At 43.5% G+C, this 262,859-nt stretch overlaps 2 protein-coding genes, 1 long non-coding RNA gene and 1 pseudogene across 14 annotated transcripts; 2 read left to right on the top strand and 2 right to left on the bottom strand.

Annotated features, from left to right (window-relative positions):
• Window positions 1-19,317: 19,317 nt before the first annotated feature.
• On the top strand, window positions 19,318-53,763 carry CCDC81 (coiled-coil domain containing 81). 7 transcript variants are annotated; one of them, XM_008540367.2, is made up of 16 exons: window positions 19,326-19,808; window positions 22,137-22,256; window positions 25,594-25,655; window positions 27,076-27,232; window positions 31,011-31,267; window positions 33,688-33,767; window positions 35,623-35,744; window positions 37,256-37,379; window positions 38,418-38,511; window positions 39,146-39,292; window positions 39,961-40,065; window positions 42,350-42,522; window positions 43,731-43,809; window positions 44,041-44,261; window positions 49,939-50,064; window positions 52,269-53,763. In XM_008540367.2, exons 1-16 carry the CDS (start codon window positions 19,730-19,732, stop codon window positions 52,408-52,410), a joined length of 2,088 nt encoding a protein of 695 aa, XP_008538589.2. In that variant the 5' UTR covers window positions 19,326-19,729; the 3' UTR covers window positions 52,411-53,763. The 7 variants fall into 7 exon arrangements, with proteins under 7 accessions (XP_008538598.2, XP_008538589.2, XP_070481714.1 ...); XM_008540376.2 differs by lacking the exon at window positions 22,137-22,256 and having other exon boundaries at window positions 19,318-19,808; XM_070625615.1 differs by lacking the exons at window positions 27,076-27,232; window positions 31,011-31,267 and having other exon boundaries at window positions 19,589-19,808.
• Window positions 53,764-55,692: 1,929 nt separating this feature from the next.
• LOC139084158 (uncharacterized) lies at window positions 55,693-62,986 on the bottom strand. Its single transcript, XR_011541509.1, has 2 exons — window positions 62,773-62,986; window positions 55,693-58,302 (listed from the first exon to the last, which is right to left on the bottom strand). It is a non-coding gene; the product is annotated as an uncharacterized lncRNA (long non-coding RNA).
• A 531-nt stretch (window positions 62,987-63,517) lies between these two features.
• On the top strand, window positions 63,518-64,334 carry LOC103564562 (protein tyrosine phosphatase type IVA 1 pseudogene; annotated as a pseudogene).
• Window positions 64,335-71,124: 6,790 nt separating this feature from the next.
• Window positions 71,125-250,753, bottom strand: ME3 (malic enzyme 3). 6 transcript variants are annotated; one of them, XM_008540396.2, is made up of 15 exons: window positions 250,307-250,753; window positions 249,738-249,935; window positions 165,437-165,570; window positions 162,381-162,530; window positions 135,097-135,172; window positions 126,230-126,391; window positions 116,318-116,421; window positions 93,353-93,462; window positions 79,249-79,346; window positions 78,833-78,946; window positions 77,574-77,679; window positions 76,828-76,970; window positions 76,099-76,272; window positions 72,752-72,850; window positions 71,125-71,362 (listed from the first exon to the last, which is right to left on the bottom strand). In XM_008540396.2, the coding sequence occupies exons 2-15, from the start codon at window positions 249,918-249,920 to the stop codon at window positions 71,201-71,203; spliced, it is 1,815 nt and encodes a 604-aa protein (XP_008538618.2). In that variant the 5' UTR covers window positions 249,921-249,935; window positions 250,307-250,753; the 3' UTR covers window positions 71,125-71,200. The 6 variants fall into 6 exon arrangements, with proteins under 6 accessions (XP_008538618.2, XP_008538627.2, XP_070481721.1 ...); XM_008540405.2 differs by having other exon boundaries at window positions 250,632-250,750; XM_070625620.1 differs by having other exon boundaries at window positions 162,868-165,570; window positions 250,307-250,697.
• Between the last annotated feature and the right edge of the window lie 12,106 nt (window positions 250,754-262,859).

Raw genomic sequence — 262,859 nt, 5'->3', positions numbered from 1 at the left:
GTTATTTTGTGAATATCAACAAACTGATTCTAAACTTTATTTGGAGAGGCAAAAGTCAATAACCAATTCAATGTTGAAGGAGAACAACAAAGTTTGAAGACTGACACTACCTAACTTCAAGACTTACTATAAGGCTACAATAATCCAGACAGTATGTTATTGGTGAAAGAATAGACAAATAGATCAATGGAACAGAATGGAGAGCCCAGAAATAAACCCACATAAATATAGTCAACTGGTCTTTGACAAAGGAGCAAAGGCAATACAATGAAGCAAAGATAGTCCCTTTAACAAATGGTGCTGGAACAACTGGACATCCACGTGCAAAAAAAATCAATCTAGACACAGACCTTATGCCCTTTACAAAAATCAACCAAAATGGATCATAGACCTAAATATAAAATGAAACACTATAAAACTCCTAGAAGATAACATAGGAGAAAATCTAAATGACCTTGGGCCTGGCAGTGACTTTTTAGATACAACACCGAAGGCGTGATCCGTGAAGGAAAGAATTGATAAGCTGTCAGCAGCTATGGAGTAGGGTTCTGCTTCCCTGTTCCAAATAGGTTCTTTTCTCTGAGTAGATATTTATAGAACCTTAAGCTGTTCTTTACCCACAGGTCAAGTGAGTGTTCCAAAGTCATATGGAGTCCATAGTGGGGAGCAGGCATTTGGCCTTTGGTCTAGTTAACTCTCTCCCTGCCTTGAACAAGAGCAGAGCAGGACTTCACTGCATAAGCCATCAGATGACAGAGTATCTCAGGAGGGACTCTCCACGTTTCTTTTTTTTTTGGACAAGCCACCTTTCAATCCACAGAATAAAGAAGTTTTAGCTCTTAGTTTTTTGTGTGTCTCATAAATTGTCTTGTGTGATATACTCACTGGATGTATACATGTGTTCCTTCTGCTTTTTCCCCTCGTTTGTCTCTGCAGGGCAAGAGGTTCTGTAAAGCAGAGGGAAGAAGGAGTCCACTGAGAGTTCCCAGCTGCAGCTGTTTTCTCCTAAAATACTTCAAATTAGTGTGCTGTTATGAGGATTAATTTTCATTCCAGGACTACACGGTGTAATCTACATTAGAAATGTCTAATCTTCCTATTGACATTTGCCCGTTTCTTTTTCTTGTTTTCATTTCAAAGGACCCTCACATTAACGGCAGATGGCTCTGCATAAGCCATCTAAAAAAGCTAGGATTTAAATGTGTCTCTTTAATCTTCAAGTGTGTTTCCTGATAGTGGGGTGGGAGGATGGATAGCCTCATTTTATACCTCCACAGTAGCCTGACGTTGTTTTATAAACTTATAAGTAGACAAGACCACAAATATTTACTTGGGCAAACTTAAGGAGAAGGGAGTTATTGGAAGACTATTAGGAAGCTCACAGATTAACGGAATCCATGAGAATCAGACTTGGAAATGGGCAGGAACGGAGGGGGCTGTGAAGGGCCAGGCATTAGGAACCCTGGCAATTGTCATAAAGCAGGATAGTGAGGAGAGCACGCCATTCCTGCAGTGTATGTCTTCCAGACTTTCCTATTGTTTCTATGTCACTGGCTCAACAGTCTGAGCCCCAGAAAGAGCATCTGATAACTGAGCTTGGGTCACATGCTGGTCCCAGGTCCTGCTGAGTCAAGGAGGGCAAGGGTCTGTTTCCTTCAGCTTCAGTAATAGATCATGGTCACCAGGAATTACTGCCCCGCCACGTGACACACAGTCTGGATGTGTGAATTCCAAAAAAGAAATCTGGATGTTCTCAGGGCAGCCAAAAAAAGCAAATGTCAACCAGCACTGTTTTTTCAATGGACCAGTGGAAATGTAGGAGAAAGGAATTGAGAAGTAAGGATGGGAGGCAATGGGGAGGAGGGTGAAAAATAAATGGGAGTTGGTAAAAGGGCAGGAAACATTCACTCAAGAAAAATTATGTTTTTGCAATATGTACATCTACATACAAGTCATCATGGCTTTCTTGTCTAACATGATCTTTAAAGCTCTGAAAGCTCAGAGCATAGGAAGTACATCTTGGTAACTTAGAAGTATAGTGACCCTCTTTCACCACCAGATGGTGCTTTAGGTATGGATAGTGTGATGCCGATCCTGGGGAAGTTCTCAAACACCTGCTCTTTCCCAAGGTGCTTCTGGGTAACAATCATTCAGGAGATATTGAGCTCCTATTGGAGATGAGAAATGTAAGCTCCGATGAGGGACATCTAACCTAGCTATACAGATAGGGAGGGCGAAGTTTCCTAATAATAGCTAAACCTTGGTGACAAGGACGTGATAGAAATTGTGAAGAGAATTCCAACTTAAGAAAGATCCACCAAAGAGGCGGAGAGGCTTGAGAAAATCACCCCTTCTAGGAATTGCAGGGGGTGGAATGGAGAGAGGGAGAGTATTTCAGGTGGAGGAAACAGGATGAACGTGGGTGTGAAATGTGTATTCATAGATTCAGATTCAACTATGGCTATTTAATTGTTTAGCTTGTTATCTGGCTCATCTGAATTCTGCATCCTATGACCTAAGCTTGGAAAAGAGAGCCATCTGTTTGGAATAGCTACTCTGATTCTAGCCCTAGGAATTCCCACTGCTTTGCTTAGCCAATTCTTGTTCTCCAGCTTCCCCATTTTCTTGTCCTTTCTTTTTCTGTGCTAAAGCTGTATTGGAACAGACTTGTTGCACAACAGGTGTTACATTCAAATACACTGAACTCCAAATGTTTATGGAACATTTACACTGTATATATAGAAGAATAAGAAAAAGCCCCTACCCTATAGGACTAATGTATTCATTCTGTGTGTCTCTTATTCCATGATTTAAGCAATTATTATTTATTGTGTCCTTATGATGTGTCCGATGCTGTTAGCACTTTATGTATGTTATTTCGTTCAAGCCTTAGTACAACCTAGAGTTACTATGATCCACATTTTGCTGATGATGAACTTGAGACCCAGAGAAATTACGTAGCTTGCCCAAGCTTTCTAGAATAGAAAATTAAAGGCCCAGTGCTTAGTTTTCCACTAAATATTCCCATGGCTGGCTTCTTTACATCATCCAGGTCTCTGCTCAAATGTAATCGCAGAGAAGCCTCTCTCTCCAGTAGCCTCCTCACTTTGTGTCCAGTTGCTCTGCCTTGTTTTTCTTTGTAGTACTTACTATTACACTGTTTATATTTCATTGTTTGTATCTCCCACTAGTTTATGATCTCTGTGAGGGCTGGCTCTTGGCTGTGTTGTTTACTGTTTGTTATTCCACTGCCCAGAACACAGCCTGGCATATAATAAGGAGCTCAACAAGTTTTTGTTGAAGGGTTGACTTTTAAACCCAAACTCTTAGCCACTATGCTATATTGTGCTCTTAGAGAGGATTAAGAAGGTTTAATTTTTAAGTGTCCTGATACCAAAGAGTATGCTGCACAAAGCCCGTGCATACAATGTGCCAAATAATATGTGCACTACTGGCCCATACTTTTTAAAAATTAGAGTTTAATTTGCATATATTAAAATAAATCTTAAGCATGGATGTATTTTTACAGATGTATATACTTGTGTAACCACCACCCAGATCAAGATACAAAACATTTTTAGCCTCCAGGGGAACTGTGTTACCTCCTGGTTGGTACCCCATCTCCCAGAGGTAAGTTTTCTGACTTCTATCACATAAATTAGTTTGCTGGTTCTTCAGCTTCATATAGGTATAATCTATAGTTTGTATTCTTGCATTTCTCTTCTTTTGCTCATCATAGTATTTTGGAGATTTATCTATGTTGTGTATATCAGTATTCTTTTTTTTTATTGTTGTATCATGTTCCATTGTATGAATATACCACAGTTTGTTTATCCATTCACCTGTTAATGGATGTTTAGGTTGTTGCTAATTTCTAGCTGTTAGAAGTAAAGCTGCTATAAACATGCTTGTTCAAGTTTTTACAGACGTATGCACTTGATATGCTATTTTGGAGAGGGCATACTTAGGAGTGGAATGGCTGCATCATAAGGCAGATGTATGTTTAGATTCCTTTTTTGAGAAGTGCCTGTTCAAGTATTTCACCCATTTTGGAAAATTTCATATTGATCTGTAGAGTTCTTTATGTATTATGGATACAGTCCTTTATCAGATATATGTATTGCAAATATATTCAATTTCCTGCTGACGTGTTTTGATAAGAAAATTTTTGAATTTTAATGAAGTCAAATTTATCAATTTTGTCTTTTAAGGTACTTCTTTTTCTGTCATGTTTAAGCAATCTTTGCCTACCCCAAAGCTGTGAAGTTACTCTCCAATGTTTTTTTCTAGAGCTTTATTTCTTAGCTGTCACATTTAGGTCTATGATCCACCTTGAATTAATTTTTGGGTTTGGTGTGAGGTAGGGTTTATAGTTTTATCCATATAAATATGCAATTTTTGAAGCACCATTTAAAAAGACTGCCATTTTCCTGCTGAATTGTAGTGACGCTTTTGTCATAAACCAAGTGATTCTACATGTAGAGGTGGACTCTGTTTTGTTACATTGGTTTATTTATCTATCCTTGTACCAATACCCCACTGTCTTAAAGACTGTAAATTTATAGTAAGTCTTGAACTCTGGTAGTATAAATCTTCTGATTTTATTCTTCTTTAAGATTGTCATGGCTATTTTAAGGTCTTTGCATTTCCATATAAATTTAAAATTCAGCCTGTCAATAACCACCAAAGATTCCTGCTAGGCTTTTGATTGGGTTTGTATTGAACCTCTACATCAGATTAGGGGAAATTGACATCTTATCAATATTCAGTCTTTGATTCATAAACATGATATAGCTCTCCATTTATTTAGGTCATCTTTAATTTTTCTGTACAGTACAAACTTGCAGTATTTTATAGCTTTCAACATTAGCCCTATGGAACTTTTCTTAAATTTGTTTCTAAATATTTGATTTTCTGATTCTACTATAACATATTTTTTAAAATTTCATTTTCTGATCATTTCTTGATCATATGTAGAAATATGATTGCTTTTTATATTTTGACCTTATATCTAGAGAGCTTGTTGCTAAATTCACTTATTGATTCTACTAGTTGATGTATTTTTAGATTTCCTGTTTACAATCATGTAATATATAAATGAAAATCATTTTACTTTTTGTTTCCAATCTTATACTTTTTATTTCTCTTTCTAGTCTATAGCACTGTCTAGGGCTCCCGGCACAATGGTGAACAAAGGCTGTGGTAGTGGGCATCCTCATCTTGTTTTTGACCTTGTGGGGAAAGCTTTGACTATTTCACCATTGAGAATGAAGCAGCTGTAGGGTTTTATTACTAGATAGTATTTTAAAAATCGAGGATGTTTCCTTTCATTTCTACTTTGTTGAGGATTGTTTTTCCTAAAATTGTGAACTCCTCTTTACTTTTATCAAATGTGCTTTCTTCACCCATTGAGATAATTGTGCCTCCTCCACGCCCATTTCCTTATTCTATTAACGTTGTGAATTACACTGATGAAATTTTTAAATGTTAAACTATCCTTTTATTTCTGGAATAAATCCCTCTTACTTATGACATATTTCATATCTTTTTTATATCCCTGAATCCTACTTATTGATATTTTGTTAGGATTTTTACATTTATATTCAAGGGAGATACTGGCCTATAATTTTTCTTTTTTGTCCCTATAATTTTTCTTTTTTGTAATGTCTTTTTTAGGTTTTGGTATCAATGTTTAGCTGGTCTTAAAAACTGAGATCAGAAGTCTTCTCTCTTTTTTAATTCTCTGGAAGAGTTTATGTAAATTTGGTATTATTTGTTCCTTAAATATTTGAAATAATTCACCATTGAAGCCATATGGGTCTGGTATTTTCTTTGTGCGAAAGTTTAAAAAAAAAAAACATGGAAATAATTTGTTTTGTTTGTGTCAGCACATTAGATTTTAGTCATTTTTTATGGATAATTTCCGTGCTCAAGATAAAAGTTATTATTATATCTTAAGTGATGAATTAAAAGTTTATATAAAAAAGAATAAGCTATAGATATGTCTTTACATTAAGAAAATCTAAAACTGATATTCCTCAACTTAGTTTTTGCTTCATGTATTTTGAAGCTCTGTTATTAAGAGCATAAATGTAATAGGATGATTAGGATGTAATAATTAGAATATGTGTGTCTTCTTCATGAATTGACCCCTTTATCATTATGAAATGACATTCTTTATGTCTGGTAACATTCTTTGCTCTGCAATATAATTTGTCTGATATTCATATTACCACTCCAGTTTTCTCTTGATTAGTGTTAGCATGGTATACTTTTTGCCAATCCTTTAGTTTTAGCCTATTTGTTTATATTCCAAATGTGTTTCTGGTAGGCAACCTGTAGTTAGGTCTTGCACTTTAACTAATCTGACAATCTCTGCCTTTATGGGGGTGTTTAGACCATTCAGATTACATTTAACATGATTATTGATATGGTTGGGTTGAAATCTACCATCTTGCTATTTGTTTTCTATTCGTCTTATCTTGTTGTTGTTCCCTTTGTCCTCTTTTTCTGCCTTCTTTTGGATTAATTGATTCTTTTGATTCCATTTTATCTTCTTTGTTGGTTTATTTGCTGCTATTCTTTGTTGTATTATTTTAGTGGTTAAGAACAGACTTTATAGTGTACATGTTTAACCTGTCACAATCTATCTTCAAGTGATGATACACTACTTTCCATATAGTGTAAGAACCTTACAAGCGTCTACCTCCGTTTCTCCCCTTCCAGGCTCTGTGCTGTTGTTGGTGGACATTTTACTTTCGCTCATTTTGTAAACTCTATAATACGTTGTTGTTATCTTTGCTTTAGACAGTCAATTGCCTTTCTAGAAAAATGTATCAGTCTCTTAAATTACGGGGAAAACAAAAAGTGAAGTTACAAACTGTCGTTACGATAGTACTAGCTTTTATAATTTCCAGTGTATTTATCTTTACTGAGATGTTTATTTCTTCATATGGCTTCCAGTTACTATTGCATGTCCTTTCAATTCAACTTGCAAGACTCCCTTTAGCATTTCTTGCAGGGCAGGTGTAAAGGTAATGAACTTCCTCAGCTTTTGTTTATCTGGGAATTTCTTAATTTCTCCCTCACTTTTGAAGGACCATTTTGCCACATATAAGATTCTTGGTTGACAAGTTTTTTCTTTTAGCACTTTGAATATATTGGCCCACTGCCTTTTGGCCTCCAAAGTTTCTGATGAGAAATCTGCTGATGATCTTATTGAGAACCCCTTGTATGTGATGTGTCAATTCTCTCCTTCTTTCAAGATTCTCTCTTTGTCTTTATCTTTCAAAAGTTTGATTATATTGTGTCTCAGTGTGGGTCTCTTTGAGTTCATCTCACTTGGAGTCTGTTGAGCTTCATGGATGTTTATATTCATGTCTTATATAAAATTGGGGAAGTTCTTAGCCATTATTTCTTCAAATATTCTCTCTGCCCCTTTCTCTCTCTCTTCTCCTTCTGAGATTTCCATGCCTATGTTGGTTGGCTTGAAGGTGTCCCACAGGTCCCTTAGGCTCTGCTCGCTTTTCTTCAATCTTTTCTCTTTCTGTTCCTCAGACTCAATAATTTCCACTGTCCTATCTTCAAGTTCACTGATTCTTTCTTCTGCTTGTTTAAATCTACCTTTGAATCCTTCTAGTGAATTTTTAATTTCAGTTATTATATTTTTCAGCTCTAGAATTTCATTTTGGTTTCTTTTTAAGTTTTCTATCTCTTTACTGATATTTCCATTTTGTTCATACATTGTTTCCTTGACTTTCTCTATGTCTTTATTTAGTTTTTTTGGCATCTTTAAAACATTTGTTTTAAAGTCTTTGATAGATCTGCCATCAGGTCTTTTCAGGGACAGTTTCTGTTGATTTATTCTTTCCTTTCAATAGGCCATACTTTCCTGTTTCTTTGTGTGCCTTGTGATTTTTTTTGTTGTTGTTGAAAATTGGATATTTGAATCTAATAATGTGGTAACTCTGGAAATCAGATTCTCCTCCTTTATCAGAGTTTTCTGTTTTGTTTTTGTTTTTTTGTATTGTTTTTGTTTTTTTAATTGTTTAGGCTGTTTTTATGCTGAGGATCAGCCTAAGGTGCAAACTTAAAGTCTTTTCTAAGACTTTGCCTTTCCCTGGGCATGTGTGGTGACTTTCTGATTTCCCCCATACATGCAGTTGCTTTTGAATGTCTTAATCTTTAATGTGTGGCTCCCAATATATGGGAAAAGGAGAAAAACAAAGGGGGAAAAACATGATGCTGACCCTTAAATCTCCTGGAAGTCACTTCAGCTGGAGAGGGAGGGGCTTGCAACAATGAAGGGAGGTTCACCTTCCTCTTTGTCTGCACCTCTGTGATCAGAAGCAGCAATCAGTGGTCAGAGCACAGAACCCTGGTTTTTGGAAGACAGGGTCCTTTTGCCCACCTTGGCTTCTACAAGCTGTGTTCATGCTGCTGTGGAAACACATGTACAGCTGCCTGCCATGGGGCAAGGGGTGGGGAATGGGTAGCGGCTACTGTGCTAATAGCTGAAATTGACTGAAATTAACCATAATTTACTGTCCAAGCCTTCCCCAGGAGGATGCAAGCCTTCAATAGACTCTAGAGTTCCAAAATAATTACATCATATAGATTCTGCATTGTCTAGGTGGGGAGACAGATTCCTGGTTCTTCATTCTCCTCCAGTTTTCCAGAATCCTCTCCAGGGAATTGTCTTTTAAAGACAATTAAATAATAAGAAAAAAGTCTTTATATTTACCCAGGTACTTAACCATTTCTCTCACTCTTCATTCCTTTCTACAAATTCAAGTTTCCGTCTGGTATTATCTTCCTTCTACTTGAAGACTTCCTTTAATATTTCTTATAGTACAGGTCTGCTAGTGAAGATTCTTTTAACTTTTTATCTCTGAAAAAAGTATATTTCCTTAATTTTTGAAAGATGCTTTTAGTGGATAAAGAATTTTAGGTTGACAGATTTTTCTTTTAGCTCTTTAAAGATGTTGCTCCACTCACTTCTAACTTAGATTATTTTCAACATGACATTCATGGTGATACTTATCCTTATTCCTTGTGAGTGAGTTGTCTTTTCTTTCTGGCTGCTTTTAAGTTTTCCATGTATCATTGGTTTTAAGCAGTTTGAATATGATATACCTCAATACTTCAATGTAAATTTCTTCATGTTTTTGGTGCTTGATATTCACTGAGCTTCTTATATCTGTAAGTACATCATTTTCATTAAATTTGGAAAAATTCTGCTAATTATTTTTTAAAATATTTTTTTTCTGTCTGCACCTTTCTCTTATATTGTTCAGGGCTTCCAATTATATTTATCTTCTTGAAATTTCTCCACAGCTCACTGATTCTCTGGTCATTTTTTTTTTTAGTCTTTTTTCCCTCTATACTTCATTATGGATTTTTTTATTGCTGTATGTTCAACTTCACCAAATTTTCTTCTGCCACTAATCCCATACAAAGTATTTTTCATCTCAGGCATTGTAATTTTCATCTCCACAAGTTTATTTTAGATTTTTTTTTTTTTTTTTGGTGAGGATGATTGGCCCTGAGCTAACACCTGTGGCAGTCTTCCTCTATTTTATATGTGGGATGCCACCACAGCATGGCTTGATGACTGGTGTATAGGTCCATATCTGGGATCTGAACCCACGAACCCTGGGCTGCCAAAGTGGAGCATGCGAAATTAACCACTATGCCACTGGGCTGGCCCTGAGTTTTTTTTCATGTTCAATGTCACTACTTAACATATTCAATCTTCTTGAATATGTGCAATACTAAAATAATAACTTTTTTGTTGTTGTTGCTGTTTTTGAGGAAGATTAGCCCTGAGTTAACTACTGCCAGTCCTCCTCTTTTTGCTGAGAAAGCCTGGCCCTGAGCTAACATCCGTGCCCATCTTCCTCTCCTTTTATGTGGGACGCCTACCACAGCATGGCGTGCCAAATGGTGCCATGTCTGCACCCGGGATCTGAACCAGCGAACCCTGGGCCACTGAGAAGCAGAACATGCGAACTTAACCACTGCACCACCGGGCTGGCCCCTAAAATAATAACTTTCAATGTTCTTGTCTACTAATACTATCATTTTTGTCATTTCTGAGTCAGTTTCAGTTTTGTGATTTTTCTCTCGTTATGGATATTTTCCTGCTTCCTTGCATGCCTGATAATTTTTACTGGATGTTAAACATTGTGAATTTTACCTTGTTTGGTGCCTGACACTTTTGTATTCCTATAAATATTGAGCTTTGTTTGGGGGTGCAAGTTAAGTTACTTTAAAACAGGTTGAATTTTGGGGGTCTCCTTTTGAAGCTTTGTTGAGCAGAACCAGAGCAGCGTTTAGTCCAGTGTTAATTTTTCCCACTACTGAGGCAAGACTGTTCTTAGCGCTCTACCCAGTACCCCATGCATTATGAGGTTGTCTACTCTGTTGGGAACAGGTACTTTTCCTCGGCCTGCGTGATCTGTGGATACTGTTCCCTCTACTCCTTTTGGTTGTTTCTTTCTCTGGCTTCAGGTAGTTTCCTCATGCGCATGCATAATCAGTACTCAACTGAGTGCTTCAGAGGACCCTCTAAAGATCTCTGGAACTCTCTCTCTCTGTCTCTCTCCCCTGTCTGCACTGTGGCCTGAAAACTTCCGCCAGGCAGTAAGCTGGGGCAGTAGATGGAATTCATTTCTTTCCCATCTCTCAGGGATGCTTTTGTTGCCTGATGCCTTATTTTGATTTTCTTATCATATATTTTATTTCTACATGCTATAAACCTCAGATGGTATAGCTATTGTTGCTGTTCTCAACAGTCAATAGTCTTTTATTTTTGTGTATTAATTTACCTTCCCTGGAACTGTTCATTCTTTCCTGCACCTTAATGTTCCATCTGGGGTCATTTTCCTTTAATCTGAAGTACATCCTCATCTTTTCTCTTAGATTTTATTTATCTGAGAAATTTAAAAAATTTTTGTCTTTGGTTTTGAAAGGTATTTCGTGGGTATAGTATTCTAGTTTGGCAGTTTTTTCTTTCAGCACTTTGAAACTATCATTCCATTGTCTTATGCTTTGATGTTTTTGTTGTGAAGTCAGTGGTATTTCTTGCTGTTGTCTTTTTCTGTGTATGTTTTTTAGATTGTCTTTTTATCTTTAGTTTCATTGGGTTGACTCTGATATATGTAGGTACGGTTTCCTTTGTATTTATCTTATTTGGGGCTCGCTGATCTTGAAGCTGTGGTTAATGTCTTTCAGTGTGGTAACTTCTCAGCCATTCTTGCTCAAATGACTGCATCTGTCTTATTCTTTCTTCCCTCTCTTCCTAGAACTTCATTTGTCTCACATTTCTCTTACTCTGTTAAGTTATTTTTACCCATTTTCTTTTTTAAGGTTCAATTTGGATAATTTCTTCAAGTTCATTAATCTTGACTGATGCTGTTTTCAGTCTGCAATTAAAATCTCCCCATGAGTTCTTTATTTTTCAGTTTACTAATGAATTATTTATTTAAGCTTACTTCCCCCAGAGCTCTGGGCTCTTCTTTGTAAAAAATCCTCAGGAAGATCTATCATATGTACAACAAACTGCGCCCATTTAAAGAGTACACTTTGATGAAGTTTTTATAGTTGTATATTCCTGTGAAACTACTACTATACTCAAGATATAGAATATCTCCATCACTACAAAAAGATTTCTCATGTCCATTTGCAGTTAATCTCTCCTTCTGATCCTGGCCCCAGCCAATCACTGATTTGCCTGAGTTGCTCTAAATTACTTTGCATTTTCTATAATTTTATATAAATGTACTCTTTGCATCTGGTTTCTATCAGCTAGTATAATGATATTGAGGTTTGTTGTTGTTATTGCCTGTATTGGTAGTTCATTCCTTTCTTTCCTCTTTCTTTTTTTTTTTTTTGCAGGGAAGCAGTCACTCTGAGCTAACATCTGTTGCCTATCTTCCACTTTTTGTTTTCTCCCCAAAGCCCCCTAGTGCATGGTTGTGTATTCTAGTTGCAAGTCCTTCTAGTTCTTCCATGTGAGCTGCTGTCACAGCATGACAGATGGGTGGTGTGGTTCTGCAACTGGGAAATGAACCTGGGCCCCAGAAGTGGTGAGAGTGCCAAACTTTAACCTCTAGATGATCAACGCTGGCCCAGTTCATGTTTTTCTATTACTGAACAGCGTTACATTGTGTGGGTATACTACCTGTTGTTTATCCATTTACCATTTGATGGACACATGGGTCATTTCACATTTTTGCTATTGTGAGGAAAACTACTATGAATATTTGCGTATAACCCTTTGTATGAACATGGGTTTTTATTTTTTTTTTGCTTGAAAAATGGTTGAATGCTTAGAACTGGAATGGCTGGGTCATATGGTAGATGTATATTTAACTTTGTAAGAAACTGCCAGTTTTTCAAAGTAAATTGAACCACTTTACATTCTCTTCTGCAGAATGTAAATTCTAATTACTAATCTTCACCAACACTTGGTATTATCATCAGTCTTTTTCACTGTAGCCATTCTAATGTTGTAGTAGTATCTCATCATGGTTTTAATATGTTTCCCTAATAACCAATGATATTGAGAATCCTCTCATCTGCTTATTGGCCATTTATATATCTGCTTTTGTAAAATGTATGTTCAAAAATTTTGCCCATTTAAAAAATTGAGCTATCTCCTTATCCCTGAGTTTTAGGAAGATTTAAAAAATAAATATTCCAGGGGCTGGCCCCGTGGCCGAGTGGTTAAGTTCGCGCGCTCTGCTGCAGGCGGCCCAGTGTTTCATTAGTTCGAATCCTGGGCGCGGACATGGCACTGCTTATCAGACCACGCTGAGGCAGCGTCCCACATGCCACAACTAGAAGAACCCACAACGAAGAATACACAACTATGTACCGGGGGGCTTTGGGGAGAAAAAGGAAAAAAAATAAAATCTTCAAAATAAATAAATAAATAAATAAATAAATATTCTGTACTGCAGTTGTCTGATATCGTATAATGAATATTTTTTCCTGTTCCTTTTCATCTCTTAATGGTGTCTTGTGAAGAGCAAAAATTTTTAATTTTGGTAAAGCCCCATTTATCAAATTTTTAACTTTTATGATTCATGCTTTTTGTGTCCTGAGAAATATTTATGACCCTAAGATCACAAGATTTTTCTCTTATGTTTTGTTCTAGAAGTTTTATAGTTTTTACTTTTAGATGTAGGTCTATGATCCATTTTAAGTTAATCTTTGTGTATTGTGTTGAGGTAAGTTGACTGACCAACTTATCACACATTGCCTTTCAGAGTATGTTTACCTATCAGTAGTCTCTATTTTGAAAGAGAGTCAAGAGGTATTCTTTTGTCTGTAGAATAAACATATTGTTTTGCCTGTGCAGAATGGTAATAAAATGGTGAAACTGGGTGAGTAACTGCAGGCTTAGAATTTTTGGAAGCCAAAAAAATCTTTCTCATTTTAACTTTTCATGTTGTTTCTTTAAGTATACTGGAATTTCCTGTTTTAGCATTTATCATCATTATTCCTATTTCATTAATGAAAAATCGAAGCTCAGGAATATTAATATTTTTTCAGTCATTATAAGTTATTTATGTTAACATCAGGTGTGAACTCAGGTCTTCAAATGCCAAGTTTTTTTTTTTAGCACATGTGAAATGGTAAAAAGCTGTAAAATGTTTATAAGGGGGCAAGTCAGATTAATACAGCATAAATATTAACTTCCTATTCATAAATAGATAATGTTATATATGTGAGTATCAGTATCATATTTATTATTCATTGAGGCCACATCTATTAAACATGAGAAAGTCCTACATTTATCCTGCAGAGCGTCCAGGCAGAATGGTGACATGTGCTATCTATTACTTGAAATGGTCTATTTTTAAATAGCCTGCCTTGATGAGTTTTCTTATGTTTCTTCCTTGGGAGATCATTCCATAGCCTAGTCTCAAAGTATTCTCATTTGTCACATTAGCTAATTTACCTTTCTTTAATTGTGTTGCATCTTTGCCATATCATCCATTAAAAGTTGATAAGCAGCTGTCGCTTTCAACAACATTAATCATCCTGTTGGCTAGCACTTATCTTTTAGTCATTTGGTAGCTTTCCCTCATCTTTCTCAGGAATTTCTCTGATTATAATTGCCATCTGACGTATGGATTCTTTATACCATGGATGAAACACAAACCCCCTTTTTTTTAAATTTTAACTTTTTATTAAGATTATGATAGTTTACAACCTTGTGAAATTTCAGTTGTACATTATTGTGTGTCAGTCATGTTGTAGGTGCACCACTTCACCCTTTGTGCCTACCCCCCAACCCTCTTTCCCCTGGTAATCACTAATCTGTTCTCTTTGTCTACATGTTTAACTTCCACATATGAGTAAAATCATACAGAGATTGTCTTTCTCTATCTGGCTTATTTCACTTAACATAATACCCTCAAGGTCCATCCATGTTGTTGTGAATGGGACGATTTTATCCTTTTTTATGGCTGAGTAGTATTCCATTGTATATATATACCATATCTTCTTTATCCAGTCATCAGTTGATGGGCAATTAGGTTGCTTCCATGTCTTGGCTATTGTAAATAATGCTGCAATGAACATAGGGGTGCATGGGACTTTTGGAATTGCTGATTTCAAGTTCTTTGGATAGATACCTAGTAGTGGGATGGCTGGATCATATGGTATTTCTGTTTTTAATTTTTTGAGAAATCTCCATACTGTTTTCCATAGTGGCTGCACCAGTTTGCACAAACCCCTTTGTAATACAATACTGAAAAATATTGCGTCTGTGAGTGATCAGATCATCCTCTTATTCCAAGGACTTCAGGAACCATCTATACCTTCCAAATAAAGCCCAAACTTCTTTGCTTCGCATTTAGACCAGTCATCCCAGTTAGAAGTAGTCTCCCTCCTCTTATACTTCCATTACATTTTCTTCATAGCTCTAACATGAGAGTTAACATATTTTTACAGTAGATTTGCAGTGAACAAGAACTTAATTTATGTGAATTCTAGTCTAAGTAAAGATGGGCAAATACTTTAAGTTTATATACTTCAATTTTAATCCCCAGTCCTGTACCAGTTACAATTCAGTCAGAGAAGCAGAACCCCTATGAATGATATACAGGATTTATTATGGGCATTAGCCCTTACATTATGTAGGAACTGGTTAAGCAGTCTATGTTTGGTGTTGGGTCTAAAGTCACCGGGGCCAGCAGTGAGGAAGGAAAGATGGTCATGAAATGGATGAAAGCAAGGAAAGATTGGAACTGGCGAGGACAAGCTGGAACCCACAAGGACAAATCAGAACCTGGGAGGACAAATTGGAACTTGCATCTGTCTCTTGTTGCATCTAACTTCAGTGATATGAGTGACCTGCAGGATAAGGTGGTGCCTTTGGGCACACTGTTGAACGTGCATCTACCTGAAGATTCAGAGAAGCTGAAGGAGGAGATGTGATGGGAGCTGGAGAACTGCAGGCCCATGCCTACACGGTGAGCCAGCAGATCAGCGCCTGGCCCTATAATGATCTTCAGAGCATAACAATGTCCACTGCTTTACTTCTGCCTTCCCAATCTCACACAAGTTTCTCTTTAACTAACCCTAACCTAGAATCATAGAGGGAAGGGAATTCTGGGAAATGCAGTTCCATCTTAGCTAAGTTGACATGATACAAAGACCCCACAAGTCCACTTCTGCATAAGATCTTGAGTTAGCAAGGGACTGAAGATACGCATCTGGTATGTTTTCACTCTATCTCAATTCCCAAGTACCTGTCATAGTGTAAGCATCTCACAGGGCTGAGTACAATTCTACTATTTTGTTGAATTTTTCAAGCAAGACTGGTTTCCTAATCACAAGCCACTGCCTCATTACTTGTTCACCTGAAGGAAGTGATCTGATCCAGTGCTGGAGAGAAAGACTGGCTGTATTGGGTTTAGGAACCAAGAGATGGTATGTGGGTTTCCAACATGGTGCCTTCCTAAGAAGGTATTTCTAGAGTGATTTTGCCCATATCCAATTTTCAATTTACACATTGACTTTGGAGCCCAATCCTGGTTTTAGACCCTTCTTCAATAAATATTTATTAAATGGTGAATGAATTATGTACTTCTCATGTTTAGGGATTTTCCACTGCTGTATTTCTCTCAGCAAATAGCAAAGTGCTTGACACAAATTAGATATTCAATAGATGCGGGTTAAATTATATATGGCAAATTTTTATTCTAGTGTTGTGTAGTATCAAAACAAGAGTGTTATAAATGTTTCTTTTTCAATGGTTTCTGAGTTGCCCTTAATATGAGCCACTGAGTATTGAGTATGCTTTGAGGCCTGGGTAAAAGTGACTGCCCATTCAACGTGGGTTTTGCAAGGCAAGTTGGAGCCTACAGAAAAGTATAAGCACATTATAATATTTTGGAAAACTTTGGCTCAGTTTGTTTCTTTCAGTGTTCATATAAATATCTGCACTCGCACTCTGCCTGTACTTCTCTCTCTGTTTCTCTTTCTCTTGTAAGTTATCTTTAAAATATTATTAAAGTAATCCATGCTCTTGGTAAACAGTAAATAAAGGATAAAAGTAAACAGGTTCCCTGAACTCTTCCATCTCCACACACAATTTCACACTTTGCAAAAATAACCACTGCTAATATTTTTTTGTGCTTCTTTCCTCAAATATTCTACGTATTTACAAACATATATATGAATATTCATGTATATTTACATTATATGTATATTTGAAACAAATAGGATTATATTATAAACACTATTCTGCAATGGGTTTTCACTTATATCTTGAAACTTTTCAAATATCAGTATGTAAATATACAACTTTCTTTTAAGAAAACTCTTAAACATGTATTCCAAAGTACAGATTTACAATTTAACTAGTTCCTTGTGATGGTTATCTTAGGTTAATTCTAAGATTTAGCATTAAAAACAATGTTGCACATACATATTTCTTTGTATGTATCATGCAGGTATATCCAAAGAGCAAATTCTTAGCAGTGGAATTGCATGGTTAGCCTGAGCTCTGTCATCAACTGAAGGGTATGTGTTTTCAGGATATGTAATATTTCTAGCTCACTGGAAGCTGCTAAACACAGGATCACATGTATCTCCACAGCCTCTTTTGTCAAGAGAACTTTGACAAAGGGAAAAGAAGACCTTGAAAGAAGAGTCTTTGTCTTTATTATTTGTAGATCCTCCTTGGCCATCTATAATTCACTAACAATTAGCAGTCGTTCATAACCATCTTCTGAAACTGAAGATGGTCATCATACTTAACTCAAAGTCTAATTTGTCATTCTAAGAAACTAATATATTTTTACAATTCCATTATTATCTTAATATAGAACAAGAATGCTGATATTGCCACTAAAACTTAGCTGGCCTGGCAATTGTTGTCAAGACGACTGTCATGAAACAGTTTGCCTGTTGCTTGCTGCTGATCCATTCAACAATATTCCCTGCCTATTTCCCCGAAGGATTTGAGACAGTCCACTCAGCAAGGACAAGTGCTTCAAGACTAACCCCAGCAATAGACTGGAGGACAAAAGGCAGGCGGTAAAGGGAAGAGTGGGAGGAAATTATTTTTCCAAGAAACTGGCTAAGAAAGACCCAAAACTTTGTTCTGAGCTTCTTAGTAGACAAAGTAGAGAAAGAGTCTGAACTATAGAGCTTGCCATTTTCCAGCACAGAGACTCTCAGTCCCGTTAGACACAATGATTCTTTTTTATAACAAATATTTTTAACTCTTTGTTGTTATTCTGAAATGAGGTTTATCGATAATACAGCTTATCTACCCATACCTTTTAAAAATAAATATAAATCATAACTCTAGTATAATAGAGAAATTAAAGGTAAGTAATGTATAGTAAAATAATACTTGTTTTAACATGTATATATCCAGGCAGGACTATGCTGGAAGGCAAACGACATCATCACATGCTTGTATCTCTAGGAGGAATCACTACGAATGAATGCAACAGCTACAAATGCAGACTGGTTCAGGTGTGTTGGCTACTCAACCACCACCAGCCTCATTGATGGTGATGATATAATTTTCCTAAATGTGAAAGAATTCTTCTTAAATCCCGAAAAAAAGCATGATCTTCCCCCAATTTGCTTGGATTTTAAATTCCTAGGAAATTAAGTGATATTGAAATTGAGCAAAAACTTCTTTGTGTTTACATGTAAAGTGGATTTTTTTCTAGGCTCAAAAGCAGACTTTTTTTTCTTACATGGAAGTCTGATGAGATATTAAAAAACGGTGCAGAATGTGGAACAATCTTCACTGTGCAGGACTGTCTTGTACATTGCAGGTGGTTGAGCATCCCTCCTCTCTGTCCACACTAAGTGCCAGAAGTTCCTCCCTCCCATCACCATTGCAACAATCACTTTGGAAATCTGCTTGGCATTATCTGTTAAAATCTGTATTTCCCCAGACCCGGTAATCTACTTGTAGTTATATACACATCCAAAATGAGTACATACATGCATCAAAAGTTTTATTCAAGAATGTTTGCAGCAACATTATTCCTACTAGTCCCAAAGGAAAACAACCTCAAATGTCCCCTCAACAGTGGAGTGGATAAATAAATGGTTCCATATTCATATAAAGGAATAATATACAACAGTGAAAACGAACATATTGCTACTACAGAAACCAGGGAGGAATCTCACAAACATGATGTGGAGCGACAGAGCCACATACAAAAGAATACATGATTCCCAAAGTTGAAACACAGGCAAAACGAATTTATAGTATTTGTTGGGATAATGCCTGGAGGGGGGATAAGGTGCATTTCTGTGGTACTGATAGAGTTCTATTCCTGACCTGGGTGGGGTTTACATGGGTGTGTTCACTTTGTGATAATTCATTATCAGTACAGGGGAGAGTATAACAACAATTCTACAGGACGAGATTTGTGAAGTGTACAGGGAGGAAAAAAACATGACTGTAATTTTAAAAAGTCAACTCCCTTCCTATCCTCCAGCCCTCCATTTCCTAGGAGAGGAGCCCAGGAAAAACCAAACCCGAGAAAGGTATTCCAGCTCAAACTCAAACCCTCAAACAGATTCCCGAGACTCAAATGTCCATCACTCGGGGCAAAAGGTATTCCCAGATTTGTCCAAGGTGATCACAAAAGCAACTAAGTCTCTTCGCTGCCCTGGATAAGGGGAAGGAAAAAATAAAGTTAAAAAACATTGTTACTTTCCAAACTCGCAGCCTGGTGCTCCCGAATCACTCGGGCAACCTGGGGCCCGACCCATCTTAGGGGGCGGGGCCGAGGCCCTACTTTGACGCCCTAGCAACGGAGCGAGCCTTTGTCGCGTCCTAGCGACGCGCCCAGCCCTCCGCTCGGCTGGTCTACTCTCCCCTGGTCCCCTTCCTTCGCTCGCGGCTCAGTCTCACGCTCTCAGTGGGCCTCTCCCTGGGCCCGAGGGCGTGGATTCGCACACTCTGATTCAGGCGCCGGACAGCTCTCCGGGTTCCTGTGGCGGGAGCCGCTCAGGGAGAGCCAGAGCGGGGAGAGGAACTGCGAGAAGGAACGTTTAAGTTAAGAAAGAAAAAAAAAATCAAGATTTGGTAATTTTTATCTTTAAGCCACATCCAAAGCTCGGGGGAGAGAGGGAAGGAGGGTGGGAAAATCACTTTTGGACAAACTGCACGTAAAGAAGGAAGAAAAGAGACCCATTGAGGACCCAGCACGGAGCCGACGGGCGATTGGAGATGTTGGACACCATCATCCCTTCAGTGCAAGACCTGGCCAGGCAGGTGCTGCCCACGCTGCCCTCGCTGAGCCAGGAGGGTAAGTGACATGGGGCGGGGCCCTGGGGGCTGAACCTTCACCTGCTTGGGGACAGGCGGAAGACCTCCTTCCCTATGCCCTGGCTCTGGCGGGCCTGGATTGTCCATGCTGCCTTGGCAACCAGTTGGTAATCACATCAAGCTCACGCTGGATGCCCGGAGACAGGTTCTTTATTGACTGCCTTAATGAAGGAAAGCAGCCAGCTGAGGGTTTTGATTATACGAGATAATGCATATATAGTCCCCTTAGTTCGGGGACTAGCACTAAATAAGTGCTCAACAAATGTTAACTAAAAACAACCACCTCAATCAGGCTCCTTCTCAGAGTTCATGCAAAAACAGGGCTATTTTTATTGCTCTTGAAATCTTGGGGTTGTGTTAAAAAAAGGTGAGATGAACATAAAAAGAACTGGGTGTTTGGAAGAAGACCTGCCAGCTTCTCAGAAAACTTACTAGGCTTGGTTAAAAGCATAGTTTCTTAGAATAGAGTCACTCCAAAGTGACACTGAGGTCTGTCTGCAAGTGATAGGAGCCCTTGGGAAGAAAAGTGCTCCAGAAATGGAAGCTATTATTACTATCAAGTCATTCTAACTTAGGGATGTTGGCGAGGCTCTAACCAAATGATTTTAGGAGACAAAATGAATAGGAGTAAATGCCTCTTTTTTCTCTTTCCCCGAATCACTCCTAGCTTTTCCTGTTAAAATAATTCTAAAAGAAGCATTGAATATAATGGTTTTATGGATTTTAAAAGTATTTACCATATTTATAAATTTATATATAATTTATTCATTCAAGTAGTTTTGAGAACCTTCTATGTACCGGGCACTAGAGAACTGATGGTAAGCAAATCCTTGGAATTTACAATCTAGTGGGGAAGCAATTAACCAAATAATCACAGAAATAAATATAAATTTATAATTAGTAAGTGCTATCAAGGAGGAGGTGCATGGTACAATGAGAACTGTTAATGAGGGTGAGGATGGGTGTGTGCAAAGATTTGCTGAAGAAGATTTGAGCTGAGATGTGAAGAGTGAGCTGAAATTAAGTAGGTGAAATGGATCAGTGGAGTAGGAGGGGAAGTGAGAGTGTTCCTAGAAGAGGGAATACCAAGAGCAAAAGCTCTTGGTGGGAGGGAGCATGGTGTGATTAAGGAATTGAAAGAAGGTCAATATGACTGCTCTATAGCTGCAGGAGCGTGTGTGTTCTAAAGGAGGCTGGTTACGCAGGGCCTTGTAAGTCATATTAAAGGTGTTGGCCTTTCTGTTAAGCCTGATGGGAAGCCATTAAGTATTTCCAGTGGAGCTTAAGGAGGAGTTGAATGACAGGATCAAGTTTGTGTTTTGAGAAGATTGCTCTGGCTGCAATGTGGAGAATGAATTGGAGGGTCAAGAATGCCTATAACAGTCACCTAAGTGAGAGTGAATGTAGCTTGGCCTAAATTGGTAAAATGGAGAGAAGTGGACAGACTGAAAGGCCATTTGGAAGTAAAATCTGCAGGTTATGGTGATGAACTGGATATGGAAGGTGAGAGAGAAGGGAAGTCTCAAGGATGACTTCTGAGTTCCTGCTTATATAACTGGATAGATACTGGTGCCATTCATTGACATGGAACCCCTGGATAAAGGACAAGATTTAAGGGAAGGAAAATCCTGGTTTTGAGGAAGTTGAAGTGCCTTTGTGAGATATCCAAGTAGGCACTTAGATACACAGATCCAGAACCTCAAAAGGGGGAAGGTGTCTGGGCTTCTGAAGAAACATTTGGGAGTCATCTGCATGTTGGTGGTCATTAAAGTCCTGGGCATGGATGTGACTGCTTAAGCAGAGTATAGAGTGAAAAGAGAAAAAGGCCTAGGGCTGTACCTTGAAAAACTCCAACGGTTAATGGCTGGGTTGAGGAAGATGGGCCTTCAAAGGAAACTGAGAAGAAATGGCTAGAGAGGTAGGAAGAAAACCCGGGAGAGAGTAGTGACACAAAAGACAAAAGGAGAGGTGCTTAAGAGGGAAAGGAGTGGTCACCAGTGTCAGATATGCTGAGGGGTCAGAGAGGTGAAAATTAAACATGTCCATTGAATTTATTGACAGGGAGACCATTGGTGACTTTAGCAAGAGCTTTATTGTTTTAATGACAGAAGCAGGAGTCAAATGACTACTTACTAATTTTTACAAATGACTCATTGTAAAGGAGATGAGGATAAACCCCAGTCTCAGCAAAACACATAGATTAACTTTTCATCATTGTATATGTTAAATCCTGCTGCTTCTGTATGTTTCACCAAAGTTTAATATTATGTAATTATAGTTCTTGGAAGGTCTCATCATTATTTTGCAGATGTGAACTGGGTGAAACTACTGAAGACTACACAGCTAGCAACCCCAGGAGGCAAGAAGGCTGTAGATCTTCAGACATGCAGTGCACTGATCTTTCCACTGCACTGTGCTCTGGAAATAGGTCTCTGTGTTTAAATCACTCTGTAATATTTTGCTCTGTTTGTATATTAGTATTTTAATTTTAGAAGATGTTTTATAAAGTCAGGGAACTTATCTTTTATTTTTGACATTAATATTTATTTCAAGCATATATTCTATAATTGACAGAATGGGCATTTAGTCCTCTCTTTAAATGACTGTATCTAAGATACAGTATTCTGTCTACTTGGCAGTGTGTTTAAAAATGTGGTTTTGGGGGCTGGCCCCGTGGCCGAGTGGTTAAGTTCGCGCGCTCTGCTGCAGGCGGCCCAGTGTTTCATTGGTTCGAATCCTGGGCGTGGACATGGCACTGCTCATCAAACCACGCTGAGGCAGCGTCCCACATGCCACAACTAGAAGGACCCACAACGAAGAATATACAACTATGTACTGGGGGGCTTTGGGGAGAAAAAAAGGAAAAAAATAAAATCTTCCAAAAAAAAATGTGGTTTTGGGGGCCAGCCTGATGGCATAGCAGTTAAGTTCATGCACTCCGCTTTGTTGGCCCAGTGGTTGTGGGTTTGAATCCGAGTCGCAGACCTAGCACCACTCATCAAGCCATGCTGTGGGAACATCCCACATAAAATAGAGGAAGATTGGCACAGATGTTAGCTCAGCAACAATCTTCCTCAAACAAAAAGGGGAAGATTGGCAACAGATGTTAGCTCAGGGCCAGTCTTCCTCACACACTTACAAAATAATAAATATGGTTTTGAATGCACAAAATGTTTAGATTTTGAAGTCAAATGAAGGTTGAACTGAATATAGAAGGTGTATCCAGGAATTGCTTCTTTATAAATAGTGATTCTTGGTATTTCGGTGTTTGATTAAAATAAATAATAACCCCAGGTTTCCTTAAAATATAAAAGTAGCATATTTTTTAATTTGCTTTATAGACTGGATTAAAATTCTTTTTGTTTTGAGATTTAGTGATACCCTCTCTGACTCTCTGGGATATCAGAAAAGTCAAAGTTAGAAATCACAGTCTGTAATATTTCCAAATCTATTCCAGTTGAATTGCAGGGGCTTAAACCTTCCGAAGGGAATGATGTGCATGTTTTCCTTTTTCTTCAGTGAGAAACAGCAAATTTCAGTATAGAGTAATAAATTCTGCTGTTATATAACTTTTTCGAAGAGATTTTACAGAATAAAACACACAGTGGACTTGAATGTATCATTCAAATGAAGAAAGATGATCCTCAAATTTCCAATTAAGCTCAGTCAAGTCTTTTCACTAGGGTTTGGTTGCAAGCTATATAGTTTCTCCTGGCCCTAATTAAATCATTTCCTTTTGGTGTAGATTGTTGTCCTGAAATTTGAGCTGCATATCATGAGTCTAGGTGAAAGACTTAACAGTTTTGACTTAAAAACTTTGAAAGTTCTCCAAGTAACTCTGGATACTGAGATTCTGTTTTATTAGTGAGTTAATGACATTTTTGGTCGTGATAAAAATTTTAATTCAGTATACACTTGGGACTGGTTGAAAGACCTTCTCAGGTTTTAGCAGCCAGCTGTGGAATTCTTTTGTCTGTGGGGGTGGGGAGGAGTGGGATAGAGTAGGATGAGGCAGAATAGAGGAAATTCCTGATTATAGTAAACTGTATATCCATATAGTAAAATGTATATCCATTTAGAATGAAGGGCAGAATCTCATCACTTGGCTCACCGTAGTGTGCAGCCCTGGTTTTCTTGGTGGGTGAGTGAGTTTCTATCACCCAACTTGTTCCCTGATGCCCATGAGAGTCACTGCTACTTCTCATTGCCTAACCTGCTCCTTCCCTGGCATATTATTAAAAATATTTGGTACCCTGATATACTGGAATTAAGAGACTTCAGTTTCTCTGCTTGAGGTAGAGGTTTAAACCATTAGGAAAAAAAAGTTATACCAATAAATTAAGCAGTTTTCAAAATGAGGAAAGAATTGGTCTTTTGTCATCAACTGCATCATGACCTGAAGTGGCAACCTGGTAAATGTCACTGTTTTTGATCTTTTATTTTGAGAATTAAAACATAACATTCTTCTGATTAGCAAAGAGTTCCTCACTGGAAAGTATCTTTAATACACGTGATTAGGCTTGGGATGGAGATGTCAACACAGACATAATTTTCTGTATTTCTAAATATTAGTTATACCTAGAGTATACTTTCATATCACACATTAACACTTTAGTTATTGGCAACTCCTTATTTTTCTACTAGTTTTTTGGAACACAGCTCAGAACAAGAAAATAAACATAGAAGGCCTCCCTCTGATCATTCAAAGCAAACAATGCAAAGTCTATGCACTGATTCAAAGGAAAGCCCCTTGGGCCCCTACCCAAAGGTCTGTTTTTAAAATTATTATTTCAGACATAATATTAGCATATTCGTTGAAATCAAGAACACAGCAGATCAGAAGCAGTGAATTAGGAGTAGGCAGGGGGTCTTCCAAGCACTAACAGCAAAGAGAGGTGACTGCTGGTAGTCTTAACAGTGACAAATGAGAATGAAAGGCAAGTCAAGAACTGAGCAAAAATATGGTGATCATTTTGTGATATATACAAATATCAAATCATTATGTTGCATACCTGAAACTAATATAATATGTCAATTATATCTCAATAAAAAAATACATTGTCTCATACGTTTAGTAATGGAGTCATATGGGCATAGACGTTTAAAAAATATTGAAGGCTACTACATGCTACTCACTGTTGAAAGTACACGAAGGTTCAGTGCACAAAACAGCTTATGTCCCTGCTCTCATGGAGTGTATCATCTGGGCAGGGTGGTGGAGAAAGATGATAAACACACACACAGAGTCTCTATAAAGAGGACCCCTCCCCCCAAAAAAGAATTAAGCAAAAATAGAAGTATAGAGACAGCTAATGTACAGACAACAGCCTTTCATGCCTTGGTGGCCCTTGGCCTAATTTTTGAGTTATAAAATGCTATAAGAATGAATGTTCATATTAATCAGATGGCACAAGAATAGACACTTGATTGATGCTTGTTGAAGGGGTCATTAAGAAAAAGCTAGATTATACTCAGTTAACTCTATTTATAGAGTAAAGAGAAATGTATGACCAAGTGCCCTTTGTTCTAGACAGATTTTCTTCAAAAATTTATTATTGTTATTTTTAATCACATTTTTGGAACTTAAAGGGGTAAGCTTTAGTTACCAGGAAAATTAACTTTGGGGAATGACCTTGTTTTCTGTTAATTCTGAATTAATTAGGAATTACTGTTATTCCATTCTGAGATACTATGCCAATTACTAAGATACTATCACATGGGTGCTTATACAAATTAAATTATTTTTGGTTTCCTTTGACATTCAGAAGTCTCTACTATCTGGGGGAATGTGTCAGAATTTGTGGAACGGCAGCTGTCCCTGCGTAAGGTAGGACTTATACTTTAATTTTAATGTAGGAGTCCAAAGGATTTTCCTCCTCAGTCTCATATCATTTTTCTGGGAGCAGGACGGCAGACTTTAGAGCCACCCAGTTTAACTTTCAGTCCTGTGATTTTATGATGCTCATGCTTAGAACTTGTGGATACTAGATTTAACAAACATGGATTTTATCCTTAGGTAATGGCTTTGTAAGTTCTGCCCTTCTAGTGTATGAAGTATTATCACTCGTCAGCCTTGATGTCTGTAGAGGAACAAGATGAGTTCTGTTTATCTGTGATCTGACAGTTTCTGGCATAGCTATAGAAGGATATAATGCTTCTTGTCTTGCCTCCTTGCAGGGAGTGGATTGTAATTGAAATATAAGACAGTCAGGAACTGAACTCAACTTGCCAAAAATGAGAAACCTTGCCCAGGGCTGGACTGTTTCCTCCTGTCAAGTTTTGAGTTTGGATGCCATAGGACTGGACAGAGATTTGTGGAGTTTGCAGGGAGCTGGGAGGTTGTGGAACTTTTATACCCTACTCAGAGGTCCCAATATGTCAGCCCTTGGGCTGAATTCATCCTTCAAACTTATTTTGTTTGGTCTGATAATTTGAATTAGTCATCACCACTTAAAATTGGGAAATTTTATATAAAGTTTTGGATTTTTTTCTCAGAACATCAGCAGATTTAACAATACCAGTTTTCCATTCCTGTGTGGTGACACTTGGCTGGAGCTGACAATGGGCCCTCCGCTTTACATGGGGCACACATGCTCTAGCCACCACATTCTCTGCTGGCTACCTTTACTCCCTTGACTTCTTTCTTGGCCCCTGTAGGCATTTGAGTTTGTAACCCCTGATGTGTGATATTTCCAGGGAGACAGAGACCCAGTTAGAGAGCCAAAAGCATTTGCTTCTACCCATCAGCCAAGAACACCATACTGCAGCATATGGCTTGAATGCTGAGTTGTCTGATTTTAAGTGAGAGGCATACAATCTGAAAGAGGGAATGAGAAAGCAGAGATTCTCTTGACCCCTTAAATTCCCTCCCTCCTATGGCACATGATTAAAATTTAAAATGTCACACAATTTAGGACAAAAGTAACCTTAGATATATATTAAAAGTGGCTATGGCATCCATCCAAGTTTGCTTAGTCCTCACAGCCTTTGAATGACATGGAGATGAGGGATCTGGTGTCAGAAAAGCATCATGGATCGATATGTTACATTTTATACTAAACTTATTTGAAAACCTGGAGTCGTAAAATGCTATAACTATAAGGGATCGTAGAGGTCACTGAATTTTTAAGGCCTAAGCTTAATTCTCTTCATGTTTTTTTGTATAATAATACTAAGGATTATTTTTCTTTACCCCTTCAGTGAATTCTGTTTGTTGTTCTTTTTTCTCCTCCTCTTTTTCCTTTCAGGGGGTTCAGATTCCAGGACTTGGAACTTTTACTTTCATGAGACAAAAGCTTGAGGTGGGAAACAACAAGTTTATCCTAATTCAGAGGCCCGTATTTATCATGGCAGAGAAGTTAGTACAGATCCATGGACTCAAACAAAACAAAGTATATACTCCTGGTAAATCTCTTTACTATTTAAGGCTTTCCCAGAAGGTGACTGGCCTGGGGATGAAAACGAAAGGGCAAATCTTGGCCAGCTGCTGCCTTTTTGGTTTCCGATTTGAGGGGCTCACTTTTCATGGGGACCTTTGGCAGAGGGAGGGTCTGAGATAGGAAATAATATACATCTTCCTGTAGGCCATTTTAAACCTCAGTAGCTTAAGAGGTAGGCAGGAGAAGACCTTATGTGAGATCAAGGCAAATCTATATAAAAGCCACATCATGGAGTTGTGCAGACTGTATTCATATTTCGGACCCTCAGAAATTAAAAGTAGTTATAAAGAAAAGAAAGTTAATTAGGGTCTTTGTTTAGGAGAATGACAGTCAGTATCGCTGTGAAAAAGATCACTGTGTTTCTATCATATATATAATTTAAACGATTAAAATTTAAAATTTAGAAGGTTTGGGTGCGGCCCGGTGGCTGAGTGGTTAAGTTTTCGTGCTCCGCTGCAGAAGCCCAGTGTTTCACTGGTTTGGATCCTGGGCGTGGACAAGGCATTGCTTGTCAGGTGACGCTGAGGTGGTGTCCCACATACCTTAACCAGAAGGACTCACAACGAAAATATACAACTATGTACTGGGGGGATTTGGGGAGAAAAATCAGAAAAAAGAAAAAGATTGGCAACAGTTGTTAGCTCAGGTGCCAAGCTTAAAAAAAAAATTTAGAAGGTTAATAATTCTATAAAGACTTGATGAATGCCTTGTATACCTCTCACACCAGAAAATCTTCCCTTCTTTCCTCCCTCCCGCCTTTTTCTTCTTCCCTTCCTGCCTTCCACAAATATTTACTGAGGGCAACTATGTGTCAGGCCTTGTTCCAGGTGCTTGAGATATAGTGGTAAACAAAACCGACATGATGCCTGCTGCAGGACGCTGACATTCCAGCGTCAGTGTGTGGACTTCATGACATCTGCCCTGGTTACTTAGAGGCCTTTGGGGGCTTCCTTCCTGATTTCTGGCTGTGACACTTTTGACCTTCCTTATCATCCCCTCCTGCATCAAACTCATACCTGGATGAAGAGAGACAGTCTACCCCCAACGCCTGCAGGTGAAAAGGCTAAAACTTTCCTTTATGTTAACTTCCCTGAAAGCTAATTTCCTGAGTAATCATCCACCAAAAAATGATATATTGGAAAAACAAACACCAACAAACTATACTTAGAATTCATTATACATATATTCTGTGCTGGGCTTGATGGACTTTTCAGCCATTTTTACCTGGAGTTTTAGGAGAGAAGAAACGTAATACCCTAATTCATTAAAAACCTACCAAATGAAGTGAAAATAAAGCCAACTTTTTTTGAGAAAACATTTGTGCCTTAGAATTAGACCTTATTTTCCATCTTGGATCTTGTAGAGAGTCCAAAAAAATAGTTTATATCTATAATTAACTTTTTTACTAGTTTGAGGAAATTTCAGAATTAAACATATATGATTGAATTCATTCACAAGAACAATTCTGTCTACAGTTTAGCTTTGGTGTTATGCTTCTTCATCATTAATTAACCAGATAACTAATCAAACATTATACAGTGATTCTTAAAGATTATTAAGACCTTGCTTTGGTCTGATTATTGGTCCTTGCTTTGAAGAGCTCAGAATCTAGCATAGGAGATAAATATATAAGCAAATGATGAAACATGATTAAATGCTGCGAAAGTAGCGCTGATCAGCACTGGATCAAATGCTAGGGGAGCCCAGAGGAGAGCATGCCTAAGTCTGCTTGAGGGGTTTAGGAAGATGGCATGCCATGAGGTCCTAAAGGATGATAGGACTTTGTCGGCAGAGAAGCTATAGAAAATATTTCAAAAACAGTATGAATAATTCAAGAATAGGGGAAAGAGTGAAGCCTGTTAAGGTAGTAATAGATACTTCTGTTTGGCCAGGGCATATGATTGTGGAGGCAATGAAGGGAGGTAAGACAAAAATGGTTGGTAGGGATCAAATTGTGAAGGCCTCAAATGGTGTGATAAGGACTTTGGAATTCATCCTGTAGGCACTGAGGAACCATTGAAAGTTTTTGATCAGGGAATTATCTGTACTGGTCCAGTTTTTAGTTTAGGAAGATAGCTCTTTTAATTATAGTCATTTGGTAAAATATGGTAGAAGCCTGAATGAAAGCAGGGCAATCAGGAGGAAGATGAGGGAATCTATTTTGAGACATTTCAGATGTAGAACTGATGGGATTTGGTTACTAGTTGAGAGTAGTGGGTAGCAAGAGGAAGGAAGGTATTTAGTATGGCTCAGATTTCTTGGAGAATAGATGTATGCTCATGCCATTAACTGCCATAGGGAACGAAGGGGGAAAGGCAGGCTGTGGTGGCAAATAAAATGATGAGTTTGCTTTTGGACATATTGAATTTGAGATTCCTATAGGGATATTTAGATAGAGATGATTCCAGAGCTCAGGAAAAGGGTGGAGATTGGAGGTCAAGATTTGGATCAGTTTGCTTAAAGACTTAAAGTAAGAAGAGGAGATAGACAAGGACAAAATCCTGTTAAAAAACAAAACAAAACAAGAACAACCACCATCTTACAAGAAGTGAAAGAGGAAGGAAGCCAGCAAAGGAGACCAGGGAGGAGGAAATTGGAGAACCAAGAGTAGTGCCGTGGACACAAGAGAAAAGAGAGGGCATGGTCAGAAGTCACAAAGAGGTCATGAGAATCAGATTTGCAATGTATTCATTGGCTTGTCTATCAAGAGATGATAGTGTCCTTCCTGAGATTAGTGGGCTGGAAAAGATTGCAGAGAGGACTGGGTGAATGGGAGGGGAGAATCTAAAGGCAGGCAATATAGCCTTCTCTTTTAAGAAATTTATTTGAACAAATGAAATGGAGGGAGGTGGTGCAGAATCACTGTTAAGCTGTGCAGGAGACCTAGGTTAATACAGGGAAGCTTGTGTAGTGTAGGCTGTTAATCCTCCTCATCCAGCAGTATTGGACATTTGAAAGGCTATGAATTAATGCTTGCTGAATGAATGTTCAGAATGTTCTTATCTTCTCTCTATCCGTGTTCACTGTCTCTCTTTGGATTTATCATGTTGATCCTCTTTGCTATTTACCCCCTTTTCTGACTTGTGGGCCTTGTACAGCTTCTATATCTAGACTTGAATAAACTCTGTTTCCTTCAAGCTAGATATAGTCCTATTCCTTTGCAATGTCATTTATGGACTCATTAGAGAGGAAAAGCTTTCTTCAAGTCACCCAGTCTGATATCCTCTGATAAGAACCAATTTCATTTGAAAGGTAACTTCTGGTGAAGATAACTATCTTTTCAAAACACTTAACATTTGTAGATACTTATAATCATTTAAAAATGATATGATAAGTGGAGGAGATAGGCAAATAAATAATGCTGCAACATGTCCTGGAAGATAAGGATGCTGAAAAATTCAGAAAACCCTCTGATGAAGAGAAGCAGTTAGTTATTACTATGTTTCCAAGAGAAAATAAAAATCTTGTCTGGAAAATTGCTTAGCAAGCTAATTATTCTTATTTTGAGCAAAAAATATTATACTTTTAGGGAAAATCATATTGATTGCTATCTATTAATAACCAGTAATGTTAGGTGTCTGTAAGAATAATGTTACATTGAGTACAACTAAAGACTTCACACAGACAATTCTATTTTTGAGTATTAAGTGAGAATCAGATGATTATTTGTGAGTGTATATGATATGTCCTTGTTGTAATTTCCACTTCCTTTCCTCCACCCCAACTGTCCTTTTCTCCTCTAGGTGATATCCCAATTGTTCCACTTAATTTTGTCATGATATCCCTGGAGGGTCCATTTAACAGGGATATAGTGGAAGGATGTGTGAAGGAGACGTTGCTTTTTTTATCACGATCCATTTCCATCAAAGAAAATGTGGAGTTTACATTCAAAGGAATTGGAGTCCTCGTGATCAGAGATGGCAAAGTGAAGATGAGATTTTATAAGGACTTCCTTTGTACAATGGATGGAAGTGGGGCTTTGGCGAAAGCCCTAGCAAACGTAAATTAATGTTTCCTTCTCTTAACCCTTCTCCCGAGTAGCTCTGAATCATCTGTAACTGCGTCATCGTTAAGAAAAACTCAGGTTGACATGTTTAAATGACAATTACCCCAAGTGCAAAGAAGTATTTGCTTATAGATGCTTAACTCTTTGACAAAAAGGTTAGAAGAGCAAAGGAACTTACCTAAGTTTTGAGTCAATGCCAACTGAAAAATATAAATAGTAATAGACACTTCTACAACTCTGAACATTTTATAGTACCTTATAGTTTAAAAAGTTCTTCCACATATATTATTTCATTTGAGTCTCAAAACATTATAAAACTGGTATTATTATCATCCTGATTTTACAAATGAGAAAAATGGGGGCTCAGAGAGGTTATATGGGAAGCCTGAAGTCAGTAGTGGTAGACTGGAATTCAAGAAGAACTTCCTAATCACTCTTTTTTTGCTGGTTATACTAGTTTATTTTAATGCAAGTCTATAATAAGATCTAATTCAAGTCATGAAAATGTATCTTTAGCTTTTAATTTGCTATGTTGTAGAAGAAATTTCATAATCCATCGTTAACCATGAAGGAGCTAGTGATGACCTTCATGCTAAGCTGGACACAGCAGACTTTAAGGAGGCAATGAAATAGTCAATCAACAGGACTAATTGAGTACTTAATGTGCCTTAGGTGCAGCTCTGAGAACTAACAAAATTGGTATGAATAAATTGGAATTTTGAAATGTATCATGAAATGTATATAATCCTGTGTTGCACAGAGCAAAAACCTGACTTTTAAAGTGAAAAAGCTATAAAAATGAAAGCCTATAAGTAGGGTCTAATCCTACCCTCTAGCTTCTCCTTTCAGGAAGCTCTAGGATGGGGATTTAGGTGATAAGAGTTGTGCACAATAGGACTTTTGGTGTTTTCTCCACAATCTGGCTTTGTACAGGATTTTTAAGAGAGATGCCAACTTGGTGTATGGGAAAATGGAAATACACACAGGTATAACCTCTGTTTTCCATGAAAACATGAGGCAAGATTTGCAAAACCAGAGCAAGGCCAACGCACTGGCTTGTCTCTAACCTTCAGAGTTCTACAGAACTTGGTAGCCTCAATATGTGTTTAAAAGAGAGGATAGGGCCAGCACCAGTGTCCTAGTGACTAAGTTTGGCATGCTCTGCTTCAGCAGCCTGATTTTGGTTCCCAGGCATGGACCTAGACCACTTGTTTGTCAATGGCCATGCTGTGGTGGTGGCTCACATACAAAAACAGGAAGATTGGCAACAGATATTAGCTCAGGGCGAATCTTCCTCAGCAGGAAAACAAAGAAAAAGAGGACAACATTTTAATTGGCCTGCTGCATTCTAAGACATAACTTTTAAGGGGCATTTTCCAGAAGAACTAGTCCTGAGAGATATTCTATGAAAAAAGCGTTTGGAGGCCAAAGCAGATGGAGAACTGCTGCATATATTACCCTCACGGGCAGAGGCACAAAGCACATTGGCATGTTAAAGGATCTGAGAAGTCTGGCTGGAAAGAAGCCACTTTAACTCCCTGGATGTATTTAATCATGGAACTTTAGGCTAATCCAACATTCATTAACATATATAAAACACAATTGGGGAAATTACTGTATAGTGGTGAGAGTGACTGTTTTTTCCCCAAATGTCCCATAACTTAAACCCGAGTGCTGTCCTGCAGAATAGTTCTCTTGAGAAGCTGTGTGCTTCTTTCAATGATGCTGCTTTTGCTGGAAACATTTTTAAAAACTCTTTTTGGGAATTCCCTTCAAAGCCCTTTGTCAGCTGCATCATTAATCCCAAAATAATAATTTTATATGTTATTCTATACTAGTATAATGTAATAATGTGATTATTATATAATGCAACAATAATTATAATAGCTGCTATTTGTTCAGAGCTTATGATGTGCTAGCCACATATATACAGTGCCTCATAAAGATCCGTGAGTTAGATCCTATTATTATCCCCACACACCTAGGGTCTACTGCTGCATAGCTGTTAGCAGTGTGGGGAGTTGAACATGAGTCTACCTGACTCCAAAGCCCTTCTCTTAACTACCCAATTTTAGAGTTCTTTGTGTCAAGAGTGGAATTAGACTTGCTCATTTTCCTGATAGTTTCAATAAGTTGGCTCTCCTCTTAAAGATGTCTAAAGGAAGCCATCAACTCTGAAGGAAATTTCCAAAGAGGAAATGGTTTGAGAAAAGGCAGCACCAATGGAATTGGTATGTGACTACTCAGGGTGAAAACTTGGATTAATGACATCATTCCTCATTGGTGTTTAAGCTCTAGACTTTAAGGACTAAACAAAAATAATAGAGTATCATGGTAGCCTTGCCTGTAGCTTAGATTTGTCTGTGTCCTGGACCACAGCCCAAGGATAACCCTTCTCTGTCCCTGTCCTCCAGAGGCCTGGCACTGTGGACTCAGTGTTGTCCAGCAGAGAGACCTGGGAGAAGCGGCCCAGAAGCGTGCTTGTATTTCCAAGGTCAGTGCTTGCTCCACAGCTTCTTCCAGGCACAGCAGCCCTTGCTGACCTACTGATCTAACTGGGCAGGGTTTCACACCCTCTCCTAGCTCGTGCTCCTGTTAGTGCTCTCCCTCTCTTCCTCTCCCTCTCTCAGTGCACCAGCAAAGAAGAGTTTATTGGATACACTTTATGTAGTTAAGTTAAAAAACACTGGGCACTTAGAATATTCCTTTTTTAAACTACTCTTAGTCCCCTGGAAATTCTGACACTACCTCCCACCAACCTTAGTCCCTGCAATATTAGCAAAATTATTCTCACCTGCTGGGCTTTCCTCTCCCCTCCACCACTTCCTCTGACCTAGCTTCTTCCCCTGTCTGCAGTCTAGTCCACCTCTTGTCTGAGCTCTGATTTTCACCACTGAAGGCGTTAGAAAGACAAGGTAGAATAAAAGAACAGCTTTACCCTAAGAGTGCAGTGGGTGATACTGGTGGCTGCTGCTGACAATGATTATAATAATAATAATCATAACAATAACGATGATGATAATAGTTATCATCTATGGAGCACTTACTAGATGCCACGTATTTTTAAGCACTTTCTCAAAATTTTTGTATTTAATCTTCACTGCAACTATTTGAGATATGTGTTATAATTTTATCCATTTTATAGAGGTGTAAAAATTGTGCGCTCTTAATCACGTTCTTAATCTTAATTCCTGTGCCCTTAACCACTATGCATTTCAGGTGGAGGAAGATTGGGGCATAACAATCAGCTTCCCAGAGTATTATTTTCTCATGTTTTTTGAGTCTGTGATATCCTCCTGTGTTTGCTAGTTTGGAATAACCCCCTCCTGGAAGGACTGTGTGACACGTCTTTCCACACAAAATCATTGCGAGGGCCAGAATAAGCCTAAGAGATTAGTTAGTCCAACCCCGTCATCTTGCAGATGAAATGGCCACACAACTGAGTGGCCAAGCCAGAAACAAATCCATGGCTCCTGACTATTCCAGTGTTCTTTCCATTGCACCAAGTTACCTTCCTCATTAAAAATAAATCAATGGATTTAAAATACTTTTTTTATTATATTTTGGAAGGCAAATTTGGCTGTCCCTTTGGACATATTTTGGCTTAAGTATTCCAGAAGGGAAATAATTGCAGTGAGTCAAGCAACAGGGATGGAGGCTCCTATCAATTAGAGAGCCTAGAAATAAACACAAGGACTCAAATACTGAAAAAAATTTTAAGTGTTTTATTTATGTGAAGTTTGGGCCTTGAACTTACTGGAAGTACCGCTCCCCACCCCAACTCTAACCCAGCCCTCCATACGTAACACCAAAGAAAATCTGCAACAACACACACCACCTGAGCAAACTGCTCCCCCAACAGTGCCTTTGCAAGTCCCTCACTTGCCTGAGAGGATGGAGAAGTGGGGAGGAGAAAGAGGGAGGAGAGAAATGGTTATTTCTGGGCATATTCTGCATACTAGGCTATGAATCCTTACCTTCAAGCTATCCAACAATCACCTTTCACTGTATCACCCCTATGGCATCTGGTTACAGAACTAGAAAAGACAAATTCAAAGTGAAACCAAAACTAGAAATGTAAATTCAGGCCTTCAAAACAATTTATCTGTCTAAGAGCTGCTTTTGAGCCCTCAGTATAGAGGGGCAAAGGTGTAGGTTGGCTCCCAGACTTAGCCTTAAAGAGAGTGAGTCCATGATTTGTACTCAGCAAATCAAAGCACTCACTCCCTTGAGAGAAGTGGGCTTATTTCAGAATCAGCGAGCTAGTTGGGTTGCTTCTCAGAATGAGAGTTCACACGGTCACCTATTCAGGTCCAGCACAGTGGACAAACATATTGGCTTGTTCCTAGGATTGAACTCAAGGGGATGGAGAACAAACCAAAAATGGAGCCCATTGTAGAAGAAAGTCAAAAGAATAGACAAAGGAAAAGCAAGTTAAAAGATCAATCAGACAAAGAAGAAGGTGTCAGAGGTAGGCCAATGGTTTCTGAGTATAATCTGTCACTCTTTACTACTTAGGAGCCCAGCCATATTACTTAGCAACTCCTATGCCCAAAGTAAATAAAGTTTGATTCATGAATAATCACTGTATTCTTCTCTTTAACAAACATCTTCCATTCCTGGAATCTTGTATCTCATCTTAACTATTTCATGACTCTCAGATTCTTAGATTATGATCTCTTTGCTGGCTTCCCATTGCTTAAAGGGTCAAAATTCAGATGCCTACAGAGTCCAGGCAGATAACATAAATTCATGAAGTGGAATGGATATAACATGATAGGGAGACATGTTAGCATAAATAATAGTGTTTACGAAAAGTGAAAAAAAAAAAGGAAAAATGAAGACTGGTAGTTTTACATCTTTGATATCTGGCCTAATACAAGATCATTGCATTCTCATATCTGAGTCTTCATTTAATCTGTTGTGATATGTTGGTTTTGTGGAAGCATATAAAGAAAATCCTAGGACTTCAGAGACTTTTTGAAAGGATTCTAGACAACCGCAGGGGTTGCCAGACTACCCTTTGAGGACTGTTCCTCTAGCAGATTGTTGATTCACAGAAATTTGGGCCGAGTGGTTAAAATTTTCTGATTTTTCAAGAGAAGCAGAGATCCTGAAATCTATTGATTGCTAAATGTTGACAACTAATTGATATTGAAACAAAAAATGCTGATTGGGCCAAACAAAACATATCAATGTGTAAACATTGGCTTCCGGATGTTGTTTTGTTCATGTGGCCTACAGGATTACATATAAACTTTTATCCTAATATTCACTTGCTTTCATTTCTTCACCCTCATCTGTCACTGTTTCCTACAGACTCCTTCTTTGAGAAAAATCGTCTATTCATGTTCTTCTAACATGCGTTACTCTTCCCTGACTTCATGGTTTTGTTTACTCTTTTTCTCCTGCCTGGAATGCCCTTCCTTTTCTTAGGGTCTATCCTAATCCCACTTACCTCTTAGCATCCTTTTCACATCTCACTTCCTCCATGACGACTTCTTTCATCACTGGATTCTGAAGTGGCTTCTCTCTTCTCTGAGCATGTTAGACCCTTAAAGAGTGCACCATTCATTCGGGATATAGACGTTTTGCATCGCTGTCCTGAATGGCTATTTATACAATGTATGTGAAACACATAGCACTGTTGACAGGTAGTAAGACCTCCACAAATGAGAGCTCTCATGTTTTTGTTTATATCTTATTTTTCTCTCCAACTATATCTATTGAAAGATCTTTAAAGACAAAGACTTGCCTCTTTGTATTTTCTAAAGTGCCCAGCCAGTGCTTGGCATCTAATAAGTATGCAGCAAAAAATATATTTTTTAAACCACACTAGGGCAAGGGATAATAATTTAAAGATAAGAAAGTGTATCTTATGTGAAAATTTTCCCTGGTAAAATTATGAGTTTTAAAAGTCTATGTTAAGTACAAACAACTCATGTAAAGTTGAAAACAGACTCGCTTTCGTTCACTGTACAGAGATCTTATCACCCAAGATACTTCAAGATAGACAAACTCTCTCCCCTGGCAAAGTGACAAGCGGCAGCTTGCTGACCAAGTTGGAGAGGAGTGGGAGTGGTGGGAAGAATATGAACCCTGAAGGGTAATGTGTTGGTATTTTTTATGTTGTATTTTATTAAATATATTTTTGAGCCATCTCTGGATTCAGGGAATTTAAATAAGCGTTCATTCATTCCTTCATTCAGTATTTTTGAGTATATTCTATGTGCTAGGTGATGGGGATAGTAAAGATGACTAGGGCTCACGATCTAGTGGGAAAGCCAGACATACATAGAGTGATAAATTATGATTCAGTAGGATAAATGCTATGACAGAGGTAGAAATGAAATAGCACAGAGGAGGGAATATCTAACTTCTTTTCTTGTGGATTTGGGAAAACTTTCTTGGTTTTTGTTTTAGCTTTGTCCTGAGGTAACATCTATTACCAATCTGTTTTTTTCTTCTTCTTCTTCTTCGCCCCAAAGCCCCCCATTACATAGTTGTATATTCTGGTTATGCTATGTGAGATGCCACCTCAGCGTGGCTTGATGAGTGGTGCTAGGTCTGTTCCCAAAATCTGAACCAGCGAAACCCTAGGCCGCTGAAGCAGAGTGCCCAAACTTAACCACTTGGCCATGGGGCCAGCCCCTTTCTTTGTTGTTTTCTGAGTGCTTGGATATTATGAACTTACTATAGAATTCACTTATTCAGTTATTTATCTTGTTTATTGGCTGTCTGTCCCCATCAGAGTGTTAATTCCACGAGGATAGGAATTTTTTTGTATGTGTGTTTTGTTGTTCACTGCATTTCCCATGCCTAGAACAGTGCACATAGTAAGCACTAGATAGATTTTTGTAGAATAAATAAATTTTATCCCCATTTGACAGAATTGGTAACTGAGACTTTGCAAGATTACCCAGCTTGTCTAATGCCAGTCAGCTTGTAAGCAAAAAAACTGGGATCCAAATCTAGGTTTATCTGATACAAAGCATATGTTCTTAACCTCTATTCATATAGTTGCTCTGAAGAAAACCACTGAGATACTTTTGTTTGTCTTATGTTTATACTTGCCTCTAAAGTTACTATTGCTCTAGATATCAGACTGCATTAAACATTAATTAATGTTGCATTGTTTTCATAGCTTATCATCTCCAGATTATCTGAAAAATGATGATGAAATGAATCCTAGAATTTCTCCAGCCCCTGCTTGCCAAGATCATAATAAGGCAGGACAGGTACAGTGTCTTCAAACAAACAAAACCTAATCAAACTCTTCCTCTGACTTCTGTTTTTCAGAGAGAGTTCTGGGAATCGCTCTTTCTTTCTTCTTCTTCTTTTTTTTGCTGAGGAAGATTCACCCTGAGTTAACATCTGTGCCAATCTTCCTCTATTTTGTATGTGGGTCACTGCCACAGCATGGCCACTGAATAGTGGTATGGGTTGGTGCCTGGGAACCGAACCTGGGCCCCCAAAGTGGAGCATGCTGAACTTAACCACTAGGCCACAGGGCCCTCCCCAGAATCACTCTTTCTTTAATATATGGGTATGGCTCAAGTTCTCAGGATCCAAAACTGGACTGTGATATATCTATCTACTAGTCAAAATCTACTGGTTAACAGAAATAGAGTTAGGAAATCTCTTTCTAATTTTCAATTGCTATACACACTTCTGATCAAGTGAGAGTTCAGTAAATCCTTATAAATATTTGTGGGGCCCACTCTGCAAATCTCATTTTGCTGATATCATTAATATATCCTTTTACAAAGTATGCTTCTTGATACACCCAGCCTTTGGAGAGCTTGTAAAGGGAATGTGAAGGCAAAAACCTAAAAGGTAAAAATTAATTTGTCCTAAAATTTGGTATTGTAGGAAATGTGTTATGTATGTTTGCAACGAGCACAACGAAATTGCCCATTGTATTATGGTGAGGAGAGGAGGAGGAGGGAGATAGAAGATGAGCGACTCATACAACAATATCAGATGTTGAAGGACCAAGAGGCTCTCTTCAAAGAGCAGGTAGTTCAACACCTCACTAAAGAGTGTTTAACATGGGACAGTAGAACATGATTATAAAATGCCATTTAAAATGTTCCATCATATGTCTGTACAGTAACATATTTAATCATTTACTTACTGCTGGACTAACACTTGTGTCCAAGTTTTCACTAATAGTAAACACTGGGATGAATATCCATGCAGCTGAATGTTTGCATTTGTCACTGATTTTTTTTCCCCCATAAAGACTGAGTTTTAAAGGTAGGATTCCTGGATTTACATGGCTTAATTTTTGATTTCTGATAAAATATAATCCTGGTCAAGGCTTTTCCCTTCAAATTTACGGACTATCTCAAGCAAGCAAAGACAGAATGGCAACTTCAGATCTGTTCTATCCAGATTTCTGTGGTCTCTGATAATTGACCCTACTGCCCCTTCCTGCATTTGTGGTATCATAGGTTACCACATAGGAAATCTTCCATTCTTTCTTACAATTCCCATAGAGGTGGTGCCTAAAGCTCAAGAACAGGAAAAAAACTTCCCCAGCCCACTTTTATAAATCTGTGAAGACATCAGAAAGCATCATGGCTTCCAAAAGGCAGGTTTCTACCTTGGTCAGATTATTTTAATATAATAGAATTAAATTTTTTGAAAGCTCTATTTCAATATGTGATTTCTTTTTTTCAAAGTTGAAAAGTCTGGCTAGTAGAGAACAGAATAAAAAAAATGCTGCCTATAATCTTGGAGTTGCTGAAGCTATAAGAATCCACAAGAATGAGAAACCTGAATTTTATGTGAGTCTTTTCAAAATTTGTTACTAATACCTGCCCCATCTGTGAGTATTTGGATCCTCTATCTGTATTGCAGGTTGTGCCATTTTTTTAAGTGGCCGTGGTAAAAAGAAGGTTGTGCAAGGCTGAAGCTTCCTTCTAGAGCAGGAGTGGTTCAGTGTCTGCCTCCTCACCATTCACATTCACAGTACAGTTCTTCTGAGTCACTCCAGCACTTACCAATGATAGTAATTCTCAGCCAGGACCTGGGCGGGGGTGGGGTGGGGAGGTATACTAAAGTACTGCCCCAGGATTAGCCAATCTAAAGAGAGAAACAGCATCACCTGGAAGCTTGCTGGAAATGCAGAAGCTATGACCTCACCCCAGACTTCAAGAATGGGAATCTACATTTGGATAAGAGGTTTAGGTGATTTGTAGGTGCTTTAAAGTTTGAAAGCCCAGCTTCAGATGGAGGTGAGCCACCTGCTTTGCTGTTAATTCAGTGTCTTCGATCATTATGTGCCTACCTTTATTTCTGCCTGATCGTTCTCGTTTCACCTTACTATCTAGGTAGTGTGACATGGGACATAAAACTAATAAGGTATATTTTCTTTATTCATCATCAAATGTTTATTGAACTCATGTGCTGGCCACTGTGCTGGTGGCTAGGAGTACAAAGATGAATAAGATAAGGTCCCTCTCTAAAGAGGTCTCAGGATCATGGGGGAAACATTTAAAGAGGCAAGAGTGTGGTATACTAAATACTATGATAAATCTTTGAATAGGGCACTGTGTGAGCAAAGAGGAAAGTCCCTTAACCCAGACCGGAGATCTGGAAAGACTTCCTGGTACACAAGAGTTGGGTAAAGAAGTGAATGGAGGAAGAACTTTCCAAGCAGTGGCAGCAGGGAGGGAGGGAGAGCACAGTGCTTTTGAGATTTAGGTGTGATCTCTCTCTCCTCTTAGACATCTAAGTTCCAGATTATATTTCTTACTGCCCACTTTGTATCTCCTCTTTGATCTATCTGTAGATATCTTAAACTTAAAAAGACCAAAACAGAGGATTTGATTCCCCCTGTCAACCAGTTCTTCTCTCAGCCCTCCCATTTCAGCAAGTGGCATCACCATGCAGACAGTTGCACGAACCCCATACCTAGGAGTGATCACAGATTCCTCCTCTTCTGTCCCCCTCATCCAACCATCTGCAAGTCCAGTTGCCTTTACCTCCAAAATGTAGCCACTATCTTTTCACGCCACTTCATCTTCAATGTTACCACCCTAGTCCAAGCCACATTATAGGCTCAACTTCTGCAATACCTCCCTAATTAGGCTCGCTGCTGCTTGCCTTCTTGCCCTCCTACAATCTATTCTCCACACAGTAGCCAAAGCAGTCTTTTAAAACTGTTAACCAAAACATATCATTCTCCTGTTTAAAGCCTCTAATGGTCTCCCGTTGAATTAAAATAGAATGTAAACTCCTTACCTTGACCTATCAGGTCCCGCATGGTTTGGCCCCTGCCCTCCTCTCTGAGCTCACCTGCTTCTACTTTCCCCTCATTCACTATGACTCAGCCACATAGACGTTTCTGCTCTCTAAAATCATGCCTGGCTTGTTTCCATGCAGTGTCTTTGCACTTGCTGTTTCTTCTGTATGGGACACAGGTCCCCTGACATTTGCAGTGGAGGTGATTCAGTCCTCTCCACTGAAAAGCCTTCCCTAATAACCAACCAATTTAGCCCTCTTCCCACCCAGTCACTCGCTATGATAAGGGATTCATGACACTTAGCACCACCTTAAATTATCTGATGTATTGTTTACTTGTTCGCTGTCTGTCTCCTGTACCAGAATGCAGGCTTAATGAGAGTGAGGCTCTCTGTGGATCTCTGTTCTTGGTCATTGTTGGATCACCAGTGTCTAGAATGGCCATGCCCAGAGTAGGTGTTCAATTCTTCCTCTTCCCACCTCCTCTCAGTCCTTGCTCGTACTTTTGTACTCACCGGGAATTCCTTCTTCTTTCTATCTGTGTGTTGTAAATGCTAGCTCAGGACCTGCTCCGTGAAGTCCATTTCCATCTTTCTTTCAGAGATGGGCCTTTGATCAGTTCTGCTCAGATTCATCCCTGAGCACACTCATTATTCTGTGGGTGACCTCAACACTACCTAGTCAACTTCCTAGTGTTGAGGATTGGGCAAATATTATAAGTTAAAAAATACTTTCTGATTGATTTTAGTCTTCTGAATTATTAACTTTATTCTTTGTTGCTTTTTGGTATTCTAGAATAAATGAATTGCTTCTCTGTCATTCTAGAAATCCTTCCTATTTGATAAACGGCCACTCAGTCCTGAGATTAATGCCTTTAAGCAAGAGGAATATTCCCAAAGTCTCCTGAAACAAGTGGATAACAGACGGGAAAAGCAAATCAAGCAAAGACAAAACAGAGAGTTGATGGACCGCCTAGAACAAGTGCAACTCACAGAGGAGTGAGTCCAGCTAGACAAGCTCTGAAAACGAATTTGGAATTTTCATGTAAAGCTTATTTCCATGTAGGATTGAATCAGCTTTGGTAGTTTCATTAGCACAGCCGTACCCCACTGAGCACACTAACCCAGCTAGCAGCCAGTACCATGGCATAACATTTCATTAGAAAAATGAAAAAGCCATCATTATTATAATTATCATTATAGTAATGATTGCCAATCTATAATTAATTATAGAGTATCATTTTGTATTGTTTTCTGATCACTAATACTGGTATATGGAGAAATAAACTTGTCTTGAGCAGGCATCATCCCCAGCTGTTCCCAGGTGATCTTGAGGCAAAGCTGAGGTTTTATTATAAGTATATGGGGATGTTTCATGGAACTCGAGGGCAGGAATGTATGGGGGACCCAGGAGGACTGGAATCAGGGACTAAAAAGTAATGTAAAAAAACCTTCCCTCTGCTCATACCCACAGCTTCTTAGTTGACATCGTCTTTATTCCAGCTCAAACTTGGGTGAATGTTAGTCTCAACTCCAGATTTTCAGGAAAGAGAATCTGATTGGTCCTGCTTGGGTCATCTAAAGCTTGGGATAAGGTCAGGGCCACAGAGTTCAAACATGCCTGAGGGGGCCACACTTCTGCTACTGAAGTCAGGAGAGCAATTAAGGAGGCTACTGTAGTATGAGCAAGACTCCTAAAACAAATAATAAGCTAGTTTCTATGACCAAATATTATATTTCTATAAAATGTATGTGTTCTATTATGCTTACTTTAGATCACGGTGGGTTCCCTGTAGGTTGCATATAATAGAATCATAATTTATAATAGGAAAGATCACTTTTCTTAGAAAGGAATCTTGTGATGAACCATTTTACAGAACAAATAGATACTTCTTGTTTTTTTATCTAGACTTTTTAAAGCATGGTGGGGAAGGAGGGTGCCTGTCTTAGCGATAGTGCATTTGGACAATATGGTCGATACCTGTCCTGTCTGTCCTGTGCTCAACACATTGTCCACTAGCCTATGGATTTCAATTACTCTTCCTTTTTTCTTAAAATAAAAGCTTCTAGAAGGAAATATCACTTTTTATTTACCAGGCTCGCAGTCCTATTAATACTTACTAAACATGTTGTGGTGATGTTAATCTGTATTACTAAAGACTCTGTAATAAACTGTGCTCCTACCTTTTCTTATTCTTAACCGCCAGACTTGCTGCACAAAGAGCCAAATATATAAAAGATAAGATGGAAGAAACATGGTGTTATAAGAGAGCTTTGGATGCACAAGTAAGGGGACAATTATTATTTTTAAAATTATGCAGTGCTTCAATAGCATTCTAAAAATATATTTAGATATACGGTCATATTATGAATACCCTTATGTTTTATCCATTTGGTGGCTTTTGAGGGCCTTGTTCCTTCCTCTAAGGTATTGGTATATTACTATTCTACAGCACTGTGCATAAGCTTTATTCCCTGGTATAATTATAATCTGCATTGTGTGTGTCCCTGTTTCAGATAAAGAACAAAGCCCCTCAGCTGCCCATGTTTGAGCCAGACTCTTTTGAGCCCATCTTTGGTAATAACAAGTGTAATCTGATGGTGGAAAAGCAAATGCGAGAACAGAATTACATGAAGCACCAGCTGGAGGCAGCTGCTAGTCACAAGAGGAGAGCTATCCTGCACCAACTGGTGGACCAAAAGAGGGACTTGCAGATGCTCCAGAGGACCCAAAAAGAGTAGGAGACCTTGGGTCTTTCTTCCTCCTTCTCCTCTCCTCCTCCCCTCTGCTATTTCCCCTCTTCTCTCTCTTTCTTTTTCTCATACAACAGCAGAGAAGCAATAATAATAGTGAACAAAATGAGGAGTTATGTGCAAAATATTGTTCTTAGCTTAGTGTATACTTCATGTCATTTCATCCTCACAATTCACCCTATGAGGAAAAGTTATCGAATTAAAAAAACTAACCAAACTCTCGATCCCACTTCTTCCTCCAGGTACTCTCCACATTTTTCCTTCCCTTTACAGTACAACTTCTTAAAAGAGTTGTCCATACCAGCACTATCCATTGGAAATACAACGTGAGGCACAAATGTATTGTTGTGCTCAAGTAGACACAGACATGAAATTCAGGTCCATTCTAAACTTCCACTAAAACCCCTTCCTTCAAAGAACTGTACATGTAGTAAGCTGTACTGATGATTGCTGGTGAGGGGGTAGTGAAGACGGCAGGGTAGGCAGAGGAGGACTTTATGCCATATCAACGCAAATACATTTAAATTCAAACATTAGACCTACCCAGTTTCTTAAGATGCCTAATTGGTCACACCACCAATGGGGAATGTTTAAAGGTCCTGACCAGCTCTCAGCCTCGCAACATCTCCTTGGCTTCTTCTCACCTTCCCATTTTCCATATCTCCTACTGTCTCTCTTTCACGCCTGACTGACATAGACAACTCCAGTTTCTTCTTTGTAGAGGTCAGCAATTCTCAGATCCTTGATTAGAATTATAAAATCATTGAAGTGCTTAGGGGTTCCAAAAGGGCTTCTCCTCAAAAGAATCTCCTCTTTTTAGACAGCAGCTATACTTATAAAAAGATAAAATGTTATTTTATTTAAATTTTATAAATTACAAATGGTCAGTGGGGTGGTGCAAACATCTGTTATGTTCTATACCAAGTAGGCTCAAACATGAGTAGAATAGTAGGTTGAAGATGGAGGATATCATGAAGAGGGTGGGGTTGGATTGTTGGTAGAGAGAAGTGAGAGCATGGCTTTTGGGGTCAAGTCAGATGTGGGATAGAGTCTTGCATCTACCCAGGGCAATGTATACTTGCTTGGCTGTGCTGTTTGCTAAAATACTGAAATATTTCCAGACTTCTTGATAAATAGCTGTTGCCTCAAGCCCCACAAGTGCATCCCTGCTGCCCAACCTGCCTCAGCCTCTCCTCGGGATCCCCCCATCCCAGTTCTCCGTGATCTTTCACCTAATGGATGAACACCCGGGATCTTTAAGACCACTTCCAGTGTCCGTTCTGATTGATTGGCAGTTCTGTCATTTTACTCGTTGTGTGATATTGGGCAGGTTACATACCTCTGAGGGCATTGGTTTCCTTATCAGTTATTAGGGATAATACTAGTATCTACCTCCAGGGTGGTTGAGGGTTAAATGAAATAATTTTTGTAAATAGCTTCTGTTTCATAGCAAATAGCTGTCGCTTGTCCCATGGTGGCTGTGCCTTTGTATGCTGCCACAGCCAGATCTGGGTCCCTTTGTATTTGCTGCAGAGATTATTGCAGCTTCTGCCTTCACTTCTAGCCCTTAGCTTCTCCAGTTGATCTCCTGAACTTGGAGTTAGGAGGGTTAAACTCTCCCTCTTCCAACCTGCATGACCTGGGCCAAATCAGACATAGGGGTTTTGAGTCCTCTTGTCCTCCTATGAAAAATAAGGATAATCACACCTGCCCTACCTCTCCTCACTATGAGAACTAAATGAGATTATGTATGGGAGAGCATTTTGGGACATTGCGAACCTCTGAACAAATACAAATTATGGTCTTTACTTGGTAAAGACCCCTTTTCTGTATGGGTCATTCTCTGCTGTTTCTATATCCTTTACTGGTTATTCCAGATTCTCTCACTCCTCTTATCTTTTCCAACTCCCCCGCCCTCTGGTCCACCTCAAGATGTGATCTTGGGTCTTCCTGTAGCAAATGGAATGTCACTTTCTTTCAGAGGGGCTAATTACTCAGTGTGATCCAAATAGGCTGCTAAAGCATTTTCATTGTTTTACTTTTTTTTCTTTAAACTTTTCTCCTTTTGTTTTTAAAAAATATAGCAATTTATGCTCATTAAAATAAGTCAATTGGTGGAAAGGTTAAAAAAAAAGTTAATAATCTCCCCTACCAGTAGTCAGTTTTAAGGTTAATATGTAGCCTTCTACATTTTTTCCTTTTCTTTATAAATGTATTCAAACAATATGCACCTATATATTTTTCTTTCTATTTTTTAAATGAAAGTGAGACCTATGGGCTCTTATACATTACTCTGCAACCCAACCTTTCTTTAAACTAATAATGTGTCATTAACTTATATTTAGGTTAGTACATATATACAAGATTCATTCTTCTTTAATAACAGTATAATATCCGTAATATGGGTTGCTATCATTTAACTTTTGCACCATTGATGAACGTTCACTTTGTTTCCAGATATTTTGCTATTATAACAATTCTCTATTAAACATTTTTTTTTTTAAGATTTTATTTTTTCCTTTTTCTCCCCAAAGCCCCCCGGTACATAGTTGTATATTCTTCGCTGTGGGTCCTTCTAGTTGTGGCATGTGGGACGCTGCCTCAGCGTGGTCTGATGAGCAGTGCCATGTCCGCGCCCAGGATTCGAACCAACGAAACACTGGGCCGCCTGCAGCAGAGCGCGCGAACTTAACCACTCGGCCACGGGGCCAGCCCCTCTATTAAACATTTTTAATACATATCTTTATACTGGTTCTTTTATTTCTATTGGATAAATTCCTAAAAGTGAGGTTCCTGGATCAAGTGTTTGGCACGTTTAAAATATTATCAGGTACATTTTTAATATTACCAGATACAGTTTGCTTTCTAATAAGGTATAGCAGTTTGCTTCCACCAGCAGTCTTTTGAGAATCCTAGTTCCCTCTGCTCTAACCCCACTTCATTTTCTTACTTTCTAGGCATTTACATTAAAATGGCTTTTTAACCTATTCTTTAAAAAATAATATCATAGTGGCCAAAAAGCATATGAAAAGTTGCTCAACATCACTAATGATTAGGGAAATGCAAATTAAAACCACAATGAGATAGCCTCTCATTAACAAATGGTTTCCATTCTCCGAGAAGTGTGTGTGTGATTCTTACTCAACCATCAACTGTCATCGTTTGCACTGTTTGAAAAAGAGGTCATTTAGCATTTAACTACATTTTTGCCTCTCCAAGATAAGAAGTGTTTCATGTTTTATTGAATATTTACTTATCTGAACCTGAGATAAGGAATTCTCCACTCCAGTGAATAAAAATGGTAAGCTAAGAAGGTGCTATTTAAAATGTAGTTGTGTTTTATATTACACAATTTAATAATTTAATTCCAATCACATATATATCCTGGAGTGCTAACGTTATGGCAGTATGAATGGAGTAAGCAGTTAGTAAATTGTTCACAATTTCCTCTAACTCACTTTGTAGGCGTAGGAAAAAGTCTTTTACTATTTAAGATGTATATATCAGTGTAACATAACAGATAAGATGGCTATCTTTTTTTTTCCTAGGGTCTTATGAAAAGAAAACATTTATACATTTGCAGAACAGTGTAATAAGATTTCACAAATGCAAAGATAAAATGTGCTATCGTTTATCTTGGGTTATCATATTTGTGGTTTGATTGCCTGGTGAAATATCCAAATCAAAGAAAATTACAGATTTTTCTTACACCATGAAACCTTTAACAAGTACTTATTTTAGAGTATTCAAAAGATTAAAAAGGAAGAAAATTGTCTGTTCATTGTAGACAAAACCATTAAGATACAAATATAATATGATGTAAAGGGGAAAAATAAAACTAAGACAGCAAAAAAAATAATAAAAGAGAGAGAGAGAGGAAGATATTACCTCACTCCCACTAGCATGGCTACTATAAAAAAAACAGAAAATAATAAGTATTGACAAAGATATGGAGAAATAGGAACCCTGCGTACTGTTGGTGGGAATGTAAAATGATCCAGCCATTATGGAAAACAGTATGGCAGTTCCTCAAAAAGTTAAAAATAGAAATACCATATGATTCAATCATTTGACTCCTGGGTGTATATCTAAAAGAATTAAAAGCAGGATCTTGAAGAGATATTTGCACAACCACCTTCAGAGCAGGATTATTCACAATAGCCAAGAAATGGAAGCAACCTAAATGTCTAACCACAGATGAATGGATAAACAAAATGTGGTATACACATACAATGAAATATTATTCAGCATTAGAAACGAAAGAAATTCTGACATATGCTGCAACATGAGTGGATCTTCAGGACATTATGCTAAGTGAAAAATAAGCCAGTCACAAAAGGAAAAACACGGTATGATTTCACTTATGTAAGGTATTTAGAATAGTCAAATTCATGGAAACCCAGTGGAATGGTGGTTGCCAGGGTCTAGGGGAAGGGAGAAATAGGGAGTTGTTGTTTAATGGGCATAGAGTTTCAGTGTTACAAGGTGAAAGGAGTTCTGGGTATTGGTTGCACAATAATGTAAATATACTTAAGACTGTATCTGTACACTTAGAAATAGTTAAGATGGTCAATTTCATGTTACATGATTTTACTACAATTAAAAAAAACTATGAAAAGGAAAAAGGTATGGAAAATATATATAATAGGTACCATTCAGTCATTGAGCTCTCATTGTATGATAGGCATTGGCACTTTCTGTATATTATCTTATTTAAACTTTATAATACCCACACAACAGCTGTTAAATCAATGCTTATTAGAGGAAAATGTGGTCATACTATTTTAGGAAAAGTGAACCAGCACTGAGCACATTACTGATTTTTCTTGGAGGGCCCTGATACCTAGTGGCAGTTGCTACCTGTAACACAAAGCCCTTCAGAGCTGGCTAAATCAGCCATGGCATTTAGTGAAGTCCCTTCTAGAATTTAATGAGAACGGATGGTAAGAGTTTCAGTTTGGCAAGAAATAGACACATATAAGTGATTTGAACCAGGTTTAAGGTGATTTGCAACAGCAATGACTGCATGTTTGGAGACAGTAAAAGAAACACTTAAACATTGTGAATACTGGGATGTTGCACTTGAAGAGAGATATTATAGTCACTTCTTCAATGATATGGCCATCACCAAACACATTCTTTTTACTTTCTGTACAGTGTTAGATATGTTCTCCATTTCATTTTCTTTTCCTAGTCACTTCTGTTTCTTTTCCCCTTTCTAACCATTCATTTGTATGCCTGTCTACTTTGTCTTGTAAAATGCCTGTAGCAACCTGTAGGCTGATTACTGACAGCTGAGAGGCTGGAATAAAAGGAAAGAAACATAAAGTCTGGGAAATCCATTTGAGATGATTCTTTAGATCAGTTAAATTAGCCTCAAAAGAAATTAATGGCTTTAAAGGCTGAATTTGTTAATTGGAAAAAGGTTTCGATCCTACTCTTTTAAACCAGAATGGAAGATGAAAGGTCCTAGATCCATAAATTATTTGAAAGCTAGGAGTTTCACTATCTTTTTGCAGTGTTCATGCCTTAATAGACTCCAAAGAGTGGTGAACAAAATCAGAAAGTTTTCTGTTTACCATAAAAGGAATGGGGCTCCCAAGGTTGGTGCATGTCCTTCCCAGTATTGTGAATGAAATCAGACTGTTCTGTTCTCCCTAGGCACTTGGCAGATAGAAATGCTGAGCTGGAGCGAGTGAACAGAATCAACCAGAGCTTACAGGAGGACTGGGAAAGGAGTGCTGCAATGAAGAGGCAGCGGGACCTGGAGGAGAAGGCCTTCGAGCGGTAATACCTGATTGGAACCAGTCCTTTGTCTGCTTCTTGTTTACTTTCCTCTAATCCTGAGATGGCAGTTAGGTTTCCAGTGCCAACTCCAGTTGATGAGTAGTGGCTGCCTAGAGAAATTTGTAGAGAAAAGGATTCTGGGTCCAGTGGGAAATACTGCTACAATGTATTAGGAATGTCTGTTATGGATATGGGATTGGAGAATGCTGTGTTATATATTATATATTTGTCATCTCTGCCCTAATCTTGGCCTCTGCGTAGGGTAGCTTTATCTTCTTTCTGTGGAGGATGGGGAGGCAGGGGGGTTGGGGAGTGGGGAGGAGGGTGGGAATTCTCTTTGGAAATAAATAGTTGGAAATTGGGAGAGTGAGTATCCATCTGAACAAATCCACAGCCTAAGGAATGGTCATTTAAGAGCAGAGTCAAGGGGTTGTGGGTCAGACTGTCAACTGGAAAAGTGAGATGCCACTGCGAAATGAACCAAGAAAATCTTCCTGAAATGTATTATTATATCCCTACCCCCTCTCTCCAGCTATCTATTTACAATCTAGGATCAGGGAATCTAGTCATGGCTTTGAGGATTAACACTAACTTTGGAAAGGCAGCTAATCTTTTGGTGTTACTTTTCTTATTTGTAAGATGGAGAAAGTAAACACTTGCCTGACTTAACACAGGAATTTGGGGATCAAATAAAGAGATGAAAAAGTATTATACTTTAATTAAAATACTTTACAAATGTAGGGTATAATTTCATAGAATTTTAAAAACTTGAAGAAACAGGCCATGCCTACACAATCAAATGTTATTAAAACCTGAATATATCAAAATAATATTTTAAATTGCCAATTATCAACTAATTTTTATCATGGATAAAATTTGTTCTAATGGATCTTGATCTGTGACTCTCCTTTTCCTTTTAGATTTTCTTTTAAGGCATTTTTTGCTGGTCTTTCTAACAGGTAGAGCCCATATGTTGTGATGATGCAAGTATGAGTGATGACATGGAAATAGGTTCCAAAGGAGAACTGGGGTTGTTTGGCCTAGGGAAGAGGTAGGGAAAGCTGAGTTGGGGGTTTCAAGCCATTTTCTCAATGTTATGGGAAATCGGGTAGAAAGCAGTGAAGTGAATGCCAGGGAGATTTTCACTGGATTTTGAAAGAATGCTTGGCCACCATGATGATAAAGGGTATAGGGGACATGAAGTAACCTTGAGTGGCAGGATAACACAGCTGCTCCAAGGACATGGCAGAGCGAACCTATTACCCGAAGACCTAGGCCAAGTTGTGGGCAGGGACTCAAGCAGGCAGCGGGTGGGAAGAAGGAATTGGTTGGTGTTAAAAAGAAAATGAAGCAAAAACAAGGTTCATGTGCATGCAGTTAGCACATGGTATTCCATCCCATGACCAAGGCAAGCCAGGTGGTCTTCCCTGGACATTGCAAAGACTCTTTGTTCTTTTTCTTTGTAAGGCTGCTCTTGTTTCTCCTTTTTACAGAATTCCACCCATGTAGAAATTTTGATAGGATAGGGGAACACACCAGGGACTGTCCTGCATAATCAAGAAAAATTGTTGGAGTGGAAAATCAGTTACTGCCATCCCTTCAGCTCTGCTTGGAGCTGCTTTTGTCCTTGTCTCCACTTTCGCTCCTGCCCCTAACTCTCCAGAGGTCTCTGGCCTCTGGGGACTTTTCATTTTGAGTCTACTCTGTCTCCTGGGGTATTAACTGTTAACCAGCAGCTTAATGGCCTGCTCTCCCTCTCAAATGCTGTCTCCTGGGAGCCTGACAGGTAAAGGTGCAGCCACATGGCCAAGCAGGGAACACAGAGGCTTTGGAGCCACCATGGGCTGGTTGAGGGACCTTGGGCAAGTTACGTGTTCTCTGAGGGTTCGGGTACGTGTGGCTGGGGAGAAGGGCTGGGGTCAGACTGTTGTGAAGGCACTGAGTCAGAGCCTTTTATTTAACTGGGGAATGAGGAGATAGCTGAGGTTTGGAAGCAGGAGATGCCAAGCTGGGGCTGGCTGCAGGCAGCAGCCTGGAGGGTGAGAGCCTGCAGGTGGGAGATCACAGGTGGGTGGGAAGCTCCTGGAGGGCAGGGACCAGGTGTTGCTTTTCTTTTGTCTCCCTTCCACTGGCTTCCAGGCCAGGGCCCCAGCCAGGACTCAGGGAATGCCTGCTAATGACTGCTTTTCCTCGCCTCTCCCCAGGGCCTCAGACAAGCTCTTCCTCCTGGACCAGTGTGAGAAGTATCGGCGCTGCAGGCAGTGCCAGCGGTGCACCTCCAACGTGGGCAAGAGCAACCTGTGGCCCCTGAACAAGTCCCTGCATGGCTCCCGGTTGTTTGTCTAAAACCCAATGTTTGGACATGTGTCCAAAACCTGGGGAAGGTTTTTATTTTTCAAATGTTTAGGGGTGATGGCAAAACGACATATTTATACTTTAGAGGAAAAAAATTGTGTGGTTTTGGTGCTTTCAGGAATAGATTTATTTTTAGCCCTTTACTGAATTCACATACAGAGGTTCTCACATCTGTCGTCCTCCCATCCACACAGAACCCTGCTGCCATCGGGGCTGGGAATGGGACCCTGCTTCATTCTGGCTGCGGGCGTGCTGCTGACCCAGCCCTGCCACCCCCTCTGTGACTTTGTATAAGACTTTGTGACTTTATCTTTTCTTCATCTATAATGAATAATGTCATAATAAATATTTTCTACGTGCCCGACTGTGCATAACAATTCATAATGGTAAATTTTACCATCCTCCCCCAGCCCTAGATTTTTCTAGAGGACCCTATGTGTGAAAAACCCACAGGTAGGTTAGGCTATTTGCCTCAGGTGGTGAGAGTAATGCCTTCCGAGTTTTCTACTTGGTGATACACCTGGGACTTTGTTGGGACCTCAGGGGATATCATTCCTTTGGTGACCTTCTGGTCAATCATTCTGTTGCCCAGCCACTTCTACACCATGATTGTAGGTTTATTGGGATAAGTGTGTACTGTGAGGGGAGTCTGGCTGCCGTGCCAGGTGCTACCTTCTTCTCTCACTGCTTCACTTGGATCCATTCTTAAGCTAAATATGCTGTGGAAGAGGAGTATCTTCCTGTTAAAGGACTGATTTTCAGTTAAGCTGGGGGTGTTCTCAGCCACAAACTTTCTTCATTTGTCTTCACCCTTTATCTTTCCTCTCCCTGCCCTGTCCTACCACCTTAGGTAAAAAATTAACAAAGAAGAGTGAAGTCTAGATTTCTGAAATACAAAATCTAGGAAGAAAGTCCCTTCAACTATTTGCTTTCTGCTGTCATATCTTTCTTAGAAAATGGGTGAAAATATATCTGGGGAGACCTCCAAAACATTGTTTTGTCCTGCTACAAATACAAAGTAGGAATGTTTTGAGCCCTGAATAGTTAAGGGGAAAGTACTCAGATTGATATCGGGCAAATTTTGTTGCTAATGTTATCTTTTTCTATGGAAATAAGTAAGCTTACTGGTGACTGAAATTGTCTGGAACCTCTCAACCCAAGCTTCCTATGTTGCCACTTCCTTCCATTTCCCCAGAAGATCACCCCATGCAGGTTGAATGATCACCAACCAATACTTAAAACATAGCCTTTCCCCAGGACTGCTTGACTTGCCTGAAGTCCATATCTGCTGCACCCTTGGAGTATTTCTGTGTCTCTAATATATAATAAATTACTTTAATAGCATTGTATTAATATTTTTAAAAAATACAGACTGCCTTCTTAAAGAAAAAAAGACTTTAGGAAATTTTGATATGTTTAGGTGAAAAGATTTAACTTTGTAGACAGTTTTTACTATAGGAACTGAACTTATTTATTACCATTGCTAGCAGTACTGACTCTTACTGTGTGCCAAGCACCAAGCTAATTTTTGGTGACCTGGAGATTAAGACCTCATCAGTCCCTGCCTGCCTTCAGAGCACTTACTGTGTGGAGCAGAGGTGAGATGTGACTGGAGAATCTCCACATAACAAGGTAAAAACCTGATAGCGCTGTGCATTGGTTGTTACGGACGAGCAAGCTGGAGCCCTTGTAGTCAGTTATCCTGGCACAGAGAGAGAAAGCTTTTGAAGGAGATGAGGCCTAAGCTGAATTTTTAAGGATAAATAGGAAATAGCTGGATGAAGAGTGACAAGGGGTCATGGCAACAGATGTCGAGGCCCTGTGTGCCTATCAAGGCTAAGATGGAGATGTGGTTATGTGAGTTAGGTTATGAAACCTAATATGTTTTTTATCATTCAACCTTTTTAAGAATCAAACTACATTATAGTCCTTCATTAAAACAACTGATATCATACAATAAAGAATGGACAGTCTTTCTTTTGAGCAAGTCTTCATAGATTATCATCTTCTTCACTGATCTTAACGGCTAATCTTACATAAGTCCAACCCTGTTATTAGGCCAGACTCAATTAGCATGTCTTTTGCTAAATCAATTTGAATTACTGTCACCAAGTTCTCTCATTCCCAGAACTCTGGCACTACCAGATCAGCTTAATGTATCAAAGAATTCCCAATTTCAGTGATTTTTAAAGTTTTGGACAGTTGTGGACTCTTAAGAATCTGATGAAAAATATGGACTCTTTCCTAAAAATATGTACATTTTCATATACAACATTTTGTCTACAATTAGAGGTTTCCTAGACCTCTGGATCTGGACCCCAGGTTAAGAACTCCTGGTTTAGATGGATATCGTTCAATATTATTATGAGCTTAAGCTATCAAAAGTGAGTAAAGTGAAGGCCTTTGCTTTTGAAAATGGCCTTCAGTTCTAGAGAACTATGTCCAGTTTTGTCTTCCTCTTTGACTCTTCATAAGAATAAGTCATTCTTCATAAGAATGAGATGAGAGTTGGGATGGCTATTAGAAAGCACATACTTCAGTATTTGTCAAACTTTTTTGAGTAAGACTCAGTAAAAGAAATACATTTCATAAAAGAAATACGTGCCCACACATATAATTGAGACAAAAGTTTTACAGAGCTATACTTACCCCATCCATCTACAATGCATTCTGGTAATTCCTATTTTACTTTATTTCATTAAAAAATTCTGATTAGACTGAAAAAAATTGATATAACAATCCAGTAACGTAAGTAGATAATTTTCAGTTTTATAAACACAGTTTCAGTCTAATTCTTCCCTCCACTTATGCTTTCATAGTACTTTGTAGTTTTGTGGAATTCATTAGTGGTTAAGATGATATTATAATGGTATTTGACCAAAAGACAGGAATGTTTAGGTCCTATTTTGCTGTAACCAGATCTCCTTCAGAGGTACCCCAAGAAAACCCAGTAGCTATTTGCCCCACCTCCCAAAGCTAAGTCCCAGAACTTCTAGTTCCAATACATTTGAGGACCAGAGAGAAAGGAGCCAGAGATAAACAAGTGAAAATGTATGCCCCAATGCCTAGGCTGAGGGAGGCCTTAGAAATCCAAAGAGAGAAGAAATGCTAAGTATTTGCAGCCTATATCTCAATGTACTAGTTTATGGGTGGAAGAGGACGAAGTGGACGACACACAGGCCATCTTGAAGCGCCGTGCAGACGGGGCTACGTACAAAGGCTCCTAGCTCCCAGTTTCCCATCGCTGCTGCAACAAATTACCACAAACCTGGCTGCTTAAAACAACATAAATTTATCCTCTGACACTTCTGGAGGTCAGAAATCTGAAATCACTTTCACCGGGTTAAAGTCAAGTGGTTAGCAGGGCTGTATGCTTCTGAAGCCTCTGAAAGGAGAATCCTTTTCCTGCCTTTTCCAGCTTCTAGAGCCATTCTTTACATTCCTTGACTCATGGCCCCTTCCTCCATCTTCAAAGCTAGCAGTGTAGCATCTTCAAATGTCTTTCTGCTTCTGTTGTTACATTACCTTCTCCTCTAGTCAAATCTCCTTCTGCCTCTCTCTTATAAAAACAGTTGTGATTACATTTAGGGCCCACCTGATAGTTCAGGATAATCTCCCCATCTCAAGATCCTTAATCACATTTGCAGAATCCTATTTGCCATAGAAGGTAACATTCACAGGTTCCAGGGATCAGGATTTGGGTATTTTGGGGAGGCCATTATTCAGCCTACCACAGGGTGAATGGGATCTAAAATTCAGCTCAAGTCCCACTCCACTCATAGAGCCCTGCATCAGAAGGGCATGCAGTGGGAGATCTGAGGCTGCTGGCATTTTCTCTTGGGTCTTGCCTGCATAGATGTATCTGAGGCTTTTCTTTTTTTTGGTTGGGTTGGGTTTGGTTTTGCACGATGAATTATGGAGGGACATGAGGTGGAGGAGGAAGGATAATTGACTTGATAATTCAAGTGTTAAAAGCTTATTATGGTTTCCTTATAATGTTCTGGTCATGCTTTGTAATGTTCTTTTATTTTTTGTAGCATCTTCATCAAATTTTGATATTGGGGTAATGATGACCTCATCAAATGAGTTGGGAAATGTTCCCTTTTCTCCTATTTTCTGGAAGAGATTGTGAAGAATTCATATGATTTCTTCCTTAAATACCTGGCAAAATTCACTAATGAAACCATCCAGGCCTGGAGTCTTCTTTGTTGGGGAGTTTTAAATGATGAATTCAATTTTGGTAGATTGTATCAAGGAATTTCAGCTCTTGTTGAACTTATGGGCATACAGTTGTTAATAGTGTTCCCCCCTTACCCTTTCAACGTCTGTGGGGTCTGTAGTGAAATCCCTTCTTTGATTTTCAATATCAGTAATTTTTGTCTTCTTTCTTTCTCGGTCAGTCTGATAGAAGTTTTTAAAAATATATCGGTCTTTTCAAAGAACAGCTTTTGTTCCATTAATTTTTCTCTATTTTTTTCTTCTCAATGTGATTGACTTCTACTCATTATTTCTTTTGCTCGCTTTGAGTTTGTGTCTGTGTCCTAATTTCCTCCTCTTACAAGGACACCAGCTATATTGGATTAGGGCCCACTCTGCTGACCTCATTTTAACTGAATCATCTTTTTAAAGACCCTATATCCAAATATAGTCACAATTTGAGGTACTGGGGGTTAGGACTTCAACATATGAATTTTGAGGGGTCACAATTCAGCCCATAACAGTGGCAACAGAATCTTTTTTAGTCTTCATTCATCTGAGAATGTCTTTATTTTACCTTTATTCCTGAAGGGCATTTTTGCTGGAAGTAGCATTCTGAATGAACAGGGTTTTTTTTCAGCACCTTAACGGTATCATTCCCGTTTCTGGTTCCTTGGTTTCTGATGGAAGATTCAATCATTTGAATCATTGTTCCCTATATGTAATGTGTTGTTTTTATCTGGCTGCTTTCAAGATTTCCTTCTTTACTTTTAGTTTTCAGCAGTTTGATTATGATGTATTTTCAGGGTGGTCTATTTTGGGTTTATTATGTTTGGGGTTTACTGAGTTTCTTGAGTCTTTACATTTATGTCTTTCACCAAATTTTGGGAAGTTTTGTCCATTATCCAAATATTTGTTCTGTACCAATATCTTTCTCCTCTCCTTTTGGAACTCCAATGAACTGCATGTTCAAACTTTAAATATAGTTCCACAGGTCTCTGAGGCTTTATTCATTATTATTTTCACCTTTTCTTCCTCTGCTTTTCAGAAAGGATAATTTCTGCTTATCTTCAAATCCACTGATTCTTTCCTCCATTGTCTATGTTCTGTTATTGAACGCATCCAGGGAATGTTGCATTATATTTTTCTCAAATCTAAAATTTCCATTTTCTTCTTTTTTATAGTTTCTATTTCTCTCCTGAGAATGTCTAACTTTTCACTCGTTTTATAGTGTTTACTTTTACCTCATGGAGTATGGTTATAATATCTGCTTTAAGGTCTTTATTTAAGAATTCCAATATTGAGGTCATCTTGGGTTGGCATTTGTTGTCCTTTCCCTTGAGAATTAGTTACATTTTGTTGGTTCTTCGTATGTTGAGTAATTTTGTATTGTATCTTGAACATTTTGAAAATTATGTTGTGAAACTCTGGGTCCTGCTAAAATCCTCTGGAGAGTGTTGATTTTTTTTTTTTTTAAGCCAGCAAAATCTTGAAGTTCAGAATGTGTGTTCTGTCTCACCTTCTGTGGGTAACAGTTATTTTGTCGGGTCAATTCTCAAAACCTGTATTTCTTTGGATCTGTTTTTCACACGTGCATCTTGGGTGCTTTAGGTGCTTGCACTGCCGCCACCACCACCACTATTGCTGCTGTGCAGATTTATGACTGCAGCTGGTCTTGGGGCACACCTGAGAGGGGGAAAAAAAAAGAAAAAAGGGCAATTCCTTCATACTCTCCAGCTCACAGGGAACCCTTTTCCTGGTTCTCTGGCTAGAAAGAGGGGATTTCTCTTGAGTTTATGCAATCTGCATAGTTCTGGATTTCAGATTGCCCTCAGGTCAAAACCAGAAAAGGAATTAATTTACCAGGAAATTCATCACTATGCAAGTCATCCTTCAAGTTTTGACTGACTATTATTTACTTTTCGGAGTCCTCAGGTAGTTGTTTTTTCAGTTCTGTTCAGTTATAATCAGTTGCAGAGAAATGTGGTAGTGGGCTTACTCCATCTTGGCCAGCACCAGAAGTGTTTCATGGTGGTTTTGAGTCTTATTCTTCCACCTCTCACCTTTCCCCCAAATCAGCTGGCACTTCAGTTCTTTCAGTGAAATTTTGTTAGAATAGTGCTTTAACAGAGATCAAACAACAGAGGCTTAACCAAAACAGAAGTGCATTTTTCTCTCAAGAAACGGCCGGCCTGGAGGTAAGTAGTCTGATAGAAGGGTGGGTCTACTAGCTTCTCCTGTGGTTTCCACCACCGGGTCAAGGCAACTGCTCCAGTTCTCATCATCTTCCAATTAGCAAGTAGGAAGAAAAGGGCAGGGGAGAAACTGCATTTTTTTAAGGAGTGTAACCTGGAAGTGGCACCATTATTTCTGCCCATGTCCCACTGGCCAGAATTTAATCACATAGTCACACCATGCTGCAAGGGAGGTTGGGAATTGAAGTCTCTAGCTTGGTGGCCATTTGTTTAGTGAAAAACTCAGGGAATGCTAGTACTAAAAATGTGGAAAATGGATCATAGTGGACAACTGCCAGTCTGCCATATCTTGAAATTTTGGGGAGAGGCAGCTGCAAAATAACTAACAATGCTAGCTAAAATATTTTTAAAATCTTTTAAAAATGTAAAGCTGCAAAAAAAAGTCTCCAGAAGCAAAGAGAAAGTGGGAGCAAGAATCCAGAGAGGTGAGCATCAGCTAATTACTTATGACCTAGACTTTATAAATTAATGCTAAAGATACATTTTCATTTTGAAATAATTTTAAACTTACAGAGAAGATTCAAAAATTGTAAAAATATGCCCTCCACTCTCTAGAACTAAGAGCAAGTTGCTGATATATGCCCTGTCACTTCTGAATACTTTTGGGTAAAATGCCTTACAAATAAGGATATTCTCCCATAAAACCACAATATAACCACCCAAATCAGAAAATGAACATTGATTCACCATTACCATATCATCCAAAAACTCAATTCAAATTTTGTTAATTGTCCCAATAATGTCCTTTTAAGCAACAGGATCCAATCTATGATCATGTGTTACATTTAGTTGCCATTATCTTCCTAATCTCCTTCAACCTGGAACAGTCCTCAGCCTTGACTTGACTTTCATGGCTGACACTTTTGAAGATTTCAGTCTTTTCATTTGGATTTTTCTGATTTTACCTCATGATAAAATTCCAGGAATGTATTTTTTGGCAGGAAAATCACAGATATGATGCTATATTCCTTGCGTTCAATGCTATCACGTAGCACACAATTCAGTTTGTCCCATTACTGGTCATGTGAATTTTGATCATCTGATTAAGTGACACCTGCAAGGTTTATGACTATCAAGCTGTTTTTTCTTTTGTAACTAATTGGTTTCTTGTGGTAGGGACTTTCAAAAGTAAATACATATCCCATTCTTCATCAACTTTACCCACTAGCTTTAGTATCTATTGATGTTTCTTTGCTAAATGAATAATTGCAATGATGATTGCTAAATACAGATTTTTCGAATTCCACCATTCCTGCTACATTTATTAGTTGGCATTCTACTATAAGGCAAAGAATTGGTTTCCCCCTATTTATTGCTATCAGTATAGACAATGATTTCTATTTTATTCAATGAGTTATAATTCATTCCTATCATTGATATAAAAATCATGACCAGTGGGAGCCCTTCAAACTGGCTTCTTTGCTTTTTGTTTTGATTTAAATAATTTTTTAAAAGTCTTAGAATGGTTTTAGAGAGTTCACTGTATACTCCTCACCCAGTTTCCCCCACTGTTAACATATTCTATTTCTATGATACATTTGTCATAACTAAGGAGCCAACATTGGTACTTTACTATTAACTAAACTTCACACTTTATTTAGATTTTAGTAGTTTTTTCCTAGTCGTTTTTCTGTTCCAAGATCCCATCCAGGATCCCACATCACATTTAGTTGTCAGGTCTCTTTAGCCTCCTTTGCTCTGTGTTCCATGTCCTTTTGTCATTCCTATCATTTTTTGAACACTTCTTTACTTTCTGTTATAACAAGATATTCCAGGCTTCTCTTGTACTTTTTGTGCCCTACCTCTGGAAGCAGCCATTTCTCTAAGACTTGATGCCTTTGAATGAAGAATGGTATTAAGAAACCATGATCTGAGTGCTAGTTGTTCTCATTGCTCTTGGGATGTCATTGCTTGAGGCCCTCTATGCTCTCTGTAGATGAAGCTGGGGAACTCACACACACATCTATATTTCTATAATCATCTCTCTCTATTGAAATTGATGAGTTCACATCAATACAACCAATTTCAATCCAAGATCCTAGAGTTAATTCTACTTTTCTCCCTTTCCATATTTGTAACTCCTGTCTGACAGTGAGAAATCAGATTCCCATTATCTTCAATGTACTACTGGATGAACCCTTAAGTATCTTTGATAACCACTGCTGTCCCCTCATGTGTATGCCCTCTCCACTCTGCTTGAGTTCTAAAGCCTGCACCAGGCTGCTACTACCACCCCTACCCTTGCTTGAATACCGTTCTCACCACCCCACCAGACTCTAATATCCTCTGCACCCCTACCTGCTGCATAGACAACTACCTTGTTCCACCTCATATAGTGGATTGAGTTATTAAAGAAGAAATGAAGGTAGGAAGAAAGAAGAGTGAAGAGGAAGGAAGAGGAAAGAAGGAAGAAATAGGGCTTTACTGTTATGGGCCATGCCTAAGCCAGGAAACAAAGTTCAGACATTTTAGAAAATTATGAAGCTATTAGAGAGGAAACCTAAAGACAAGGAATATCTTCAAAGGGCTGAGAAAATAAGTATCAATGTAGAATTGTGTACCCAGCAAAACTATTAACAATGAAAGCAAAATAAAAGAATTTAGGGAAAAAAGTTTGTTGAAAAGCCAAAGAAAAAACAAAAAAAAAAGTCTACCAAAAATAAAATGCATTTTCAACAGTGAGGATGCATGTTTTCAAGATTCTATAAAATATTTATCAAAGTTGATCATATACTAACAACTAAAGGAACGTCCAAAAGATGCTCTTGGATAAAGGAGAATTATTCTACGATTATCCTAGAAGAAAGGGTGGAGATACAAGAAGGAATAGTGAGCAAAGAAACTGATGACATATTGGGCAAATTTAAATAAACACTGATTTTTATAAACAATTTGTGGGGTTAAAAAATGCTTGACAACATTAATAGTTAACGTATGTTGAGTTCCTTCAAGAGATGGGAAAAGATTTTGAATGTTTGACTTTTGCTAAGCTTTTTAAGTACTAAAAGAATATAAACAGGTATATAATAGGACATATATATTAGGTAGACCCTAGAGCTAGAACTCCAGGATTCAAACCTCTGCCCTGCCATTTACTAGCTCTGTCACCTTGGGAAAATAACTTTTCTGTGCCTAGGGTTTTTTTCTTTTTCTTTTTTTAAATCAGAACAATAGAAATAATAGTAGTATCGAATTGATTGGGTTGTTATATCAAACAAATTTCTGTAAAGCCATTTAGATTTAGAACAGTGTCTAACCTACAATAACTTCTAAGACGTTTTAAGCACAATTACAAATTTCCACAACAGTAGAGGGAAAATATGGACTTAGGGGAGGAAAATCTTTAGTCTAAAACAAATCAAGAAAGGACAAAGAAGCCAGCCTGTGGCCAAGTGGTTAAGTTTGAGCGCTCCACTTCCAGGGCCCAGGGTTTCGCCTGGGTGCAGACATGGCACCACTGTTCAGGCCACACCGAGGCGGCATCCCACATGCCATAACTAGAAGGACCCACAACTAAAATATACAACTATGTACTGGGGGGATTTGGGGAGAAAAAGCAGGAAAAAAAAAGATTGGCAACAGTTGTTAGCTCAGGTGCCAATCTTTAAAACAAATAAGGGGGAGAGGACAAAAAAAGAAATACAGAAATATGCCAAATAGCACAAAATGAACGCAAAAACAGATGCAAATATAGCAATAATATAGTGTAATGTAAAATAACAAAAAAATATATAATGTAATAAAATAACGTAAACGCAGTAAGTTCTTCAGTTAAAAGACAAAGTCTGTCAGACTTGATTGAAAAAAAGCCTAGCAACACGTTGGCAAGAGCCAGGCTAAAACACGAAGCCGATGGAAAAAGATTTATGAGAGTCAAGAGATGGGACTCTTCTCCCACTACCTGCATTTCCGGCCAGTCTTAGTCCAGCCCCACGTCTCCCTTCAGCCTCTTAGAGGCTTCCTCCTCCAGCATCCCCACCGCGCCCCTCCTCAGCCACCTTCCTCCCGACCCGGAGGTGAAGCGCCTCAGGCTCCACAATTCTCCCTCCGGGAGTCGGTGCCCCACGGCCCGGCGCGCTGGCGTCTCCGGGGGGCGGGCATCGCGCCCTCGCTCTGAGGTTCCCGGCTGGCCCGGCCGCGATTGGTGAAGAGGAGCGCACGTCACGGCCGCTATAAAAGAGAGGGTTTGTGACGCCGCAACGCCTCGGCGCGCGCGGAATGGCGCTCTCGACGCTGGCGCACGCGGGAGCCGTGGGTCGCGCAGCCGCCGCCGCTCTTCCGCGACGACCACCCCCGCTCCCTACTCTGCCGCCGCCGCCGCCTGTGTCGCTGCCGGGGGACCGGCTGTATGACTGGGCTACAATCTTTAATGAGTGAACAGCCTCCTTTGTGTGGTGGTCTTGGTCACGCCTGGATGGAGTTTCTGAAGGGCCCCGGAGATTACTGCCAGGCACAGCACGACCTTCCTGAGGACGAGTGAACCGTGGACGTCCATTGCTGCTGCACCAGGAAGCCCCCGTCCGAGCGGTCGTCCTGTGCGCAGACGAGTAGAATTGAAATCAGAGCATTTCACAAGAATTCCGACCTCCTGCATTTCCTTCCCTTTGACTCAGTGTTACTGAACTGGAGGATTGCTTCTTGTTAGGGGGTTCATTTCATTTCCGGTTGCTCCCAGTTTCATATTCAAAGCGTTGAGAATTTCGAGTGGAGTCTATTGGAGCAGACCTCAGTTTCTTTACATCATTTCTGTATTCAAAAATTTAAAAAGTTTTTGTAACCGTATTGTGTGTTTTTAAATTAACATGGCTCCAATGAACTGCCTAGCCCCTGTGGAAGTCGCATACAGGAACATGAGATTTCTTATTACACACAATCCAACCAGTGCAACCTTAAACAGATTTATAGAGGAACTTAAGGAATATGGAGTTACCACAATAGTAAGAGTATGTGAAGCAACTTATGACACTGCTGTCGTGGAGAAAGAAGGCATCCAGGTTCTGGATTGGCCTTTTGATGACGGCTCATCGCCCTCTAACCAGATTGTTGATGACTGGTTAAGTCTTGTAAATAGTAAATTTCGTGAAGAACCTGGTTGTTGCATTGCCGTTCACTGTGTTACAGGTCTTGGGAGAACTCCAGTGCTTGTTGCCCTAGCATTAATTGAAGGTGGGATGAAAAATGAAGATGCAGTACAGTTTATAAGACAAAAGCGGCGGGGAGCTTTTAACAGCAAGCAACTTTTGTATTTGGAGAAATACCGTTCTAAAATGCGGCTGCGCTTCAAAGACTCCTGGGGTCATAGAAACAACTGTTGCGTTCAATAAAACTTGGCTGCCTGATGCTGTTGCTTTCAAAGTGGAACTTGAGACAGGACTTAGTTTACTGCACATATTAGCCAACATGTAGGCTTCATGACTGACAATTCTAACGAAGATTCCATAGCAGTATTGAAAAGCCACCAGCTTGACCGAATTGCAACCTGTTTGGCTTACTACTATTCCCACATCAGAAACAATATGTAAAAAGTTGAGAGATTAGGTGCCAAAATACCCAGCATAATACTTGTGTATTTTTTAGTATCATACAGAATTAAAATCCTGGGAATTATGAACAGCACTCTAAACCACACGTGGTTTATTCCTTCAGTCATTTCAAACATTGCAAGTAGGGCCTATATGGTTATTTGTCTGCTCCTTAATGTTTACCACCTCATATGCCTACCAGTATACATCAGGTTTGTGCGACAACTGATTTGTTGGATCCTTACCAAGACTTATGGTGATTTACTTCTATAAATCTCATTTTGTGCTGTTATGAAAACCTCCATTTTGAAAAATCACAAATCTCTGGTTGAAAGTTCACGTAAAATACACATTCTACAGAAGCACATGTGTGTAATATCTTCAGACAAAAAAGTCTTTCACTTAACTTAGTATTTACACTTGCGGTGCAACCTAGAGGGGAGGGCCTGAAGACAAAATGGGAGGAGGCTAGGAAATATTCTAGTAAAATGTTGCCTTTGTCTTGTCCAGGGTGTATACAATAGGTCCTTTCATTTAGAAAAACTCTTTTTTTTTTTAAAGGTGAAAATGCTTTGTAGCTAAAACATTTCTAAATTGTAAAATTTCTGAAAAGCTTTTAATTCTTTGCCGTACCTACTGGAAGTTGTTTATTAACTTATTTTTGTTTGAAGTGTAGTATTTTTTTCTTGTCTTCCCAACCAAAAAAGAATGGATTTCTACCAATGAATTCATCAGACATCTAATATTTTATATGGTTTTTGAACTGTGTAACTTAATATTTGGAATATGTGATACTTTGTTTTATTATTTAATTGAAAAAATGGTGAGATATTAATGTTCGTTTAACCATATAGTCATACTGCTGGGAATATAGTTCTTTCTTTATTTTTTTGAGGAAGATTAGCTCTGAGCTAACATCTGCCACCAATCCTCCTCTTTTTTGCTGAGGAAGACTGGCCCTGAGCTAACATCCATGCCCATATTCCTCTACTTTATATGTGGGACGCCTGCCAACAGCATGGCTTGATAAGTGGTGGGTAGGTCCACACCCAGTATCTGAACTGGTGAACCCCGGGCCACTGAAGCAGAATGTGCGAACTTAACGACTGCGGCCAGCCCCTGGGAATATAGTTCTATGAAGGAAATAATTTGTCAGTGTTCACCATTCACCAGCTAGTACAAGAGCTTGAACATCTAAACAAGTAAGGAATTGCAGGAGAAGAAATATAATTGCTTATATTATCTAAGCAAGATAATATAGCTGTGTTAATAAGCAAAGGCATTACTAGAGATAAAGGAAATAAAGTTTCAAAATTTTCAGTTCATCAGGAACTTATAACAATTCTAAACTTTATCCATCAAATAACACTGGTCTAAAATATATAAAGCAAATATGGAGAGAACTACAAGGAAAATTGACAAGTTTAGCATAGTGGTGGGAAATTTTCCTATCCTTTCAGGAACAGATCAAGGAGACAAAAATCATTAAGGATATAGATTTGAATGAAACAACAAGCTTGATTCCATAAACATATAAGGGACATTGTCCAAAAGTGAGAATCCATTTTCTTTTTAAGTATATGAAATATCTTATTAAATTTGACTATATTTAACAAAAAAAAATTTCAGCAAATTTTAAAATATTTGAATAATACAAATAAATTCTTTGACTTCAATTAAGTTAGGAACAAAAATATAATATCTATACATTTGGAATTTTGAAAATCTGTGTCTAAACTTCCACTTCTGGATAGGATGTAGTAGATCATGGCAGCCCAAAACCCTGCCTGCAACAACCAGAAAAATATGGATAAATTACAAAAGTTGTATGTTTAAAGACATGTTAGTAAAATACAACATGAAAGCAACAAGGACTAGGTGATAGGAATTCCGGAGAGGGAGATGCTCTCTTGAGGTGAGTGGCCATTTTGTTCGCTGGGGGCATTTACTGGTTCTGGACACAGACCAAGGATCAGGCTTGGTCCATGCAGAGGGTCTCTACTGAGGGAAAGAGAAACCCAGCAAAGCTTTTGATGGTCATGGGGGGCTGGTGCAACAGATTGGAAAATTGACAAGCTTGACCAGTTCCTGCCACATGTTGCAAGTTGAGATCCTCAGGAAACAGATACTGAATCTGAGGTTTGCATTTGGAGGTTTACTGGGGAGTTGTCCCAACAACACCTGTGAGGGAGCAAGAGAACTAGGATATGGCAGAAGAAGTTGAATGGTGACACATATAGTTGCAAGAGTGGCCTCAGCCAATCTTGAAGGGAGCTCTGAAGCTGGGATGGCCATTTAGAGATGTCCCCATTTGAGGCAAGGGTGTTGCCCTTTGGACATGAATCAACCAGTCCTTGGATGCAGGCTATCCCTGGGGATGAGGGCATACCCTTGGATGAAACATCTTCCTTCAGTCAAATGCAGTTCCCAGGGAGGGATGCAGCTGTGAGCTTCCAGATGATAACACAGCTGGGGGAATGTGTGTTTCAGACGTGAAAAGGGATCTGGGTGGTGCAACTGCTGCATCCACTATACTAAATGATACTTGCTGAGCTCTGGGGCTATGTATGAGAGGCTGGCGAGTTAGAACGAAAACTTTTAAAAGACAGGGAAATCTCCCTTAATCTCATAGTGCTTAGGAAACAAAGTCCTGCTGGAAGAAGAGGTTCCAATCTTCACCAACACTTACTGTCTTTTTTATTATAGACATTCTAAGTGTGAAGTGGTATCACACTGTGGTTTTAATTTTCACATGGCTAATGACTAATGATGTTAAGCATCTTTTTGTGTGCTTGTTAGCTATTTGCGTATCTTTTTTAGTAATATGTTGGTTCAAATATTTTGCCCATTTTTTTCAACTGAGTTGTTTGTTGTCTTCTTATTGACTTGTAAAAGTTCTTTATATATTCTGGATCCAATGCTTTTATCAGATATATAATTTTCAAATATTTTCTCACAGTCTGTTCCAGTATGTTGCTTGTCATTTTTTTTCCCTTAATGGTGTATTCTGAAGTGTAAGAGTTTTAAAATTTGACGGAGTACAATTTATCAGTTCTTTTAAGAATCATGCTTTTAAATTGTATCTAAGAACTCTCTTCCATAAGTGACAAAAGTTATTTTGCTATATTTTCTTCTAGAAAATTTATAGTTTTAGCTCTAACATTTAAGTCGGTAATCCATTTTGAGTTAATTTTTGTGTATGGTGTGAAGTAAATGTCTAAATTCACTTTTTTTTGCATGTGGATATCCAGTTGTCCCAGCATCATTTATTCAAAGACTATCCTTACCCCCATTGAATTATTTTGGTAGATTTGTTGAAAAATCAATTTACCGTAAATGTAAAGACTTATTTGTGAATTCTCAATTCTGTCCATTGATCTACATAATCACAGAGTCTTGATCATTGTAACTTTATGGTCAGTTTTGAAATTTGGTGGTATATTTTATTCTTCTTTTTCAAAAATTTTGCCTATTCTAGGTCCTTTGAATTTCCATATAAATTTTAGGATCAGCCTGTCAATTTCTACAAAAAGAGCCTGCAAGGATTTTGAAAGGTATAGTGTTGATTTTATAGATAATTTGGAGAGAACTGTAGCCTTGACAATACTGAGGCTTCAAATTCATGAACATGGAACCTCTTCATTTATACAGGTCTTTAATTTCTATTAGCAGTAGTGTTCAGTGTACAAGACTTGCACTTCTTATATTTCTGGAAGTATTTTTTCTTTTTGATGCTATTGTGAATGGAATTTTCTTAATTTTATTCCTAGATTGTTTGCTGCTAGTATACAGAAATACAATTGATTTTTGTATATTGACCTTGCATCCTATTACCTTTCTAAACTCATTTATTACGAGGGAGAGAGGCAGAGAGAGAGACAGAAAGAGGGGAATGCTATTGTAGTCTTTGGCGTTTTCTACATACAGGATTATGTCATCTGTGAATAAAGGCAATTTTACTCTTCCTTTCCAATCTAGATGCCTTTAATTTCTTTTTATTTCTTTAACTGGCTAGACCTTCCATGTTGACCAAAAGTGGTGAAAATAACATCCTTGCCTTGTTCCAGATTTTAGGGAGAAAGTATTCATTTTTTCCCCATTAAGTATGATGTTAGCTGTTGGTTCATCAGGTTGAGGATGTTCTCTTCTGTTCTTACTCTGTTGAAAGTTTTATCATCTATAGGTGCTGGATATCTTTCAAATGCTTTTTCCACTCCATTGACATGGTCTTGTGGTTTTTGTCCTTCATTCTATTAATATCATGTACTCCATTGATTAATTTTCAAATGTTAAAACAACTTCATATTCCTGGGATAAATCCCACTTATTCAATTTTGTGTGATTCTTTTATGTTGATGGATTTGGTTTGCTAATATTTTGCTTAGGATTTTGCATCTATATTCATGAAGGATATTCGTCTGTAGTTTCTTTCCTTGTGTTGTCTTTACTGATTTTGATATTAGGGTAATACCAGTATCATAGAATGATTTGGGAAGTGTTCCTTCCTCTATGTTCTGAAAGAGTTTGTGAAGCATTGGTATTATTTCTACTGTGAATTTTTGATAAAATTCACAGATGAAGGCATCTGGGCCTTCGCTTTTCTTGGTAGGAAGATTTATAATTACTAATTCAATTTCTTGTCTGTTGACTTCTGCTCTAATCTTTGCTTGCTTTGGATTTTGTTTGCTTTCCTTTTTCTTGTTTGTTAACAAGTGCATGTTATTGCTTTTAGATCTTTCTTTCTTTTTTCCCTGATATAGGCATTTAAAGCTATAAAATTTCCCTTTAAGCACTGCTTTAGCTACAACTCATTGATTTTTTTCATTCAAGTCAAGATATATAATTTACCTTGTGATTTCTTCTTTGAACCATGGGTTATTTAGAAATGTATTGTTTAATTTCCAAATAGTTGGATATTTCATATCTTTTTTCCTGTTGTTGATTTCTAATGTAATTATTAACTATCCAGGAAGACATCTTGGAGCCAACTGCATTTGAACTCTAGATGACTGATGTCTCCAAGCAGAAAGCAGAAAATTTATCAGATTTAATTGACAAAAGGCAGGGAAGCAGAGAGAAAGATTTTCCAGGTGGAAACCAAGCATGTAGAGGGCACAGGCCTGAAAGTCATGGGTTTATTAGTGCCAGCAAGATGTTCAGTGTGGTTGGAACAAAGGAAATGTAATTTGTATCTTCTTTGTTTTCTCTTGGTTCAGTTTACCTAAAGTTTGTTGATCTAGTTGATCTTTTCAAAGAACTTGTTTTTGTTTCATGGATTTTTCTCTACTATTTTTCTTTTCTAATACATTGAGTATAAGGGAAGTGTAGTTGGGGTACAGAAGAAGTTGTGGGACAGCATGTAGAAAAGATAGTGTAAAAGGTTCCCTGGTGTTCAGATTCCAGCTTCACTCTTCAAATCCTCTTCTGAAGAGTTTTTCATTCTCTGTGAGCCCAGGACTTATAAGTACAGGAATGCTTTCTCGGGATATTCTTGGAAGGAAGGAAGGAAGCAGATGTTGGAAGAATAAGACCTGGGCAAGGGGTGACTGGTGTCTCTGCTGATTACTCTCCTAGGTGCCCAAAAGTCCACCTGGCCTGGTTCTGAGAGGTGGCCATATAGGATCTATTCATTTTGGGCAGCGGGGATCCTGAGGCTGAGCTGGCAGCAGGGGTGGACAGCAGTAGGTCCATAAGCATGGTGTATTGTTTCCTGTGTTATACAATGAAACTAGAGGTTGGAAGCTGCCATCCCAATAGGTCGTAGCAATTTAGCAGAGTCTTGGATTGCAGAGCCTGCAGGCTTGTCTCCCCCACCCCATCCCCTGGTGTGGGCTCTGCTGGACACAAGGGAGGTGAAGACTATAGCTAAACTCGATCTAAGAAACACCTAGGACAGACTGACACCATTCTAGAAGAAAGCTGCTCTGGTTTGCTGAATTACTTCAGACAGTGAAGGGTGGAAGACAGAGAGGGTTCCAAGAGCCAGGAAAATGAAATCAAGCCTTTCCTACAACTCCCCATGCTGTTCTTCTCATTGCCTCTCTTCCTCCTCACTTCTTGGCTTGCTGACCCTCCCCACCCACATTTCTCTGGTTTTCCTTTTAGTAATAACCAAAAAAGAATGCCTGATACTCAACAACCCACAGGGCAGTGACCATTTTGACTAGCTAGTGAGCTGCTTCCAGCCACTCAGTCCCCACACCCATCTGAGTCTTCAAGGGTGTGTATTCCTCCACTGGGATTGAAGGCCCTGATGGGTGGGCCACACTTTCTGGCCAGTGACTACCCTCATATTCCTCATTTTCCCATGACCCCTACCCATCCTTCACTCTTGAGACTCAGTGCAAACACTGCTCCCCCTGAGGCCTTCTCTTTTGTCTTCATGGGAAGTACCCTCTCCCTTCTTGGAGCACCCTTGACCTTTATCTGCACTTCTTTCATGAACTTACCACTTTCTCCCTGTGGTAAAATGAATTGTGTCCACATCTCATCTCCTCCACTAAACCCTGAGCTCTGTGAAGGCAGAATTCTAGGCAAGATTCTAGATTCCCCGCAAGGTCTAGCCAATAGTTGGCAATCAACAGATGAAGAGATCTTGGGAAGGAAGTCAGAGGAGGGCTATAGAAAAGCGAACTCTCAGGGCCTTTGGGGACAACGCTCTCATTCACTGTATGCCTGGGCATCTCCACTCACACCAGAAAGTTCAAAGGAAAAACACAGTGACAAGGATGGCCATTTTGGAACCCATTTATATTGTCAGTATTACTCTGGGCTTCATCCAGCTCCACACCAGCCTCTGAGACTGTGTCAGATCGTCTGAACATTCATGGCTTCCTTGGGCCAAGTGTAGCTGTCCAGCGTAAAGGAGTCATAGTCTGGAGTGTAGACCAGGGATCTTACAAAAGCCTCCTTGTCCTTGGGCTCCGGGTAGTAGGAGGCCAGGTTGTGTTTGTACGCGAAGTCAAGGACCTAGGGAAAAACATGTTTGGCTGAGGAACTGGATTTAAGGAGGAAGCTGCCTAAAGGCCCTTGCTTGGGAGCCTGTAGAAGGGGAATATATCCCAAAGAACTAGATGTGTTCCTCTCATGAGTTGTGGCCCATGGAGCCACTGGATAGGAAGGATTTTGAGCTTCCTGCCTAGATAGGAAGCTGTGAAACAGTGGAATAAACACTGGGCAAGGGTCAGGAGGCCTCAGACTAGAGTCTACCTCTGCTTCTAACTGCCTCTGAGTGCTCAGCAGTGACATTATCCTTGTTGAGCCTCAGTTTCTTCATCTGTAAAGTGGGGGTAATGAGACCTCTCTCTGGAGTGATGTGAGGATAAAATTAAGTAGCAGGCAAAAGTGCTCAATACTTGCTATTTTTCTCCCCTCTAAATGTGGGCTGAATGGAAAAACAGCCTGGACATTGTTCTCTGGGTATTAGATTTGGCTTCAGAAGAGCATGAATCTAAATATCCCACAAAGGAAGGAACTGGACAGGGTGGAGCTGGACTATGAGCTGGACTGTTGGTCTCAAGGGCTGATTCTGAATCCTGCCCTGTACAACTCATGGGGAGTGCGTGCTGTTGTGCAATGCATTTTCTGAAATTATTTTAAAAACTTATTATAGAAAATGTAAAGCACATATACTAATAGAAATAACAGTATAATAAACCTTCATGTGTTCATCATCTAGATTCAACAATTATCAATGTTGGGCCAGTCTTCATTGCACCACGTTCTGATTCTTTGAAAACACATCATCTCTGCATTGTCTCTAGGGTGACATTTTCACTGGGAATATTCCATGAATCTGATCACCCCATGGCCCAGCCATTATGAAAGAGAAGGAAGGAATGAACATCTTATTCTGGCCAGAAAGGCACTGAGTGTGGAGCTTTCACACTGTTGCCTTTTGATCTTCTCCAGAGCTCCGGGAGAGAGGAATTACTGGTCTCTTTGGAAAAGGAGGAAACTGAAGTTCAGGGATGTGAAGTGACTGGCTCCGGGTGATTCTGCTGCTGACTGGCAGACCCGGGACCTCAGAGCCTGAGCTCTTTCCATGATGCTATGCAAGCTGACCTTTCTGCATAAATGGGCACTTATGATTCAGTTTTTAAAAATTCCACCCACATTCTGGACCACAAAACTATGGACTTTGGTGACCTTTCTGCCTGATGTTTTAGGGGAAATCCAGGAGTTTTCCCAGAACTGGCCTGAGTGGGCATTGTCACCCAGCCTCTGGGTTGCATGTAGTGCAGCCCATGGAGCTAAGGATGTCTCCATAGCTGCCATTCCCTAGCCCTCCTAAAGTCACAGAGAGAGAAGGTCGATGAGCCTCACTACCCACATTACAGGGGGTAGCATGCCCCTTACTTTGATGGCGATTCTCAAAGACACATCTCGGATGGTGCTGAGTGGTGGGTACAGTCTCCCCTGGGACAGATGCTGCTCAGAGACCTCCTGGGCAATTTGCTGGGAAGAGAGAGAGAGAACCGAGAGACTAAGCTGAGTTTCTGCCTTCCCAGAACAAGCCCAACCAATTACCCCAGAGTCTCACCTCAACCCTCGTAGGTGGCCACTCAGTGTGGTTCCCACTGTTGTCTCTGCCACCATGTGGCCCCAGAGGAGCTTAATGCTTGGGTTTAAGCAAAGACACATTCTTTCTGTACTGTGAGACTGACTGGGTGAGGCTTAAAACAACATGAGGCTCTCTGAATCCTAAAGGAAAATAATTAAGACCAAGATAAATAAACTCATGGCTTGCAAAGCAGACTCTGGGATCTGCCTTGGCTGGTCTAGCCTGTTGCATAAGAATCCCTGAGTTCCTCACTTCCTGAGTTCCAGGCTCTCCCACATGCTTACTAACATCCTGGGTGCCATCTTATCTTTCTGTATTCAGGGCTCCTGGAGCTCTCCCTTCTAGTCCTGGTCCCATCTGAGGACAGGCTTCTCCTCCAGGGAGTGACATCACAAAAGGGCTTATGGCTTATCCGAATAAATGCCCTAAGCACATCATCCTGGGAACAGCACCTCCCACAGCTCCCCTCCCTGGTTCAGAGCCTGTCTCTGAGGGCCAGCTCTCTCCTGCAAGCCTCATCTTCCAGCTTCAGGCACTGGTGCTCAGCCAGCCTTGCAGAACAGCCTCTTTAATGTGGTGCCTCTGAATCTACTCCCACTCAATCTTCTTGTGTCAAATTTAAATTTGGGAAAAGTCACTGGTGCTCTCTGAGAACTGTGTGTCTGAGGGTGGACAAGGCAAAGGAGTTGGTCTCGCCTCAGAGTTTGGCAGACATCAGGGAAGGGGCTTCCCTCTCCACTGCCTCATTCTCATGCTCCCATCTCTCTTTTGCATTCAGTCAGTCAGCATTCACTGAACTCCATGACATGCTAGGCTCTGTGCTGGGTGCTGAGGATCCCTGGTGGAGAAGCCATAGTCTTTTCCATCCTGGAGACTGGTGTCAGGGGACAATTAAACTATTACAAGTCCAATATAGTGAAGTGAGTGCAAGGAGATGGGACATATAGACATAGAGGAGGCAGGGCCCAGTCTGCTGTGTACAGGAAAGGCTTCCCAGAAGAAGTGACATAAGCTAGTACCTGAAGGACAAAGTAGGAGTTACTTGAAAAGGGGAGAAGGAATAGCACACTCAAATTCTCAGAGGTAAGAGAGCAAGAGAGTGCGAGATTGAAAAAGAACAATGGCTAGGCTGATGGTAGAGGGAGGCTAACAGTGAGGCTAGAGTAGAAAGGAGGGCTCAGTGATGAAGTGCCTTGTAGGGAAACTGAGTGAAGGAGTTTGGACTTTGTCCTGTAAGCACCGGGGAGCCACACAAAGGCCTGAAATTAGGAAAGAGACTTGGCCTGCTCCATGTTTCTAAGGATTCTCTTTGTGGAGGTCTAGAAGATGGACTGCTTAGAGGAAGCAGGATTTCCATGGCTAGATCTGCAACTAGAAAGGTTATGGTGAAGAGTGAAGAGATATATCGTGGTATGTGTGGTCAATTCTAAGATAGTGGGTGCTGGTAATGCTCGGTTGCAGGTTGGAGTCTCATTGCTTGGGGCCATCTTGGTGCTGTCACACAAGCCCAGTGAGCTTGAGCAAATTACTTAAACTCTCTCTGCCTCACTTTCCATGTCTATAACCTAGGGATAATCACTATACCTATTTTATAGAGTTGTCAAGGTGAAATGAGATAGTGCGTGTAAATCTCCTAAAACTTATATTATTTTTTTCCATAGGAAAATCAGATTCAACTTAAATTGTCTTAACTAAAAGCACGCTTTTCAGAAACGTAACTTGTCAGGTCTTTGAAGACCTAGAGGGGAGGGGCCTTGTCCTGCTCACAGCAGGTGATTAATAAGTAGACTGAGGAGAGGTTCCTGTGTAATTATGGACAGTGTTCACAAAATGATAGAGCTGAACTGTCCCACTGCATTGCAGGGTGGGTGCGGATTTCTCTAGGGGTTACACAGGGAGACTCCAGCACTGGCCGACTCTAAGCAGGAAGTGACTCTTCCCATCCAATGGGGTTTTCAACAGCTCTGCCAATGGCCACAAGACAAGGCTACCACCCATCATAGCAATGAGAAGAAATACAAACACGGAACACTCAAACAAGAAGGACAGAGAACCATGGCACAAAGCTACAGCTAGTACGCCCATGGCTTGGGGGAGACTGAAAAACCTCCAGGAGACATTAATGTATGGACTTTTGAAGCTGTGCTCAGACCAAGAAGTGGTAAGAAGGAACATGGTGCATGAGGCAGGTCCTTGTGGGACACACAGAAGCGGGGCTGGATAGGGCTGCATGGAAGCCATTGCCGTGTCTTGCTGGTTCGGGCCTCCCACCAGTGCCACGGTGAGGGTGAAATGCAGATGGATGTCAGAAATCACAGAAGAGGCTTTGGAGCTCACTGGGGATAAATATATTTAATATCAAAGTATACGGCTTTGATTAGCTTAACCTACCGACAGAAACATTTCTATGCCTCACTTTCCTCAGAGTGGGGGTATATGTGAAGTGCCTGGCATTCAGTCAGCACTTGATAAATGTCAGCCACCATAACTGTTATTATTAGTAGCCAATATTATGAATGTAGCCTGTCATTCTTACTGAATTCTTTCATTGTTTTCATTGTGTCCAGTAGAGAGCCCTTCCGGGAGCTTTTCCAGTGAGGTACCTGGAGCAGGTGCATCCCCACAGCCCCACTGTGCTCAAGATCCAGGTGTTCAGAGCAGGCAAACGAGACACCCAACCCACCTCCTTCCTTACAGAAAGCTGCCCTAGTGGGGCTTATTCTGCTACCAGTTACCCTGGTGACGTGGCCAAGACCCATGGCTGGAAGAATCCATTGCCTGTCATGGTCCACAAGCCCACAGTTTCAGGTGGCTTTGGTGGCATCTCCCTTGTTCTAGGCATCTAGATGGGCACTGCTGGGAGGCAGGGAGCAGTACGAGGTATGTCCCCTCACTGCCAACACCCCCTCGCATTGACTATTCCCTATCCCCCCTTAAACACCATATGTGTTTTGAGAAAAGTTCAAGCCTCAAGGTGATCCTGACAGAAGCTTGAGGTTCAAGCATTTTGGGGATCCACTGCTAGGGTTGGGGGCAGGTGGATATAAAAGACAAGGGGAGGAATTTTTGGAGGCCCAGCGTAGGACCTGCTGTAGATCACAGGCCCTATTGGGAGCACGCAAGGGAGCAGGGACAGTGATACCTCTGCTGTCAGGAGGAAGATCTCGTCTGGAATGTGCCGGATCCCGCCAGCGATGACCCCCAGAGCCACTCCAGGAAACACATAGGCGTTGTTTCCCTGCCCGGGAATGAAGGTCCTGCCATCTTCCAGAGTCACGCTCTTAAAAGGACTTCCACTGGCAAAGATCCCTCGGCCCTGGAGGCAGGAAGGAAACCAGAGATGGAGCTTGGAGATTGGTTTGGGGCAGCAATGCTGGCCTAGTCTTATCTCCCAAATGTTGGACCCTTCTTCATCCTCTCCCAGATGCTCAGCATTGTACTGAGCGCACTGCACTTGTTCATTTGACCAGAAAGCTTAGCCCCACTGAGTTACCAGGCAGTCAAGAAACCACTGAAAGGTGAAGCTGTGTCTTTTTTAGCTGCCACGTCTTGAGAGGGCCAAACCAGGACATGACAGGTCTGCAAGTGGCCTAGAGTCTGCAAGTGTCTTGGGTTCTGGTCCAAGCTCTATGTTATTAAGGAACTTTGAGCAGTATAGTGCAATGGCAAAAGCTTAGGCTTTGGCCCCAGACCTAGGTTTGAGGGCCAGCTCCACTCCTCATTAGCTACGTGACCTTAGCCAATTACTCCGTCTTTCTGAGCCTCAGTTTGCTCGTCAGTGATGTAGGGATTTTTTTCACCCTCATAGGGTTACTCATAGTTATTGTTACTATGTCCGCTCAGCCTGGGGAAGGAATGACTCCCCGCTGACCTCAGTGACCCGGTAGCACTTCTCAGCCGTGCACTCAGCCTTGCTGGTGGGGTTGCTCAGGGCAAAGATGATAGGGCGCTCGTGGAAGGAGGCCATGTCCCTCAGAATCTGCTCCGTGAAGGCTCCTGCGATGGCGGCAACACCTACAGGGAAAAGGGGGGTAGTGGGGATGCCTACTCTTTATAAACAACCCATTCCTCTTCTGGAGGTGATGGTGGTGGGGAACTAGGTGCAACATGAAAGATTCAGGAGTCATGGGGATGGCGTCTGACATAGGGGTGGAGGGAGCAGAAGAGAAAAGGGTCTTCCTGCTTGAGTTGGCTGAGACTTCCTCTTAATCCCTAAGGGAGCACTGGTCCACATCAGGTCCCTACCCAGTTAAGATGAACCTGTGAAGGCATTCCTGGGCATTGTCCTTTCAAGTGGGCTGCTCCTCCAGTACAGGGAGAGATGCCAGGGTTCCCACCTTTGGGGAGGCGTGCTCATTTCATCTTGGTTAGAGACCAGCGCTGAGCTTTGCCACTGCACTGTATAATTTTGCATCACTAAGCCCCAACGTGGTGCCTTCATTCTGTGGTTTTTATATAGTAGTCACTCAATAAGAGTTTGTGGCATTGAATTGGATATGGGATAGGGGAAAGAGCTGTGTTTCCATGGGTTACTCATGCCTCCTTGCTGAGCCTATCTCCACCTGCAAGTCAAGAGGGTTAGCTGGGCTGGGCAGTGGGCCATCTCTCTCCTCCTACCTATGATGGCTGTGGGCTTCACCAGCCTCACCACCTCCTCCAGGGAGTTTACTTCAGGATGCTCCTGGGCAAACATCTCCTTCTCATGGTTCAGGTGGGTCCTCCCCTGCAGGGAAAGGACAGAACATCATCATCTCTGATGACTCCTTTGGGTCAGCTGGCTTCATGAGAACCAGAGTGAAACGTTAGCTTTGAGAGATCTTTGAGTAGGGATGAGTTCAAAGGGATGAGCCAAATGATGTTGAAAGGTGGGCAACTGAGAAGTGTGGCAGCCTCTGGCAGCCTCTACCTGTGGCTGGATTATGCTCTGGAATGGCCTGGGGTGGAAGGAGGAATCTCCAGGACCCAGTTCCTTCCAGTGGTAATCTGGCTGTACATGGAACAATAGGAAGGTCGGATTCTACTGAGGGGTCTCTGCTATTCTTGGTCAATGGCCCCACATACTTCCCCCATTCCTACCTCTGTCATCTTTTTCATCTCTCACTGACATTCTATGTTAGTGGAATTTGAGGAATTAAAACATGGAGCTCTGAGTGAAGTCCTAAGGGAAGAGGTCATCTGATTGTGCCCCTCACCACATTCTGGTCAGAAGGTGGACTGTTTCTCTCTCGTTCATTCTTTCACTCACACTTCAAACATTAATTATGTTTGTAATTAACATAAGTACCATGTGCCAAGCATTGACATCAAGACTATAGCCCACTGGGAAGATGGAAAAGTAAAGGGGCAATTGCCCTACAATGTGGTAAGTGTGATGTAATGTACGTGGGGGGGTGGTGCGCTATGTGAGCACGGATGCAAGGAATTAATTGAGACCTAGATGCCCAGAGAAAGGTTCTTGGACAAGGTAACATTTGAGCTCAATCAGAAGATAAGGAGGAAATGGATGGGTTTGAGTGGGCGTGTGAAAAAGAGAAGGGCATTTCAGGTAGAGGAACAAGATATGCAAAGATGTGGAATAGAGCATGTTACTTTTGGACAGCCACAACCCATATGGCTGGAGGTTAGTGCAAGGCAGGCAGTGGTGGGTGATAAGGCTGGAAGGGGCACACAGCCACACACTTGCAGGCATAGTCAAAGCTTCTGGACAAGAGCAGTTAAGGCTACTTTGGGATGAGTCTTTTGCTTTGGAGGTCAGGACATTGCCCTCCTTTTACTCTCTATTCTGTCTGAGCAGTTTGCCCCTTGGAGACCTCTTGTAGTCCAGTTCCAATAGTTGTGGGTGTCAGGAAACCTCCAGGTCTCCAGATTGACAGTACCTTGACGATGAGGCCCTTGGAGTCCACCATCCAGATCTTCCTCGTGGCCTCTGCCTTGGATACGCCTTGTTTCTCCAGGGCCATGACAAGGAGGTGGGCGATGCCCATGGCTGCCTGGGAGGTAGCATACAATGGATGTTTAGGCATAGGGCAAATATCTGCTCAGCATTTATAAGATACTTTACCAAGATCTTTTCTTCTCTCTATCACCCCCCTACCCGCACTCCCAGGAGGCCCAGTTAAGTCTTTGCCTTGAGACACCCAGATGTTGGGGCCCAGGCAGCTGAAATTATCACAATGCACTTGTATTTCTTCCTCTTCTCAGAACCCTAAGAACACCTCCCCTCCTTGATGGCCCTCTACTTATTCTTATTTGCCTACTGGAACAACAGTAGAGAGCCCCTGATGGCACCTACCTCACCTGCACCTTGGAAAACAAACACATGATTGGAGAGCTTGTTCTTGGTGATTCGCAGAGCAGCCAGGATCCCTGCCACAGCAACGGAGGCTGTGCCTGCAACAGAGTGGACTGAGATCAGCCTCTGGCACTGGCTCCTAGCCCCCAAGAGAAGACCCTTGGCAGAGTTCCCGACACCTAGAAACTGTGGCGGAACAAGGAATTTTCCTTAGCCCTTAGAGAGGTCAAGCCTATAGGCATGCAGGTTGTGAAGCAAACGCATGCACTCTTCTGCAGGTAACTGTTATTTTGAAAAACAGCTCCTGGATTGTTGCTCGACCCTGGAAGAGAGGATCAGAGAGTCAGGTGCTGCTACCACCATGATTCATAAATGAAATAACAAGGACACATATAATGGAATCCAAAAAGAAGTATGAGCCTCATAGAATGATTTGTTTAAGGGATAAATGGATAAAAAACATATAAAAATGAAGCCACCAACTAACCAGGAGACGTTAAATGATCATGTGATCTGAGCTGGCTGTCTTATCCATCAAGTTATAAGATTGGATGTTCCCAGTAGCAAACCGTCATCAAATGGCTTGAGCATGTCCAGAACGTACAAGTAAGTTGCATGAACAGGTGGCTCAGATTTGTTTGACGTTCGTCCACTGCATGACTTCCTCTCCCTCAATTCGTACCTAAAGCCTCACTTGGAATTCTTTATGACAAGCTGAGCAAGGGGAAAATAACTTGGGCTTGGTTTACAGCTTATTCTTAATGATATGCTGGCACCAACTAGAAGTGTATGGTTGCAGCTTCATAGCCCCAAATGAAAGGTAGCCCTAACGGGTAACAGTGAGGGAAATCTTCTCAATGGACATGACCTCAAAGTTTCCACTTTGGTCCTAGAGATGGCTAGATCTACACTGATTCATGGGCAGTTGCTAATGCTAATGGCTGGATGGTTAGGGAATTAGAAAGACCAAAATAGTAAGATTGGTGATGAGAAAGTCTGGGGAAGGGGTATATAGATGGACTCCTTGGAATAGGTACAGAGTGAAGATATTTGTGCCCCATATGAAAGCTCACTAAAGGGCATAAGGAGAACAGGTTCTCAAGGATCAGGTGGACACAATGGCATGTCCTGTGTATGTCAGTAAGCATCTTTCCCGAGCCCCACCCAGGGTTTGGTCAATGGGTTTATATACAAAGTAGCCATAGTGGCAGGGATGGAGGCTATGCATGGACTTCGTCTCATCAAGGCTGATCTGCTACTACCACTGCTCAATGACTAACCTGTCAACAGCAGAGACCAGTGTTGAGCTACTGATACAACACCATCTCTGGGAGGACTATCTGCCTGGCAGCAGGATGATTACATTGGACTCCTTCCATTATAGACAAGAAAGAGACCTGTCCTCACTGGAGGGAACACATGGTCTGGATATGGATTTTCTTTCCCTGTCTCTAATGCTCTGCCAGCGCCGCCATCTGTGGATGTTTGGAATGCCTATTCACCATCCTGATATATTCCAGACAACAAGGCTTCTAACCAAGGAATTAATTTCACAGTAATAGAAGTGCAGCAATAGGCTCATGCCCCTGGAATTGACTGGTCTTAACAGGTACTCCACCACCCAGGAGGAGCTGGCCTAACAGATCAGTAGAATGGCCTACTGAAGACTTACTGAAGACTTAGTTGAGGTAACACCCTGCAGAGATGGTGAGGTTCTATCCTACAGGATGCAATATATGATTTGACTTAGCAAATAATACACTGTATTCTTTCTCTGAAGACCAGAATACATGGGTCTGGAAATCAGGGGTTGAAGTGAGAGTGGCTCCTCTCACCGCTTCACCTAATAACTCACTTGCAGAATTTTTGCTTCCTGTGTGTTCAACTTTGTGCTCTCTGGACTGGAGGTCTTGGTCCCCAAGAGACAAATGCTTCCCTTAGAGTTCACAACACGGTTCTATTGAATTGGGAGTTAAGATGGCCACCTGTGTATTTGGTGCTCTTTATGCCACAAAACCAGGGGGCAAAGAAGACAGTTATTTTATTGGCTGTGGCTATTCATCCTGATGACCATGGGGGAGCTGGAGGCAGGGAGGACTGTACCTGAGCCCAGGGGACCCTCTGAGGTCTGTCTTAGTACTTCCATGTTCACTGGTAAACAGGAGGAACTACTACTGCAATAAAGAGAGGCAGGACTACTGAGGATTCAGATCCTTCAGAAATAAAGGTTTGGGTCATCCTACCAGGTAAAGAACCCCGGCCAGCTGAGGTCCTGTCTGAGGACAAGAAAACACGGAATGGGAGGTTGAGGAAGAAATTAATAAACATCAGCAACGGCCTCATGACCTGTTTTAGAAATGAGGATGCAGCAGCCATGCATATTTTTTTCCTTGATTGTTATGTGATTATATATAATGGTATACATTAGCTAATTTCTTCTCCTTTCTCCTTAATATTTGATATGTTTGTTGAGGTCAATTCTACAATTTAGTTTTCAGGTAACAGAATTTTCAAATGTGACTGTAACTGAATTTTAAGAGTAGTTAACCCTACCCAGAGATGGCTAGTGTGACATCTTCCAGAGACGAATTAAATGACTGGTGAGACTTTGCCTCTCCCCATTTCCGGGAGGTGAGAATGTCTTCATTTTATTAAGCATTTTGTTAGAGTTGTTTTTGCTGTTGTCTGGAAGTGCTAATGTGTAGAACGGTGTGTATGGATGCTGAAGAGCCAAAGGGTGGTCCGTGTCAAGGACTGAGTAATTGTTTCTCAGCTTCAAACCCACCCTTCTTTGCTCTGCTTTGTCTACAAACCACTTTTCAGCTTTGCCAACTGGCTCTATGCTGGGCTCTGCCAATAGGGGGCGCCAGAGAGAGACTGAAAGGCTAACAGAAGAGGGAAAGAACATTTTTTTTCCAGCACCAATACTGCCTTGTGAGAGGGCTGGGTAAAACGTAGAACACTTAGTTAAGTTCGAATTTTAGGTAAACAACGAATAATCCTTTTAGTATAAGTATGTCCCATGCAATATTAGCATATTTATTCTAAAAAATTATTTTTTATCTGAAATTCAAATTTAACTGGGTAGCCTGCTTTTTTTTTTTTTTCCTTTGTGCTAACTCTGGCAATCCCAGAGCCTTAGTTTTTCTCCTTTACAGCAGAAGTTTATTCCAGAAGCAGCAGTTGAATCAGTCTGCAGTTTGTCCATCACTTACAAACTAACCAGCACTAGCCAGTCACCCCCTTGTCTTCCCTCTGTTCCCCCATCCTCGGGGTGGTGGCAGATCCTTAGTGTTTCTTTTTGACTTTTTAATTCTTTAATACCTAATTAACAATTCTTTATATCAAGTTTTCTCTGTTAAAGCAACTGGTGCAGACCCTGACTGATAGAGTTCGCAATAAACTAATCACAACAGGCAATGTGAAGCTCCATGATGGTCAAAGAAAAGGAAATTATATTGGGACCATTTATGGCTTGTTAGAGTTGCACAAATTAAATAAACTGATGTTATCTGAGGCTGGTGAGGGAGAGTGAAAAGTAAAATCTTCCAGCATACATTGCATTTTAAAGGGCTACAACTCTTTTTGGAAAATAATTTCCCAGTAGAGACCAAAGGCATAACATGTTTTTGCCCTTTGACCTCATGCTTCTACTTCTGGGAATCTATGCATGGAAAAATCCTAAATATATGTCCTAGGATATTTATGACAGTGTTATTTATACCACAGAATGACTGGAAATAACTTAAACATCTAACATGAGAATAATGGTTTCATGGATTGGCCAGTGTAGACACTCAGTAGACTATATTGCAGCCATTAAAGACGATCATCCTGAAGACGATGTAGCAGCATAGAAAATGCTATGAAGTTAGTCACTAACATCTGACATTGTTCTAAGTGCTTTAGATGTCTTAACCTAAAGACAGTTTTTAAATTCAATCCTCACTATTATCATACTCATTTGACAGACTGGGAAAATGAGGCACAGAGCAGTTTGCTGAGTTGTCCATGATCATATAACAGAGAGAGAATTGAACGCAGGGAATCAGGCTCTAGGGTGTGTGCTTTTCACCCCTAAACTATGCTTCATTGAGTTAGCTGGAAGGAAGAGAACATTACAGCTCCTGATTCTAATTGTAACAAAATACACACACAGAATCTGGAAGGAACTACAAAACACCAATGATTGCAGGGCAGGACTATAGTAAATATTCTATATTTCTTGTTTCCAGTTGTCCAGGGGGTTTCTTTTTGTTGGCTCTGGGATGGGGGCTTTTCCTAGAACATGGGTTGGATTTGTGCCAGGCTTAGAGGCCATGTATTAGGCCAGGATAGAGGGCACAGCAAACAGTTGGAGCCTAATAAGTACATGTTCGTTATTGTGGACATCAGAAGGTAGGACCCGAGGCAGGAACACACTCCCCAGAAGATGGGGTATAAGCTCTCCTGTCTTCACACAGCCATGGCCTGGAGGGACTGCTGGCATGTCAGCAGGGTCCCAGAGCCAGGGCTGAGGACTACTGGGGCTTCCTAACACCCTTCTGAGGGTCTCCAAGGAGCTCAGTGTGTGTTACTCACAGCCTACCAGGTGCCAAGCACCATGCTGGGCGCTGCAGAAGAGAGAAATAAATCAAGCATGGTCCCTGCACTCAGGGATCTCCCAGTTTACCAAGGCTTGGGCACAAATCACTGTAACACAGTCGGTAGTCAGAGGTCATTGTCTGGAAATCGTTGCATTTCATTATTTATTGAGCAACAGTTATGTACCAGACTCCAGGTTACTGAGGATACCATTGGTAACAAAACAGACGAGGTTCATTCCTGCTTTGTAAAGAAAAAAGTTATTAAACGATTACGAGTCTGATGACAGTTATAAAGATGTTGTTCATGATACACTTTTTGTTAGTTTATGTGTGGAGAAGTATATTATCACTGTCAACCTACCTCTCCAGCTTCACATCTCTCTGTGAACTCTATGGACGAGCCACATTATTCATCGTTTCCTAACATGCCATGTACTTTTACCCTTCTGTGCTTTGTCCATGCTGTTCCCACCACCTATAGGACCGTCTGCAGTTCCTTCTTTATTCCTTAAGACTCAGCCTGAATGGTCTCCTCCACCAGGCATTCTCTGCTTTCCCCCTTTCAGAAGTGGAAAGTCATTAACCACCGCTTCTCTTCCCATATCTACTTTTTGTCTGACCTGACAAAGCTGGGCTCTATCAGGGCCAGGCTCAGCACTGAACTGCATTCAGAAGAAACATTGAGCAGATAACCAAGAAAGCATGGAGAAGCAATTTAAATAATTAATTAAATCACTGACAGAGGCTGTGAGAATTGCATGTTATGACTCTCCTCCAAAATCCCCAAATATCCTTTGTCCATCATTTCCTCGAAGTCCACTTATTATGTCAGCTACTCCCCATTTCTCTGTTTCCCCACAAACAACTCCATCCATTTTACTTTCTGCCCCTCAAAACCCACTTTTCTTTTAGTTCTACTGAGTCAGGATCTGTATTTCAAAAAAATCTCCAGATAATTTATCTGCCCATCTGAGTTTGAGAAGCACTGAACTAGACGGCTTCTCTAGATGGAGTAGGAGTTTCCCTCCATTGAATAGAGAGGGCGTGTGCCGCTCAGCGGATGGATGTCAGGGCAGCTTTCTGCCTCCTGAAAGGAGGAGATGCACCAAGCATACGCCACCAGATGGTGCCAAAGATATTTGAGAAGCTCCCCAAGACAGCACACTCTTGGTGATGGGTTTTTTCCTTCTTGGGTGTCAAATATCTTCTGAGGTTAGAACTAGCAGGCTGAGTAATTGGGCTTACCTGTAGAAATTCAGTGCTGGATGGGGACTGCAGAGCATGACATCCAACAATAGTACAGATGAGGAAACTGAGGCCAGAGAGAGGCAGTGGTTTGCCCCTATCAGTCACCCAGTTGGAAGCAAAGCAGGGAAAAGTGGGGTGCTGCTTTACTCCTTCACAGTCTTGTGCAGCTCAGATAGCCTTTCCTGACTCTGGAGTTGAAGGCAGCAGGAGACGCATTATGGGGTTTCCCTGGGGCAGAACCGTGGGGTGGATGGTGGTGGAGGTAGAGGGAAGTAAACTTAGGCAGTGGACGTAAATGTTCAGCTGTGACTCTGGAAGGGGTGGAGAACACAAAACAATGGGAAATCTGATAGGAAAGAAAATTTCAATGAAAGGATACAAGAGCCACTGCTATTGATTGCTCTCATTGTGACCTTGGCCCCGTGCTATGTGTGTGTTTACCTGCACTTGCTCATTTAATCTTCACAACTCTATGAAGTAAGTGCTACTGAGCTCCTGTTTTTTCCCCCTTTCAGAAGTGGAAAGTGAGTTTCAAAGAAAATAGAAACAATCAGGAGAGAACTTCTGGATCCTCTCACACCCAGTGGGTGAACCCTGCCTCCATGTTCATCTACTTTGCCTTTCCTCCTGTTACCATCAGTAAACCGCCCCTGTTCCCAGCCAAAGCCGCCTCCAGGTATGTGCTGGATGCCATCATTTTTGCCAGCTCAGGGAATTTGTCTTGCAATTCTCTCCCCCTTTTCCTGCGTTCTCCCCTTCTCCCTCTCAACTGGGTCACTGCCATCAGCACGCAAACATGTTCTACAGCCCCAATCTTTAAAAAGCCTTCTTTTCATCCTATGTAGTTCCCATCATATTTCTTACTTCCCTTCATAGCCAAACTCTTCTCAAGAGCTGAATATACTCATGGCCTCCATTTCCTTTCCTCTTGGTCTCCCTGAAACCCAGTCTGATCAAGCGACTGTCCCTACCTCTTGTCAAAGCCACCAATGCCTCCACCTTGCAAAATTCAGTGGTCAGTCCTCAGCTCTCCTCTTCCTTGACCTCTCAGCAACATTTGAGACTGTTGCTCATTCTTTCCTTTGGGAAATTGTCTCTGCACCTGGCTTCGGAAGCCCATACTCACTGGCTACTTGCTGGCTACTTCTTCATGGTCTTTTTCTGGCCTCTTCCTCTGAGGCCATCCTCTGAAGTGGCAAATTACCCTAACTACAGACCGGAACTCAAGAGGAAAAACAGCAGTTCTTAAACCCTGTATTACAAAGTTTGGCAAACGAAGTTCTCTCCATCAACCTCTTATACTGGGGGCTCTTGGGTAATGTGTTAGGGATTTAAAAATGGAGAGGAAGGAAGCTGCTTAGCTTTCTGGAGGTAACCACCTGGAGAAGCCCAGATGTCCAGGGATGGGTTGAAACATGACTTGTGTCCATAAATGCCATGGGTAGCCAAAAGCATGACTGGTGTTCCTCACTCACTATGAGAAAAAAATAAGTTTTCCTTTTCAGAAGGAGCTTTCCATAATTACATTTCCTGCAAACTGAGGCTGTAGGCTCAGGAAGTAGCACAAAAGGACAAGCTGAAAGTGTAGACTCTATTCTGCTTTTAATAGACACATGTGACTAAGTTAAAGAAGTTTCCATGCTGAACAACACATTATTGGAGAAAAGGGAAAGAACTAGGTGTTTATCAGGTGAGGAGAGGCTGCTGTCCCAGGCAGTGAGAAGGACAGGAGGTAGACCGAGTCAGGGTCTGGCCCAGGTGGCTTTGGAGGCCTGGGGCCATAGGGGGAGTGGACCTTGTCTACTGCAAGGCCAGGCTTGCTTTCATGATCCACAGAATTACCACCATTCATCTGTACATTAGCAGGTACTGTGAGCCCATTCTGGGCCTTCACCGGGCTAGGCCTTGGATAAATAAGGATGAATAAAACGGTCTTGTTCACAGGGAGTTAACAGCATAAATGTTCAGAAAATTCAAGTTCTCCTTCATGGATACGAAGCAAAGGCCTTCTAGACTACTTTGACCCTATTTCTGTGTAAGGGGGCGAATTTTCTGGAGGGCTTGGACTCTCTAGAAGGCAGTCCTTGGTCCCTGGAGAAGATGGGGTTAGGCCTATTTGGCCACAATTTGGAAGAAACCAGAGGGAATAATTACCATCTTTTCAGCTTCTTTGGGGTTTTAACTGATGCAACTGGCTCAGGGGAAGGGCTCAGAGAAGCCAAGATCAGACGACTCCTGGGACCCTGAGGGCTGGGATCACCCTGTAGGTGAAGGCCAGTCTCGGAACACAGGACTTAGTGAACAGGAAGGTTTTAGGGGTTGGGGAGAGATCCGAGTGAAGAGACCAGGAGACGTGTCACTGTGAGAGACAGAGAATGGAAAGGCCAGGAACCCCTGCTCAGTGTGTGTGGTGGTGAGAGGAGGGAGCAGCAGACCCCTGAGAGCTGGAAATAACCCCTGGTGTCTTGTAAACAGGACAAATCAGCTGGACAAAGTCTCTAGAGCTGTGCCATTCCTTCCCATCTGCCCCTTTCCTACCCTGGCCTCTGACCCCTGGGGAACTTTGAAGCATTTCGCAAAGTGGGTGACCACTGCCCAACGTCACTCCTGGGCCTTGGGATCATCTAAGGTGCCCGTGGAGCAGGCTTGGCTCTGGGCACAGTGACCTGGGGGAAGTGAGACTTGAGGCCTTAAAGACAAAGAGAAATTAGCCAAGAGCAGAAGAGTGTTCTAGATAAGGGGACCAGCACATTCAAAACCACAGAGGTGGTAGAAAATTCATGGAAGAATGAATAACTCAATGGGCTGAAAGAATAGGGTATACATGGAAAGTGGAGAGAGGAGAGTGAGGCCCTGTTTCCCTTCTTCTCAGGCTCCCCCAGTCCTGTGCTCACACTGGTTCTTCTCCTCACTGTCACCAAAGTCTGTCTGTCTTGGGTCTCAACCATTCCTCCCTCCCTCCCATACTTAGTGCTGGGAGCCTACATGCACCAAAGGTGTAAGTAATAGGTACTAGAACTCAGTACTATAACATGCTTGTCCCTGCCTGTGTGTTACTACAGTTCTTACAACAACCTGGTGCCATAACCTGGGTGATGACGGAAACACTTAATGAATTGGTGTAGGCTCCGGCTGACCAGAATAGATGCTGGCCTTATAAAAGTATCCTGGTCATTCTAGTGGTACTGGCTGATTATCAGACTATTATGTCCATTTTACAGATAAAGAAAAGAAGGCTGTGAGGGTTTAAGCCACTTGGCCAAAGCCACAAAGCGGAAAGTGGGGATTCAGACCTAGGCTTGTCTCAATCCCATCTCTGACTGTTAAGCACTCTGGCTTACAAATGAAAACTTGAAAGTATGAGGGGTGATGATGGCCTGACATACCACACATACCCTGACCGGCCCTCTGGCCCCAAGGATGTGACACGGCTTGGGGCAATGCAGGTCTATGGAAGGCTGATGGGGTGGAGGAACCCTCTGGAGCTCTGTGCCCAGTCACACACCATGTGGGCAGCTAGTGGTGGTGGCTGGGGGCCCATGGGCACTCGGCCAGCAGCATCCTGGACCTGGCTCCTTTGGGAGGACACAACTGCCTGTCCTTCAGCGTGACCATTCCTCTTGTTGTTCCCCTTCCAGGTCTCTCTCTCCTCCCCTGAGATCAGCGATGCTCACCTGGTTGCAGCTGAAACAACAGAAGTCACCTGAGCCTATGTCTTTTCCAAAATGCCTGAGGAGGCTGCTATCGATGAGTCTGCATCCGCATCCCCGCTCACCAGGAACCAGCCTGCGGCAGCTCCTGAGTCTAAGCTGGGGCTGGGTTGGGGATGGGGAGAAGGGACACAGCAGGATGGCTGGGACACGGTTCAAATCATGTGCCCAAGTTCCTGCTCAGTACCAAGCATGGCCCTGTCCTCTTGGAGCTCAGTTTGGGGGGATCCTGAAGCCTTTAGTCACATCGCAGACGTGAGGCTGGGCTGGTGTTCAGAGCAGGCAGCGTGGCCCGCCTCGTTTTCATGTGGGCAGCCTAGTCCCAGGCCCCACCACGTGTGGGGTCCCAGGCAGATTCTGACCATGGGTCCTGCTCAGGTGGACTAGGCCTGTCCCCAGCCAACCCACGTGGCATGGTTTTGGTGTCTACCACTGTGATTGCTCCCTCCCTCCCTTTCTCCCAACCATCTCCAATTCTGTGCATACAGGTGTTCCTTTTCTACTTTTGAGCACGGCTATGTAGTTTTATGTTTAATTTCTCTTTACTTTGCATTTGGAGGTAAAGGAGGACAATTCTAGCATGAACTTCATCTTCTATGTTGCCCCATTAGTCCTGGAATTCCTCACCAGTCTTCTAATTGCCCACTTAACAATAAGAATACATATCACAGGATTCTGGTCCTAGATTCATCCATCGCTAACCAGCTAGTGATGTGGGCAAGCCATTCCCCTCTCTGGACCTCATCTTCAGGTCTGTAAACAGTGGGAATCAGAGTAGTGAATGGGAAAGAGGAGGAGAGCAGCAGGATGCTGGAGATCAGTGACCCCACACTTATGCAGCGTCTGGAATTTAATCCTTAGCAAGAAGACTGGCTGCATCATCTCACCCACACAGGAGAAGAGGCAGATGATGTCATGGAGAGAGCAGAGAATTCCGAGTCAGAAATAACCAGGTTCTAGTCCCAGCTTTGTGCCTGCCTGGTTATGCCACCTGAAGCAAAACTTAACCCTTGAACTTCAGTTTCCTCATCAGTGACATGGGACAGCAATGTCTGTCCTCTCCACAAGGGAGAGAGGGGTGTTGCAAGGAAGTTGAGAGAGAGCGTGAATGAAAAACTTTTCAAACCTAAAGTTCTGTGTGCGTGCAAAACGTTATCATTTGCCACAGCTTGCGCTCCCTGGGAAGCAGGTCCTGAGACATGTGGAGAGTTTGGGGTGTCATCAAGAAGTGCCCTTGGGATCAACACCTGGAGAAAGAAGGGGGAGGAAGCAGGATGGGGCAGAGGGAGGAGCTGGGCTGCCACGCAGTCCCCAAAGCCTCAGCCAACCCCTTGGGGAGCTCTGGAGTTAAAGTGTCCCCTCAGGGTTGCCCTGTGTTAGGCCAAAATGGTTGGGCTCTTATATTTCCTCATCACTGGGTGACGGCGGCCCCCGGCAGGGCAGGACCGTGGGTGAGGCAGCTCTCAGTAGCTGAGGCTCCGCCTGACGCAGCTGACAGCCCTGCCGGCAGCTGGGGCAACAAGTCTCTTCTTGAAGGAAGATTTGGGCGCTGCACCCCCATGCCCACCTCTTTACTATTGTTAGCTATTCGGTCACACCTAACTGTCAGGCTGTCCCCATCAAAGCTTTGATATTATGGAGCCCCTGACATTCTGGGACTATTTGCCAGCTTTCCTCATGCATTCTAGATTAATGACTTCAGTCTTTACTTTCTGAGAAAATAATGGGAAATTTCTCTTCTGTCTACTGTGGGACCCAGAAAACTGTTCCATTTGGCAATGCCTGGGAGGGAAATGCCTGGGAGTTCTACTGGAACTGGCTATAAGCAGGACATAAAAAGCAGTGAATTTAATACTGAATTGATTTAATTAAAAAAGTGTGTATACATGAGGGTGTACACATGAGGATGCATATACATCTGAGTACGAGCACATGAGGGTACATTCCTATGTGAGTATATGTGTGACAATGTGGACAAGAGAGAGGCTGCAGGAGCATGTGTCCAGTGTAGCCACACCCACAGGAACCAATGGGTGTGCTTATGAGAATGTCAACTTGTGTGTGCAGACTTCATTCATTCATTCGTCAAACATTTATGAAGCATCCATAAAGTGCCAGGTACTCTGCTGGGAATTGTGGAATGGGAATAGAAAAGACATGGTTCCTGCCTCTGGAAGCTTATTGTCTCTTGGGGAGACAGACAACCCAGTGCAGGCATTTGGGGTTCACTGTGGTAAGTAAACAGACAGAGGGGAGCACAGGTGGCTGTGGGAGCACTGGGTGGGCACCACAATCACACTGGGGGGAGGAGGCTGATGGGGGGCCTTCCCTGGGGCAGACATCCTTGAGCTGAGTCTGGGAGGGTGAGTAGAAGTTACTCAGGCAAAGATGATGGGGAAGGGAGCCCCAAGCTGATGAGGAAAACTTCCACCTGCAGAGAGAACTAGCTAGGAAGGAGTATTGGAGGAAAAGTGAGGGTGGGTCAGAGGACAGAGAGAGACAGTAGTGGGGTGGAAGTGGGGTACAAGTAGGCAGATCCCTGAAGCCTTCGACTTGCAGTGAGGGAGTGAGAACTTGCTCATGAAGTGGGGGTGGGTCCTGGCAGCAGTGTGGGAGCAGTGGGGGCGGATGGACTGCAGGGCCCGGATGTGTGCCTGTGCCTGTGTTTATGAGAATGTATATACATGTACCTGTGTGTGTTTGCACATCTGGAGTCTGTGCACCCACACGGACTTGTTTTCCGCTTCTACCCTCCCGCCTTGGCAGCCCAGGGGGCTCAGAGGGATGGCTGTCCTGCTGCTGACTCATGGGTGAGTGCCGTGACGGGGGAGCTGGCAGGTGTTTCCTCCAGAGCCACAGGCACATCCCAGCCCCCTGTGCTGGCAGTGAGGTGACCTGAGGGCAGTGAGTGAATACTTCCCTCCCCCAGCCTGTGCTCCTGGACTGCGCTGCCCTGTGTATGCAGAGTGCCCCACTTGTCTGGGTGAGGCTGAGCTAGCAGCCAGTGCCTGTCCCAGCCTGTGCATCAGGGCCAGGGGCACACAATGGTGACAGGCTGAGGGCTTACCATGTGTCAGCTTTCTCTTTCTGGGTCTCCCCTCTCTGGGAACCCACTCTTCAGGCACCGAAGTCATACATTTTGGTCTTAATTATCTAATAATATGCTTGGCTGTGCTATCCTGCCTCTTGTAAATTTAAGACCAATACAAAAAAACCCCCACATTTATTGCATTTATTTAGCCCTTAATGTGGACCAAAAGAAAGAAGGCATTTTGTTTTGCAATAAGAGTATAAGATTTGGGAACAGCATGGTAAATGATTATGAACTTGGAACTTAAGAGTCCAAATTTCAACTCTACACTTACTGGCTACGTAAGTTACTTACTCTCTCTGTGCCTCAGTTTCTTCATTTGTGAGACAGAGATGATAATATCTCATAGGATTAAATGTGTAAAGTACTTAGAACAGTGCCTGATGTATAATAAATATTCAGCTCTAAAGCCTAGCTATTATTATCTGGGTTTGAATCCTCTTAGGTTTATCTCTAACTCACTTGACGAAAAGTTGTGATCTCTTTGGGCCTCATCTGCAAAATGTTGGCCAATCTTTTACTCCCAACACCTGTTCCCCACCAACTTGCTCTTTTTATCTGACATGCATCCCTGGTTTTAAAAGATTTTGCTTGCCAAACTTCATTTGTTAAATACTACCCTAGGTGTCATCAAGGTTTCTCTTAGGCTTTATAAAATACTAGGAATAGCTCACAGTGCTCCTTGCTGAAAACTCCTGGATCAGGTGAGATGATCCCTGAGGGACCATCCCTTCCACTCCATTTTCACCTACTGGTACCATTTTAGCAAGAAGCAAGTGCCTTCAGATATTTCTGGTCCATAGAACAGTAACCAAGTTGACCCTGAACTAGAAGATGCTTCCTATTGGCTTCTGGAGTGCTCTGGGATCCTGCTGCCAATGTCTTTTGGGGTCACTGCACATTCTAGCCAACTTAAGAGAAGGCATTGTCCTGATTCCCTGACAGGGATACACTTTGTGTTTGGGAAATCCAAGGGCAAGTTGTTGTGTCTGGAAAGGGCCATTTTTATAGTCATTGATGCTTTGGTCTGACGAATCCTATGTGCTAGTACTTTCCATATACTAGCTCTTTCGATTTTCACAATAATCTTCCAAGGCAGTTATTCTCATCCCCATTGAGTAGATGATGAAACTAAGGCTCAGACACATGAAGTGTCCAAGTTCAACCAGCTAGAAAACGACCTCATTGTTTAGTATTTCTTTCATATATTAAATCATCTAATTCTTACTTCCCTCTGAAGCACTAATGGGCTCCATTTTATAGATGAGGAAACTGAGGCTTAGCAAAGTTAAGGGACTCGTCCAAGGTCACAGATCTAAGAATTAGCCCAGTGGGAATTGAATCCAAGTTTAATGCTCTTTCAACATCAGCTGCTGGCAGCAAACCAGCACCCCTGCCTTTGGCATCCAGGGGAGCCTGGAAGAAGGCATTAGTCCTTGGTGGCTTTTTCAGGTGGGGTAGAAACCTACCTTGGATGTCATCGTTGAACATGCAGTATTTGTTGCGGTATTTGTTGAGCAGGCGGAAGGCATTGGCATTGGCAAAGTCTTCAAACTGGATGAGGCAATTTATTCCAAACCTGTGAGGAGGGAGAGGAAAGAACAGATGATTGCCTCTTGGAGGCCCATCCCTGGCAGATCTCAGCCTGTACTGGGGAGTGAGGAAAAGCAGGCCAGCCAGTGGGCGTGTGTGGCATGGCTCAAGTGGGTTTTTGCCACCTGGATGCCTGGGCTCTGCCTGTCCCATTATGGATGAAGGTGGGGAAGGGACAGAGAAGGGCACTGGGCTTGGTGGTCAGCTGAGCCCACACCATTGTCTCTAATGTGGGCTGGTGGCTCCCATGAGCTATAAATGGCAGATACTCTACTGAAAGGGCTGAGATGGGGCCTGCCTTCTCTGTGTCCTGCATCCATCTGAAACCCCAGAAGAAATCTCACCCCAAACCCAAGTGCATGCAGAGAGCCTGGCTTCCCCACCATTGGGGCCTTGGGAGCCTCTGCAGCCTCCCAATATCTCCCTGGGTGGATGGATCCTGAGGCCTGGAGTTCTTCCACTAGACACTCTTCTGGGTTCAGGCATTGTTCCCTAATAGGTTGCACGGAAGGCTGGAAAAAGCCACTACATTAATCCACTGTCATATACTAACACCTTGGAAAGACTGTTCCCCAACTTGCTGGTACAGAAGAATCAGTTAGTGAGCCTGTTGAAAATGCAGACCACCAGGCCCCTCACCCAGAGATTCTCACTCAGTGAGTCTGAGGCTGGGCTCAGGAATCTGCATTCTTCCCCCTCCAGCTTTACTGAGGTATAATTGACAAATAAAAATTGCATATATTTAAGGTGTACAATGTGATGTTTTCATATACGCATACATTGGGATTGCCATAATTAAACTAATTAACACATCCATCACCTCACATAGTTAGCTTTTTTTTTGAATGATGAAGACATTTAAGATCTCTCTTAGCAAACTTCAAGCATACGATACAGGATTAATTATTAACTGTAGTCACCATGCTGGATAGGAATCTGCAGTTTTAGCAACACCCCAGATGGATCTGATTCGGACAGTTTAGAGACCTCTGAGAAGCACATCCTGGGGGTCGGGGGTGAAGACAATGCCCACTAGGCTGCTTGAGATGCCTTATTTAAAATCTTCGCCAGAACTGTCTCCTATATTTCAAGGTCAGGGATAAGTCTGTATATCTTAAAAGATGACTGGATTTGTAACCTATTTCTCCCATTACACGGTCTGTGAGGAAGCTGAGAGCTCAGTTTTCTGCTCTTCAGAGGCAGGTTCCCTCAGCCTCGGCCTTCTGCACACACCTTCCCCTGACTCCATTCCTGCTCTTTGATCCTGGTTTTGATAGCTTTGTGGTATTGCGTCTCTTACTGGAGTCTTGCTGGAAGCAAGCGTGGTATGAATTATTAAAAATTACCTAATACATAGACAAATAGGTTTCATCTCACAGGTCAGTTTGTGACTAACAGCATCTGAGGTCATGTTCATTGAGAAAAAAGTGCCCTGATTGATCAGCAAGGAGAGTTGGGGCATACGATAGAGCCAAGTGGCCTGCCATTCCCAAACTGGTGTGAACTAGAGGCTTGGGATCAGCCTGGGACCAGCTGTGGAAAGAAACATTTATGCCCTTGCTAGAGTGGGTGGGGCACAAACTTCTGTGTGGGTTTCCTGTGCTATTGGGGGCATCTATCTGATGAGGCTGTTGGCTATGAGGGGGTGAGTAGCACTGCAAGGTCCAGAAAACATTTTTTCCAACCTCATAATTTTGTGCATGGCTGACCCGATATAGTAAAAATGCCAGTGAGCAGGCAAATATTTGCTCCTACCTTGGTCCTTCCAGAACCTTAGTGAGTTGGAGCTGTTGGTGGGGGGATGTAGAGATGGGAAAATGTTATAGGGGCAGAAATGGAGAGACAGAGACTTGCCACAGTCCAGGGGTAAGAGTTCCGGGCTTGGGGCAGGAGGCGTGTGGGGCTGACCTGGTTCTGTCACATACAATTGAGCAATCTTGCCCGTATCCCTTCACTTCTCTATTCTGCCTCAGTTTCCCCATCCATCAATGGGCACAATAAAATTTGCCTGGCCAACTTCTGTGGGCTGTTGTGAAGATTAAAAGCTGAGGGTGACTTTTGAATTGTAAAGTGCTGAACACATGTGTCATATTGGCCATAATTCTTATTCACACGCACAGAGCAAGTGCTTATGGGGTTGGAGGCGGGGCGGGGGGGAGGTGTTCGCTGCATCTCCTGACCCACCATGTACAATGGATAGAAATGATAAATAAAACCTTCTGGGCACCAATATAATGCTGTGCTCACCAAGCCAAAATTCACTGTGAATTTTTGTTCAGGGTGTGAATTTCAAGTATTTGGACTGGGACGGGGGAACAGAATGTCTTTGGTTGCTGGTGACATTTTGCTATATATAATCCTCACAAGACTCGCAGTGTTGCTCTACAACTGGCCTGGAGCTAAAATGCTGAAAAGGTCAGACAACAAAACAATGTGATGCACGTTCTCCTTTCTCTCTCTGTCTCTGTCACACACACACACACACACACACACACTCTCTCTCACACACACACACTTGACCTTTAAGCAACACCACTCTGAGGCAAAAATAAGGCAAGAATTATAAATAAATACCTTTGGTTAGTGCACTATTATCCTCTCATATTAAATTCAGTTTCACATAAGAGAACCTCCTCTGGGAGCAATTTGCTGAGATACTGAGTAAAACCTCCTTCATTCAGGTGACTGTAGCCCTGACTTGGAATTGCAGAAAAGGCTATGTGAGTCACCTGCCCACAGACTCAGAGTTCCTAGACCTCCTTGGATGTAAGGACCTCTACAGGCCGATCCACCTTGGACACCCCTCCCCAGGGCTGCTCCCTGGACCTTTCCTCACCAGGAACCACTTCTGTTCTAGACTTTCACACTGCCCATTTCAGTCTCTGACCACAGCCTCTCCATCCATCTCCCTCACTTCCAATATACCTGTTCTTTGTCTCCACTGGGACCTTTGGGCTCTTCACCATTTTTCCCCAATTCCTTAGCCTCTCTCTTATGGCTTTCCATGAAAGCAGACAACTATCCAGTCTGAATCAAGGGTGGTTACTTCAATCACTCTCTTAGCATCGTCCATCCATCCATCTGTCCATCCATCTGTCTATCCATCCATCCATCCATCCATAAGCATCTATTGAGTACCCTTGACAAGCTGATACCATAATTGTTCAATAAATGTTTTAGGAAGGGGTAGACACATGAAGGAGTTGGTGGAAATTTTGCATTGTGAGTTTGCCTGCCCACTTGTTAAACTAACTAAAAGCCAATTAAGCACAAAAACAAAATTTCAAAGTAAAAATTTAAACAGCTTAGGTGAAAAAAACTTATCAATTCATCCATGTACATTCAAATACAGGTAATGGACTTTCACCATAATATCAATTTAAATGTTAATTATAATTGTCATATATTCATCAAAATACTACTCCTAACAACAGTAACAAAAATAGCTAAACTTTATTGAGTGTTTATTACTTTCTGGACATCATGCCGAGCTCTTTACAAACTTTAACTCCATTAACCTTCACATGACCTTAGGAAGTAGGTGCTGTTTCAGAGAAGGAATCCTGAGCCACAGGTGCAGAAGCTATTTGCCCGGGGGTTATTTACTCTCCTGCAGCTGGAAAGTGGTGGAGCTGGAATCTGAATCCAGCTCTATCTGACTCTAGAATTTACCTTAGTTTAGTTTCAATAGCAGTATGAATTTGAAAAAGATAAAACTAAGTAAATGATAAACTTGAGTTTCTTTCTCCATCGAGAAAAATGGTGCCACGTGGTGAAGAAAACACCGAACAGAGAGACAGGAAAAGTGCCTTCTCTCTCTGTCTCTGATGGAAACTCTGAGTCTTGGGTGAGTCTCCTTTCTCTCTGGGTCTCAGTTTGCTGCTCTGAGAGTGTTGGAGGAGTTGCATTAGCTACTTAATGTAGGGTTTGAGTAGATACACTAGGAGCTTCACTCAGATACTTCCCCAAGTCCAAAGTAGGGAGGTCTGACCGTTCTGCCTTTCTGAGCAACATGTGACAGGAAAATCTTGAGTCAGTATTTCAGAGTCCTTTTTGAGCTGAAACACAGCAGAGCAGCTGAGCGAGCAGGGCCGAGGCAGCCACCCTCCAGGACAGACAGCTGCCCAGCAGCCAGAGGCCCTCTGAGCGCGCCCTACTCAGGGCTCTGGGCACTGCCCTGATTTTAGTGCTGGCAGCCTACGGCTGACCTTCTTTTCTGCCAGAAGCCACCCCTCACGCGGCAGGCTCCTGCCTATCTGTCCCCTTCTGCACTTCTGAACTCTTCACCCTGAAGCCCTGGCAGGGGCTGAGGAACATCTGATGCTTCTCTAGTGGAGAATTCCTGCAACGGATAAAGAGGCACCTCCCCAAGCCACACACAAGCTGCCCAGACGTCTCAACTCTGGGACTTGGCTGGGAAATGGCCTCAGAACTGCCAGGGAAGGCATTCCAAGGCCAGGGCTCACTTAAAGACACAAGGCTGATGGCTGGATGCTTACATTTCTTCCCCCCCCCCCCCCCGCCCCCAACCCAGCTCTCAGGCGAGAGGAAGCCTACAAAATGGCTACCTGTGCCTGGGAGCCCTAGTGAGCTGTGTGTGACAATGTGACAAGACCCAGGCCAGGCCCAACAGAGCTGGGTACCTGCCACCTGGTATCCACTTCCCAAGGTAAGGTCTCTGGTCCTTAAGGACATTCTGAGGCGACTGCTCTGCCCTTCCCCCCAGCAAGCTGCATGAGGGATGTGGTGAGAGCAGAAGATTCCAGGGGCTGCAGACCTGGTTTCTCTGTTCTGTAGGTCAGGACCTGCCATTCTTGCAAACACCTGGGTCTCACCTCTTTCAGGTTGAGCAATCACGAGAGACCTGGGAGAAGCAGGTGAATTTGCTCAGCCTGTCTCCAAACCAGATGGCTAAAAGCAACAGTCATATTTCCATGGGAGCCCACTCTGTTTCCCTGACAAACCACACACACACACGACTCCCACAGTTGAGTGCTCAGTGAGAGCATCATTCTCACCCAGCAGAAAGCTACTTCTTTTTTTTTTTTTTTTTAAAGATTTTATTTTTTCCTTTTTCTTCCCAAAGCCCCCCGGTACATAGTTGTATATTCTTTGTTGTGGGTCCTGCTAGTTGTGGCATGTGGGACGCTGCCTCAGCGTGGTTTGATGAGCAGTGTCATGTCCGCGCCCAGGATTCGAACCAACGAAACACTGGGCCGCCTGCAGCGGAGCGCGCGGACTAAACCACTCGGCCACGGGGCCAGCCCCAGAAAGCTACTTCTTTAATTTATTTTTTCCTTCCAGGAAACAGAGCTGACAGAATCATGAAAGCTCTAGGTCTTCGTTTCTCTTTTACACATTCCATTAAACTCTAGTCCCTTGAGATGCTCTCAAAAAGAGGTTCCATGGCTAAAAACATTTGGGAAACTCTGAATGTCACATATAACATTTGCAATGTATATTAAAGGCTCTGAAAAGTCCTGCATGAAGAAATCTGTTAACCCAGCATTTTCTAAGCTTTTTTGACTAGAGACCTTATGCTTCTGCATCCCACCCTCCCCATTATGGCAGAGCACACAGCCACAGATACAACTCTCCCCAGAAGGAACTTTGTACCAGGTGGGGCTGGGTGGATTCGGGGCGAGGCCGCCTCTCTCTGCGATTACTCCAATCGCTCCTTCTTGCCAAGGTCCTACAATAACTGACCTCACCTCCCCCATGTTTACTCCCCCTCTCCTAATCCATCCTCTATATCTTTTAAAACACAAATCCGGGGCCAGCCTGGTGGCACAGTAGTTAAGTGTGCACGTTCCGCTTTGGCAGCCTGGGGTTCGCTGGTTTGGATCCCAGGTGCGGACATCGCACGGCTTGGCACACCATGCTTTGGCAGGCGTCCCACATATAAAGTAGAGGAAGATGGGAACGGATGTTAGCTCAGGGCCAGTCTTCCTCAGCATAAAGAGGAGGATTGGCAACAGTTAGTTCAGAGCTAATCCTCCTCCTCAAAAAAAAAATAAATAAAACACAAATTTGTGCAGGCCACTTATTTTCTGAAAATCGTTATGGGGCTCCCATTGCCTTTGGGATTATGTCCAAACTCCTCAGGTTGAGTTCAGTTTGCCCCAACCTTAATGGTCAACCCCCGCCCATGTCTTCCAACACCCTAGGCACATCCTACTTCCCAACCACTGTGGGCCCTCGCTCAGCTCCAAATCTTTGTTCAAGCGCCTAGAAGGCCCCCTTTCACTCAGGCCAACTCCTACTCAAATTGGAAGGCCCAGCTACAATGTCACCTCTTGCAGGTGACCCTCAGGTAGCAGTAATTCTTCTCTTCTCTGGACTGCCACGATACTCTGGACATATCTCTGTCATAGCATACAACACACTGCATCACAATTACTTATTGACATTTCTGTTTCAATTATTAAAGAAATGTACAGGGCAGAGTATCCTCTTTGTGCCAGGAACTATCCTAGGTACGATGTAAAAATTCAATTCAGCAAACATTTCTAAGTGTCCACTGTGAACAAGGGAGGGTCTTACCTACCTGCTGGATTATAAAGGCAAGTACAAGAATCTCACAGTCTGATGGGGACAGAAGAAAATAAAAAAAGCAGTTGCAACACACTGTGGCCAGGGTAATAATAAAGGTGTGTGCTAGGTATGTGGGAGCCTCAACAGGAGCAGGCAGCTCTGCTGGGGGAGAGGCAGCGAGGGCTTCACAGGTGCGGCCTGAAGGAAGAGTGGGCGGTCATGGGTAGATTGCATGGGGTGGGGAGGGAGAAGGGCGTCTCAGGCAGACGGAGCAGCATATGCAGGTGGAATGAGAGGAGAGGGCCTTCCTGGAGCCACAAGAAAATAAACAGAGCTGGAGCTTGGGAGGGGAGAGTGAAGAAGGGAAGGAGGTAGGGAGAGACGAGGCTGGGTGGAGGCCAGGGCTGCCCCTTTACATGCCTAGATATGTAAAGGCATGTCTGAGGAATGGCCACATTATTCTGGGATTTTTGCTTGAAGTTCCTGCTTCCTGTGACTGTCTTGTTACTCGATGGGAGTTTTCCCTAGTAGGCCAGCATGCCAGCACAGGAGCCCGCCAGTCTGGCGGCCAGACCGGGGCACACCAGGGGAATCTCCCAGAGTGGGGCCTGGGAAGGGAAGGGCCTCAGAGGTCCACCCTCACCCCCTGTCCTCGGCTGGAATCCCTTCCACAACTTCCGTGCCAAGCGGAGCTCTAGCGACCATGGAATAGCTTCCAGTGACCAGCAACCTCTTTCCATCCAGTGTTTGAAATCTCTGCCTTATATGGCACTGAAATCTGTGTCCTTCTGACTTCCACCTGTTGGCTCTGCTTTTTCCCTCAAGGCCACATAAAGTAAGTCTACTTAATTGCTTGTCCACTGAACAGCCCTTCATGTCTTTGAAGATAATCACTATGCCTCATTCCACTTGGCTTTCTCTTTTTCAGGCTCAGTATTCCCGCTTTCTCTAATCCGTGGTTTCCAGTTTCTTCACCTACCGAATAGTTTCCCTGTCATCCTTGTGGATTCTTTCCCAACCCCCGCCCCAGCAGAATGAGTCACTCCCTCTGCATATCTGTGGTGGAGCTGTGGTATGAGGGCTTCATATTCATTCCTCCTCTAGGCTATGAGGTCCTGGGGGGGGACCATGTCTTCCTGGCATTCTGACTGGACTCTGGCTCTCCTCCCATCTCCTTAGGATCTCCTGCATCATTACTCCTCTCATCTCTCCTCCATACTGGCTCCTTTATCTCATATGTACATCTTCCATCTCAGTTCCATCCTTCCTTCAGTCCCACATCCCCCAAAGGCTGTCACCTCCCTCTACTTGATAGCCAAGCTTCTTGAAATTCGGAATCCCTGACATTTGCTCCCCTTCCATTTACCCCTTAACCCCCTGCAGAATGGTTGCCTCCCCACCGCTCCACTGAAAGACATCAGGCAAAGGTCTTCAACGATCTTCTAAACTCCTGCTCCCGTAGACACTTCAAGCTCCCTGTTTCACTTGACATCTCAGCAGCATCTGACACTCCTGCTCTGCAGGCCCACCTTCACCTCACCAGTTCCCCTGCTCACTTTCCTTGGCTGGACTCTTCCTCTGCCCCTCTCTGCTCTTTGGATGTCAGTGTGCTCCTGGGGTTCTGTTCTTGACCCTGCTTCCTGGTCACTGCACAAGCTCTGCCTGAGACCCCCATCCAGTCCCATGACTGCAACTACTCACAATACCCTAAACTTCACGTGCCCCTGTGTTGAGCCTCATATACAGTCTGCTGCTTCGTGAACATGTCCACTTGGACGTCCCAGCACCTCAGACTCAGCGTGTGCCAGCCTGTCTTATTGAGTAAGTTTGCCTATCTCTGCTTATCCCCAACCTCGGTGAGCACTGGACACCACCCTCCCCCATCCTGAGCTCCTCTTTCTCCTTAATCTTCCATATCTGGCCCATTATTAAACCCTGCCCTTGATAACCGTCACCTTCACAGGCTCGGTACCTACGATGTGCCAGGCTTTTTATATACATTATCTCATGGAATTCTCACAACCGGACTTCAAGAAAGGTATTATTATCCCACTCTACTATCAGCGAAGACTGAAACTTAGGTTAAATAACTTGCCTAAGGCCACACATTTAGTAAGTGATGGAGCCAGAGTCGCCTGGTCTCAAAGCCCTCTCCAGTCCCCCACACTCTGTCCTCCTCCACGTCTTTTATCCAGCCCCTCCTCTCCCGCTCTGTCCCCATTGCCTTGCACCAGGCATGATGGCTCCCTGGGGCTACATGTCTTCCCAGCTGTCCATCCCATCACCCACTCTGCTGCCTGAATGAACTTCCTAAAGCACCTGCCACTTTCCTGCTGAGAGCCGCTCTGTGGGTCCCCAGTCCCCAGACTGTCTAGGACCTCTGAGGCCCTTCCCTTCCCAGGTCCCACACTGGGAGATTCCCCTGGTGCGCCTGGGTCTGGCCGCCAGACTGGCGGGCTCCTGTGCTGGCATGCTGGCCTACTAGGGAAAACTCCCATCGAGTAACAAGACAGTCACAGGAAGCAGGAACTTCTAAGCAAAAATCCCAGAATGATGTGGCCATTCCTCAGGCACTGCGCTGACGGCAATCCCAGGCCAGACAGAAAACATTTCAGGAACAGTATGGATTTCCTCCTCAATTTCCCTGTTTGTCTGAGTTCCCAGGCAAGCACGCAAATGGCGCCAGAAAGCCCAGTGCTGGGAAGAGGATGGAGACCGATCTGCTGACTTCTTGACCTCTCAAAGGTCAGAGGCCAGTATTGGGTTTTTCCTCAACTGTCTGCTCATAAGCCCGCACTTTTCCCAGCCACCAACCCACCGGCTGGCTTGGGGGGGTCAGCCTCAGCTCTGATTTGCCCACAGATGGTATGTGTTAGTTGTCATGAGGTCGCTGATGTCCTCCATGAAGCTTCTCTGACGAGTTCAGCCCATTCTGATCTCTCCATTCAGGTGTACGACCGTAGTATTTGTACCATACAGTCTGTCACACAATTGCATCTAGACCCCCCTCAGAGCCGAAACTGCCCCTCTCTCATAGAACCGGCTACATTCTACTTGGAATTACACAGTTCGTCTAGGGGTGGAAGACAATAAGGTCGGAAAACCCAGTCTGTGTTTGTGGGCTCTGGGGACCAAAGTGAGCCAACGTCAGGGAGGGGAAGAAAGGAAAGACTGAGCCAGGTAGGAGACAGACTAGATCATAGAAGGCACTAGGCAGCGTCCTTGAGGGCCGAGGAGGGGTCTCCCTCACCGCTGTATGGTGCGACAGCTGAAGAAGGAGCTCTAACTGACGGACTTTCCTGCCCCCTGCTCTGGACAAATCAGCTTCAGACCCCCCTGTCAGAAGACCACATGTGCTGCTGTATGCCCAGGGCCTGTGCTTACCTGGCTCCACAGTATTGTTGAGCGATGACGGCAGGAACGAATGAACGCAGGGAACAGTGCCTCCACAGGAGTGCCCGTCACACACATCCCATCTCACCTCTCCAGCGCAATCTCCTTTTCCGGGGGCCACAGCGGCAAACCATCTTTGTATCACAAGCACTCGAGAATTCAAGTTAACACCAATGAGGCCACCAACCGAGGGCCTTCCCAAGCCAGGCTGGGAGGGTGGGCAGCAGAGGGTCTATGGGGATTGACCCTAGGTTTTGGAGTCAGATGGGTTTAGGGTGAGCCCAGACTCTTCTAATTTCTAGCTGGGTGATTTTGGACAAGTTGCTTAACCTTTCTGAGTCTCAGTTTCTTTATCTCTAAGGGCTGCTGTGATAATTAGATGTAAAGTACCCAGCACAGAGTAGGTGCCCTGTAAGAGCGAGTGCATCAGCAGTAGCTCAGAAAAAGCCATGGCTTTTAAATCCAACTAAATGTCCCAGGCCCTTCAACCACCATACTCCCCCATCAGCCTTGACTGACACTGCAGGCAGGGCTGTTAACTAGGCACATGTTAAATCTACATAGGTTCAGCAGTAATTATTTGAGCACATTTCTATTTTTCCCTAGTCAATTATAAGCTCTTTGAGAGAAAAGTCTATTTGTGACTTATTGCTGTTTAATAAATATATGCCCATTGAATGAATGAATATGTGGATGAACACATGAATAAATAAATAACTGAATGCCGCCCTGAACCATTTTCTGATTATTTTATGTGTCCATATTACATTCTCAGGAAGAAGTGAATTCTTCCGGACACGTCTTTTTGTATTGATCACACTCTGGAGCACAGAGAAAGCACATGGTAAATATGCACTGAATGGAAACTTGGAAGAGATTTCATGAATTATATGAATGAGAACAAACAACTGAATGGGTTCCCTTTAATTCCTACTGCTTTTATCATTAACTGACCGTGGGGAAATAATTGTCTCTCTGGGTCTCAGTTTCCTCACCTATAAGTGACAGGGTGGGTTCAAACGAGCAGGCTGTTTCTTGCTCAGGCATTCTAAGACTGTGAGGTTCCAGTGCAAGGAAGGGCCAGGGGGAAAAATGAAGTGAGATACAGACTGGGCCACAGAAGGCATTCCTAAAATTCAGTGCACACACAAATACTGAGCAGTGACCCCCTCTGCTGAGAGGGACTCAGAGTGTGAACACTCTCTTGAAACATCACGCTCAGGGCTTAGAGCTAAGAGTTAGGCTCCTTCAAATCTTTTAAAATTAAAATAAAATCTTGAAACTTTCTTTGTAGTCTAGATGCCCTAAGCTTAGGGGTTTTCCTTTGTTTATATGTTTTAAAACCACCAGGAGAAGCTTGGAGTCAGAGCCTCAGCTGTTCCCCTGAGGGCTGGGTTGGCAGTTTGTGGAGAGGCCTGCAGGGGGCACCCAGCTCTGGTGGGTGGATGAAAACGAGACCACTGGCCATTAGATAGTCAAGAAGGAAGAAACAGGGAGCACCAGTCAACTGACCCAGACACTAGGGAGTTTTCCCATCACAAAAAAGAAATGATAATTATGTGATAGAGGTGTTATGTAATGCTATGGTGGCAGTCATATTGCAATATATTAATGTATCAAATCAATACATTGTATACCTTAAATGTACACAATATGTCAATTATATCTCAATAAAAAAAAGGATGCTTCCCTCTCTGATGGTAGCTAAAGAGTTTTGAAAATGGGAGTTGATGGCTGGTCCCTCCATAGCCCCCGCTATGGTGAGAAGGGGTGGGGTACCAACTCTGACCTGGAATGAGCTGGAGAGAGAAGATGTGAGTATGTTAAGTAGAAGAGTTTTCCTAAGACCTTTCTACCATTTATCCTCCTTGCCTACTGTATCAAGAAGGTGTCTGGAGCATGTTGGACTGTCTTTTCTTTTATGTAGAAGAACAGAAATAAGGAGTATTCAAGTTAGAGCGTGGGTTCTGGAATTGGACTACCTGGGTTTACAGCTTGGCTCCACCATTTACTAAGGCGTAACCTTGGACGAGTTTCCTAACCTCTCTGTGCCTCAGTTTCCTCATCTGTAAAGAGTGCATTCATTCAATAAGTGTTTATTAAGAATCCATATTGCACTAGGCATTGTTCTGGGTGCTTGAGAAACTGCAGTGAACAGAAGAGTCAAAGATGCCCTCCCTAGGACTTCTATTTTATCACTCGACCTACTTAATAGGATTGTCGTATTAAATGAGTGAACATATGTGAAGTGCTTTGTTGTCCATAGGAGCCCAGCTTAGCCCAGGACTCAAATCACCACTGGGTATAAAGGGTGGGATGCTTGCTTGCTTCTTTCTTTCTGTCTTTACTGAGCTTTTTTTTTTAAATGCAAGGAACTGTCTTTGAGAAAGAATTGCTGCTTAACTCATTATAAAAAAAATCCATTATTTCTTCTAATTACAACAGAGACACCTGCACACAAACAACGAACCTTTCTAGAAATGAATGGCTCGGAAAGCACAAGTCCCCAGCAAGCTCATCCCTTAACGGTAATCACTGTTGACAGCTTGGTGTATATATATCCAGATGTTTTTTTCTTTACATAACTTATCTTGATGGAATCATTTGTTTTTAGGATCTTTTTCCAGTTACCCAATTTGATTAAAAAACAATCTGGTTAAGCCTAAAAAATGCATGCAGTAGCATAAGAAGAGACTGTGTCTGTGTATGAATGAGCAAGACATGGAGAAAGAGAGACAAAGAGACAGTGAGAGTAAATATACCACGCCATGGGGTTGTCTGGAATTGCTACATCCTCTCGGCATGGAATGACGAGGCTTGGATCTGGGAGTTCCAGTCTTAGCCATCTCCTTTCTTTCCCTAGAGAAATGCATCAGCAGTAGCTCAGAAAAACCTTCCCTGATAAAACATCTTGGTGTTGCAGTTCCTTTCTGGATAATGAGGAGTGGGAATGGTCAGTCTCTGAAATGTCCACAGGCAGTGATTTTTGAGGATCTCAGATTACTTCATTCTTGTAAAAAATATCTCTTCAATACATTTAAATGTAGCTGCTTTATAATCTTTCTCAGAATATCCTTTTTCTTGGGGTTCTAATTCTTCTATTAGTTGTGTAACTGATTTTCCCACATTGTGGATAGCTTGCATGTGGATTATTGTGAATCATGAACTTATTTTCACTGGAGACTGGTTTTTGCCCTCAAGGAATCCCACACAGTGTGGGTGGTGGGAGTGTCCCTACAGAGAAGTTTTACTTTCCTTCTGCCAGTTTCTCCAGCCACCTCATTGGTAGGGGACAATATTTTATACTAATTCCTTAACTTGGGAATTTTTGCAGCATGTGTGTATTATAAATGTGGACTCTATATCAACATGTGGTGAAGGCCTGGTGTTTTGGTTTCCTCCAAGAGACATCTTTTTCCTCTCACAAGCCACTCCTTGTCATTTCTGTGGGTTGGGGAGCAGAGCCTATTTCTTCTTCATTGGAGGAGGGGCAGCCATTTGAGGCTCCCAGTTTTTTGTGGGACTCTCAGTGCCAACATCTTGCCTTGTACAGGCCTCAACACTGGACCCTACCTGGGTGTGGACCCATATCCAAGCCTGAATGATGAGAAGGAAGCAGCCATGAAAATGGAAGGACATTCAAGGCTTGGCAAACAGCAATCATGTAGGCAGTGTGTGCGGCTCGAACAAAAACGACCTGTTGAGGGAGAAGCAAAAAGGCCAGGGTGCCTGGGGCTCAGGGAGCAAGGGAGAGAGTGGTGGGAGACGATGCTATCACAGGCTTCCTTCTAGCCTCAACAGCAAAGGACAAGGGTGTCACAGGCGTAGCCTCTTAATAAGTCAGTGTCAGTGGGCTGATCTTGGGACAATTTAGTAATTTTCTATCCTTGGGCAAGTTTCTGTTTCTCATTTCTGTATTGAGAAATGTGTCCTACAAAAAGAAGTTAGCTTATGCAAGGGGACAATGCTCTCAGGATGGGGGCTCTGTAAGGCCCTAACAACACTCGGCTGACATAACTGCAGAAAATAAGAGACCTCACTCCTACATGTACATACGAATATACTCAATGCCTCTCCACCCGGCGTCGGGGGCAGAGTTAAACTGAACAGGTGTGTTTGGGGGAGGAGAAGACCAAGCGTTTACTGATTGCACACACAGGGATCTGAAAATGGAGATGGATCACACCCAGTACTTCCAGGGTTGTTTTTTCTTCTTAAGACTAGCACTGGGGCAGAAGATTTGGAGACGAGAGGGAAAGTATTACTGGAATGGAGGGGATGGATGCGTGGGGGTGGGAGGAAGTGATGGATGTATTCATGGATAATTTAACCCCAGTGTGAATGCATGACTGGGGGCACCACTACAGCGCCGCCTACAGGAGAGCGGCTTTGGAAATCATCTAAATTAACGATAATAATAGCAAGGATTATCTAAGTGTTTACTCTTATCCAGGTATCATGTTAAGCATTTTACACGGATTGTCTCATTTATCCATCATAAGCACTTTACAGGTTAAATCTTAAAAGTACATTTTAGAAATGAGGACACTGAGGCACAGATGGATTAAGTAGCTTATTAATGAATGGCAGGTGAGAGGTTCAAACTCAGGCAGTCTTGCTCTGGAGTTCATGCTTAACAACCACTGTTGTTAGTGGGTGGGATCTTCATAGGATCCCCTTTCTTAGGCAAGGTACTTACACTTTATAGGCTTCAGTTTCCTCATCCCTTAAAATGAAGCTAATAATAGAACCCACCTCAGAGGGTTGCTGTGAGAATAAAATGAATTAATATTGAATAAATGGTTACATCAGAGTCTGCACATAGTAAGCAATTGAGTAAAAAAGGGTTGTGGTTGTTATTATTATTAATCCATTGAGGAAAATTAGGGAAAAACCCCCTTCTTCCTCCATCCCCTCTGCCACAATCTGAAGCTTTCAGGTCTGGGCATGATTTTCTTCCTATTCTTGATACCAGGTGATAAAATCTGGCTGCTGAGAGAAAATGGAAACAAAATAACCAGCTGGTGTCACTGAATCCCCCTCCCCACTCAGTGAACCTCCTTGCACACATTTCAGCCTCAGGCCTGAGGCTGGGCTTTGACTAATGAACCTCACACCCTCTAAATTATTCAGTTGGCGTGGCCACCATGGAAGTGAATAGGTCCCAGAGAGCTGCGTGCTGGTTTGCATTTTGCTACAGCCTTCCAGCCCTTTCTGTGACCCAGAAGAGATTCCTTGCAGGTGTGAGAGTCCGTTGTCATGCAACATCTGGCTCCTATTCTGATGGGAATGTGTAGGAGCTGGACTGTCAACAATTAACCGCTATAGGCTGAGACTGGACAACTGTCCTGCTTCTTCAGAGGTCAGACAAGCTAGAATGAGTCCCAAAGTTCCATCCTCTGAGCTTCGTCAGATGTGGTCAAATTCATAAGCTTCAGTCCATTCTAATGGATAGGTAGGCTAGTGAAGGCTTTCAATCCCTCAACCAACCAACCAGCCAACCACTCAACTCCCACCCTCACCATTTACTGTGGGCCACCACGAGTAAAATCATCCTCCCTGTCCCCAGGAACAACCAGTCTGGTAGAGACATGACAGAGTCGTAGGACCTGGGGAGTGGATGATCTGCAAAGTCCACCTAGTCCGGCTCGTGCTGATACTTGATCCCCTCTACGATAGTCCAGGCACACCTTTGCCCAATCTCTGCTCTGACTGTGAAAAGTTAAAGACCAAAAAAGCTTTAAAGGAAAGCTCTACACCATTATAGCAGAGATGTCACAACGCAGTGCATGATTAATTAGCAAATGAATTAGACGAACAATAAGTGACTCCATGATTACAAACATGGCAAGAGTTTCAGGCCAGGCTGGTCAGGGAAGATTTCCCTGGAGGGCAGAATTTGCTATGGGCAGAACTACTGTGGCTTCTGTTCTTATCTTCGCCCACATACTGTCAATTTCAATACTCTTGTTGCTCAAGAACCTTCCATAGTTCCCTATCACCCTCTGCATCAAGTGCTAAATAAGGTATTGTGTGGATTGGTAGTTTTCAAAAATTCTCAGCAGAATTCTTCTTTAATTAATGAAATCTTGAGCAGAACCATGATACAGAAAGCAATTAAAAACAATGAAGTGTTTCTTCAAGTGGTTTAAATTTTATATGGTTGGTGGGACATACTTCATTTAGAGCAGCTCTGATGACCTCTTTAAAGGCCCGGGGCTTGGGGAAGCTTGGTTGAAAAACCACCGGATGAGACAGCTGAAGCCCTTTCCACTTCTGAGCTGTAATAACTATGATCTTCTGCCTGGATTTTGCGGCCTATCATAGCCTGCCCCCTTCCTACTTAACCTTATTTTGAACCCATAAACATTCCTCTCTAGTGGGGCCAGGCTTCTAAAGTCTTCTGCATATTCCTCGCCTTTCCTGTGTTCTTGCTTTTCTCATGGTATATCATCTTTATGGAATGCATTCTTTCTCCTGCTGCTTACTCAGATTTGGCCCCAAATTTGTATAATTTCCATCTCTTCCCAGACATCTCTGATTACTCCTTTCTCTGAATTCCCATTGAACTGAAAGTCAACACTAAGTAGCTGAGAACTTAACTCTTCTCTAATTATTTCCTGTTCAACAATTTTGTCTTCTCGGAAGGTCTGTAAGATTCATGAGGACATGGCCCGCGTCATTTCTTTCTTTTGAATCTCATTAAAGTGCCTTGTAGAGTGTTGGGCATGTAGTCATTATTCAAAAGCCCTGGGAAAGCATGATTAGATACAGTATTTGTTTGTGCTGCTCCTAGCTTTCCTGGAGCTTCTATGATGAGTTTTCTCACCTCAGTGATGAAAATAAAGCTCAGGTCTCAGAGTGCTGGCTGCCGTAGGAACCTGTTGTTCCTATCCCTTTGCCAGAAAAATACAAGTTTGAAAAGTGAAATTCCAAAAAATACACATATTTGTTGGGAGGATGATGTGAGTTTCTGTACTTCCACAGGAAGCTTTTATAAGAAATCCCCTGAACAAGACAGTTATAACTGTCTTTACCTAACTAATGCACTCGCCATCTCCCTCTTTCAAACTCATTAGCTGTCATAAACTCAAAGCTTGAGGCCAGGAAATCAGGCCTGAGTGTGTGCCTGGTTGGTGAGGAAAGGCAGGCCTGATCCCATCCCATGATGTGTCTTCCAGGCTGGGGGGCCCAGATGTATGAGTGCTTTCCCCATGTGGGAAAAGGTAAGTATGCCAGGCCTGAAAGCAGCTCAAGTTCCTCAGGGCAAAGGGGATTCCAGCAGAAGCAGCAGGCACAGCCCCACTGGGTAGGTTTGCAGACTGTCAGAGCAGCAGGTGCCTTGTCAAGATGGACTGCCATGGCAGGGTGAGCCCCGAGAATGTGCTGGGTCTTTCCTTATGTAGGTCCCTGGGGGAAAGACATGCGGAAAGTCTCTGTATTGGCCCTTATGCGTCACCTCAGGCTCCAGTCTGACTCTGAAAGTGGAGTGAGCTGGGGTCGCTCAAAACATGCCTTTTCTGGGGATGCAGTCCATCAGAGTTTCCCAAACTTCAGTCTTTGCACAGCTCTATCAGAAGCACCAAGAAAGCTTCAAAAATACAGATGCTCAGGCCTTAATCCAGGCCTACCGGCATAGGGGCCGGGAGTCTGTATTTTTCATGACTCCCCTGGTGATTTGGGTGCCAAGCCAGCTTTGGGAACCACAGTCCAGGATTCACGTACCCTCTTTTATTTGATCCACTACTTTGTTCCAGTGTAGGGTGGGGGTGGGGTGTACCCAAGGCAGCATATTCTTGAATGTTTTTGTAACTCAGAAGAAGCAGCTGCAGTTTCATGTGGACTGAATAGACAGGCTTGGTTTAGCTCTTGAAATATCCTGAACACCTGGAGAAGAAAAATCTTCCACCTTCAGGTTCCTTTGGCCTCTGAGTTGCTATTGAGCTGTAGGAGTCACAGAAGGACCAGCAAGTGTGACTGCTCATAGAGTCACAGATGCTTGGGCCACTAGGCTCCTCACACATCCAGGACAGCTAAAGCATAGCACACGTGCTGCATGCCTCATTCCCCTGCTCAGGGAAGACACTGCTAATCAACCATGACACTCTTCCCTGTTGAACCTAGAGAGGCCTTGGAATCCCAGCAACCAGAGCTGGCACAAGGAATGAAACCTTTTCACCCTCCTTGTCATTCCTACCAACAATACCCTCGTCTAATCCTAAATTTTGTTGAACGCTTTGATTTGCAAGGCATGGTTCAGAAAATGGTGGTGAGACACAATCTCTTCTCTGTCTACTCTCTATCTCTAGGTGAACTCAATCACTCCCTTGACTTTAAATACCATCTATGGACTGGCAACTCCCAGCTTTATATTTCCGCCCTAGAACTCTTCTTGAGCTCCAGACTTACATGGAGACTCAGAGCCTAAGAAAGCTTAGAGGTCAGCTCTCAACTCCAGTAGATACATAAAAATGTCTTCGCATGCAAAGCTCCTTGAGAGCAGGACCGTTTCCCTCTCTACGGACTGCCGACCGTACCTGGCACAGCATCTTGTATACAGCAGGCACTTGGGAGATGACTGTCAATTTTATATGATACATTTCTCTGCTTATATGACTAACTGTGTTATTCTTTTCTCTGCCTTCTTGCGTCTCCTGAGCACAGTCTCCTATAACGCTGGCTGCCCCATTCCCTGTCCCTCCCAGCCTGGATGGGGTGTGGTAGTCTGTTATATTGGTGGCTCCCCAATGAACCATGCCTCTTGATATTTACGTCTTTATGTTATCTTTTCCCTTGGAATCTGGTATGGACCTTGATTTGCTTTAACCAGTAGAATGTGGTGGAAGTGGTACTGTGCCAGTCTCACTATGGTGTGAGCCTCAGGTATCAAGTGTAGGATGGTGCGTGTGTGTGTGTGTGTGTGTGTGTGTGTGTGTGAGAGAGAGAGAGAGAGAGAGAGAGGGAGAGAGAGACAGAGAGAACCAGAGATAGAAAGATGGAGAGACCCAAAAAGACAGAAATTTTCCTGGAGCTAAAAAGCAGATGACTTTTTTATTAAGGTCAATTTTTTTTTTTAAACTATCATTTCCCTTCTTTGTCACTCTTATTTCAGCAGCTTAGCAATCTCTGTCTTTAGGATTTGGGGAGCCAGAGAGAAACGGGGTGGTTTCCTTTCCTGGCCTGCTTAAAGGCTGAAGTTGCTGTTGACATCAAACTTCTGTCCAACTCAGGCCAAGTGTCAGACAGAGCGAGGGCTCCAGGTGTAAACTTAGACGGACCATTCCCTTCCATTCTACTGCAAGTAACAGAAATGAACAATGTAAGTGGAAACCATCGGGGAAAGCTGTCGCTCAGGTGCAATGCTCCAGGTCCCACGCTTGGCAGGGAAAGAGCAGAAAGAATGGACCATGGGAACCTCAGGCTTTGTCTCAGCTGGGAGCAGGACACTCGCAGCTGTCTGTTGCTGGGTTTACCGACTCAGGTGGAGATTCCTTCTGCCCCAGGGGGCCCTCCCCAGTGGCCAAACTCCAGGATGGTAGCTAAGCCTAGTGACTCTTTTTCACACCAAAAAATCTTAAGACACACCCCGATTAGTGGGTAGGGGCAAGAAGGTAGACCTTTTTATTAGCAGGATGTTTGGAAAGAGGCAAAGATGCTGAAGGCAAGAGTCAACATTTCCTGAGGTTCTTTCTTAAAATACACTGTGTTTGGCTTCAGGGCTGCTGACTCACTCCCAGGCCGGGCATTCTGTCTTGGGGCTACTATATTCCCGAGAGTGCCCAGGGAGACCAGCTCCTTCCTCACCTGCAGTATCCACAGAAACACCTGCTTTAGCTTATTAGAAAGTCAAAACAACTGACTGTCAGCCCATCATCTTTTCCACTGAAGGACGCATTCCTCTTGGCTGATGCACACCCCTCTCCCCAGGGTTCACCCCCGGACTGCCTGTGTGTCTGTGAACTGAGTTTGATGGTAATTTGAAGAGGCTCTTACATCCTTGTTTTTTTAACCTTCTCACACGAATAGTAAGACTTCCCTGTGGGGAATCCTGGAATGACTACTGACTCATTAGATAGGCAGTGAGCCCTGAAAATGGGAAGCAAAAAAATGGGCTCTCAAAGCCAATTTCATTCCCTTCTCTTTTCTTCCACAGGTAACTCAGCATTGTAGAAAACAGTCTGGCCTCACAGTCAGCAGACACACATTCAACTTGAAGTCATGCCAGATACTGGGTGACCTGTGAGACAGGTTCCTTAGCCCCTCAGGGTCTCAGTTTCCTCCTCTGTAAACTGGACATAATAATACCCAGCCTGCCAGCCATGCAGGAATTTTAAAAGATCCAAATAGAATAATGGGGTAGGAAGGCATCTTAAAGAGCAACTGATGCTTAAATTACTTCCTATAATAGCACCTCCTATAATAAGCCACACAACGTATCCTTGAACTCTTTCTGTGACAGGGAACTCATTTCCACAGGGACAGCTCTGATTTATTTTGAGCTGAAAACTGCCTCCTTTGGTATTCTACCAATTAGCTCCTCTCCATACGGGCATAAAGCAGCAAGTCCAGTCCTCTTCTGGAAGAACAGCTTTCGGATCTCTGGAGGGAGTGTTGCACCCCTGATTCGCACAGAGCAGTCCCTAGGTCTTCTCTCTACCAGGCTAAGCCATTGGCGCCCTTCACTGTCATGGTTATTGTTCTCCAAAGGCGCTTTAGGTAATTTATGACCTTCGACGTATCTTGTCTGGAACCGAATGTGGTATTCAGGATGGTCTGAAATGGGGAGAATTAAGTGGGACATTCACCTCCCCTGTTCCAGATGATAGGCCTCTATTAATGCAGCTGACCCTTGAATTAGCTGCTTTGGTGGTCACATCTCCCTAACAGAACTTCCTCCATAATTCAGCTTCAAACACCTAACTTTCTGATTACCACCTCCTTTCTTTCCAGCTCATTCCATCTATTACCCAACTCAACAATTCTTAGGCCTCATTAGGACTTACTGAGCATTGACCATATCACTGTCCCTTACCTCTCACCTCCACTGTGTCCTCATGTCCCTTCTTATCTAGCCTAGACCTCAGGACACATCATTATAATCATCCCCTTGAATACACTCTTAATTTCTTTCTCCCTTGCCTGGCAAAATCCCAACCGTGATTAAATCCTACTCTCTGCCTCTTTCTGCCCTGCATCCAATTGAAACTGGTTAGAGAAAAACACAGAAAGAGGTTAACTGACCTAAGTTACATTCATGAGCAGTAACCTCAAGGAGGCCCATGAAACTACCCAGCAATCATCTTCCACTTCCCTGGTTTGGACATTCTAGGTCATACCTCCTCCATCCTTAAGCCTCCGCCACCTCTGTCCCCATCCTCACTCTCAGGGGGTGACATTGCCTTCATCTGATGGGGCTCCCACATGCCCCCCCACCACATCTACCCACCCGCCCATATCTGTGCCCAGTGCTCTGCCTTCCCTCTCTCCCTGCGGATGGGCCTCTCTGCTCCTAAGACTAAGCTCTCCAGGTGTGCCCTAGATCTTTGCCTCTCCCTTACTCTAGAACTTTTGCCCCCACACTCCACTACTAATTTCCTCTTCTATAGGATCATTCCCATCCCATATAACATATTATTTCTCTCATCTTAAACAACAAAAACAAAAAACACAACAATAATAGAATGCTTTCTTCTTATCCCCAGAGAAGGAAACCAGACAAAGAGACTTAACAGTTTCATAACCTGGAAGTGGTGGCGTCAGTTTGCCCACCCCCAAAGCCCACCCAAATGAGACTTCACGGGCTGCAGAGGCCAAAGCAGCTCTCTCTCCAGCCCACTGCGCTGGTGTGAGTGACTGAAGTGGGCAAGGGAGTACTTTGCCAAGGACAACCAGGCCGGTTCTGCCATACCTGGGTACTCATGGGATAGCAAGAAAAGCTGGAGATTTTCAAGTGAGAAGGAGACCTGCTCAATCTGCGGGGGCTGTTGAGCTACTGAAACTCTGCCTTGCCTGACTTGCCTGTAAGACTAAAGGGGGGTGGGTTCGGGGGCTGTTTCTAGGATGCCATCCCAGCAGCATGCCAGCCATGGCAGGGTAAGTGGGTGGCCACGACGGCAGACAGATGGGGCAGGGGAGAGGGATGGAAGCCACCAATATTGCACATCCCAGTGCAGAGATGACACCTCATAATTCTCATAGGCCCAGAGCCCGTATGGCCTGCTGTGGTGGCTCATTAACACCTCTTGGTCCTCATGTAGAGGTGGAAAATGAGGACTAACGTGACAAGCTGCCTTCCAAAGCCGTTTCGTCAGAAGGGCACACTCCTTTCCTTCCCACTCACAGTGTTCCTCTTCATGTCAACGACCCAGAACACCTCAAGCCAAGGGGGTTTTCCTCTGGGACACTGGACACTTAACTAATCCAGATCACAGGCCTTCAGCTATCAACCCTCTGCTCTCCTCTGTCTGCTCCCAAAGAGTCTCCCAGGCAACAAGCCCATTTGGCTTTGAGTCTTCCAAGTACATGGGGTCAAGTTGGAATTTTCAGACCACCTGGAAAAGCACGCATCTACTGCCTCGTTTGTGTACCTGCCAAAATAAGTACTGACTTTCATCATGCTCTCTTGTTTTTGAGGAAGATTAGCCCTGAGCTAACATCTGCTGCCAATTCTACTCTTTTTGCTGAGGAAGACTGGCCCTGAGCTAACATCTGTGCCCATCTTCCTCTACTTTCTATGTGGGATGCCTACCACAGCATGGCTTGCCACGTGGTGCAGCGTCCGCACCTGGGATCCGAACTGGTGAACCCCGGGCCGCCAAAGCGGAACGTTCGAACTTAACCAGGGTGCCACTGGGCCGGTCCCCATGCTCCCTCTTAAAAGTCCTCTTCTAAAAGGGACAGACTGATCGACTTACTTGTCTGTCACGGCCTGCATGAACTCGTCCAGCAGGTCGTCGTATTCCTTCCCGCGCACACGCTGGTGTTTCAGGCCGATGTACAGAGGGTCTCTGAGCAGCTCCTGGAATAGACAGCATCCATTTCCTCAAGTGTCTTGGTTTAGTAGGAAGGACAGGGGGTGGGAGGGGAGAAGAGAGGAGGAAGCTGGCTGCTCTCTCACCTTTCCAGGTGTCTGGAAGGGTCTGGAGGCTAAGCTACTGAGCAAAGGTGGACTCCCAGATGGTGTCCACTTTAGGAACCAAGGATGCTTTGAACCAGGCAAGCCTCTCTCAGGCACAGTCTTCCAACCTCTGGCTGCAGGCTCTGAGTTTATTTCAGGGTTTCTCAATAATGGTGCTACTGACATTTTGGCTTGGATAATTATTTGATGTGAGAACTGACCTGTACATTGTGGGATCTCTGGACTCTAGCCACTAGAAGTCAGCAGCACCACCAGTTTTGACAATAAAAACTGTCTCTAGACATTGCCAAATGTCTTCGTAGGGACAGAATTGTTCCTGTTGAGATCCGCCATAAGCAGCATCTGGACTGAGATTTTGGGTCTCGTCCAAAGCCACTGATCTGGACTCAAATTAGAAAACACTTCATTCATTCATTCATTCATTCATTCATTCAACAAAATTTTACTGGATACCTACCACGTGCCTGGCACCGTGCTAGGCCCTGGGGATACAAGGATAGAATGATATAACCAGAAATTTTTTTCTTTTTCTTCTTCCTCTCACCAAAGCCCCCCCATTAGATTGTTGTATATTCCAGTTGTAGGTGGTTCCAGTTCTGCTATGTGGGACACTGCCTCAGCATGGCTTGATGAGTGGTGCCATGTCCACACCCAGGATCCGAACCAGTGAAACCCTGGGCTGCCGAAGTGGAGCGTGTGACCTTAACCACTCGGCCATGGGGCCAGCCCCTAGAAATTTTGATTCAAGAAAAATGTCCACCTTAATGCCAGCCTATTATCAGGTGACCCCATACTCCACCTGCTGCAGCAATTTCTGTCACAGCATTCGCATGCTGTTTGGTTATCTTCTATGTCTGTATTGGTCTGATGACCACTCTCACTGACTGACTTCCCACTCCTTCTATCCCCCTCTCAAACACACACCCCTATACAGAATCAGTGAACTCATTCACGCATGACACATTTACTGATCATCTATTACTGCTGATATTGGAGCCTGCAGGGGATTTGTAGATGAGTAAGAAATGGCTGTTACCTTTAAGGTGCTCACAATCTACTGCAAGTGGCTGATGAGTAAACTAACAAGCTCTACCATAGGGCAGACACTGCATTGGAACGAAGTGTGGAATATGGAAGCACAGAGAAGGAGTGAAGTAATTCCGATTGGGGCATGGTGAGGGTTGTCTCCTGGAGGAAATGGCCAGTCATTAAAAGATGGGCAGAATCTGACAGGTGGGCTGGGCCCTCCAAGCTGGAAAGTCGGCACAGAGAAAGGCTGGGGGCTGGAGACAGAGGAGGAAGAAGTACCTGGTGTGTTTAGGAAACAGGAAGTAATTCCATGTGTTAGGGTCTCCGGAAATTATCTATTTATGTCTGTATCACCAAAAATATGAGCTCCTTGAAGACAAGGTTTTGTGTTATCTTCATCTCCACCTGAACTGCTATTACAAGATAACAAAAATAAAGACACCATGGGCTGTGCCCTCAAGGGGCTTAGAGTCAAGTCTCACCTCCACCACTGACTAGTTGTGCGACCTCAGGCAAATCATGTGACCTCTCTGAGCCGTCTCATTTGTCAAATGAGGATAAAATACTAGCTGTACAGGGTAATTGTGATGATTAAATGAAATAATATATGTGAAAGAGCTTTGTGAATTATAACATATGCTACCTAGTGAGGGCAGCAGCTGTAACTTTCATAGTGCTTCCCATGTGCCACATACTAAGCAATATTCTAAGTCCTTGAATCTCCTCCACGAGGTGTGCAGCCATGGAGGTGTGTGGCTCAGATCTTCCTTAAGAGAACTTGCTGAGGGAGGGTAGGTGGTGGACAGCCTTCAGCTGCCACACTCTCCCTGGGCTGCTCCGACTGAGCATGGTGGGGTGCTAGGGTGGGCCAGACTTTTCCAGGGCTGCAGTGCAGGCAGAGCTCTTCTTGCTCTGTTCCCTCCTTCCTTCTCTCCTTTCATAGGTGACAGACCTTCATCGTAGTCTGAAGGCCCCATCCATCCGTCAACTATTCCTGCTCCCTCCCTTTATTCGTCACAGGCGTCCTCCCAATAAACTTCTCACACATCTGTTTCCTGGAGGACCTGGGCAGACACGGACGTCTTGTTATTTTCCCCTATTTTACAAATGGGGCCACAAGACATGGAGAGGTAAACAAGCTGCCCAGACCTTGGGCAGATAAGCGGAGAAGTCAGGGTTCACACTCAGCTGCCTGCTTCAGGGTTCACGACCTTAACCTCCGAGCCACGCTGCCTAGGCAGCCCTTTTGCATATCACCCAGAATTGATTTATTTTTGTTAAAGATGCTGCTCTAGGTCCCTATTGTCTTGATGGCGCTGTAGGAGGTGGTTGGACAAAGGTGTAGGAGACAGAAAAGAACAGGAAATATCTGCCTTCCTCACCCCTCACCCAGGCCTGGGGCCACATACTCACAGGGGGGGTTAGCATTTTGTCCAAGGCACCACAGGTCAACAATAGAAAGAGGGTGGGTCCTAACCTTGTTTCTCACTCTCCTCACCCCTGGATTATACATCCTTGAGGTTTTTAGCATTCTGCCCTAGTGGTTGTGTGTGTGGCCTGGGAGGGAGACCAAAGGACAAGAGTGGGATATATATGGTACCTACCCTTCCTCGTGCCACCTTTAAAGTGACCATCTAAAAGTCACTTAGAGGCAACAATCATCCAGCCAAGGGGGAACAATAAAGTAAATGATGGCAACTTAAGAGACAGCGAGGCAGTCATTAAAACTGCTGGTTTTTAAGACTATGCAGCCACCTGGACAAATGTGTATGAGATGATTTAAAGTGAAAAAAGCAGGATACAAAATAGCATGGAGATAATTTCAATTATCTGAAACTCATACACATACAACCGCAAGGGCATACGCAAAAATGATAAAAATAATGTAACTCTAGGTATTTGCATAACATATTCACGTTTTTAGTTCTTTTGTTTTAAAGATTGGCACCTGGGCTAACAACTGTTGCCAATTTTTTTTTTCTGCTTTATCTCCCCAAACCGCCCCTGTACACAGTTGTATATCTTAGTTGCATGTCCTTCTAGTTGTGGGATGTGGGACGCCGCCTTAACGTGGCCTGACGAGTGGTGCCATGTCTGCGCCCAGGATCCGAACCCTGGACCGCCGCAGCAGAGCGCGAGAACTTAACCACTAGGTCACAGAGCCAGCCCCAATTCTTATAGAGATTAAAGGGTCCACAGGGAGTTATAATTTGTAATGTTGCCAAGCCACAGATTTGAACTGCTGGCGCATGAGGCAGTGAAGAGTGAATTCCTCAGTGTGGTTTCTGGAGTGAGTCAAATTCTCCAGTGGTATCGAAGAATTTTAGGATTTTCCAAAACTTTCTCTGTATATCTGCATGAAGGTGAAAGGTCAACCATCATGAGGTTCTGTTGAGATATGACTATAAAAAAGTTTAAGTCCTTATGTTTTACTTTTATACTAAAATGTTCTATGCCTGAAATACTTTAAAACTAAGCACACAAAAAAATCAAAAAGAAAGTTTCTATATGGAGATGACACTAAAAAATAGCTCCTTATATTTGTACAGAACTTTCAAACAATTCAGTCCTTCTGAATCTAAAGTAATCTCATCCTTCTGTCTTAACATATTCTCATCCCCATTCGACAGGTGAGGAAAGTCGAGTCCAAGGGTTTAAATAACTCGGCCAAGCTCACACAGCCAGAAAGTGGCTAAACTGAAACTGAGCCTTGCTTTGACTGGGTCTCATGACAGCGTCCTTTCCGCCTTGTCATTCGACATTGTAGGGAGCAGGGACCCTGGGGGCAGCTGCTCACTCTCTGCCTGGTCCTCCTGGAAGAGTTCAGTAGTAATGGATTATTGTGTTCCAAGATAAGAAATCCACATTCTGCCCAGTGTCCACCGACTGAGGATGACTGCCAGCAAGGTGTGGGCCTGTGAACCGACCTGGACACTCTCCCTCAGCCCTCCTCTATGCTTGACTTCCTCACACAAATGTTCAGAAGTTTTCAGCAGATAGTATTGCCAGATAAAACACAGGACACCCGGTTAAATTTGAATTTCAGACAGGCAACAATTTTTTTTAGTCTAAATATGTCCCAAGTATTGCATGGAACATACTTATGCTAACAGAATGATTAGCTATTTATCTGAAATTTAAATTTAACTGGCATGCCATATTTTTCTTTGCTAAATTTGGTAACCCTCTCAAGAGAGGCAGAAGGAATCTTGAAGTTGGGAGGCAGTGGACTGCAGAGTTAAGGGCACTGCCGGCCTGGTGGCCCTGGTCAGGATGTTCCCTCTGAGCACCGTCAGTGTGGCCTGGCTTTAGAAGCAGAAGGGATTCTGGGCTTTGGAATCGGATGGACCTGGGTTTGAATTTCGGCTCTGTCACTTAACTAGTACTGTGACTTTGGGTAAGGTATCTAACTTCTTGTTCCACTTCATTTCTCTTCTCGGTCAAATGGGGATAATGATGATCTCTATTGCATAATGCAAGCTCTTTGGGGAAAGGGTCCTTATTCCCTGCGTCTCCCCGGTGATTTCTACAGTGCTGGCACGGGGCAGGCCCCAAAGCGGTTACTGATGTGAATGACACAAGTCCCAGAACTGGGTGAAGGAGATCCTGAATTAAGAACTAGGAAGGTCTCAGAAAGCACCTGTTTCAGCTTCCTCCAAATGAGTTTGTGAGGCCCAGAAAGGTGAAACGAGCTGCCAAGCTCACACAGCAAACTTGGTGGGAGCAACAGGATGGAAACAACGGCTTCCAGAACAGGGGTTTGCCCAGGTGGGACCAGCGTACTCACCTCTGAGCCCTGCTGCTTCCTCTCTGTTAGATAGTCACCAAGGTCCCTTTAGAACTAAGTACGTTTATAACTCTAACTCTAGTTTAAGGCCTCTATTCAAAGCACGTAAGGAGAACTTTCTCCTCTGCCATGAGTGTTGAATGCACCTCTACGGCTGTCTGCCCAGCTCTGCCCTCCCAAGGTTTTTCTTGGAGACAAAATGTCATGGAAAACAAAATGGGTTTCCTCCTCTTCATTTGCCATATCAGTGAGCACTGGGTTTAAGCTGGAAGAGAGATGAACCTCCTGGCCCTGAAAAATATTTATCTTGCATAGCAACAGGCACACAAAGATGTTACTCAGAGAGCATCTGAGGTCTGGGGAGGTCATGGGATTGGGTTCACTCTGTGGACACAGTGCACGTCCGTCCTCAGGGTGGCAGTTCTGTCTGCCATGCATTTCTTTGGGAGCTCAGTTAAGCCCAAGGGGAAGCTACAAAGATCCTAGGAAGCACAGCCTCACTGATCACATGTGCATAGGCAGCCAGTGCCTCTGACGGCACCACATGGTGAATGCTGACTCTATGAGCCGCAGTAACGACAATCGTGCAAGGTGGAAGAAACTCTTTGACACCCAGTTCTGTTAGCGATCTCATGCTTCCTCAGCAATCCAGTAACACCCCCAGGCACCATTTACCAGGCTCCATTGATAATCTGTTCCCGTCTTCTTCTCCCCCAGCCAAGATGACTCTCCTCCATGCCCCCATTAGTCAGTTCCACAGAGACTCACACAGCATCTTGTGGTGAGGTGAATCCACTGAGGCTCAAGACTTCTCCCAGGAGAAGACCTCTACAGCTCAGCAAGCCCCCCAGGCTGCCCCGCAGAACCCTCTTCCCACGTGAAACTAGGGAGTTGAAGGAGAAGTATTTCAGGTCCCTTCTAATGTGGACAGTCTGTGACTCTGTCTGATGGGTGTGGATGCAACAAAATGCGCAAACCAATCCCCACACAGCCATGAAGGAGGCTGAGACAGGTGCTCTGCATAACTGGGAGGGCCCCCTCACCCTGCCCCTTTGGAACTTAACTGTGGGATGTCCCTTCTTCATGGGATCACTGCCCCACATATTTATTTTTCCACACCTCCTTGGTGTCGGCAGGTAAAGTGACTCAGAGTTTCAGGGATGCAGACAGCAGATGTTTTTCTCCAACAGGAAACCTGGAGGGGTGTTTTCTTTGACTCTGATTAAAGCTCTTGTTGCCGCGGGAGTTTTTATAGAGACATACACACAGATGGTCTGGCTATTCTGACACCCCAAACCCTCATAACATCACCCTCGCTGCACTGACACGGAAGATGAAAGTTGCAAGGCTGAGCCTCCCTCTCCTCTTGCTCTGGTTTCCTCTGGGGGAGAGATACACCCCAAGACTTCTGGGTGGAAAATCTTGCACACGGATTCACTTTTAAAAAGACCTGTAGTGTGGGAGATCACACAGTCAATCCATCTGAAAAGAGATAAATCACTGTCTTGCCAATGTCGGCCACTTAGTAACTTTGGATTTTTGTGTCCTGAGTTTTCTGAAGAGTGTCTGGTGGGAGTCTGCCTTTCTTTGGAGGGGGAGGACCGTGGAAGCAGCATTAGTACATCTGACGTGATCTTGAGTGTCCATGGATCCAGGCTGTGCAAAATATCTACTTTCCCAGTCTCCATTACCCAGTTTATAACACAAACACCCGACCTCTTGGAGCAGCGTGCCGTGGAGGACAAGGCAGCTCTGTAGCCAGAGAGACCTGGGTTCAAACCCCAGAGCTGTGGGACCTGAGGTAAATAGTTAACATGTTTCCGCTCCAGTTTCCTCATCTGTAAAATGAGAAGAAGATCTCACACAGCTGTTATGAGAATTAAATGAGACTAAAGGCCTAGAGCTAGGCCTGGCACACTGCAGGTGCTGGTAATGGTCTCACTGGACTGGGTGGGAACTGCTTTCTCTCACCCCCAGGGTGTTGCAAGGACAGGTCAGGCTGTGTTCCCTCCTCTCAGCTGGGGAATACGCTGGTCCTTCCTGACAGGAGGGAGTAGAGCCAGGGGAAGCTCTCTTCCTTCCACACCCAGGAGGGAGAGGTGACTCAGAGGCCTAAAGCCCCAGGGTGAGAAGTAGCCACTTTGAGTAGATGTAACACATTAGCCATTAAAATGATCAATCGGGTGACAGTGTTGAAACACTGACAGCTAGAATATTCCACCCACGCCTGGCTCTCATTTATCTCCTCATGCCTAGCAGAGTGCCTCATACCTACTAAACACTCCATAAACTTTTGTTAAGCAAGGAAAGAGAAAGTGTTCGCAAAATAATCTTCATGGAAAAAATCAGAACAAAATTATGAACACATGATTATAACAAGGTAATAACTACATCTATGTACGTACATAGACATGTATTGGAAGGGAGTGCAAATGTAGCATTGTGGGAGAGATGTCATTTCCATTTCCTTTAAAAATTTTGAATAATGTTTTAAAGTTACTTTAGTAAGAAAAATTCTAAAAATCAAGAGACGACCTTTACTTAAAAAGCAACAGAAACCAAGGCAGCTGGTGTGGGTGTGGTGTGGGGAGAGGAGCGCAGATGTGGGGTCGGATCCCAGCCCTGCCACTTCTAGCGGATATTCTTGGGCAAATTAAGCTCTCAGGGCCTTGGTTTCTTCAACTGTAAAAAGAGGGTAATAACCAATGCTCCATTCACAGGGTTACTGTCAGACAAACAGGTGGTCTGTGAAAACAGCCTGGACATGATTACTCGTAGTTTTCTGCCATCTTTTCTGGTGGATTTGTTACAAGTTGGGGCCAGCTCTAAACTTCAGGACATCATTGCTGGGTGCTGGACCTTCAATGACAAAGGATCTTAATGCACCTGCTAGAGGCAACCATCAACCTTCCAGGGAATGCAGTGGGGCCAGATTCAAACTCAAGCTGTTCTGTTTCTTGTCTAGAGCCAGCGTTTAAGAGAGAGAGTGAAGGTCTCAATTAAAGCCAGTTGGAACACAGCAGGAGGAGTTGGATGGGAAGAATAAAACAAAGTTTGCTACACTCATCCATGCATGGGTGATTCCACAGGTGTTCTTTGAGACCAAAGGACAATTTCAGCAAAACCCAGGCATCTGGCTGGGCAAAGGAACCACTGTATGGAGCAAACCTTGAAGACTGGTCTTGATGAACAACTGTAAGGCTGTGCCACCATCCAGCCTCCTGTCATCTCCTAGGCTGGTAGGGAGGTACATGGAGAAGAAGAGCATTACAGGTGGAAGACACTCAGAAACATGCTGGTCCAGTCCTTCATGCTACCTGAAGGGATCAAGTCTAGATCGGTGCAGGGAGTCACCTGCTGTCAGTGGTCCTGGGGCCAAGTTCCTGCTTCCCAGTCAAGTACTTTTCCTACTCCCTTGTCCTCCCTCAGCCCACTTCCACCTCCACGATTTCTCAGCTGTTCAGCAAGGTCTGCCCCAGCCCCGCTGAGCCCTCATTTGACTGTATTGTGGATGAAGCCTGAATAAAGATCATTCCTCACCAGGAGCTACAGTGCTCATTCTTGTTTAGAAATGGGGACGTATGGTTTCCAGGGAGGAGGAAGGCCATGCAAAGAGTGGTAGCAAGTTTTATTGAGAGAGATCACCACAGAATGCAAATGAGTATAACCTTTTTGACAATATGAATCAAGGGTCTAAAAAAATGACCATTCCTTTTACCTCAATATTTCTATTTCTAGGAATTTATCTTAAGGAAATAATCAGAGATAGAAACAAAGACTGATTTGCAAAAATGGGTATCAGGTCACAGTTATATTTGCAAGAAGACTAGAATCAACCTAAGTATCTGACAGTGGGGGGGTTCTTATGAAAATTACAATACATCAGGCAGCTATTAAAATGACATTGTGGAAGAATGGTTAATGACCCGGGAGAAAACTCAGGACATACATTAAGTTTAAAAAAGCAGAATACAAAACTGTATATGCAATATAATCCTAATTCTATTTTTATGAATGCTTTGGGGGCAAAAAGGCTGGAAAGAAATATACCAAAATGTAAATAATGATTAGTATTGGTTGTATGACTGATATTTTATTTTTAATATTTCTCTGGATTCTCTCAATTTTTTAAAAGATGAACTTGCACTGATTTTAAACTCAGAGATAAATGTCATTAAGAAGGAGTTCTTGGATATTTTTCAATGTCCTCTAACACAGAGACGCAGAGCTGAGACGGCAGACATGCACAGACACCAGGTCCCAGGGTAGTGGTACCCAGGGCAGACAAACTCTTGGCTGGGGTTTGAGATCCTTAAATCCAAAACCACTTGGAATCCTACAGGTGGATCTCAGCTTGGGTCAGTATCTCTCCCTGGGCTCGCAGGACCCTTATCTGTCTGACTCAGACATTTCAGCCCTCGGCCCTGGTTCTTTGAGTTTTAATCCTTTCACTGAGGCAGCTCCCTCTAAAATGCTGAAAAAAACCAGCCCCGCAGCCACTCCCACCTCCATCAGTGGTCCTCTTCACTACAGGATCAGAGAGAGGCCTTGAGGGCAATGGAAGCTTCCTGGAGTTACGGAGCAAGAAAGCCCAAGTAGGTGTCATGATGGCATGGAGGATGTCAAGGGGGTAGGGGAGCAAGGAGACCCAGCAGTGGCTGGGGGAAGAGAATGGGGCTGGGAGGGAGGGATGGGCAAGCAGGGAGGAGAAAGGTCCTCCACTTCACAGCTGTGTAGGGAAAGTGACCTGGCAGGGGACCCAGGGAAGAACTGGCCCAATGCTGTGTAGATATGACCGCCCCACAAAGGCACTCCCCACCATCCTAGCCGCCACCTCTGGCCCCAGAGCTCCTGGCTGGGGCAGCACCTTACCTCATTGTTGGTGCCAACATCCAGCAGGACGGGGAGGCACTGCTGCGGGTTGACCCCTCCGCACGCCGTGTACAGGGCCAGCTTGCCCACAGGGATGCCCATGCCGTAGCAGCCCAGGTCTCCCAAGCCCAGGATGCGTTCCCCATCAGTCACCACCACGGCCTGAAAAACACAGCAGGGTACCATCAATCAGGGACAGCGTCTCCTGAGACAAAGTGCTCATTTTAACAGCCCTAGCTTGACAGGCCTGACAAGTGGACGCCCACAGTCTCTGCAGGGGGCTGAAACAGCTTGTCTGGGATAAGGATTCATTCAGCTGTGGGTGGCAGGCCCTTCTCCCACCCAACCTCCCCTTCCTGGCAGGTTGGTGAGAAACCCCACTGAGGTGAGATGACAGAAAAACACCTGCCCTACATTCTGAGGTTCAGGATGGGAGCTGCAAAAACAGCTGGAAGGAAACCACATCTGGTCACACTCCCTCAAAGAAACTGAGCAGACACTCTCAGCTTGAGATCTGAGGGGGCAGGGAGGGAAGGACATAATGAAAAACAAGTGTTCACGCTGCTGCTACAACCCCACAGTTTGGAGACCAATGTGAGTGCTCTTGGGCCTGCTCCTGGTATAATAAATCCAATTTGCAAACGAGAGAGCTCCTTGTGACATCTGCGAGGGTCACTATTTCACATGTAACCACGAGGGTTCTCAAGCTGTACTGGGATTACCTTTGTGTTTTGGCAAATAATCAGAGGGTCTACTAGGTACTGGACATAGTGCTAATTCCAGGCTTACCTACTGTGAATTGACAGATGCTGTGAAGCTGATGACAGAAATTATTACATGATTATGACAGATATTCATTTATTCATTCCTTTAATACATACTGCTGAGCACCTACTTTGCATAAAACACTATGCCAGATCCTGGGGGATGGAACATCAGCTTGCTTATCTCTAAAAACAAGTATGCATGGATCCAGCCCTTAAAGAACTAAGGGGCAAAAAGAGAGATGGAATGTGTATATTAATTAATTAATTATTTTATTGCGTCAATTTAACTTTATTGACTGTGATAATAGTTGTGGAGGAAACATGTATATTTAAAATCATCATTCTGGGAGGAAAGTGTGAGTGCAGTGAAAGCACAAGGGCAGCAAAGGTTGAGAGAAGGGAGAGTTACTTCCTGTAGGGCAGCCCTTCACAGAGGAGGGGACACACATGTCAGACCTTGGGCAGGTGGAGACTGTCCATTGGGGGCGTAGCTGGGGAGAAAGGCATTTGACACAAAAGGGAATTAAGATCCAGGGTAGAGGTGGGGAGGATGTAGGCTGTGTGTGGGAATGAGGAGGTGCAGGTTGCATGAAAGGAGAGAATGCAAAGTCAGGCAGGAGTGAGACCGAGAAGGGCCCTCAATGTAAGGCCAAGGAGAATGCCTCAGGGTGACAGTGAAGTTGTTTATAGGTCTCCCCAACCTGCTCACCATGGCTGGCTCCCTCATCTCTAAATGAGTTAGGTTTACAGGGCCACCCATTCCCACTGGAACCTGGCTTTGGGTCAGGACTTAGGACAAGCTCTGAGGTGTAGATGTCCTGATTGGCCCCAAGTCTTGGCCCATGGGCACCACAGGGGTCAGTTCGATGCATGAAGCTGGGCACTGGGGATGAAGAGTTTATAATCCAGGACCCAAAGTGTCCATGGCATCTTCTCACTTCTATTCTCTCTCTCTCCTGGAGGGAGAGCACACAAGGGCTGCTGCTGCCTTTTGGTAGAAGTAGGAGCTGAGATTCTTAAAAACACTCCTTTGCTTCTGGAAAGTGGGTTCTGGAGAGTTTAACAGACCCATGAAAATCATGATATTCCCTCTTAGTTTGGGCTCCTGCCTATATGCAGAGTGCTCACAACCCACGTCTCATCTCATCCTCCCCAGAGCCTGGCAGGGAGGCAGGTCTGAGATTGTTATCCCGTCTCACAGGTGAGCAAACTGAAGCTCCAAGACCTGCACGTTCTATACATATTTGTTAAGGATCAGCCACCTACCAGGCACTGGTCTGGATGTTTCCACATTGCTTATCTTAGAAAGATTAGATGACTTACCGAGGTCACCTTGCTTGTGTGTGTGGCAGGTAAGGGATTCATCATCAGGCTTTGTTCCTGGTTCAGGACTCTACCACCCCATTGGGCTGTGTCAAAGCACCTGTGCTCTCGGCAAAGTTCTGCCCTGCCTCAGGGCCACCCTCTCTGCAGCCTGCCTCTCACCTCCTCCTGGCAGCTCTCCCTGCTGGAGCCTGGGACCAAGGCCAGGCATTTCTCTAGCATCTCTCCTAGTCAAAGCTTTCTTATTCTGGTTCCCATTCTCTCAGAATTTCTCTCTGCTGAGGGGCAATGAGTGACATGGGGTTAAACCGAGGAAATCAGCTACCACTCCAGGGGGTTATCCCTACAACTCTGGGGTCTTGCAAGATGGTGATGGGGCCCTGCAGTGCTACCCTCCCAGCCTGGAAATGACCAAGGGCACCCTATTTCATGCCTGACTCCTCTGAAGGAATCAATGTCTCACCTCCATCTGTCGTCCACTCTCAATCCTATGGGACTAATGGTTGGCTTATTGCAACAGCTTCACACCCACACTGCTCGCCTCTCATCTTTCTTCCTTCCAATCTCTCTTACCAAACAATGTCAGAGTCATCGTATCAAAAGTTCATTTTCATTACACCATTTTCAGGCTCAAAGACCTTTAGTGACTTCTAAGTGTCCACAGAATAGAGCCCATAATGCTTAGCTCTTTAATGACCGAATTCAATATACCTTCTGAAACCTATCTCCTGCTGCTCATCTGCACACCACTGCCTACTCTAGCAAACTGGCCTCCTCACTCCTGCCAGACACGCTCTGAATTCACTTACAATCTCTCACCTCTCACATTCTTCTCTCCTAGCAGGCCCTTCTCTTTCTCCTGCAGTGTAAACCTCACCCATTACAATCGACATCTCCTACTACACAGATAGCCTGCTCACCCTTCCTGTCTGCCTTCTGCAGATAGTTATTAAGTACCTACTGCTTGCCAAGCCCTGCATAAGGTGCTACTTAAACATTTGATGGTGATAGCATTTGGGTTCCTATTTAACATATTTCAAAATGCGCATTTTATCTCACTGAATAGTGTAAAGGTTAATGGCAGGGGTTTTAGAGTTTGATAACCAGTATTTGAATCTAGGCTCCTTGATAACATACTATATGTAGTCTGGGGTAAATTTAATTTTTCTGATAGATTTTCCATAAAATGGGGATAATAATTCCTAACTCATAAAGGTTGTTGTAAAGATGAAATGAATTAATGTGTGTCTCCTTTTAAAACCATGTGCCTTGTATAAAGTAAGTGATCAGTAAATGGCCACTGCTCTTATGATTATAATGATGATTTTTGCGGGGGGGGGGTAAAGACTATATATTCAAATTTGGAATTGTTTCATCTTTCTCCAGTTCAGCATTACCACAGAAAGACCATGTAATAATTACCTATTAAATGAGTGAAAAAAAAGGGAAACCAAGGGGAGATCTTGGCAAATGCAGCTTTTAAGAAAGTCTGCCCATGAAAAGCTCAAAAGCATTCTAACCTTCATATCTTCATCCATTCCAATGGCTTCTACTGTTATCTCTAAGCAGATAACATTTATAGCTAACTGTCTCCTGGATATTGCCACTTGGGTGTCCAATAGTCTTCCTCAAATTCCCTAAGTCCTTAACCAAATGAATCCTCTTTTCCTTTTTACTCCTTTTAAACCTTTGACTTCTGCTGTCCTCCTTCCCTCTGTAACCTCCTATCTCCCAGGTTCAAAACCATCTAACCTGCTTTGACTCCCCTCTGTCATTAGGTAACCACAACCAATAGGTCACCAAGTTCTGCTGATCTGAATTATCCATATCTTTCCCATCTGTTCCATGATCTTCACTGCTACTGCCTCGGATCAGCCCATTCATCTCTCATGTGACCACTGCAGTGGTCTCCTGACTGGTCTCTCCACTCTTGGATTCTCCCCATTCCATTTTTCTGAAGCACACCAAGGTTTCTCACTTTCTTGCCCCCAAATCTCCAGTGGCTTCTGACGCCTATAAAATAAAGCTCAAGCATCTTTGAGTAGCATTTAAGGCCTTCCATGATCTAGGCCCAATCTGTCCTCTGAATTTCCCCTTTCTCCACTCAATGCTCCATCCAAACTAAAAAACTACTTCCAATCTTGCATAAGGTCCGTATTTTCTTGACTAAATGCCATTTTACTCCTCAATTCCTATATCTCCTTGATCCAAATCCTACCATCCTTGCATGCCCCCAGGAACAGTTCATAAGGCACCTCTCTCCATGAAGTTTCCTTTCTGGAAGTTATCATCCCTCCTCTGAGTTCGCATAGCATTTTCCTCTCCCATCAGGCCACTGTGAGAATTTTCTCAACTGAAGAGAGCCACCTTGCCCAAAGTCACACCCCCTTGCCAGGGCAGCAGCCCTCAACCAATGACCAAAGAAGCAGGGGTCTGAAGGCCTGGCTCCCTTACCCCAACTCAGGATGACTTTGAAGGGCTATCCCAGCTCCAGAGCCTCCTCATGGGCTCAGTGAGTCTTCCTTGAGAACTTACTCAGTCCAAATTCTTCTCTGCTCTCTCTTGCCTTCCCTCCCTTCTAAAGGTGTTCATCCCAAGAGCACTCCCCAATACGCTAATCTCCATCTCTGACACTGTTTCCCATGTAATCCAATTCTGACACTGAGTACAGGGATTTCACACATGGTGGGCCTGTGCATGACAGGGAGGCACTTGGCTCCAGCAATCTAGTCCAAGTTCAAATGCCCAAATGGCTGGTGCCCAGTGGAAGAGGACGCTCCCTTGGCTCCATTACCCAGTTGCACTCAGCACCTCCTCCCCAAAGCTGTTGGGACTGGGATGAGGGAGAGATTTAGGAGCTTGGGAAAGCTGTTGGGGAGGAAGGATATTCTCAGCTGAGCCTTCCTCCTGGCTCTGGGCAATGGCTGCTGTGGGAAAGAGTCAGGAAAGCAGTTCTCACTCCTCTTCGTGATTTACGCCACACAGCTCTGGGTGGCCTGGCCCGCCCCCTCCTCCCTGAATAAGAGGGGCCCACGAAACTTCACGGGCGCCCTAGCCCTGGGCTTTGGCTTCACTTCCGTCACAGCCTACTTCTCTTACATCTCTGTTTGCAGTTCTGCTTTCTGGCTGGGAAACCTTGGAAAGTCATCTTTTATCTTCTGAGTTGACTCAGAAGCTCCTCCAGACCACCCCTCCCCTCCTGCCATGCGGCCAACAACATCAGGGGCCAAAGATACCTGTGCCTTAAAAAAACTCTGCCTCCCCTACTCAGCAGCTGCGAGGAGAGTGACTCAGTAGCAGGACTCGGTGGCATCAATGCTTATTTGTGGGTGACCACGGGCAAGTCACTTAACCTCAGCTGGCTCATCTGAGAAAAGACACACCCTTAACCCATTCTTCAGGACCCACCTTGGGGGTTTTAAAACCACTCCTTAGAACACTATGATCACAGTGACTGTGAGAATCAAACAAAATAATGAAGGGAAGTCTGCGTCAGCTCCAAAGTACCACGAAAGGGATAATGAGCAGAGAATCCCTACCTAGGTAGGGAGACCTTCATCTCTGCTTTTTGAGGCAACTGAAGAAAACACATCAGTAAACAAGAAAGACTGCAGCTTGGAACATTCTGAACCTTTGAAAGGGCAGCCCTGGGGGTGAGGAGGAAGGACCCCCCAGTAAACGCCAGTGGACGGCCAGTGGACGTGGACACGGCAGGTTGTGGATTGGGGTAATCAGGAAGCAGCCCAATCAGCCCTAATTGACTTGTTCCCATGCCAAACTATAGGCCCAATATTCCGAACTCCTGGTTTTTCCAGAGAAGCCAGAAATCCAAGTTGGTTTTTGTTTGTTTGTTTGCTTGTTTTAATGAAGTGCCCTGATTTTAAAATGTTGCCTACAAATTCATAATTTTCAAAAACCACTCAGGGCCAAATCAAACAGGTCTAGGGGCCAAATCCACTGGCTGCCCATTTGTGGCCTGTGATTCCCAGGGAAGGGGGCCCCCTCCACAGCTGCCCTGAGGCCTCCGCAGCCTCCTCCCTATGCGGCTGTCTGCGTTACAGCTGCCTCTTCCGCCTCCAGCAACGACACCATCCCTTCAAGGGCCTTCAGTGCTGTACAGACTTTATCATGGTTAATCCTCACAACAGGAAAACAAAGTTCGGAGAGGTTATCGTCTGCACACACAGGTAAATGGAAGATTTAGCACCAGAACCTAGGTCTGTCTGATTGCAAAGATTCTTCTCCATAGTTACCAGGACTAACCCCAGGGTTTCTCCAAAGTGAAACAGGAATATAATTGAAGGGGCGGGGGAGGCCCCAGGCCTTCCCTGTCCACTCCAGGGACCACTGGGCAATTGGTCAGCCAGTCACCCCGTCTGCTCCTCGTCTGCGGGCTCCTCTCTTTAGCAGCACAGACACAATCTACTGTAACTGTTTTTGGGTCAGTCTCTGACTAGCTGTGAGCTCCCTGTGGCTGGGCCTGTATATCATCTTTATCCCTGAACCCCCTGGGAGCTTTTACACAGTACATGTTTACTAAATGGTTGTGGAATGCAACTCATCTACTCATGTAACTTATGCTTTCCCTAGAGGCTCTGGATGTCTCTCTTTATTCTAGGCCTGCTCAAGTCCCACCTCCTCATGGTGACCCCAAAGCCCCTGTTTGTCTTCCTCTAAAATCACAGCAGTAGCTGTCTCCATCTCTCTGGTAATTAGCATTGAGAATTGAGAAGGTTCTCAAAATATGTTTATTGGAGTCAACGTATACTTGGTAGCTAAGGTTCTATTCTGAACTCATATCTTGGTTTCCCAACTCAAATGAAGCAATTTTGGGCCAGGGCCTCTGTTTTTCTCACTCCACATTCCTCGAAGCAGGGCCCTGGGTATACTTCTGTAAGTTGTGTCCTGATAAGAAGAGCAGTTGGAACCTGAAATTCAGCCTGTGAGCCCCTCACCAAGCCCCCGCGCCAGCCTGGAGGAAGGAGTGCCTTTTTTACTGGTTAAGTGGGGGTGTCTTTACATCATTCTTTCTAATTCTTCATAACTTGCACAAAGGCATTATATGTGTCAGTGGAGACCCCAGCTCTCCACTCCCAGCACTGTGCCTGGTACATGGAAGATGCTCATTGCATTGTTCATTCAACTCAGTAAGCATCTCCTCAGCACCTACTATGTACGAGGTTCCACTGCGGCTGAACTGTCCAGGAAGGTGGGGAAGATTAGTTTGCAGGACCTCAGCAGTGCTCCCCACAGGGCAGGCTGGAGTTAACTTCCCATGGAGTGAGCTCGCCTCCCTTAATTATAGATTCATCCTGGACACGCCCTGGAAACTTGCTTCTTCTGGGACTGGGACCAAAACCTGCACGGCCAAAGCAGTGCCAAGGCTTGTATGCAACTGGAGTCTAAGCAGTTAAGCAGGAAGGAGAAGCACAGGACAAATCACACCCAGACAGAGGTGTATGAAATGAGCTCTTCACCGTGGCTAGGACTGAAGTCCAAGGGCCTTGGCTGTGGCTCAGGCCTGGTTCCTGGGAGCCAAGCTCCTGCCCTACCTGCCCTGGTTCTGAATGTTACCACTCCCCTAGAGGGCCAGAGGGGCTGGGACACGAAGACAGGTAGGGAGAGAGAAGCTGCATTTGGTGCCTGATGGAGAGAGGTGGCTCAGGGAACTGGCAGGGATGGAGGGAGGGGGGCCCTTGAGAGGAGACAGTGCTGGCATGCCACAGGCTCCCAGTGCAGGCAGGGTGGTGCGAGCATTGGCCCTGAGGGGTACTAATACTGTACTGGGTCATCTCCACCCCTCCCAGCTCGTGTGTCAGGAATGCCCTCACCAAGCTGCCACCGGATGTTTTGTATTTTTGCTTCACCCATTTTGTCTGCAGCAGTGACAACAATCTTAGGTGCCAGAGGCCCTCACACTCTTCCAAAGAAGTCCCTACAGCAGGAGAAGACCTGGGGATGTAGTCAGAGGCTAACAAATTTCTACAGAGCTACGTGTTTTATATTTTTAAATTAACACAAACTTTGCCTTCTAAATTACATCCTGTTTATTATATAAAAATGTTTTCTCCTTAAATGTTTTGAGTAAAACTGGTATTTCAGGGAAAAGTGTCAGGTTTATTCAGTCACTTTGCATATACATCCCCCTACCCATCCACACCCTGCTGTGTACACCCAGGTGTGACGGTGTTGTTCATCATAAGCTTTTTCTCTTGGTGCAAAATGTCTCCGCCCTACATCCCAGTCTCTCTAAGGCCTAAGTGTCCAAACCCTACCCCTTAGCTCGAGGGGCCGTTCCAATGTCACCTCTCTTATGAAATCTTCCCAGATTCCCTTTAGGCTAAAAGTAATCTCTTTGAACACCCTTAGCTCTTACTTTGGGCCTGTTTATCAAGCTCCACCTTGTTTGTCTTTTGTGTCTCTGTCTTATTTTCCTCATGAAAAGTCAGCTCCTTAAGAAGAGGGTTTATGCCTGATGCCAGTACCCACCATGGAAACTGGCACTGTACATTTAGTAGATACTCAGTATGATCTGAACATATCTTCAGGCTACTATTACTAACGATAATAACACAGGGCAATGTCACATGGGTGCCCGGTTAATGCAAACCTCTGTTCCTGGTGCGTTTGTGCTTGGCTATGGTGTGGGCCTGGGAATGGGGTATGGCATCCTGCCTTCAGTGTTGCAATGCTCATTTTATAGCTGGGAATGACTCTGGTCCAAGCTGAACAGATTCACCCCACAACAGAACAACAGCAAAGAAAATAGGATCATACCTTAATATCGTCTTCTGGCCAAGAGTTCAGCATTGTTGCAAGATGGCCTTTGTCATGAATGGTGATAAACAGCCCACTAGGAGAAACAAAACATGTACACACAGAGAAAGCAGGCAGTCAGACTAGGAACAGAGCAAAGACCACAAGTACTGTGTATCATTGCATCGCATGTATCACTGCCCACAGGCCTGGGCAAGGAGGGGTCCCTGCCCAAAGCCCCAATAGTTTAGAGGGCCCTGCTCCAAATGCTCCTCTCCACAGGGCAAGGAGTCCACGGGGCCGAGGGATGTGCCCACCTGGAGCCTGTGCTGACCAAAGCCTGCACCCTCCCTTCCTCCATCTAGACCAAGCACACAGGACCCCAGAATTCTCTGACTGCTTGGCCCCAAGGCTGCTTCCAGGGGCTGTGTGGGCCTCCTCTCTGGGTCCCTCCTTCCAAGTACAGACCACACTGTGGTGGGTGGATTCCTAGGACTGCGGCTGTGACTGGAAATTGGACATGTGGGTTGGGGTCTCCAGACACATGTACATGAGGCCCCTGGCAGCGGGGGATGGAGCTAAGGATGGGAAGAGGGGTGGGCTGCTAGCTGTGAGCCAGTGTTCTCTGCACCACTAGAGTCTGAGAATTCTAAATTCACACTTGGCTTTCCAGACCATCGTGAAGGTATACTTGTAAAGGCAGGAGGATGGGACATATTCTACCTAACAGTTTATTAGCTTAATTTAGAATTTTTAATGTTTAGGCCCAGGTATGCGGACCTCAGTCTTCTGCTCTGGGATCAGAGGTGAGAGAAAATGCGTACCTGGGATGGGGGTGGGGGTGGTGCAGAGGATGGCAGGTTAGCTTGTGCCACTTTCTTCTTCTCCCTTTTTGTCCATGCACCTAACATAGAGGCTCCTTTTGCCTATGAAGTGCCAGGGTCAAACGCTCAATCTGTTTGGCCAGTGTGAGTGGCTGGGGAAGTGTGGAGAACAGTTGCCCCTTCTAATTTCCCTGGTTAAATCAGAGAGGACTTCTAAAAAACGCTTTGTGTGGCTTCGTGGGGTGCTCAGATTTTGGATCCATCATTTAAATCATGCCTCAGTCAATGCTGTAAACACCTAGGCCTTGCTCTTTGGTCTCACCAATCTTGTAAAACCCCCAACCCTGGATAAACCCACTTTCTGCAACCTGTGTGCCTCCACCCAGGCAGCCGAAGGCAGCTGTAGAAAATCCTACCACTGACTGGCATCACCATAAATTCACCACTGTTAACCCATGGGGACGGCCCAATCTTCGTTCTTACAGTGTTTCTCTGGTCAAAATTCACTCTTTTCACTCTTTGCAAAGAGTATTTTAAACTTCTCTGTTCTCAAACCTCCAACCACCTCACCTCTCCCACCTCTCATCACCATTCCCTTAGTGACCTTGCCTCTGATGGCACATGAAACCATGGGATGGCATCTCTGCCAGCTTCCCACCAACAAACCAATGAACTTCTGCATCTGCAGCCAACCCCTTCATTCCTCCTGTTCCTACGAATTCTGCAGATCCTTACACTGTTGATTATCCATTGTCTCTCTCTCTCTCACGCTACTAGATTTTTCCATTAATTTCCCATCAGCTCTAAAATATGCCCAAGTCTTTATCATCTTAAAAACTTCTGGCTTCTGGTAGTGACAGAGTTGCTTGGACGGATAAAGCTTTCTTCAGATAACAATGACAAAATTATTAATTTTTAAACAATTTATATTATGTTATAAAATTTGGAGATATACATATATATGTATATATATTTTTAAGGCAATGGAGGTTGGCCAAAAGCAGGCCAAAACTGGAGGAGAATCTATATCTTGAAAGTTGCAAATTTGCAGGTTTTTGCCTGAGGGCAGTCTAGTCTGCAAGGAATTTAGGGCAGCAGAAAGCCAAAGCCTGACTAGCTTGAGGTTTCAGAGAACCGAGTTGGACCGGGAAGAGCAGCCAGAAAGTGAAGGGGGAATTTCTGGAAGGGAAGGAGTTGCAGAGAAGATGAACCCCAAAGTCTGTGTATAAAACCTGCCCAAATCATCGGCTGACGTTCAACGACACATCCAGGAGGGCCTGGCAAGAAAAGCTGCAGCTGGAAGCTTAAAGAACTGAGCTGAGATTTCCCCTGCTGCCAATGAGGAGAGACAGGGTTTGGAATTTGAGTCCAGCCACGTTAACTCCCTCGTGGGACAAAAATTACTCTTCTGAGGAACACAACAGAATCCAGAGTCCAAAAAATCCACAGTGCACAGAGGTCCCTTATCATACTCTGCTTACTTTATATATGTTAGACATTTTCCAAAATAACAAAATTTAAACAAAACAACAAAAAAACACTACCAAACCCCAAACTATTCTTGACTTCGAAATTCCTTGCCAAGACTGTTCTCTCTTTCCTCTCTTCCATAGCCAACCTTCTTAAAAATGTCGTCTGGACTAGCTACCTCGATTTCTTCATCTCCCATTGCAATATGTCTTTTCTCAATATCAGGCTGCCCAAACTGCTCTTCCTGAGGCCACCAATGACTTCCACATCCCTAAATGCAAGAGAGCTTTTAATCTTCATCTCCTTTGGCTTCTCAGCAGCATCTGACACTTTTAACCACTCCCCTCCCACCCTTTGGCTTCTGTGACTCTACTTTCTTCAAGATTTCCTCCTACCTCTCTGGCTGCTCCTCCTTAGTTTCCCAGGCTAGGTCATCCAGCTACTAGGTGTTATAATTCCTAAAAAAGGTGTACTATCCCACCTTCCTTCTTACTCTTATGCTTACTGTATGTGATCTCATCAGTGCCCAAGGCTTCTGGCCAGTAGCTCTCAAATATCTGTACACTAGTTTCTTATCTTTGGTACTATTGACATTTTGAGTTGGATAATTCTTTGCTGTGAGGTGTGGGTTGTCCTGTGTATTGTAGGATGTTGGGCAGCATCCCTGGTCTCTACCCACTAGATGCCAGTAGCCCCCATATCCTGTTGTGACAAATAAAAATGTCTCCAGGGGCCTGCTGGTGGCGCAGTGGTTAAGTTTGCACGTTCCGCTTCTCAGCGGCCCGGGGTTCACCGGTTTGGATCCCGGGTGCGGACATGGCACCACTTGGCAAAAGCCATGCTGTGGTAGGCATCCCACGTATACAGTAGAGGAGTAGAGGAAGATGGGCACGGATGTTAGCTCAGGGCCAGTCTTCCTCAGCAAAAAGAGGAGGATTGGCAGTAGTTAGCTCAGGGCTGATAGTCCTCAAAAAAAAAAAAAAAGTCTCCAGACATTTACACATGTCGCCTGGGCGGCAAAGTTGCCCCTGGTTCTGGATCATTTCCTAGACCTTTATATTTAACTGCCAGCTAACCCTCTCCCTTTACATGTCTCAAAAGCACTTCAAACTTAACATGTCCAAAACCAAATTTATGATCTAATCTTCTACCACTGACTCAAAGACAAGACAAAACAAAGACTTAAGCCAAACCTGATTCTCTTCCTTTGCTCCCTTTCTCAGTGAAAATTACCCCTGTACACGAATTTAACAGTCCCAAACCTCCGGAATCATCCTTGACACTTTCCTCTCCCCTTTTATACAACCTGTTGCCAAGTCATTCAATTCTACTTTCTAAATAGCTCCTGGTTCATATGCTTCTTTCATCCACCTCCCTGGTCCAAGTTCCTGACATCTCTTCCCTAAGGAGCCACAACAACTTTGTAACATCCCTTCTTGTCTCTCTCCAGTCTATTTTCTATACAGTAGAGAGAGTGACGTTCTTGAAATCAAAGTCTTACTACGTTATCCCTTGTGCTGAATATCCTTCGAGTCTTCCCATAATCTTAGAATAAAAACCAAAGTTTTTAACATGGCCTGGCTGTAAGGCCCTTGTCAACTTCTCCACTTCATTCTTACTTCCTTCCCCAGTTGTCAGCCACACTGGTCTTCTCTCCCTTCCTCCATGTGCCATGGTCTGCTTACCCCAGGGCCAGTTCACATAGTATGTCCTATTCCTGGCACACCTGCCTCTCCTTGCTCTTTGTTTACTTAATTCCTACTCATTCTTCTGATGACTTCCAAGTCAAAGCTAAGACTCTCTGTTCCATATTCTGAAAGTACCCCAACCCTACATATGCAAACTTATTATAGTTATTTGTGTGGCTATTTGGTTAATATCTTTCCCCCTCAGTAGAGTGTAAGCTTCATTGGGACAAGGTCTGCAATTTTTTTTGTTGCTGTTGTAGTTTACCACTCTATGCCCAGGCTTAGTCTATAATAGATGCTCAACATATAATTTTTGAGTAAGTGGAGAAGTGAGTAAGTGGACTATGATGATGCTTGAAAGTTGAGGGATGAGGATGAAGGCTACTGAATAAAGTTGGAGTGAAGGAAATTTGATATGTTGTATCATGCGCAAGGGGTCATTGTGCTGGGCTGGGTGGTGCTGGGCTGTGCCCTGTGGCTTAGACTGGGAAGATGTGCATACGAAGGCAGGTGGACAGGCCAGGGAAGAAGAAAACCCCACAGCTTAAGACTTGGGGGTTGCAGGGCTCTTTCCACCATATTGATGGGGGGCAACGTGAGTGTCTGATTTAACTTACTCATGAGGTTTGAGAGTAAGTTCCAGGCATTTTGCCGTGCCATTCTGAAATGACCATGACAAAAACTAAGCTTCAGATTGCCTTCTTGGAACTTGTTTCTAAGGATAATCTCTAGACAATCTGAGTTTGGAAAATCACATTGTTTTGGTAATAATGAACTTTAAGGCCTGCCTTGGATGAAAAAAGCAGTCACATGTGGGCATCCTGAAATTTAAATAGAGGTACCTGCCTTGGTGGCAGCAGAAGGGTCAATGGGCCAAGTTGAGCCTCTAAGCCTGGAACCTTTTAAAGAATCTCTTTCTCTACCTCCAAAACAGCCACTGCCCTGAGGAGGTCTTGTTAGGGGTGTATCTTTGCCACTTTCCATATTTACAGAGCTGTAGCTCTAATATCCATAAGCAATTTCCCCCTAGGTCATCCAGAGCTAGTCCCACGGAACAATAACACTAAAAAGGAAGCTAATTCTTTTGAGCTGGAAGAACTGGGTCCCAGCTGATGACTCACCGAGTGACCCTGGGGAAGTCACTTACCCAGAGTAATTAATCCCAGTGATGCATTCCCAGCTTCTTGAAGCTTTTAACTCTGCCCTGTTCTGGAAATGTCCCTCACCCAAACAACTCTGGTTCTCAACATTCCCCTTATCAGACAGAGGCTTAGTAATGACACTTAGCAAAAAGCTCACACATTAAGGGATAAGATCCAGGCACTATTTTGGACCTTAGCAAAGCTCTGATGTGGTTAATTCTAAACACAGGAAAAGTGTGATTACACAATTTATCTGGTACATTAAAATAGCTCCTCTTTGTTGAAGATAAGGAGAGGGAGGAGGGACACAAAATGAATATTTTTACATTTAAGTTCGAACTACTAAAATTTCAAAAGACCTTTTTTCTCTTTTTTGCTATATAATTTTACGCTCAGCAGAGATCACACCGCAAAAACACCACCCTTTGAAATGTATTAAAAGAGTTTTGAATCACTTCTCAAAATGCTTTTCCATCTATTACCTAAATTTCAGCTACAAATGATCCCAAAAGGATTGCTCTGGATGGGGATTTTGAGATATCTGGTCCAGACCTCATTATATAAAGGAAGACACAAGTCCAGAGAGTTAAAGTGACTTGTTCAAGGTCACACAGCTCATAAGCAGCAGAACCTGCCTGAACCAGGGTCCTGAGTCCAGTGCTCTCTCCACTGACCCAGGCTGCTGTCTCTCTGGGCCTCGAGTTTCTGACAAACAGCTAGCGGTGCAGAGTGAAATGCTCCAAAGAGAGATGCGTGTGGGGGCCATTAATGAAATATTTTTCTCTGAGGCATGTTGGAGAGGAAGTAAAATGTGCAGAGTGAGGGATTATGATAATAAGCAATTGGATTACAGGTTCCAGCAGGATCCTACAGGGGTCTCTGGCCCATCCACCCATTTCCTGGTAGAACTGCATCTAGACCAGCTCAGAAAGAAGACACTCTCAGGGCCTGGAAGAAAACCTCTTGAATGCCCTCAGCAAACTATTTTCAGGTTTAGCCACTTTCACTCAGGGGACACCGTTTCTCCAGTAATACCTGGTGATGGGGCTGGTTCTTATCTCTGCTTCCATGACGTTCTGATCAAGGAAGGAATGCTGACACTCACGCCTCTGCATTCCTTCTTAGTGGCTTCAGGAAGAGTATCCAGGCCATGGGAGGTGCTCCTATCTACACCTGCTTAGTCTCCCCCTGAGACCTCAGACCCACAGGAATTCCTGAGGCTGGAATGGGGATTGTCAAGTAACTTCCAATAATACCAAGTACTGAAAGCGATGAGGCTGCACGTGACTCAAGTGACGTTTTAGAGAAATGGCAGGGGGGAGGTAGCATAGATGAGAGGTTAAATAACCTCAGCACCCGGGCTCAGAGCGTGCCTCCGCTGTTCACCAGCCACGTGGGCTGGACAAGTTACTCCCCTTCCTCAAGCTTCAGTTCCTCATTTGTAAAACGGAGAACATACCACCAGCCGCTTCATACCTTTCTTTGTCATAGGATTAACTAAGACAATGCATATTAGATAGCTCATGACAGCCTCTGCTGGCGCTCAGTAAGTGCTCAGCAAATGGCAGTTCTTAGCCTTGCTGAGTTAGCTTGGTGGTTAAGAGTACAGGCTCCGGAGTCAGGCTCCCGAGTCAGGCTCCCTGGGTTCGAATGCTGCCAAAATGCCCAGTGAGGTACCTGGCTCAGAATAAGTGCTCAGTAAATGTTAGTAGCTAATTATCAATTCATATTTTAACTAGAATTATATCAAGTCAATGTGCTGTTTGTCAGGAGCCATGATTGACAGTTATATGTGCCTCTGGTGAAAGGAAGGAGGGCAGTCATAGAGTTCGGTAGAAAATCTTGGATTATGTATGTCACTGAGTGGGGGCAAAATAAGTGTCTTTGGTGATGGACAGTTGGTACTAGAAGTTTTCCATGTTCCCTGCAAGAGCTAATATTCAATGAGAGTGAGATCAAGCCCAGACTGAAAGGGAAAACAAGGCAGAAAAGGGCAATATTCATTCATTCATTCAATCATACATTCATTAATTCATTCACTCACTCACCCATTCATTCATTCATTCCTCCATCTATTCATTTATTCAGTAGTCATTTCTGAGTATCTGTGTTCCCAGGACCCTGTAAGGCCCTTTACATACATTATCTTAACTCTCATGCAACACTATCAGGTGGGCATCATCACCATTCTATAGATGAGATTAGAGTTGAGATTCAAACACAGGTCTTCTGGATCCCAGAAACGAGGCCCCCATAGATGTGTGATTTGGGGCACGTCACTTCACCTCTCTATGCCTTAGTTTTCTTGTCAGTAAAATGGGAACAATGGCTTCCTCATTATGAGCAACTGTAAGGATCAAACATGACAAGTTCACAGAAACCCTGCACACTGTAAAGCCCTGTAGACATGTGAATCTTAATATTTGTCTGCCTTTGCCCAATATGGTGAGTCTGAGAGGGGGTATTAAAGCTCCCTCTGAAAGCACACCCTCTCTCTGGTTCCCTGGCGGCCCTTTGCGGATGAACGGGGTAGCGATGTAGGTGCCAAGGAGCTCTCTGTGTTCCACAGCTGGGTCCGTTTCAATCTCCTCCCCACAGGAACGCGTAATGCCCCCACAAGGCACTGCCTTTGACAGCTTGTGCGATGTTATCATCCTGCTCTGAGGCACAAAGGGAGGCAGGAAGGTGGGAAGCTCCAGGAAGCCTTGGGCTGGCTCTGCTGAGACACAGAGGCATTTCCAGCGTTTAGTGAATTATAGGCTGCCCCGGGGATCCCAAGGTGCCGGACATCCTGCAGTGAGCTACAGTAACCTGAGCATTCGTCAAGGCTAACAACTCCTCTGAGTAATTAGAACAGAATGTCCTTCACTGCTCCTGGTGCTGCGAAGACTGGCATCGGGGATAGAGGTCCTCATGGGGATCTCTAGCCATTAACAGCCATTAACTGAAACAGGAAAAAAACAAAAATAAATTTAGCTACTGATTACTTCTCCCCAGTTTTTCCTGTTTACTTCAGGGAAGCAATTTTGAACTTGAGGGAAGTAAAAATATATATAAAATATATAAATATATGAATATCGCAAGCTGCCAACCTATGGGATCCAGGGCTTACATGAGTACATGTTCTGCTTCATATAATATACAGCATATTCCTGAAAAATTGTGAGTAAATAAAATATATATTCCTACCATTATATTGTATGTGTACCTGGGAGGTTGCTGTTTAAAGGGAACCTGCAGAGAATTGTTCGGGAACATAAATCACTGTCCCCTGATTTATGGCTTTCACGAGTTTGGACTTCTTTAGTTTAGTTTCTAGAAACAGAAGCCAGGTTCTCTCTTAGCTGATGTTTGGTCCTCAGGGCCCACTGACCAAAGCTGAGAAGTGGCCAGAGAGGTGGGGTGGCTCCCTCCTGCATGCAGCTCTGGGGTAGTGTGTGGAGAGAAGAGGGGATGGATTCATGCTTAACAAACACTGCACTGAGCACCTACTCTATTGTCTCACATACTCAACTCATTTGGCCTGAAAGCCATATCTATTACAGGCTGTTCATCCTGGAACAGGGGTGACATGACGCTTGGGGATGGAAGTGTTGAACGGAGGGCCAGTGTGTGATTCACCATCTTCTCCTTTTCCTTTGCTGCGGTGACATGTACAGTTCCAACGAGGCTGCTTCATTAGCCTGGTCTGGGAGAGGGGAAGACACAGAGCCCAGCCGCTCACTGACCCCAAGAGACATGATGCAGCAGCACAAAATAAACTTGGTTAAGTGCTGAGATTTTAGGGTTGTTTGTTCCACAGCATAACCTAGTCATGGTACACTCTGTTCAACAAAATCTTTCAGACATGCCCATTATGTAAAACAAAATATTGGAGCTCTGATTAAAGCAGAGGGGAGGGTCTTCCCACTTTCAGAGTTGTCTTACTCCTCTTCATCTCAGCAGTCATTGTTCCTATAACAGAGCCCAGGCAATGACAGCAGAGGAAAAGAATTCCCGACTGGAAACGGTGCTATGGCACTGCGAGTTACTAAATGTTATTTAGGAAATTATGTCCTTAATGCATATCTCCTCCTGCTAGACTGTATATTCTATGAGGGCAGGACAGCATGTACCTTATTCACTGCTAGAACCCAGGGCCTCACATGGTGTAAGCACACAACAGCCACTCCACAAGCAATGTATGTGTTGGGTATGCTGAGTGGTTGAGGACACGGGTGCTGAAATCAGGCAGATATGGCCCTTTATCTTCTCAGTTATAAACTAGGCATATAGTAATTCCTACCTCAAAGTGCTTCTGTGAGGAATAAATGAAATAATATGTATTGGGTACATGGCACAGTACTTGGTGTGTCTTAAATGCTCCGTAAGTGGTAGCTGATACTGGTTACTTATCACGAAATCACTATGTTATCACTACAGTGATATGAATTTTAGAATTGAGTTACACGAGAGAGAAAGAAAAACAAAGATAATGTTCACTTAGAAGAATGTTATTTCTTGAGAAAAAGACTCTTAACCCTTATCTTAGCCTGCAGAGGAGTGATCCTTAGAAGTTTCCTAAAATAGAATTGGGGGAAAAAAAAACCCAACAAAACCCACTCAAGTAGACAACATTCATTTAGGCTTCTTGGCACCAAGTCCAACAAAAAAAGGAGGACTTCATTAAAACAGGGCCAGTGACACGAGGCAGAGCGCAGCGGCCCGTCTCAGGAGGAGGGACGCGCACTTTCAACTCTGGAACAAAGGCTCGCTGTTGCCATGAAACCACCATTCCACACATTTTTGGCAGGAAGGGAACCTGTCCTCTGAAAACCCGCAAGAGGCTATTTTTGAAGGCCAGCAGCAGTCCCCGGGAATCAACAGCACAGCGGGAGAAAGTGGGTCTGAGGAGCCCGAGGACGAAGCGAGGCAATTGTCCAAGCCGTGCAGGAACTTAAAAATCACCTTCTCTGGTTCTGTGAAATGTCCTCAGGACAGTGTGACTATCATGGGGGACTTGTTAGTGGTAGGTCGCTCACAATCCTTCTCTGGTTTTATTTTCTATCTTGAGGAATGTTTTGATTATTTTAACCCACGAACAACCAGAGCTAATTTCCGGTACCGTGGACAGCCCATCCTGTTTCCATTCTATCTCCCTCTGAGATGGCATATTACAAAGGGAGTGCGTCCCCTCCCTGCCCCGTGGAGGCCCCCTTTCCTTCTGAGCCTCCCAGATGACAAGTGCTGTGGAGTGCTCCTGTGTGTGGCGTGAGGTGTAACGGTGTGGACAGTGACATCTGTCCACGTGGCTCCTTCAGTGGGACTTCGGAGTGGCCAGGGCTTCCTGGATTTCTCGTGCTCGAGGTTAACAGCTGTGCTGGCCCCTGCGCAGACTTCAGGCATTCTGCTTTGTGCCAGGCATTGTGCTGGGCACATGGGAAACCAGGATGAAAAAGACTTGATCTCTGATCCAGTGGGGTTTTCTGATCTAGACAGACCAGAAAAAAAATACAGTACAATTGGGTATAACAAAGACATTATAGGAGGACAGAAGAACCACAGGACAAGCAGGCTTAGGGTGGCTAAATCACAGAGTGAGAGAGTACAAAGCCAGGTCTGGAACCCCCATTCTAGGGCCTGTTGGTCCCCCCTCTCACTCTCTCTCACTGTTGTTGCTGTGGGATGATGCTCCCCAAGTAGACTTGAAGCATCAGAAAGGCAGGGACCATATCCTCCACTTCCATTGATTTCCATGGGTCCCCTGATACAGCCCTATAAACATCATACCCACGTTGGAAAGGGATTTCTGAATAGACGGCCTATTCCTTTCTCTCCCTCCATCTAGGTGGGAATGGAGTGGTGAGGACAAAGGCAATAGAAGTTTTTCTACTTCTATACCAGCTACGTGATTTGGGAAAGTTACCAGACCTCTTTGAGCCTGTTTCCCTCTATGAAAAACGTAGAAAGTAGATCAGATCACCTCTAAAAGTCTACAATTCTGTGAGATAATCTAGCAAGACCTGCAGGTGTCTCTGGAATAGTTGCAAGAGCATGAATTTGGAGCTAGACAGACCTGGGTTCAAATCCAGATCTAACCTGTATTTGCTGTGCAAACTTGGCAAGTTACTTAACCTCACTGAGTCTCAGTTGCTCATTACTAAAATGAAGTTCTAATTAATAATTAATTTAATAATTAAATCCATCCCACTAGGTTAGCATGAGCGTTAAGTAAAATAATATAATGTCAGGCACAAAGTAGCCTCTTGATAAATCTTAAGTTGGAGCCTAAGGAGTGTTTGCCAAAGGAATGAATGTCAGTTCCCCTCCAAGAGACAGAACTTCATGCCATGGTTCACAGATAGGATGACTATATATTCTGGTTCACCTGTATCTTGACATAATTACTGTTTGTTTTCCTTTTCATTCTCAAAAACTCACTGATCTACAGTTCCAGTCTATTAAATTCAATACTGCAAACATTTATTGGGTGCTCACTATGAAAAGTCAAGCTACTCTTCTGGTGGCATCGTTTTGAATCCTTTCTCTGCGTAGTCATTAATTTTAATCCTAGGAACAACACCTAGCATCTGCGAAGTGGCTCGTATCACCCAGTCTTTTGCTCTCTACAACTTTCTGGAATGGTCTACAATGTCCTCTCTGCCAAACTCTGCAGAGATGGTGCTGAACCCAGACAAAGGATGGATAGAGCCTTGAAGGTGGTAGACCCACCAACCTCAGGCTGGTCTTGGCTCCTTGGGCACCTGATCTTTGGCCTCAGGTAAGTCATGTCATTGTGACCTCAGTTGCCACATGTAAAAAGTAGAAAAGAAAGAAAGAAAAGAAGTGAACATTTACTTAGCTCCTGCTACGGTCTGAATGTGTCCCCCTAAAATTCATATGTTGAAATCTTAATGCCCAAAGTGGTGGTATTAGGAGGTGGGACCTTTGGAAGTGATTAGGTCCTGAATGGGATTCGTGCTCTTATAAAAGAGACCTGAGAGAGCTCTTGCGCCCCTTCTGCCCTGTGAGTACACAAGGAGAAGTCTGCCACCCAGAAGACAGCCCTCACCCGACCATGCCAGTGCCCTGATCTCAGACTTCCAGCCTCCAGAACTGTGAGAAATAAATTTCTGTTGTGTATAAGCTACCCAGTCTGTGGCATTTTGTTATAGCAGCCTGAACAGACTAAGACAGCTCCCATTGGGAACATTCTACAAATTCTACATGATTTACTCTTTGCCACGAGTCTGGGAGGCAACTAACATTCCCATTTACACCTGAGAGCACTGAGGCTCGAGGAGAGAACATCACTAAGACAGAAAGGAGCCTAAGCAGCAGGGGCCAGCAGGTGAAAGCCACTGTGCCTTCCTGGCACTCTTGTTGAAGTTTCAAGAGATATTCATAAAATACCAAGCCATTTAGAAGACAGGTTAAATAGACAAAAACTGGAATAGGTTTTTAATTATTTTTACTATTTTTTTGCTTCCTGGAATTTGCAAGTATCATATATTGTTCCAGTGTCTTTGATTATGAGATGCTTTTTGGCAGGAGAAAACTGTTAGAGTTGAATTCTAAGGGTTGGGGAATTTCTCCATCTGTTCTGCTTGAATAAGAAGGATCCTGATAAGGTGTACAAATAGCTGAAGAATAAAGTGCAGTTTTCATTAAAAAAGCATGTGTACATGGAAAAGCTGATCAAGCGTGCCCTGTATCTCCAGACACCATTAGCTGACTGAACAATTTATAATCAGGAGGGAAAAAAGGCCCCATGGATGTAAATGTCAGCTGAAACTGACACCCCGTCCAAATAGCAAATCACTTCAGAATCTGAAAATTCTAATTTTGCAACACGCAGATGCTTCCCATTAGAACAGGGAAGGTTAATGTGGTTTCAGCTGTTACTTGAAAATATTAAAATGTGCCAAGAAAACTCAGAAAGAGTTGGTACAAAAGAGTTTCTTTTTCTACTGAAATATTTACTCCTCCAAAAATAATAATCAGAGAGGCTTCAGGCCCCCTTTTCCCTGAGAAGTCACATTTAACACTCTTCACTTTCTTTTATGGCTGTGAACATGGCACAGACCCACACATGCCTCCACTTTATAAAACAAACAAACACCTTCCTGCCTTCTAGAAAGGCTCTGGTTAATCTGGGTCTCTGGGCAATAAGTGTTTTTGGAACGTGGCTCTGTTCTAACACAAACTTCTGATATATCCAAAGCAAATAACTATCAAACCTGAGAGTCTGAAATCTCTATACCCCTGATTCAGAGGCCCTGCCAGTGAGTTGCTTGTTTACAGGTATGTGCAAGATAGGGAGAGAAAAACATCCTGTTTCTTTTTCCAAAGTGGGTTTGCAAAGTAGTCACTCGTATTTTTTTCCACTGAGTCATACATCTCTGCACCCTCAGTAGTGAGAAACAGGCTAGCAGCTCAGAACCCTATCAAGATTCACTGAAACAATAGGACAAGCCAAGGACAAGCTGAAACTGTAAAAATTCACATCCATTTTATGCTAGCATTTATGAGACAATTCTACGGGCAGGCATCTGAGTCCTATCTTGAAGTAATTTGTAAGCGGAAGACTCTGCCCACTTTAATTTATCATGTAAACATTTCTGGAGTTATCGTTGCATATTAGTCATGAAAGCCGGAATTTAATAAAGGAGAACAGAATGCAGTTTTCAAAGAGGACAAAAGTTCACTGGGAAAACATATGTGTAAATCTCAGGGCCCCTGATCACTGGAAGCAAATGTAAGAGACAGCTAAAGGCCTGGAACCAAATGGCTGAAAGGGTCACTCATCAGGTGTAATTAAGCAGGGGGTAGGGGAGTGGAGGGGGGTTCGACTTAATTAGTCATTTTGACTGAGTTTAGTCTCCAAACTATAAATCTTTTTAAAGGAAGAAATATCAGACATCTCAAGATTAGGAATGTTCAAAGCCAAGAAAGTATTTGGTCTGAAATGACGGAAAAGATGTGTGCTTGTCTGGTCAGGAATAAGTCCCAACTGGACCCATTCAATTCAAAACACAGTGTTACGGTGAAGTCCAAGAGTGGAGGCTCAGACAGACTGACTCAAATCTCAGGTCTTCTAGTTAGTAACTGAGTGACCTTGGCAAATGACTGTATTTGAGCCTCAGTTTCCTCACCTGTAAAAGAGGGGTAATAAAATGTTTCTAATAAAGTTGTATATGACAATTAAAAGAGATAATATACGGAAAGAGGTTAGTACAATGCCTGGCACATTTAGTAAGTGCTCAATAAATGGAAGCTATTTTACTATTACTATTCCATGTAAACTATCCCAGAGAATTCTTTGCATCCCAGGCATACCATTAGTAGAGGAATGTAATGAGTAAGACTAAAAAAAAGTCAAAGTGATCTGAATTATGCTGGTATGAGCTATCTGCTTGCAATAGTCCTGCTTTTTCTCTATTAGAATACCTTAGGTCTATATAGCTAAACTTCAAACTATCAGATGACAGAAATATCAAACGGGAGCTCAGTCTTAATCAGTTCAGGAGACTGTGACAATACTGGTGCCACTATGAAACATTTTTACCATTAGGCTGAGAAACAAAGTAGGTCTTGCCTTTCTTTTCTATTGCCTTGTGTAAATAAAACCACCCATTTATGAATTATCTCAACAATTATTTATTAGACCCCTTTATGTAATAGGCACTGTTATAGGCACTTGGGATATTTATTTTAGTGAACAAAACAGACAAAAATCCCTGCCCTTACGGAGCTTATATCCTTTCATTAATTCATTCCAGTATATGGCATCTGCCATACTAGGAGGTAAAGAAAGGGAAAGGACAAACATACAAAGATGAGTAAGACACACAGTCTGATAAGCTCCCTGTCAGAGCAGAGAGAGAGCAGATCTGTAAATAACTACGGGATTATAATGCAGTAAGTTCATTAGTAGAGTATTAGCAGAGGCCACTGTGGACAGACACAGAAGAGGGAGCAAAATATTCTACAATTGAGGGAGGGAGGACAGAGACTAAGGAGGTGGCGAGAGATGGAGACATCTGGGCTGGATTTTCAAGGGCAAGCAGTTTATTTGGGTAAGGTGAGGACAGGGCAGCAGGTAGAGCAAACATCTGCTGGTTTCTGTCAATTAGTGAAGCATCTGGTAAGATTAATACTTGGCAAGAATTAATATTTGGTAGGATGTAACATTAAAAGAAAGTCCAATGTATAAACTAAAGTAGCTTATTTCAAAACTCAACTGTTAGCAATCCCTGACTAATTAAACTCTGTTTTTTGTTTTGTTTTCAAACTGGGACTAAGTGAAAAACAGCCTTTATTTTCCCATCAGGTGAGAATAGTTGAGTCAGCTCCAGCTTGGGTTTGCTTTCTGACAGAAATTCTCTGCTCACCCAGGGTAGAGTTTATGAAACTATGGTCTATGTGCTACTGGTGTGGTCCATAAGCTTCCTGCAGAGGATAAGGTGTGGGCAGTTTTAGAATGGAGAATCTTGGGCCCCACTTCTGACACAATGAACCAGAATCTCGGGAAAGGGAGCTGGAGTCTGTAACTTTTATTTATTTTATTTTTATTTTTTTTTAAAGATTGGCACCTGAGCTAAGAACTGTTGCCAATCATTTTGGTTTTTTTTAATTGCTTTTTCTCCCCAAATCCCTCCAGTACCTAGTTGTATATTTTAGTTGTGGGTCCTTCTAGTTGTGGCATGCGGGACGCCACCTCAGCATGGCCTGATGAGCGGTGCCATGTCCACGCCCAGGATACGAACTGGAGAAACCCTGGGCTGCTGAGGCGGAGCGCGAGAACTTAACCACTCGGCCACGGGGCTGGCCCCTGTAACTTTTAATAAGTGGACTCATGAAAGTTTAAAACCACTGGTCTAGGTAAAGGTTTACTCTCAAACACTGCCCTCCCAGTTTGAGAATCAAAATTACCTAATTACCTATGATCATAATTATTCTAGCCAGCACCTCACCTGATTTTATTCTACCATTACTTGAGTTCAAATTGCCTGTACCATCTTTGTCCAGAAATAGAGAAGTTTCTCTGCTCCTCACTGCTGGTTACTGCCACTCCCACCACCATACCATCCAAGGAGCTTCACTCTAGCTACATCTATTCTTTCAATCAATAAAAAAGTCACCATGACAACTTCACCTCTATGTCCCTCCACTTGGCTGCACACGAGAAGCACCAGTTGGCTCACGCAGGGTCCCTCCCACACTGGCAGGCAAGGGCAACCTATTGCACCTCATTTGTGATGAGGACTGGACATCATTATTAACCCTCCAGTACCAAAGATTCTGGAAATGCACATCATGATCTCATTCCACTCTAGCCATTGATTTCTTCCCAATTGATAGGCCTGATTCAGGGATAAAGTTATTTTGCAAATAATGGATAAAGGCAATTCTTTAATTATTCCAGTAACACAGATACTCTTTGCAATTACTTTTATCTCCCAGCCGAGCTTTTAAATTTAATTAATTTCCCAACATAGCTTTTAAATTTAATTCCAGCAACACTTTTTTTTGGTGAGGAAGATTGGCCCTGAGCTATCTGTTGTCAATCCTCCTCTTTTTGCTTGAGGAAGACTGTTGCTGAGCTAACATCTGTGCCAATCTTCCTCTATTTTTTGTATGTGGGATGCTGCCACAGCATGGCCTGATGAGCAGTGTGTACGTCCACGCCCAGGATCTGAACCTGCAAACCATGGGCTGCAGAAGTGGAGCATGCGAACTTAACCACTATGCCACTGGCCCCACCAGCAACATTTATTGAGCACTTACTATGTCCCAGGCCCTATGCAAGTTTTCTTGCTGAAGATTCCTAAAGGAATCAAACCACTTTTTACATTAATGTTAAAAAAAGTTTAAGACATAATGCATTTTAAATGAAGTTATAGAGTTAAAGCTCTTTGTCTTTAAGTGAGGAGCTGTTGATAACAGTAGCTCTCTCCTCTAGTATTCCATTAGAAGTCATCAGGAAAATAAGACTCCAGGTTTCATCTATCTATCCATTGATCCTTCCATCCATCCTTCCTTCCATTTAACAAGGACCATGTGCCAGGCCCTGTGTTGGGTGCTAGGTATCCAATGATGAGCAAAACAAATATGGCTCCTGCCTGTAGGAAACTTACAGTCCAGCAGTGGAAAGAGTCCTGGATGGCAAATGGAAAGCTCCAAACTCTAGGTCCAGTTCTATCTTTCACTATCTGTACAGCCTTGGGGAGTACTATAACTTCTGGAATTTCCTCACATGGAAGGGGCTGCCCTGTCTGTTTTACACAGCAGTTGGCAGGATTGTATCTGAATTCACTCTAAAACTTCAAAATACTATATAAATATAAGTAACAATTATGAATGAAGTTTATTCAAATGCACAGTGGAAGGGAGTGAAGAGGCAGGAGACCTGAGTTCTAGTCCTACCATTTCCTCTGACTTGTACCCCAGGTGGGAAGGGTGTCAGATCCCCTCTTGGCCCTAGTTTTGAGCTGGTTGATTATATCTCCATGATCCTGTCCCTATGTACTGCAAAGGGAGGCAAATCTACAGAAACGTGGAGCTCAAGGGTCTCTTAAGAGCTAATCAATTCCATCTCTTCACAGACAGGGCCCCACTGAGAGCTTCCTGGAGAGATGTGACTCCGTTTTCAAAGTCCTCTTAGGAAGCAAATGCCTCAGCCTGTCTTGGAACCCAACAGGAAGTTGTCTGGGAGTTCTTGGGAGGGGGCTGTAGGGGGCACTCAGGAAACATCCGTGTGTGCTAGAGTGCTCCATAGGCCATGCAGGGCAGCCCAGAGGGAAGGTTTAAAATGTAGAGACATTAAATATCCCAACACCAACTCAAGGGCATTATCATGAAGGAGGAGCCATGAAATGCTTGGCATGTCCTTGCTATGTGCCTAAAAGGCTCTGTCGGTGCAGGTGTGAAGGATCTGTCCAGGAGCAAGCCCTGGCTCTCTTCCTGAGGCTCTCTAACTGGGCACCTTGACGTGGATCTGCCATTCACAGCCCCACTTCACCCTGTCCACCGCAGGGGACTCCAGCAGTCCCGGGACTGATGTGGGACCTGCAGGAGTCCAATTGCTGTGTAAAACAGACAGGGCAGCCCCTTCCATGTGAGGAAATTCCAGAAGTTATGGTACTCCCCAAGGCTGTACAGATAGTGAAAGATAGAACTGGACCCAGAGTTTGGAGCTTTCCATTTCCACGTGGGACTCCTGCAGGTATCTGTCGCTAATTTCATTCAGTCTAAGGAACATGTTTGCTTTGTTGTTTTGGGGTGGACATATTTGTAAACACATGATTCAAAACCGCTGAGTTTCAGCAATGCAGGACTAGAGGGGGTTCCAACGTGGAAGGAAGGAGAGGCCTTAGAATAGAATAGATGCAGGGTTGAATCCTGCCACTTACTAGCCACATGGCTCTAGGCAAGTCTCCCATCACCTCTGAACTTCTCCTCTGGGATATGGGGATAATAACATATTCTGATTTCTTAGGGCTGTTGTGAGACTCAAAGACAATAAAAGTAACATGAGTTCCCATGGTACCAGTCACTCAACAAAAGGAAGTGGTAGTAGTTGTTGCTATAATCCAGCTTACTGTTCCATTTCTGGAGTCCAAGCTCAACTTTCCACGACTGGTATCACACCACGAGACAGCTCAAAGCTGACAATCCTTCCTCTCACTTTCATCTTCATAGCCCACTAAGGTCCACATACTGCTTTCTCAGCATCCTGGGTTTTCGCCCTTCCTCTCCACATCTAGGACCCTGTCAGACTCCTACCTCCTCATGCTTCAGTTATACAACAGTTCCCTGCGGGCTCTCCTCTTCAGTCCTTTGAGAATTATCTTCCTAGAAAAGTGCTTTCGTTACAGCCCCACTCTCAAAAGCGGACCATGATCCCTGACTAATGCAATCCAAACTCCTCACTTGGCCTCACATCGGGCTGAGCTTCCCCACCTTGTCGGCGGAGCGATCTCCTCACACACCCTACACATGCCGTGGGCTGACGCGGTAGTGAGTCCTCCGTCCTGGAGATACTCAGTCACCAGAGAGAAGAGGCTCATGAGGACATGTGCAGCAGTGAGGGTGTACCCTCTGGTGCCTGGCTTTGAATTGTGGCTCTACCATGTACTAGGTATGTAACCTTTTACTTTAACTCTCAGTGCCTCAGTTTCCTCTTTATGAAAATAGGCCTAATAACATTACATACCACAAAGAGATGTTGTGGGGCCTAAATGAGTGAAGCACCTAGAAGACTGCCTGGCACACTGGAAACTCTGAATAAATAAATATGAGCTACTTGTCACATGACGGAGGTGATTCAAGCATCCCTTCAGGAAGGGGAATTGCTTTCAGCTGTAGGTAACAGAAAACTTTGACTCAACTGGCCGGAAAGAGGAAATTTATTTCACATAACAAGTAGTCCAGGGGAAGGTGGCTCAGGATTTGTTTATTTAGTGGCTCAACAATGTCACCAAGGACACAGGTTCCCCACATTCCATCCTTGGCTTGGTCCCTGGGCTGTTTTCCCCATGATGGTAAAATAATCATCACAGTTCCATACATCCCAAGTAGACATAAAATTGTCCAGGAGAGAGGGAGCTCTCTTGTGATAAGAAATGCCTTCCCAGAAGTCCTCAGGCAGATTGCCCTCATGGCTCTTTCACCAGAATTGTCACTGGCAAGGGCATTTCACTATGTTTGGCGGAGATTATTTAAGACCCACTGCTTGGTTCCGGGAAGGGCCAAGACTTCCTCAAAGCACATGGCCATTTGGAGAAAGAAAGATAAATGAAAAAAAACCCCAAGGTTTTGTTAAGAAGGAGGAAGGGGCCTCCAGCAGGGTCTTCTGCCTTCCCAGTCCTGAGAATCTGTGATTCTTGGCTTATTCCAGCTACATGTCTTGCTTATCAGTTCCTCCTGCTTGGAACTCATACGATAAATCTTTGTATGTCAGGGACTGTGCTGGACCATCTTCCCAATGTGAATCGAAATCCTTCTCTCAAGTTGATCAAGAACCAACAATTCAGTGGAGAGATTTCTTTCCATAATGAATTACCTCAATACTTTCAAAGTAAACTAGATAATCCACACCGCACTTCACTAATCGGCATTTATCACCTTAGCGCTGCTCTTCTCCTCAGTTGGGTTGTAAACTCCTCAAGGACAGGAATCATGAGTAAACTATCTTATTCCATTTGGGTCTTCCATGTACTTATGATGGCCAACCATAAAGATGGTGCGTGTCAGAAGACAGTGTTTAAGTGCTCTGTCTGGTAGGTGCTTGAACGTACTATGTTCAGCACTACGGAAGACACAGGGAAGAAGACAGTTTTCTCGCTGCTAAAGCTTGTGATCCAGGAGAGGAGCTCATATAATAAACTGTGTGGACTTGGAGAAGTCCATCTATCACCACCCACATTATTTTTTGTGCTTTTAGCTTTTCCACTTGCTCCCCTCCAGTAACCTTCTGGACAATGCTGACACCACACTGGGCCACCCTTTCTGAGCCTTGTTTCCATCCCCAGCACCCTAGACAAGATCTTCTTGATCTATTCCTTCCCATCCCTCTCCCATTCAAACAAAACCTATCCTTCCTAAGTCCCAATCCCTACGGGCTTGGGAAATGCTGGTTTAAAATTAATCTCTAAGAAATCAGTTCACGAAGTTTTCAATGCTACCCCTCCAGGGCACATGGAAAATTTGAGGGGGTACCTGTAGGTGCAATGGACTAACACAAGGATGTGAATATAATAATGGATTTTAGGGGTTGGCTAGCTGGTGGTGGGGTTCTTTTCTGACAAGGCAGCCTTCACTTTTCTTCAAGAAATTGTACAACAATGATTTTTAACTCTTCCTCCAGTCTAGAACCTTTTGAAACATTCGCATTGTTTGCAGCATCTCTTAAGAAGCCATTCTTTATGGACTAAACTTAGCATGAAAAAATACAGGCTTTAGTGCATTTTTACAGGTTAATGGGAGAGCAAGGGTTATTTGGGGAAAGGTCTACTCAACTCCTGCCTGTATGGACGTATTTCCTTCTCAGTAAGGAAATTCTCCCACACCTATTCTTCTGATCACCATAGCTGGGATTGGCAGGGACAAGGGAGGAAGATGACAGAGCCAGATAAAAAGGAAACAAAAATCAGTTTGTTTAAATTGTCAGGGAAATCTGCTTTTGGCTAAAGGAAGTCAAACGCAGAACATCCTGTTCTAGTTAATGAAGCTCATCTGTCTCCAGCTTGAGTAGGAAAATATAACCCTTTGCATCCATGTGGAGCTGCTCAACCATCCCACCCTCACTCTCAGCTGCCTACACCCAATCTCATGATGACTGAGGGCTGTCCTCTCTCCTCCCCACACAGCAAGCTGCTCCTTCTGGATGCTAAAGTCCCAGGCAGGTCACATGCAATTAAGTACAAACTTGCCTTTTGGTACGTAAATCTCAAAACTTCCTCTTAGAAAGAATAAGCCAATTCCCTCAGTGATCGAAACCCATGAGATTCAGACACAAAAAGAAATGATCTTTCTTTCCTCCATCTCTCCATTGCAAAGTGTTTCAGTGACGTAGGATCCAGATACAATTTGACTTACTCCACATGACATTCCGGTGAAAGAGCTCAACAACCTCACGCTTTGAAAGGACTCCTCAAGCCACTTTCTTTAGCATCATTTTCCAAGCCATAGCGCCGAAATCCATGACAGACCCTGGATTGCCCAGCTGGTCTGTGTGGGAAGGCGCCCCTATGTGAGTCAGAGCTCTCAGCACACATGACACTTCTGCAGATAGACCTGCAAGCTTTTTCTTGTCAGAAATGAAAAGTATGTGTTTTCATCTACTTCTGCTTTTTCCTCCCTTAAATGCCAGGAACTTCAGAGGCAAATTTATGGCCACAGCGCTCTAATCTGCTCAAAAAATTAGAGACTATAGGGTTGGAAGGAACCCCAGAGATCACCTAATAAATTCTTCTCGTTTTATAGATGAGGAGATTGAGGCCCAAAAAGGGAGGGGGATTTACTGAAGGTCACACTGCTAGTTAGTGGCAAAAAACTAGGATGAGCACCCACATCTCATGACTCCCAGCTCATTCTACTAATGCACAGTGGGGCCTGGAAGTATCCACTCCTTCCGCTTCCTTCCATTCATTTTTCCGTGAGCAACTTTTCACCAGCCTTTAATCCAGTGGTTTTCAAAGTGTAGCCCCTGCACCAGCAGCATCAGCATCACCTGGAACTCGCTGGCTACGTCAGTTGTCTGAATCTGTTTTAACCCTCCAGGTGATCTTAATGCCTGCTAAAGTTTGAGATGCCCCAGTTTAATTTGTTAGCCCCACACACCCTATTAACCAGGGGATCTGGGCACAATCGGATCCATCTAAGTTCATAGCTCTTTTTCAGTTTGGCTCTTCCAGTTACCTAAGGCAGAGGTTCACGTCCATCACCTCTGGAGAAAGAGAGTTGATTATCAACTGTGAACAGGAACTGGAGTGGGATGCTATCATGAACTGAGGCAGCGCTCAGGACCAGTCACTCACTTTGCCCCTTTTTCCCTTTCTCTCCCATCTGCCCTGTTCTCTATCCACAGACCTGTTTCCTTACTTCTTCTGTTTCCGTGCCTTCACAGTTGGCATCTGCCTTTGGTCTGCTGTGACCTGACTCTAAAGTCTAAACCACAGCATCCTTTTTGCCTTCATTTCCCTCCCTAACTGGAAAAGTCTTTCCATATAACTTTTCCCATTTGTCAGATCAAATTCCTGAAAAGGACCCCAACTGGCCCAACTCATCCTTTGAGCCAGGCTGCATCGGTCACATGCTCACCCAAATGATGAGTCTCCTTTGGTCTGATGCTTTTTCCTGTCTAATTAACTGTTGACATAGGATGAGGATGCAGCTGGGGAGAGGGGTGACTTCTGTGCAGTGATAGAGGCTCAGGAGGAAATTGGGGGAGGAAAGAGGAAAGTGCACATGAGGGTCCTTGCCATCCCCCAGCCCACCCACACTAAACCTGTGAATGACTCATGACGGAACTCAGCAGTGGGGTTCAACAGTTTAACTTGCTGAGGGTTGAGTTGGAGACAAAGGTTCTATTACATTTTAATGACCCTAATCTTTAATACAGTGCCAGGCTGGGGTGGCCTGGAAAATACAGGCTACAGGTTATCAACTCCCTAAAAGTCACAGAAGATCCAAGCTGGAAGGAACTTCAGAGATCACCCAGCTCAGTGGTTCGCAGCTCTGGCTGCCCGTGAAAATCCCTAGGGAACTTTTGAAAACTAAAGCCTGGGCCCCACCTCAGGGATTCTGATTTAAAGCTCCCCAGATGCTTTCAATGCACAGCTGTCCCTGAAAACCACGGCTCGAACTTGACCCTGTTAATTTTACATGTGGGGAAACAGGCTCTGTTACATAATGTGAGTCTGGCTCACCTCAAGATCTCATTTCTAACTTGGTTATAGAGTTTGGATCATTAGATGGTTAGAGCTGTAAGCGATCACAGAAACCATGCAATCCAACCCTACCACTTTTACTTGAAACTGAAGACCTAAGACTTGCCTAAGGAGTCACAGCCAGAAAGGGGGTGGCAGGGGCTAGAACCTAGGTCTGCCTGACTCCTAACCCAGTGCTTGCCCATAACACCAAGCTGGAGGACAAAAGGGCCAGATGAGAAGCTAAGCTGCCCCAGCTGCAGACCTTGTGCTTGCTTGGCTCCAGTGAGCCTTCCCACTGGCACAGCTGGAAGAGTTTGGCAGAGGAACCTGGGCATGATTGGATATGGGACAGTCTCAGCCGAAGGAATCAGCATTTTGGTGCCCTGAGGATGGGGAGGAGGCAGCTAGTCTGATGATGCTAATCCTTGATTTCTGCCTGTCTCCCACTTCTGCTGGGAGTGTGTGTGTGTGTGTGTGTGTGTTAGTGTGTGTGTGTTCCTGAACGACTGACAGTTGAGTTGGAGGCCAGATTTTGATGTGCTCAAAGACTGAGCCCTGGGTGTCAGGGGTCTTCTGATTTGCTGACATAAGGTTGTCTTTGTTTTCCAGAGTGGCTTTGGTCAAGTGTTGGCACCCACTGGTCTGTGTTCGGCTAGTAATGGCTTCAGTGAGCATTTAGGAAGCAGAGGCGTGTGCTCCAGGGGTCCCTCTGTATGTGTATGGGTGTATGTGGATGGAGGTGGCTGAAGATCAGAAGGTTCTAATATAAAAAAGGAGGCAAGGGCTCACCAGACATAGTGAGTGAGAAGCAGGAAACCCCTAGGAGGTGAGTCTGAGCTTTAACCACACCCTTTTATGGGGGTTGAGGTGACAGAGAAGAAGAGATGAGAAAGTAATACCCCTTTAAGCTTGTGAGGAACTTCACAATTGATACAGCACGTTCATACACATTTAATTCATCCAACCTTCACAATCACCCCACAAAGTGGACAGTCTCTGTGATCCGGCCTTGGGGATGGGGAGTAGCAGGGCTCCAAGGCCCCACGACTATTAGTCAGGGAGCTGACCCACTCTCTCCAGACTCCAGCCGCAGTGCTCTCTCCACCATGGTATAATGCCCTCCCGTGTGTGTGTCCCTCATGTGTGCAGACCGGTCATAGAAGGGAGTTCATGTGAAGGCAAAGATGCGAGTGTTTATTTATCTCTGAGGCGTCATGTTTACCAGGGCCACAAGAAACTGGACAGTGAACACAGGAAAAATACAGGGACTTGGCTCTGGGTCAGCTGCAATGTCACAGACAAGTCAGCCTTAGTTTTCATCTGGGTAAAGGAACAAGCACCTTGTGGGGTTGGTATAGGGCTCAGAGATAAAGGACACGAAGCACTTAGCCTCGGGCCCGTCATGAGCCCCGTAAGTATTCCATAAATGGTAGCTGTTAATATTCTGTGTACATGTTACTGGCCTGTGTGCAGAAACCCATGTGTCTGCAGATGGGAGGGACCACAGCCTGGCTCAGGGGCAAGGGCTGCTGACTTTGTCCAAACCCAAATACGTCTTCAGGGGTCTTCCACAGAGCCTCCGACTAGTGAAACCAAGTCCCACTTCCTGCCCTCGCTTTTCTAACTCATCACAGCCTCTAATTGCTCACATGTATCTGCTAGTGGATTTGCTAATTAAGCACAGATCATTTAAGGTCTGAATCAACATCAGAGTGTGGAGGCATTTCAGAGGACTAACTCAGTTGATTTACAGTTTAGACTCTTGGGTACAGTGACTGAGTCAGACAACAAGTCCTGGGGTGGTGGGTCAGGCTGGTCAGAGCACTTACTAGGGCTGGGCCCTTTATATGTGGAATCTCACAGAATTCTCACAATTCTCACGTGAATGGGCATTATTCCCATTTTACACATGAAAATACTGAGGAGGTGCTAAATTGATCGTCAAAAGTCATCAGGAAGTGGGATTCGAGGCCAGGTCTGCCTTGGCTTCGAAGTCTGTGCTCCTTCTACTACCCACAACTCAACCCTCATCACCCAAACAGGCTGGACCCCACACAGAGTCTGGAAAATGTTAAGTCTACAAGTGTGTGCACATTGCTTGGAGCCCAAGAAGACGAGGAGGGTAAAGACAGGGCTGGTCAAGAGGGAGGTGGCCTGGGGAACGGAGAGTATTCACTAACACTGACAGCCAGCCACACTGTTTTGGCTTCCTCCCCGCGCCCCCTCCCTGGTTGAGTTGTGTTCACGCCTCCTGCCTGACCTCACTTCCGGCTTGTTTTACCTCTTCTGAATCACAATCTAGTGACTTTCAGGGGGCATTCCTTCAAGGTATGCTAAGCCAGGATCCATGGCCCATGGAGGCATGTGCAGAGGGTGTGCCAGGAGAGAGGCAGGGAGGCAAAAAGGAGGTTCCACAGAGTCCAGAACCTTCTGCTGTGTCTCATCTGCCCAGGGGTGCTCCAGGTGCCCCAAAATACTCTGGCATCTCCCTCAAGGTTGTGAGGCAATGCAGAGCCCCAGGTGTATTGGAGGTGCAATGTTAGCATCAGCTGGACCTAATTAGCTTTGGTCTGGGGCCAGGCCCTTTCACAGAGAACTCCATTGTTCCCGGGGAACCTGGCAGGAATGTTAATCATTTCAGAAACTGAGAAGGGGCTGACACTCCCTCGTGGCCTTGGGGCTATCCTCCCTTCAGATGCTAATCCATAAAATCATTCGAAGCCAGGCCTCGGATGAAGCTCTGGGGTGGAGCCCAAACTCTCCTTTCTCTCAGGAGCAAGGCAGGTGTGGAATTAACACCTGGAAGGCAGCCAAACGGAAACCTGGAGCAACAGCTCAAAACGTCACACGTCAAATAACTTAATTGGGTAATCATCTGAAGAAGGGTTTGTACAAAACATACACAGGACGTCTGCAGCAAGAGTGTGAGGGATGAATCCAAGAAGACAGTTCAGTATGCCCATGCCTGCCTTGGCCCCACCCAGCCTCGGGCCCAAGACCCGGCGGGATCATTCCCTGCCAGGAGAGGCTCTGGAAGCCATACCTAGCAATCCCCACCTTAGACCCCTGGGCAATCCAACATTCCTGGAGCTACGAGGGCACCCTGCCCTGAATGTCCACCAAAGGTGCACAGTCCAAAACTACAGCAGGCAGTGTAGGGTCTTTCCATTTTTCCTTTTCTACTTTTTAAGAATATATATTCTGAACTCACCATGGAAAAAAACCAAGCTCTCTCTTTGGAAAACTGCCCCCAAATTCTTTGTCTCTGAAAGAAAAGGTAGTGCCAAATTTTTTGCCTAATAAAATGACATTTCAGTGGAATCTGAGTCAGGCCCAAACAAAAAAATACTGGTTCTTTGAGACAGCATAAGAATTCAGTCTTTAGTATCCAACACGCCATTATTCATAGGCCCAAACTGGCAGGAGGGCTGTCGGCCCTTTGGAGATGACCCGGAAAGCAGGGGGATGCGATAGGAAGACGAGAGAAAAACAATCTGAAATACCTCTCAGGCCAACTCTGAACATGTTGGGTATTTATTATTTGGAGGTGTAGAAGCTCCACTGTCCCCTTGCTAGATAGTCTCTCAGCTCATTTCTCTGCTTATGGGGTCATTCTCCTGAGCAAGTGCTTAAAATCAAACGTGTCATTGTTGGGCCGCTGGCCCAATAGGGAATAACCTCCAGAGTCCAAGTAAGCAAGCGGAAAGAACTGATTCCCCTCTGTGAGTCAGCCCCTCCTGAGCCCCCGCCCCCAGCACAGCTCACCGGGGCCTGCGGAAGGTCAGGCCATAGTGCTGACAGGCCAGCCCCACGGTGGGTGTGTACACGATGGGCATGAATTTCTCCACATCTGATGTCAGCACTCGGTAGAACAGCTTCTCATTCCGGTCTTGGAGTGTCATGAGAATGATGTACCTTGGAAAGGGAGACAAGAACCAAGCTGATCACATGAGCACCATACGTGGCAGCAGGGGAAACCCCTGATGTAAAGCCCAAGGGCTCCCATTCGCTACTTACAATGGCTCATTCACCAGCCCATCACCCATCCTCCCTAAGCATGGGTCTCGTCATCCACAAAATGTAGAGAATATTACCTGCCTTATGGTGCTTATTATTACACACGGTCTAGGTAAAATTCTAAATATTTTACATTAACTTAGTTAAAACTCCCAACGACTTGTGAGGTAGATGCTATAAATCTTGCTATTTTAGAGACAAGGAGACCAAAGCGTAGAGAAATGAAATAACTCACCCAAGGTCTCATGGTAGAGTAGGGATTTGAACTGAAGAAATTTGATTCCAGAATCTGTGCTCTCAACCAAGGTGCAAGATGGGTAGTTATGTTATTATCATATGGACATTAACGGATGACAACAGAATGATAACATTCTGGGGGTGGAGTAAGGTCAAGGAAAATACTGGGCACACCAGTGATGTATGAACTGGCCTTTCCCATCACACAAGGGTGGTTCCTGCCACAAGCTGAGCTCACAAAGGGCTGAATTCCAAGTGATCTCAGGAGGCAAATTCCAAAAAATCTCTCACCTGTTCCATGAAGTGTGAAATCACTAAACCAGGAAAAGAGCCTTTCATTCACACTCCTAAAAATGCAAAAACCTCTGGGAGAAAAAATCCAGTGGCTGAAATTCTCAATGAGGTGTTAGTGACTGCTGATACCACAACCTCTTTGGATAACAGTTTGGGAGAGAGAGTGGAGGCTCTTGAGGCCCTGGCACAGAACGGGGTGACAGAAATGCTCTGATAGGGGAATGATCCCCAGGCCTATGTAACCTTGGGGAGGTCTTTTGACCTCTTGGGGCCTCAGTCTCTTCTTCTCCACCAAAGGCACTGGTCCAGAACTAAAAATTATGTTTTAGAAGGTGCTAGAAAGGGAGGGTTTATGCTCAGAAGAGCCAGGATCTCAACTCATCACTACTATAAGGTCCCTTATCCAGTAACCATCTCGTCCCAATTCTGCACTCAGTGATGTCAAGCTGATAACTTAATCGGCCAAGAAGGGAATATTTACATCATGGAAATTGGGGAATGCTATAAACTGGGGCTTCTCCTGCCTCCCCTGAAGAACCAGTTATTAAACATTTACCAGCACACCACTGCCCTTAACCCAAAAGAAGTTGGGGAGCTTCCTCAGCATGTCCCCCAGCACCTGCTGAAATGAGGACTCCTAGGAATGAGTGGGTCAGAGCAGTCAGCAGAGTGTCAGGAGCAAGCACTCTAGAGCTCCCAGAAACAGGCACATCCCCTGCCTCCTGAGCCTAGCATTCTTCCCTGGCAAACGAGCAAGGCCCGTCTAGCCAGAAAGAACTGGAGTGGGGAGGATTTGGGACTTTACAACTTTTAGAGTTCAACATCCTCAGAAAAGAGAGTTTCGCTTTGGACTTTAACTCTTTGTAAATTGAACAAAAGAGTGAGGTTGAGGTTGTTCAAAATTAGAGCATGTCTCATGTTTTCAGTTGGACTAATTGTGTCCTTTCTGGTTTGCTCTTCAGGGTGACATCGCTCGACCCAGTCTGAATGGGATAAGTAAAAGGGACAGAATATCTGGCCTGGGTTGCAGTATGGCCTGGGAGTTACCGTGAGTAATGTCCACAGAGTTTAGCGCTTCAGGAGTAATGGAGAGTAGGCAGAGGCTTCCTTATCCACTACCACTCAGAAACCATGGATGCTATGGGGGGAACAGAGGAAGATGGGTGCAGGATGACCTTGACACGCTGCTGAACTCTGCCCCTAGGGGGACAGCCACACCCTCAAGGACCCAAAGTCTTGGCCATTAAGTTCTATAGATATGTAGGGGGAACCCTTATCTCCTCCATACATTTCTGTTGGATCCCATAGCAAGGAGATATACTTATTTAACAAGCTCTTATATAGTGCCTACTATGTGCCAGGCACTGTTTAAAGCATGTCACAAATACTAATGCATTTAACCCTCATCATAACCTTAGGAGTTAGGTACCATTGACATACTCATTGTACAGATGAGGAATGACCCAGAGAAGCGAAGTAACTTTTGCTATTAAGTGGTAGAATGAGCATTTGAACTCAGTGTAGTACTAGAGTCTAGTCTTGTACCCCTAAGTTCCAATGCCTCTTAGCTGTGGCATAGCAGAGAGGTTAAAAGCACACCCTCTGGAGCTAGCTACCTGTGTTCAAATCCTGGCTGTGCCATTTCACAGCCATGTGATATGGGAGGTCACTACCTTCTTTAGTAAAACTGAGCAAGCTGACCCTGTGATCCCCCACTTGGTTCTTCAGTCTATATCCCCATTGGGGACAACCCAGAGGAGTGGCAAGGTTATTAACTGCTCCCCATAAACCTCCAACATATTATATCCTAAGTCCTTCCCAAGGTGTCCCTGTCCACTTCCCTCTTCTCCACCACATTCCTCTTATTTCAGGAACCTGGGCCGTGCACCACTTCCTTAACACACACACCTGTCCCTACATCTTTCTCCACTTCTTCCCGCTGAGTGACACCTTCCGTGAACCCCACTGTTGTCTGCTGGAGCTCTATCAGAGCTTCCTGGGCTGACTCAAATCCCACCACTTCCCAGAGGCCCAAGCAGATTCCACTGGTTGGAATTCAGTGCCCCTTCCCAGTCTCCCAGGACATGTCAACTGCCTCGGTCATAACAAGCCCTGTCCCTCACGGACACCATCAGCCTGTGGAAGGGTTGGGGTCTCTCAGGGCTCTCAGACTTTCCTAGCTGGAAAGAATCCCAAAAAAGCCTCGGTAGACCACAGGAAACAGCCAGCTCAGCCCAGGGCTTGGGTAGAGAGAGCAGACTTTAGGCACTGACTTGTCCAGGTCACTCTGCTGCCGCTCGTAGTATCTCATGATCCGGAGAAGCTGGACGTCCTGGCTCAGGAAGCAGGGGGGGATTAGGCCATGGATTCCAAGCTGCAGCCTTTCTTCAAGAGTAAAGGCCATCCCCTGGGGAGAACAAGGAAGAAACACACACATAAATGGATATGCAGGAAACCAAGGAGCAGAAGAGGTTCCATGCACAGACAGGCAAAAGTCACTAGGACTTAACAGAAAGGGCCCTGGACTCAAATCCCAACTCTGCCATTTAAGCAGATGAGCAATTGTATGACAGTGACTTTGACTCTTCTGAGCTCCAGCTTCCATCTGGAAAAATGGGACAATATCTACATCATTAGGGTTTTTTGGGTTTTTGTTTTTGAAAATGCAGTTAATTTTTTAGAACAATTTTAGATTTACAGAAAAATTAAGACGATAGTAGAGAATTCCCATATACCTCCTCATCCAGTTTCCCCTATTATTAATATCTTAGATCAGTATGGGACATTTATAGTGATACATCATTATGAAGTAAAGTCTCTGGTCTATTCAGATTTCCTTAGATTTTACCTATCGTCCCGTTTTTGGTTCTAAGATCCCATCCAGGACCCCACGTTACATTTAGTCATCATGTCTCCTTAGGCTCCTCTTGGCTTTGACAGTTTCTCAGATTTTCCTGGTTTTTGATGACTTTGAGAGTTGTGAGACGTACTGGTCAGGTATTTTGTACAATACCCCTCTACTGGAATTCGTCTGATGTTTCTCTCATGACTAGACTGGGGTTACGGGTTTTGAGGAGGAAGACCACAGAGGTAAAGTGTGATTTTCATCACATCAGACAAAGTACATATTGTCAACATAGTTTATCACTGTTAATATTGACCTTGATCACCCGGCTGAAGTAATGCTTGTCAAGTTTCTCCACTTACTCCTTTTTTGGAATTCTTCTGCATGGGAGATTTGTCTCATTTCCTCCATTTATTTATTTATTCAATAATTTAATTATATTAGAATGGACTCATGGGTATTTATTTTATATTTGGGGTTATAATCCAATACTGTTTTATTTATTTTCTCACTCAAATTGTTCCAGTTTTGGCCATTGGGAACTCTTTCAGTTGGTTCCTCTGTCCGTTTGGCATAGTCCCATAATTTTCTTTTCTTTTCTTTCTTTTTTTTTTTACTTTTTGGCACTACAAGATGCCCCTGGCTTATCTTGTACATTGCCTGCCTCAGTCCTAGAATCAGCCATTTTTTAAAGGAGGCCTGATTCCTTTTTTGGAGCATGGTATTAGAAACCAAGATGTGGGCTGTACTCATTACTTGTGCTCCTTATAACTGGAGTTTCATTGTTTCTAGTCTCTCTCAGCTGACAAAGCAAGGAAATGAATCTACAGTAAGCTAAAGATAATTTCATATTAACATCTCTAACTCTAATCCATTACCACATGAATCATTCTAGCCTCATCACCTTGCTGATCTGTAAATTCTCACTCCACCATCTGCCATCCATTTACTTAATTCCTCAATTCCAGTAAACACATGCAGCAGTGCCAAAATTGTTAGCCTGCATTACAATGGGAAACAACTTTATTAACTAGAGTTCAGCACTTAACGTGCAGTTCTTTTTGCCTTTAGTCTTACAAACTCCACTCATTTCTTTTTGTTTTTTTGGAGAAAGATTAGCCCTGAGCTAACATCTGCTGCCAATTGTCCTCTTTTTGCTGAGGAAGACTGACCCTAAGCTAATATTGTGCCCATCTTCCTCTGCCTTATATGTGGGATGTCTGCCATAGCATGGCTTGCCAAGCGGTGCCATGTCTGCATCTGGGATCCAAACCGGCGAACCCCAGGCCGCCCAAGCGGAATGTGCAAACTTAACCACTGCACCACCGGGCTGGCCCTCCAGTCATTTCTGAAGTTATTTAGGTCAGCACTTTTCCTTCCACCTCCTTCACTGAGGTTGTATCATACATTAATAAAACAGTTAGATTCACAGCCTGCATTCCTTTCTGGGATCAACCAAACTATTACAGGATTTTTTAAAAATCTGGATACAATAAGGTCTGTTCTTTGTACTATAAAGTTCTGTGAGTTTTGGCAAATGCATAACGTCATGTATCCATCATTACAGTATACAAAATAGTTTCACTGCTCTAAAATTCCATTGTGCTTTACCTATTCATCCCCCCTTCCTTTCCCTGAACCTCTGGTAACTACTGATTTTTTTTACTGTCTCTACAGTTTTGCCTTTTCCAGAATGTCATACAATTGGAATCATACAGTATGCAGCCTTTTCAGACTGGCTTCTTTCACTTAGTGATAAGCACTTAAGGTTCATCCATGTATTTTTGTGGCTTGTTAACTCATTTCTTTTTATCATCAAATGACATTCCACGTCTGGTTGTACCATAGTTTGTTTCTCCATTTATCTATCAAAGGACATCTTGATTGCTTCCAGGTTTGGGTGAATACAAATAAAGTTGCTATAAATATTCCTAAGTAGGTTTTTGTGTGGACATAAATTTTCAAATCAGTTGAATAAATACATAGGAATGCAATTGCTGAATCATATGGTAAGATTATGTTTAGCTTTTTAAGAAACTGCCAAAGTGTTTTCTAAGGTGGGTGTACTATTTTGCATTCTCACAAGCAGCAAATGAGTTTCTGTTGCTCCACATCCTCTCTAGCTATTGGTATTCTCTGGTGTCTAAATTTTAGTCATTGTAATAGATATGTAGTAGTTTATTATTATTGTTTTAATTTGCAACTCCCTATTGATATCCAACGTGATATTGAACATTTTTTCATATGCTTATTTTCCATCTGTATATCTTCTTTGGTGAGGTATCTGTGCAGATATTTTGTCCATTTTTTCATTTTCTTATTCTTCAGTTTTAAGAGTTCTTTGATCTACAGTTTCAATCCAATCCCTATCAAAATCCGAATGGCCTCTTTTGCAGAAATAGAAAAGCCAAACCTCAAATTCATATGGAATAGCAGGGGGCCCTGAACAACTAAAACTATTTTTAAAAAGAAGATTTTGAAACTGAATTACAAAGCTACAGTAATCAAAACAATGTGGTACTGGCATAAAGAGAGACATATAGATCAACAGAATAGAATCAAGACTTCAGAAATAAACCCATACATCTATGGCAAACTGACTTTTGACAAGGATGCTAAGTTCATTCAACGGGGAAAGAATAGCTTCTTCAAAAGATAGTATTGGAACTACTGGATTTCCACAGGCAAAAGAATGAAGCTGGACCCCTACCTCACATCAAATACAAAAATTAACTCAAAATGAATCAATAATCTAAATATAAGAGCTAAAATCATAAAATTCTTAGAAGAAAATATAGCGGTAAATCTTCATGATCTTGGATTTGGCAATGGATTCTTAGATATGACACCAAAAGCACCAGCAACAAAGGAAAAATGAGATAAATCAACTTCACCTAAAACCTTTTGTGCATAAAAGGACACTATCAAGAAAGTGAAAAGACAAACCACAGAATGGGAGAAAATATTTGGAAATCATATATCTGATAAGGGTTTAATGTCCAGAATCTATAAATAACTGTTACAATACAACAACAGAAAGAAAAACAACCCAGTTGAAAAATGGGCAAATGACTTGAATAGACATTTCTCCAAAGAAGATATGCAAATAGCACATGAAAAACTGGTAAACTGATGCAGCCATTATGGAAAACAGTATGGAGACTCCTCAAAAAATTAAGACTAGAACTACCATATGATCTAGATATTCTACTGCTTGGTATTTACCCAAAAACATGGAAACACTAATTCGAAAAGGTATATGCACCCCTATGCTCACTGCAGCATTATTCACAATAGCTAAGACTTGAAACAACCTAAGTATCCATCAACATGAATGAATGAAGAAGATGTGGTATACATATATAAAATGGAATACTGCTGATCATAAAAAAAGATGAAATCTTGCGATTTGCAACAACATGGAAGGACCTTGAGGGCTTATGCTAAGCAAAGTAAGTTAGATGGAGAAAGCCAAATACGATATAATTTCACTCATGTGTGGAACATAAAAAAACAACAACAAGAAACAAACAAGATATAGAGAATAGACTGGTGATTGCCAGAGAGGGAGGGGGAAAGGGAGAGGGTGAAAGAGGTAAAAGGGCATGTGTGTATGGTGACAGAAGGTTAATTAGACTTTGGGTGGTGAACATGACGTAGTCCACACAGAAATCAAACTATAATGATGTACATCTGAAATTTATATAATGTTATAAACAAATGTTACCTCAATAAAAAAATAAAATAAAAAATTTTAGAAAAGAAGATATACAAATGGCCAATAGCATATGAAAAAATGCTCAGCATCATTAGTCACTAGGGAAATGCAAATTGAAATTATGAGATACCATTTCACACCCACTAGGAAGGCTGTAAGAACAACAACAAGAACAAAACAGTAAATTAAAAAAACAGCAAATAACAAGTGTTGTTGACGACGTAGAGAAATTGAAACCCTTGTTCACGGCTGGTAGGAGTGTAAAGTGTTGCAGCCTCTACGGAAAGAGTTTAGTGGATCCTCAAAAAGCTAAACACAGAATTCCCATATGACCCAAGCAATTCCACTCCTAGGTATACACCCAAAGGAAGTGAAAGCAAGGGCTGGAACAGATACTTGAACACCAGTTTTCATTGCAGCATTATTCACAACAGCCAAATAGTGGAATCAACCCAGGGGTCCACCAACTTATGAGTGGATGAACAAAATATATATATGTACAAGGAAAATTTATTCAAGCATAAAAAAATAAAGTTCTTATACATGCTACTACATGGATTAACCTCGAAGACATTAGGCTAAATGAAATAAGCTAGACACGAAAGGCCAAATGTATGATTCCACTTACAGGAAATATCTAGGATAGGCAAATTCATACAGACAGAAAGTAGATTAGAAATCACTAAGGGCTGAGGGGAGAGTGAGTTTGTGAATTATTAATGGTTACAGAGAGGGGTGATGAACAAGTTTTGGAAATAGACAGTGGTGATGGTTGCACAGCATTGCAAATGTACTTAATGCCACTTAATTGTACACCTAAAAATGGTTAAAATGGGACCGGCCCCGTGGCGGAGTGGTTAAGTTCGCACACTCCACTTCAGAGGCCCAGGGTTTCGCCGGTTTGGATCCTGGGCGCAGACATGGCACCGCTCGTCAGGCCATGCTGAGGCAGTGCCCGACACAGCACAGCCAGAGGCACTCACAACTAGAATCTACAACTATGTACTGGGGGGCTTTGGGGAGAAGAAGAAGAAGAAGAAAAAAAGAAGATTGGAAACAATTGTTACCTCAGGTGCCAATCTTTAAAAAAAAAAATGGTTAAAATGGCAAAACTTAAAAAAATAATGTATTATACCCCAAACCACTGACTTGTACACTTTAAGTGGGTGAATTGTACAGTATGTGAATTATAACTCAATAATGTTGTTTTAAAAAAATTCTTCACGTATTTTGGATACAAGTCCCATATCAGACATGTGTTTTGTAAATATTTCTCTGAGTTATGTGGCTTGTCTTTTCATTCTCTTATCAGTGCCTCACAGAACAGTGTTTGGACACTGGCAGGGGGAGATGGGGAATAAGTAGGACGTCATGGAATTTGCTCCCTGGCCTGGTTAAGCCCTGTGGGGACAAGGTCTGCTGGCAGAAGTTGCAGGAACTGTTCTCACAAGTGACACTGTGAGACAGGGGGACCACGCAGCTGCCCTGCCTTTATCCCAAAATGGTGGAAAAGAAAGACCTTTTCTGTGTAGAACTCAGGGGGCTCTGCTGAAGGGAATGCTGCTCCGGCTCTGTTTAGCAGCTCCGGAGATGCCTTCCTCAGCTCTCTTGGCTTTCTCATGGAAGGCCCTGGCAACAGTGACAGTGGCGAGCCCTGAGTGGCTCCATGAGCGGTGGACACCAACAAGGAAGGGACCAGACTCCCCATGGGGGGGACTGTGTAGGGGCTCAGAACAGTTTCTACTTAACTAATTATCAATATGCTAATACGATCCCCACCGTATTCAAGGCTGATGACACCTGGGGCAACCCCGGGTAAGCCCTCCGTTCCTAAGGAGCCTCAGGTAACACGAGGTTCCTCCTGGAAGTGAAGAAGGCTGTGTGGGTGACAAGTGACACCTAAATTATGCTGATGGCAGTCTAGCGTCCCCCAGACTCCCCTGAGGAAGGGAAGCTTGAAAAGGCAGGGAGTATCAGAGCTCTCTCATTCCTCCACCAGCTGAAAAATATCTCATCCACAATTATTACAAGCTCTTTTACAGGGAGTTAAGTAACAACAAGGAAATTCAAGTCCACCTATTGATCAAATCCACCTTAGAGTTGTCGCTATCCTCAGCTGTAAGGAACAGAGTCTAATGAATATCCAGTCTTAGTTTTCTTACAACCACGTTGTGAGGAGGTTTTACAGCCTCCGCTTTACAGATGAGAAGCCTAAGCAAGAAAGGTTATACAATGCTCCTGAAGTTCCATAGCTATTACTCCATATTTTATTGCTTCTTAAACCAGGATGCATCTTCTAATCAATAAGTCCATTTAGTGTGATAATTTTTTCCTGAAGATTTCTTTGGCTAGAGGTAAGTGACAGAAGATTTGATCATAGGCTGCATAGGTCCTGCCAGGACCCTGGTTAGATGGACCTCAGAAAATGTGAGTTGGGGTCGGGGGTGGTGAGGGAGGAGTGGAAAAAAGAGAAAGAGAGAAAAAAGTGAATAAAAGGTAGACTCCTTGGCTATTCCCAATGTCCTCTTTGTTTTTGTTTTATAATTTAGGGATCTCTAAAACTACGAATACTGGGCTCCTCTTACGTTTTTATAAACTAATAATGATGACTCAACTTAAGAAAATCCTGAAGCATTATTCCTCCTCTCAGAAGAAAGATCTAGCCTAAGATAGGCTTGACTGTTTGAAGTATGACTCACGGAGACTTCTCAAAGTACTCTCCACACACAAAAGTCCAAACTTTTTCTTCATGAAAGCCCAAAGTCACTAGTCCATAAATCCCCTGTGCTGGCCACCAGCTTTGCAAGCATGGTGCAACACTGAGGTCAGGTCCCTGATCCTTTTGCAGGAAACCACCTTGCCTTGGAGACTGGCCACTTTCACCAAACACCATTAGGCAGGTGACTGTTGACTAGCTTGGTAAAGACTGTGATCGTCTTTCCTTGGCCCCAGGATCCCAGCGAGGCTCAGGCATTTAATTATGACATCATCTTTGTTAATGACTACTGTGGCTTTTAATAACAGTCCACTTCTCTCTACAAGGCTAAGTGTTTCTCTTGGTTGACTGCCACCAACTTCCTTTGTATTTCAGGAAATAGTAGGACTACTTAGCAACTGGTAATTTCAGGGATTTAAAAAAACTACTTCTAGAAGCTTATTTTCATCTTGAAACTAATGTTAAGGCAACGTCAGATTTACAAGTGGGCAGAGCATAAAATGCAGGTACTTTGGCTGCACCATGGCCTCTAAAATAGAATAGGCAGGAGACAATTCACTAGGGTGTAGGGGGAAAGTATTAGAACTTATATTTCTCTACAAAAGAAATATAAGTGCTAATTGGCACTCATACTCTTGGTCTGTATGTCAAAAAGTCACAATTCCCATGAGATACACCAGGAGTCTTAAGGCAAGAGTAGGGTTTGTACAACATGGAGGAGTTGACAGTGGGGCCATTATTCATTCTTACCACATTGAGAAATTAGTTTCTGCATGCCTAGTTAAATAGGGTTATAGATATTATCTAGTCTTAAGGACGCCCTCAAAACAGGACAAGCGGCTTTTGAAAAATGGCTGACTTTCTTAGTTATATTTCAACTTCATACCCTTGTGGTATTCAGCCAGGACACATCAACAAAGACCTACCAATTGTTACTCTTTTGAAACATTTCAATTGTTACAGAACCACCGCTCTGACCACTCCCTCCAGCCAAGTATACCTTCGAACGTCCTCTGGCTTCTCCCAGGGAACCTTTGGATTTTCCCAAGATCCAACAACCAATGGGTTCATATCTGGCCCAGCCACTGAACTTGACCTGTGAGCTCAACATTGCCCAAGTTTCCTGGACAAAACTTACTGACATCAGAGAGAAGGTATCTGAATACAACCCACCACCAAATGGCAGGGCTCAGAGACAGCAAGCCCATCAGGTTGTGCCCCCGTCCTAGCTTCCCACGGTTCAGAGACTCAGGCCTCAGGTCCTAGGGCCCTGTTCCTAGGACTAAGCTTTTCTGAGGGGAGGTCTCCCAGTCCTGCTTGGCGATCCGACTAGTGCTCTGGATCCAGAGCCCTGCTGTACACTTGACAATCTTTTCTTGTTCATTCCACAAGCACTTAGGAGTTCCTACTTTGTGCCAGGCCAACATGTTAGGCCCTAGGGAGTCCTAAAAGGAATAGGTGCTGGTCACTGCCCTCATGAGTCTACTAGAGGAGACACGTGGATTAACATATAATGGAGATCCTGGGCTTCTGCTTTGAGCAAGCCACCTCTCCAACCTATAAAAACTGAGTGCTGCCCGTTTCACATGTTGTGGGACTAAATGAAATAATGCACCTGATATGCTCAGTACAGGGACTTGCATATAGGAAGTGCTCAATGAACCTCAGCTGATCTCCATATTATTGTTACTATTTTGTTCACGGGGCAGGGTGGCCGGAGAGAGCTCATTAGCTGATGATGGAGCTAAGCCTTGAAGGGGAGTCAGGAGCTAGTCTGGCAGAAGGGGGCTGCAGGAACAGGAGCTGAAGCGACGTCACCACAACAGTGTAACTGCTCATCCGTGGCTGTGCAGGGCTCCTGAATGAACAGCCCTGTGCGTTCTCCCCACACCCCAACAGGCACACTCATTCTGGCTGCCCTGCTTTGATCACACCAATATCCCAGCCCATCACGCTCTGACTGCTTCCCTCCTCCATCTTCCAATCCACAGTCAAGGCCCCCTCCTCCAGGAGGCCTTCCCTGACACCCCATTTCACATAGTTTTCTCCTTCTCTCAGAGTCAGTGTCAAACAGTTTAGTACTTGAAATGTGTTTTCTCTTTGATTTATTGAGCATTAATTAATAGATAATAAAGTCGGGGTAGTGGGAAGCAGACACGTCGAAGCAGCTAACACAGGATTGTAGCACAATAACATTACCATCAATAACAACAGCAACCATTACCTTTTATTGAGCACCCATTGGGCTGAGTCAGACACTTCATACTTGCCATCTCTAATCCTCACAGCAACAGCGGGTAATAATCTTGTGATTATCATCCCCATTTTGTGCACTAGGAAAGTATGGGTAAGAGAGGTAAGTAACTTGCCAGAGGTCACACAGCAAGTTGGTGGAAGAACCAGGAGTAGAACCCAGGTCCACACGCTTCCAAAGTTCACCGTCTTTCCTCTGAGCTAATCTACTGGTCCTGAGAGTTAGCAGATTAAACAGGTTGTTGACTGAGTTGGCTTTTATTTGATTAGAGAAGAAATTATTCTGCTTTTCCAAATGGAGCCAGGTACCTTCACAGTTCAGCTACTGCTGGGTGCTCCTTATGTTAGCACCAGGCCAGTCAGCCCATCTGCAAACAGGCGTCCTTGGACATCTGCGATTACGTGCTTGGCCCATGACACACACGTAGCCATGTTTCCTCTGACCAGCATCATTACTGGAAAGGAGGATTAGCAGACACACGTGTAACAGTATAGGTTTTCGTTTCCACCATCATCACTTCATGCTCTGAGCTGAAAGCTTATGCTACGACCAGCTTCCTCCATCAATCAACTGCTACAGCAGAGTTGCCATAGCTGAGCCAGAGCTGTGGGCCGTCAGCCCTGAAACTGTACAATTAGAGCTGATTAGCTGTTAGGGAACCAGAAGGCATTTCCTCCTCCTCTTGCACAGTACTTCGGGACTCTGTTTGGGATTTTTATGAGTCAGGGTGATGTGGACTCTGGCTGGAGACAGGAAGTGGGATTACTGAGGCTGTTGTTCTCTCCCTGAACCGTGGGTTTATGAGGGCCCCTGAGTACACTCCCGGGATGGATATATGGGGGGCTCAGAAACGCCAGCATCGGGAAGTCTTAGCAGACACAGACCTGAGAATGGCCTTCCTCCCAGACTTACTTCTGTGATCAGGTGCAAAACTACAGATGGAGAAACACATCTAAATTCCCAAAAGGGAAATGGAGGATACACTGCTCATTACCGCCCAGAACCAACCCTAAACCAGCTTTGAGTTCAAAGACTGAACTTTGGTGCGGGCTGCAAATGTTTGGAAGCTGCCTGTGGTCTTTCCATCTATGACGCACACAGAACTTCTTGTTCTAGTGGGAGATAACAATCCAATTTTCCTTCCATGAGATAACAACCAGGACACGGAGGAGCCAGTAGGGGGAATGGGAAGGGAACTGGAAGACAAAAGTTCTACCATCAGTTCTTCCCTGTTCAGGCTGTGTGATTCTGGGAAGTTACTTCACCTCTCTGACTCTACTGCCTTCACTAGGTGGTTGTGTTAATCAAATGAGAACGTGGATGTTGAGATCTCTTCATAAATTCAAAGATATGATAGAAAAGTTTAAAGGCTGTGACTATTGCCATTTCAACCCCTCGAGGTTCAGAACTAGAAGAAACTGCACTTTATGGTATTTAATTCCTTCTTGTCTCTTTTCCCTTCAAGATAATAAGTTTCTTGAGGGCAGGGACTATGTCTAAATGATCTCTGTGCCCCTTTTGCCTAGCACAACTTGTATATTGTTACTGCTTTATTGTTTCTAAAATGGTCTCAGAGGGATTATGTCTTTTGATCCTAGACAGGGCAGGTGTTATTATCCCCACTTACAGAAGAGGAAATTGAGGCTCAGATGGGTCAATGACACACTGAGGGCATGCAGCTGGTACATGCTATTCAAAAGCATGTGAGAATACCGCTATTTCAAATGTTTTGCTATTGGAAGACTAGTTGATGCAAACTTGTTGGATAAGGACCAACATGGAAAAGAAATGCAAGAATCTGCTCCTGAAATACTTGGCGACTCTAAGAGTTTGTCCTCACCAATCAGGGGAACAGAGGTGGATAGCTGGAAGGCTTATGAATCACTCTCTTGGCAAAATTCCCCATGGCAGTTTGAATGCTTCATGACCCTCTATTCCCAAGAGACTATTATTTAAGATTTAAATAATATTGTTCTTGGCACCCTCATGGCCCTCTAAGTCAGCTGAACCTCAACAGGGGAACGGGAGATGAAGGTGATGGGCAGGGGAGTGGCTGAGGACAAGGGAGTACCATTTCCTTCCTGCAACAACACAACAGCTCTTTCACGGGCCCAGCCTGGGAGGATTGGGTCAAAAAGTGAACTGTGACCAAGAAGAATAAAATAAACAGACACATTAGGGAGGGTCTCTGAATAGGCGTTGTACATGCAAAGCCTGGAGCATGTGGACGAGCGGGCGGGGATGCCAGAACTGGATGTGAGACCCACCAAGGACAAGTTCATCCAAGAGGGCAATTGTCAGGACAGGGCAGATCGCTGTTAACCTGCTGTAGCCCCAATGTTAACTAAATCCTCCTTCTCCTGGGCTTTGACCTCAACTCTGCCACCCATCAGGTGAACCAGGAGGGAGGTCATTTTGCCCGGGAGACAGATGACTGATGTGGCACACAGGAGATCAGAGTACAGTCTCCTTCTCTGTTGTGACTTCTGGAGGAAGAAGTTCCAGGTCCAGAGTCATCTGGACGAATTTTATAGCAACTGCTTATATTTAACTGCCTCTTTAGGTTTTACAAAGCAGTTTTATTTCCTCTGTTCACGGCCCTAGCAAGTAATAGCAATGGGATTTGAATTCCATTTCAAGTTGTTGGTTCATTAATTAACTTACATAATCATTCATTTAACAAGTATGTTTTGGCACTGGACACACATATGAGGGACCAAATATATATATGGCCCCTGCCTCCATGGAGTTTCAGTCTGGTGATCTTTTCATTCAAACTAGTGTCCTTTACACCCATGTATATTTTGGAGTTAATTTGAAATTATGCAGGCTAGTTAAGTGCCTGGCAACCTGGAGTGCTCAGCAAAACAGCACTAGCGGTCTTTTTGCTGGAGCTCAGGCGTTCGGTGCAGATTTACCCGTGAAAGGCCATGAAGGAGGGAGATCAGGCTTTGAAGTTGCTGGTCTTGGATTCAAATATGGCTCTGTCCCCACCAGCTGTGTGATCATGGACAACTTTCTTAACCTCTGTGATCCTCAATTTCCTCATCTATGGAATAAAGATAGTAATACTCATTTCAAAAGATTGCTGTGAGAACTAACTGACACCCCCTTTGTGGTCTGCCTAGCTAGCGGCTGGCACATCTGAGGGCGTCAGGAAACACAGCTGTGACTGGGTCCTCATCAGATGCTGACTACAGTGGAGAAGCAAGGATTCATGAGCTTGAGCTCTTGAGGGGCACAGCAGCCTAGATGGTCCTTAGAATTTCTCATCCCATTTATTCTTCCCTCCCTACCCTCTATCCTCAATCCATCGTGTTCATCTTCCTTGGTAGTCACAGTTGGGATGCCATTTACTTGGAATTTAATGTCAGGTGCTCAATAAATTTTAACTGGTAACAGTGACTTAATGCCCATCTAAAATCAATGAAACTCAAAGGGGACTGGACTGACAGTTAAAAGTTCAAGTACTAGGAATGCTGTTTGAACCACGTCTCCATTTTTAAATTAGATTTATATTAAAAGAAAGGAAAAGGGAAATAGAGAACCTCAAACCGTGAGAGTTTTTCTTCTTCCCAGGGCTTACTTTATATAATCAACATTGAATTGTTTCTTTATTCCCTCCTGAGATAGAATCTAATCCCTGTACTTAACGGATTTGAGAGTCTCTTAAAAAATTTCTCATTTCATAAACATGCTTAACTCTGGGATCTATATGTTTAGGGACTACATGGACTTAATCAAATCGCTCTTTTCCGTTGACGATGTCCTGAAAGGTCACTGGAATTCCTGCCAGTGTGGCTTGCCTGTTCTGGAGAGACACTGTCCACTCTGAAGGAAGTGATGTTGACATTCTCAGAGGCCTGCAGGGTGACCTCCCCTCCAAACGACTCAAGATAAACGGTACCTATCCTTGTCAAACTCTTCCAAAAAATTGAAGAGGAGGGGAGGCTTCCTAACTCCTTCTACGAAGCAAACATTATCCTGATACCAAAACCAGACAAGGACAACACAAAAAAAGAAAATTATAGGCCAATATCACTGATGAACATCGATGCAAAAATCCTCAACAAAATACTAGCAAATCGAATACAACAATACATTAAAAAGATCATACATCATGACCAAGTGGGTTTCATTCCGGGGATGCAGGGATGGTTCAACATCCCCAAATCTATCAATGTGATACACCACATTAACAAAATGAAGAATAAAAATCACATGATCATCTCAACAGATGCAGAGAAAGCATTTGACAGGATACAGCATCCATTTATGATAAAAACTCTAAATAAATTGGGTATAGAAGGAAAATACCTCAACATAATAAAGGCCATATATGACAAACCCAAAGCAAATATCATTCTCAATGGAGAAAAACTGAAAGCTATCTCTCTAAGAACAGGAACCAGACAAGGATGCCCACTGTCACCACTCTTATTTAACATAGTATTGGAAGTCCTAGCCAGAGCAGTCAGGCAAGAAAAAGAAATAAAAGGGATCCACATTGGAAAAGAAGAAGTGAAACTGTCGCTCTTTGCAGATGACATGATTTTATTTCTAGAAAACCCTAAAGAGTCCACTAAAAAACTTTTAGAAATAATAAAGGAATACAGTCAAGTTGCGAGATACAAAATCAATGTACAAAAATCCGTTGCGTTTCTATACACTAACAACGAAGTAGCAGAAAGAGAAATTAAGAATACAATCCCATTTACAATTGCAACAAAAAGAGTAAAATACCTAGGAATAAACTTAACGAAAGAGGTGAAAGATCTGTACACTGAAAACTATAAAACATTGTTGAAAGAAATCAAAGAAGAAACAAAGAAATGGAAAGATATTCCGTGCTCTTGGATTGGAAGAATTAACATTGTTAAAATGTCCATACTTCCTAAAGCAGTCTATAGATTCAACGCAATCCCTATCAAAGTTCCAACAACATTTTTTACAGAAATAGAACAAAAAATCCTAAAATTTATATGGAACAACAAAAGACCCCGAATAGCCAAAGGATTCCTGAGCACAAAGAACAAAGCTGGAGGTATCACACTCCCCGATTTCAAATTATACTACAAAGCCATAGTAACCAAAACAGCATGGTACTGGCACAAAAACAGACACACAGATCAATGGAACAAAATTGAGAGCCCAAAGTAAACCCACATGTTTATAGACAGCTAATATTTGACAAGGGAGCCAACAGCATATGATGGAGAAAGGATAGTCTCTTCAATAAATGGTGTTGGGAAAACTGGACAGCCACATGCAAAAGAATGAAAGTAGACCATTCCCTTACACCATGCACAAAAATCAACTCAAAACGGATTAAAGACTTGAATGTAAGACCCGAAACCATGAGACTTCTAGAAGAAAACATAGGCAGTACGCTCTATGACATTGGTCTGAGCAGCATATTTTCACGTCCCATGTCTGACCGGGCAAGGGAAACAAAAGAAAAAATGAACAAATGGGACTACATAAAACTGAAAAGTTTCTGCACAGGAAAGGAAACCATCAACAAAACGAAAAGACAACCTAACAATTGGGAGAAGATATTTGCAAACCACATATCAGATAAGGGGTTAATATCCAAAATATACAAAGAACTCATACAGCTCAACAACAACAAAAAACAACAATCCAATTAGAAAATGGGCAAAAGATCTGAACAGAGATTTCTCCAAAGAAGAAATACAGATGGCCAACAGGTATATGAAAAGATGCTCAACATCATTAGCTATCAGGGAAATGCAAACCAAAACTACAATGAGGTATCACCTCACTCCAGTCAGAATGGCTATAATTAACAAGACAGGAAACAACAAATATTGGAGAGGGTGTGGAGAGAAGGGAACCCTTGTTCACTGCTGGTGGCAGTGCAAACTGGTGCAGCCACTATGGAAAGCAGTTTGGAGTATCCTCAGAAAATTAAGGACAGATCTACCATATGATCCAGCTATTCCACTGCTGGGTATTTATCCAAAGAACTTGAAAACACAAAGGCACAAAGATACTTGCACCCCTATGTTCATTGCGGCATTATACACAATAGCCAAAACTTGGAAGCAACCTAGGTGTCCATCAAGGGATGAATGGATAAAGAAGATGTGGTATTTATACACGATGGACCACTACTCAGCCATAAGAAATGACGAAATCCAGCCATTTGTGACAACATGGATGGACCTTGAGGGTATTATGCTGAGTGAAATAAGTCAGAGGGAGAAAGTCAAATACCATATGATCTCACTCATAAGTAGAAGATAAAAACGACAAAAAAAAAAAAAACACATAGCATTGGAGATTGGACTGGTGGTTACCATTGGGGAAGGGGGGAGGGGGCAGGGCAAAAGGGGTGATTAGGGTCACATGTGAGGGGATGCACTATAATTAGTGTTCGGGTGGTGAACATGATATAATGTATCCAGAATTTGAAATATGATGTACATCCGAAAAAAATAAAAATTAAAAAAAAAAGATAAACGGCTGTATTTAGTGCCATTTAGCTATGAGGCTCTTCTAAAACCTATATCCTCTGATAAGTAAAGTCAGTATTTAAAATCTGCTTTAAATGACCTACTAATAGCTTACTCTAAATGCTGACTGACTAAATACATCCCTGAATGGTTGATTAGGTCATTATTGAACAGTCTGGAAATTTTAATTTGCTTTTACAGGTGAATATTCAGTTTGTGGGTTAGTCTGTATTTTATAACTCACATTAAAATTAATAAAGATATTAATACTGTTTCTTTAGTGCCTCCTAAGGGACACGCTGTAGTAGATGTTGAATGAACCAATGAACTACTTCAGTTTTATCCTCCCACAACACCCCTACGAAGTAAAATATCTGTCCGAGATTACACTGTTAATGAGCTGTAGAGCTGGAATACAAACCCAGGTCTGTGTGCCACTGAAATTCATACCCATAATCACGATTCTGCACAGACTTTTTTACATTCTTTGTTGTGATTTTGAACATTTTGCAATAACCTTTGTCAGCCACGTTAAAGACAGGGTTTGATCAGTCTACGGATGTGAGTGTTCCCTGGCTGGCCTTATCCCACTATAACCCAGCCTTTTACCTGTCATACCTTCTCCAGAGGGAAAGGGGAGAACCCTGCCACAACGTTTTGTTTTCTCGCCCCAAAGGCCAGGGAATGACAAGGGCTGGGAATAGAAGTGAAATATTCTCCCCAGGAGAATAAAATACAGCAGTTTGTCAAATGCAATCAGACTCCGGCTGTGAAATCAACTTAGCAGGGAGAAACCAACATTTTAAAAAATGATAGAAACTTGAGTAGAAAATATCAGGTTGCATAACATTTAGTAAGGATAAGTACTGTTTTGTTAAACTTTTGCTTAAGTGCGAGTGCACGTGTAGGGGTGTGTGTGTGCGTGTGTAATGTGTATCTGCATACTGGCTTGTGATGTACACTGTACTTTTAACTGCGGGTTGTTTTTTAAACATTTTGAGAAACACTGTAGCACAGGATAAAGATTATGAGTGGGATTATGAGTGATGGAGTCAGGTTGCCAAGTTTGAATCCCAGCTCTGACCCTTACAAGACCCATGGCCTGGCTGCATCACTTTAACTTTTCAAGTTTCAGGTTCCTCCTCTGTAAAAGAGAGATGATAAAAATTCCTATTTCATGATGTATGTTGTGTGCAACAGGCTGTCTGACACTTAGTAAGGACTCACTAACTAAATGTCAGCTATTGTTACTTTTAAGCAAAGCAGTTTGGGTAATAAGTTGGTGGCAAGGAAGAACCATTAAGTCCCTAGAATCATTTTAATTCCAGACACACACATCCAACTGCTTCCTGGGCATGCCACCTATACGTCTCATAGGCCTGTCAAATACCACATGCCCCAAAGCAAACTCAGCTCTCATGCCAAACCTCCCTCCTGCCTTCTCTACTCAATAATGGTACCATCCAGTAGCCCAGAAGAAACTTAAAAGTTATCCTGGATTCCTCCCAACTCAATCCATATATGCAGTCATTGCTAAGTCCAGTTAATTTTCTATCTCCTGAATAGTTCTCACTTTATCCTCTGCTATCCATCTTCCTCATTCTCATTTTCTTGTTGACTTCAATATGGACATCATTCCTGGGCTGCTAATAAACTAATGGTTCTGCAACAGCTGGACTCCAGTCTTAACCATTCTCACCCCACACTCTCATTGTCCTGCCCCTGAAATACACCTTTTAGAACTTCTGCCAGACTGACATTTTCCAAATACCAAATTTTATCATTTCACTTCCTAACTTAAAACATCTTTAGCAAAGCCTGCAAAGCTTTACCTGAGCTATGCATCATTTTTGGCTTCATATCCTACCACCCTCCACAGGTAGCCATCAACAACTCTCGTATCATTCCCAGAGGAAGCAGGCATTTTCTTGTCTCTGTGTGCGCATGTGCTAGTTCCTCTGCTAGGAATGCCCTTCTATGCCTCTCTGCTAACCACTGCAGTGAATTAAAGAATGAACAGGACATTGACTTAAACTTACAGTTAAGTACTCTGATTCTCACGCGCACCTAGTTTAAAATTCAAGTCCTAGGCCTCTACCTGAAAATGTTAGTTACGGCAGGTCTAGGGCTTTTCATCTGCGTCCCTGGTGATGTTGAGAAACTGCACCAGGAGGGGAGATCTGAGTTTTGCACAAATTCTCATCCACGACACACAAATTCAGGAGTCCAGGTGAGTATCTTATCCTTAGGAAATATCTGAATAAAGATTCAATTAGGATAATTTCCTAAGGAGGGGAAGGGATGGATGCTGACATTAGTAAAGATGTATCTTTTTTAATAAGCAGCGATAACAAGAAGAAAAAATACTTCTTTTTAATATAATTATTAACGTCATTGTCTTAAAATATGAAGACTGCATACTGCAAAAGCACAGTGAGGGCACTAATCATCACACACTGTTGTAGCAAGATCTTCCTGGGTCCCCAGAGAAAAATCCCGATGAGGATCCTGGCGCCGGGTAAATTCATAACAGAGAGAAAATCAGTTGCTGTGCGTATGGAGAAGACGGAATTCCAGTTGTTTCCATCAAGTCTGAAACAATGGGCTTTCTGTGTTATTTTCCATCATAAGAAAAAAACCCAAAAAAGATCAGAAGCTTCAAGTTAAGTATCTGGGCTTTCGGGGCCGTTAAACCTTAGTGAGAAATCAGGATCAGAAACTGGCTTTTTATAGGGAACAAATCTCTGAAACATTTTTACAGGGGAAAGTTAATACCAACCAGATAACCCAAGGCTTGCAGATAAGGACCATGGAACATGTTTCTCATTGCTGTCTCTGCTGCCCTGTCCACCATCTGGCCCACCCTTCTTACTCAACCTAATCGTCATTCATTCATTCAACTAGCACATACTGTGTGACAGGCACAATTCTAGATACAAGTGAAAAAGAGATTAAAAAGCCCAAATCTCACATTCCAGACGGGGAAATTAACACAGAAGAAACAAGACAAAGTGATTTGTCATTCATTCAAAGTTGCAAAATAGTGATGCCATTCATTTGATAAAAATTTGTTGAGCACCTACTTTGTGCAAAGTAGGATGTTGGCCAGGGGGATACACCAGTGAAAAGAGAAGTTCACCTTCCAGTAGGGAAGACAATTATTAAATAAATAATTACCCATGTAATTATTTCATAAGAAATACTACAAAGCAGATGCAGAGGATGCTATGAAAGCATGGGAAGAACTGGGAGCCCTGATGTAGTTTGCTTTGGGGGGAGGGTGACTAAGAGTCTTCCCTAAGGAAGCAACACTGGAGATGAGATATAAAAGACAAATAAAGAGTTAATCAGGCCAAATGCCAGGGTAGAGTTGAATAGAGACACATTCTAAATGGACAAGAAACAGCATGTTCAAAGGCTCAGAAAGGGGAAGGAGCACAGGAAGGACCAAGACTGTGCAGCATGTGGGTGACTCCACTTAGGACTTAGATTTTCAGCCTCAGGGCAATGGGAAACCACAGCAAACTTTTAAATGGAAGAGACATAATACACTTTGTGCTTTTTTGCAAAAGATCGCTTTGACTACAGTGAGAAGAATCTTTGGGAGGGGACTAAGAATGTGCCAATAAATACAGAGTTCCTGCAATAGGTAATTTACTTTCCAGGTAAAAGGTAATGGCAGCTTGGACCAGGATGGTGGAGTGCAGGTGGAGAGAAGTGGAAGGATAAGAGATGTATGGAGGAGATAAGATGCACAGGACCTGTGATGGATGAGATTTGGGGATCGAGTGGGAAGTAGGGATCAAGGATTGCTGCCATCATAACTGGTGGCATCATTGAAAGGGACGCCCAACAACGAAGACCAGCATTTTTGAGGGGAGGAGGAAGAAGGAGAGGAGTGCATCTCAAACTGTACTTTATACACACTGAGTTTCACAGGCTTTCAGACATCCATCTGGAGATGTCAAGTAGACAGCTTGCATATCTGTAAGTCTGGGTCTTAGAAAGAGGGCTAGAGGATGAAACTGAAAATTGTTAGCAAACAGGTGGTCACTGAAACTCTCTGGAGTTTAGAGTGAGGAAAGAGCCTCGGTCTGAGCTTTGAGCAACTCTGCACTGGAAGGCTGGATTAAGGAGGATAAGCTGGTGCAGGAGACTGAGAAGGGAGAGCTGAGAAGTAGAAGGAGAACCAGCAGATGCATTGTCGCAAGACGGCTGAGGAGGATAGCGTTTCAGGAAGGCGGGAGTGGTCAACACTGCTGGAGTTTTCTGAAAGGTCAAGTAACATGAGGACTGAAAATTGTCCACTGGATTTAGCAAAGCGCAGGCTCCCTGTAAGCCAGTGAGGGTCTGCTGCAGTCAGACTGGAGTGATCTGAAGGCGGACCAGCAGGCGAAGAAACGGAAAGAGCAAATGCACACGACTCTTCCAGGAAGTTCGGCTACTAAGGGGGAGTGGTTTAAGGTGGAGGGACTTGAGCATGTTTAAATGCTGAGAGGTCAGATTCCTCAAGAAGGGAGAGGATGGGAGCCAGAGCCCAGGTGGAGGGACAGACCTTAGACACAGGAGGACCTCTCAGCTGCTGTAACAGGAGGGGAGGCGGAATGGACAAGTGAAGCCGTTGTGTGTTTATAGACTCAGGGAAATTATATGTTGACAGTGAGGGTCAGAGATGTCAAAGTAGAGAAGTTTTGAAGACAAGTTGTGGAGCGTGTGAGAGCAAGGTGATCAGAGAAACATATGAGATTTCTGGGCATTGCTAAGAGCTCAGTTGAGATTGGTGATCATAAATGTACAGTTGCACACTTTTTTCTGCTGCATGTTTTCCTCTCGCATGGCTGGGCTGCCTGCCACAGGCGTGGAAAAAGCAAACACTGGGGTTATTCAGGATTGTGATTTTTATCAAAAGAATGCAATGAAAAGATACGGGGGCAAAAAGTTTTGGGTCACTGTCAGGAAGAGTGGGAATGACAGACCTTGGAATCCAAGCTGGATTGGACTAGGTCAGTGGACAGGAGCAATGCCTGGAATGGGTAATGGATGGGTAAAGCGGAGGATGGGTGGACTGGAGACTGTGGTGAGTTCAGAAGACATGGCTGACCAAGCAACATCTCCGGTCATAATGTGTTGTTAGAATCACTGATTTCTACGATTCTATGACTTCTATGATTCACAAAGAGGAATGTCACACAATGCCAAGGTCCAGGGTGTGACTCTGGGAGTAGCCGAAGGGGAATGCAGAGGAAAAGTATTCCAGTTGGGAGAGGCCAGGATGTTGGAGGAGGCAGTGTACTGACGCTTAAGTCATCCAAGATGATGGCAGGATTGGGGTGGAGAAAGTTTATAAGCTGGTGCCAAAGTCCTCAATGAGTGAAAGGTGGTAAATGACAGTGACGAAAAGGAGAAAAGGTCAGTATCTCTAAACAGCACAACTCCTAGAAAAGGAGCAGTGAAGCAGGTTTTATTGCTGTGCAATTTATTTGTTTGTTTAAGTAAGACGACGGGAGAGTATAGTTCTAAAATGGCCTTGGGAAATAAAAGGATACTTACCTATGTCTTGACTTGGAGGGTTAAGGAGTGTGAAAAGATAAACAACCTCCCCATGAAAGGGGCTTGGAAGAAGTGGTCAATTCAGGGTGAAGTAGGTTTTAGTTAAGAGATGGAGCTGGAGAGAATATTCTGGAAGGGACTAAAGATATAAAGGAAGGCCAGTACTCCTGAAATCCAAGTGGAAGGGTACAGGGTGGAGAATGGAAGGCTGGTCAGGGGCACGGACCTACAGAGGAGTTTAATAGAGAAACAGATGCCAATAAAGAAGGAATTGGGAGTGTGAAGAAGGGAGGTATCTGCTTGGGGTTACACAGGAGGTGGAAGGAAGGTTTTACAAAGGAGGTCATATCTAAGCAGAGAGCAAGGAAAAGTTCTGCCAACGGACAGAAGGGGAAAGCATTCAAGATAGACGGATCAGCGTGCACAAAGATGCAGAGGCCCAGGAGGCATGGTGCTCAAGGCCAGTGCAGCCTGCCTGAGTGGGGCTGCTGGGCAGAACAGTGGTGAATGAGGCCAGAGGCCTGGGCAGGCACGAGGCAGGCAGACCAGGTCACAGAGGGCTTCGGGGTCAAGCTGAGGAGCCCTGCAGCTTAGGGAGCTCCTGTAGGCTTTTAAGTGGGGCCAAGGCATGATCCTTGATTGTCACTGTTCCACACGGGTGGGTCTCTGTTTTCCTCACTGTCCCCTCCACGCTTTGTCTCACACTGTCCCTACAGAGTCCAGCCTCCACGCTCCTGGTAAATCCTACTCCTCTCCGAGGCCTAACACAAGAATTAGCCCTGGGATAAAGCCCTTCCTGACTACTCCAGTCCACACCTTCTACCTTTCCCCAAAATGTTTTCATTCTTACAGTTAGAATCATACCCCAAAAGAAAGACAGTGGAAAAGGCCTCTATTTACCGTTTGTGTTAGCAAGCATCCTCCTTACCCAGCAGACAAAGACCTGGTAGGACATACAATATAATTACGAGGGAGTAACTTGTCTCTCTCATCTAGAAAGCAAGCAGAACAAGAGTTGTTCCTAGAGCATTGGAAAAAAGGATTCTTTCTCTTTTCTGTTTTACTATTAAAAAAAATGAGGGCCTTCAGGTTCAAGTATAAACAAGGGCTCAATTTGAAAGCCCTGGGTTAATACTGTCTAAGTCAATGACTGGCTGTGTGGACTTAAGCAAGTTACTCAACTTCTTAGAACCTCAATTCATTAGTCTGTAAAATGGGCTAATAATACCAATTCCACAAGGTCATCAGAAGATCACAGAAGATCATTTATGTATTCAATCAACATAATTATTGTATATGTTACCACGTGCCAGGCATTGTGCTAGGAGCTGGGCTATGGCAGTGCACAGGATAGGCACAGTCCTTGTCCTCCTGGAGCCTGAGGATCAGAGGGGCAGAGACGTTGCACGAATAGCATGACAATAATTGCAGTGAAATGGTCAAAGGAACCAGGCCCAAGGTCGGTGCCTGGTTCAGAATGCACCCTTGAGACATATTAATTAGTTCCCTCCCTTTTTTAAATTCTCTCAGTCAAAGTAATATAACTGTTTGCTAGTATATACTAATTACTTATTTCAGAAATTACTTATTTCAGAAACTTTCAGGGGCTCTCACTGTACGTAGGTGCTATCTCAGGCCCACACACACACTGATGGGACACTGAGAAAACCATGGCAAGGGGACTAAATTCATGTTCTCTCCAGGTTCCTGAGTCAAAGGAGACCCAGTAGAAAATGACCACATCAAGTCACACATCTCCACCTCAAAACCTGTGGCTCACTAGAGCAGAAAGTGCAAACACATCAAACTACAGGGTGAGGCATTGTCCCAGGACTCGGGCTGTGTGGAGGCAAAAACGGCAGCCTCAAATGGGGCCTGGGAACGCGGCTACTGAGCAGGAGCTTGCCCCTCTCCACAGTGGGCCATTCACAAACACATGAAGCGGGGGTGGGGAGGGCCCTGTCCTCTACTAACAGGCTCAATTCCTTTCTGATGAAAGAAAATCTGGGTTTTCCTAAGGTTTCCTCATGAGTGGCAATGTTATTTAAAGACCTCTGGGCACAAAGGCTTTCCTAACTCCCCAGTGGCCTGGGACAAAAGAATCAGGCGAGGCGCTGGCCCCTCTCATTGTGAGGCCGCAGCTGCCGTCCAAGCGCTGCAGAGAGATTTCCTCCCTCTGCCGGCCCTGCCCTCGCTCACCTCCAGGGCCGCTCTGTGCACTCAGCAGCCCTGGGGCAGCCCTGGGGACAACGGCTGAGCTGGGAAGCCTGGGTGGATGCGAGGCTCTAAACAGAAAAGCTTCCTCTTTTATTGCTTTAGCAGCAGCAGGGTACAGAATAAATCTCCCTGGCTTGGGAATTCAGGCAACCTTATTTTGGGTAGCTGCTGGAGAATCCACTGGCCTCTCCTTTCTTGGTAACCTCGCTGTCACCTGCACGGCCCTGGAGCTCTAAAAATCGTCGTCAGATTTACTCCAAGTGTTTGTTTACAAGTGTGTCTCGCCATTTAAACTCTTAGGTTTCCCTATGTCTTACTTATTTTTACCTTAGTGCTTGGTTTGCAGTAGGAGCTTAATCAATGTTTGGAGAGAGAGAGAGAGAGAGAGAAACGAGAAGGAGAATGTGAATGAATGGATGGATGAATGAGCGAATATCAGTCTCCAAGGTGGGACAACTAGATTAGGAGATATGCCAATCTGGACTTTAGGCTCTCCACTGGGTCCTCAGAGGTTCCACAGAAGTGTCAAGTCGGGAGTCCATGGGAATAGGGGCCTGTCTTGCTTCCGCCACTACAGTTTAACAGCTTCTATGATATCCATCTGTCGTAACATTGGGCTTCATTATTCGAGATTTTGTTTGAATAAAAGCCTCTGTGGCTAAGAAAACTTTTGAAAAAATATTGGGCTAGATTTTTTTTTCCCCTTAGGTCTCTTCCAGCTTTGCTATTTTCTTCTGCTTTTGTATCTCTTCTGCTTTTGACAGTTAGAACATTATTCTGCATCTTATTCTTGGAAGGCCGCAAGATTGGAATGACACGAACAAGGGAATTCACTTGCCAAGTATCCATGGTGTTTTCTACTTGGGCCAGAGCTCCGACAGCTCAGCTGCTGCTGTCTGGTCCCCACACGTCCCAGTTCTCCTGACGTGTGTGCTGTCCCTCATCTCGGTGACAAGGGGAGGTGGACTCTTGAGGTGAGTGGTGTTTTTAGCCTCTATCTCCAGCTCCATTTTCTCACGCCTAATTTTAGCACAATTTACACTGCACTTTATGGCACTTCTGTTGACTGTCCCAAACTGGGAGGTGACTCGGCCCATGGGTGACTAAAGTGCTACTGCAGACGGGTTGGTCACGGACACTATCAAAGGGGACTTGGTCACTCAAACTTGGAAAGACCATCATCAGACAACCCAACAATCCCACAGTGTGGACCATCAACAAAGGTATGGAGAGAGTCCCATAACTTCATCTACCTACTCACCTAGCGCCTGTCTCCTGAGCACCTACTATGTGTGGGGCTGTGTGGGACACTGGACACATAGAGATAGAAAAGAGAAAGTCCTTATGTTAAGGAGCTCACAGCCTAGAGATGGAGACAAAGTTAGGAAAATGATACAATTCAAGACGTTAAAGCACAGACACAGAAATGTATCAAGTGCCGTGGGATTAGAGAGTAGGGAGAGAATAATTCCCCTTCAGGGTTAGGAGGAGCAGTGGGGAAGGCTTCACAGAAAAGCGACATTTAATTTAGACCTTGGCTTTGGACAGTTCTTCAAGTCTGGAGGCAGGAGGGGGAAAGCATGGCAGGCATGGAGCACCTAGGGAAGAGAAAGAGATCCGAGGTGCTGGACCCTCTGAGGAGAGGGGCTGAGGGGCAGGGGTACATTAAGCAATCAGACTGGAGAGAGAGGTCTGACCAGGTTGAAGTGGACCTTGCAAGCTTTGCTAATTATATCACTCTGGAGGCAGTGGGGAGCCATTGAAGGTTTTAAAGCTTCTTGTACTATGCTAAGGATTGCTAATATCCTGTAGGCAGTGGGGAAGGCAATCAAGCAGGAAGTACTGATCCAATCTCCACTTTAAAGAGCCCTCCAGGGGCACCGGCCCAGTGGCTGAGTGGTTAAGTTCTCACGCTCCGCTTCGGCGGTCCAGGGTTTCGCCAGTTCGGATACTGGGTGTGGACATGGCATGGCTCATCAGGCCATGTTGAGGTGGCATCCCACATGCCACAACTAGAAAGACCCACAACTAAAATATACAACTATGTACTCAGGGGATTTGGGGAGAAAAAGAAAAAAAAAAAAAAAAAGAGCCCTCTCCCAGCTGAATGGAGGACTGGGGAGGGGCGGAGGCTGGAGGCTATGAGGCATGGATAGGCTGGGGCCATGGTCCCTGTGAAGGAAGATGCTCTATACCAGGGCAAAGGGGAGGAAACGGAGTGAAGGAGAAGGGATAGCTTCAAGGTACATTTCAGAGGGAGAGAAAAGAAGACATGATTCTTCTTTGAGTATTGAGTGATGCGGAGAAGAAGACGTGCAAGCCTTGGATGCTTCAAGCCTGAGAGATTGGGCTGGTCCCCGTTTGTGTTCCTCAGCACTGCTTAGGCATCTGAGCTGGGGTCCTCACAGTCTCTGTGATGCTTTTCCTTTCCTAGGGGTCAGATTAGCCACCCAGCATTGGAGGAATTGCTGACACCAGCGCTCATGGTCTGGAATGTAGCAAGTGATTGCTCAATTCCGATCATTCTATTCCAGTTCTCTGGAGATCCCCTGTTATGGGCTGAATTGTGACCCCCCTCCCCCAAAAATCCATGTGTTGAAGTCCTAACGCCGAGAAACTCAGCATGTGACTATATTTAGAGATAGGGCTTGTACAGAGGTAATTAAGTTAAATGGGGTCATTACAGTGGGCCCTGATCCACTATTGCAGGTGTCCTTATAAAAAGAGATTAGGATATAGAAACACAGCAAAAGAGATCATATGAAGACACAGGGAGAACAGGGCCACCTGCAAGCCAAGGAGAGAGCCCTCAGAAGAAACTAAACCTACCAACACGTTGATCTTGGACTTTTAGCCTCCAGAATTGTGAGAAAATAAATTTGTGTTGTTTAAGCCATCCAGTCTGTGGTATTCTGTTAAGGCAGCCCTCGCAAACTAATATGCCCGCTGTGAATAAAATCTCACCCAGGGTCCAAGCCTGCCTGGACCCAGCTGGGCAGGATGAGGGAAGGCTTGGAATTGGGACCACATTCCCTCTTTTTATTTCTCCAGCCAGTCCAGTTTCTCCACTGGCAAATTCCATTATTAAAGCACCAGGACAACGCAGGGGCAGGTGAGTCCAGGGAATTCAATCACTTGAACAAGAATGGCACTAGGTTATTATCAGCAGTGGGCCACTGATTTTTCTAAAGAGCCAGTCAATTGGTTCACAAAGCTCATAAAGCTCAGCACATGCCAGAGCTGGTTTATTAGGGCTTGGGGAGGGAGAATATTCCTTTTAAACCAGAATGACTACTGAGCTTTGTTGAAAAAATACCACCTGAAAGAACAATATAAACAGAATCCGTCTTCAAGAGGCAAAGGCTGTCGGAGAGGTCAAGGAGCACTCCTCGAGCTGGGGTGACTTCATTACCAAACCTAAGGAGAGAGAAGTGTGAGGCCTGTGGCCCTAATTAGGCAAATGTAGGGGCTCTCACTGTAACCAATGGGAAGACATGGTTTTCACAGACAATTGCTGGATACAGCTAGCTCGGGCTCCCCATCTGAGATAAGCCCTTTATCTCAGGGTTGGGTTGCTACTGAAAACTGCAACGAAAGAGCATTTTACCCACTTCCCATCGGATTTGGAGGTGCCAAGTTTTCTTTGTTTCTAGTTCATAACAACAGAAAAGTTACGTCTGGAATATCTGAGGAAGGCCCCAAATTCAGCAAGGCCTGGAGAACATAATGCCGAGTCGCTCCTCTGAAAAGAGGCCCTGTTTGGAGGAAGAGCACAGAAGTTAGGAGCCAAAGAGACCTGCGTTAGAATCCTGGTTCCATCGGCTGCTAACTATGCGACCTTGGGCTAGTTATTTAACCTTCCATTGGCCTTAGCTTCCTCACTTGTGAACCTGGTGTAATACAGAGCCCTCCGCACAGCGTTATTATAAGGATTCAGTATGACGGTGTATAAAAGAGAACAAAGAAGCTGCGTGGAGATGATGATGGTGGGCCAGCTCACTGCCGGGAAAATGCCTCACTTCCGCACCCCAGTTACAGTTCACTGTTACCCGGACAAATTAACGTGGCAGGTCAGCAATTCCTCATACTTTCTTTACTCTCGCAGTAAAAGTTATGACTACCTGCAATATGCCAGGCATTGCACTATACAAAACAGGCAGGGTTCCACTCCAGGAACTGACAACGTCATTCCCAACCTGTTGGCAATTCTAACACGTGTCACAAAAGGTTCTTATGATGCTCTGGTCACCTTTCTCAAAAGGTGCCACTTGCTACAACAGTTGTAAGAACAACAACAAAAGACATCATTTTATACTTTAGTTTTATGCTTAATATTTTGCAAAACAGCACTTTCACATCTATCACATGAGCTGGGGCATAAGCCTGGTCTCCATCTGACGCTAAGTTCAATAAGGATTTTGTAACATATATCTTTTTCCTAAGTTCAAAAGTAATATATGTTTATTATACACTGAAAAGTTAAGAAAAATTAAATAAAAATCACACCTACTATCATCCAGAGATAACCACTGTTATCATTTTGGTCTATTTTCTTCTAACATTTTTTTCTATGCTTAAAAAAAAAACTGTTTAAAAAACTTGAGATCATACCATACATAAAATTTCATACTCTTCTTTTTTTCCCACTTAAAATTATATGATAAGCATTTTCCCACATACTAAAACTTAAACCTAAAACATCGTTAAGAAACTGAAAAACACTCCAACTGATGATCTAATAATTCCTATTTTGTATAATTGTTTCCAAACTTTCACTACTATAAATCATGCTGTGATGAGCACACAAAAACTATCTGCCATTTCTGATTTTCCCTTTGATTGAACTACTATAAGCGAATTTAAGAGACTGATGACTCTTTCATTCATTCAAATTCAACATTCAAACAAATATTTAATGAGCACCCACCAGGTGCTGGACAACATTCTAAATTGGTAATATTCAAAAAATTGTTTTTTAATTTTAAAAATAGACAACATATCCTTGCCTTCCTGAAGGTTACATTCTAGAAAGATCTACACAATTTTAAGTTTCCTTAGGCATATTGCCAAATCACATTCAGAAGGCTGGAGCAACTTACAACTCCACTAGTAGGACATAAGTAGCCATCTTACTGCATTTTCACCAGCACTGAGTATTATGGTTTACATTTTTTTCCAACAATTTCATAACAGTTAATGGCAACGTTTCATTCCTTAAGGACTTTTCACCTTTCATCTCTGCCCCATGTATTCACTAACTCACGAAACACAAGAAACTTGAAGAGACATTTAAATTCCCAACCAAATGGCAAGTTTCAAAGTTACTATTTTTCCTCCAGTATGAAAACAACCCCAGGCCCAAATCAGAGATGGCAACAGGGGGATCACCCCCTATACTTTGCAAGGTAATCCTTGAAGGGAGCAGGAAATGATGGTGACAAATCCGTGTCCTGTTAGGGCTTGATGTGTCTGGGAGACGAGTCAGCAGGGAGTTTCCAAATGCCAGGCCTCCTTGTCAGCTCGGACAAGCCAGGTTGGATCTCTGAGGGTGGGGGTGATGTCAGGATCAAATGAGGTTTTTTCGGTAAAGCACTTGGGAAGCCATAAAGCACTGAATAGTAGAAGGGAATTTTTTTCTTTTTCATGGAGGCCTTTGGAGGATGCTGAAGACTTTGATAGGGGTTTATAATATGTATGGAAATATATAAAAATAAGTAAATAAAATATCGATTAAGAAATAAAGAAAATGAAAATATATAACATTTGTGGAGTGTTTATCATGTGTTAGAAGTGTTCAGAGTACTCATTTTACAATAATGCATATATAGTACTTACTATGTATCAGGCACTGTTTTAAGCACTTTTAACTCACGTAATCATCATAATTGGCATATGATGTAGACACTATCATCTCCATTTGACAGATGAAGAAACTAAGGCACAGAGAGGTTAAGTGCTTGTAAAGCCAGGATCTGATATCAGTTGTTTGGCCTTAAAAGCCTGTGCTCCTAAACACCATCGTTTAAGAAGGAAACTGATGATCAAATCAAGTAAGCAATTACCCCGGTTCAACAGTTCAGGTCAACCGGGATTTACTGAGTGTCTTCTATGAACCAGGCACTGTGCTGGCCCAAGGTCACAAAACTCATTAGCGGGAGCACTGGGAGCTTGGATCTGGCTCAAGGTCTGTCTGACTCCAGGCCCTCACTCCTTCTACTATATCTTGCTTAAGGGAAAATGTTTTCTTCTCTGGGTTAATGCATAAGAGGCAAGGCCAGTTCAGGGCTCAGTGCTCTTTTTTTTTTTTTTTTTTTTTTTAAAGATTTTATTTTTTCCTTTTTCTCCCCAAAGCCCCCCCACCGGTACATACTTGTATATTCTTAGTTGTGGGTCCTTCTAATTGTGGCATGTGGGAAGCCACCTCGGCATGGCTTGATGAGCGGTGCCATGTCCACACCCAGGATTTGAACCTGCGAAACCCTGCGCTGCCGCGGCAGAGGGCACAAACTTAACCACTCGGCCACGAGGCCAGCTCCTCACAGTGCTCTTGAGACAAAATGCCACAGCTAGAGGATCAGACGCTCTCAGCTGTGCTGTGCTTTGGGAAGGCAGTTGTGTTAGAAGGCACATCTGGGTGGGCCCCTCTCTACACCTTCAAGGCCGCAGTCACTCTAATATGGTCCAGGTGGTTCAGAATTTATCTTTTGGCTTCAGATGCCTCCATGCAATGAACAACAGTCTTTAGTGATTCCAAGAAGTGTTCTTACAATCCAAGGCCTTGGCATTAGAACCAGTTGAACCTTCGCTTATTGAAAATTCTCTTATATTTTTCCCCTGACAACACACAGTGTACCTCAGACGGCAGCTTTGATAACTCCCTTAATGGCTACCTTCATATATCAAAACCTATGAAATTACATATTGAAGGGATTATTCATTTTTTTACTATGGAAAGCACACACCCCATAATGCTTTAATAATGATAACCAGATGGATTGAGGGGCCTTTGACAAGGGGTTTCTTTAACTAATTTGAGAACATACTGAATTTCAGTCTCTTCTGACTAGTGCAAAAATGAGCAGAATGTAAAGTGCCCTATAAATTTCCTACTTGTGCAATTTTAATACTTTCATCATAGTCAGATGAAATATATTTAAAGCCAACTCTCCCTTTTTCTCCATTTTGAAAATCCAGGTTTCAGGCTTTCTCAGTAAAGCCCAGGAGAAGGTTTAACCAGAAGGACTGGCTTTCCTAAGTAGTTCCCACTCAAAATTCAGCCCATAATACCTCCCAGTCAGTGCTTATGCTCAGGCGTCCTTCTTCCTTACTCTCAAAAAAGCCCAAGAGACTTTAAAAAGGTTTCTTACCTACATGTAGAGTCCTAAGATGCCAGGGCTGGAAGGGACTTTAGCAGTCATCTGGTCTACCTCTTTCATTTTGTAGAAAACCAAAGTTTCAGAAGGGTTCCGTGACTTGGCCAAGGTCATGTAGGTAGGAAGTGGCAGAATTTAGACATGAACCTCATTCTAAGTGTAATGTTCATTCATTATATCACTCTGCCTCTCTCTTCTGCTTTCCTTTTCTCTACTTTCTCTCCTTTGTTTTTATGTTTTCCATTTCCCCTGTCATAACCAGGTCTTGGATAATGGTGGGATGGGTCAAACCAGAGTGGATTTGGAGAAGAGCCACAGCAAGGGAGCAACAGGCAATAGATAGACGGTTCTGGCAAGAGGCTCCAGAAAAAGTCTGGCTGACAAGTCCGGCGGAAGGCAGAGGCTCAGGTAGACAAGTGGTATGTATAGACCAGGGAATTTGACATCAGATAATACACAGAGGTGTAGTAACCAGATTAGGTAAGCAGGAGGTAGCAGGGACCCAGACTCATGAATCGCCTTTCAGTGACAGGACTCAAGTTCCTAAGACCCGAGGTACAGTATCAAGGCAGAGATGGGTCCACAGGGGTCCTAGTACCTGGAACTGGAGTCAGAATCTGGAATTCAGTCCAAAGTAACAAGTTTAGAAGGTCAGGACAGAACTAGCAGTGAACTACTGGCCCAGAGTTCCTTAAATTTTCCAAGACCAGTGTGATAGAGACAGTTAATAGCTAACTAAATAGTCTACATACTTCCACAAATCTCCTTGCTTCCCTTGCAGTTGGATTGGGGCCACGCACTATTTCTGGCCAAAGGATTGTGAAGGGACGTGGAGCCCATGGAAGCCATACATCTTGTTGCTGGAGAGGGAGCGAGGAGCACTAGAGGTCTGCTGAAACAGTCTTGCTGCTGGCTCCTTCTCCACCCGCTCCCAACTCTGTGAAGTATACTCTGTACAACGTGTGCAGCCTCAGACACAACACGACATCTTGACATGAAGACTTAATATCCACCTGGGAAATGCCTTGGAGCAAGAGAGTATATTCTGCTGCAAAGGGGCTGTCTCCCAGAAGAAAAAAAGAGCAAAGAAGGTTCCCCTCATAAACACAATGCTCTCTGCATATTTAACTGCTTGCTTTGTTGAGAAAAAAATTGAAAACTGGATAAAAGTAGAAAATTTATAAATGATATAAACATAAGTATGCACAAACATACAAAACGTGATATAATGTAAATAGATTTACATAGAACACAAGGAGATTTAGATAGATATAAATAGATTTACATCTCTGAACTCACTGAATCCTCTCAATAGCTGAACGAGGCAGGTACTATTATTATTCCCATTTTACATGAGGGAAAATTAAGGCACAGAAAATGTAAGCAGGGAGACAGTGGACAGAAATAGTTTCAGTAGAAAAACCACTGGGTTAGAAATGTCATTTTAATAGATAAGAAAATTACCACTGAATATTAACATACTTGTTATCATGACTTAAGTTGAATCAATCCATTGTCTGCATCTTATATATTTTTTAAGTGAACAATTCAGCATCATTTAGTGCATTCACATTGTACAGCCACCAACTTTTATCTAGTTCTCAAACATTTTCGTCACCCTAAAAGGAAATCCCCTCCCCATGAAGCAGCTGCTCTCCACACTTCCATTCTTTTCCCCAGACCTAAGCAACCACTTACCTACTTTCTGTTTCTATAGATTTCCCTGTTCCAGATACTTCATATAAATGAAATTGTACAATAGGTGACCTTTCGTGTCTGGCTTCTCTGACTTGGCATGTTTTGAAGTTCACCCACGTTGTAGTGTATTAGTACTTTATTCTTTTTTATGGTTGATGAATATTCCATTGATGTATATACAGTACCACAATTTGTTTATCCATTCATCTTTTGATGAACAGCTGCCCTGTTTCCACCTTTTGGCTACGGTGAGGAGTGCTGCTACGGACACGCTTGTACGTGCACTTGTTTGAGGACCTGTTTTCAATTCTTTTTGCTATACACCTGGGAGTGGACTTGCTGGGTCATCTGGTAATTCTATGTTTAACTTTTTACGGACCCACCAGACCATTTTCCACACGGCTGAATCATTTTACACTCTCACCAGCAATGTACAAAGGCTCCAATTTCTCCATATTCTTACTAACACTTGTTATTTTTCAGGTTTTTTTAATTACAGCCATCCTAGTGGATAAGAACTGGTATCTCATTGTGATTTTGATATGCACTTTCTCTAATGATTAACAATATTGAGCATAGGAAACTATGCTATTGGCCACTTGTATATCTTCTTTGGAGAAATGTCTGTTCAAGCACTTTGCTCACTTTTTGGTTGGGTTTTTTTGTCCTTTTGTTGTTGACTTGTAAGAGTTCTTTATATATCCTGGATACTAGATCATTAGCAGATATACGGTTGCAAACATCTTCTCCTATTCCTTATGTTATCTTCTTATCTTACAGCTGAGTTTCTAAGTTTAAGTCTATTTCTTGCTCAAAGAGACTTCTTATGATATTAAAAAGTTGGTTTTAATATCTCTAAGTACTGTTGTCTTATGTCCTTGAAACTATAAATGTTTGTTATGAAAAACTACACTTGTCAAAATTTGTTAGAAAAATTTGTTTTTAAACTTTGTGGTTTGTAGTAGGAAAACATTAACAAGTATTTATTAAGTATCTATTATGTCTCTTCTCCTCAATGCATTTTAATTTAATTTGGAGCAGACTTTTAGTACTGACATGGTTACATCATGCATAATCCAGTGTGGTGTAGTGGGGAAACTGGTAGAACCAGAGCCCGCTTCACAGCCCATGGTAGGATGGGTTGACAATATTTGCTTTGCCCTCCTCCGAGGGCTGCTGTGAGGATCAAATGAGAAAAATGAGAATCTGCACCAAGGAATCAGAGGGCTCTGTGGAAACCCTTGCCCACCCCCAACACACACACACACACACACACACACACACACACAAGCACTTCATAAACTATTGTCCATTATACCGGTGTCGTCCTGGGCAAACCAGGCCAGATGGTGTCCTCACAGCACTGCTGGAGTGAGTTTTCTCAAACACAAATCTGACCGTGTTGCTCCGTCCTCTAAAACTCGACAGTGGCTCCCCCTCTTCAAAGAGAGACCTGGTGATCTGACTCTTCAGCCTCTTCTCTGGCTCTGACCACAGGCCCTGAGCCGGGCCATTCCAACCTGCTTTCCAGTCTGTAGCACCCTCTGCTACCCCTCGGAGCACCTGTACATGCCGTTCCACAAGCACTCGGTTAGGAGGCTGGATATGCTTCTGAGTTGTGGGATCAGAGACCTGTGACCAGATGTAGGTCCTGGGAAGCATCTGTGTGACCTGTGTGACCTTGGGCCAGCCTCTCTGGGCCTCAGCTTCCTTATCTGTTAATTCAGGTGAGCTCAGAGTCCCTTTCAGTCTATGACAAGAATTTTTTGTTGAATTACACTGAAGTCTGCAGTCCTTAATAACAGTCATTATTCACTGACATAGGCTCTCCTTCACTACATTATTTTAAATCTTTGTAACAACCCTTTAAAAATCGATTTATAAAAATCACATCTGTTATACAGAGGGAATGGACAAGTAACCCTCTTGAGTCATACAGCCAGAGAGGGAGGAGCTAGTCAGGGTTCAAACCCAGGCAGCCTGACTCCAAAACCCACAGTTTTTCACTTCAAGTCCCCTCCTTTAAGACCTTTCCAATGATTTTCTCTTCCCTGAGTCTGCCTCTCTGCCTCCCTTGGGTCTCCCACAACTGCCCATAAAAGATTTGACTATTTCTCCACTCCACTAATTTCCTAAGAGCTTCTGGAGCCCACTTGCATCCCTCCTAGAGAAGGACCTGGGAGTCCACTTCATGTTGCAGAGAGAAGACTCCACCTCTCCTCCCTCCCCAGCTATCTGAGCCACTCTGAGAACAACAATAACCATATCATGTGACCCTTATCAATGTGACCCAATGATCAATTTATCTATTGCTGTCTATCATCTTATGAGACTGCCACATCAATGCCATAAGTTAAGTGAGGACTAATTTTATAGATGAGAAGACTGAGGCTCAGAGAGCTCACCTGCCCATGGTCACACACCTGGGTCCAAGTATATTTTCCCTCCTGGGTCTTTGTCATACTGGGTTAAGCTAGCATTTGGGTAAATATCTCAGACCATGCATCCCTAAGGTTCTCTTTATGAACGGCAAAGGGAAGGGGGTGTCTCTGGCCACTGATAGCCACACACACAAGTGCCACTCAGAACAGACACTGGCCTTGATCATAAAGAATCCATCAGTGGCTGGCCTTTAGTGAGTCTATTTTCAGGGCTGTTTCAGTGCTCTCACATTCCACTACACAGGCTTCCCACTGTGCCCCATGAGCTTGACAGTCCCCCAAAATATCCCTGATAACCTCAGTGACCGATGTTCACCAGATGCTGCTCAGGCCTCATGTTCTCACATGGAGATGATGGAAAAATCTGCCATTACCCAGTGGGAACTGACCGATAGTCCAGGGTGCTGATGCCTCTCCAGGTATGGAAAAGTGGAGGAATTTCAGTGGAGTGATGTGGTGACTTTGGTTGGTTGACTGGTTTTGATTTGGAGGCCATTTGTCTGGCTTTGGATTATCTGAATGTTTATCCTTCCTGTTTTAATCATCCCTACTTCTTTTTCGAATCCATGTGTCACCAGGAGAAAGACGTATAAACACGTGAGGTCGCTGTTTTCAGCATTCGGTAGTCAATGCCAAACCAGGCCCTGCCTGAAAACCAGTCTGGCATCGACAACCGAGAAGGAGATAGGGTTACATTTCTTGTAAACCAACAGCTTGAGTTTCATTTTGGCACATTATGGGTTTTGTTGGTACTATTGTTGTTCTGGACTGAAGGATAGGCTTGTTTTTCAAAGCTGGGTTTATGGTTTAATGTAGCATTGCTTCTTGAAACTTGCTGATTAAATCCTATTCAACTTAATGCATTCACAGTTATTACAAATTTTAGCAATCCACTCTCCTTTTAGAGTGATCTTTCTAAATTGCAGAGGTGACTGTGCTCCTCCTTATTTGGGACATTCTGGTCAAAAACTACTTTTCAGACTTAGATCAGGCAGCTATTTACCTGGTATTCCAGCAGCACTGTGAAGTGGCTGGCCTTTTTGACTGGTTTAGATCCATGCCATTCAGGTCCTTAACCATTTTGAATATCACTCCTACTTATTAACTTTTCCTTCTACCCTTATCCTTATGGCTTTGAGTCAAGCCATTCCAGAAAACACCTCATGCCCTGAGTAAACCAAGATCTTTTATCTTTTCATACCTTCGCCCTGGAAGTCCATAATGTTCCCTAACTTCTCTCATCTTTCAATGTTCTCAGGTCTGTGAAACCTCCCCTAACCCCTTCCTCTCTCCCTTTTCCCACCATACACGTTGTTAGTCATTCCCTCCTCTCTGATTCTATAGCACTGTATAACACCAATGAGTTAAGAGACACATTTTTTTTTTTTTACTACAGGGGGAAAATATCCCAAAAGAGTCAAGTCCATATCATCAGAAAAAGACAAACTAGGAAAGTAAATCCTTCCCATAAGGGTTGTACAGAATCACAGAGTTGGAAGGGATCTAACAGGATCCTCACCACCTGCTTCTGCAGTACCCTCCATTGATGTTTTTTCAGCTTCCAATCAAACACTTCCACGAATGGAGAAGTCAGTGTTTAGAAAGTTCTTCTTTACACTGAGCAAGAACTGATTTTGCAATAAACTCTACTTATCTGTCCTTGGTGTGCCTTCCAGAGATGTAAATAAGTCTACACCCCATTCTACTTGACGGCTGTTCAGATATTGAAGGATGGCTCTCATCTGCCTTCTGTCTTTCAGAAAGAGACTGGGGTCCCAGAATCATTCTTGCTGGCATGCTAGGAAGACGGCCATGCCATGACTGTCCCATAAGCCAAATGTACCAATCAGGTTATCTCCCAAATGTTGGCACCAGGTTGTTGTTTGGGAGGAACATAAATACACGGTATTCCAGAATTGATTAATTTAAGCCTAAGCAGTACATCCCTTACATATAAGGTTACAAATGAAGAAAAACAAAAACAACAGAAGGTATTTCTTAGAGAGACAGGAAAAGTTCCAAACATTCTGAAATGGATGGAGCATATTAAAGTCCAGCTGCAGCTCATTATTTGTGAAATGTTATGCCTGTTTCTTGCAGAGGGACAAGGAGGCAGCGATGAGGCCTGTGTGTCTCTCAGAGCCTACACACGCTTGCTTGACTTAGGAAAAATTCCTAGGAGGGGCCACTGTGGGGAGCTGGAGACCACTCTGAAATGAAATCCAATTCTAGTAAAATTAAGTATGTGCATGATGGAAGCAATCTGGGCAGTGTCTGAATCTATTCTGGGAAATGAGCCTGGAATTTTTCTCTGAGAATCCACTCACAATAGTGATGTATTCAGGTATGGTTTGAATGCAGTTTTGCCCAGAGGCAGAGCAATGGACTCAATACCCTCTAAGCTCCCTCTAGAGGTTCAAGTGTGCAGCTGCCAGCAGAGCTCCGGGGCTCAGAAGCCTGCCCTAGTGTCCACAGGAGTCAAGAGACACACAAGAAGTTATCAGTTCCTTCTGGTGATTAGAGCCAGATTTGTTGGTTGAAAAAAATTAGAAAACAAAACAAAACTTCTCCATTCTCAAAATAAAGCAATTCTGAGATCAAATACATTGTGAATGTACATTCATATAGAAGAGGTAGTAACTGGTAATATTCTAAAATTTCAAATTAGGTATAAGCTGATGGTTCACAGTGCAATGAAGAAAGCACAAACTCTTAATGACTTCCTAGATGTGCTGACTTCTAAAGGGGCATGTACCTTTTGGTTAATGGATGACGTGATCAACACGATCATCATTATAGCCACCAATTGTTGAGCTCTCATTATATGCGGGGCTACATGCTACATACTTTACTCACATTTTGTCATGCAATCTTCACAAGCCTCCTTTTAGATGGATACTATGATTAGCACCATTTACAGAGTGGGAAGCAGGGACTTACAGGAAAATCCTTTGTACAAGTTCATGCAGATCATATGTGGTAGGACTCTGGTCTGTGCTCTCAAACACAATAAAATGTAGTGCTTTCTCATCAGAGGAAACTGGACTCAGCAAGATTAATGACCAGTCCCAGGCACCCAGCAAGCAAGAGTCGTTAACAAGGGCCTTGATTGAGAATGTACACATAATGCCTGCTCCATTGCAGATATTCAATGAAAATCTTTCCTTCTGAAATGACCACCCATCTGACTACATGTACCCTGAGTGTGTCTTCCAGAGCACAGAGCCCCGGGGAGACAGTCCATGCCATTTAACCTTTGCATCCTGTCACCTAGACCTATCTGCTGCCTATCCCGGGTGCTGAATGCATATTTGCTGAATGAATCATGAATGACTGAATGCCACTTTTGTCTTCTAAGCTTACAATCTGCCAGGAATGACAAGATTTGCGCATACACACACACAGGGCCCAGTATAATTATAATAGTAGTCAGAAGTGAGTTAAAATACAGTAAAGATATCTGTCAGCAATCCCACACTCTTCATTTACATGAAGCCAGAAAAACTTGCCCACGTACAAGGAGACATGTGCAAGAAAGAGGATTGCAAAAATTGTTTCCAGTAGCAAACAACTAAACTTTTATCAACAGTGACATGGAGAAGTACATTTCAGTTTACTGATACAATGGAATGTTATAGTGATTAAAATAAATGGCCTAAAATTAAACGTATTACATGAATCACTCTCAAAACACAATAAGTGAAAATATAATGATAGTAATAGCTAACATTTATTTAACACTTATCAAGTGCCAGGCACTACTATATGTGCTTTGCATGTATTAACTCACTCAGTCCTCACAACATCCCTTTGAGGGTAGAGACTATCACCAAACCCATCTTAGAAAGGAGGAAGTTGAAGAAGGATATCTACAGCTCACATAATTGCTAGGTGTTTGAACATATGCAAAGACTATAATTTAAGAATACATCCATATGTACTAAAGGTATTAAAACATGCATGGGAATCATTAAACCTCAAAATTATGATAAGTGATTACGTTAGAGGTGGTGAAAAGCTGGGGACTGTGATCAGAGAGGGGAATAGCAGGGGCATGAAATGTATTTATGATCTTTCATTTCTTCAGCTGGATGACTGTTACATAGATATTCTTTATATTTATACTTTTTCTACGTCTGAAATATTTTATAATAACTACAGCGATGAACAAGCAGAAACTAAACACCTTGAGGGCTCAGAGGAAAGGAACATTATTCCTGATACTGCATGGTGAAGGAGCATCTAACTTGGACCTAAACATTATGGGCAGGACTAGCGAATGTGGAAATCAGAGCGTGGGCAGTGTGAGGATGCTGTGCGCAAAGGGGGAAGGTGCAACAGGGCTCAGATTGTTACAAAGACATTCCCCTTCCACTCAAAGGCTCCTTGGAGGCCCAACCTGAGGGACTCAGACCCTGGACTCAGTGGCTCCAATGTCTACTTGGCCTCCTTTCTGGGGCCACAGGTGAGGGACTGGGGGGCACCAGCCTCTGCCAGGGCCAGGGGTGGCTGGGAATGCTTGAATCTGCTGGCAGGTTGTGGCTCTCTCTCAGATTGCAGGGGACGGGGGCACTTGTCTGCTGCTCAAAGGCAGATTGGCTGGGATGTGGAAGTCTGTGTTCACAGGCACGAATGATGGCTGACAGTGTCTGCTTTTGAGTTTTTGGAAGAAAGATAGTGACTTGCTGCAACTCAAATCCCAGAGCATGACTGGCTGACAATCGGGGAAAAGTGTTTTGCTGAACAAAACTGGACCAATGGTTGGCCGGAAAATCCAGGGCACAGTGGAAGACCTCAGACAGTCCAGTTTTCAGCCAGCTGCGGCATTGGGTCTGGACAGCCCCAAACTCCAGATATTGCCTAAGCCAAGCAGACCTCCCAGACACTGTGCTGAACATGGGCCTCAGCCTCCTCCCCCACCCTACTACTGATCCTAAGGGGACTCGCAGTGCCTGGCCACACTGCTGACCTGTTCTCACGGGCCGTTTTAGTTGCTTGTGGTCTGGATCAGAAAATCTGGGACAGGATAACTCAGAGCCTGGATCACTTTGCTAGCGCCTCTGGGGCAACTGCTGGTTTCCCAAATATACGCTCAAAGAGAAAGAGCTTTGTTGTTTGATTGATAGGAGTATCTGGTTGGTGTTGCATTCAAAGGAAGGCATTGCCTTGTCGTGCAATGGGAAGACCTAGAAGTTGTCTGAAGATGGGGCCCTGAATGCCGGCTCTTCCTCTGCTTCTATATGTCTGATCCTGGACAAACTACTTGGCTTCTCTAAACCTCAGTTTCTTCATCTGTAAAACAGGGGCCATAAGAGCAACCACCTAAAAGGTTGCTGTGAGGAGCAAAGACAATACACTGATGGTTACCATTTCTTGGTTGTTCACACTGCACCTAGCTCTGTGCTCAGCATTTTGAAACAGAATCTCACATAAGCTTCCTAGCACCTCTAAGAAGGAACTGGGGGCCAGAGGGCTTCAGTAATTTGCCCAGTCTTACAGCTCATAAACTGTGGATCTGGGATTCAAACCCAGGGCTGCCTGACTCCCAAGACTATTACAGCACTGGAGGCTGCAAAGTGCTTTGCAAATGTTATTTCCATGCGCATGTGGAAGGTATAAACTCATCCCAACTAGGTTAAAATATCATCCTTTGAATTGACCTGATTTGGGATTAACTAAACCTAAAATACACAAGCTGGATTAGGGACCTGTTTCCTTTCTGTCTGAGCCCTCGGTGGGCCGGGTCGGACATCAAGAACTCCCCAACACAAGACCAACCTTCCCTGGGGGCCCCAGGCCTCCCAATTCCTAGGGTGGTGCCTCTGGACCTTAGTTCTCTGTCTTCATGGTTTCTTGGCAATGGTCACCAACTGGGTGATAAAGGATTTTTTTTGTAGTTTCCCAAAGCTAAGTCCTCAAACCCCAAATATTCACTTCATTTGCCAAACACTTCCCTGAATTAAGTGCTCTGGAAATTAATCTTTTCAATAGTTTCTCTGTATCCACTAACCTATGAACAGGTCAAGCCATTTCTCTTACACTGGTATTATTTTTAATATAGTATTAAATATTAAGGGTTTGGCACTCCCAGTTTCATACCCCTTACCACTTCAGATAAATTAATGAGCTACTTCTTTATAAAATGTCTAAAATGTTAAATCATGTCACATGTGGCCACGAGAGAACTTTTAGGAGTTTTGGCTGTAAGAACATATCTTCTCTGGCAGAACCAAATTCTTTCTTCATATGACCCAGCATGAGAATCCTAGAGCTATATGGCCTCCAGCTGGAGGTCCTTTGGGGACATGCTTTTCTGACTTTCAGAAACCAAAGCAGGAATTTACACACTATTCTTTCACATGAATAAATGTTACTGAGCTTCTGGCCACATTTGGACCCTACACATATTTTTCAGAGTCATAGTTTGAGAAGCTGTAGCCTCTGGATAATTGGAATCACAGCATTTAAGAACTGGAGGTCACCTGAGGAATCATTTAGTAGAGGATTCTCAAATTCCTGATGAATACGGGCCGGCCCCATGGCTGAGTGGTTAAGTTCACATGCTCGGCTTCAGCGGCCCAGGGTTTCATCGGGTTGGATCCTGGGCGCCAACCTAGCACCACTCATCAAGCCATGTTGAGGCAGCATCCCACATAGCAGAACTAGAATGGACCTACGACTAGAATATACAACTATGTACTGGGGGGCTTTGAGGAGAAGAAGAAGAAGAAAAAAAAAAGACTGGCAACAAATGTTAGCTCAGGGCCAATCAAAAAAAACAAAACAAAAAATTCCTGGTGAATAGAAATTAACTGTTTAATCACAAGCCACCATGTTAAACACCATTCACTGAGTACCTACTATGTGCCAGGCACTTTACAGGTATTACAAGTATTAACATATTTTGTCCTCCCTTTAAATCTCAGAAGGTAGATATGGTTATGATTCCCATTTTATAGATGAGGAAATGGAGGTGCAGAGATTTAAACAACCTGGCCAGAGTTCAAATCCAGGCAGTGAGACTTCACTTGACCACTTCTTTATACTGCTTCTTGATTCAAAATCACAGAGCTAGCAAGTGTCTACAGGTATGCACCTCACCTTTGGAAGGCTGCCAAGGTGTGGAAGTGTGTATGTGGGGTGTTGATGGTGGTGTGAGGTGCGTAGTGGTGGAGTACCTCCTTCTTGTTCTCAACTCCCCATACTCAGAGAACCTCAGCATCTTGACCTTGTGGATGCTATGGCTTGGGGGTCAAGACAGAATGAAGCCTAATTCATGTTTATTGATCTCAAGGATTCTTCTGTGTAACCACCTCTTGAAGTCACAGAATATTCCTGTGGTTTAAGAGTACACTCCTCTGAAAGGATTTTTTTTTTAATAAAAGAAAACATAAACATCCGAATTGCATGCAATGTATGGAAAAGTAGAAGGAAGTAAAACTTACTCATAATCCCACCACCCAAAGACAACCACTGTTGCTATTTTGGTATATTTTCTTCTAGTAATTTTTGGACAATGCATATATTACTAACTGTGACTGTAAAGAATATGCAATGTTGAATCTTGCTTTTTCCACTAAATATTGTCTATAGTATCACACACCTTTTGTAAATATCATTTTTAAAAGATTGTACAATATACCATTATGAGGAAATGCCATAATTTACATAAACATTTCTCTGTTGTTAGGCATTTATGCTGTTTTTAAAATGTTTCATTACCATAAATAGCACTAAAGAAACTTTTTTCCAATTAAAGCTTTTGTCATATTTAGGATTACTTCTCTTGGAAAGATTTCTGACATGAAAATGTTGGCAGTTCTCTTCACCTGAAACATCACTTCATTAGGAATTTCTAGTGCTGACATGATCAAGCTGATGGAAATAAGCAAGTCACCATGAGATTTTAAATTATATTATATTCTTAAATGAACCCCCTGCCCCCTGCCTTTTTTTAAAACCATACTCAAGCTGTAGTTCGTTCTTTGGTAGAATGGCAAGTAGAAATACTCTGCCCACCTATAGCATAGGTGTGTCTGAAATCACACAGTATTAAGAAGTGGTTAAGAACAAAGGTTCTACCTCCATGATATTCTTTCAAAAAACTCATAACTCCAGTCTGGTCAGGAGAAAACATCAGACAAACCCAGTTGGGGGACCTTCCACAGGAGACCTGGCTAGTACTTCTCAAGACTGTCAAGCTCATGAAAACTAAGGAAAGACTGAGAAACTATCACAGACCAGACAGATAGGGGAACACGGTAAGCAAACACAATGTGGTACCCTGGACTGGATCGTGGAACAGAAAAAGGGGCCTTAGTGGAAAAACTGGTGAACCAAATAAAGTCTGGAATTTAGTTAATAGTAATCTTCCAACGTAAGTTTCTTAGTTTTCACAAATGTCCCATGGATGTGTAAGATGTTAACATTACTGGGAAACTGGGGGAGGGGTATACATGAATTCTGTGTACTATCTTTGGACCTTTTCTGTAAATCTAAAATATTCCAAAATAAATGTTTATTTTCTAAAAAGATGAAGAGCAAATGTACTGGAGCTGGTCAGATTTGGTTTTGAGTCCTGGATCTGGCATTTGTTACAGCTGAGTGAGTGACCTTAGACATTATTTCTTTGTGTCTCGGTTCATCTACTTTCTATGAAGAAAATTGTCTACCACGGGGGGGTTGTAGGTCTTAACTGTAATAATGCAGATAGAGCACTCAGCATTATTCCTGGCACAAGGTGAGTGCTCCACAAATGTAAGCCAGACGATTATTTCATTTAGTTTGAGGGTTCTTCTTTCCAATTCTTAGTTTCCTCTAAGGTAAGAAGGAATTTTTATGCACAGCTATGTAAGAAGTGGAAAATTAAATAGCCTCATTAAAATTTCAAACTCAACACAAAGGAGACAAACTGTTACATGGATCTGGAAACAGTAACTGGTGCGGCTTTTGGGTCATTGCTCCTGTTTTCTGTGTAGTTATTGGGTCGTTTCCTAAGGGTTGGTGAAGTGAGAAGATGCAAGATTTTTTTTAAGATTTTATTTTTTCCTTTTTCTCCCCAAAGCCCCCCGGTACATAGTTGTGTATTCTTCGTTGTGGGTTCTTCTAGTTGTGGCATGTGGGACGCTGCCTCAGCGTGGTCTGATGAGCAGTGCCATGTCCGCGCCCAGGATTCGAACTGACGAAACACTGGGCCGCCTGCAGCGGAGCGTGCGAACTTAACCACTCGGCCACGGGGCCAGCCCCAGAAGATGCAAGATTTTGAGAAGAGACTACATCCTAACATTGATTACCCAAAATAACCAACTTACAAATGCCCATTGTAAGACATGGGAATTCTTTCACTTGAATTGCTTAGAAAAACAATCTTGTAGAGAATTGAAAATGGTCTGTGCTTGGCCTCTACCCAAAGGCAAATTATTTTAGTATGAAAGTTGAAGAAAAATAATTTAACCACAAGCTATGTGAGTAGGAAAGGAAAAATAACCAAAGGATAAAGAAAAATACACTCTGGCTCTATCATACACAAAATTTCTTTTCTGGGTACTAAACTGCAACACAGATGTGAAACTTGATCTGTAAGTTAGGGTCCAAACGACAAAAGGAAAATAAAGAACCCAAGATTTAAAAAATATTCTGAGATGATATTAAACTTTAGTAGAAGACTAAGGATGGGTATGGCTAAAACCCGTTATTCAATGCCACTGGGCCTGACGTCCAGGACCTGAATTCAAATCCATTTATAAGATGTAGGATCATAAATTACCTAACATAAGTCACCTAGCTTTGGTTCCTTCACTCCCAAAATTGTGACAATAATATCAAGATTCTTTAAGAGACAATGTAAGGATTAAATGAGATAACGTGAAGAATGCCTTGCACAGAGCTCACCTATAGGAGACAATAAATAAATACTAGCTAAATATGTCTAAACATAAACAGCACTGACCTAGTCACATTTATGATCTTATTTCTAATGTTAAAGAACATGCCATCTTGTTGGTGAACAAACTCTTCATATGAAAAATTATAGAATAATAGTGAAATTGCATAATAGAGTGTTAAATTGAGTGTTAAAATTTGATACCGAATAAAGTCAGCTTCCTTCTGGCTGCCAAATTCGACCTTATTTGTCAACATGACATCTTTCAGAAATGCAGAGAAGGAAGGGTTTGGATTAAATACCATACATTAATTAGGGCAGCAGAGTTATCCCTATGATGTAAGCCTAATTAGCCGACTAATGCCCTTCCAACCTTGGGATTCACAATAATTCATAGCAGCAACTCATTTATCCAGGGAATTAGCTCTCCCATATAAATAAATTCTCCAGTGTAATTAATTACACCCTCTTAAGTGCTAAAACTGCAATATTTTGGGATAAAAATTAAAAATAAAATTGCTTACATTATCTGTTTCACACTCCAGATTGCAAACACACATCTTCCTTTAAATCTCTAGCACTTAGTACTGTGCCTGGCATCTACCAGATGTTCAATAAATACCTTACTGAACTGCCGTGGATGACACACATTCCCACCTTCTTAAGTGGTGTTTACAGAACATCATCCAACGTTATCTTAAAACTACAATCATTATTCTAAACACAATAACTGCGTATCATTCCCCATGAGTGAAGTCCTCCGAGGCTACTGGTGTTCACAAAATGGTCTGAGACATGATCTTTTCATTCTTCCGGCTTGTTTTTAAGTTTCCCATCTCCTCTCTTGACGTCAAGGTGTCAGCGATCACTGCTAGCTGTTGTGGTATTGCCTTAGGGTCTTCTCTTTTCTAACACGTTAGAACACATGTCTTCTCTTTTCTAATATATCAGGCTTTATGCGAGGGATTTCAAAGCCAGTATCTTAACTCAGATCTTTGGATTGCAAATGCACTGCTCTTTCCATCATGCCACAGACTTGTAGAGAGAAGGAGGATTACACGTAAGTGAACAATCATTTAAGGAAGTTGATCACAGGATTCATTTGCATGTTGATTCTGCTGATTACAAAGGAAGGGGTCACCTTACAGGCACCTCCACCAGGTAACGCACTTTGAGAAGTTAGTTTCAGCAATTTGTGTATCTTAACGTAATACATGTTTTTCTGGTCAAATATTTTATAATTCAAACATTTTGCTAATTCAGGCAATCTCTCTGGCCTCCAGGGCCTTAGTCCAATTTCCTGAGGTTTTACATAATGGGCTCCATCTGACCTAGGGCCACTTGTCTCAGTACATTTTCCCATCAGAGTGTGAGGTTTCTCAGGCCTTATGATTGGTTAAATAATGCAACACAGTCCAAGATTCTGACTAGGCCTCTCGGAAGTAAGGTCTGGGTTTGGATCCAGGGCACAGTTGATGTCAAGGGAACTCTTCCAGACCTCATAAATAAGTGTCCAGAACCCAAATGTTTCTGTTTTGAGTCCAGATCAGAATATCAAAGCCCACCTATTTATGCCAACTCCAAATTTCTCCATAATTGCTTTGGGAAGATTCTTTGCCTAATTGAAATATTCATTTACCATCCTGACACAATGTTCTTTGAGGTTAATAAAAGGAGCAAAATCACCATTTTCAACAATTTCAATCCAGTGCCAATGGAAAGAAAAACAATGTTTTTATTGGCACAGAATTCATGGGACTTAAGGACAATAAAAGTCAACTGCATCATATTTTCGAAACTTTTTTCTCCTTAGTTTTTGTAATTTGTAAGCATGATTCTCAGAATTCTTAAACAAAAATGCAAAACTTCAAATTATTTACAATTGGCCTGACAATTTCTCTTGGGTAATGCACAGGCCAGAACTGGTTTCATCACTTCAGAACACTTTTAATTATGTTTTTTACCTAAAGTACTTTAAAATTCAGGGTTTTCTTTCTTTTTTTTTAATTCCCAAACTTTAAACACTACTTGTGAATAGGGCTGTATTCAAATTCAAGCTGACCTAAAACATAAGTTTAAGGTCATGCTAGTCCAATCTCTTAGCATAACTGAATAATGAAGATTTAGAGGGCTTTTAGGACAAGCAACATTCAAATCATAATTACAACCTAGATTGGAATAATTGGGAAAGGAATGGTCTGCGTAAGACTTAAAAAATCAAAATATTAAAATATTTGATGAATGCATTTTTATATAAATGAAAATGAACCCTTTAAAGCGAAAAATGAAATTACATTTTTCCTTTAAGAGAGCTATAGATTTTCAGAGTTTACAGGAGCTACAGAGTTTACAGGACCATCTAGTCCAGAAGAAACAAGTAAGTTTCAACTGGAAGCCAACTTCACGTAATTGTTAGTGGTTGTCTGGGGCACTGTGATAAATACTGGGAAGCCACATCTGAGCTCAGCAAGGAGTGTCATGATTGCTTAACAATGTCTGCCATGGCCAGGAGAGGATGTGGAAGGTTGCACAATGCATGGAAGGACATGTGTGGAAGGACATATTCCAGACACCTTTTATTGATGCAGTCTACCCTACAACCTTGACAAAAGGGAAATCTTAGATTGCTAGTTTGTGACAGATCTAGAATGAAAGTTGAGCAGTTCTGGTTCTCATTTTAGATCCTCCTATCAACAGAAGTCATTAAAAAAGGTATTGAAGTTCCCTGCCATAGTAAAGAAGTGAAAGGAAGACTCTGCCATATCCAATGATGCCTACAGTGTTGTGGGAGAGCATGAGGTTGCTTGCTGCTCACTCAGCGCTCTCATGAGATGAGACTGCCTAACAACGTTTGTTAAAACATGGGGCTTGCTGGTAGAGCTGATAGATTTCTGATTCAGTCCAGAGGAGCCTAGGCAACTTAGGCTCTTTTATCAAGAGTTCAGAAGGTCTATGGACCACTATTTGAAAAACACTGAGACAGTATTTCTTTTCTTTCTGACAGTTCTGTTCTATGCTTTCCCTACTTCACACCACCTCTTCTGTTTAGTCTCTTTCTCCTTCCATCTACATTTTTTGATGTTTTCTGGTCTCCTCACTTTTTGGTGCAGCTTCTCTTGTTCCTGGCTCTGGCTGTCATCATCAGCCAAAGAGAGTTCTTGTTTATCTGGTAAATTGATCCATCACAGGATGTCTTCCCAGCTTTGTCTCTGGAGCCTTTTAGCTGTTCTACCCACTCGCCCTCGAAGCAGAGACTCTAAAGCTAGATTGTTTGGATTCAAATCCTGGCTCCAACTCTTATTCACAGTGTGACCTTGGGTAAATCAAATCCTGGGACCACTCTTATTGACAGTGTGACCTTGGGTAAATTACTTCACTTCTCTGTGCCTCAGTTACCATATCTGTAAAACGGAAATAATAATACTATCTACCTCATGTCACTGTTGTGAAGATTAATTTAAATGAATTAACAAAAAGTATAGTGCTTAGAACAGGGTCTGGCATATCAAGATGCTATGTAAGTCTTTGCAATTATTATTATTTTTGGTTTCATACTGTTTGAGTATGAAGACAGTTAATAGTCAAATAACCAAGGCACTGTTATAGAAATAACAGCTTAATCCAGTTATAGAAATAACAGCTTACTCCATGACTCAATCCATAGATCATTTCACAGGTTCCTCTGAGGGCCCTTCCAGTTCAACAGCAAGCAGTTATCAAGCATTCTATGTGTCCAGATGTGTCATGGACACATTTTCCTCCGGGGATTATAAATGCCTTTTTCTTAATACAGCTGACATCCTTGGGATGTCTTCTCAGCTCAAAATCACCCCCATACACATGCCTGTTCACCCTCCCGCAGCCATGACGTGCAGTGTGACCCCTTCCCTCCAGCCACTGACTGGACCAGGGGTGGCCACCTGACTCCAGCTGGACCAATCCGTTCTCTCTCTCACAATTCAGTATCGGGATTAAGAGATGGCTGAGCTTGTATCTCTCTGAGGCTGAAAGTTTAATATAAACTTGGGAGCTGTGGGGTAGTCATGTTTCTCACAAAGTGAAATAGAGAAGTAGAAGTTGGCTTATTGGCAATAAGAGAACACAGAAGCTAGAAGATTTTGAGAGCGTCCTAGCCCATGGTTCCGGTATTCCCTGGGCCTGCCTGATGCCTCTTACTGGGTCTGTCTGACATCCCTATAACCTTCTATTCTCTATTTTTCTTAACCTAGACCAAGATTGTTTCTGTTTTAACCAGCAGAGAGCTGGCATCTACTTTCACTAGTAGTGGCTGTGAAATTTGTGGATTCTCTGACAGATTCCTCCAACTCAATAAACACAGAATTAGGTAAAAACTATATATATGCTTACCATACAATATAGCTTTGAGACCACTCCCTTATTCTCTCTCCCAATGCCCCATCCAACTAGACTATTGCCCTATACCACACCTAATATACAGTTTCTGGAGCTGTTCTGTTTATAAGAATATCTGAGACAACCAGCACAGGAAACTAAGATTGACTTCACTGGCTTTAAACTAGCCCATGTAGAAAACTCAGCTGATTCCACCGAATGATTACATTTTATTTGTTGATTAAAAGGTTAATCAAATGAATGAATGTTTGTGAAACCTACTGCTCTTCTGCCTTTCTAGGTTATTTCCCTCCAATGCCTCCGAGCTTCTCTTCTGATCAGAGGAAAAGAGGAAGAGTAAACAGGCCATTCTGAGGGCCAGAGCACAGAGTGCCTCAGAGCCTGTTGTGGGGACACTGGCTTTACTCTACATGGACAGTACTGCTGAAGGTACAGAGAAAAGAAAATGCAGCATGCGGAGCCTGGCAAGCATTGAGCCACGTGGGGAGAGAGAAGGTGGACCAGAGAGACAGACAGGAATTAGAAGATGATGCACTAATGGGCAAGAATGTTCTCCTGGAGTCATGAGCACCATTCAAATTTTGTTCAGATTTGCTAAAAGAAACACTATTTTTTCAATATTTTAAACAAAATATTTTCTTCAGTATGCTTGTTATAAAAACAATCCTAATACTTGAACAGTGCATGGAATAAAAAGTACAAGAATCCCTACCCCCACTGTCAAACAACATAACTATAGTTAGTTAAGACAATTTGTGTCTGAGAAGGCTTTGCTAGAAGACACAGCTCCCTGGGTTTGGTGAGTGTATTTACAGAGTACAGTGATTTCTCTCAGGCAGCATGATCCAGGAATGGAGAATTATAGTTGGTCACACATACTGGGTAACCCTAAGACCACAAGGAGCACTATCATTTGTTCAAAATGCAGAGAACAGTGATGAATCTACTGTGCCTGAAAGCCATCATCAGGAGCGTCATGTATCACGGGCTGGCAAGCACTCGTCTGCCAGCTCACAACTGGGAAGAATACAGGCTCCAGAGTCTAATGGACCTGGGTTTGAATCCCAGCTCTGACACTTAACTGTTGGCTTAAGTTTTCTGTGACTCTGATCCCTCATCCATTTATTCATCCATTCAACAAATATTTATTGAGAGCCTTCTGTATGCCAGATCTTGTGGCAGGCACAGGGCATGTGATGGTCAGCAGGAAGAGACTTGGGGCCTGCTCTCATGAAACCAGCCTAATGCAGGAGACACACACCGAATCAAGCTTCACAAACACAAAACCAAAAATGAGGGGCAGTATAGTGGAGTATTGAGAACACAGACCCTGGCACAAAACTGCTCTAAGTTCAAAGTCTGGTTCTTCACCCTACTAGCTGAGTGTAACCTTGAGTAAGTTTTTTCACTTCTCTATGCCTCGGTTTCATTATCTGTAAAATGGAGATAAGATGAGTATCTATCTCTACAGGGTCGTTGTGAGGATTAAATCTTGAAAAGTACTTAGAACTGTGCTGGCACACAGAAAGTGCTATAGAAGTGCTTGCTATTATTATCATTAACTATAGTAAGAGCTATGGAGAAAAGATACACAGTGCAATGAAGATATGAGAGAGGGCAGTGAGTGCATCATGAAGTTCAGGGACGGCTTCCTAAGCCAGTTATTAAATTATTATGCTCCAAACCTACTCTATGGTCTGTGTGCTGATTTGGGGGCTGGGACTGTGTAATCCACATTTTGCTTTGCACATTGCCTTTACGCTGGGCTCTACCAAGAGGGTACGATGGAGGGAGATGGAAAGCTGGAGGAGAGAGGAAGAACCTCCTCCTTCCTTTCTACTTCCTGAGTGACTTCTGTGGCTTCCGGTACCTGCAAGGGGCACCCACGCAATGCTTCTTCCCAGGCAGCGGCTCAGTAGAGTGTGCAGTCTTTCTACTACTGGTGGAACCAGCTTCATCACACCCCACCTCGGAGATGCAGTGTCAGCCAGCTGGTGCCCCCTCCTCAGAGGTCTGGGTTGCAGGCCCTTGGGCCCCTTCTTTATGTTTCTGAGTTTTAGTAATTCCAACTTTTGTTCTCACAGACCTACAGGTGGTATGTGCATCCTACTATTGTCACCTCCGTGATGCCTTAGAGCAGAGGTTGTCAAACTTTTTCTGGAAAGGGCCAGATAGTAAATATTTCAAACTTTGTGGGTCTATCTTTGGTGTATCTTTTTTGCTAAGAACCTTTTACAAATGTAGAAACCATTCTTAGCTCACCAGTCACGCAAAAACAGGCCATGAGCCAAATCTGGCCCATGGGCTGTGGTTTCTAACCCTGGCTTGGAGTTTTCTCTTCACTCTCCTTGTTATTTAGCCAGTAACTCTGCACTTACTTAATAATTCATTATATTATATCCCTTGGTTCAAATAACTGGTGTGGTTTCAGTCTCCTGCCTTAATCCTGACTGATACACTTTCCTTGGGATCTGAAGAAGGAGTTGGAACCAACTAGGTAAAGGGCGACTGGAGGTTTGGGGTGGGGAGTGGGAGAAGGGTGTTCCAGAGAGGGAAGCCCTGAAGTGTGCACTTAGACAGAAAGACCACAGGCAGCACGGGGCCGGCCCATGCGAGACCTTGTAGGCCACGTCAAGGATGTGGTTTTCTATTCTAAAAGCTCTGGAAAGCCACTGAACGGCTTTAAGCAGATGGGTTATAGGCTCATTTATTTTGAAAATATCTCCACGGGTAATACAGAGTGTGACAAGTATTAATGATCTACCCTCTACAAAACAATTGTATAAATCAAACAGATGCTCAACAATTTCAATTTCCTACTTCTATCCTCTTTTCTGTGTCATGGCTACAAGGACTATTGCTGGATTTCTGATAAAATTGTGACCAAGTTTGCTTGCCCTTTGTGATTTGCAACTTTGGAAGGATGGCTTTTTCAAACTGTGAAAGTTTCTCTGTCCATCTGCATATAAATATTAAGCATATTATTTCTTTATTCTTGCCTTGCCCATGACCACAAATATGATTTTTCAATCAGACACACAGTGAAGTTACCAAGGTTCTGAGAATCATGTACACAGCCATTTGGCAAGCACATTCCTGGCAGCTTTTCTGCTGACTTGCAAAGTCTGCCTCCCTCTCCTCACCCTGAAGGATTTAGTATCAACCTCAAAATCACAACCCTCAGGACCCCATGAATCTCCTTATGGCTTCTCTGCCAAGGCCATCCTCACGAGAAGATTGTGCAGTAGAAGCCCATGTATCTGCACCAAAGGAAAAATGCAGGGGGCTAACCTTGGGGCAAGAGGCCCACAGACTCTCCAGGAAAGGGTAGCTTCAGTTACATCCTGCAAAGCGCATGCCCAATTTCAGACACAAAAGCAGAATGCCTTCTGGAATGAATTAACATGAAAATATTGCCCTTTCCAGGGATGACCATGCCTCTGGCTAAAGTTCCCCCACCATCCTCTCCTGTGCAGTCCCCACGTGGTAGACCCTGTGGTCTGCAGCCTGGGAGACTGTCAAGAAGAATAACTATAGGTCCTGCTCTCCAGCGCAGTCTTTTGTTTTTTTTTTTAAAGACTGGCACCTGAGCTAACAACTGTTGCCAATCTTCTTTTTTTTTTTTTTTTTCTACTTTTTTATCCCCAAATCCCCCCAGTACATAGTTGTATATTTTAGTTGTGGGTCCTTCTGGTTGTGGCATGTGGGATGCTGCCTCAGCATGGCCTGATGAGCAGTGCCATGTCTGCACCCAGGATCTGAATCGGCAAAACCCTGGTCTGCCAAAGCGGAGCATGGGAACCCAACCACTCGGCCACAGGACCGGCCCCCAGAGCACAGTTTTTAATAGGGAGGATGGCAGACATCTTTTGGATACTGGCATCTCAAACGCTGAGGGAGCTTATAATCCATTTGGAGAGTAAAGATTGAAGTACAAAATAATTACAAGCCAGCACACAAGAGTCAACCCCCTAGTTCCCACAATGATCGCCATGGGCAGTTAGTTTGACAGTCTGGTTACTAGCCCTGCGAGCTCTATTGCCTGCCATCATCTCTAGGCCTCTCCTCAACACTGCTGGGACCACTGGAGCCCCTTCTGAGTCCCAACTTTGGCACAGCAGATATTTAAGCAGCTCCAGCTTCACATTCTAAGATACCATTTCTGTCTTTCCTAAACAGTGATTCTCAATTTGGGCTGGACATTTGAATCACACAGGGAGCTTTTAAAAATTCTGATGTCTAGGCCATACCCCAGACAAATTTTATCAGAATCTCTGGAGGTGGGGCCTGTCATTAGTATTTTTAAAAATTCGTCAAATAACTATAAAGTGCAGTCAAGGGTGAGAACCAGCATCCTATGGTGGGTCTGCCCATAACTTACAGACTGTTTGGTAATAGGTCCTACTCCTTGATCCAGAGATCAGTCCTACCTGGAAGGTCTTAGTAATGTTTCTGTTCTGCTCACCTGCCTAGGATCTCAGCTCCTCTTCAGGTAATGGGTTAGGTAACCAAGACAGGAGATGGAAATATCAACTTTGGATTTATGCAGACCAGTGGTCCAACACCTCCACTGTGTGTGCCTTGACTAAATTATGGGGCTCAGCCTCAGTTTCACAACCTTACTGACAGAAAGGTCTATAAAGCTACAGGAGATACTGCACAGGGAGAGAAGCCTCTAGATCTAGTATTGGCAAACATGGAATGAAAAAAATCAAACAGAAAAGGTGGCCGTGGTTGTCATCTGAGCCCCAAGCATAGAGTCAGTCCACTTTATTCCTCTATATCCTGCATTAACACACCCAATTAAACAGTCTGTGTAGAGAGAAACCTGTGAGTCACATGACCACTCCTTGCTCCCACAAGAGCTAACCGGTGATATGAAGAATTCAATGGGCCCTGACTGATGATATGTCTTTTGGAGAAAGAAAACCCAGGCCTGGAAACTGGAGCCTTACTATCTTTCTCACAGGGGCCGTGAGAACGTCTAGCATCATGAGTTCATGTCCCTGAACTTGTATTCTTTTGTCATAATATTTAGAGCAGCTGGACTATTCCCAGAGGCATGGCTTTGTCTATGGAGCTTCAAAACACACTCGAGAGAAAGACGCAGGGCTGGTACTCATTTATTTGTTTTCTTAAAGAAGCCCTTAACTTTACAAAACAGGTTTTTTGTTTGTTTGTTTGTTTTTAGGAAGATTAACCCTGAGCTAACATCCGCCACCAATCCTCCTCTTTTTGCTGAGGAAGACTGGCCCTGAGCTAACATTTGTGCCCATCTTCCTCTACTTTATATGTGGGACCCTTATCACAGCATGGTTTGATAAGTGGTGCGTAGGTGTGTGCCCGGGACCCGAACTGGTGAAGCCTGGGCCACTGAAGTGGAGCACGCAAACTTAACCGCTATGCCACCAGGCCGGCTCCAAGATAAAAACAGTTTTTAAAAACCAAGAGACACTCTCTTAAGCTGAAGAAAGAAAACTGACCAAATGTCAAGCTTTGGACAAGACCCTCTGCTACCCCATGGATAAACGGCACCGGGTTTCCTGTTAGCCAGCAGGAACTGGTATAATTAATTGGTTACAACTTCCTTGATCACTTGGAGCCTTAGGCACTGTATGAAGATAAAACACTTAAAGCTTTAGTTTTCCTCTGTGAAAGAAACGCCAGCCAGTCCACACTGTCTCCCCGTCTTCAAGTCGGTGGTTACCTAGTACCTGCTGGGTTTCCAGTGTTGCTTCCAGAGATCAGACATGGCCCACCGGACACAGCCCAGGGGTGTCTGAGGTTTTGAGCAAAAACCAATTATTCTTACCTCACAAGGTGGCCTACAGAAATCACCCTGCTGGCTGGGCTTACCACCCACCCACTGCTGCCAGCTGCCTCCCTAGTCAGCTTTGATGGATGAGGAGCAGTGAGTGAAGCTGGATGTGAATAACCATCTAAATTTGAACCGGTGAGGTTTAATTCTGCTAAACCTGCACCATGACAACGAAGCTGTATGAGGCACACAGAAGACAAAACTGCGTCTGAATAATGCCTGCCGGGGCACTTGTCTCAGAGTTCCAGAGCCCCACGAACTTCAGAGATGCCGCAAACAATGACTTACTTTGCAGTAAAGATCTAAATCCCCTGATGAACCTTTCATTGCTTTTATCTGTTTTCTGTACAGGGTTTCCCAAAAGAGTTCTTTTGACGAAGAGAGCTCGAGGCCATGCTAATAGCATATGAACAAAGGCCTTGAGCCACCTTGACTCACCTCTGTTATTAATAAAGGAAAAAAGAGCAAGCAGTCCAAGTGCAGATTGTTGATCACGAGGCCCTGACTGAGACCACCTGCTTTGAAGCGCTTTACAAATACAGACAGACTCTGCAAGCTCGGGGCTCCCAACCCAGTGGCCGGAGCTGGACACCTGAGCGGGTTTTGTCCCCACTGGCTCTCCCATGTCCCTCATGACACTATGAATTGCACTCCCTGGGTTTCTGTGAAACAGACCACTGGGAATGGGGTTCTGGCCTTTTCTTTGCTACAGAGTTTAAAGAGCAACTTGGTGCTTCACACATAAGCTTCCAAGCCCAAAAGCAACATTACAATTTTAGGTGAAAACCCAAACCTCCCGCAGTGTTTACCTCAAACAAGTCCAAATGCCAAGAAAAATCAACAGGATGAAACAGATTTGATCAAGTCAGGCCTCCGGCCTGGAGAAAACAAGCTAGTTGGCATCTTCTCAGAATACCAACCTCCAGCCTTTCTCCTCAGAAACTGTTGTTATTTCTTGAATAATCACGTTAATGAGTGTGAGTAATCTGTTAGAGACCTGAGTCAGGATTTTCAAAGGCCGCGGCTGGTGCCTGTGCAGAGCTGCACGAGTTCGCAGGCAGTGGGAGGCAGCAGAGGTTGGAGAGGAAGCGAGGTTAATTAGGAGGCCCCAAGGGAGACTGACCTGGGGCCACAGAACCTGGAAAAGGGGCAGGGCGAGAGACTGCAGGCGGCTAGAAGGTGCTCGTGGATGCCTCCGTTCCAACAGAGGAGGCAAGGATGGCAGGAAGGGCATGAATGGAAAAGATGTCGGAGAGGACGGACCGACCAAGTCACTGATAAGCCCAGGTCACTGAGGCCCTGGGAAACAGGAGGCCAGAGAACAGCTGGTTTAGGGGAAAGATGCTAGGTACTGAATTGCAGGCACTGGATAGAACAAAATGCTTAACAAGCAGTTTGAAAATGGCGGTCCTAGGGCTTGGCTTGGGGAGATTAAGCAACTTGCCCCAAGGTCACACAGCCAGTAAATGACAGAACTAGGATCTGAACACTGGGATTTCCAATTCCACAGCCCAGTGTTTTCAGTCCCTATGCTCTCCTGCCTCCTGAGAGGACAGAGCCCCCTTCTCTGCACATCAAGGTCTTGGTGGGACATAGCTCTTTAAGAGGGACAGACAAATTAGAGACCCGTGAGAATTTTTCAAAGCTAAGGCCAGCCCACCTACAAAACTGCCTTTACTTTGCAGGCAATGAAAAAATGTGACAGAGTCAGAGCAACATTCACAATAGGAAAACTGTGGGCAATGAGGCCTCTGTGTTCCCAAATCCAAATGCACATCAGAATTTCCTTGATGAATTTTTTAAAAACATCCCAGGCCTACTAAATCAGGCTGTATCATCTACAGAGCTCCTTAGCACATTCAGATGCTTCTGGAAACACTGGTGTAATAAAGACAATGTGAGAGGAAGCTTTAAAAATAACAGGTAATAACAATTATTAGGCGCTGCACATTAGACACCTACTCTATGCCAGACACTGTTCTGAGGGCTGACTATAAACCATTTCATGTAATCTTTAGTGTGGAAGATTGCAAAAGAAGAAACGGAGGCTCCAAGAGGCTAAGCGCCTTGTCCATGGCCCCACAGTGGCTGCGATTCCAGCTCCAGCCTGCCTGCCGCTGAGGTCACAGTAGTGTGGACTGGATACCTTGAACAGAGATGTGTTCGAGAGACGCTGGGAGCAAATGTCACAGACCCAGCAGAGCGCCTTTCCCAGGAGAGCTGTTCCACCTGGGGCCTCACACTTGCTGGGGAGAGAGTAAACAGAGGAGCCAAGAAGGGAAAGCAGCCAGCCAGGTGGACCTGGGTAGAGCGGGCTCTGCTGAGCTGTGTGTCTGGGACCTGCTCACCCCCGCCTGCTTCCGCCTACTCTTCATATCACGGCCAAGCAGATTCATCCTTTGACTTGCACAGGGTTTCCCGAGAAGAACATGCGCTTAGAAACCAGGCCTTAGGTTTCCAGTCCTGACTGTACTGCTAACTACCCTGCTTCCCCCAGGACACCTGTATCCACACCTGCAAAATGAGGAGCTGCCTTGTGCCCCATCCCCAAGCACTGCATGCACTGATTCTCTGTGCCAACCTGCTGACCCACTGCGCAGGGGGTCCTGAGCAGATCAGGGCGCAGAACTGCCCTCCCCGGGCCTTGGGCGAGCACTGCAGGTGTGAGCGACAGCGAGGGCAGGTGGTTTCCTTCAGGGCAAACCAGGGAGCTGTGTAGTCACAGAAACCCCTCTTGGGCATTGCTCCTCCACAGAAGCTCCAGGCCCTGGAGCAGGGCTGTACCAACAGCAAACTCGTAAGGAGACGGGGGCTTTCTGAGTCCCCATCCCTCAACCCTCTCATTCATGAGTCAGTCACCACAGCCAAACAGCAGCACTTAGTCACTCTCCTCCTGAGTACCACACAAGCCCCAGTGCCCAGGGACGCAGAGTCAGGATGTCGCGGGTTCCCACAGAAGAACGCTGTGGCTCTCTGACATGCATTCCAGTAACGACCCCTGAGTCACCATCAAGAACTGTGTGGCCTGGCTGAGGGTTTGGCTTCGTATTTTTTGGCCACAGAAACCCCTCTCTTTATGGTCTCCAGTTGGCTTGTTGACACACAGGAGAGCTGTGACCAAGGACAGATTGACATTTAGTCACTTACCATGTGCCAGGCACTGTTCTGAGAGCTTCGTGGTACTAACACATTTCATTCTCATAACAACCAGAGGAGGGGAACTATTCATAACCCCATTTTATAGATTAGGAAACTGAGCACCACATGCTTAGACCTTTGGCCTAAAGTCACATGGTTAGGGGAGGCCAAACCAGAATTTGAAACCACATAATGCTGGTTCCAGGGCCCCTGTTGTTAAATGCCATGTTCCACTGTCTACATTAAAATAACAAGAAAATAAAAGCATGGAGAAGAAATGAAATAAAAGGGGACCAGACAGGACATTGAGACTTCACTACAATGGGAGGTGGGAGCGCGGGAAAGGAAGTTATTTGTACACGTATCTGGGATACAAATCCAGGTCGACCTGAAACCCAAATGTATGCTCTTCCCCAGGGAGAGGGGAACAGAGAACAGTGCTAGAGGGGCCCAGAGGAGGAAGAGGGCATGTCCACCAGAGGCATTATGAAGGGTTTCATAAGAAGTATCTACCATGGGCCTTAGGGTTTCCCAGGCACAAATGAGAATGGGGGGTGGTCCGGGGAGGTCCTTTCAGGAGGTGGAATCACCTGAGCAAAGGCAACAGGGTAGGAAAGTCAAGGCACTTTTAAGAAGAGTGAGGAATTGTGTTTTCCTGGGTCACAATAGGTGTGAAGAGAAGTAATGAGGGGAGCCAGGCTAGAGAGGTCTGATCATAGGAGACCTTAAATGAAAGGAGGTTGCGTTTTATCTGTCAGGAAATGGGCAGCTGAATCTTTCCAAATGTGACGGTGCATGACAGAGCAAAGCCTTCGGAAGCTGTCTTGGGGCAGGATATGTGGCCAATTGAAGCAGGAGCAGAGCAGCAAGGAGTGAGGAGGCCGCTGTGACAGTCAGGCAACACACAACAAGACCTGGACTGGACAGTGGCACCAAAAATCCAAAAGTGAGAGATACACTGGGAAGGAAGAATCAACAGGACTTCAGGACAGGAGACATGTGGGTGGCGGGGGGTGGCACACAAGGGACAGAAGAAGTCAATAGGACAGAGGTGCCAACCATCAGCGTCTAGGGGAAAAGGCAGGGAGGAGGTGTATATCATTTTGAGACAATTTAGAATCTTGGAGGTGGAGCACATCCCAGTGATGCAGCAGACAAGATGGACTTCAGAGAAGCTGGGTGGCTCCCACTGGAGAAGACTGAGGCCACTGGACAAAGGGAAGCCAAGGAATAGGGCGGATGGGAGTGAGGCACTATCTGCTCTGCCAGGACCCACGTAGCCTTCTCCTTGTAAGACTGGGGCTACAGTTCATAGAACAGTGGTTAAGGGCACCTACTCTGGAGTCACAGTGCTCCAATTTGAATACCAGCTCCACTACCCACCAGCTGTGTGATCCTGACCAAGTTACTTAATTCTGTGCCTCAGTTCCAAATTCTGTAAAATGGGGATAATAACAGTATGTACCTCCAAAAGTTATGAGATATAAAAGCGTTAATCTCTGTAAAACAGTTAGATCAGTACTTGGCACACAGAAAGTGCTATGACCAGTAGTTAATGTTATAATTAACGTAAGGGTGAACACAAAGAGCCCTTTATAGCTTTCAAGCCACATTCATATTTGCTGTCTCACGGGGTTGTCACGGCAGTGCTGTGAAGTCATAGCCCACCATCTAGATGGAACTCAGAGCAGTTAAATGACTGGCCTACCTTCAGTGGGAGAGCTGAGACAAGAGCAGGGCCACTGGCTCACAGCACGGTGCTGGCTCTGCCACCATCTTGCCTTTGGAGTCCAGATGGGAGGAATGAAAAGGAGCCAGAATTTCCTTCTCGCACTTATTCTCTATTGACCCTAATACATTCCATTCACTCAGTCCCCAAATCCCACTCAAAATACATCCCTCTCCTCCCATTCCAACACAGCCATCTTGGGCATGAGGAGGGGAAGGAGGAGGAAAAAGGAGGAGGAGAAGAAGAGGGAGAATTTAAATCCCCCAAATGAACCAGGAGTACAGGGGCCAGAGCCGGGGGCACGTGCCTCTACGTGCGAGTCACCTTCACCCATGCTGGGGCTGGCTCTCCTTACTCTTAACCCCCCTGCAGCCTGAGCCGCCATGAGGCTACAAACCTGCATGCTGATGGTGATGATCCCATCAGCCAATCGGCAGCATGACCCTTAAATGCTAGACTTCCCAGATTTCTTAGCTGCAATCAGACCCAGGGCTTACTTGTCTCTTAGCAACGCTATGGCCTTTGGTCTGAAATAACTGATCCTGCCTCTGAAAGGTAATTATCCCAAAAACAAAGGGTGACTGGTCTCATTTTAGTCGCACACTAGGGGCACTGTCTACTGTGCATGAAGGCTCAGATTAGAGAGGATCATATTCATGTGTTGGAAAATGGTTCTGGGTTTTGTGTGTGTTTGTTTTTTATTCTGAAAAAAGAATAAAGCAGAGATAGCAGCTGGTTTGCCCATTGTCTTCTCTCTGGGAACCTTTCGGTAGGTTCCTTTGAACACTATCCTTGGCTTGCTCCCTTAGGACAAACAAACTGTGACTGACAATAAGGAACAAGAAAAGCTAACTTAGAATTCTCCCTGGCAATTCCTGAGGGATGAGATTGTATCTCTGCCCCATTCTGGATGTCATCAGGCACTATTAAAAAATTAGGAACTACCTATGGACTTGAGACATGAGAGCATTGCAGGTGACCTTAATATACTCCCAAAACTGGGAGGCCTTGGTGACTGGCCCTACAGATTCCTTCCTCCTCCTCATTAACATCTTGACAACAAATATTACAGGTTAAGCACTGTTAGGGACTGAATGTTTGCGTCCCCCCAAAAGTCATATGTTGCAGGCCTAATGCCCAATGTGATGGTATTTCGAGGTGGGGCCTTTAATTAGGTTAAGATGACGTCAAGAGGTCAAGAGGACAGGGCCTTCATGCTGGGATCAGGGCTCTCAGAACCACAGGAAGAGACCGCAGAGCTCTTTCTCCCGACAGGCACATGTGAACAGAGGAAAGGCCATGTGAGCACACAGCGGGAAGGCGGCCACCTGCAAACCAGGAAGAGGGCTCTCACCAGATCTGGTCATGCTGGCGCCCTGGTCTCAGATCTCCAGCCTCCAGAACTGTGAAAAGCAAATGTCTGTTGCTTAAGCCACCCAGTCTACAGTATTTTGTCATGGAAACCGAAGCTGACTAAGACAAGGATGCTATAGATTACAGAGAAGCTGTGTCATTTCCCAGAACAGCTCAGCAATGTTGTTATTCCCATTTTACAGATAAGAAAACAGACTCACGGAGGTTAAGGGACCAGCATAAGCTGGTTAAATGGTGGAGCAGGACTGGAACACTGGCCTTTGGACTTGATTGTTTCCCTCCCTGGCTCTTCTGGGGCTGCTTTGTTTAACGTAATCCCCATGTACCAAGAAGGCTTGAGGCTAAAGTTCCCACAGTGTCAGGGAGAGGTGGCACTGGGAGAGGAAGACCACTTACCAGCCCACCAGGGTCACAGGAGGGAAACCGAGGCCCTTGCAGAAGCCTGAAGCTTCTGAGGGTTGAAGGAACAGGAGGCAGTTCCACGTAGTGGTTAAGAGTGTTGGCAGGCAGGGTGAGGGATGTCTGCCTGAGACTTTCTGGGTTTAATTCCCTGTAAAACCTGAGAGACGACTATTAAATTCTCTGCACCTCAGTTTTTCTTATCTGTAAAATAGGACTAATTATGGTATTATAGTATTTGCCTCTTAGGGTTTTTTACGAAGGATAAAATGTGATAATGACTGTGAAGTGCTTTAAGGACGCTGCCTGCCACAGAGTAAACACTCATAAAAGTGGGATCAAGTTCACGGCCTGGACTGGAGAGCAGGCTGAGCAGTGAGTGACCAATGCAGCCAGCACGGGTTCAGGAGACACATCATCCAGGTGAAGGGCCAACTGACAACATTCCCCACGCCCCAGACACGTGACAATCTGCAGGGCACTTGCATAGCCATCCTTCCTTCTTTCCTTCCCCAACAGTCCTGTGAAGCTGCAGATGGGGACACTGAGATTCAGAGCTGATAAAGCAGTCATGTAGAACAAGCACAAATCTGGCAATCAGCTGCTCTTGTTCTCTGGCTTTTCAGTTGGCTGTGTATGTGACCTTGGGCAACTTACTTAACTTCTCAGATTCTTTCTTCATCCTAAAAAAAAATGAATTGATAAATGACTACCTCAAAGGCTGTTGTGGGGGTTAAATGAGAAAGGTATGTCAAGGTGCCCTAAAGATGTTAGTTTCCATTTTTCCTTAAATGCCTTGCTTGTAGTTACACAGCAGCTGGTAAGCAGCGGAGTGGGGTCTAAAATCCACATTCAGATGCTGTGAAGTCACAGGTGCTGATCCACAGAGAAAAGGAGGAGCTAAAGATCTGGACAAGGGTGTGTCAGGGATTTGCTGTTTGGCTCTTGCATTCACACAAGGAAAAAAAAAAAGATCTATACAATGGAGTTCAAAAGGAGCAATCACTAATGGTGTCTGTGTCCAGAACCCAGCGGGTTTCAGGACTAACAGTGGCTGGTCTTTACCCACAACTAACATCTATGCATGTACATTTAGTGAGTTTTCATGAACTCATTCAATCAACAAATATTATGAAGCAACTGCTAAGTGTGTGAAGCACCAAGCCAGGTTCTCAGGGCTACAAAAACTGACAGAACAGTCACTGTCTGCGGGGGATCCTCTTACAGTGGGTAAGATAAAAATAAAACACAACAAAACTTGTCACAGAGTGTGATCAGAGCCATGGCAGTGGAACAAACATGAAGATACAGTGGAAAAAGCCTATATTTGGGCTGGAGCTCTCAGGGAGGATTTCCAGAGGAAGTGACATGGGAGGTGTCAGAGCTAAAAGGAGCAAGGGACCTGCAGACACAAAGACCTGGAATGAGAGAGAGCCTGGTGTGTGCTTGAGAACCGTGACGAGTGTGGTGGCACAGGGCACATGGCGGGGAGTTGAGGTGAGGAGGCTAGACTGAGACTGCCTCCGAGAAGGGCCCTGGACATGGTGCTAAGGAGTTTGAACTTTGCAGTACTGGTGGGAGGAAGCCACAGAAAGCTTTTTAAGAAGGGGTGTCTGTATTTTAAAAATTGCATCTGGTGAAGGCTGAAGTATAAGTTGGATTGGGGGAAAGAGAAACTGGAGATAAGGCAATAAATACAGAGGCCACAGAAACGTCCAGAGGAGAAAAGACGAGATCCTGAATTATGCACCCACACCTACACAGAACCAGCTGGCTGTGCCTTTACTGAAACACCTTGGCATGAAGCACACCTGGCTTCCTGCTCCCACAGGAGCCCCCTGGCCTGGCTGCCTCCCCAGGGTGTGTGTTGGGGGGCTTACCTTAGACATACTCTATCCCCTTCCTTCTCCACTGTGGTAAACCCAAATGGCCTTTCATTTCCAGGCTAACCTCAAACTCCGAGTTTGAGGTGATTAAATACTGCCTGTGAGGTTGTGGTCCTGGAAACTTCCTCCCAAACCCTGTAAGTACAGGGAACGCTGCGTGCCTGGACACACACACACGGCACACCCAGGGCTGTGCAGAGCGCGAGCACAACAGCTGCCTTCACATCTGTAATCAGACCTCTAAATTAACATAGCAATTACAGCTACCAAGGGAAAGGGAACTGAGCATTTAGTATTGATTTTTATAAACAAATGGGAAAAAAAATTAAAAGACCACAACCCACAGCATGCACCAAAAGAAATTAGTAGTATTTAATGTGCCTTTGTTAAAATAAAAGCTCTGACTGGAAAAAAGGCAGAAGCTCTTGAGGAGTATAGGGCGAGGGTAGATGATATTTTCTTTGAAATTTCTAGAACTCTTACTAATACAATGTCAACGTTAGTAAAGGGTAAGGGAGCTATCTGGCATTTATTGGGTGCCTACTATGTGTCAGATACTGGGTTAAGCAAGCACTTTAGATATATATTATCTCTTTTAACCCTCAAAACAACACTGGGAGGTTGAAATTGTTATCCTCGTTCCACAGACAGAAGACTGCAGGAGAGAAAGATCAAGAAGACTTCCCAAGATCACAGAGCTAGTGAGCACCAGGGACAGGATGCAAACCCACGTCCCTCGAACCCCAAAGTCTGAGCTCCTTCCATTGCGCTGCCTGCTTATCTCCTTATAGAGATGTGAATGACTGGACCTCCACAGCTGGCTGGAAAGCCCGAGGAAGTCACTCTCATAGTGCCCCTTCGCATCTCTAGAAAACGTGAGAGTGGAAGGAGCCTTAGAAGCCATCAACTCCAGTCCCCAAAAACAGAAGCTTGGAGAGGAGTGTGGATCAGTGCCCCAGGTCCCACAGCTGAGAAGGAGGGCCGCTCAGCCTATAACTAAGGTCCCCTCTCTCCCTGACCAGTGTTCTATTCGCTGTATCAGGCTGAGGTCTCCTGTCTCAGGAGCTGCCCACAAAAGTTTGTTGTTCTTGTTTGTTCACTAACGAGATTTCCATTCTTGCCTGAGTCTAAAAAGGAGCTGGAGAAGTAACGCCTTTTTCTCTAGCAGATTTACTCGGTGGGAATGCGAGAACTGAATCTTCCTAATGTACACAATCTGCTTCCACAAGATCCTACAAGCGGATGAGTAAGAAGTTATTAAACCACAGCAAAATGGTTTTATTTATAATTAGTGCTCGGTGTCTTGAAACACAAACCGCCCACCCAAATATTTATCCAAAGGATAAACATCTCCCCACGCATTGCCGTGACCGATTCCTGCAGGCACACGGGCTACATCTACGCACTGTATCCAGGATATAAAGGATGACTTCTATGCAAAGGGCTCAGAGGACCCTTGTGTGGTGATTACTGTCCTACATCCTGGACCTGAGCTTTCTATTGGGTCTGGATTCAAAGCTATTTTTTTCTCGGAGGAAAAAATAATTCATAAACTCAGTTATGCTGATTTCAATGTCTTGAACAGAAATTCCATCTTATTTTCCATAAACTGAAATGCTAAATGGAGTAAAAATGAAACTCCACCTTAAAGCAGAAAACTTCAAAGTGAAAGAAACCTGAATGTTCTTTCAGATTAAGCTATAAATGTAGTTTTGCTCTAAGAGTCATGTGGTTAAAGTCTCTAAGATGGGAAGATAATTGGGACACAGTTCTCCAATTATGCTTGGCATTGGTGGGTGACCCAGGCAGGGTGTGGTTAGGTGGAGGTGGGAAAGAACTGAGTGAGCGGAGCTCATGGGAATCAGAACCCACCTCTGGGCAAGTGATGTGAACACTGGGCAGAGAGAGTGGATGTGAGGCCAGAACGGCCTCAAAGCCAAACCTGAGCCACCTACAGGTTTCTGCTCCAGCTTCTACCACTGTGCTGCTAGTAAGAAGGGGCACTACAAAATGACAATCATTTGAGAGGGCCTTGATACAAGAAGAAGAGAAAACAAAACACTGCATAGCAGTCTTTTGGTGCTTAGGTCAGACTCTTGTAAGGACATCTCCTAGTACATAGGATCCCGCAACAGGAGAGTCTGGGCTTGGTGGAGATCCACAGAACATATTAGCTTCTGGCACTAAAAAGGCTACCACAGTATGGAAATAAGGAGAGTATGGGGTTTCCTAAGCTAGAAGGCTTTTATGTCTTATTTCCTTGAACCTCAAGGGCCTTGACATCCTTCAAGCTGCAGCTGCACAGGGCAATGGCATGTCTGGAGAGGTGAGTGAGTGGCTGTGATCCTCACGTTTGGGGCAACAGCTTTAGCATGACTACCATGTGCTTAAATGATACTATCTGGGACCACAGACTTCTTGCACTAACTGGGCAGGCCACAGCCATCCAGCCTGGTTTGGTTTTCTTACGGAGCTGCCTTACCTCTTCAAGAGGTATCAAGACCTACCAAAGCAGTAATGCTGCATGGGCACCCAGCAGTTGTTCATTCTGATCTGGGACCATCCCACCTCACCTACTGCAGACCTCTATCCTCATTCTTGTCTCTCTTCACTTCTCTTCCTATCTGCCATGTTACACCTTCAATTTGCTCTCCAACATGAGACACAATCCAATTCGTGGCCTCCACCACTAGCCCACCTCCCCATGTAGGTTTTCTTCTCTCCTTGATTTGCTCTTTCCACCACTGACATTCCAGGATACATACCTCCCTCTCAACCCAATCCCCCGGATCTCATCTCCAGGATGTTGCCCTTTCCCCATATCCCCTAGACTTGAGCACTTAGTCCTGATGGAAAGAAAGGGGAAAGAAGGTGTTTCTGACTCCCCAGAGGCTAACATCATCATGTTCAACAATTGGAGAGCCAGTTAAGTGCACATAACCGGCTCTCTGTTTCACAGGGGTCAATGAAAGGCACGTGTTAGTAATTCTCAAAAGAATGAATGCATAATATATATTTAAATTAAGTATAATTTTTAGTAACCCTATGTAACTTTAATAGGCTAAATACCATATCCGACACCAAGTAAGAAAGAAGAAAGTAGGAGAAAAGTTTTCTGACTCACTTGGTAAGGAAAATAAGAAAGCAAAGTAAAATTAACAAAGCAGTTTAAGACAGTAATGGAATTATAACACAAAAAACAAAGAAGAGTACCTCCGAAAAGGTTATTTGACCAAAGATGTTAATGTAGCATTTCCTCTCTGAGTGAGATATGGGAATTACACTTCAGAGACAAAACCAACTAAATAAATGCTTCCCCTGTGGAAAGTAGGAAATGAAGAGTCCCTCAGATCTGTAAACCAGCAGCTAAATGGATGCAAATGTGTTTACAGCCTTCCTTCTTTGAAGCTACCATATGATCAAATGTTTACGGAGTTGGGCCTCATTATAAGAATTCACTCTTTTGAAGAGGAGATGAATTAAAGACAACCGCACAGTTACACTACACAAGCTCAAAGACTTGGGAAACCCATGGTGTAAAACCAAAGATCTTTTATAATATTTCAAGAACTGTAAGACTAGCTTTCCAAGAATTTTTGACCCTGGAAAACTTATTTTCATCATTGGACTTTCTATGATGTCCATAGCTTCATGGTTAGAATCATATCATGTGACAGATGACCTTGCCCAGATGATACAAAAAAACATATGAAAAGCAAGAGTTGACTTACAATGGTATTCTTGTGGCTGATTCTAATAAAACATCACCTCTTTTCAAAAATCTTTAGTTTTTTGCCTAGACAAATGGCTGATACTAGGTTGAATTAGCTAAGAAAAATCATTCCTGCAAGCTTCTGATTTTCTGTTTTCCTTCTCCAGGAATCATGGTTCCTAAAGACAAATCAGGACTCAGCAAAGAGAAAGGCAAGCTAAAATTCAGTCCAATGGGGAAAGTGACAACACTCTGCCCACAGAGGGTCAAATTTGTGAAAGGCTCATATTGCATGAATTTCAAATCCTTTTTTCTCTTCCACCTAAGTCTTCTCAAGATCGTTCAGCTTTGGCGGCCCGGGGTTCACCAGTTCGGATCCCGGGTGCGGACATGGCACCACTTGGCGAGCCATGCTGTGGTAGGTGTCCCACATATAAAGTAGAGGAAGATGGGCACAGATGTTAGCTCAGGGCTAATCTTCCTCAAAAAAAAAAAAAAAAAAAGAGGAAGGAAAGAAAAAAGAACAGAGGGAGGAAATTGTCACCTAGAAAATATACTAGGAACATTTTTTCCATTTTCAGTGTAAGGATTTACTGTTTTTCCACGGGTCTGAGGAAAAACACAGAAGAAGGAGGAAGTCCCTTCAGCTCCTATAGATTCAAAACAGAGACTCACCCATGTCTTCGTGAAAGGGGACAGTGATGCCAGTTACTCTATGGGAGGCTGGGCGAAGTCCCCATAATGACAAAAACACCTGCTAACGTGACCATGTATTCAGTGAGTCAGTGCCTTCTCTCCACTTCGAGAGAGAAAATTATAACCAGGGTGCTGCTTTGTGCGAACAGAACCAGACCAAGGACGGTCAGTTAGACAAAGGCCAATGACACCAATACTCACAATGAAACACTAAAGAAAGCCCAAGTCAATAACTCCTCACATTTTTATCAGTCCCAAAGTACTCCTTAAGGAATTTCACATTTTGAAAAATCTTGCACTTATAATAATTTTCCAACGTTTAAGACACACATAATTGACAAGCAGAACTTCTGATACGGACATGAGATAGCCAGTATTAACAGTATTATTTTGCTTAATTCTAGGCAAATACAAAGGAATATGATATCCTGGTTAAGCTGTGTAAATTTATGATGGAAAAATATTAGATTTCCATTAGGTTTTTTTGAATAGGGACAATAAATCTTGGACTCCTATTGCTTCTGTTATGGAGCTCAAAGAATTCTGGAAGGGACACAGTCTTCTGCTTTCTTACCACCTCTCACATCTGTGTCCACCTCACCATCGGCCATATCAGGTCCTCCTCATCTCCCTTATGGGAACTGAATTCCTTCTTAACTAGTCTCCCTGACTCTGCTCTTGTCCCCTCACTGGGGCCAGAGTGATCTGTCTATAGGTCAAATCCCATAGTCACTTTCCAGTGTTCCCCCTCACCTTCAGGACTAGGGTCAAACTCTTCATCTAGGCAAGAAGCAGCCACAGACCCCTACCCACGCATGACCCCATCACTCCACACACTCTGTCCTCCTTCAGAATCACCCACAGTTCCTCTCATACCACACAGTTTTGCTATATGTGCTTGAAACATCTTTCCCCCTACCCTGTTCATCCAGAGAATCCCTATATCTCTTTTAGGTCTTAGCACCGACACACCAAGGAAAATAAGTAGTCACCTCAGGAGAGAGGTCAGAGCAGATTTTCCTTTATTACTTTATGCAGCACATTATTTATGTAATTTAATATAAGGAGCAAAGGTCACTCACTGGAAGAAAACTTCTTGCCCTTCTTTCTCCCCACCAAGGTAAAAATTACTTGGACATTATTAATATCATACTTTTATATAATATAAAACCTACTATATTGTATTACATTATGAGCTTGCACATCTGTCTCTTTCTCTGAACTCTAAGTTCCTTGAAAGCAAGGACCATGACTGATTCATCCCTTTATTTTTCGAAACCAGCACAGTGCCTGGAACACAGTAGTGGCTCAGTAAATGTTGACTGAATAAACCAATGAATGGTCTCAGGGAACCTGGATTGAGTCTTATTGCTGCCCTTTTCTGGAGACCACGGGCAACTCACTTAGGCTCTCTGGGCCCTGGTGTCCCCGCTGTAAAACAAAGGCCATAATGCCCACCTTACAAGGCTTTTGTGGGGATCAAATGAGATGGTCAATCAGGAAGCACTTCATAAGTCCAAGGGTAGAACATAAACATTATTTTCCCTTGTTATTGTGAAGTATGCTGAGGAGGGATAGGAAGCAAATACAATGAAGAGTGGTGGTAACAGTGTGTAGGGTGGGTGGCACTGGAGGGAAAAATACAAACTGAGTCCTGGTGAACCTGAAGGAGAAAGACACAGGAGACATGTCCTGTCCATTCTACTTCCAAACTCTATTTCCAATCCAACCACTTCTCTCCTCTGCCCAGCCATCTCCCACCTCCCAGCCGCCACCTTCTCAGGCTCCCACTGCCACAGGAGCCTCCCACTGGTCCTGCCTCCATTCTTGCCCCCTCCAATCTGTTCTCCACGCACAGCCAAAGATTATATCATTAATGCAAACCAGATAATATCATTTCCTTGTTTAGAACCATTTGACAGCATCCGGTTTTTCAAGGATGAACCAGGCCACATCCCACACCCCCCAAGGCCCTGCATGCTCTGACCCCTCAGCCCTATATCACCCTGATTTTAGCAATTCCTCCCCTTGCTCATCACACTCCCACTGGACTGCCTGTTGTCAGTTTCCAGAACCGGCCTTACCAAGCTGCTTGTTGCCTCCAAACTACACGTGCTACTCTCTCTGCTGAAACACTCTTACCCCAGCTTCTCCTCTGGCTGGCTTCACTTTCTTTAGGTCTCTTCCCAAGTGTCACCTCTTAAGACATCTTCCCTTACCATTGAAGTAGACCCTCTGTTATTCTCTCACACTCTGCTCTGTTTATTTCTTCACTACCACCAAAAACCATCTTCATAATTTTGTTTGTTTACTTACTGTCTTTCTCACTAGATTATATACTCAATAAGGAGACGGATCACAGCCGTCACATTTACTATGTTACTCCCCATGCCGAACAGTGCCTGGTAGACAGTAGGTGCTCAATAAACATTTGATGGACAGATGGACAGATAGATGAACAGACGGATGGTTGGATTGGGAGGCAGGGAAGAAGTAAAGAAGAGACAAGATCCAGGACAGGAAGTAGGACTCTGTAAGACAAAAAGGTCCACTTAGGTTGGCAGCCCCAGGCAGCCCAGGGATATCATGAAGACCCTCAGGATATCCTGTATGGAAATCTATAAGGAAGAGCAGGCCATGGAAACAGCAAGTAAAAGAGTTATAGGCAAAGTTCACCTTCTTCACAATTTTTTCTCTGCTTGAGAATAATATACGTAAATGGTAGGCATTACATAAGTGTTTATTATTATTATTTCTAATACTATTACTCCAGTAATTATGAGTCCTACAGGAGGCAGCTGACTCTGTGTCTAGTAGACTGGTAAAAGGTTACAGAACCTCGAACAGCTCAGTTCACTAAAGAACAGCTGAGGGTGGATGGCCTGCAGCCCGGCAGCCCGGCAGGCGAGGCTGGTTACTGAGGCAGGGCTGTCTTTCTGCTCTATGGGCCCTCCCTCCCAGCACCACCTGGCCAGCCGCCCCACCAGCACCCATGCATCATCACCCACAGGCATGGCCAGACAGCTTCCGAGGCTCCTTAGTCATGAGCAGAAACTGCTGGCAGCTCTTGGAGTGTGAAAACAGCAGAAATCTTTCAGCTCTGACGGGTAGATATCAAAGCCTGATTTTCAAAATGGCTATTAATAGGTTTTTCTCCAAACTATGTATCTCAACTCCTGCCTTATCAGGTGGCAACTGCATTGTTATTCACTGTCCTGTGACCTGAAGTGATTTCACCAGTCAAAACAAATAATTATGGGCTAGAAGAGACCAAAAATAAAAGAGATAAAAAGGGAGAGTATGACATGAGGGCTGAGCTTTCTGTCAAATGGTTTGTGGGCTGTCTTCAAGATCATGTTACTGCAGAGAAAAACAGAAAACCCAAGACGAAGGTGGGAGTCAGGAGCATGTCCATTCATCATAAACGGACCCACATGAAGTGACAGCAGGAGCTGTGTCAGCAGATGTTTAGTTTTGCAACATGTGACAATGTTTAATATTATAGCATCTTTTCTGCCTTTCTTTGGAGTGACTCAAAAGCACCCTGCTTAAGTCAACTGAGGCTAACTCAGACGCTACTTCAGGACGGCAGGCAAAGTGCTACTTTTCAAAGGCAGTGGTTCTAAAAGATGGACACCACCCAAGAAGGGCTGGAGTCACCCTCCACAACTCACTTCCTGGGCAGAACACCCCACCCCTCTAGGCCTCTGAAACCTTACCTGTAAATTGGTGGTAATAGGTTAGGATATTATCTGCTCACAGACAAAGGGCTGGACAAGATGACCTCTTAACAGTCACTTGGGGAGTGCTCACCCTGAGTTCTAACGGAGGAGAGATGCTTATTAAAAATATGCATATGCAAATATTTGTTAATTATCCATGGCAGAGTATATGGAAACTGTAGGACTATGTTAAACTCCCTGCTGGGTGAAGTGAGCCCAGCTATGCCCTATGTAGCCAGGTTTGAAGCAACATTTTAACTTTTATGCTAAACTACCATAACAGACCTTCTCTTGTCTTGCTGTTTTGCTATCATCATGTCACGAGACAAACAGTGTTGTAGTGATGGCAGATAGATAGATAGATAGATAGATAGAAGATGGATGAATGGATAGATGGGTGGGTAGATAGAGAGACGATCAATAGATAAACAGATTGAGCTAAACTTGGATTTGTTTTTCAGCATTAGTTTTAAAAACCTTGGTTAGAATGTGCCAAAAAGTTGGAACAAAATCTTGAGATTCCTGCAGGGTATGACGGCGGCCACTCCCTTCAACACCAGCCTGAACTTCCAGCAGTACCAGCTCTTCAAATGGCACTTGAGTTTTCCGTTGCTAGAGGCATTTTTACTTAAGTTTCTTTTGGAAAAACATCTAGATCATCCAGCTTAAGCTCCACTAAGCACAGAGAAATTATCACTGATGTCTCCACTCAATCTGCTCTTGCCCAACTTACTCCTCTCTTATCAAGCTCTGCCCAAATCAGACGGATCCACACCCACGGAGAATGAGTCTGGATCTCTCCATCTTTCTCCCTCCTTCCAGAATGGATGTTCTAAGGGATGGGGAGCAGGTCTAAACCCTACCATGTCTGTGACTTCTTCTACAGCCCATACAAGGCTTCACACTGTGTTAGGAATGGAGCAGAACCTTTAAAGATGGGATTAATGGAGAGTTAATTGAGCACTTACAAGGTGCTTTACATTATTTCATTTAATCATTATAGCACCCTGTGAAGTAGGTGTATTTTATTATCATCCCCATTCACAGATGAGGACACTGAGGCTTAGAGAAATGAAGTGGCCTTCCCAAGATCCCTCTTGTAGTGAATGGCAGAGCTGGAATTGGAACTTTGGACTTTTCTGACCCCAAATCCCTAGCTCATGGCCAATGTGCTCTGCCGTCTAACACCTGGTCACTGGGCTGTGCCCCTGGGGGTCTTGGAGAGGTTTTACACACAATCGATTCTAGCTAACTACTTTCCTCACCTCCAAAATCCTTTAGCTTGTTGACAGTCACAGTAGGTCGAAACCTAACATCTTTAAAGCAGCCTCAAGGATGAGAATATATAATCTCATCATAAAGGTGCTGCTCTTTAGATGAAGTGCACCTGGCACAACATTAAGGCAGAAAATTCTTTAAGAAACTGATCCTTGAAATCTACATGAGCATAATAAAAGATTTCTCTTGGCTTTCAAAATTCTCCAAGCCCCAATGAAGACATCTAAATATAATTTATATTGTCACCATCTTTTTAGGAGAGACAGCAGATGAGATTGTGTATTACCAGTCTTCACCATAGCAGTTTCTGATCTGTCCAGGAAGGAATGCAAAAGTGATTCAGTTAATTAATTTTTATGGAGGGTATACTATGAAGAAGGCACTGTGCTGGCCATTCAATGCCTAAGATGGAGTCCTGGCTCTGAAGACGACATCAAGATGGAGACAGACATACACACTATAAACATATCCTGGGACCAAAGGTGGAAAAGAGCCATGACTGCACAAGCTCAATGTCAAAGGAGGGCAGAGGATGAACAAGTCCCTTCCATGTGGCATTATCAAGGACGTCAGTGTGGCAGAGGTGAACCTACAGAATTGAGCCCTGAACTACGCTGAAGATTTTGATAAGTGAACCCAATGTGAATGGTGCCCCTGCAGTTGTGCAACAGAAAACCAAGTAAAAGAACAAAATCAAAGATCATGCCAAAGTCCTGGAGATACGTCATTAACAATTTGTAGAATTAGAGATTTTACAATGTTATTTAGTTCTCTGAAAATGGGGACCCTTATGAGGTATAGGTCTATTGCTCAATTTCTGCACATTCAACCACAAAACATGGCTATTCTCAGGGAGAATGCAATTCTCTCTCATGATTGACCTAGACAGCTTTTCCTCCACTATCTCCATCTGCCAGCTCCTCCTCTTCCACCCGTGTCAGCTCTGACGACACTGCCATAGGGGTGTTTTTGCAGCCCTCTCCCATGCTCCTATAGCACTTGGCCCTCTGCTCCTCTCATGACGCTGACCTATTGAATGGAAACTCCCTGCTTATCAACCTCCAGTCCTCCTACACCGTAAGCTCCCCCAGGGCAAAAGAAGTGTTGTACTTACCATTGGGTTTCCATTGTCTAAAATATAATAGGAAAATGCCTATTGAATAAATGTAATAAGTAAACAAATGACTCTTAGAAGAATTACGCATAGTTAAAGGGTGATGAAAGGCATGCAGTGATCTTTAAAGTTCCTTCCAACTCCCAGATTCTGATGCCAACAGAGCCAGTAGGTGTGATAACAGCCAGTCCAAGGGCCAGAGCAGGGAATGCCCCCCATTACTACCTGGCAAGGCCTAAGTCTCCAGCGAGAGGCTCCCTGCACACTGGAAGTGGCAGTCCAGCATAGAGGGTGAGGATGTGGGCCCTTAAACCAGGTGGGGCCCGGGTCCAAGACCAGCTGTGCCACTACGAGCTGTGTGACTTTGGGCAAGTTAGCTAACCTCCCTGCGCCTCAGTTTTCTCACTTGAAATATAACAGTGTACTTCAAAAGGCTGTGGTATTGCATTAATGAGTTAGTATTTAGAAACTGCTTAGAACAACTCCTGGCAAACAGTATATCCTAAAAAATGCTGGCTCCTATAATTATTACTTGAATTCCCTCCATAAGGCATTCCACTATTGAAGGAAATTCAGCATAATGGAATCTGGGTTGGAATCCTCAACACCTCCTTCAGAGAGAGAAAGAGGGAACAGAGACTGTCTACTGTGAGTGCTGGTCCAGCTCCACTTTAGTCGTGAGGGGAAGTGGCTGCCTTTCTCCTATTGGGGTAGCCACTGGACCGCTCAATAACTCAGAAGGGATGCCACCTTGTACATAAGCGGCTCCCCACTTCTGTTTTCTGAAAGAGCAAAGTGAAACAAAACACAGGAACTAGCAGAGTCTGCCTTCCCCAGAGTTCCACACCACAGGTGAGTATGTCTCAGAACCAATCATGCTCTGGGCTTCATGGAGATTGCTACTAAACAATACAGAATCCAGACAAAATGCTTTAAAAAAATAAGATTCTCAAGTTCCTAATCATTCAACTCTATCCCCTATAGTCCCTCTAGCTTTCAATACCACCTTTAAAAGCAAGTGTGGCTTTGATTGTCTCTTATTCAAGTTCCTCAAAAGCTGATGATCTTTCCATCAAAAATCCCCTTCCTCAAACGACTGAGTACATTTCAGTCTCTACCGTGTCCCTTTGGTAGGAACTGTGCTTTAACCAGGCTGCCAGGCAATCATTTGGGTACAGAATGAATGCACGCTTTTAACCGCTGACCTCGCTGGCACCCCTAATCGTAGGATATCCCTCAGATTTTCTTCGCACAATCATAGAGCATCTTTTGTGCTCTGTGTCAGAGAGGCAGTCGAACCCCACCCCAAAGGATTTCCCAATGCACTTTCTACACATCAAAGTGAAGGTCTGGAAGCTGACTATAATCCACGTCTTTGCAGACAAAAGTGCTGCACATTAGTGACCGCTCTGCCATGGCCACGTGAATCAAAAGGCCTTTCTTCCCCCTCACTGTAAGACTGGCATTTAGAGAGAAGAGGGTAGATGATAAAAGAAACCTTTGGTAGACATGACAAAAAGGCAAAGTAAAATACAGCCATAACCCCCAGAGCCTACAAAGGCCCAAGAGGACCAAGAGAAACCGGACACACAGAGATTGGAGAGGAGCCTAAAAAAACGTCCATAGAAACTCTATATAGAGAGGCCAGGGTTAGATTGGTTTTGATGCCAGTTGGCCCAAGACTGAGCCAGACCACATGTATTTCTGTATGGGATTTGCCATCAGGGCTGCTTTACATAATCTAAATATTGCTGTTTACAACTGTTTTTGGAAGAGGCGGCAGCTTCCCATGTTAACATTTTCTTACGTGTATCTAAACATATTGCCTCTAGAAGATAACAATTTATACGCAGGCAAACCTTGAAACAAGACTATATTAGAGAGGGGCTGGCCCCATGGCCAACTGGTTAAGTTCGTGCGCTCCACTTTGGCAGCCCGGGGTTTCGCCGGTTCGGATCCCGGCCACGGACATGACACCGCTCCTCAGGCCCGTTGAGGCAACGTCCCACATACCACAACTAGAAGGACCCAGAACTAAAAAATATACAACTACATACTAGAGAAAAGGCAGAAAAAAAAAAAAAAAGAAGATTGGCAATAGTCGTTAGCTCAGGTGCCAATCTTTAAAAAAGAAAAGACTGTATTAGAGAGATTTCCACAGGATAAGAACGCCACCCCTGTGTTACAGATCTTTCAACTTGCAAACATTGGTCTGAATGTTATTTCCTTGGCTCTAGAAACTCAATTCCTAACAGAAACTGTAACGTAAAATTGAAAAGACAAGGGAACATTAAAGAAAACTATATAAAGAGGAAAACAAATCTCTCATAATTCCACTGCCCTAACACAATCATTTTCACATTTACTTCCAAGTCTTTTTACAGAGTTGCATCTTTTTACAGTAACACAAATGGATAGAGATTCCACTTAGCATTCTGCATTTTGAATTAAGCATTCATAAACATAAGCCAACATTTCTGAAATCTTCACGATGATCACACAAATGCTAATCTAACACATAATATACTTTCTTTGGAGAATAATTCAACTATTTATGACAACATGTTTATGAGAAAACAGTTTCTGAGCATCAACTTTGGGTACCAGGAGTAGCAAATCTCCCTCCTATGCTTCTGGCATCTCATCCCATACTTCCTCCATTTTCTGACCCCTAAGAGATGAGGGGGTTCCCAGCACAGTGTCTTAGTCCACTTGGGTTGCCATAACAAACACCATAGACTGGGGGGCTTAAACAACGGTTCTGGAGGCTGGAAGTCCAAGATCAAGGTGCTGGCTGATTCTGCTCCTGTTGAGGACCATCTTCCTGGCTTGTAGATGGCCATTTTCTCACTGTATTTTCCATGGCAGGGAGAGAGAGTGGGTTCTCTCCTATCTCTTGTATAAGGGCATTAATCCCATCATGTGGGCTCTACCTTCATAATCTAATTACCTCCCACAAGCTCCATCTCCAAATACCATCACATTAAGAGTTACGGCTTCAACATATGAATGGGGGGGCACTCAGTCCATAACATGCTTTCACTTGTCTTCAGTAGGGCTGCTGCAGCACAGGGAATCGGGGGGTTCAGAACAGGGAGGGGGGCTCCGAGGATGCAAAGTAGAGAGTGGGAGTTCTAGGAAATTGGAGATGCTGACAGAAGCTGGGGTTTCCTACCTCTGGTCCACGCCCTAGACATCTCCCCTCTTTTTTTCTGTGGGCCTCAAGAACATCCCCATCCATCTCTGGTTCCGGGCCTAAATAGGGCCTCTTTCTTCCGCAGGGCTGGGTTGATGCTGGTAAAACTGGAAATAAAGAGTGAACACCTCTGTGTTGTGCTCCTCCAGACTTCACTATAAGTTGGACTCTGGGCACACAAAGGGCTGACGGGAGTTTATCCACACTCCAGATAGAGGTGATCTTGGACAGGTAAACCCCACAGAGGGGGTTACTAGGGAAGGAGAGGCACCAGGGTGAAAGAAGGGGGCTTTAGTGGAAGGGGAGATGGAAGGGAAGAGATGAGAGGAAGATGCTTCAGCAGATGTCTCTCTGAATGATCCACTCATCCAATAACTGTTTATTGAGCACCAGCTATGATCCAGGCGCTGTTCTAAGTACCCCAGATACGTCAACGAACAAACAGACAAAAATCCCTGCTTATATGGAGCTTACAATGCAGTGGGGAAATACAAACAATAAACAAGACATAAGTAAGAAAATTAAATATACATTAGGAAGTATCAAATACTATGGGGGAAAAGTAGACCATGTTAAGGGGGATCAAGAGAGTTGAAAGGACCATATACAACTTCATGTGGGATGGTCAGAGTAGGTCTCAATGTGAAAGTGAGAAGCCTCAATGAAGGTGAGGGTGTTGACCATGTGGTTCTTTAGGGGACAAGCGTTTGAGGAAGGGGGAACAGCCAGTGCAAAGACTCTACATAGAAGCATGCTTAGAGTGTTTGAGGAACAGCAAAGAGGCCAGTATGGTTTGGGCAGGGTTTGGGCAGGGAGTAAGGCTGAGGAGCAGCAAGACATGAGGTCAGAGAGGGTGAAATCAGGCAAGGCATTATTGTAAGGAATTGGACGTGGCAGGGTTGGGCAGAAGAGTGACATGATCAAACTTGGTTTTAAAAGGAGCACTCTGAGTGTTGTGTGGACAATAAACAAGAGGGGCACTGATGAAAGCAAGGAAACAAGCTGGGAGGCTGCTACAGCCATCCCTCAGAGAAACGTTGGTGGTGGGGGTCAGGATAGGACCCACAGTGAGTAGAGGCTGGATTCCAGATCTACTGTGAAGATAGAGTAATAGGATTATCTGGTGGATCAGATATGGGGTCTGAAAGAAAAAGAGTGGTTAAGGATGTGTGCAAGGTTTTAGCCTAAAGGTGTGGTTAACAGACACAGAGGAGTGGATTGAAAGAAACAAGACTGGAAGTTGGGAGACCAGTTAAGAGACTTGCATAATCTAAACATGAGATGATAAAGGACTAAACAAGGCTGGTGGTAGTGGGGATATAGAGAAACTGATGGATTTTAAAGGTTGCAGTAAAACAGATAATAAAAAATAAAAATTTCAGATAAACATTTCGTGGCAGTTTCCCCAATATCCACTCTCTCTTTAAAGTGTAGAATTTTTAGCTGAATACATGGGTGCCCTGCTAAAGATTACATTTGCCAGGTTTCTTTTTTTTTTTTTTTTTAAAGATTTTATTTTTTCCTTTTTCTCCCCAAAGCCCCCGGTACATAGTTGTATATTCTTCATTGTGGGTTCTTCTAGTTGTGGTATGTGGGACGCTGCCTCAGCGTGGTTTGATGAGCAGTGCCATGTCCGCGCCCAGGATTCGAACCAACGAAACACTGGGCCGCCTGCAGCGGAGTGCACGAACTTAACCACTTGGCCACGGGGCCAGCCCCCATTTGCCAGGTTTCTTGCAGGTAGGTGTGGCAGATGACCAAGTTCTAGCCAACTGGATGCGAGTGGAAGTAACATTAGCAACGTCCAAATTGTGCTCTTAAAAGGCATTTCGCCTTCCCACTGGCTTCTGTATGGAACTGACAGCAGAGGCTTGGGCAGCCGTCTTGGACCACGAAATGTAAGATGCACACTGGCGATGGCAGAGTAACAAAATCGAGCCACATATCAACCTGTGATTGGCCACTCAGTCTTGTTCATGAGAGAAAAATATGCTTCTATCTTTTTGAGCCTCTGTATTTGGGATTCATTTTGTTACAGTTGCCTAACATTTAGCCAACTAACGCGAGTTCTTTCAGCTGTTCCAAGCACAAAGCCCTACCATCAAATGCTTATTAATTCCACGAAGCTAGGACAGTATTGAACAGGGAAGGATTTAATTCCAACCTGCCTTGGCTCGTTTGTTCTTAAAATATCTAAGCAGTATTTGAGTTTTAATACCGAGTCACTGCACAAGAAGCTTGTCTAGAGCGAAGTGATGCATATGGAATGAGTATTTACTTAATAATCCATTGCATCTCTTTCAATCCAGGACCAATTCAACGTCACATCTGAAACAGAGGTCTCAGGAAGACATATTATGTTATCTGTCTTTGAGGCAGAAAATAACATCACCAACAAACTTCTATCATCTCTTGACTGATCGGTGAGTCAGGTGTGTAATGACAGACTCCCCCCACCAAAAGGAGGCAAGATCAAGCTCTAAGCTGGCACTGAACAAAAACATATCCTTTAATCAAAGGCAAATCCTAGCTGTGTGGGAGTCTAATAAATCACCCCTGAATATGGAAGGGATTGAGCTGAAACCTGTGTAGCCTCAGCTGTGCAGCCAACCCTGCAGTGCTGGCCACCAAGCTTTTACACATTCACTGATCTAAACACATCAAGTCCACGCGGGAAGGCGGTCACCTGCACTGCCTTGCAGTTGCTAAGGGCCTGTGCATGAAATGCACTGGTCCATAATAACAGTGATCCAACTAAGCACCCTTTCCACTCATTCTTTCCCTCACTATCAAACTCAAGAGATCAAAAAAGTGCAGAGAAGCAGGTGGACGTTTACAGCAAAATCATCACTCGCATGTGGGTCAAAGGGGGAGGCTGACGCATTCTGGGAAATTATACACCCCCCTTGCAATGAAATGCCCTGAAGTCTGGGAAGATTTGGGTCAAGTAGGTGTATTTCCTCCAAATGGACCATTTGTAGGCACTTCTCTCGGCAATGAGAACATTAGGCTCACTGTAAAGAAGTAACATTAAGATCAATAGAGTTGAGGGGGAAGGGATCATGACTTGATCGAGATCATTTAAAGAGCAAATATTTATTGAGCATCTCAAGTCACACAAAGCAAGTGTCATGTGACAAGACAGAGTCTCTGTCCTCAAGGTGCTCAAGGCCCAGCCATTGTGACAGAGTGCTCAGTGCCCAGAAGAAACAAACACAGAGTGATACGACAAGTGGGAGGGGACTCAAACCTAGTTTGGGGACGGGGGGTAGGATAGCCCTCCCCAAAAGAGGCTACAGGAAAGCTGAGGCCAGAAACATTTTGATGGGCCCCTTGCGACATTGCTAGAATGGGGATAATACCTGCCTATGAAGACACCACTATAAAATGGTGTTCATAGTTTCCTCTTCATGTGAGTAAAATATGGCTGATATCTTGTAATATGTAATCAAAGATTTACTTCATTGCCAAAATCTACATGAACAATAGAAGAGGTCATAATGTAAATTTTAAAAGAAAGGCAGAATATTAGTAGAAAAGGAAATAGAAGTTGATATACTAGAGAATTTGCATCATTCAGAAAATCTAGACTCCTGGAATCACCTAGTTCCAATTCTGTTATCATCAGGAATATGTCTAAACCCGCCAAAGCAGATGTGAATGGGAACTGTCATCACTATTCAGTGAAATGAAAATCAGGAGGCAGGCTGCTTCTGCCCACTTCTGCAACCAAGGACAATCTCTGTGGAATTGCTTGACCTCGGCCCGTCTCTTTATCTAAAAATGAGATGTTGGATGAGAACGTTGGTTTTCAAATACACTTTTTTGCTACAATCCACAGTGAAAAGCAGCATTCCCCAAGGTGACCTGATACAATGCTTATCTTTATTAATTTTAATGCATTTGTTATTTTTTTATTGTACTCTAATCCATTTCTTTAAAATAAAAATGCCAGTTAGACCCACTAAGCTAATTTGCTGTCCCACAGTTTGTGACCTGTGGTCTGAACAATTTCCAACTAGATCATCTCTTAGGGCCCTTCTGATCCCAATTCTAGGAACTGTCAACATAATCATCTAATATTTAGCACCTTGCAGTTTCCAAAATGTTTCACAGGGGCTATCTCCCACAATCCTCACAGCTGTGGTGTGACATGGTATCTGGAGATGCTCATGGGATTCATCACAGATCACACAGCAAGCGTATGACAGAGCTGGGACCCGCCCCAGTGACTGCACAGCAGCACGATGCTTGGCCTGTTCAGCAGCTCTTCTCTCGGAGAATCCCACCTCCTGACACCCTCTGCCTTCAAGCTTCAACTTAAATGCCTCTCCTGATCTGTCAAAAGTGGGACGCCAATCTAGTGAACACATTCCTAGAATGTAAGGTTAATTTTCACGTTCATGTCCTTGCTAGATCCTTCAGGAACTATCCTGGGTCGGCCACAAATGCATGAAACTCAGTCCCTGCGCTGGAGGAGCTCACAAGTCTCGCAGGAAAAAAAAAAGTTCCACCCACAGACTCCCCCACTAAACACAGCTTCCCTTTCAAAGCTGCCCTTCTCTTTTTTTCTCTCAGTGATAATCTCAGTTGTTCTGTTTAATTCAGTAAGTCTCCCCATCTGGCTGACGGAAAATGCCAAGCTTCACGCCTTCCCTGGAGACTTTCTGATCTGATCGCTGGAGGTCAACGGGACAGCAATAGGTGGCACTCCCGGGGGGAAGGACAGGGCATCTGCAGCAGCTCCCCGGCAGTGCTGCTCCTCCAGTGCTTCCCCTCCCACCCCAGGGTGAGTGGGGGATGCCCACAGGCCTTCTCAGCATCACCCGAGATACCCTCCTTAGCCCAGGTCGGCATCTACTGCCTACAGGGATACACAAAATAATATGAACGTCATGGAAAGGTCAGGTCCCCTAGATTTACAGACAAATCTAGGAGGAAAAAATTTACATCAAGGGACAAGGCATAGGGGCAAGAGTGCTTTTAGGGAGCCCTAAGCCTAGGACTAAAACAAAAGACATTCGAGCCCTTCGTTTATTTTTTTAACTATTCACAAAGCAGTAAGTGCTGATTCGTAAGGTGCCAGTACATCTAAGGCAGTTATTGTCAGAACAGTTCAAGTCTGTAGTGGGAATTTATTGTTTCGCTTTCCAGCATCTGGCCCTCCTTCTTCTGAGGACAGAACACAGATTTACTGTGGGGGAACCACATCCCTTATTCTAAACCAGTTGGTATGAGTGGCCCCACCTTAGACCCTATTTTTAGCTCCAGCGGTGGGCCCTGACTGGTTTAAGTTATGGTGACTGGTTTGGGGAGGAGAAGAGAATCCAACTGGAATCAATGAGACAGAGGGATTCTTTTTCTGAGGTTTCAGAGAAAGTGTCTTTTCTTTTCCACAGGAGCTACCAGCAGAAAGTGTCTTTATCCCTGAATGGTGTGGTGTGAGAACAGGAGATGGAGGACTGGGGTAGCATCGAGGTGAAAGATTCCCCTGGATGCAGCCTTAGGATGAAGCTGACACTGCAGAAATAGAGCAGAGAGCCAGAGAGAACCCGCATCCTTAAGGATGCCATCTGGACTGCTGGATCAAGCCTTGCCTATAAGCCTTCCTCTAGATAACTTTAGTTAAAGGAGCCTTTTGTTTGCTCAAGCTAGTTTTGAGATGAGTTTTCTAACACCTGCTACCAAGTAATTCAAATTCATAAAACACTTTAAATATCCCAAAGTAGTCATATGCAAAGGATTTAGGGTCTCTTTGCGGGGGGGGGGGGTGCAGGGGGGAGTACGATATATAGAGGTTGAAAGAAACTTTTCTTAGCTTCTATTACTTCTTCAGGAAATAATCACAGTACTTAGCATCTATATAATTGTTCTAATTTCTCAAAAACACCTTTTCCACACATATTTCCTCACTTGAATTTCATTATCCCGAGTCCAAAAAATTATTAAAGTTTTATTTTGTAGTACTTATTTATCAAGGACTTTATAGAATTTAAAATAGGATTTTAAATTCAGTAATTCATTTGATTGTCACAATAACCAAATGAGGCAGGAACGGTGGGTCTCTCATAGGCAGGAGAAAGCTGAACCTTAGAGAAATTAAATGAGATGCCCAAGTCAATTTGAGGAGGTGTAGGAAGACAGGCCTCAAAATTCAGACCTCTTGCTTCCTGGGTTTTAACATCATTCTATCTTTCTCAGCTCAGTCCTCTGAACTAATGATACTAAACTCAACTCCTGGAAACAAATGTGTGCGGACCGGCGCACTGAGTCAGCAGTGGGCTGAACTGGACGGAAGCGCCGGAGATCCATATCTGGATTCCAGTGGCAGAGCTGCCAGAACTAACTAGCTGGTGACCTTGGACAAGTTCCCTTTGTCTTATTTTCTCATCTTTAAAAGGAGAGGTTGGAATTAGGATTTATGATGCCCCTTCAAGGTCTAAACGTTCTACAATTCTAGACTTTCTTGTCCCTGCTCTCAAATTAATCTTTTTTCTTAGAATAATAATTATAACCACAGGAGACATTTGTTCTCTCTGGGTGTCAGGCACGGTGCTAAGAACTCTTACCTCCATTTTCTCTTAAAATCTCACAACACTCCTGAGACAACTGTCTCTGTTTTACAAATAAGGAAACTTGGACTGACAGCTGAAAGGAACTGCTCGAGATCAAGAGAAGTGGTAAGCATCAAGGGGAGATCCGACCCGAGGTCGGACCGGCCACAAGGACCTTAATTCAGTCTATATTGTTCTTTCCAAGAAATTAGGCTCCCCCATTACTGCTCACCTCTTTCCACGCAGAAGAGGGATTAAAAAAAAAAAGCCAAACCGAGTTACCCCAAGCCTCTGCAAGGCAAAAATGGAAAAACGCTGGAAGGGCGCGTGGGAGGATCCTCCCCAGGCCCAGGAGGCGGGGCGCCCCTCCCCGCCTGCCCCGGGATCGCGGCTCGCCTCCCGGACGTTACCTTGTTGAGATGCGGGTTCCTGGTGACATCGTATCCGCGCTTCTTCAGGGGCACAGAGCGCGCTGGGCCGGGCTTGGAGTGGCAGCCTCGGGCGGGCGCGGAGGGCGCCCAGCGCGGGACGGCGCCGCAGGCCAGGCCCGGCCGCAGAACCAGCCGCGCGCTCGTGCCCAGCGCAGCGCCCATGGTCCTGGCTCAGACCTGGCACCGGGGGGAAACCAAGGTCAGGGGCGCCTTCCGGCCGGCCAGGCCCCACGTGCGCCGCAGGACGCCGAGCCTGAGCCGGGGACGCGTCCCCAGGAGAGGAGAGGGGGTTCCCAACGGTTAAAGGCGCCAGCCCCCGCCCTTCCTCGGCGGCCACCTGCGCGGCTCTCTCCGCTCGCTTGCGGTGCGCAGGCCTCGCCAAGCGCGGGGCAAAGCGAAAGCAAGCCAGGAAGCAGAGTCTGTGCAGGCGACAGCCCGCGTCACCCCCGCCCCATCCCCGCGAGAAAGAGGCGACTGCGCGCCGAAGGGTCCCCGAACCTCCACGCCCGCTCGGTGGCTTGCCTCGGTCCCCTCCTGCCCCAGCCCACCTGCGCTGCTCCCGGAGCTGATGTCTATGCGGCCCCGCTGCGGGGCAGGCGGGGCGAGACGCTGCAGTGCGTTGTTCCCCTCCTGCCAATGGCTGCACCGCGCCGGCGGCCGTGAGAGCGCGAGGCTGGTGGGTTCCAGAGAGAGCGGTCCCGAAACCTTCGTTCGCAGTGCGGGGCTTCCCCTGAGGACGCGCGTGGGGCGCTGCCTAACCGCATGCACGTGCCTCCCCAGGGACAACAGGAACCTCAGAATGCCCCCAGGCCTCTCCATCTGGACGAGCTGAACAAACCCACAGGCGGGGTTAGCGTTTAGGGATCAACATACCCTCTTACTCTCCCATTTGAGGAAGGCCCTGGTTTCAGTCTTCAGAGTAGAAATTCTCAGGCGTCTAGTGCTCGGTGTTGCGTCGTGCTGTCAGTACAATAGCCTTGGCCACATGTGACTCTATAAATTTAAATATGCTAATTTAAATGGAATGAAATAAAAAATCCAGTTCCTCAGTCACAATAACTGTATTTCACGTGCTCAAGAGCCACTTGCACATGATAGCTATGGCATTGGAGAGCACAGGTATGGAACATTTCCATCTTTGTGGACAGTTCTGTTGGACATCACTGATACAGGGTCCACAGTTACTAAGAGGGCTCCTGGGGACCAAATGGAGCCTGCCATGAAGGGTTGAGGACAGACAAAGACCTTGAGGTCAGTCAAATCTTGAATTTAATTGTACGTTGTCTCCCCGCAGGAGCCAGGAGATTTCTTTTAAAGTGAACATTTTATTGTATGTGGAGTAAAATTCAAACTCTTTTGGGGGCCTACGGGTTATCCCATAGTCTGCTCCTGCTAAGTTTTTCAGGCTCATCTTAAACCACTCTCTGCCTCACTGAGCTTCAGCCACACTTGCTCTTCCTGTGTTTCCACCCCATCCAGTTCCCTCCCACCTCAGGACCTTTGCACTTGCTATTACTGCTGCTTAGAATGCTCATTCTCTCAGGTCTCCACAAAGTTGTCAACTCAAAGGCTTTTTCTCTACTCCATCCAATACCGCTCCACTAGGGACTATATAGTGAAGGGTTTTTCCCTTCATAGAACTTAACACAACCAATAATTAGCTCGTTTTTCTAATTGTTTATTGTCTGTCTCCCCCTAGAATATAAGCTTCATGAGGAAAGGCTCTTTGCCTGTAAACCCCTGAATCCTCACTGCCTAGCTCACAGCCTGGTAGCCTAGTGTGCAGTTGCACAATAAATAGTTGTTGAGTGAATGAAGGGAAGTGCCAACCACTTTAATAAGGATTTGAACCCTCGGACTGACTGCCAGACAGATGGCGTGGTCTTCAACTGACTCCCGTTCAAACCTGCCCAGGCAGGCAGCCTTCAGAATGAGCACTCTGGCCCTGTTCTAAGTACAACACAGGTATCATGGTGCTCAGGGCTGCCCCTGTCTGGATTTAGGATTCCCTCCTCTCCCTCAGGAATGCTCATCCCCTCCATCAGTCCCTCCCCTCTCCGGTCTGGTCTCCAACTTGCAGCTCTAGTGATCTGTAGAAAACAGAGCTTTCCAAAACACGATCGAAGTTACCTGGTGAGGGAATGGGGTGGGAGCAAAATACAGATTCCCGGCCTGGTCCATGGAGATTATAACTCAGTAGAGTGTAAATGCCTGAAGTCAAGTTTACCCTTGGACCGAACATTTACAGAAACCCATAACTGATCTTTTTTTGTTTGTAAACCAGTTTGAATCAGATTTTTGGTTGCTTGCAACCAAGAGTATTAACTGATACTTTCCTCCCCACACTGTTTTTATATTTGCACATGTTCCTACCAAGTGACAAACATCTTGAGGGTATAGACTGTGCGTGTGTGTGTGTGCGCGCGTGCGTGTGTGCACTACCATCCTTGGTAGCTGGCACAAAGCAAATCTTCAAAAACCGTTTGTTGAACGAATCTGCCTTTGCTCGATACAACGAACTTCCTCTCACCTGGATGGAGGACATGCAATAGGCAAGCTTGATCATTTGAAACTCAGCTAGAAACCAGAATGTAAAGAACAAAGATTCCTGAATAAGCCAATATAATTTTTATACAATCTATTCACTAAAGCATGTACAGTTTACATATGAGTGTCTTGAGTGTCCCCACCTATGGCCTATATTCTCTTAACCCAGACGTAATCCTAACAACACTGTTTTTCTCTTGGCCGTGTTTGATCTTTGGCCACAGTAAAGGAAAGTGCTAAAGTCAGGTTCAGGTGCAGCAACAGAAGGTAGGGGCAAGAGGAGGTGACCACTGTCTTCCACAGAGCTGTCCAGGGACCCAGGTTCTTTCTCCAGGCATTGTCCTCCTCTCCACGGAAGCACTAATACCACATTGGCATCCCAGCCAGCGGAGAGGGGGAAGAGGAAGTGGAAGGCAAGCAATTCTCCCTCGGGGAAGTGACGTGGAATCGGCACACGTTACTTCTACTCACATTCTGTTGGTGAAAACTTAAGTCACATGGTCACATCAAACTATAAGGAAGCCTGGAAAATATAGTCTCTGGGGGAAAAGCTGGTATGTGCTCTACTAAAGCTCAGTGCGGTGGGGGGGGGGGAGGGGTGGTCTACTGCTAAAAGGAAGAAGAGAGAAGTGTTCCTAGGCACTAGTAACTACAAGTCTATATACAATACTCATTTTATATTAAAGTGCTCAGAGACTGTTAGCTATTATTATTGGCACTGAGGTTCCCATCTCTGGTTTCACAGTAACTTCCTTACTTTTAGAGCTGAACATGGGATTACAGAAGCCAGGTTCAGAGCCATGAAGGCATTCTAGAACTTCTTCCAACTCCATATAACTCCGACTTCCTTAGCTAGCCAGCCCTATGGTCTGGTCCAGCACTAAGTAGAACTAATGAGTCTCCATAGTTTGTCTCGGCCCCTCTCCCTTCACATCCCGTTTACTGACTGCTGCCATGATTGTAATGTTGCTTCCTGGGCTGCCAGGGAAGGAATCCCATTCCCATCCTCTGAGACTGGAGTTGCCGGATTCTCAGTTCACATAGCACCGTTGCTTTTCCATTCTGATTACAGAGATTTGCATATCCATCCGTTGCTCCTAGATTAAGTTCCTTAAGGACTGGAACCACCGTTTACAATTCTTTGTATCTCCAGTACCTGGGACAGTGCCCAGCACTAAAGATGTACTCAGCTTGTTAAATTAAATAAAATTGATATGAATCAAATTTGTGCATAACCTTCCACGGAGTAGACTTGACCAAAACCAAATTTGGTACATTGTTAAAAAGGCATCAAAGTAGATTCAAATTAGAGTTTTAGTTTAGTTGGCTATATTGAAACAAGACCATTTGCCTTTTGTAAGCAGATTTTAATGACCCTACATATGGGTTTAAAAAATGAAGGTGCATGAAAAAAATCACTAGTTTTTGGTTAATCCCATTGACTCACAAATGTATATTATTCTATACAATATTTCATGTTTATGCTTGCCCTAAAAGAACTCTTTCATCCCCATTGCTGCTAGTAATATTTGGAGATACTTCAACTCTATTGTTTACGCCAGCGGACAGTGCTGAGGGACGTTGATCTCCTCCTTGTCCCCGTGCTCACCACTCCAAGTACATGCCCTGCGCTCTGCTCTTTGCTCGGTTTTCTCTGCTCCCAGCAACTCCCAGTTGAAGCCGTGTCCTTTCTTCACAACTCTGCTCAACACCACATCCTCCAACAAGTCTTCCCAGGTTCTCCAGCCACCAAGCAGCTTCCCCTTCCTCCCACATGCTCCCCAAATTCTGTTATTTGTATCTTTCCTATTACATTTTTCTGGTCTATCTCTGTGTGAAGTAGTTTATTTATGTGCCTGTCTTCTCTGAGCCTCAAAGGGACTCATAAAGATAAAAGCAACAGCTTTGGATTTAGACAGACCTGACTTCACCAGTGATGAGTTTGTGTGACCTTAGGCATTCTATGTGACCTCTTCAAGCCCCATTGTCTTCATGGATAAAACTAGGATTCTGTTTTGTTTTTGCTTTTTTTTGGTGAGGAAGATTGGCCCTGAGCTAATATCTGTTGCCAATCTTCCTGGGTTTTTTTTTCTCGCCAAAGCCCCAGTACATAGTTGTATATCCTAGTTGTAGGTCATTCTAGTTGTTCTATGTGGGATGCTGCCAGAACATGTCCTGGTGAGCAGTGTATAGGTCTGCACCCAGGATCCGAACGAATGAACCCCGGGCTGCTGAAGCAGAGTGCACGAACTTACCCACTCAGCCGCGGGGCTGGTTTCTGGGATCCTAATAGTACTTCCCACATTGGTTTTTGGTGGATTAGTGTATTTATTTGTTTTTTTTAAGTGCATCATAGTGCGGTTACTACATGCCAAGCACTGTTCTAGGGGTTTATAAATATTAACTCACTTAATCCCATAATATTTCTATGAAATGTGAAACTGGTTATTAAACTATTTCTCTCAGCTCCACATCAACCTTCCTATGCTCTGGTTGATGCTGGAACATGGACTCTGTGAAGCACTTCTTTGGCAGCAGGTTTCATGTTAATTTCTGCGAATGGGGGCACTAGAAGGAGCTCGAGGGCTGGAGAGGGAAGATTTCTTCCCTTCTGTTGCTTGCTGTTATTTCCTTTCAGTATTCCCCCACCCCAGCCACAGCCCTTCACCCTCCGTCAGCTGTTGGTCCTAGCCTCTTCTGCATTCTAGAACCAGCCTCACCCTGTCCTCACCAGGCCCCTGCACACCCATCAGTGGGTCTTTTCCTCCGTGTGTGCAGCCTCTGATGGTCCCAGCCTCTTACCCTTGTTCCTCCAGCCTTAGAGACAGGAGCTACTTCCCTTGGTTACCATCTGTGGTTGCTGCAGCACTCCCTTCCTTCTCATTCTGCCTGCTAGCACCTGTGAAACCAGTTCGTTCTATTAAATTCTCTTTATTGAGATACACCTAGTGCCATCTGGTCTTCTTGATGGAACCCTGCCTGATACAGGTTGGTACAATTATTATCTCCAATTTTACAGGTGAGGAAACAAAACGTGGAGAAATCAAATAACTCACCAGATGTGGGCCAGGATTTAACCCAGTACCAGAGGCCATGGTGGTCACCAGGACACTAAGGGCTGACATTTGGGAAGTGCTTAGCCAGGCCTGGTGCAGGTGAGCACTAAAGGGACAGTGGTCGTCCGATGTCCAGTCATCGTCCTCACCGTTACTCTTCAGCCTTGCATCCTACAGGGCACCTAGCACAGGGTTCTGTGCAATACACGCCTACTGAACTGAACTGATTCACTGCATAGGGAAGGACAAAGTGGCATAGAGGGGCCTGAATTAGAAAAGGATGCAGAGGAGTGAGTGGGGCCATGGAGCCTTCGCATCTGATGCCTCTGACCCCTGGCCCTTGGAGCTGACTCCAGGGGAACTGATTCTCTCGCTCTCTTCTCTCCCTCTCCTCACCTCCCTGTCACCCTCCCCCTGTCCCATTGAGTGAGAATAAACAGTCCTCCAACATTTGGAAAATGCCACAAGGAGAAATGAAACAGTAATTTTGTTGGGTAGCAAAAGAAAACATGTTTCTTATTTTTCTATTGCATTGCATTCTGTTTCTCTATTCTTCAGTTGCATTGCCATAAGTTTTTAATACCCAGTTTTAACAAGAACAGAATATCTTTGAAGTAACCACATTTCTAATAGAGGTGGCCCACCAGACTCAGTTATCCCTGCATACTGTTGTCACAAAAACATTTTGAAATCTTTGTGTTTAAATTTGTTCAGCCTTCTACCCAAGTAGCTGTTGTCCCAAACATAATTGCTTCCGGATAGAAGCATACAGCACACTGCATTTCTTTCTCATCAGACCTTCCGCCTGATTCTCATTTAGTTCTGCAGCTAATCCTCAATAGACCTGATTCCCTTCCTGCCTTGGCCTACGGGCCAGCCCTTATTTTCACGGCCGGTTTAGGCACAAAAAATTTATAATCCATTTCATACATGCTCCCACTTCCGTCCTGCAACAGGAATTCCAAGAAGAAAATAGCCTTGATCAGAGTGGCCAGGGAGAGAACGAGCAACCAGCACTTGTTGTGTGTTTCCTAGGCCTGCGGATTTCCCAGAGGTTGTTTAAAAAGACTATTTTCTGCCCCTCTTGAAACACTCTCTTCAAGCACTCAGTCCTCTGACAGCCACCACACGATCCTCCATTCTGTTCCCGGCTGCTCAGCCTCCTCCTTCCTCACACACAAGTTAGACAAAAAGCCAACTGTTTGAAAAAGGCAAGACATGGAAACAGAAATCCATGACAGCAGCTGCTGAGCTAAGCAGCTGATAAGGGGGAACAAATTTGTGCCCTCGGTGTTTGTTTAGAGGTCAGGGTGGTGGCCCAGTGGGGTAAGGGAAGGGCTCTTTGTCCACAGTGTGATTCGCCCATCTGGCCCATTCAGCATCCCCTGCACTGGCTGACCCCTGCCGCCAGCTGCTTCTCCGGCTCCTTCACTGCTTGGCTCCAAGCTTGTTAAACTGTGATGAGCATCTCCTCCCGCTTCCTCACGGACTTTGCACAGTCCCAATGCACTTCCACGATGGGGAGAAAATGGCTTTCCCTGTTGATGGTCTTATTTCTGAGTGGGACAAAAATCGTCAGCTTTCTGGAGGAATCCTGAGGTTCTCATTAGAGTTTGGATTATATTTATTTTCAGTGTTTTTAAAGTATGTTTTATATATGTATATATCATTGTTGAGATTAACAGACTGTTCCTAGTGAACCTGGGTTCTCTTCAGCTCTTTATCACTTCAGTTGATTTTTGTTTTCCTTTCTCACAAGATTTAACCACTCAACCCCTCCCCTCAGCTCCTATTCAGCCTCAAATCCCCCTGCTGGATTCACTGAGCCCTCTCTCAAAGAGATGTAATTGGTTTCCTTTGTGGACTCACAGGTTGGAGCTTCAGCTTGTGGAGTTTATTATTGCACTGGCTGTCGCCTGTGTCATCAGGCAGCCCACAGAGGAAGCATGCACTGGGCTGTGAAACTGAGTGTGGATTCTGAGCAAAAAGTCCCATGTTTCTCCCTCCAGGTCATACTAATTGTTCCCTGAAGGCCACTCATTATCAGGAATATGCGCGCTCCTCAGAGCAGGTGAGTTCAGTTCTCCTTAGCTTGAACCTGGGACGTGGTTTCAGATCTAAGACTGGCTGATAAGAGGTAAAAGCGGAGACTGATCAAGTGGCATCCAAGTGATAGGGGCAGGAGACACAGTTTTTTGCTTTTCGGGCGTCAGAATTAGATACACACTTTTTTGTTATTTTATAGGCTTGACCCTGCTGTTTCAAAGCAGGTTTTGAGACTGGAGCTCCATCAGCATGTTACTTAACACTTTAATTTGCACAGTAAAATACAGGATATAAACCAAGGTTGCTATTTCAGGTTGTGGTCTCAGATTTTTGTCAATACAAGTTTCAAGTTCTTTGTATAGTGGCTAAGACCTTGCTCTCTAGAGTCAAATACACCTGGGTTTGGATCCCAGCTCTGCCACTCACTTAGCTGTGTGATCCTGAGGGATTTACTTGATCTTTCTGAACCTCAGTTTTCTTATTTATAAAATTAGGATGATCATAATAGTACTTAACTCATAAGGTGATTGTGAGGACAAAATACCTGGTATGGAGTAAATCTTCAATAAATATTAATTATTATTATTTCAATACTTCCTCTGTATTCCCACAGAACAATTCTGGGCATATAATAATTGCTGAATAAACCTTGGTTAATTGCACTTAACTGAATTTCCAAAGGTCCAGCTTTTAAAGCTTCAATGTGACATACTGGTATATCTCCAAGGCAGGTAATAGCAGAAGGTGAATGTTTAGTGAGTTTTAGCTATATTTTAATTATCACAGAACACACGTATCCACACACACATAGAGTATAAATCTTTTAGATACTATATCAGATTCTATTAAATGGGAGTCATGTGAATGTCTTCTGGGCCCCACCTATCTCACGTTGCAGGTAAGTTCACTTGCATCCCCAGCCTCTAGTTTTCTAGATCTATCTCCCTCCACCTATCAAATGCCAGGACCTCAGCTCACCCCAACTCTGTGCATTATCTAGGAGTCCACCCAACAGAGAGGCAGGTTTTATAATCTAAGCTACACCTGGGGCTCCCCTGCTCCCCTCTGCTCACTGGGGCTGTGGCCACCTGTTCCAGTCCCCAGCACTGCTGAAACTCTGCTCAGCTCCCTGCTTAGTTAGTGTCACTGACCACTGTCACTTCTGAAGCCCACAGGGAAGCAGCATTTTCAGCTGGTGCTGCTTGAAACTCCAATTTCTACCTGTCTCTGCATTTCTGGGGCTCCCCACTTTTTCTTCCCTGCTGGAGACTCCTCTAGAGTCTAGCTCTCTTGGTGGTGGCAGGGGAAGGTAGAGATGAATGTCTAGGACACCTCTGGACGTGGTTCTTTCAGATTACCACACCCTCGGAAGAGGGCAAGGCCCTAGCAGTTTGGCACAGGCCCCTGCAGATTCCGTTGCTGCATTTCTCCCCTTCTCAGAGTGCACACATGGTCCTGGGGGGAGATGGGGCCACACTAGATTCCAGGACAACCTCATACCGTACTCTGAACCTCTGCTTCCTCTCATCCTGACTTCTAATTCTAGCCTATCCTGCAAACATTCTTTGTCTAATACGGTTTTTCTGGAGAAGAGGCTTTTTCCCTTGAGCTCCAGTAGGCCCGCCAGGTTTAAGAGAAGTCTGTATCAGTCACTTGTAACCAGGCTCTAGTTTCTCTTCAAGAGGCTACTAGGAGGCATACAAATGAGTTGAGATATTACAAATGAGATAAATGAGATAAATGAGATATTTAAATGTCCCGAGCATCCTGTGACATTTAAGACATTTGTCTGCCTGGAGCATCCAGAGGCCATCTGGTCGAAGCTGTGCAAGTCAACAGACCTGGGTCCAAATCTGTGCTCTTACTCAGTCAAGATGCCCTGTCACATATCTTTAAAAACATTTGTTTTAACAAGATATGTGTGACAGAAGTAAAGGGAGGATTGGAGTTTATTTATAAACCAAGAGAAGTATTGAAGTTGAGTTGGGAGCTTTCTAAAACTTCTGGTAACTACAGAGTATATGAAATTACGTAATTCTAACATTGGAAGGCATCTTAGAGATCATCTAGGTTTAATGATAAATCAGTGAGGGTGCCAAGAATAGAAACTTTGCTCCCTGGAAAGAGCTTTCTGGATATAAGAAGACACATCCCTGCTGGGTTTCTAATGAAATGGGGAAAACTCTCTCCTTTATGGAAGAAAACCATTTCTTATGATTAAAAAAGAATGATCATACTTAGCAGCCTTATTTTTCCCCTCTTATTTTGCAGCTTTTATCAAGCCTCATGGTTCAGAAAGACATTTTCTCCTTTATAAGAAGAAAGTGAGAGACTGGACTGATAAATAATCCACATGCTGAGCACTACAGCTAGTATAGAGAGAAAGTTCATGGCAATTAACAGACTCTAATTGGGGATTTCAGATCTAATAGCAGTCCCAATGAGTTCTCACCAAGCCAAGAAGATGAAAATCCTGGATAGAGTAAGAAGTGATTGATAATAGATGAGAATTAGTCGGGAAGCTATCAAATTGGAACAATATGTTTGCGTTTCTTAAATCTTGCTTACTGTTCTATATATTGTATGACAGGATATTGAATGGGATTTTTCTTATTATCTCAGGATTTCAGCTAAAGCCTCAAGCTAAGAACAATAGGTGGTATCCTGCATTTTATAAGGAAACTAAGGAGCCACCAGACACGGCCTCCTGTGCTCTAAGGAGGGGCCGAAGGGACCCTCCAACTCTCACCCACATTGGCAGAAGACGAGGGCCCAGGGCTCTTTTGTTGTTGTTGGTAGACAAATAAAGAAGCCTCCTAGCACATACACCTGGAGATGAGCACTGCTATAAGAGGGCAGGAGAGCATCTGGCTCAGTCTCTGGCTAGATGCTTAGTGAGCTGCGCATCTCAGTGGGGCCACCAGGGAGGAGCACCTGGAGGCAGCTCATAAGAGAGCATGAACTGCAACCCTGGGAGGTGGGAAATTCTGCAGCCAGAGGCTGACTGGAGTAGTCAGCGAGAGGTCAGTCACAGGATGAGGTGACCTCCACTCTTCACACCAACAAGGATGAATGGAGATTCTTAAAGGCCAAGGAGATACCACAAAAAGTAGCTGGGCCTGATCCATTTGAGGGTATGACACCCCAAATGTCGTAGGTGTGGCACCGTTCGGGCCAAGGGACTGTAGCAGTAAGAGGCTATGGGATTTACCACTCTGGCCAGGAACTGAGCAGAAGGTCACAGCAGTCAGCCAGGGAACTCTTCACCCAAGTCAGGTCCAGTAAGGGCATTCAAGAAAACTTGCTCTTGCATCCAACGATGCAGCCAGCTTTGGAACACTTGCCACACAGAGAGCTTCAGCAGCCATGAGAGAACTACAAAGAACACGTTCTTAAAACAAAGGCTTTTTGCTCCTTGTATTTTTTTCCTATGGCTTTTGTAACAAATTTCTATGAACTTGGTGGCTTAAAACAATAGAAATTTATTCTCTCACAATTCTGGAGGCCAGAAGTCTGAACTCAAGATGTCAGCAGGGCTCCCTCCAAATGAACAATGTGTTCCTTGCTTCTCCCAGCTTGAGATGCCTCCAGGTGTTCCTTGGATTGTGGCTGCATCACTCCAATCTGCCTCCATGGACACACTGCCTCTTATAAGGACGTGCCATCAGATTTAGGACCCACCTGGATAACCAAGGATAACCTTGTTTCAAGATCATTAATTACATCTACAAAGACCCCTTTTCCGAGTGAATTCATAATCATAGGTTCCAGATATTTTCATATCTTTTTTGGGATAACAACTCAGCCCATTACATTCCTTGTTCCCCTTTCCTCCTCTAACCAGGTAGGGACCAGAATTTGCAGGGTGAGGGGGCAGAGGAGAAAAGCAACAAACGGTTATCTACCCTTTTCTCCCCGAGAGATTTCCCACCGTGTGCGAAACAGGGCCAAGGTTGGGGGAAGAATCTCTAAAGTGAATGTGAGGTTGAAATTTTAAATTGTGCCTCATTAAACCTTCGTTATTTTAAAGTAACTGCAGTTTTAAGATCTGCTTGAGATTTTCTCAAGGATCATGAAGAGGAAACCTGACCAAGCATAATCAAAGGCTGTGCTGGGAAAGGATAAAACAGGTGTTTCCTGTTGTATTCCATGAGATCAGCATAGTCAATGAACCAGTTACACTAATATTAATTAATAATTAGTTTAATAATCTAAATCTATTAGTTAATAGATTTTCTAATAGAAGAGCCCTGGGTTTATTTTTTTTTAAATAAGAAAAGCACAATTTAGAGGTAAAGCATGCTAATAGATGTTCTCAGTGACCATCATATTAGGAAGGGAGTAGGTGTTTGGGACAAATATCCATGGAAATCTAAAGTATTAAGCTGTATGAAATAAATGTCAACCCCTGAAGCAGGAAGAGTGAGAACAGTGGTTCTCTGAAGAGCAGATTCTCACCCACCTACCCCATCACCAACTCCAGATACGGACATATAAGGAGAGTACAGTGGGGCTATTACCTACCCCAATCCATCGAAGTTCTAATAATGCAGCCTTGCATCACTTGAGATTTGTGAGAGCTCTGTCACAATGCTAGCTAGATCGAGTTGTTATTAATGGAACTCCCACAGTCAAATGAACGCTGAAGAGGTAATTATCTACTCGAACAATCGATTTTTTTGAGATTACAGAAAATCTGTGACCTAAATACCTCTCTGTTCCTCCATGCCTTTTAGCTGTAATTTTATTTATTTCAGCTCATGTTTTCAGCTTATTGCAATCTTTATAATGTTGACTTTTCTATCCAACTGTTAGCTCTTGCTCATAGTTTTGCATCATGCGTACATTTGGTAGCCAGCCCTGGTGGTCTGGTGGTTAAGATTCCTTACTCTCACTCTCACCGCTGCAGCCCGGGTTCATTTTCCAGTCAGGGAACCACATGACCCATCTGTCGGCTGTTATACTGTGGCGGTTATGTGTTGCTGTGAGCTGAAAGCTATGCTACCAGTATTTCAAATACCATCAGGGTCACTCATGGTGGACAGGTCAGCAGAGCTTCCAGACTAACACAGACTCGGAAGTGGCCACCCACTTCCGAAAAAATTAGCCATGAAAACCCTATGAATGCAACAGAGCATTGCAAAAAGACCAGGCTGGGTTCTGCTGGTACAGGGTCACCAGGAGCCGGAATCGATTCAACAGCACTAACAACAAATACGTTTGGTAAACTGGTGTTCTGGGACTGCATTAACAGAACTTTGGGATGGAACAGAGCTCTATGGTGAGCCAGTGGAGAACACTGATCAAGTATTTAGTCAGCTAAAAGGTCAACACTCAGAAGTTCTCATTTAGTTATTTTTGCAGCATTGGACATTTTAGAGAAAGAGAAACACCAACAAAATAAGATAATATCAAAGTCAGTAAGAAGGAAATGACATGGTAAGGCTGGACC

This window comes from Equus przewalskii, chromosome 6, assembly GCF_037783145.1.
Source record: "Equus przewalskii isolate Varuska chromosome 6, EquPr2, whole genome shotgun sequence".
In the NCBI taxonomy this organism is placed as follows: Eukaryota; Metazoa; Chordata; class Mammalia; order Perissodactyla; family Equidae; genus Equus; species Equus przewalskii.
This window is presented reverse-complemented; position numbering and strand designations above follow the sequence as displayed.

What these genes read in the sequence shown, in the direction of transcription:
- ME3 (XM_008540396.2), bottom strand. Translation starts at nt 249,920, where the DNA reads ATGGGCGCTGCGCTGGGCACGAGCGCGCGGCTGGTTCTGCGGCCGGGC. An exon ending in ATGCAGGCCGTGACAGACAA is followed by an intron (nt 93,463 to 116,317) that starts GTAAGTCGATCA and finishes CCCTCCTCACAG; the next exon opens with GTTTGGAATAAATTGCCTCA. An exon ending in TTTTCCAAGGTGCAGGTGAG is followed by an intron (nt 78,947 to 79,248) that starts GTAGGTGCCATC and finishes GCTACCTCCCAG; the next exon opens with GCAGCCATGGGCATCGCCCA.
- CCDC81 (XM_008540367.2), top strand. Translation starts at nt 19,730, where the DNA reads ATGTTGGACACCATCATCCCTTCAGTGCAAGACCTGGCCAGGCAGGTG. An exon ending in CAAAGAAGAAGGTGTCAGAG is followed by an intron (nt 35,745 to 37,255) that starts GTAGGCCAATGG and finishes TTCACTGTACAG; the next exon opens with AGATCTTATCACCCAAGATA. An exon ending in CTCCAGAGGACCCAAAAAGA is followed by an intron (nt 44,262 to 49,938) that starts GTAGGAGACCTT and finishes TGTTCTCCCTAG; the next exon opens with GCACTTGGCAGATAGAAATG.